This window comes from Chiloscyllium punctatum, chromosome 39 (genome assembly GCF_047496795.1).
Source record: "Chiloscyllium punctatum isolate Juve2018m chromosome 39, sChiPun1.3, whole genome shotgun sequence".
Lineage (NCBI taxonomy): Eukaryota > Metazoa > Chordata > Chondrichthyes > Orectolobiformes > Hemiscylliidae > Chiloscyllium > Chiloscyllium punctatum.
In genome coordinates, this window is record NC_092777.1 from 69,606,327 (window position 1) to 69,886,490 (window position 280,164).

At 46.7% G+C, this 280,164-nt stretch overlaps 1 protein-coding gene across 1 annotated transcript; it reads left to right on the forward strand.

Moving 5' to 3' along the window:
- Positions 1–76,704: 76,704 nt before the first annotated feature.
- On the forward strand, positions 76,705–238,942 carry ube2o (ubiquitin conjugating enzyme E2 O). Its single transcript, XM_072559038.1, has 18 exons — positions 76,705–77,331; positions 112,314–112,376; positions 113,779–113,889; positions 117,065–117,162; positions 118,583–118,646; positions 133,099–133,242; positions 136,465–136,574; positions 139,600–139,750; positions 140,688–141,274; positions 162,804–162,958; positions 183,466–183,578; positions 191,176–191,307; positions 199,713–199,805; positions 203,130–203,796; positions 208,373–208,509; positions 208,744–208,947; positions 226,378–226,435; positions 237,714–238,942. The coding sequence occupies exons 1-18, from the start codon at positions 76,858–76,860 to the stop codon at positions 238,451–238,453; spliced, it is 4,101 nt and encodes a 1,366-aa protein (XP_072415139.1). The 5' UTR covers positions 76,705–76,857; the 3' UTR covers positions 238,454–238,942.
- The last annotated feature ends 41,222 nt before the right edge of the window (positions 238,943–280,164 follow it).

A 280,164-nucleotide genomic window follows, 5' to 3' on the forward strand; every position in this document is an offset into this window, starting at 1 on the left:
AGGGAGAGGGAGCCCAGCACAGGGAGAGGGAGCCCAGCACAGGGAGAGGGAGCCCAGCCCAGGGAGATGGAGCCCAGTACGGGGAGAGGGAGCCCAGCATGGGGAGAGGGAGCCCATCACGGGGAGAGGGAGCCCATCACGAGGAGAGGGACCCCAGCACAGGGAGAGGGACCCCAGAACGGGGAGTGAGAGCCCAGCACGGGGAGAGAGAGCCCAGCACAGAGAGAGGAAGCACAGCACGGGGAGAGGGAGCCCAGCACGGGGAGAGGGAGCACAGCACGGGGAGAGAGAGCCCAGCACAGAGAGAGGAAGCCCAGCACGGGGAGAGGGAGCCCAACACGGGGAGAGGGAGCACAGCACGGGGAGAGAGAGCCCAGCACAGGGAGAGGGAGCCCAGCTCAGGGAGAGGGAGCGCAGCACAGGGAGAGGGACCCCAGCACAGGGAGAGGGAGCCCAGCAGGGGGAGAGAGAGCCCAGCAAGGGGAGAGGGAGCCCAGCACAGGGAGAGAGAGCCCAGCACGGGGAGAAGAAGCCCAGCACGGGGAGAGGGAGCCCAGCAAAGGCAGAGGGAACCCATCACAGGGAGAGGGAGCCCAACACGGCGAAAGGGAGCCCAGCAGAGGGAGAGGGAACCCAGCACGCGTAAGGAAGCCCAGCAGAGGGAGAGGGAGCCCAGCACGGGGAGAGGGAGCCCAGCACAGGGAGAGGGAGCCCAGCACGGGGAGAGAGAGCCCAGCAAGGGGAGAGGGAGCCCAGCACGGGGAGAGAGAGCCCAGCACAGGGAGAGGGAGCCCAGCACGGGGAGAGAGAGCCCAGCAAGGGGAGAGGGAGCCCAGCACGGGGAGAGGGAGCCCAGCACAGGGAGAGGGCGCCCAGCACAGGGAGAGAGAGCCCAGCAAGGGGAGAGGGAGCCCAGCACGGGGAGAGGGAGCCCAGCACGGGGAGAGGGAGCCCAGCACAGGGAGAGGGAGCCGAGCACAGAGAGAGGGAGCCCAGCACAGGGAGAGGGAGCCGAGCACAGAGAGAGGGAGCCTAGCACAGAGAGAGGGAGCCCAGCACAGGGAGAGGGAGCCCAGCACGGGGAGAGGGAGCCCAGCACAGAGAGAGGGAGCCCAGCACGGGGAGAGAGAGCCCAGCACAGAGAGAGGGAGCCCAGCACAGGGAGAGGGAGCCCAGCACGGGGAGAGGGAGCCCAGCATGGGGAGAGGGTGCCCAGCATGGGGAGAGGGAGCCCAGCTCAGGGAGAGGGAGCCCAGCACAGGGAGAGGGTGCCCAGCACAGGGAGAGGGAGCCCAGTACGGGGAGAGGGAGCCCAGCACGGGGAGAAGCAGCCCAGCACAGGGAGAGGGAGCCCAGCACAGGGAGCAGGAGCCAAGCACAGGGAGAGGGAGCCCAGTACGGGGAGAGGGAGCCGAGCACGGGGAGAAGCAGCCCAGCACAGGGAGAGGGAGCCCAGCACAGGGAGCGGGAGCCCAGTACGGGGAGAGGGAGCCCAGCATGGGGAGAGGGAGCCCAGCACAGGGAGAAGGCCCCCAGCACGGGGAGAGGGAGCCCAGCACAGGGTGAGGGAGCCCATCACAGGGAGAGGGATCCCAGCACGGGGAGAGGGAGCCCAGCACAGGGAGAGGGAGCCCAGCACAGGGAGATGGAGCCCAGTACGGGGAGAGGGAGCCCAGCATGGGGAAAGGGAGCCCAGCACGGGGAGAGGGAGCCCAGCACAGGAAGAGGGAGCCGAGCACGGGGAGCAGGAGCCCAGCATGGGGAGAGGAAGCCCAGCAAGGGGAGAGGGAGCCCAGCAGAGAGAAAAGGACCCCAGCACAGAGAGAGATAGCCCAGCACGGGGAGAGGGAGCCCATCACGGGGAGAGGGAGCCCATCACGGGGAGAGGGAGCAGAGCATGGGGAGAGGGAGCCCAGCACGGGGAGAGGGAGCCCATCACGGGGAGAGGGAGCCCATCACGGGGAGAGGGAGCCCAGCACAGAGAGAGGGAGCCCAGCACGGGGAGAGGGAGCCCATCACAGGGAGAGGGAGCCCATCACGGGGAGAGGGAGCCCAGCACGGGGAGAGGGAGCCCAGCACGGGGAGCGGCAGCCCAGCACAGAGAGAGGGAGCCCAGCACGGGGAGAGTGAGCCCAGCACGGGGAGAGGGAGCACAGCACGGGGAGAGGCAGCCCAGCACAGAGAGAGGGAGCCCAGCACAGGGAGAGGGAGCCCAGCACGGGGAGAGGGAGCCCAGCACAGAGAGAGGGAGCCCAGCACGGGGAGAGAGAGCCCAGCACAGAGAGAGGGAGCCCAGCACAGGGAGAGGGAGCCCAGCACGGGGAGAGGGAGCCCAGCATGGGGAGAGGGTGCCCAGCATGGGGAGAGGGAGGCCAGCTCAGGGAGAGCGTGCCCAGCACAGGGAGAGGGAGCCCAGTACGGGGAGAGGGCCTCAGCACGGGGAGAGGGAGCCCAGCACGGGGAAAGGGAGCCCAGCACGGGGAGAGGGAGCCCAGCACAGAGAGAGGGAGCCCAGCACGGGGAGAGGGCCCCCAGCACGGGGAGAGGGAGCCCAGCACGGGGAGAAGCAGCCCAGCACAGGGAGAGTGAGCCCAGCTCAGGGAGAGGGAGCCCACCACAGGGAGAGGGAGCCCAGCACAGGGAGAGGGAGCCCAGTACGGGGAGAGGGCCCCCAGCACGGGGAGAGGGAGCCCAGCACGGGGAGAGGGAGCCCAGCACGGGGAGAGGGAGCCCAGCAGTGGTAGAGGGAGCCCAGCACGTGGAGAGGGTCCCTGGCACAGGGAGAGGGAGCCTAGCACTGGAAGACTGAGCCCAGCAGAGGGAGAGGTGTCCAGTACAGGGAGAAGGAGCCCAGCACTGAGAGAGGGAGCCCAGCACGGGGAGCGGGTGCCCAGCACAGGGAGAGGGTGCCCAGCACGGGGAGAGGGAGCCCAGCACGGGGAGAGAGAGCCCAGCACGGGGAGAAGCAGCCCAGCACAGGGAGAGGGTGCCCAGCACGGGGAGAGGGAGCCCAGCCCGGGAAGAGGGAGCCCAGCACGGGGAGAGGAAGCCCAGCACAGGGAGAGGGAGCCCAGTACGGGGAGAGGGAGCCCAGAACGGGGAGAGGGAGCACAGCACAGAGAAAGGGAGCCCAGCACAGGGAGAGGGAGCCCAGCACGGGGAGAGGGAGCCCAGCACGGGGTGAGGGAGCGCAGTATGGGGAGAGGGAGCCCAGCACAGAGAGAGGGAGCCCAGCACAGGGAGAGGGCCCCCAGCACGGGGAGAGGGAGCCCAGCACGGGGAGAGGGAGCCCAGCACGGGGAGAGGGAGCCCAGCACTGGGAGAGGGAGCCCAGTACGGGGAGAGGGAGCCCAGCACAGAGAGAGGGAGCCCAGCACAGGGAGAGGGCCCCCAGCACGGGGAGAGGGAGCCCAGCACGGGGAGAAGCAGCCCAGCACAGGGAGAGGGAGCCCAGCACAGGGAGAGGGAGCCCACCACAGGGAGAGCGTGCCCAGCACAGGGAGAGGGAGCCCAGCACAGGGAGAGGGAGCCCAGTACGGGGAGAGGGCCCCCAGCACGGGGAGAGGGAGCCCAGCACGGGGAGAGGGAGCCCAGCACGGGGAGAGGGAGCCCAGCATTGGTAGAGGGAGCCCAGCACGTGGAGAGGGTCCCTGGCACAGGAAGAGGGAGCCTAGCACTGGAAGACTGAGCCCAGCAGAGGGAGAGGTGTCCAGTACAGGGAGAAGGAGCCCAGCACTGAGAGAGGGCCCCCAGCACGGGGAGAGGGAGCTTCGCACGGGGAGAAGCAGCCCAGCACAGGGAGAGGGAGCCCAGCACAGGGAGAGGGAGCCCACCACAGGGAGAGCGTGCCCAGCACAGGGAGAGGGAGCCCAGCACAGGGAGAGGGAGCCCAGTACGGGGAGAGGGCCCCCAGCACGGGGAGAGGCAGCCCAGCACAGAGAGAGGGAGCCCAGCACAGGGAGAGAGAGCCCAGCACAGAGAGAGGGAGCCCAGCACAGGAAGAGGGAGCCCAGCACGGGGAGAGGGAGCCCAGCATGGGGAGAGGGTGCCCAGCATGGGGAGAGGGAGGCCAGCTCAGGGAGAGCGTGCCCAGCACAGGGAGAGGGAGCCCAGTACGGGGAGAGGGCCTCAGCACGGGGAGAGGGTGCCCAGCACGGGGAGTGGGAGCCCAGCACAGGGAGAGGGACCACAGCACGGGGAGAGGGACCCCAGCACGGGGAGTGGGAGCCCAGCACGGGGAGTGGGAGCCCAGCATGGGGAGAGAGAGCCCAGCACGGGGAGCGGGAGCCAAGCACAGGGAGAGAGAGCCCAGTACAGGGAGAGGGAGCCCAGCACAGGGAGCGGGAGCCAAGCACAGGGAGAGGGAGCCCAGTACGGGGAGAGGGAGCCCAGCACGGGGAGAAGCAGCCCAGCACAGGGAGAGGGAGCCCAGCACAGGGAGCGGGAGCCCAGTACGGGGAGAGGGAGCCCAGCATGGGGAGAGGGAGCCCAGCACGGGGAGAAGGCCCCCAGCACGGGGAGAGGGAGCTCAGCACAGGGTGAGGGAGCCCAGCACAGGGAGAGGGATCCCAGCATAGGGAGAGGGAGCCCAGCACAGGGAGAGGGAGCCCAGCACAGGGAGATGGAGCCCAGTACGGGGAGAGGGAGCCCAGCATGGGGAGAGGGAGCCCAGCACGGGGAGAGGGAGCCCAGCACAGGGAGAGGGAGCCTAGCACGGGGAGCAGGAGCCCAGCATGGGGAGAGGAAGCCCAGCAAGGGAAGAGGGAGCCCAGTAGAGAGAAAAGGACCCCAGCACAGAGAGAGGTAGCCCAGCACGGGGAGAGGGAGCCCATCACGGGGAGAGGGAGCCCAGCATGGGGAGAGGGAGCCCAGCACGGGGAGAGGGAGCCCATCACGGGGAGAGGGAGCCCATCAGGGGGAGAGGGAGCCCAGCACAGAGAGAGGGAGCCCAGCACGGGGAGAGGGAGCCCATCACGGGGAGAGGGAGCCCATCACGCGGAGAGTGATCCCAGCACAGGGAGAGGGAGCCCAGCACGGGGAGAGAGAGCCCAGCACAGAGAGAGGGAGCCCAGCACAGGGAGAGCGAGCCCAGCACGGGGAGAGGGAGCCCAGCATGGGGAGAGGGTGCCCAGCATGGGGAGAGGGAGCCCAGCTCAGGGAGAGCGTGCCCAGCACAGGGAGAGGGAGCCCAGGACGGGGAGAGGGCCTCAGCACGGGGAGAGTGAGCCCAGCACGGGGAGAGGGAGCCCAGCACGGGGAGAGGGAGCCCAGCACGGGGAGAGGGAGCCCAGCACGGGGAGAGGGCCTCCAGCACGGGGAGAGGGCCCCCAGCACGGGGAGAAGCAGCCCAGCACAGGGAGAGTGAGCCCAGCTCAGGTAGAGGGAGCCCAGCACAGGGAGAGCGTGCCCAGCACAGGGAGAGGGAGCCCAGCACAGGGAGAGGGTGCCCAGCACGGGGAGAGGGAGCCCAGTACGGGGACAGGGCCCCCAGCACGGGGAGAGGGAGCCCAGCACGGGGAGAGGGAGCCCAGCACGGGGAGAGAGAGCCCAGCACAGAGAGAGAGAGCCCAGCACAGAGAGAGGGAGCCCAGCACGGGGAGAGGCAGCCCAGCACAGGGAGAGGGAGCCCAGTACGGGGAGAGGGAGCCCAGCAGGGGGAAAATGGAGCCCAGCAGAGGGAGAGGGACTCCAGCACAGGGAGAGGGAGCCCAGCATAGGGAGAGGGAGCCCAGCACAGGGAGAGGGAGCCCAGCACAGGGAGAGGGAGCCCAGCACAGTGAGAGGGAGCCCAGCACAGAGAGAGAGGGAGCCCAGCACAGGGAGAGGGAGCCCAGCACAGGGAGATGGAGCCCAGCACAGGGAGAGGGAGCCCAGCACAGGGAGAGGGAGCCCAGCACAGGGAAATGGAGCCCAGCACAGGGAGAGGGAGCCCAGCACAGAGAGAGAGGGAGCCCAGCACAGAGAGAGGGAGCCCAGCACAGGGAGATGGAGCCCAATACGGGGAGAGGGAGCCCAGCATGGGGAGAGGGAGCCCAGCACGGGGAGAGAGAGCCCAGCACAGAGAGAGAGAGCCCAGCACAGAGAGAGGGAGCCCAGCACGGGGAGAGGCAGCCCAGCACAGGGAGAGGGAGCCCAGTACGGGGAGAGGGAGCCCAGCAGGGGGATAGGGAGCCCAGCAGAGGGAGAGGGACTCCAGCACAGGGAGAGGGAGCCCAGCACAGGGAGAGGGAGCCCAGCACAGGGAGAGGGAGCCCAGCACAGTGAGAGGGAGCCCAGCACAGAGAGAGAGGGAGCCCAGCACAGGGAGAGGGAGCCCAGCACAGGGAGAGGGAGCCCAGCACAGGGAGATGGAGCCCAGCACAGGGAGAGGAAGCCCAGCACAGGGAGAGGGAGCCCAGCACAGGGAGATGGAGCCCAGCACAGGGAGAGGGAGCCCAGCACAGAGAGAGAGGGAGCCCAGCACAGAGAGAGGGAGCCCAGCACAGGGAGATGCAGACCAGCACAGGGAGATGGAGCCCAGCATAGGGAGAGGGAGCCCAGCACAGGGAGAGGGAGCCCAGCACAGGGAGAGGGAGCCCAGCACAGGGAGATGGAGCCCAATACGGGGAGAGGGAGCCCAGCATGGGGAGAGGGAGCCCAGCACGGGGAGAGGGAGCCCAGCACAGGGAGAGGGAGCCCAGCATGGGGAGCAGGAGCCCAGCATGGGGAGAGGAAGCCCAGCAAGGGGAGAGGGAGCCCAGCAGAGAGAAAAGGACCCCAGCACAGAGAGAGGTAGCCCAGTATGGGGAGAGGGAGCCCATCACGGGGAGAGGGAGCCCATCACGGGGAGAGGGAGCCCAGCATGGGGAGAGGGAGCCCAGTACGGGGAGAGGGAGCCCATCACGGGGAGAGGGAGCCCATCACGGGGAGAGGGAGCCCAGCACAGAGAGAGGGAGCCCAGCACGGGGAGAGGGAGCCCATCACGGGGAGAGGGAGCCCATCACGGGGAGAGGGAGCCCAGCACGGGGAGCGGGAGCCCAGCACAGAGAGAGGGAGCTCAGCACAGGGAGAGGGAGCACTGCAGAGGGAGAGGGAGCCCAGCACAGGGAGGGGGAGCCCAGTACGGGGAGAGGGAGCCCAACACAGGGAGGGGGAGTCCAGTGCAGGGAGAGGGAGCCCAGCACAGAGAGAGGGAGCCCAGCACAGGGACAGGGAGCCCAGCACGGGGAGAGGGAGCCCAGCACAGAGAGAGGGAACCCAGCACGGGGAGAGAGAGCCCAGCACAGAGAGAGGGAGCCCAGCACAGGGAGAGGGAGCCCAGTACGGGGAGAGGGCCCCCAGCACGGGGAGAGGGAGCCCAGCACAGGGAGAGGGAGCCCAGCACAGGGAGAGGGAGCCCAGTACGGGGAGAGGGCCCCCAGCACGGGGAGAGGGAGCCCAGCACGGGGAGAGGGAGCCCAGCACGGGGAGAGGGAGCCCAGCACAAGAGAGGGAGCCCAGCACAGGGAGAGGGCCCCCAGCACGGGGAGAGGGAGCCCAGCACGGGGAGAAGCAGCCCAGCACAGGGAGAGTGAGCCCAGCTCAGGGAGAGGGAGCCCACCACAGGGAGAGGGAGCCCAGCACAGGGAGAGGGAGCCCAGTACGGGGAGAGGGCCCCCAGCACGGGGAGAGGGAGCCCAGCACGGGGAGAGGGAGCCCAGCACGGGGAGAGGGAGCCCAGCATTGTTAGAGGGAGCCCAGCACGTGGAGAGGGTCCCTGGCACAGGGAGAGGGAGCCTAGCACTGGAAGACTGAGCCCAGCAGAGGGAGAGGTTTCCAGTACAGGGAGAAGGAGCCCAGCACAGAGAGAGGGAGCCCAGCACGGGGAGAGGGTGCCCAGCACAGGGAGAGGGTGCCCAGCACGGGGAGAGGGAGCCCAGCACGGGGAGAGGGAGCCCAGCACGGGGAGAGGGAGCCCAGCACAGAGAGAGGGAGCCCAGCACGGGGAGAGGGTGCCCAGCACGGGGAGAAGCAGCCCAGCACAGGGAGAGGGTGCCCAGCACGGGGAGAGGGAGCCCAGCCCGGGAAGAGGGAGCCCAGCACGGGGAGAGGAAGCCCAGCACAGGGAGAGGGAGCCCAGTACGGGGAGAGGGAGCCCAGCACGGGGAGAGGGAGCCCAGTACGGGGAGAGGGAGCCCAGCACAGAGAGAGGGAGCCCAGCACAGGGAGAGGGAGCCCAGCACGGGGAGAGGGAGCCCAGCACGGGGTGAGGGAGCGCAGTACGGGGAGAGGGAGCCCAGCACAGAGAGAGGGCCCCCAGCACGGGGAGAGGGAGCCCAGCACAGACAGAGGGAGCCCAGCACAGGGAGAGGGCCCCCAGCACGGGGAGAGGGAGCCCAGCACGGGGAGAAGCAGCCCAGCACAGGGAGAGGGAGCCCAGCACAGGGAGAGGGAGCCCACCACAGGGAGAGCGTGCCCAGAACAGGGAGAGGGAGCCCAGCACAGGGAGAGGGAGCCCAGTACGGGGAGAGGGCCCCCAGCACGGGGAGAGGGAGCCCAGCACGGGGAGAGGGAGCCCAGCACGGGGAGAGGGAGCCCAGCACGGGGAGAGGGAGCCGAGCACGGGGAGAAGCAGCCCAGCACAGGGAGAGGGTGCCCAGCACGGGGAGAGGGAGCCCAGCACAGGGAGAGGGAGCCCAGCACGGGGAGAAGCAGCCCAGCACAGGGAGAGGGTGCCCAGTACGGGGAGAGGGAGCCCAGCATGGGGAAAGGGAGCCCAGCACGGGGAGAGGGAGCCCAGCACAGGAAGAGGGAGCCGAGCACGGGGAGCAGGAGCCCAGCATGGGGAGAGGAAGCCCAGCAAGGGGAGAGGGAGCCCAGCAGAGAGAAAAGGACCCCAGCACAGAGAGAGGTAGCCCAGCACGGGGAGAGGGAGCCCATCACGGGGAGAGGGAGCCCATCACGGGGAGAGGGAGCCGAGCATGGGGAGAGGGAGCCCAGCACGGGGAGAGGGAGCCCATCACGGGGAGAGGGAGCCCATCACGGGGAGAGGGAGCCCAGCACAGAGAGAGGGAGCCCAGCACGGGGAGAGGGAGCCCATCACGGGGAGAGGGAGCCCATCACGGGGAGAGGGAGCCCAGCACGGGGAGAGGGAGCCCAGCACGGGGAGCGGCAGCCCAGCACAGAGAGAGGGAGCCCAGCACGGGGAGAGTGAGCCCAGCACGGGGAGAGGGAGCACAGCACGGGGAGAGGCAGCCCAGCACAGAGAGAGGGAGCCCAGCACGGGGAGAGAGAGCCCAGCACAGAGAGAGGGAGCCCAGCACAGGGAGAGGGAGCCCAGCACGGGGAGAGGGAGCCCAGCATGGGGAGAGGGTGCCCAGCATGGGGAGAGGGAGGCCAGCTCAGGGAGAGCGTGCCCAGCACAGGGAGAGGGAGCCCAGTACGGGGAGAGGGCCTCAGCACGGGGAGAGGGAGCCCAGCACGGGGAGAGGGAGCCCAGCACGGGGAGAGGGAGCCCAGCACAGAGACAGGGAGCCCAGCACGGGGAGAGGGCCCCCAGCACGGGGAGAGGGAGCCCAGCACGGGGAGAAGCAGCCCAGCACAGGGAGAGTGAGCCCAGCTCAGGGAGAGGGAGCCCAGTACGGGGAGAGGGCCCCCAGCACGGGGAGAGGGAGCCCAGCACGGGGAGAGGGAGCCCAGCACGGGGAGAGGGAGCCCAGCAGTGGTAGAGGGAGCCCAGCACGTGGAGAGGGTCCCTGGCACAGGGAGAGGGAGCCTAGCACTGGAAGACTGAGCCCAGCAGAGGGAGAGGTGTCCAGTACAGGGAGAAGGAGCCCAGCACTGAGAGAGGGAGCCCAGCACGGGGAGCGGGTGCCCAGCACAGGGAGAGGGTGCCCAGCACGGGGAGAGGGAGCCCAGCCCGGGAAGAGGGAGCCCAGCACGGGGAGAGGAAGCCCAGCACAGGGAGAGGGAGCCCAGTACGGGGAGAGGGAGCCCAGTACGGGGAGAGGGAGCACAGCACAGAGAGAGGGAGCCCAGCACAGGGAGAGGGCCCCCAGCACGGGGAGAGGGAGCCCAGCACGGGGAGAGGGAGCCCAGCACGGGGAGAGGGAGCCCAGCACGGGGAGAGGGAGCCCAGTACGGGGAGAGGGAGCCCAGCACAGAGAGAGGGAGCCCAGCACAGGGAGAGGGCCCCCAGCACGGGGAGAGGGAGCCCAGCACGGGGAGAAGCAGCCCAGCACAGGGAGAGGGAGCCCAGCACAGGGAGAGGGAGCCCACCACAGGGAGAGCGTGCCCAGCACAGGGAGAGGGAGCCCAGCACAGGGAGAGGGAGCCCAGTACGGGGAGAGGGCCCCCAGCACGGGGAGAGGGAGCCCAGCACGGGGAGAGGGAGCCCAGCACGGGGAGAGGGAGCCCAGCATTGGTAGAGGGAGCCCAGCACGTGGAGAGGGTCCCTGGCACAGGAAGAGGGAGCCTAGCACTGGAAGACTGAGCCCAGCAGAGGGAGAGGTGTCCAGTACAGGGAGAAGGAGCCCAGCACTGAGAGAGGGAGCCCAGCACGGGGAGAGGGAGCTTAGCACGGGGAGAAGCAGCCCAGCACAGGGAGAGGGAGCCCAGCACAGGGAGAGGGAGCCCACCACAGGGAGAGCGTGCCCAGCACAGGGAGAGGGAGCCCAGCACAGGGAGAGGGAGCCCAGTACGGGGAGAGGGCCCCCAGCACGGGGAGAGGCAGCCCAGCACAGAGAGAGGGAGCCCAGCACGGGGAGAGAGAGCCCAGCAAAGAGAGAGGGAGCCCAGCACAGGGAGAGGGAGCCCAGCACGGGGAGAGGGAGCCCAGCATGGGGAGAGGGTGCCCAGCATGGGGAGAGGGAGGCCAGGTCAGGGAGAGCGTGCCCAGCACAGGGAGAGGGAGCCCAGTACGGGGAGAGGGCCTCAGCACGGGGAGAGGGAGCCCAGCACGGGGAGAGGGAGCCCAGCACGGGGAGAGGGAGCCCAGCACAGAGAGAGGGAGCCCAGCACGGGGAGAGGGCCCCCAGCACGGGGAGAGGGAGCCCAGCACGGGGAGAAGCAGCCCAGCACAGGGAGAGTGAGCCCAGCTCAGGGAGAGGGAGCCCACCACAGGGAGAGGGAGCCCAGCACAGGGAGAGGGAGCCCAGTACGGGGAGAGGGCCCCCAGCACGGGGAGAGGGAGCCCAGCACGGGGAGAGGGAGCCCAGCACGGGGAGAGGGAGCCCAGCAGTGGTAGAGGGAGCCCAGCACGTGGAGAGGGTCCCTGGCACAGGGAGAGGGAGCCTAGCACTGGAAGACTGAGCCCAGCAGAGGGAGAGGTGTCCAGTACAGGGAGAAGGAGCCCAGCACTGAGAGAGGGTGCCCAGCACAGGGAGAGGGTGCCCAGCACGGGGAGTGGGAGCCCAGCACGGGGAGAGAGAGCCCAGCACGGGGAGAAGCAGCCCAGCACAGGGAGAGGGTGCCCAGCACGGGGAGAGGGAGCCCAGCCCGGGAAGAGGGAGCCCAGCACGGGGAGAGGAAGCCCAGCACAGGGAGAGGGAGCCCAGTACGGGGAGAGGGAGCCCAGTACGGGGAGAGGGAGCACAGCACAGAGAAAGGGAGCCCAGCACAGGGAGAGGGAGCCCAGCACGGGGAGAGGGAGCCCAGCACGGGGTGAGGGAGCGCAGTACGGGGAGAGGGAGCCCAGCACAGAGAGAGGGAGCCCAGCACAGGGAGAGGGCCCCCAGCACGGGGAGAGGGAGCCCAGCACGGGGAGAGGGAGCCCAGCACGGGGAGAGGGAGCCCAGCACGGGGAGAGGGAGCCCAGTACGGGGAGAGGGAGCCCAGCACAGAGAGAGGGAGCCCAGCACAGGGAGAGGGCCCCCAGCACGGGGAGAGGGAGCCCAGCACGGGAAGAAGCAGCCCAGCACAGGGAGAGGGAGCCCAGCACAGGGAGAGGGAGCCCACCACAGGGAGAGGGTGCCCAGCACAGGGAGAGGGAGCCCAGCACAGGGAGAGGGAGCCCAGTACGGGGAGAGGGCCCCCAGCACGGGGAGATGGAGCCCAGCACGGGGAGAGGGAGCCCAGCACGGGGAGAGGGAGCCCAGCATTGGTAGAGGAAGCCCAGCACGTGGAGAGGGTCCCTGGCACAGGAAGAGGGAGCCTAGCACTGGAAGACTGAGCCCAGCAGAGGGAGAGGTGTCCAGTACAGGGAGAAGGAGCCCAGCACTGAGAGAGGGAGCCCAGCACGTGGAGAGGGAGCTTAGCACGGGGAGAAGCAGCCCAGCACAGGGAGAGGGAGCCCAGCACAGGGAGAGGGAGCCCACCACAGGGAGAGCGTGCCCAGCACAGGGAGAGGGAGCCCATCACGGGGAGAGGGAGCCCATCACGGGGAGAGGGAGCCCAGCACAGAGAGAGGGAGCCCAGCACGGGGAGAGGGAGCCCATTACAGGGAGAGGGAGCCCATCACGGGGAGAGGGAGCCCAGCACGGGGAGAGGGAGCCCAGCACGGGGAGCGGCAGCCCAGCACAGAGAGAGGGAGCCCAGCACGGGGAGAGTGAGCCCAGCACGGGGAGAGGGAGCACAGCACGGGGAGAGGCAGCCCAGCACAGAGAGAGGGAGCCCAGCACAGGGAGAGGGAGCCCAGCACGGGGAGAGGGAGCCCAGCACAGAGAGAGGGAGCCCAGCACGGGGAGAGAGAGCCCAGCACAGAGAGAGGGAGCCCAGCACAGGGAGAGGGAGCCCAGCACGGGGAGAGGGAGCCCAGCATGGGGAGAGGGTGCCCAGCATGGGGAGAGGGAGGCCAGCTCAGGGAGAGCGTGCCCAGCACAGGGAGAGGGAGCCCAGTACGGGGAGAGGGCCTCAGCACGGGGAGAGCGAGCCCAGCACGGGGAAAGGGAGCCCAGCACGGGGAGAGGGAGCCCAGCACAGAGAGAGGGAGCCCAGCACGGGGAGAGGGCCCCCAGCACGGGGAGAGGGAGCCCAGCACGGGGAGAAGCAGCCCAGCACAGGGAGAGTGAGCCCAGCTCAGGGAGAGGGAGCCCACCACAGGGAGAGGGAGCCCAGCACAGGGAGAGGGAGCCCAGTACGGGGAGAGGGCCCCCAGCACGGGGAGAGGGAGCCCAGCACGGGGAGAGGGAGCCCAGCACGGGGAGAGGGAGCCCAGCAGTGGTAGAGGGAGCCCAGCACGTGGAGAGGGTCCCTGGCACAGGGAGAGGGAGCCTAGCACTGGAAGACTGAGCCCAGCAGAGGGAGAGGTGTCCAGTACAGGGAGAAGGAGCCCAGCACTGAGAGAGGGAGCCCAGCACGGGGAGCGGGTGCCCAGCACAGGGAGAGGGTGCCCAGCACGGGGAGAGGGAGCCCAGCACGGGGAGAGAGAGCCCAGCACGGGGAGAAGCAGCCCAGCACAGGGAGAGGGTGCCCAGCACGGGGAGAGGGAGCCCAGCCCGGGAAGAGGGAGCCCAGCACGGGGAGAGGAAGCCCAGCACAGGGAGAGGGAGCCCAGTACGGGGAGAGGGAGCCCAGAACGGGGAGAGGGAGCACAGCACAGAGAAAGGGAGCCCAGCACAGGGAGAGGGAGCCCAGCACGGGGAGAGGGAGCCCAGCACGGGGTGAGGGAGCGCAGTACGGGGAGAGGGAGCCCAGCACAGAGAGAGGGAGCCCAGCACAGGGAGAGGGCCCCCAGCACGGGGAGAGGGAGCCCAGCACAGGGAGAGGGAGCCCAGCACGGGGAGAGGGAGCCCAGCACTGGGAGAGGGAGCCCAGTACGGGGAGAGGGAGCCCAGCACAGAGAGAGGGAGCCCAGCACAGGGAGAGGGCCCCCAGCACGGGGAGAGGGAGCCCAGCACGGGGAGAAGCAGCCCAGCACAGGGAGAGGGAGCCCAGCACAGGGAGAGGGAGCCCACCACAGGGAGAGCGTGCCCAGCACAGGGAGAGGGAGCCCAGCACAGGGAGAGGGAGCCCAGTACGGGGAGAGGGCCCCCAGCACGGGGAGAGGGAGCCCAGCACGGGGAGAGGGAGCCCAGCACGGGGAGAGGGAGCCCAGCATTGGTAGAGGGAGCCCAGCACGTGGAGAGGGTCCCTGGCACAGGAAGAGGGAGCCTAGCACTGGAAGACTGAGCCCAGCAGAGGGAGAGGTGTCCAGTACAGGGAGAAGGAGCCCAGCACTGAGAGAGGGAGCCCAGCACGGGGAGAGGGAGCTTCGCACGGGGAGAAGCAGCCCAGCACAGGGAGAGGGAGCCCAGCACAGGGAGAGGGAGCCCACCACAGGGAGAGCGTGCCCAGCACAGGGAGAGGGAGCCCAGCACAGGGAGAGGGAGCCCAGTACGGGGAGAGGGCCCCCAGCACGGGGAGAGGCAGCCCAGCACAGAGAGAGGGAGCCCAGCACAGGGAGAGAGAGCCCAGCACAGAGAGAGGGAGCCCAGCACAGGAAGAGGGAGCCCAGCACGGGGAGAGGGAGCCCAGCATGGGGAGAGGGTGCCCAGCATGGGGAGAGGGAGGCCAGCTCAGGGAGAGCGTGCCCAGCACAGGGAGAGGGAGCCCAGTACGGGGAGAGGGCCTCAGCACGGGGAGAGGGTGCCCAGCACGGGGAGTGGGAGCCCAGCACAGGGAGAGGGACCACAGCACGGGGAGAGGGACCCCAGCACGGGGAGTGGGAGCCCAGCACGGGGAGTGGGAGCCCAGCATGGGGAGAGAGAGCCCAGCACGGGGAGCGGGAGCCAAGCACAGGGAGAGAGAGCCCAGTACAGGGAGAGGGAGCCCAGCACAGGGAGCGGGAGCCAAGCACAGGGAGAGGGAGCCCAGTACGGGGAGAGGGAGCCCAGCACGGGGAGAAGCAGCCCAGCACAGGGAGAGGGAGCCCAGCACAGGGAGCGGGAGCCCAGTACGGGGAGAGGGAGCCCAGCATGGGGAGAGGGAGCCCAGCACGGGGAGAAGGCCCCCAGCACGGGGAGAGGGAGCTCAGCACAGGGTGAGGGAGCCCAGCACAGGGAGAGGGATCCCAGCATAGGGAGAGGGAGCCCAGCACAGGGAGAGGGAGCCCAGCACAGGGAGAGGGAGCCTAGCACGGGGAGCAGGAGCCCAGCATGGGGAGAGGAAGCCCAGCAAGGGAAGAGGGAGCCCAGTAGAGAGAAAAGGACCCCAGCACAGAGAGAGGTAGCCCAGCACGGGGAGAGGGAGCCCATCACGGGGAGAGGGAGCCCAGCATGGGGAGAGGGAGCCCAGCACGGGGAGAGGGAGCCCATCACGGGGAGAGGGAGCCCATCAGGGGGAGAGGGAGCCCAGCACAGAGAGAGGGAGCCCAGCACGGGGAGAGGGAGCCCATCACGGGGAGAGGGAGCCCATCACGCGGAGAGTGATCCCAGCACAGGGAGAGGGAGCCCAGCACGGGGAGAGAGAGCCCAGCACAGAGAGAGGGAGCCCAGCACAGGGAGAGCGAGCCCAGCACGGGGAGAGGGAGCCCAGCATGGGGAGAGGGTGCCCAGCATGGGGAGAGGGAGCCCAGCTCAGGGAGAGCGTGCCCAGCACAGGGAGAGGGAGCCCAGGACGGGGAGAGGGCCTCAGCACGGGGAGAGTGAGCCCAGCACGGGGAGAGGGAGCCCAGCACGGGGAGAGGGAGCCCAGCACGGGGAGAGGGCCTCCAGCACGGGGAGAGGGCCCCCAGCACGGGGAGAAGCAGCCCAGCACAGGGAGAGTGAGCCCAGCTCAGGTAGAGGGAGCCCAGCACAGGGAGAGCGTGCCCAGCACAGGGAGAGGGAGCCCAGCACAGGGAGAGGGTGCCCAGCACGGGGAGAGGGAGCCCAGTACGGGGACAGGGCCCCCAGCACGGGGAGAGGGAGCCCAGCACGGGGAGAGGGAGCCCAGCACGGGGAGAGAGAGCCCAGCACAGAGAGAGAGAGCCCAGCACAGAGAGAGGGAGCCCAGCACGGGGAGAGGCAGCCCAGCACAGGGAGAGGGAGCCCAGTACGGGGAGAGGGAGCCCAGCAGGGGGAAAATGGAGCCCAGCAGAGGGAGAGGGACTCCAGCACAGGGAGAGGGAGCCCAGCACAGGGAGAGGGAGCCCAGCACAGGGAGAGGGAGCCCAGCACAGTGAGAGGGAGCCCAGCACAGAGAGAGAGGGAGCCCAGCACAGGGAGAGGGAGCCCAGCACAGGGAGATGGAGCCCAGCACAGGGAGAGGGAGCCCAGCACAGGGAGAGGGAGCCCAGCACAGGGAAATGGAGCCCAGCACAGGGAGAGGGAGCCCAGCACAGAGAGAGAGGGAGCCCAGCACAGAGAGAGGGAGCCCAGCACAGGGAGATGGAGCCCAATACGGGGAGAGGGAGCCCAGCATGGGGAGAGGGAGCCCAGCACGGGGAGAGAGAGCCCAGCACAGAGAGAGAGAGCCCAGCACAGAGAGAGGGAGCCCAGCACGGGGAGAGGCAGCCCAGCACAGGGAGAGGGAGCCCAGTACGGGGAGAGGGAGCCCAGCAGGGGGATAGGGAGCCCAGCAGAGGGAGAGGGACTCCAGCACAGGGAGAGGGAGCCCAGCACAGGGAGAGGGAGCCCAGCACAGGGAGAGGGAGCCCAGCATAGGGAGAGGGAGCCCAGCACAGAGAGAGGGAGCCCAGCACAGGGAGATGCAGACCAGCACAGGGAGATGGAGCCCAGCATAGGGAGAGGGAGCCCAGCACAGGGAGAGGGAGCCCAGCACAGGGAGAGGGAGCCCAGCACAGGGAGATGGAGCCCAATACGGGGAGAGGGAGCCCAGCATGGGGAGAGGGAGCCCAGCACGGGGAGAGGGAGCCCAGCACAGGGAGAGGGAGCCCAGCATGGGGAGCAGGAGCCCAGCATGGGGAGAGGAAGCCCAGCAAGGGGAGAGGGAGCCCAGCAGAGAGAAAAGGACCCCAGCACAGAGAGAGGTAGCCCAGTATGGGGAGAGGGAGCCCATCACGGGGAGAGGGAGCCCATCACGGGGAGAGGGAGCCCAGCATGGGGAGAGGGAGCCCAGTACGGGGAGAGGGAGCCCATCACGGGGAGAGGGAGCCCATCACGGGGAGAGGGAGCCCAGCACAGAGAGAGGGAGCCCAGCACGGGGAGAGGGAGCCCATCACGGGGAGAGGGAGCCCATCACGGGGAGAGGGAGCCCAGCACGGGGAGCGGGAGCCCAGCACAGAGAGAGGGAGCTCAGCACAGGGAGAGGGAGCACTGCAGAGGGAGAGGGAGCCCAGCACAGGGAGGGGGAGCCCAGTACGGGGAGAGGGAGCCCAACACAGGGAGGGGGAGTCCAGTGCAGGGAGAGGGAGCCCAGCACAGAGAGAGGGAGCCCAGCACAGGGACAGGGAGCCCAGCACGGGGAGAGGGAGCCCAGCACAGAGAGAGGGAACCCAGCACGGGGAGAGAGAGCCCAGCACAGAGAGAGGGAGCCCAGCACAGGGAGAGGGAGCCCAGTACGGGGAGAGGGCCCCCAGCACGGGGAGAGGGAGCCCAGCACAGGGAGAGGGAGCCCAGCACAGGGAGAGGGAGCCCAGTACGGGGAGAGGGCCCCCAGCACGGGGAGAGGGAGCCCAGCACGGGGAGAGGGAGCCCAGCACGGGGAGAGGGAGCCCAGCACAAGAGAGGGAGCCCAGCACAGGGAGAGGGCCCCCAGCACGGGGAGAGGGAGCCCAGCACGGGGAGAAGCAGCCCAGCACAGGGAGAGTGAGCCCAGCTCAGGGAGAGGGAGCCCACCACAGGGAGAGGGAGCCCAGCACAGGGAGAGGGAGCCCAGTACGGGGAGAGGGCCCCCAGCACGGGGAGAGGGAGCCCAGCACGGGGAGAGGGAGCCCAGCACGGGGAGAGGGAGCCCAGCATTGTTAGAGGGAGCCCAGCACGTGGAGAGGGTCCCTGGCACAGGGAGAGGGAGCCTAGCACTGGAAGACTGAGCCCAGCAGAGGGAGAGGTTTCCAGTACAGGGAGAAGGAGCCCAGCACAGAGAGAGGGAGCCCAGCACGGGGAGAGGGTGCCCAGCACAGGGAGAGGGTGCCCAGCACGGGGAGAGGGAGCCCAGCACGGGGAGAGGGAGCCCAGCACGGGGAGAGGGAGCCCAGCACAGAGAGAGGGAGCCCAGCACGGGGAGAGGGTGCCCAGCACGGGGAGAAGCAGCCCAGCACAGGGAGAGGGTGCCCAGCACGGGGAGAGGGAGCCCAGCCCGGGAAGAGGGAGCCCAGCACGGGGAGAGGAAGCCCAGCACAGGGAGAGGGAGCCCAGTACGGGGAGAGGGAGCCCAGCACGGGGAGAGGGAGCCCAGTACGGGGAGAGGGAGCCCAGCACAGAGAGAGGGAGCCCAGCACAGGGAGAGGGAGCCCAGCACGGGGAGAGGGAGCCCAGCACGGGGTGAGGGAGCGCAGTACGGGGAGAGGGAGCCCAGCACAGAGAGAGGGCCCCCAGCACGGGGAGAGGGAGCCCAGCACGGGGAGAAGCAGCCCAGCACAGGGAGAGGGAGCCCAGCACAGACAGAGGGAGCCCAGCACAGGGAGAGGGCCCCCAGCACGGGGAGAGGGAGCCCAGCACGGGGAGAAGCAGCCCAGCACAGGGAGAGGGAGCCCAGCACAGGGAGAGGGAGCCCACCACAGGGAGAGCGTGCCCAGAACAGGGAGAGGGAGCCCAGCACAGGGAGAGGGAGCCCAGTACGGGGAGAGGGCCCCCAGCACGGGGAGAGGGAGCCCAGCACGGGGAGAGGGAGCCCAGCACGGGGAGAGGGAGCCCAGCACGGGGAGAGGGAGCCGAGCACGGGGAGAAGCAGCCCAGCACAGGGAGAGGGTGCCCAGCACGGGGAGAGGGAGCCCAGCACAGGGAGAGGGAGCCCAGCACAGGGAGATGGAGCCCAGTACGGGGAGAGGGAGCCCAGCATGGGGAAAGGGAGCCCAGCACGGGGAGAGGGAGCCCAGCACAGGAAGAGGGAGCCGAGCACGGGGAGCAGGAGCCCAGCATGGGGAGAGGAAGCCCAGCAAGGGGAGAGGGAGCCCAGCAGAGAGAAAAGGACCCCAGCACAGAGAGAGGTAGCCCAGCACGGGGAGAGGGAGCCCATCACGGGGAGAGGGAGCCCATCACGGGGAGAGGGAGCCGAGCATGGGGAGAGGGAGCCCAGCACGGGGAGAGGGAGCCCATCACGGGGAGAGGGAGCCCATCACGGGGAGAGGGAGCCCAGCACAGAGAGAGGGAGCCCAGCACGGGGAGAGGGAGCCCATCACGGGGAGAGGGAGCCCATCACGGGGAGAGGGAGCCCAGCACGGGGAGAGGGAGCCCAGCACGGGGAGCGGCAGCCCAGCACAGAGAGAGGGAGCCCAGCACGGGGAGAGTGAGCCCAGCACGGGGAGAGGGAGCACAGCACGGGGAGAGGCAGCCCAGCACAGAGAGAGGGAGCCCAGCACGGGGAGAGAGAGCCCAGCACAGAGAGAGGGAGCCCAGCACAGGGAGAGGGAGCCCAGCATGGGGAGAGGGAGCCCAGCATGGGGAGAGGGTGCCCAGCATGGGGAGAGGGAGGCCAGCTCAGGGAGAGCGTGCCCAGCACAGGGAGAGGGAGCCCAGTACGGGGAGAGGGCCTCAGCACGGGGAGAGGGAGCCCAGCACGGGGAGAGGGAGCCCAGCACGGGGAGAGGGAGCCCAGCACAGAGACAGGGAGCCCAGCACGGGGAGAGGGCCCCCAGCACGGGGAGAGGGAGCCCAGCACGGGGAGAAGCAGCCCAGCACAGGGAGAGTGAGCCCAGCTCAGGGAGAGGGAGCCCAGTACGGGGAGAGGGCCCCCAGCACGGGGAGAGGGAGCCCAGCACGGGGAGAGGGAGCCCAGCACGGGGAGAGGGAGCCCAGCAGTGGTAGAGGGAGCCCAGCACGTGGAGAGGGTCCCTGGCACAGGGAGAGGGAGCCTAGCACTGGAAGACTGAGCCCAGCAGAGGGAGAGGTGTCCAGTACAGGGAGAAGGAGCCCAGCACTGAGAGAGGGAGCCCAGCACGGGGAGCGGGTGCCCAGCACAGGGAGAGGGTGCCCAGCACGGGGAGAGGGAGCCCAGCCCGGGAAGAGGGAGCCCAGCACGGGGAGAGGAAGCCCAGCACAGGGAGAGGGAGCCCAGTACGGGGAGAGGGAGCCCAGTACGGGGAGAGGGAGCACAGCACAGAGAGAGGGAGCCCAGCACAGGGAGAGGGCCCCCAGCACGGGGAGAGGGAGCCCAGCACGGGGAGAGGGAGCCCAGCACGGGGAGAGGGAGCCCAGCACGGGGAGAGGGAGCCCAGTACGGGGAGAGGGAGCCCAGCACAGAGAGAGGGAGCCCAGCACAGGGAGAGGGCCCCCAGCACGGGGAGAGGGAGCCCAGCACGGTGAGAAGCAGCCCAGCACAGGGAGAGGGAGCCCAGCACAGGGAGAGGGAGCCCACCACAGGGAGAGCGTGCCCAGCACAGGGAGAGGGAGCCCAGCACAGGGAGAGGGAGCCCAGTACGGGGAGAGGGCCCCCAGCACGGGGAGAGGGAGCCCAGCACGGGGAGAGGGAGCCCAGCACGGGGAGAGGGAGCCCAGCATTGGTAGAGGGAGCCCAGCACGTGGAGAGGGTCCCTGGCACAGGAAGAGGGAGCCTAGCACTGGAAGACTGAGCCCAGCAGAGGGAGAGGTGTCCAGTACAGGGAGAAGGAGCCCAGCACTGAGAGAGGGAGCCCAGCACGGGGAGAGGGAGCTTAGCACGGGGAGAAGCAGCCCAGCACAGGGAGAGGGAGCCCAGCACAGGGAGAGGGAGCCCACCACAGGGAGAGCGTGCCCAGCACAGGGAGAGGGAGCCCAGCACAGGGAGAGGGAGCCCAGTACGGGGAGAGGGCCCCCAGCACGGGGAGAGGCAGCCCAGCACAGAGAGAGGGAGCCCAGCACGGGGAGAGAGAGCCCAGCACAGAGAGAGGGAGCCCAGCACAGGGAGAGGGAGCCCAGCACGGGGAGAGGGAGCCCAGCATGGGGAGAGGGTGCCCAGCATGGGGAGAGGGAGGCCAGGTCAGGGAGAGCGTGCCCAGCACAGGGAGAGGGAGCCCAGTACGGGGAGAGGGCCTCAGCACGGGGAGAGGGAGCCCAGCACGGGGAGAGGGAGCCCAGCACGGGGAGAGGGAGCCCAGCACAGAGAGAGGGAGCCCAGCACGGGGAGAGGGCCCCCAGCACGGGGAGAGGGAGCCCAGCACGGGGAGAAGCAGCCCAGCACAGGGAGAGTGAGCCCAGCTCAGGGAGAGGGAGCCCACCACAGGGAGAGGGAGCCCAGCACAGGGAGAGGGAGCCCAGTACGGGGAGAGGGCCCCCAGCACGGGGAGAGGGAGCCCAGCACGGGGAGAGGGAGCCCAGCACGGGGAGAGGGAGCCCAGCAGTGGTAGAGGGAGCCCAGCACGTGGAGAGGGTCCCTGGCACAGGGAGAGGGAGCCTAGCACTGGAAGACTGAGCCCAGCAGAGGGAGAGGTGTCCAGTACAGGGAGAAGGAGCCCAGCACTGAGAGAGGGTGCCCAGCACAGGGAGAGGGTGCCCAGCACGGGGAGTGGGAGCCCAGCACGGGGAGAGAGAGCCCAGCACGGGGAGAAGCAGCCCAGCACAGGGAGAGGGTGCCCAGCACGGGGAGAGGGAGCCCAGCCCGGGAAGAGGGAGCCCAGCACGGGGAGAGGAAGCCCAGCACAGGGAGAGGGAGCCCAGTACGGGGAGAGGGAGCCCAGTACGGGGAGAGGGAGCACAGCACAGAGAAAGGGAGCCCAGCACAGGGAGAGGGAGCCCAGCACGGGGAGAGGGAGCCCAGCACGGGGTGAGGGAGCGCAGTACGGGGAGAGGGAGCCCAGCACAGAGAGAGGGAGCCCAGCACAGGGAGAGGGCCCCCAGCACGGGGAGAGGGAGCCCAGCACGGGGAGAGGGAGCCCAGCACGGGGAGAGGGAGCCCAGCACGGGGAGAGGGAGCCCAGTACGGGGAGAGGGAGCCCAGCACAGAGAGAGGGAGCCCAGCACAGGGAGAGGGCCCCCAGCACGGGGAGAGGGAGCCCAGCACGGGAAGAAGCAGCCCAGCACAGGGAGAGGGAGCCCAGCACAGGGAGAGGGAGCCCACCACAGGGAGAGGGTGCCCAGCACAGGGAGAGGGAGCCCAGCACAGGGAGAGGGAGCCCAGTACGGGGAGAGGGCCCCCAGCACGGGGAGATGGAGCCCAGCACGGGGAGAGGGAGCCCAGCACGGGGAGAGGGAGCCCAGCATTGGTAGAGGAAGCCCAGCACGTAGAGAGGGTCCCTGGCACAGGAAGAGGGAGCCTAGCACTGGAAGACTGAGCCCAGCAGAGGGAGAGGTGTCCAGTACAGGGAGAAGGAGCCCAGCACTGAGAGAGGGAGCCCAGCACGTGGAGAGGGAGCTTAGCACGGGGAGAAGCAGCCCAGCACAGGGAGAGGGAGCCCAGCACAGGGAGAGGGAGCCCACCACAGGGAGAGCGTGCCCAGCACAGGGAGAGGGAGCCCAGCACAGGGAGAGGGAGCCCAGTATGGGGAGAGGGCCCCCAGCACGGGGAGAGGGAGCCCAGCACGGGGAGAGGGAGCCCAGCACGGGGAGAGGGAGCCCAGCATTGGTAGAGGGAGCCCAGCACGTGGAGAGGGTCCCTGGCACAGGAAGAGGGAGCCTAGCACTGGAAGACTGAGCCCAGCAGAGGGAGAGGTGTCCAGTACAGGGAGAAGGAGCCCAGCACAGAGAGAGGGAGCCCAGCACGGGGAGAGGGAGCTTAGCACGGGGAGAAGCAGCCCAGCACAGGGAGAGGGAGCCCAGCACGGGGAGAGGGAGCCCAGCACGGGGAGAGAGAGCCGAGCACGGGGAGAAGCAGCCCAGCACAGGGAGAGGGTGCCCAGCACGGGGAGAGGGAGCCCAGCCCGGGAAGAGGGAGCCCAGCACGGGGAGAGGGAGCCCAGCACAGGGTGAGGGAGCTCAGCACGGGGAGAGAGAGCCCAGCACAGAGAGAGAGAGCCCAGCACAGAGCGAGGGAGCCCAGCACGGGGAGAGGCAGCCCAGCACAGGGAGAGGGAGCCCAGTACGGGGAGAGGGAGCCCAGCACGGGGATAGGGAGCCCAGCATAGGGAGAGGGACCCCAGCACAGGGAGAGGGACCCCAGCACGGGGAGAGGGACCCCAGCACGGGGAGTGGGAGCCCAGCACAGGGAGAGGGACCACAGCACGGGGAGAGGGACCCCAGCACGGGGAGTGGGAGCCCAGCACGGGGAGTGGGAGCCCAGCATGGGGAGAGAGAGCCCAGCACGGGGAGCGGGAGCCAAGCACAGGGAGAGAGAGCCCAGTACAGGGAGAGGGAGCCCAGCACAGGGAGCGGGAGCCAAGCACAGGGAGAGGGAGCCCAGTACGGGGAGAGGGAGTCCAGCACGGGGAGAAGCAGCCCAGCACAGGGAGAGGGAGCCCAGCACAGGGAGCGGGAGCCCAGTACGGGGAGAGGGAGCCCAGCATGGGGAGAGGGAGCCCAGCACGGGGAGAAGGCCCCCAGCACGGGGAGAGGGAGCTCAGCACAGGGTGAGGGAGCCCAGCACAGGGAGAGGGATCCCAGCACGGGGAGAGGGAGCCCAGCACAGGGAGAGGGAGCCCAGCACAGGGAGATGGAGCCCAGTATGGGGAGAGGGAGCCCAGCATGGGGAGAGGGAGCCCAGCACGGGGAGAGGGAGCCCAGCACAGGGAGAGGGAGCCTAGCACGGGGAGCAGGAGCCCAGCATGGGGAGAGGAAGCCCAGCAAGGGGAGAGGGAGCCCAGCAGAGAGAAAAGGACCCCAGCACAGAGAGAGGTAGCCCAGCACGGGGAGAGGGAGCCCATCACGGGGAGAGGGAGCCCAGCATGGGGAGAGGGAGCCCAGCACGGGGAGAGGGAGCCCATCACGGGGAGAGGGAGCCCATCAGGGGGAGAGGGAGCCCAGCACAGAGAGAGGGAGCCCAGCACGGGGAGAGGGAGCCCATCACGGGGAGAGGGAGCCCAGCACGGGGAGAGAGAGCCCAGCACAGAGAGAGGGAGCCCAGCACAGGGAGAGCGAGCCCAGCACGGGGAGAGGGAGCCCAGCATGGGGAGAGGGTGCCCAGCATGGGGAGAGGGAGCCCAGCTCAGGGAGAGCGTGCCCAGCACAGGGAGAGGGAGCCCAGGACGGGGAGAGGGCCTCAGCACGGGGAGAGTGAGCCCAGCACGGGGAGAGGGAGCCCAGCACAGAGAGAGGGAGCCCAGCACGGGGAGAGGGCCTCCAGCACGGGGAGAGGGCCCCCAGCACGGGGAGAAGCAGCCCAGCACAGGGAGAGTGAGCCCAGCTCAGGTAGAGGGAGCCCAGCACAGGGAGAGCGTGCCCAGCACGGGGAGAGGGAGCCCAGCACGGGGAGAGGGAGCCCAGCACGGGGAGAGAGAGCCCAGCACAGAGAGAGAGAGCCCAGCACAGAGAGAGGGAGCCCAGCACGGGGAGAGGCAGCCCAGCACAGGGAGAGGGAGCCCAGTACGGGGAGAGGGAGCCCAGCAGGGGGATAGGGAGCCCAGCAGAGGGAGAGGGACTCCAGCACAGGGAGAGGGAGCCCAGCATAGGGAGAGGGAGCCCAGCACAGGGAGAGGGAGCCCAGCACAGGGAGAGGGAGCCCAGCACAGTGAGAGGGAGCCCAGCACAGAGAGAGAGGGAGCCCAGCACAGGGAGAGGGAGCCCAGCACAGGGAGATGGAGCCCAGCACAGGGAGAGGGAGCCCAGCACAGGGAGAGGGAGCCCAGCACAGGGAGATGGAGCCCAGCACAGGGAGAGGGAGCCCAGCACAGGGAGAGGGAGCCCAGCACAGGGAGAGGGAGCCCAGCACAGGGAGATGGAGCCCAATACGGGGAGAGGGATCCCAGCACGGGGAGAGGGAGCCCAGCACAGGGAGAGGGAGCCCAGCACAGGGAGATGGAGCCCAGTACGGGGAGAGGGAGCCCAGCATGGGGAGAGGGAGCCCAGCACGGGGAGAGGGAGCCCAGCACAGGGAGAGGGAGCCTAGCACGGGGAGCAGGAGCCCAGCATGGGGAGAGGAAGCCCAGCAAGGGGAGAGGGAGCCCAGCAGAGAGAAAAGGACCCCAGCACAGAGAGAGGTAGCCCAGCACGGGGAGAGGGAGCCCATCACGGGGAGAGGGAGCCCAGCATGGGGAGAGGGAGCCCAGCACGGGGAGAGGGAGCCCATCACGGGGAGAGGGAGCCCATCAGGGGGAGAGGGAGCCCAGCACAGAGAGAGGGAGCCCAGCACGGGGAGAGGGAGCCCATCACGGGGAGAGGGAGCCCAGCACGGGGAGAGAGAGCCCAGCACAGAGAGAGGGAGCCCAGCACAGGGAGAGCGAGCCCAGCACGGGGAGAGGGAGCCCAGCTCAGGGAGAGCGTGCCCAGCACAGGGAGAGGGAGCCCAGGACGGGGAGAGGGCCTCAGCACGGGGAGAGTGAGCCCAGCACGGGGAGAGGGAGCCCAGCACAGAGAGAGGGAGCCCAGCACGGGGAGAGGGCCTCCAGCACGGGGAGAAGCAGCCCAGCACAGGGAGAGTGAGCCCAGCTCAGGTAGAGGGAGCCCAGCACAGGGAGAGCGTGCCCAGCACGGGGAGAGGGAGCCCAGCACGGGGAGAGGGAGCCCAGCACGGGGAGAGAGAGCCCAGCACAGAGAGAGAGAGCCCAGCACGGGGAGAGGGAGCCCAGCACGGGGAGAGGCAGCCCAGCACGGGGAGAGGGAGCCCAGTACGGGGAGAGGGAGCCCAGCAGGGGGATAGGGAGCCCAGCAGAGGGAGAGGGACTCCAGCACAGGGAGAGGGAGCCCAGCATAGGGAGAGGGAGCCCAGCACAGGGAGAGGGAGCCCAGCACAGGGAGAGGGAGCCCAGCACAGTGAGAGGGAGCCCAGCACAGAGAGAGAGGGAGCCCAGCACAGGGAGAGGGAGCCCAGCACAGGGAGAGGGAGCCCAGCACAGGGAGATGGAGCCCAGCACAGGGAGAGGGAGCCCAGCACAGGGAGAGGGAGCCCAGCACAGGGAGATGGAGCCCAGCACAGGGAGAGGGAGCCCAGCACAGAGAGAGAGGGAGCCCAGCACAGAGAGAGGGAGCCCAGCACAGGGAGATGCAGACCAGCACAGGGAGATGGAGCCCAGCATAGGGAGAGGGAGCCCAGCACAGGGAGAGGGAGCCCAGCACAGGGAGAGGGAGCCCAGCACAGGGAGATGGAGCCCAATACGGGGAGAGGGAGCCCAGCATGGGGAGAGGGAGCCCAGCACGGGGAGAGGGAGCCCAGCACAGGGAGAGGGAGCCCAGCACGGGGAGCAGGAGCCCAGCATGGGGAGAGGAAGCCCAGCAAGGGGAGAGGGTGCCCAGCAGAGAGAAAAGGACCCCAGCACAGAGAGAGGTAGCCCAGTATGGGGAGAGGGAGCCCATCACGGGGAGAGGGAGCCCATCACGGGGAGAGGGAGCCCAGCATGGGGAGAGGGAGCCCAGTACGGGGAGAGGGAGCCCATCACGGGGAAGGGAGCCCAGCACAGAGAGAGGGAGCCCAGCACGGGGAGAGGGAGCCCATCACGGGGAGAGGGAGCCCATCACGGGGAGAGGGAGCCCAGCACGGGGAGCGGGAGCCCAGCACAGAGAGAGGGAGCTCAGCACAGGGAGAGGGAGCACTGCAGAGGGAGAGGGAGCCCAGCACAGGGAGGGGGAGCCCAGTACGGGGAGAGGGAGCCCAACACAGGGAGGGGGAGTCCAGTGCAGGGAGAGGGAGCCCAGCACAGAGAGAGGGAGCCCAGCACAGGGACAGGGAGCCCAGCACGGGGAGAGGGAGCCCAGCACAGAGAGAGGGAACCCAGCACGGGGAGAGAGAGCCCAGCACAGAGAGAGGGAGCCCAGCACAGGGAGAGGGAGCCCAGTACGGGGAGAGGGCCCCCAGCACGGGGAGAGGGAGCCCAGCACAGGGAGAGGGAGCCCAGCACAGGGAGAGGGAGCCCAGTACGGGGAGAGGGCCCCCAGCACGGGGAGAGGGAGCCCAGCACGGGGAGAGGGAGCCCAGCACGGGGAGAGGGAGCCCAGCACAAGAGAGGGAGCCCAGCACGGGGAGAGGGCCCCCAGCACGGGGAGAGGGAGCCCAGCACGGGGAGAAGCAGCCCAGCACAGGGAGAGTGAGCCCAGCTCAGGGAGAGGGAGCCCAGCACAGGGAGAGGGAGCCCAGTACGGGGAGAGGGCCCCCAGCACGGGGAGAGGGAGCCCAGCACGGGGAGAGGGAGCCCAGCACGGGGAGAGGGAGCCCAGCATTGGTAGAGGGAGCCCAGCACATGGAGAGGATCCCTAGCACAGTGAGAGGGAGCCTAGCACTGGGAGGGGGAGCCCAGCACAGAGAGAGGGAGCCCAGCACGGGGAGAGGCAGCCCAGCACAGTGAGAGGGAGCCCAGCACGGGGAGAGGCAGCCCAGCACAGGGAGGGGGAGCCCAGCACAGGGAGGGGGAGCCCAGCACAGGGAGGGGGAGCCCAGCACAGGGAGGGGGAGCCCAGCACAGGGAAAGGGAGCCCAGCACAGAGAGAGGGAGCCCAGCACAGGGAGAGGGAGCCCAACATGGGGAGAGGGTGCCCAGCACAGGGAGAGGGAGCCCAGCACAGGGAGAGGGAGCCCAGTACGGGGAGAGGGAGCCCAGCATGGGGAGAGGGTGCCCAGCACAGGTAGAGGGAGCCCAGCACGGGGAGAGGCAGCCCAGCACAGTGAGAGGGAGCCCAGCATGGGGAGAGGGTGCCCAGCACAGGGAGAGGGAGCCCAGCACGGGGAGAGGCAGCCCAGCACAGTGAGAGGGAGCCCAGCATGGGGAGAGGGTGCCCAGCACGGGGAGAGGGAGCCCAGCACAGGGAGGGGGAGCCCAGCACAGGGAGGGCGAGCCCAGCACAGGGAAAGGGAGCCCAGCATGGGGAGAGGGAGCCCAGCACAGGGAGAGGGAGCCCAGCATTGGTAGAGGAAGCACAGCACGTGGAGAGGGTCCCTAGCACAGGGAGAGGGAGCCTAGCACTGGAAGACTGAGCCCAGCAGAGGGAGAGGTGTCCAGTACAGGGAGAAGGAGCCCAGCACTGAGAGAGGGTGCCCAGCACGGGGAGAGGGAGCCCAGCACAGGGAAAGGGAGCCCAGCACAGAGAGAGGGAGCCCAGCACAGGGAGAGGGAGCCCAACATGGGGAGAGGGAGCCCAGCACAGGGAGAGGGAGCCCAGCTCAGGGAGAGGGAGCTCAGCACAGGGAGAGGGAGCTCAGCACAGGGAGAGGGAGCCCAGTACGGGGAGAGCGTGCCCAGCACAGGGAGAGGGAGCCCAGGACGGGGAGAGTGAGCCCAGCACGGGGAGAGGGAGCCCAGCACGGGGAGAGGGAGCCCAGCACAGAGAGAGGGAGCCCAGCACGGGGAGAGGGCCTCCAGCACGGGGAGAGGGCCCCCAGCACGGGGAGAAGCAGCCCAGCACAGGGAGAGTGAGCCCAGCTCAGGGAGAGGGAGCCCAGCACAGGGAGAGCGTGCCCAGCACAGGGAGAGGGAGCCCAGCACAGGGAGAGGGAGCCCAGCACAGGGAGAGGGAGCCCAGTACGGGGAGAGGGCCCCCAGCACGGGGAGAGGGAGCCCAGCACAGGGAGAGGGAGCCCAGCACAGGGAGAGGGAGCCCAGTACGGGGAGAGGGCCCCCAGCACGGGGAGAGGGAGCCCAGCACGGGGAGAGGGAGCCCAGCATGGGGAGAGGGAGCCCAGCATTGGTAGAGGGAGCCCAGCACGTGGAGAGGATCCCTAGCACAGGGAGAGGGAGCCTAGCACTGGGAGGGGGAGCCCAGCACAGGGAAAGGGAGCCCAGCACAGAGAGAGGGAGCCCAGCCCGGGAAGAGGGAGCCCAGCACGGGGAGAGGCAGCCCAGCACAGGGAGAGGGTGCCCAGCACGGGGAGAGGGAGCCCAGCACAGGGAGGGGGAGCCCAGCACAGGGAGGGGGAGCCCAGCACAGGGAAAGGGAGCCCAGCACAGAGAGAGGGAGCCCAGCACAGGGAGAGGGAGCCCAACATGGGGAGAGGGTGCCCAGCACAGGGAGAGGGAGCCCAGCTCAGGGAGAGGGAGCCCAGCACAGGGAGAGGGAGCCCAGTACGGGGAGAGGGAGCCCAGCATGGGGAGAGGGTGCCCAGCACAGGTAGAGGGAGCCCAGCACCGGGAGAGGCAGCCCAGCACAGTGAGAGGGAGCCCAGCATGGGGAGAGGGTGCCCAGCACAGGGAGAGGGAGCCCAGCACGGGGAGAGGCAGCCCAGCACAGTGAGAGGGAGCCCAGCATGGGGAGAGGGAGCCCAGCACGGGGAGAGGGAGCTCAGCACGGGGAGAGAGAGCCCAGCACAGAGAGAGAGAGCCCAGCACAGAGCGAGGGAGCCCAGCACGGGGAGAGGCAGCCCAGCACAGGGAGAGGGAGCCCAGTACGGGGAGAGGAAGCCCAGCACGTGGAGAGGGTCCCTAGCACAGGGAGAGGGAGCCTAGCACAGGAAGACTGAGCCCAGCAGAGGGAGAGGTGTCCAGTACAGGGAGAAGGAGCCCAGCACTGAGAGAGGGAGCCCAGCACGGGGAGAGGGAGCTTAGCACGGGGAGAAGCAGCCCAGCACAGGGAGAGAGTGCCCAGCACGGGGAGAGGGAGCCCAGCACGGAGAGAGGGAGCCCAGCACGGGGAGAAGCAGCCCAGCACAGGGAGAGGGTGCCCAGCACGGGGAGAGGGAGCCCAGCCCGGGGAGAGGCAGCCCAGCACAGGGAGAGGGAGCCCAGCATGGGGAGAGGGTGCCCAGCACAGGGAAAGGGACCCCAGCACAGAGAGAGGGAGCCCAGCACAGGGAGAGGGAGCCCAACATGGGGAGAGGGTGCCCAGCACAGGGAGAGGGAGCCCAGCTCAGGGAGAGGGAGCTCAGCACAGGGAGAGGGAGCTCAGCACAGGGAGAGGGAGCCCAGTACGGGGAGAGGGAGCCCAGCATGGGGAGAGGGTGCCCAGCACAGGGAGAGGGAGCCCAGCTCAGGGAGAGGGAGCCCAGCACAGGGAGAGGGTGCCCAGCACAGGGAGAGGGAGCCCAGCACGGGGAGAAGCAGCCCAGCACAGGGAGAGGGAGCCCAGCACAGGGAGCGGGAGCCAAGCACAGGGAGAGGGAGCCCAGCACAGGGAGAGGGAGACCAGCACGGGGAGAGGGAGCCCTGCCCGGGAAGAGGGAGCCCAGCCCGGGAAGAGGGAACCCAGCACGGGGAGAGGGAGCCCAGCACAGGGAGCGGGAGCCTAGTACGGGGAGAGGGAGCCCAGCATGGGGAGAGGGAGCCCAGCACGGGGAGAGGGAGCCCAGCACGGGGAGAGGGAGCCCAGCACAGGTAGAGGGATCCCAGCACGGGGAGAGGGATCCCAGCACGGGGAGAGGGAGCCCAGCACGGGGAGAGGGACCCCAGCACGGGGAGAGGGAGCCCAGCACAGGGAGAGGGAGCCCAGCACGGGGAGCAGGAGCCCAGCACGGGGAGAGGGAGCCCAGCATTGGTAGAGGGAGCCCAGCACGTGGAGAGGGTCCCTAGCACAGGGAGAGGGAGCCTAGCACTGGAAGACTGAGCCCAGCAGAGGGAGAGGTGTCCAGTACAGGGAGAAGGAGCCCAGCACTGAGAGAGGGAGCCCAGCACGGGGAGAGGGAGCTTAGCACGGGGAGGAGCAGCCCAGCACAGGGAGAGGGTGCCCAGCACGGGGAGAGGGAGCCCAGCACGGGGAGAAGCAGCCCAGCACAGGTAGAGGGAGCCCAGCACGGGGAGAGGGAGCCCAGCACAGGGAGAGGGAGCTCAGCACAGAGAGAGAGAGCCCAGCACAGAGAGAGGGAGCCCAGCACGGGGAGAGGCAGCCCAGCACAGGGAGAGGGAACCCAGCGCGGGGAGAGGGAGCCCAGCACAGGGAGAGGGAGCTCAGCACAGAGAGAGAGAGCCCAGCACAGAGAGAGGGAGCCCAGCACGGGGAGAGGCAGCCCAGCACAGGGAGAGGGAGCCCGGCACAGGGAGAGGGAGCCCAGCACAGGGAGAGGGAGCCCAGTACGGGGAGAGGGAGCCCAGCACAGGGAGAGGGAGCCCAGCACAGGGAGAGGGAGCCCAGCACAGGGAGAGGGAGCCCAGTACAGGGAGAGGGACCCCAGCACGGGGAGAGGGAGCCCAGCACAGGGAGAGGGAGCCCAGCACGGGGAGCAGGAGCCCAGCATGGGGAGAGGAAGCCCAGCAAGGGGAGAGGGAGCCCAGCAGAGAGAAAAGGACCCCAGCACAGGGAGAGGGAGCTTAGCACAGGGAGAGGGAGCCCTGCATGGGGAGAGGGTGTCCAGCACGGGGAGAGGGAGCCCAGCAAAGGGAGAGGGAGCCCAGCACAGGGAGAGGGAGCTTAGAATGGGGAGAGGAAGCCCAGCACAGGGAGAGTGAGCCCAGCACTGGGAGAGGGAGCCCAGCACAAGGAGAGGGACCCCAGCACAGGGAGAGTGAGCCCAGCACGGGGAGAGGGAGCCCAGCACAGAGAGAGAGGGAGCCCAGCACCGGGAGAGGGAGCCCAGCACAGGGAGATGGAGCCCAGCACAGGGAGAGTGAGCCCAGCACGGGGAGAGGGAGCCCAGCACAGAGAGAGAGGGAGCCCAGCACAGAGAGAGGGAGCCCAGCACAGGGAGAGGGAGCCCAGTACGGGGAGAGGGAGCCCAGCACAGGGAGAGGGAGCCCAGCACGGGGAGAGGGAGCCCAGCACAGGGAGAGGGAGCCCAGCACGGGGAGCAGGAGCCCAGCATGGGGAGAGGAAGCCCAGCAAGGGGAGAGGGAGCCCAGCACAGAGAGAGGGAGCCCAGCACGGGGAGAGGGAGCCCATCACGGGGAGAGGGAGCCCATCACGGGGAGAGGGAGCCCATCACGGGGAGAGGGACCCCAGCACAGGGAGAGGGATCCCAGCACGGGGAGAGGGAGCACAGCACGGGGAGAGAGAGCCCAGCACAGGGAGAGGGAGCCCAGCTCAGGCAGAGGGAGCCCAGCACAGGGAGAGGGACCCCAGCACAGGGAGAGGGAGCCCAGCAGTTGGAGAGAGAGCCCAGCAAGTGGAGAGGGAGCCCAGCACAGGGAGAAAGAGCCCAGCACGGGGAGAGGGAGCCCAGCACGGGGAGAGGGAGCCCAGCAAAGGCAGAGGGAACCCATCACAGGGAGAGGGAGCCCAACACGGCGAAAGGGAGCCCAGCAGAGGGAGAGGGAACCCAGCACGCGTAAGGAAGCCCAGCAAAGGGAGAGGGAGCCGAGCACAGAGAGAGGGAGCCCAGCACAGGGAGAGGGAGCCGAGCACAGAGAGAGGGAGCCCAGCACAGAGAGAGGGAGCTCAGCACAGGGAGAGGGAGCACTGCAGAGGGAGAGGGAGCCCAGCACAGGGAGGGGGAGCCCAGTACGGGGAGAGGGAGCCCAACACAGGGAGGGGGAGTCCAGTGCAGGGAGAGGGAGCCCAGCACAGAGAGAGGGAGCCCAGCACAGGGACAGGGAGCCCAGCACGGGGAGAGGGAGCCCAGCACAGAGAGAGGGAACCCAGCACGGGGAGAGAGAGCCCAGCACAGAGAGAGGGAGCCCAGCACAGGGAGAGGGAGCCCAGCACAGGGACAGGGAGCCCAGCTCAGGGAGAGCGTGCCCAGCACAGGGAGAGGGAGCCCAGCACAGGGAGAGGGAGCCCAGTACAGGGAGAGGGCCCCCAGCACGGGGAGAGGGAGCCCAGCACGGGGAGAGGGAGCCCAGCACAGAGAGAGGGAGCCCAGCAGGGGGAGAGGGCCCCCAGCACGGGGAGAGGGAGCCAAGCACGGGGAGAAGCAGCCCAGCACAGGGAGAGTGAGCCCAGCTCAGGGAGAGGGAGCCCAGCACAGGGAGAGCGTGCCCAGCACAGGGAGAGGGAGCCCAGTACGGGGAGAGGGCCCCCAGCACGGGGAGAGGGAGCCCAGCACGGGGAGAGGGAGCCCAGCACGGGGAGAGGGAGCCCAGCATTGTTAGAGGGAGCCCAGCACGTGGAGAGGATCCCTAGCACAAGGAGAGGGAGCCTAGCACTGGAAGACTGAGCCCAGCAGAGGGAGAGGTGTCCAGTACAGGGAGAAGGAGCCCAGCACTGAGAGAGGGAGCCCAGCACGGGGAGAGGGAGCTTAGCACGGGGAGAAGCAGCCCAGCACAGGGAGAGAGTGCCCAGCACGGGGAGAGGGAGCCCAGCACGGGGAGAGGGAGCCCAGCACGGGGAGAAGCAGCCCAGCACAGGGAGAGGGTGCCCAGCACGGGGAGAGGGAGCCCAGCCCGGGAAGAGGGAGCCCAGCCCGGGAAGAGGGAGCCCAGCACGGGGAGAGGGAGCTCAGCACGGGGAGAGAGAGCCCAGATTAGAGAGAGAGAGCCCAGCACAGAGAGAGGGAGCCCAGCACGGGGAGAGGCAGCCCAGCACAGGGAGAGGAAGCCCAGCATGGGGAGAGGGTGCCCAGCACGGGGAGAGGGAGCCCAGCACAGGGAGGGGGAGCGCAGCACAGGGAGGGGGAGCCCAGCACAGGGAAAGGGAGCCCAGCACAGAGAGAGGGAGCCCAGCACAGGGAGAGGGAGCCCAACATGGGGAGAGGGTGCCCAGCACAGGGAGAGGGAGCCCAGCTCAGGGAGAGGGAGCCCAGCACAGGGAGAGGGAGCCCAGTATGGGGAGAGGGAGCCCAGGATGGGGAGAGGGTGCCCAGCACAGGGAGAGGGAGCCCAGCACGGGGAGAGGGAGCCCAGCACGGGGAGAGGGAGCCCAGTATTGGTAGAGGAAGCCCAGCACGTGGAGAGGGTCCCTAGCACAGGGAGAGGGAGCCTAGCACTGGAAGACTGAGCCCAGCAGAGGGAGAGGTGTCCAGTACAGGAAGAAGGAGCCCAGCACTGAGAGAGGGAGCCCAGCACGGGGAGAGGGAGCTTAGCACGGGGAGAAGCAGCCCAGCACAGGGAGAGAGTGCGCAGCACGGGGAGAGGGAGCCCAGCACGGGGAGAGGGAGCCCAGCACGGGGAGAAGCAGCCCAGCACAGGGAGAGGGTGCCCAGCACGGGGAGAGGGAGCCCAGCCCGGGAAGAGGGAGCCCAGCCCGGGAAGAGGGAGCCCAGCACGGGGAGAGGGAGCCCAGCACAGGGAGAGGGAGCTCAGCACGGGGAGAGAGAGCCCAGCACAGAGAGAGAGAGAGCCCAGCACAGAGAGAGGGAGCCCAGCACGGGGAGAGGCAGCCCAGCACAGGGAGAGGTAGCCCAGCATGGGGAGAGGGTGCCCAGCACGGGGAGAGGGAGCCCAGCACAGGGAGGGGGAGCCCAGCACAGGGAGGGGGAGCCCAGCACAGGGAAAGGGAGCCCAGCACAGAGAGAGGGAGCCCAGCACAGGGAGAGGGAGCCCAACATGGCGAGAGGGTGCCCAGCACAGGGAGAGGGAGCCCAGCTCAGGGAGAGGGAGCCCAGCACAGGGAGAGGGAGCCCAGTACGGGAAGAGGGAGCCCAGCATGGGGAGAGGGTGCCCAGCACAGGGAGAGGGAGCCCAGCTCAGGGAGAGGGAGCCCAGCACAGGGAGAGGGTGCCCAGCACAGGGAGAGGGAGCCCAGCACGGGGAGAAGCAGCCCAGCACAGGGAGAGGGAGCCCAGCACAGGGAGCAGGAGCCAAGCACAGGGAGAGGGAGCCCAGCACGGGGAGAGGGAGCCCAGCACGGGGAGAGGGAGCCCTGCCCGGGAAGAGGGAGCCCAGCCCGGGAAGAGGGAACCCAGCACGGGGAGAGGGAGCCCAGCACAGGGAGCGGGAGCCCAGTACGGGGAGAGGGAGCCCAGCATGGGGAGAGGGAGCCCAGCACGGGGAGAGGGAGCCCAGCACGGGGAGAGGGAGCCCAGCACAGGTAGATGGAGCCCAGCACAGGTAGAGGGATCCCAGCACGGGGAGAGGGAGCCCAGCACAGGGAGAGGGAGCCCAGCACGGGGAGAGGGACCCCAGCACGGGGAGAGGGAGCCCAGCACAGGGAGAGGGAGCCCTGCACGGGGAGCAGGAGCCCAGCACGGGGAGAGGGAGCCCAGCATTGGTAGAGGGAGCCCAGCACGTGGAGAGGGTCCCTAGCACAGGGAGAGGGAGCCTAGCACTGGAAGACTGAGCCCAGCAGAGGGAGAGGTGTCCAGTACAGGGAGAAGGAGCCCAGCACTGAGAGAGGGAGCCCAGCACGGGAAGAGGGAGCTTAGCACGGGGAGGAGCAGCCCAGCACAGGGAGAGGGTGCCCAGCACGGGGAGAGGGAGCCCGGCACAGGGAGAGGGAGCCCAGCACAGGGAGAGGGAGCCCAGTACGGGGAGAGGGAGCCCAGCACGGGGAGAGGGAGCCCAGCACAGGGAAAGGGAGCCCAGCACAGAGAGAGGGAGCCCAGCACGGGGAGAGGGAGCCCAGCACGGGGAGAGGGAGCCCAGCATTGGTAGAGGAAGCCCAGCACGTGGAGAGGGTCCCTAGCACAGGGAGAGGGAGCCTAGCACTGGAAGACTGAGCCCAGCAGAGGGAGAGGTGTCCAGTACAGGGAGAAGGAGCCCAGCACTGAGAGAGGGAGCCCAGCACGGGGAGAGGGAGCTTAGCACGGGGAGAAGCAGCCCAGCACAGGGAGAGAGTGCCCAGCACGGGGAGAGGGAGCCCAGCACGGGGAGAAGCAGCCCAGCACAGGGAGAGGGTGCCCAGCACGGGGAGAGGGAGCCCAGCCCGGGAAGAGGGAGCCCAGCCCGGGAAGAGGGAGCCCAGCACGGGGAGAGGGAGCCCAGCACAGGGAGAGGGAGCTCAGCACGGGGAGAGAGAGCCCAGCACAGAGAGAGAGAGAGCCCAGCACAGAGAGATGAAGCCCAGCACAGGGAGAGGGAGCCCAGCATGGGGAGAGGGTGCCCAGCACGGGGAGAGGGAGCCCAGCACAGGGAGGGGGACCCCAGCACAGGGAGGGGGAGCCCAGCACAGGGAAAGGGAGCCCAGCACAGAGAGAGGGAGCCCAGCACAGGGAGGGGGGGCCCAACATGGCGAGAGGGTGCCCAGCACAGGGAGAGGGAGCCCACCTCAGGGAGAGGGAGCCCAGCACAGGGAGAGGGAGCCCAGTACGGGGAGAGGGAGCCCAGCATGGGGAGAGGGTGCCCAGCATAGGGAGCGGGAGCCAAGCACAGGGAGAGGGAGCCCAGCACAGGGAGAGGGGGCCCAGCCCGTGAAGAGGGAACCCAGCACGGGGAGAGGGAGCCCAGCACAGGGAGCGGGAGCCCAGTACGGGGAGAGGGAGCCCAGCATGGGGAGAGGGAGCCCAGCACGGGGAGAGGGAGCCCAGCACGGGGAGAGGGAGCCCAGCACAGGTAGAGGGATCCCAGCACGGGGAGAGGGAGCCCAGCACGGGGAGAGGGAGCCCAGCACGGGGAGAGGGACCCCAGCACGGGGAGAGGGAGCCCAGCACAGGGAGAGGGAGCCCTGCACGGGGAGCAGGAGCCCAGCACGGGGAGCAGGAGCCCAGCACGGGGAGAGGGAGCCCAGCACGTGGAGAGGGTCCCTAGCACAGGGAGAGGGAGCCTAGCACTGGAAGACTGAGCCCAGCAGAGGGAGAGGTGTCCAGTACAGGGAGAAGGAGCCCAGCACTGAGAGAGGGAGCCCAGCACGGGGAGAGGGAGCTTAGCACGGGGAGGAGCAGCCCAGCACAGTGAGAGGGTGCCCAGCACGGGGAGAGGGAGCCCAGCACGGGGAGAAGCAGCCCAGCACAGGTAGAGGGTGCCCAGCACGGGGAGAGGGAGCCCTGCCCGGGAAGAGGGAGCCCAGCCCGGGAAGAGGGAACCCAGCGCGGGGAGAGGGAGCCCAGCACAGGGAGAGGGAGCTCAGCACAGAGAGAGAGAGCCCAGCACAGAGAGAGGGAGCCCAGCACGGGGAGAGGCAGCCCAGCACAGGGAGAGGGAGCCCGGCACAGGGAGAGGGAGCCCAGCACAGGGAGAGGGAGCCCAGTACGGGGAGAGGGAGCCCAGCATAGGGAGAGGGAGCCCAGCACAGGGAGAGGGAGCCCAGCACAGGGAGAGGGAGCCCAGTACGGGGAGAGGGACCCCAGCATGGGGAGAGGGAGCCCAGCACAGGGAGAGGGAGCCCAGCACGGGGAGCAGGAGCCCAGCATGGGGAGAGGAAGCCCAGCAAGGGGAGAGGGAGCCCAGCAGAGAGAAAAGGACCCCAGCACAGGGAGAGGGAGCTTAGCACAGGGAGAGGGAGCCCTGCATGGGGAGAGGGAGTCCAGCACGGGGAGAGGGAGCCCAGCAAAGGGAGAGGGAGCCCAGCACAGGGAGAGGGAGCTTAGAATGGGGAGAGGAAGCCCAGCACAGGGAGAGTGAGCCCAGCACGGGGAGAGGGAGCCCAGCACAAGGACAGGGACCCCAGCACAGGGAGAGTGAGCCCAGCACGGGGAGAGGGAGCCCAGCACAGAGAGAGAGGGAGCCCAGCACCGGGAGAGGGAGCCCAGCACAGGGAGATGGAGCCCAGCACAGGGAGAGTGAGCCCAGCACGGGGAGAGGGAGCCCAGCACAGAGAGAGAGGGAGCCCAGCACAGAGAGAGGGAGCCCAGCACAGGGAGATGGAGCCCAGCACAGGGAGAGTGAGCCCAGCACAGAGAGAGAGGGAGCCCAGCACAGAGAGAGGGAGCCCAGCACAGAGAGAGGGAGCTCAGCACAGGGAGATGGAGCCCAGCACAGGGAGAGTGAGCCCAGCACAGAGAGAGAGGGAGCCCAGCACAGAGAGATGGAGCCCAGCACAGAGAGAGGGAGCCCAGCACAGGGAGATGCAGACCAGCACAGGGAGATGGAGCCCAGCACAGAGAGAGGGAGCCCAGCACGGGGAGAGGGAGCCTAGCACAGAGAGAGAGGGAGCCCAGCACAGAGAGAGGGAGCCCAGCACAGGGAGTTGGAGCCCAGCACTGTTGAGGTGCTGGAAGACAATCAGGGAGGAGGATGAAGTTCTGTATCAGCTGGTCCATGATAAGGGCATCACGGTGAGGAAACCTACCCTTTCCAACAACCTCAGGTAACAAGGAGGAAAAAAATCACTGCGATTACTGGACCCTGTACTGAAACCAAAAACAGTGGATAGCACGTCAGCATCCATGGAGGGAGAGCAAGCTAACGTTTCAAGTCTCGACGACTCTTCACAGAGCTGACATAATGAAGTGTGGAGACGGCGACTGTTACACAATATTGAAATGTGAGAATGGCAGACAATGGTGTGTCTCATTGCCAAATAGGAAAGAACAGGTCGACTCACTGGAGAGGGTGGGAGGGGAGAGAGAACATGGTGGCAAAGAATGCAACAAATAAAGCTAAAAGAAAGGGAAGAAATGGGTGTGAGTTCATGATCAAAAGGGGCTAAATTCAATATTAAGTCCAGAAGGGCCTAGTCTGAAGATGAGATCTGAAGATGTTCTTCCAGTTTGCGCTCTGATTCGCTGGAGTATTTCAGCAATGCAAGGACAGAAAAAAAACAAGTGTTTAGGAAGTTAAGGAAGTGATGGAAAAGACAACTATCCTACGCCGAGATTGGGGTTCTTGGCCTGATATTGATGACAACTGTTAATAGTGTGAGAAGTGAACTTAGGCCAAAGCAGGGAAGTGACTTCCCCCAGCATGGGGTGCCTGGTTGCCAAGTGACCTCTCGAGGTCTTGCAGTGGGTTTCAGGTCCTTGGCTGTACAAGTAATGGGACCTGCACATGTTCCTGCCCTCACAGTGTCTTCACCAAGTTCACGCAGGCTATTCCACCTGTGACCAAAAGGCCTCAACTATAGCCAGATTGTTACAGTGTGATTGTTTTTTCCATTGAGGTATTCCATGTTTAATTCACAGGGATCATGGGTACAACATCACAGTAAGATCCTACAGGAACTTTGCGAGGTCTGTGGCATTGCCAAGAACAATACCAACTTGTATCAGGACAGTCTGTGTACCTTGTCTCCTGAGAAACAGGGGGAGCAATGGCCTAGTGGTGTTATCGCTAGACTATTAATGATGAAGGGTTTATGCGTCTCCAGGATCTGCAGTCCTCACTTTCTATTAATCCAGAGATCCAGGTAATGTTCTAGGGACCTGGATTTGAATCTTGCCAACAATAATCTGGAAATAAAAGTCTAATCGTGACCATGGAACCACTAGTAATTGTCAAGGGAAAACCCACCTGGTTCACTAAAGTCCTTCCAAGAAGGAAATCTGTCATCCTTTCCTGGTCAGGCTTACATGTGACACTGGATCCACAGTAATGTGTTTTGCTCTGAATTGCCCTCTGGAAGCTAGAAGTGGCCCAAATCGGTTCTGGAGCTGGTTTATGTTTATAGCAGCACCCCATACTCATCCACACTACCTTTTCTTTAATGAGACCCAGTGTTTCCTGTGGACCATTTACTCAAGCTTCCAAAGCTTTCTGATGGAAATGATCATGTCAATGAGTAGATAGCTGTGGCTTAGACAACTATTTCAGATGGTTTTAAGAGAGTGAGAAAAAAAACATTGATTGATCACAAAATGGATAGGACCGATCTTTCAATTGGCACGAGGCTACTCCTATGAAGTCAGAATAACAGGGATTGGGACTAAGATATCGGAAGAATGGGACCCCTGAACCTCACAGAGTCATCAGCTGAAAAGGGAAGGCTTGGGGGGGCTTGGTGGGGAGCACAGACCGATGTTATTAGAGCTGTAGGATATCCTCAGAAAGCAGCACAGAGGGAAGGGATTTGAAGGTTCCAAATCTAGGGGATTATATGGAGGTAGTGGCTCTTCAATGGTATTGTGGATCCTGAAATATTGGTGTGGGCGGCCCAAGTGGAGTCAGAGAGTGGTGTGGAATCCTGGAGTGAACTGTGAATCTGGGAGGTGCATTCTCCTCCTGCCCTGAAACTGGCCAGGGAGGGACCTGTATTGAGTATAGGAGTTGGGACGTCATGTTACACCTGTACAAAATATTGATACAACCACAACTGGAGTAGTGCATAAAGTTCTGGATGCCTTGTTAAAAGATGGATGTTATTAAAGTGGAAAGAGTACAAAAAAGATTTACAAGAATATTACTGAGATTGGCAGGTTTGAGTTATAAGGAGAGGTTGGATACACTGTGACTGTTTTCCCTGGAGCAAAGGAAGGGTAACCTTATAGAGGTTTATAAAATCACGAGGGGCACGGATAAGCTGAAAAGTAAACTAGAGGGCATAGGTTTAACGTCAGAGGAGAAAGTTTCAAAAGGGATTTGCGGGGCAACTTTTTCAAACAGATAGTGGTGTGTATATGGAATGAGCTGCCAGAGGAAGTGGTAGAGGCCAGTACGATAACAACATATAAAGGACATTTGGACAGGAACATGAATAGGAAAGGTTTAGAGGATATGGGCCAAATGCAGGCAAATAGGACTACATCAGTTTTGGAAGCTTGGTCAACATGGACATATTGGACCGAAGGGTCTGTTTCTATGTTGTATGACTCAATGACTCTATGCTGGGGGATAGAAATTGAAGCAACAAGTGATGTTGATCATTCAATCTCTGGAGCCATAACTGACTGAGACTCCAAGAGGGTGATCTACCGCAGAGAAGCAATCTCTTGGGAGATGCTAGTCATAGTCATACAAAACAGAAACAGACCCTTGAAGTCCAACCAGTCCATACCAAACATAGTCCTAAACTGAGTCCCAGCTGCCTGCTCCTGCCCCATATTCCTCCAAACCTTTCCTATTCCTAAATCCATCCAAATGTCTTTTCAATATTGTAATTGTATCACATCCTCCACTTCCTTAAGAAGTTCATTCCACAGGCGAACCACCGTCTGTGTCAAAAAATTACCTTTGTGTCTTTTTTAAATCTCTCACCTCTCACCTTAAAAATGTGTCCCCTAGTCTTGAAGTTTCCCATCTCAGGGAAAAGACAACTACTGTCAGCCCTATCTATACCTCTCATTATTTTATAAACTTCTGTCAGGTCACTGCTCAACTTCCTATGCTCGAGTGAAAAAAGTCCCAGCCGATCCAGCCTTTATTTTCCATACCTGGCAACATCCTGGTAAATCTCTTCTGAACCCTCTCCAGCTTAATAATATCTTTCCAAAAAATAGGCATCCAGAACTGGACATAATCTTCTAGAAGAGCCATCACCAATGTGCTGTACAACCTCAACATAACGTCCCAACTCCTATACTCAGAAGTACTGAGCAATGAAGGCAAGTGGGCTAAACGGCCTTTTTAACCATCCTGTCAATACGTGATACAAAGTTTAAAGAACTATGTACCCGCACTCTTAGGTCCCTCTGTTCTACAACAGTACTCAAGGCCCTACCATTAATTGTATAAGCCCTATCCTTATTTGTTGTAGCAAAATGCAATATCACGCACTTATCCAGCTTGAACTCCATCTGCCATTTTCTGGCCCATTTGATCAATAGACAATAGACAATAGGTGCAGGAGTAGGCCATTCTGCCCTTCGAGCCTGCACCACCATTCAATATGATCATGACTGATCATCTTTAATCAGTATCCTGTTCCTGCCTTATCTCCATAACTATCCTTGAGAGCTCTATCCAACTCTTTCTTAAATGAATCCAGAAACTGGGCCTCCACTGCCCTCTGGGGCAGAGCATTCCACACAGCCACCACTCTCTGGATGAAGAAGTTTCTCCTCATCTCTGTCCTAAATGGTCTACCCCATACTTTTAAGCTGTGTCCTCTGGTTCGGCACTCACCCATCAGCGGAAACATGTTTCCTGCCTCCAGAGTGTCCAATCCTTTAATAATCTTATATGTCTCAATCAGATCCCCTCTCAGTCTTCTAAACTCAAGGGTATACAAGCCCAGTTGCTCCAGTCTTTCAGCGTAAGGTAATCCCGCCATTCCGGGAATTGACCTTGTGAACCTACGCTGCACTCCCTCAATAGCCAGAATGTCTTTCCTCAAATTTGGAGACCAGAACTGCACACAATACTCCAGGTGTGGTCTCACCAGGGCCCTGCACAGCTGCAGAAGAACCTCTTTGCTTCTATACTCAATCCCTCTTGTTATGAAGGCCAGCATACTATTAGCCTCCTTCAATACCTGCTTACCTTCATTGACTGGTGTACAAGAACACCCAGATTTCTCTGTACTGCCCCTTTACCTAAATTGATTCCATTTAGGTAGTAATCTGCCTTCCTGTTCTTGCCACCAAAGTGGACAACCATACATTTATCCACATTAAACTGCATCTGCCATGCATCTGACCACGCACCTAACCTGTCTAGGTCACCCTGTAATCTCCTAACATCCTCCTCACATTTCACCCTGCCACCCAGCTTTGTATCATCAGCAAATTTGCTAATGTTATTACTAATACCGTCTTCTATATCAATATATATTGTAAAAAGCTGCGGTCCCAGCACTGATCCCTGCGGTACCCCACTGGTCACTGCCTGCCATTCTGAAATGGAGCTGTTTATCACTACTCTTTGTTTCCTATCAGCCAACCAACTTTCAATCCAAGTTAGTACTTTGCCCCCAATACCATGCGCCCTAATTTTGCTCACTAACCTCCTACGTGGGACTTTATCAAAAGCTTTCTGAAAGTCCAGGTACACTACATCTACTGGATCTCCCTCATCATCTTCAGAGTTACATCCTCAAAAACTTCCAGAAGATTAGTCAAGCATGATTTCCCCTTCATAAATCCATGCTGACTCTGACCTATTCTGTACTACTATCCAGATGAGTCGTAATTTCATCCTTTATAATAGACTCCAGCATCTTTCCCACTACTGAGGTCAGACTAACTAGTCTATAATTTCCTGCTTTCTCTCTCTCACCTTTCTTAAAAAGTGGGACAACATTAGCCACCCACCAATCTGTAGGAACTGATCCCGAATCTATCAAACTTTGGAAAATAATCACCAACGCATCCACGATTTCCCGAGCCACGTCCTTCAGTACCCTGGGATGTATACCATCAGGCCCCGTGGACTTATCAACCTTCAGACCTAACAGTCTCTCCAACACCAATTCCTGACAAATATAAATTCCCTTCAGTTCAGGTCCTTCAGCCACTGTTACCTCAGGGAGATTGCTTGTGTCTTCCCCAGTTAACACAGATCTGAAGTACCAATTCAATTCTTCTGCCATTTCTTTGTTCCCTGTAATATATTCCACTGTTTCTGTCTTCAAGGGCCCAATTTTAGTCTTAACCATTTTTTTGCCTTGCACATACCTAAAAAAGCTTGTACTATCCTCCTTTATATTTTTGGCCAGTTTACCTTCATACCTCATTTTTTGTCTGCGTATTTCCTTCTTAGTAATCCTCTGTTGTTCTTTAAAAGCTTCCCAGTCCTCCGTTTTCCCACTCATATTTGCTATGTTATACTTTTTCTCTTTTAACTTTATATGTTTCTTAATTTCCCTCATCAGCCACGGCCACCCATGCCTCCTCCTAGGATCTTTCTTTCTTTTTGGAATGAACTGATCCTGCATCTTATGCATTATACACAGAAATATCTGCCATTGTTCCTCCACTGTCATCCCTGATAAGGTATTGCACCATTGAACATTGGCCAGCTCCTCCCTCATAGCTCCATAGTTCCCTTTATTCAACAGAAATATTGTTACTTCTGACTGTACCCTCTCCCTCTCAAATTGCAGATTGAAGCTTATTGTATTATGGTCACTACTTCCCAATGGCTCCTTCACTTCGAGGTCCCTGATCAATTCTGGTTCATTACACAATACCAGATCCAGAATTGCCTTCTCCCTGGTTGGCTCCAGCATCAGCTGCTCTAAGAATCCATCTCTGAGGCACTCCACAAAGTCTCTTTCTTGAGGTCCAATACCATCCTGATTCTCCCAGTCTACCTGCATGTTAAAATCCCCCATAACAACTGTAGTAACATCTTTGCGACAGGCCAACTTCAGCTCCTGATTTAACTTACATCCGACATCCAGACTACTGTTTGGGGGCCTGTAGATAACTCCCAAGAGGGTCTTTTTACCCTTAGAATTTCTCAGCTCTATCCATACTGACTCTATATCTCCGACTCTAGGTCCCCCCGCGCAAGAGATTGAATATCATTCCTTACCAACAAGGCCACCCCACCCCCTCTGCCCGTCAGTCTGTCCTTACGATAGCACCTGTAGCCTTGAATATTCATTTCCCAGGCCCTGTCCACTTGAAGCCACGTCTCAGTTATCCCCACAATATCATATCTGCCAATTTCCAAAAGAGCCTCAAGCTCATCCATCTTATGTCTAATGCTTCGTGCATTCATATATAGTATTTTTAATTTGTTACTGCCCTGACTCTTCCCATCAACTCCTATTTCACTCAACCTTACAGCATGATCCCTTTCCGAGTTTTATGCCTCATTGATACAGTTGTCTTTCTTGACTTCCCTTGTTCTAATTTTCCCTTCAATTTCCTTCTTAAACATCTAGTTTGTCCCCTCCCCCCGCTACTTAGTTTAAACGTAGCTGTGTTGCAGTAGCAAACCTGCCTGCCAGAATGCTGGTCCCTAACCTATTAAGGTGCAAACCGTCTCTCTTACAGAATTTATGCTGACCACAAAATATACCCCAGTGATCGAAGAATTTAAATCCTTGCTTCCTGCACCAGTTCCCCAACCACACGTTCAAGTCCATTATCTCCCTGTTTCTGGCCACACCAGCCCGAGGAACTGGAAGCAATTCAGAGATAACCACCTTGGACATCCTGCTTTTCAGCCTTCTTCCTAGTTCTCCGAAGTCCCGGTGTAGTATGTTCCTCCTCTTCTTCCTGACATAATTTGTGCCGACATGTACCACCACCTCTGGCTCTTCACCTTCGACCTTGAGGATTTCCTGCACTCTGTCTGTGATGTCTTTAACCCTGGCACCAGGAAGGCAACACACCATCCTTATGTCCCGCCTGCTGCCACAAAAACCCCGGTCAGTTCCTCTCACTATGGAGTCCCCTATTACTACGGCTCTGTGTGATGTCCGACTCTTCCGCTCTGTCTCCACGCCAACTTTTGATTGACAGACCTGGCCGCCTCACAGACTGACAGTGTCATCTGTCTCTACTGTTTCCAAAAGATTCAACTTGTTCCTGACAGGTACTTTCCCCGGGGTCTCTTGCACCTGTCTCCTCTCTGCCTTCCTCATCGTGTGCTCTCTTCTGCTCTCTTCTGGTACGATTGGTGTAATAACCACGCTGAAGGTCTTGTCCAGAAAGATCTCGTTCTCTCGGATGAGCCTAAGGTCCTCGAGTTCTTTCATCAGTGCTGCAATACGCTCTGTCAGTAGCTGAATGTGCACACACTTTCCACACTTGTACGATCCAGACACACCAGAGTCGTTGACCTCCCACATCAAGCATGTAGTGAACTGAACGAGCTGGGCAGTCATGTCTTCACCCTCTTCAACTGTGGTGTAATCACTTCACTCAACCTCCTTGTCAAAGACTCCTGAGCTAAAGCCTCACTCTTCAATCCACAGGAACTTCCTTGGACCCTCTTTTTGGGGCAAGTCTGTGGACTTTTAATTTAGGTTAGAGGAGGAGGGTGGGAAGGAGGCCTTACTTTGTAGGACCTGGGGTCTAGAACACACCCACTCAAATAACAATCAAGATCTCTTTGTAATCTTAGAAAACCTTCCTCACTGTCAACAATGCCACAAATTTTGGTGTCATCCACAAACTTACTAACCCTGCATTCTAGTTGAGAGGCTGAGAATGTCTTCTGGAGCAAATGTTGGATATTATCATCGGGTCTGAAGAAGAGTCATACAAGATTTAGAACATTAATCTGACTTCCCCTCTAGACAGATACTGTCAGACCTGCAAAATCTTTCCAGTATTTTCTGTTTACTTTCCTGGATATCAGTCCAACCGTTACCATTTGTCTAGATCAATGATGCAAGAAGAGAATGCTGCCATTAATGTGAAATCAAACGTTTTAGCCATTATGGTGCAGTTGAACCTGTTAATCTTACAACTGCTTAGTGCGTAGTCACTGTGTGCTTTGTGTAGGACAACAAGTTTGTAGAGTTAAAAATCACACAACATCAGGTTATAGTCCAATAGGTTTAATTGGAAGCACTAGTTTTCAGAGCGCCGCTCCTTCATCAGGTGGTAGACTACCACCTGATCAAGGAGCGACGCTCCGAAAGCTAGTGTTTCCAACTAAACCTGTTGGACTATAACCTGGTGTTGTGTTATTTCTAACTTTGTACACCCCAGTATAACACCGGCATCTCCAAATCAAGTTTCTAGAAGGGAGGCATGCAGCAGGACTACCAACAGTAGGGAAGGCAATGGCCTAGTGATATTATCACTAGACTGTTAATCCAGAAACCCAAGTAATCTTCTGAGGACCCAGGTTCAAGTCCCACTATGGCAGATGATGTAATTTGAACTCAGTTAAAAAAAATCTGGAATTAAGAGACCAATGATTACTGTGAATCTATTGCCAATTATTGGAAAAACCCACCTGGTTCACTAATGTCCTTTAGGGAAGGAAACTGACTTACATGTGACTCCAGATCCATAGCACTTCCCTCTGGGCAATTAGGGATGGACAATAAATGCTGGTCTGGCTAGTGATGCCCACATCCCGTGAATGAAAGGAAAGTAGATGGTGATAGTGGTGGAGAGTAGCTAGATCAGTTGAATAGGCTCTCACTGGAAAGAAAGTGTCTTTGGTAGGGAGAGTGCTGCTGGGTAGGAGATTCCTCAGCCTTGTGTGACCCACATAATTCTGTGTTTATCCTTAATTTCCCTTCCTGTTTGAAATAACCTGATGCCAGTTGCATGAAGAATCCTTGCTTCATGATCCTTGGGCCATTCAGGTGTTCAAATCTCATGTTACAGGCTGAAGGGTCAGAGATTCCTGAGTAAAACAACAGGCTTGTGTCTTACCTTCTTTCACGATCTCAAAGACACTGATGGCATCCTCAGGGCTCAGGCAGCGCAGCTCATTGCTGCTAGGATCTCCCTAACTGGTAACTGCTAGTCATGAGTACAGGGGCATCAGGAAGGGCACTATTGTTAAAACAGACATCTCTGTGGCCACTCCTTTGATCAGTGATCTGTGGAAACACAGTACAACACATTAATGCCCACTCAGTACAGAGTGAATATCTCAGCCAATGCAGAGAGGTCAGGAGCTAACCCCACTCCATCAGCTTTGCTGCAAAGGAGCAGAGGGTCAGAGCGGGGAGTTAGTGGCCAAGACAGAAAAGGTTGCATTGCCCTGATTGGGTCTGGGACTGAGACTGAGTCCAGGGCCCCTCAATCCGGCAAGCTGTTGCTTTCCTGTTATACCAGGATCAGGAAGGCCTGACCTGAGGCGATACTGAATGCTGGCTTGCTCTGGAACTCGGGGCTGACTCGACTCCGGTGTCCAGGACCCGGGACTTTATCAGTTTGGTTGGATTAATGGCTAGATTAATTAAATCAGCCACAAAATGCAGCAAAGAGGGCTGCCCAAGGCCAGAGACATGGATGAGACCAGCTCTGGACTTGACATCAATCATGCTTCGCGCATAGAACATAATATTTAATAGATGCTACAATATAAGGCAGGTAAAAACAAGGACTGCAGATGCTGGAAGCCAGAGTCTAAATTAGAGTGGTGCTGGAAAAGCACAGCAGGTCAGGCTGAATCCGAGGAGCAGGAAAATCGACGTTTCAGGCAAAAGCCCTTCATCAGGGAAAATGTGCAAACGCCACACAGTCAGTCGCCTGAGGTGGGAATTGAACCCAGGTCTCTGGCGTTGTGAGGCTGCAGTGCTGACCACTGTGCCACCATGCCACCCTTGAGGCTTGGAGGGCCAAAGGGCCTGTTCCTGTGCTGTAATTTTCTTTGTTCTTTGAAACTTGTCGTCCTTTGCCAACTGCCTTATGTGTGACTCCGGAACCTCAAAATCTTCCATATCCACCACCGCTTCTATCTTGAAGGCCATGGGCAGCAGATGCTTGGGAAAACCACCCCCCTGCAAGTTCCCCTCCAAGCCACTCACCATCCTGACTTGGAACTAAATTGCAGTTCCTTCAGTGTTGCTGAATCAACATCCTGGAATTCCCTCCCTAAGGGAATTGTGGGTCTACCTACAGCACATGGACTGCAGCGGTTCAAGAAGGCAGCTCACCCCCACCTTCCCAAGAAATCAATTCGGGTTTGTAGTGACTGTTTTTTGTTCACTCATGGGTTGTGCGCATTCCTGGCCGGTCAGCATTATTCACCCATCCCCAGTTGCCCTTGACTAGTACATTGTAGATGATGGATGGAATTTTGAGACTCAGAAGGTGAGTTATTCACTGCGATATTCCTGGAGTTGAAACACAAGCAATTGGGATGAGTTTAGTTTGAGAATTTTGGTCAGCATGGACTGGTTGGACTGAAGGGCCTGTTTCCATGCTGTATGACTTTGTGACTCTGTGACTCTATGATCTTGTTAATATAGACACTGTATTTATATAGTGAATCCAGTTCAGTTTCTGGTCAATGGTAATCCCCCAGGATGTTGATAGTGAGGATTCAGTGATGATAACACTGAGCAAACTTACATCCAGTACATCTTCTAAATTATAGAATTCTCAGAGCGTGGAAACAGGCCATGCGACCCAACAAGTCCACACGAACCCTTCATAGAGCATCCCACCCAGAACCTAACGATGCACTTCCTGTGGTGAATGTGCTTAACTTACAAATACCTGAACACTATGGGTAATTTAGCAAGGCCAAAGCACCCAATCTGTACATCTTTGGACTCCTGGAAGAAACCAGAGCACCCGACATAAACCCACGCAGACAGTGGGAGAATGTACCAACTCCACATAGACAGTCACCTAACCCAATGAACCTAGGTGCCTGGCACTGTGAGACAGCAGTGCTAACCACTGTGACACCCTGTTCCAATTGTACCAGCCTCCACTACTTCCTCTGGGAGCTCATTCCATACACGTACCACCCTCTGTATGAAAAAGTTGCCACTCGGGTCCCTTTTAAATCTTTCCCCACTCACTGTAAACCTTTGCCCTCTAGTGTTGGCCTCCCCAACTCTGGGGAAAATACTTTGATTATTCATCCTATCTATGGCCTTTATGATTTTATAAATCTCTACAACATGCAAATTTGACTCCAATCAACACTAATGGCTATGCTTTCAATCATCCTGGGCCTAAATTGTGAAATTCAATATTGGCACCTCTTCCTTCTCGATAAATCACAATTCTAAAATAATTTTAATCAATTTGTTTAAACATATTATGAAACACCTCTGTGGAATTTGAATCTAGACCTTTGAGTTCAGAATGTTCTGAGGCTCTCTAAGGCTCTGGTCAGACCACATTTGGAATATTGTGTGCAGTTTTGGGCTCCATATCTCAAGAAGGATGTACTGGCCCTGGAGCGGGTTCAGAGGAGGTTCACAAGAATGGTCCCAGGAATGAAAAGCTTAACATATGAGGAATGTTTCAGGACTCTGTGTCTATACTTGATGGAGTTTAGAAGGATGGGGGTTGGGGAGGGCGGAGTCTAAATGAAACATACAGAATAGCCTGGACAGAGTAGATGCTGGGAAAATGTTTCCATTGGTAGGAGAGACTAGGAGTCAGGGGCACAGCCTTAGAGTAAAGTGAAGACCTTTTAGAATGGAGATAAAGAGAAACTTTTTTCAACCAGAGAGTGGGGAATCTGTGGAATTCACTGTCACAGAAGGCTATAGAGGCCAGGTCATTGAGAATATTTAAGATGGAGTTAGGTTCTTGAATATCAAGGGGATTAAGAGTTACGGGGAAGGTGAGAGAACAGGCTTGAGAAATTTATTAGCTATGATTGAATGGTGGAGCAGACATGATGACCTAATTTCAGCTCCTATGTCTAATGGTCTTATGACCCTATCACTGTTGCAGGAAGAAAGAGAGGGGTTGAGGGCTGAAGTGAGGGAGAGGGATTGGACCCAGCTGAGGGCCTTGTCTGCAACGGTGCTGAGGAATCCTCAGTTGATGAAAAAGGTGGCCATTTCAGAGGCTCCCTTGTTGAAGTTCAAAATCACACAATACCAGGTCATAGTCCAACAGGTTTATTTGGAAGCACTGGCTTTCGGAGTTGAAGTTGACATCATCGAAACAAATATGACAGAGATGGAGGAACTGGGAGAATGGAATGGAGGCTTTACAAGCAGCAGGGTGTGAGGATGTATAGTCCAGGTAACTGTGGGAGCTGGTGGCTGTGTAGTGAATATTGGTGGCCAGTCTTTCACCAGAAATGGAAATAGAGATGTCGAGGAAGGCAAGGGAGGAGTCAGAGATGGACCAGGAGAAAGTGAGGGTGGGGTGGAAATGAGAAGTGAAATCGATAAATATTTCCAATTCTGGACAAGAACAGGAGACAGCACCGATGATATCATCGATATATTGGAGAAAGAGTTGTGGTTGCGGGCCAGAATAGGACTGAAACAAGAATGTTCCATGTACCCCACAAAGAGGCAGGTATAACTGGGGCCAATGCAGGTGTCCATAGCCACCTCTCTGACCTGAAGGAAATGAGAGGAATTAAAAGAGAAGTTGTTGAAAATGAGGATGAGCTCGGCCAAACGGAGGAAGCTGGTGGGAGTTGGGGGCAGTTCAGGCTTTTGTTCCAGGAAAAAACAGGATGGAGACCATCCTGTTGGGGGATAGACCTGTAGAGGATTGACCGTCCATGATAAAAAGGAAGCAGCTGGAGCCTGCAAACTGGAAATTCTGAAACTGGGGTAAAGTGTCAGAACAAACGTGGATGTAAGTGGGCAGGGACTGGACCAGGGGAGAAATGATAGATTTAAGAAAGGAACTCATGAGTTCTATGGACAGGAGCAGGCAGAAACAGTGAGTCAGCTTGGGTAGTCTTGCTTATAAATTTTGGGAAGTATTGCAGTACTTCAGGTGAAGCAGCACTTTATCTGCACTTCACACAATCTCGTTTACTACATTCGCTGCTCACGATATAGTTTCCTTTATGGTGAGGAAACAAAGTGTAAACTTGGGTAGACTTATTGCAAAAAAGACCCTGAGCTTCCAGTTGCCTGCTACGTCAACATGCCACCCTGTTCCCTGGCCAAGATCTCTGTCTCAGGCTTGCTGCAGTGCTCCAGCGAAGTTCGAAGAATAACACCTCATTTTTCATGTGGGCCTTCAGAGTTCAATAACTTTAGGGCCTGAGCTTTCCCATGTCCTTACCCTAATGCCCACACCCAGGTTGTAATCACATGGTCCGCTATTACATATCGCCCATTATTAGCCAGTAACAGTCTCCATTAACAGTGATTCACCTTCCCAGCCAGATTGTTATCCACTCCCTTATTTGTCTAACTGTTCTTCTCTCTCTTTGGGCTCTATCCCTAACCATCATTCACTTCTTACCCCCTCCCCCACCCTATCCTCTGCCAAACATTTTCCTAGCTACCATCAATTCTGATTTCCCTCTACAGATGATGCCAGACCTGTTGAGCTTTTACAGCAATTTTATTTTTGTCTCTGATTTACAGCTGTTCTTTTGTGCTTTTATAGATTAATGGTTGCTTTATATCTTCATTCATTTGTGCTTTCTTTATTATCTACCCAGATGAGAGTTCTTTAATAAAACATTCTGAAAATACTTCATAAAAAATTCTTAAAAATAATACTCGTTATTCCTGCATGTGTTAAACAAGAAACCTCTTCCCCACAGATTTCAGTATTGATTGAAACAACTGCTTCTTTATAGAAGTAAATCTAATCTCAGTACCCCAGGTTAATGTATTAATTTATTAAAAATGCATCAGCTCCAAGTTTGAGTTATTTAAGATATGACAGTGGCCATGAAGTTAAATAAATAAGCCTGAACAGAGCTAGAACAGAGTTCCTTACAAGGTGTTTTGCTTGTGCTGCTGAGGAGGCTCGAGAGATCTTAGGATAAGGGGGAGCAAGTTTAAAACAGAATTGAGGAGAAACTACTTATCCCAAAGGATTGTGAATCTGTGGAATTTGCTACCCCAAAGTGTGGTGGATGCTGGAACAGTGAGTAAATTTGAGGAGTTAGACAGATTTTTAATTGGTAATGGGTTGAAGGGTTCTGGGGAGAAGGCAGGAAAATGGGGGTAAGGAGCATATCAGCCATGATCAAATGGTAGAGCAGACTCGATGGGCTGAATGGCCTAATTCTGCTCCTATATCTTATGAACGTGTAAACTTATAAACTAAATTGACAGGAGTGTGGATCCAGGTCAGAAAGGAATACCAGCATGCACTAAATACTGGGAGCGATAGTTAGTACTGGAATAGAAAATTGTAAATTAGTGGATGGAATCAGAATAAGGGAGAATTTAAACATTCTAAGTCGGGGTTACAGTACATAATGCAATAGAATAGAGTATATTAAATAAGGTTGATGTATTACAGGTGCAAACTGCTATATGGAGACAGGATGATATGGGACTAACAGAGACCTGGCTCAAGGAAGAGATCGAGATGAGGTGTTCAGAATTGATTGATACAAGTTGATCTGGAAAGATAGGAAGGTGGCATGATTGGTTTTGGAGACCATTGTAGTCCTGGAGAAAGGGAATATCTTGGGTGTTCACACACAGAATTTTTATCTGGAACAAAGGAACAAAAAGGTGCAATTACATTGCTCAGTGTAGTCTCCAGGTCACCATCTAGTGGAAAGAACATAGACGAGCACACATCTGCTAGGAAACTTCAGAGAGGCATAAATGTTATTGAGCATTACTGGAAAAAGGTGCATTTTATCAAAGCTTTTTGTCTTGTAATCATCCGGACATTTTACAAGAATAACAATTCAAAAGGAAAATCCCCATTTATATACCATGAGAGGAAATGTTGATTGTTGACAACTGGACTCTCGTTGGCAAAGGCATTGATTAGATTCGATTCCCTACAGTGTGGAAACAGGCCTTTCAGCCCAACCAGTCCACACCGACCCTCCGAAGAGTGACCACCCAGACCCATTTCCCTCTGACTGATACACCCAACACTATGGGCAATGTAACATGGCCAATTCACCTGACCTGCACATTTTGGACTGTGGGAGGAAACCGGAGCACCCGGAGGAAACCCACGCAGACACGGGGAGAATGTGCAAACTCCACACAGTCAGTCGCCTGAGGCGGGAATTGAACCCAGGTCCGCACCCATTAGTGCTGATTGACAGCTAACAGCAAGCTTTGGTAACAGTTTAAACCAGGTAGGTTGATTTTAATTGGTCAGGATGTTGCTCTGAGAAATGCACAGTGCATGGCTGTCAGCTATTTCATTAAAGTTTAAATAGGAACAGTGTGCACAGATTTTCTTTCCATCTCTAACCCTTGGAAGATTATGAATTAAGATGAATTTAATGAGAAATTGCTTGTTATGAGAGTTGGTATGTCTGAGCAGGTTCAAGAACTAGTCTCTGAAAACAACTGTGATAATAAATTAGTCAGAGGCTGGGGTGTGGGGGGTGTGGGAGGTGTGGGGTGTGTGGGGGGTGTGGATGTGTGGGGTGTGTGGGGTGTGTGGGTGTGTGGAGGTGTGGGGTGTGTGGGGCGTGTGGGTGGTGTGGGGTTGTGGGGGGTGTGGGGGTGTGGTGTGGGGGGCGTGGGGTTGTGGGGTTGTGGGGGGTGTGGAGTGTGGGGGGTGTGGGGTGTGGGGTGTGGGGGGGTGTGGGGTGTGTGGGGTGTGTGGGGTGTGTGGGGAGTGGGGAGTGTGGGGGTGTGGGGGGTGTGGGGGTGTAGGGGTGTGGGGGTGTGGGGGTGTGGTGTGGGGGGAGTAGGGTTTTGGGGGTGTGTGGGGTGTGTGGGGTCTGTGGGGTGTGGGGGTGTGGGGGTGTGGGGTGTGTGGGGTGAGGGTGTGTTGGGTGTGTGGGGTGTGGGGAGTGTGGGGGTGTGGGGAGTGTCATCTATTTAACACAGATCAAGAGAGGTTTATTTCTTTACAAAGGGTCATGAGACGTTCGAATTTATTTTCTCAAAAAGGGGTGGGAGCAGAGTCTTTAAATATTTTTCAGGCAGGGATGGGTAGATGCTTGATAAGCAAGGGAGCGTGCAGAGGTTGTAGGCTGACAGGAATATGTAGAAATCAGATCAATCACGATTTTATCAATCCGCCTCCTGGCATTAGAAGCAGACAAGAGAAGGTTCCCTTGGCTGATCCAAGGGACTCTGTGATGACCAGAGGTTGAGTAGGTTGAACAAAACCTACTCTTAAAATATCTCTTCCTCTCTGGGCTCCATCTCCTCCTCTACCCCTACTCCACTGTTCTCTCAAACCCATAAATACCATGTTTTCATAGCTTGTATCAATTCTGAACAAGAGTCATACCAGACTTGAAATGTTAACTCTGCTTTCTCTACACAGATGCTGCCAAACCTGCTGTGTTTCTCTAGCAATTTTTTGTTTTTGTTTCTGATTTCCAGCGATTCCGGTTCTTTGTTTTATTTGAGTAGGTTGTGCCTGTACTCATTGGAATTTAGAAGAATGGGAGGCAACCTTATTCAAAAATGTAAGATTCTTAGGGTGCTTTATGGGTAGCTACAGAGAGTATTTCCCCTTCTGGAAGAATCTAGGACCAGAGGGCATAATCTCAGAATAAATGATCACCCTTTTAAGACAGAAATGAGAACTTCTTCTCAGAGGGCTGTCAAGACTGGGTTATTAGATATATTTAAGACTGAAACAGAGTGATTTTTAATCAGGAAGGGAATCAAGGGCTATGGGGAAAAGGCAGAAAAATGAAGTTGAGCATTATCAGATCTGCCATGATCTCATTGAATGACGAAGTAGACTTGATGTGCTGATTGGCCTAATTCTGTTCCTACATCATTTGTCCTACTCTGGCTAGCTACATGTCATTTTGCATTGCTAGATTTTATAATGAGTATGAAGTGGGGTGCTGGAAAAGCACAGCAGGTCAGGCAGCATCCGAGGAGCAGGAGAGTCGATGTTTCGGGCAAAAGCTCTTCATCAGAAATGGGAGGGTCTGGTGGGGGGTAGGGGAAGGGGGCTTGGATAAATAGGATGGTGGAATGTGGATTGGGTAAGGCAGCTGGGAAGGTGATAGGTAAATGCAGGTGGGGATGATGGTGCTAGGTCAGAGGGGAGGGTGGAGTGGATAGGTGAGAAAGAAGATGGATGGGTTGAACAAGAGGGCAGTGCCGATTTGGAGGGTTGGATCTGAGATAAGGCGGGAGCAGGGGAGATGAGGAAACTGTGAAGTCAACATTGATGCTATGTGGTTGGAGGGTCCCAAGGAGGAAGATGTGGTGTTCTTCCTCCAGGTGTCAGTTGGCTTGGATTTGGCAGTGGAGGAGGCCCAGGACTTGCATGTCCTTGGTGGAGTGGAAGGAGGATTTGAAATGTTTGGCCACAGGACAGTGTGGTTGTTTGGTGTGTTTGTCCAAGAGATGTTCCCTGAAATGCTCTGCAAGTTGGCGTCCTGTCTCCCTGATGTAGAGGAGAGCACATCGAGAGCAACAGACACAGTAGATGAGGTGTTTGGATGTACAGGAAAATCTCTGCCGGATGTGGAAGAATCCTTTGGGGCCTTGGATGGAGGTGAGGCGGGGGGAGGAATGTGTGGGTGCAGGTTTTACACCTCTTGTGGTGGCAGGGGAAGGTGAAGGGTGGGTTGGCGGGAGCCCCACTAACCAGTTCTACCTCCTACCCAAAATCCATAAACCTGACATCCCTGGTCATTGCATTGTCTCCACCTGCTCCTACCCCGCCGAATTTATTTCCTCATGCCTTGACACCATCATGTTTTCCTTGGCTCAGGAACTCCCGATGAACATTTGGGACACCACCCACACCCTCAACCTCCTCCATGACTTTTGTTTCCCCTCCCCCCCCCCCGTCCTGTGAAAACACTATCCCTAACTCCCAATTCCTCCGCCTCCACCACATCTGCTCCCAGGAGAAGCAATTCCCCTCCAGGACATCCCAGATGGCCTCGTATTTCAGGGACTACAATTTCCCCTCCCACATGACAAACAATGGCATCCAGCACATCTCCTCCACCCCCCACCCTCTCCACCGCCAAATCCAAGCCACCTGATAACTGGAGGAAGAACGTCTCATCTTCCTCCTTAGGACCTTCCAACCATGTGACACCCAGGTAAATAGTGCGGTGAAGAAGGCATATGGCGTACTGGCTTTTATTGGTAGAGGAATTGAGTTCCGGAGTCCTGAGGTCATGCTGCAGTTGTATAAGACTCTGGTGTGGCCGCATCTGGAATATTGTGTGCAGTTTTGGTCGCCATACTATAGGAAGGATGTGGAGGCACTGGAACGGGTGCAGAGGAAGTTTACCAGGATGTTGCCTGGTATGGTAGGAAGATCCTATGAGGAAAGGCTGAGGCACTTGGGGTTGTTTTCATTGGAGAAAAGAAGGTTTAGGAGTGACTTGATAGAGGTGTACAAGATGATTAGGGGGTTTGATAGGGTTGACAGTGAGAACCTTTTTCCACGTATGGAGTCAGCTATTACAAGGGGGCATAGCTTTAAATTAAAGGGGGGTAGATATAGGACTGATGTTAGGGGTAGGTTCTTCACTCAGCGAGTCGTAAGTTCATGGAATGCCCTGCCTGTAGCAGTGGTGGACTCTCCCTCTTTATGGGCATTTAAACGGGCATTGGATAGGCATATGGAGGATAGTGGGTTAGTGTAGGTTAGGTGGGCTTGGATCGGCGCAACATCGAGGGCCGAAGGGCCTGTACTGTGCTGTATTCTTCTATGTTCTAATGTGGATTTTACCTGTTTCCTCATCTCCCCTGCTGCCACCTTATCCCAGATCCAACCCTCCAACTCGGCACGCCCCCTTGAAATGTCCTACCCATCTATCTTCCTTCAAAACTATCCTCCCCTCTGATCTATCACTACCACATCCCACCTACATCTACCTATCACCTTCCCAGCTACCTTTCACCCATCCTCACCCCACTCTCCTATTTACTTCTCAGCCCCCTTCCATCCCCCCAAATTCCTGATGAAGGACTTATGCCCAAAGTGTTGGCAATCCTGCTCCTTGGATGCTGCCTGACCTGCTGTACTTTTCCAGCATCACCCTTTTTGATTCTGATCTCCAGCATCTGCAGTCCTCACTTCCTCTTCGATCTTATGGTATTGTCCCCTACTGACACCTGATCCACTTGCCCCACCTAATTCCTCAAAATCAAATCCCCAGAACCTGGACGTTGCCTGGTATGGGTGATTTTAGCTATGAAGAAGGGTTGGCTAGACTGGCTGTATTTTTTGGAGGTTGAGGCGTGACCTAATAGAATTTTATAAGATTGTGAATGGCGTGAGTCTTTTCCCTGGTCAATTACTAGGGAACACGGGTTCAAGGTGATGGGGTGGGGGGGGGGGGGGAACGGGAGATGTTTAAAAGAGATGTGTAAAGCAGGCTTTTCACACAAAGGTTGGTGAATGCAGACACAATAGCAATATTCAAGAAACACCTGGATGAATGAATTAATAGGAAGTCAAAAATCATTGGCACCAGGTTATAAACACGTTTACTTGAAACCGCAAGCTTTTGGAGTCCCCACTCCTTCCTCAGGCAGTTAGCGAGACAGAATACATCGGACACAGGTTGATAGTATAAGATCAAAGGGTCATACAACTTACGCAAATCACAAATGTATTGAGCAAACCAGTTAGAATGGAGGTGTAGATTTCAATTGATTAATATGTAAATCACAGAATTTATTTCAAGTCACTGCCCCGAGATAACTTCAGGTTTTATCAGTATAAAAGTGACAGCTCAAGTCAGACAATGTATTTTGGTGTGATGTCATGTTTCAAGTCTGTTTGCATCTCACCTAATCTGACCCCAATGCCATAAGCCTTTTTTACTACCTTATCTATCTGCACTGCCACCTTCAATAATCTGTGCACCTGCACACCCAGATCCCTCTGCACATCAATACTCCTAAGGGTTCTGCCATTCACTGTATATTGTCCACCTGTACCTGACATTCCAAAACGCATCACCTCAAATTTGTCTAGATTAAATTCCATCTGCCATTTTTCTGGCCATGCCTCCAACTGATCTACATCCTGCTGTAACCTCTGACAATCCTCCTCACTATCCCCTCCACTTTGCTTCAGTTGCTCATTGTCATGCCGAGTTAACACTTAACCATCAACCCATAATGGTCTGATATGGAGATATTGATCTTAAACCTCATACTACCAGAGGGTGAGCACCTCTGGGAACACTGAATGGTAAAATAGGGGTAGAATTAGACATGATTAGTACCATTGGGACAGAGGGTAGATAATTAATGAAGTAGATTTGGTAAGATGTGACAAGAAAGCCACTAGATCTCAAGCAGCCAACCCTCCATGAAACTCAATGAAACTGGCACAGCCAAAAAAAGTAAGATGCAAGTTCTTGTGTCTCTCTCCCGTGTGGAGATACAAAACAGTCTGCAGGAACAGACAGGTTCTCCCACTCAGCTTCCTCTGCAAATTTCCTTGTTGCAGTCAAAATGGATAAAAGTCACCTTCAGGGCTTCTGAAAAGGGGAAACTCTGAACTAGTGATTGAAAGACAGAATCAGTGTACACACTAGTACAAAGTGAGGACTGCAGATGCTGGAGATCAGAGTCGAGCGTGCAGTGGTGGAAAATCACAGCCAGTCAGGCAGCGTCCGAGGAGCAGGAGAGTTGACGTTTCGAGCATAAGTTTTTCATCAGGAATGAAAGGCTTATGTTGGAAACGTCAACTCTCCTGCTCTTCAGATGCGGCCTAACTGGCTGTGTTTTTCCAGCACCACACTCTTTGATCAGTGGACACACTCTTGTTTTATCAGTGAAGAACTCTAAGATATTGGAAGAAATTGAAAGGAAACACTTCAACTCTTGTGACCCAGACTGGTGATACAGAACTGTACTTCCCTGATTTTCTTTTTTATTTGATTCTTAAAAGCCTTGTCTGTCACTCTGTGTCTATACGAGTGTGGAGGAATTTAAAGTTATAGCAAGCTATACTTGAGCAATTCATGTTTCTTTGATGCCATTGGTTAAAACCAATCTGTTTGCAATAAATATCTATGTTCTTGTTAAGTACAGAAACCTGGTAAACATTTTGTTTAAAGGCTGAGTTTGTCAGGTAGATTTCTGACTGAGGATAGTTTGACTAAATCTTTATCACATTAAAGATGACTTCAGGAAGAATGGGGCTTGACTTTGAGAGCACTACCTCAATGGGTCATGATGTCTCAAAGAAAAAATTAATAAGTATAGTCATGCAGCATTTTTAACTTCTATCAAAATTTCTTTTCACTATTTCTATGTTAAAAAAAATAATATATTCACATTAATAGCACCTGGACAAACTAATTAATAGGAAGTCAAACATCACTGACAATCGGTTACAGTCCAACAGGTTTACGTGAAACTGCAAGCCTTTAGGCACCCGCGCCTTCCTCAGGCAGTTAGGGACAGACACAGAATTTATAGTAAAAGATCAAAGGGCCATATAACTTATGCAAATATATTGAACAAACCTAGATGGCTATTAAGTCTTTAACCAGTTAGAATGGAGGTTCACATTAAATGTACACTGTTTTTGAGGAAAAATGTATTCTATGCAAGTCCATTTTGATTATGGCATTTGGCCTTATTCATTTTTGCTATTGTTATGAAGTTGAAGGCATGTACTGTACCTTTAAGAGAGTGTGAATGCTGTTTTGCACTCAGAGCTTACACGCACCTGTGTATATGACAAGATAGTGTAGTCTCAGAGTGGACTGAAAAATTGAGAATTGTTTTGTCAACATCGAACCAATAAGAACAAAAAGAACAAAGAACAAAGAGCACTACAGTACAGGAACAGGCCCTTCGGCCCTCCAAGCCTATGCCGATCCATATCCTCTATCTAAATCTGTCGTCTATTTTCTAAGGATCTGTATCCCTCTGCTTCCTGCCCATTCATGTATCTGTCTAGATAGATCTTAAATGACACTATCATTCCCGTCCCTACGTTGGCAATGCGTTTCAGGCACCCACGTGAAGAACTTTCCATGTATATCTCCCCTAAACTTTCCCCTCTCACTTTGAACTCATGACTGCCACGAATTGAGTCCCCACTCTGTGAAAAAGCCTCTTGCTATCCACCCTGTCTACACCTCTCATGATTTGTAGATCTCAATCAAGTCTCCCTCAGTTTTGAGATGATTTGTAGCTCAGGTTGAGGTTCTGGATCTAGGTTTGCTCACTGAGCTGGAAGGTTATTTTCAGATGTTTCATCACCATACTGGGTAACATCAGTGAGTCTCCAGTGAAGCATTGGTGGTATGACCCACTTTCTATTTAGGTTTCCTTGGGTACTTTCCTGTGGTGATGCCAAAGGATTCCTGATGAAGGGCTCCGGCCTGAAACGTTGACTCTCCTGCTCCTTGGATGCTGCCTGACCTGCTGTGCTTTTCCAGCAACACACTCTCGACTCTGATCTCCAGCACCTGCAGACCTCACTTTCTCCCTGTGTTTATTGTGTACCTGTTCTTTTTGAATACACTGTAAAGGTGATTTTCTTCTGTTCTGCATAGTTCCTCTGCGCTGCAGTGTGTGGTGGCTAGTTAAAACAATGTTCTAATGCAGCTTCGTTTGTGGATGTCGGGATGATTGCTTCTGTAGTTCAGTATTTGGTCCATAGGTGTTGTTTTCCTGTAGATGCTAGCTTGAAATTCCCCACTAGCTGTTCGCTCTACTGCGACATCTCAGCAACAAACCCCAGCAAGCAGACAAAACACATCCAGAAACCCTAGCCACTCTCCCCTACATCAAAGACATCTCGGAAATGACTGCCAGACTACCCAGACCTCTTGGCATCATGGTAACCCACAAACCCACCAACACACTAAAACAGCAACTAATGAACTTGAAAGACCCCACACAGACAACAAGCAAAACTAATGTCATTTACAAAATACCGTGCAAGAACTGTAACAAATACTACATTGGACAAACAGGCAGAAAACTAGACACCAGGATACATAAACATCAACTAGCCACAAAAAGACATTACCCACTCTCACTAGTATCCTTACATACAGATGAGGAAGGACACCACTTCAACTGAGATAACACTTCCATCCTAGGACAAGCCAAACAGAGACATGTATGAGAATTCCTAAAGGCATGGCATTCTAACTGGAACTCTATCAACAAACATTGACTTGGATCCCATTTACCACCCCCTGAGAAAAAGAACAGGAAATAGCATAACTACAGGAAATGATGTCATCACAAGAAATTATATCACCAACCCAAGAAAACCTAAACACATAAGTAGAAAGCGGGCCATGCCACCAGTGCTTCACCTGGAGACTCACTGATGATATTGCCAAGTGTGAAAATGAACCTTCCAGCTCAGCGCACAAACATACATCCTGGTGAACTTCCTCTGCACCCTCTCCAAAGCATCCACCAAAGTCTTATACAACTGTAGCATGACCTGCCAACTCTTGTACTCACATCCTGCCTGATGAAGGAAAGCATGTCGTATGCCTTCTTGACCACTCTACTAACCTGCGTTACCATCTTCAGTGAACAATGGACCTGAACACCCAGATCTCTCTGTACTTCAGCTTTCCCCAGGACTTTTCCATTTACTGTACAGTTCGTTCTTGAATTGCATCTTCCAAAATGCATCACCTCGCATATGTCCGGATTGAACTACATCTGCCATTACTCTGCCCAACTGTCCAACCTATATTATGTTCTGCTGTATTCTCTGACAGTCCCTTTCACTATCTGCTACTCCATCAATCTTAGTGTCATCTGCAAACTTGCTAATGAGGCAACTTACACCTTCCTCAAAATCACTTATGTATATCACAAACAACAATGGTCCCAGCACGGATCCCTGTGGGACACCACTGGTCACAGGTCTCCATTTTGAGAAGCTCCCTTCCACGACTACTCCCTGTCTCCTGTTGCCCAGTTCTCTATCCATCTAACAAGAACACCCTGGACCCCTGTAACTTCATCTTCTTCATCAACCTACCATTGGGAACTTTATCAAACACCTTACTAAGAAATGCATATGACATCTCCATCCCTTCCCTCATCAATCAACTTTATCACTTCTTCAAATAATTCTATTAGGTTTGTAAGACATGACCTTCCCTGCACAAAACCATGTTGCCTATCACTGATAAGCCCATTTTCTTTCAAATGGGTATATATCCTATCCCTCAGTATGTTCTCCAGTAGCCTCCCTACCACTGACGTCAGGCTCACGGGTCTGTAATTACCTGGATTATCCCTGCTACCCTTCTTAAACAAGGGGACAACATTAGCAATTCTCCAGTCCTCTGGGACCTCACCCGTGTTCAAGGATGTTGCCAAGATATCAATTAAAGCCCCAGCTATTTCCTCTCTTGCTTCCCTCAGTAACCTGGGATAGATCTCATCCAAACCTGGGGACTTGTCCACCTTAATGCCTTTTAGAATACCTAATACTTCCTCCCTCCTTATGCTGACTTAACCTAGAGTAATCAAACATCTATCCCTAACATCAACATCTGCCATGTCCCTCTCCTCGGTGAATACTGATGCAAAGTACTCATTAAGAATCTCACCCATTTTCTCTGACTCCACACATAACTTTCCTCCTTTGTCCTTGAGTGGGCCAACCTTTTCCCGAGTTACCCTCTTGCTCCTTATATATGAGAAGATCTGATGTTAGGGATACAAAAAAGGCACACATTTTGAAAATCAGACAGAGCAACTGCCATTGAGAAAGATATTGAAACCTTTTTCATATGAAACATATTCACAGTAAAAAGAAAGAAGATGACCCAGGGAGATCTTTAGCTGGAAGAAGACAGACATTGAAAATGACAGCCGCCGTGTGGTTTTGAACTTAAATGGATGTAATTTTAGTAAGTATCTTATTAAAACAGCATATTGTTGCAGAGTTGGAGGCAAGTAATTAACACGCCTCAGGCGACTGACTGTGTGGAGTTTGCACGTTCTCCCCGTGTCTGCGTGGGTTTCCTCCGGGTGCTCCGGTTTCCTCCCACAGTCACAAAGATGTGCAGGTCAGGTGAATTGGCCATGCTAAATTGCCCATAGTGTTAGGTAAGGGGTAAATGTAGATGTAGGGGTATGGGTGGGTTACGCTTCGGCGGGGCGGTGTGGACTTGTTGGGCCGAAGGGCCTGTTTCCACACTGTAAGTAATCTAATCTAATCTAATCTAGTTAAGTGAAAGGGTGGCCTAGAGTTGTGAATAGTTTTTGTTGAATGTTCACTTTTAGAGTTAAAGAATAAATTGATTTATTTTCTTTAAATAGTAGAATTTGGGTAGTCCTCTATCACTCATACTTAAACAGGTTATGAGGTGAGGTGAGCTTTTTTGGATGTTTGGTTTAATTAACAGACGGATTCACCACTGTGTTGTAACACTATTGACAAAGCATCTGCTAGCTACATGAATTATTTTTAAATTGTATGGTTTTGACATTAGATCCGAATGAAAGAGTCTTAGACTTATTTCGCAAAATCATTCCAAAAGAACTATTGGATTATGGTCTATATAAATAAAGGCCTCTTCAGAATTGTTAGATTTGTAAAGTTCAATTTTTTTGTTAAACCAACAAAAGGGACAATGCCTTTTGGTATTTGGGTGTTCCTGGCAAGGTCAGCATTTGTTGCTCCATTTTAATTGCCCTTGAAATAAGTCTGTTGTTCAGCCATTTCAGAGGGCAGTGAGGAGTCAAACACAGAAGTTACACGTAGGTCAGACTGGGTAAAGATGGCAGATTTCCTTCCCTGAAAGCTATGACTAAGCCAGATGTCAGTGTTACATGATTGACATTAAGTCAGTTTCTTTTTAATTCGAGACCTTTTTAAAAATTGAATTTAAATTCCATGATGGAATTTGAACACAAGGATCTAGAGCATTACTGTTCTGGGTTTACCAGTACAGTGACATTATCACCATGCTGCCACAACCCCTTGGCTTACTACATGTCATGAATACACCCTAGGTAAATCATGCACATTTTTGGTGTCAGCCTTTTAAATCAATGCTCCCAGTACATGGTGACTGCAGGCAAATTCACCCCAAATTCCCCAAAATGAACAGGAAAATGACCAATCAAGAAAAGTTGCCCTGTAATTGTTGGAATTGGCAAGGAGTTGGCTTTTCAGTCACAGATTGTTTTTGTCACAGAATTGGGGCAGATAGGCTCATAATGAGTCCCTCAGCACCAAACGTGTGGCAGAAGTAGCATACCAATAATGAAGAGACCCAGTGAACATGTCCATCATTACTAGTAGGGAAGTAGCAGGGTCTCTGAGGTCAGAGAAAGTGGGGCCACTGAGATTGGAAGATGCCTTGGGGTTGGGGAGATGGGGGCGCTTGCTGGTAGTGTTGTATTTAGGAAGTGAGGTTGGGGAGTGCAAGGCTGGGGCCTGGGAGAGGGATGCAAAAGGAAGGGTAGAGATATAAAATAGGGAAGGCACAGCAAAAGGGGAAGAGGGGTTGTAAAGGGGGATAGTGAAATGAGGTGATGACCTGCAAAATAGGAGAGAGATTGCCAAGATGCAGGCTGTAATGGGGGGATGGTTTACAATGGGAAGAAAGGAGTTACAATGTGGGGCACTACTACAAAGGGTGGGGAAAGCAGTTGTAAAAGTGGGAGAGAATTACAAAGAGAGTGCAAAATTATAGTTTCCATGGGCTCCTTCTTAAATTCCAAAACATTTGCCTGTGTACATGAGGAGCTAACTCTTATGTAATGAGAATAGCCTGTTTCACAACATCTCCCACATTAAGTAACTTGAACACTTTTCTCCAGAGAGCAGACACACCCCTCGAGCAGGCAATTCCATATTAATCAGTGATTAATGACAAATGAATGTGAGTGTAGGTGAGGCAGGTCTGAGGACCCAGGGGTTAAAATCAAAAAGCCAAAGCCCTTGCAATTGTCTAACTGTTGAGATGCTTGCAATGCATTTAAGAGTGGGGACTGTGGAGATGATGAGCAAACTGAGCACAGTGGCACCTTGGTGTAGGGAGCCATTCTAGCAAGGAGTAAATCAAATTGTAGTTTTGGTAGCAGACAGTATAATGAGGATAGATGCAGTCCCTGTAGCCGTGAGTGAGAGTGCTGAAGGCTGAGTCACCTAACCAGAGTTAAGGAATCTCTTTGGCGATTGACTCAGAGATGGGAGTCAGCAATGCATCTGTTGTTGTCCACAGTGACAATGACATTGATAGGACTGGAATGGAGGCTCCACTAAAAGATTTTTAACAGTTAGCAACTAAACAAGAAATCCAAATCTCTAAAGTAATTACCTCTAGATTACTACCTAAGCCACAGACAAATGGCCAACAGGTAGATAAAGTCAAGGAGTTGAATGTGAGGTTCAAATATTGGTTTGTGTGGAACAGGTTTTGGGGGTTTGGGGGGCCCTGGCATCAGTACTGGGCATGAAGGGAGCTGTTTTGTTGGGATGGAACTTCACTTGGATTGTGATGGGACCAGGGTCACAGAGTCATAAGGATGTACAGCACGGAAACAGACTCTTCAGTCCAACTCATCCATGCCAGCTATGCTAACCTATTCTAGTCCCACCTGCCAGCACCCGGCCCATATCACTCTAAACCCTTCCTATTCATATACCCATCCAGATGCCTCTTAAATGTTGTAATTGTACCAGCCTCCACCACTCCTTCTGGCAGCTCATTCCATACACGTACCACCCTCTGCATGAAAATGTTGCCCCTCAGGTCTCTTTTATATCTTTCCCCTCTCACCCTAAACCTGTGCCCTCTAGTTCTGGACAACCCCACACCAGGGAAAAGACCTTGTCTATTTACCCTATCCATGCCCCTCATAATTTTGTAAACCTCTATGAGGTCACTCCTCAGCCTCCGACGCTCCAGGGGAAATAGCCCCAGCCTATTCAGCTTCTCCTTGTAGCTCAGATCCTCTGACCCTGGCAACATCCTTGTAAATCTTTTCTGAACCATTTCAAGTTTCACAACATCTTTCCGATAGGATGGAGCCAGAATTTCACACAATATTCCTAACCAATGTCCTGTGATCCTGGAGAATCAAATAGCTTGGACTGTGGTGGAAGTGGGGGGGGGGAGCTTTAAACTAATTAGAGGGAGAAAGATTTAGGAAAGGGGAAATGTAGGATTACAGAGCAGAGGATATGGCAGAATTCGAGGGCAGCGATTTGGATAATTGTCCCCAGAGTGGGACAGGAAGGGACAAAGTTTACAAAAACAGAAAAAAACAGCAGTAAATAGAGTCAAAATGGGAAAGAATGACAAAAAAGGCAAAGTGAATGACTCTTAAATGTGCACAGTAGTCGGAACAACATAAATGAATTAACTGCACAAATATAGGTTGATGGGTCTGATCTTATAGCCATTGTAGACATTGGTTCCTAGGAGATCAAAGCTGGGAACTAAACATTCAGGGGAATGTGACTTTTCAGAAGGAAAGGGTGGTAGGAAGGCATTGTTGGCATGGAATGGAATAAATGTGATAGCAAGAAATGATCTTGAATTGGAAGATGTAGAATCCATATAGAGTCATAGAGTCACAGAGATGTACAACATGGAAACAGACCCTTCAGTCCAACTCATCCATGCTGACCAGATATCCCAACCCAATCGAATCCCACCTGCCAGCACCCGGCCCATATCCCTCCAAACCCTTCCTATTCATATACCCATCCAAATGTCTCTTAAATGTTGCAATTGTACCAGCCTCCACCACTTCCTGAAGACAAGAAATAACAAGGAAAAGAAGGTACTAGTAGGAGTAGCCTGTAGATTACATAACTCTAAGGATATAGTGAGACAGAGAATAATTCAGGAGATAACATAGAACATAGAACATAGAAGAATACAGCGCAGTACAGGCCCTTATTACATGAGGGCATGTAATAAAAGCAGTATATTAATCATCAGTTACTTTAATCTTCATGTAGATTGGGATAGTCAGATGGACAGAGGAATCCAGGAGGAAGAATTTGATTGTGTATTCAGGATAGACTCCTGGAACAATATGTTGTGGATCCAACAAGGGATCAGACTATTTTGGATCTGGTCATGTGCAACAAGGCAGATTTTTTAGTTGATATCAGAGTAAAAGATCCCTTCAGAATTTAGCATTCAGTTTGAGAGGGAGGAGCATGAATCCAAAACAATAGTGCTAAACTTAAATAAGGGTAACTACAAAGGAATGAAGGCAGAGCAGGCTGGTGTGGACTGGGCAAGACTTTAGTGGAAAAGGCGGTTGAGGAACAATGGCGGATTCACAATAGAACAGTCCATGACTCACAGAAGAGAAGTGAAGAAGGATTCTCAGAAGAGGATAAGCCAATCATGGTTAACTAGGCAGGTTAAAGATAACATCAGATTGAAAAAGAAACATACAATGTGACTGAGGTTAGTGGTAAGCCAGAGAATCAGGAAAGTTTTAAAAACTAACAAAAGACAAGAGACTGCAGAGGTCTATAGACAGGTTGAGTGAGTGGGCAAAATGATTGCACTTTGCCTGGAAGAATAGAGGAGCTTAATGTCATATTAGTCAAGAAAGACTGCAGAAAGTCAAAAACAGAGATTCAGGCTTTTTCATGCTTGAATCACAAAAGGTCAGCATTCAAGTTCAGGAGGTAATATGGAAGGCAAATGAAATGTTGGCCTTTATTTCAACAGGAATGGAGCATACAAGTAGGGGGCCTTTGCTAGAACTATACAAGGGTCTAATCAATCCACAGTTGGAATACTGTGAAACATTTTGTGTTCCTTATCTAAGGTAAGTTATTCTGCATTGGAGGTAGTCCAGAGAAAGTTCACTAGGTTGACACAAAGTATAGAGGGACTATCTAATGAGGACAGTTCAATAGATTGGGCCTGTACTCAACGGAATAGAGAAGAATCAAAGGTGACCTTATTAGAAGAAATAAGATTCACAGGGGGACTTGACTGGGTTGATGCAGAGAGGTTGTTTCTCCTGCAGGGAGAGTTTAGGATCAGACACCATAATCTCAGACTAAGTGGTCACACATTTAAGACAGAAATGAGACTGAATTTCTTCTTTCAGGTTGTGAATCTGTGGAATTCTTTACCAAGGAGAGTATTGAGGCTGGGGTCATTCAAGGCTGAGCTAGATTTTTAATCAGGAATGGAATTGAGGGTTATGGAGACAAGGCAGGAAAGTTTAGTTGGGGCCTTTGGTATGCTTGCCTTTATTGGTCAGTGCATTGAGTTCAGTGGTCATTTTGCGTCTGTACAGCACATTGGTTAGGCACTTTTGAAATACTGCATTCAGTTTTGGTCTTCCTGGTATAGGAAAGATGTGAAGGGTTCAGGAGAGATTTACAAAGATGTTGCCAGGGTTGGAGGGCTTGAGCTAAAGGTAGAGGCTGACTAGGCTGGAGCTATTTTCCCTGGAGCTTGGAGGGTGAGTGGTGACCTGATAAGGGTTTATAAAATCCATAAGGGGCATGGATAGGGTGAATAGTCAAGGTCTTTGGCCCAGGGTAGAGGAGTCAAAAGCTAGACGGCATAGGTTTAAAGTGGGAGCGTGAATATTTAAAAGGAACTTAAGGGACAACTTTTTCATGCAAAGAGTGGTGTGTGTATGGAATGAGCTGCCAGAAGAAATGAAGGCTGATACAATTACAACATTTGGTTAGATCTCATGGAATACAGGGAGAACTAGCCATTTGGATAAAGAACTGGCTCAAAGGTAGAAGACAGAGAGTGGTGGTGGAGGGTTGTTTTTCAGACTGGAGGCCTGTGATCAGTGGAGTGACACAAGGACCAGTGCTGGGTCCTCTACTTTTTGTTATTTACATAAATAATTTGGGTACGAGTGTAAGAGGTACAGTTAGTAAGTTTGCAGATGACTCCAAAATTGGAGGTGTAGTGGACAGTGAAGAGAGTTACCTCACATTACAACAGGATCTTGATCAGGTGGGCCAATGGGCTGAGAAGTGGCAGATGGAGTTTAATTCAGATAAATGCGAGGTGCTGCATTTTGGGAAAGCAAATCTTAGCAGGATTTATACACAATGGTAATGTCCTAGGGAGTGTTGCTGAACAAAGACATGTTGGAGTGCAGGTTCATAGTTGAGGTGGAGTTGCAGGTGGATAGGATAGTGAAGAAGGCATTTGGTATGCTTTCCTTTATTGGTCAGAGTATTGAGTACAGGAGTTGGGAGGTCATGTTGCAGCTGTACAGGACATTGGTTAGGCCACTATTGGAATATTGTGTGCAATTCTGGTCTCCTTCCTATCGGAAAGATGTTGTGAAACTTGAAAGGGTTCAGAAAAGATTTACAAGGATGTTTCCAGGGTTGGAGGATTTGAGCTATAGGAAGAGGCTGACAGGCTGGGGCTGTTTTCCCTGGAGCGTCGGAGGCTGAGGGGTGACCTTATAGAGGTTTACAAAATTATGAGGGGCATGGATAGGATAAATAGACAAAGTCTTTTCCCTGGGGTTGGGGAGTCCAGAACAAGAGGGCATGGGTTTAGAGTGAGAGGGGAAAGATATAAAAGAGACCTAAGGGGCAACATTTTCACACAGAGGGTGATACGTGTATGGAATGAGCTGCCAGAGGATGTGGTGAGGCTGGTACAATTGCAACATTTAAGAGGCATTTAGATGGGTATATGAATAGGAAGGGTTTGGAGGGATATGATTAGATTAGATTAGATTAGATTAGATTAGATTATTTACAGTGTGGAAACAGGCCCTTCGGCCCAACAAGTCCACACCGCCCCGCCGAAGCGCAACCCACCATACCCCTACATTTACCCCTTACCTAACACTACGGGCAATTTAGCATGGCCAATTCACCTGACCTGCACATCTTTGGACTGTGGGAGGAAACCGGAGCACCCGGAGGAAACCCACGCAGACACGGGGAGAACGTGCAAACTCCACACAGTTAGTCGCCTGAGGCGGGAATTGAACCCGGATCTCTGGCGCTGTGAGGCAACAGTGCTAACCCCCCCGATATGGGGTGGGTGCTGGCAGGTGGGACTAGATTGGGTTGGGATATCTGGTCGGCATGGACAGTTTGGACCGAAGGGTCAGTTTCCGTGCTGTACATCTCTATGACTCTATTTTAAAGGAAGGATTTAGAGGGATATGGGCCAAACGCGGCCACATGGGATTAGCTTAATTTAGGATACCTGGTCGGCATAGATGAGCTGGAACAAAGGGTCTGTTTCTGTGCTGTGTAGTTGTATGACTCTGTCAGATCAGCCATTATCTCTTTGAATGGCAGAACAGGCTCAATAGGCTGAATGGCGTACTTCTGCCCCTATTTGTGATGGTTTTAAGAGCCTTAGAAACCTCCTATGACATTGAAGCACAACTTTCAAGTGATCTACCTGACAATTTACTTTGCATGGGCAGTATCCATTTTTTTTCAGCAATTCATTTGTCTCATGATTTTCTCAAATGACATCGAGAATCTCCCACACCTATTTCCTCAAATTTTGGTAGCGCCTACACAAATGTAAATTTTCCTTACTGGACTTTAGATTATGACTAAGTTTTTCCTCACCAGGGCTTCCAATGGCACCTGAAATTCCTTTTTATTAAGCACATATTGAGCTGGTATTCCTTACCTCACTGCTCTTTTCCTCATAGCAATTCAATTTTCCTAAGCTTTCATCCTTTGACTGTCTCTTCTCTCTGAAGTTCGAGTTTTTAAAATTCACTTCCATCTCCAGCTCCTTTTTCTATATCAAGTTGCTTTGATTTTTCCTAATGTTCAAACTGCCTTAACTGTAACTCAATCTGAACTGGCCTGATGTGTCACTGCTTACTTGAACGAGCACTTGAAATGTCATAAGATAGGCCTAGTGTGGGAAAGTGGGAATGGTGTATGTAGTAGCATTTTTGGGGCAGTTCAGACTCGACAGCCAGAGATTCTCTTCCGTATTGTATGATTCTCTGATTAAAAATGGTGGCTAATGTGGTGGTGGTAAATGCATTCAAGTACCAGGTCTCTCTCATATTTCTATCAAACCCAAATGCCATGCTCGTCCATCAATTATCTGTCTTTTTAGCTCTGCCAGGCAATTATACTTCTAATTTACTAGCCAATTCAATTCTCTGGATTTTGTGATCTCTCTCAAGTTTGTCAGAGATATCTCTTCAATTTACAGCAAAGCTTTAGCAGCTTTTTTGTGTCCTCTTATTTTTTAATGCAAAACTTGATGCTTATCCTTTTATCTTTCATTACTTATACTAATTCGACACTCAATTTAGCATTGCCTTATTTTTAAATATTCTGGCCAAGAGTACCCAAACCTTGTCATGAACCATTGAGAAAATGTGCTTGAAATCAAGCCCCCAATTGTCATTAATCTGAAGATACCAAAAATCCCAATATGCCTTTGACTGAGAGCTAGTCAGAACAAAAGCAAAGCACAACAGGCACCTTTCTAATAATAAAGTAACTATCCATTGTAACACTCTGAACTTTTAACAATAGTGAAATGATTCCTAAATTATGTACCTTAAACTTTACTCTTTCCAAAACTTACCATATTCTCACAGACAAAGAAAAAGACAAAATGCAACGTCATGAGTAGAGACAAAGAAAAGGTCAGAAGAAAAATTCTGTGTCATCAGTTCAAATCACAAAACTAGACGGGTTGGTTTCACAAAGGTTTTGATTCTTCAATGATACCTCACTATAATCTGTGCAATAGTGTTCAGTTTTGAGTTAACTACTTGCTTGATTGGACCCAGGTTCTTTCTGGCTGTCTTTGGGGTTTAGAATGATTTTAGATTAGATTAGATTACTTACAGTGTGGAAACAGGCCCTTCGGCCCAACAAGTCCACACCGCCCCGCCGAAGCGTAACCCACCCATACCCCTACATCTACATTTACCCCTTACCTAACACTACGGGCAATTTAGCATGGCCAATTCACCTGACCTGCACATCTTTGGACTGTGGGAGGAAACCGGAGCACCCGGAGGAAACCCACGCAGACACGGGGAGAACGTGCAAACTCCACACAGTCAGTCGCCTGAGGCGGGAAATGAACCCGGGTCTCAGGCGCTGTGAGGCAGCAGTGCTAACCACTGTGCCACCGTGCCGCCCACTTGTTTCAGCCATTCTGAAAGTAGTTTTTCTCCTCTTTTGACAGATAATTGGAGAGAAATTTACAGTGAAAAAGTAGACAGAAAGATTGATGCAGCTAAGTTCAATTTATTGCACATTCTCGCTTTTTTAAAGTTTCCATTTTTCTCACTTTTAGTCCATTGTCCAAAAAGTTAAATGGTGTGATCACTTACACGATACTGTGAGCTGCTACTTTATGAAATAAGCTTTTTTGTCAAATGCCTTCAAACAGGCTCCCTTTGTCCACAATGCACATTACTTCATCAATAAATCGGTTTAACAGTTTTCCCTTTCACAAAACCATGCAGATACTATCTCATTGCTTCCAGGTTTTCCATGTGCCCAATTACAACCTCCTTAAATGATTGATTTCAACATAATCTCCATGACAGATATCAAGCTATTTGGGTAATAATTTCCTACTTTTTGCTTGCCTTCCTTCTTGAATAGAGAGGTTATATTTGTTATTTTCCAATCTCATGAATCTTTCTATAACCGAACAAATTAACACCAATGCATTTACCACCACCACATTAGCCACCATTTTTAATCAGAGAATCATACAATACGGAAGAGACTCTCTGGCTGTTGAGTCTGGACTGCCCTAAAAATGCTACTACATACACCATTCCCACTTTCCCACACTAGGCCTATGTTATGACATTTCAAGTGCTCTTTCAAGTGCTTTTTAAAGACTGTGAGTTTACCCAACTCAAGTACTCTCCCAGGCAATGCATTCCAGGCAACCACCACCCTCTAGGTGAAAAGGTTGTTCCTCAAATCCCTTTCAAACTTCATGTTCTTCACTTTAAGATTATATCCCCTTTGTTCTGAGCTTTTGTTTGAGGGGATGAGCTGCTTTTTACCCACCCTGTCCAAGCCCTTATAATCTTTTACACCTCTGTCACGACCCCCTCAGCCTTCTCTGCTGCAAAGAAAACAACTTGAGCATATCCAGCCTCTGTTCATCGCTGAAATGTTCCATCCCAAACAACATCCTGGTGAATCTCTTTTCTCTCCTTTCATAGAACATTACAGCGCAGCACAGGCCCTTCGGCCCTTGGCACTGTACTGTCCTGTGAAACCAAACTAAACCCATCTAACCTACACTATTCCATTACCATCCATATGTTTATCCAATGACCATTTAAATGCCCGTAAAGTTGGCAAGTCTATTACTGTTGCAGGCAAGGCATTCCATACCCTTACTACTCTCTCATCAGTCCCATATCTATCACCCTTCAATTTAAAGCTATGTCCCTTCGTGTCAGCCATCACTATCCAAGGAAAAAGGCTCTCACTGTCCACCCATCTAACCCTCTGATTACCTTATATGTCTCAATTAAGTCACCTTTCAACCTTCTTCTCACTAATGAAAACAGCCTCAAGTCCCTCAGCCTTTTCCTCATAAAACCTTCCCTCCAGACCAGGCCACACCCTAGTAAACATCCTCTGCACCCTTTCCAATGCTCCCACATCCTTCGTATAATGTGGCGACCAGAACCATACAGAAACTCCAAGTGCGGCCGCACCAGAGGTTTCTACACATGAAACATGACTTCATGGCTCTGAAACTCAATAAAAGCCAATACACTGTATGCCATCTTAACAACCCTATCAACCTGGGTGGTAACTTTCACGTATTGATGTACGTGGACATAGAGATCTCTCTGCTCATCTACACAACCAAGAATCTTAACCATTAGCCCAGTACTGTATTCCTATTAATCCTTCCAAAGTGAATCACCTCACACTTTTCAGCATTAAACTCCATTTGCCACCTCTCAGCCCAGTTCTGCAGTTTATCTATGTCTCTCTGTAACCTGCAACATCCTTCAGCACTATCCACAACTCCACTGACTTTAGCGTCATCTGCAAATTTACTAACCCATCCTTCTATGTCCTCATCCAAATCATTTATAAAAATGACAAACAGCAGTGGCCCCAAAACTGAACTTTGCGGTTCACCACTAGCAACAGAACTCCAGGATGAACATTTCCCATCAATCAACACCCTCTGTCTTCTTACAGCTATCCAATTTCTGATCCAGACCACTAAATCGCCCTCAATCCCATGCCTCTATGTTTTCTGCAATAGCCTACCATGAGGAACCTTATCAAACACTTTCAATGCAATCACATTCTTTCCATAGTGCAATGACCGGAGTTGCACACAGTACTCCAATGGTGGCCCAAACGAAGTCCTGTACAGCTCCAACATAACCTTTTTGACCTTATAATCTATATCATGTTATGAGGATGTGGGTGTACTATACCTTTAAGAGAGTTAATAGCCGGTAGTGACAGCACCAAATGTTCTCAATAAGACACAATGTAACATGTGCTCCAGCTACTGGGGTAGCTAGTTGCCTGGAAATGACAAAACAGATTTGAATTAGGCCCATCAAGTTAAATTAAATATCAAGTTCCAATTATGTTTGAATTGAGTATATTGACAATCTTAAAAGGCAATGACACAATGCGATGCTTTGGGGTATAAGACTGGGGAAAATTGAACAGTTGGGAAGAGAACTGCCACCAGACGAACAGCTGTAGGCTGCTAGTCAGAACTCTCTGAGAAGTACCGGTCATGTAAGAGTTTGCACAAAGATAAACCTCAACACTAATCCAGAGAGCCAATCTACCAATGAAGATAAAGAGAAGATTTGACCGCTGGCTGGTTTTACAGTTTGAACTTTTGTGCAAATCTTATTTGGGAGCTTTATCGGACTAGTATGAGAGAAGGGAAGGTAATCATTGGTTAGAGAAAGGAGGTGTAAATAGTTGTGAGTTAATTATTTTCTGTTATATTTTATGAAATAAAGTTAAAATTTTCTTTAAATAGTTCTTTGCATCTTTATTTTTCACATATTACAGAGGAACCTCGATTATCTGAACGAGATGGGTGGGCACTATTTCTTTTGGATAATTGATTATTCAGTTAATTAATTCAATGCTTTTCCTCTGGAGCTCGGAGTTTTCTGTTAGGTCCACTCCCAGTTCAGGAGACTAGGCAGCAGCATACCGGGTGTGAGCCCCTCCTGCCCCCACCCCATCCCCTAACCTCGTCCAATACCATCCCTGTCCACCCCAACCCTTGTCACTGACCCTCCGGTAGCCCCACCCACTTTCATCAATCCCCGCCCAGATGGCCCTGCCCCTTTCCGAGACACACCCACGAGATCCCCGCCCATTCCATCGTCATCAATAACCCCGCCCCCCGAAGCCCATGGGGGGAATTGAGTGTCTGTGAGAGTAAAGGGGTACAATTGTGTGAGAGGGTGCGTGTGGGAATGTCTGTGTGAGCGTATGAGAGAGGGTCTGCGTGAGTGTGTGTCTGTCGGAGAGTGCAATGGGGTCACCTGTAGTGTGACATTAACCCCCTAAACACACACCCAAATACACATATAAGTTTGTGGAGTGAATTTGTACTTGCAGAATTACATTTTACTTTGCTGAAAAACTGCATGAATCCATGTAAGATTCTGTAAATCTGTCTTTTGATTAGAATCAGTCTGACCATTGGGGCACAATCCCACACAGGGGAGCACACACCTTCAACACATTATCTGGGCTGACATGACACCAATTGCTAAAGTGCACCTGAGAACGTAATTTTTTAATAAAAAGTTTTGCGATTTGCATATAAAAGAAGTGAAACCAACAAAAAGGTGAGAGACCTAACAAACAATCCGGGTCTTTTTCAATATATAATTTCAGTTACATCACACTGTAAACCTTTGCTGTAAATTCTGTGTCTCACAACCACCTGATGAAGGAGCGGCGCTCTGACAGTTAGTGCTTCCAGATAAACCTGTTGGACTCTAACCGGGTGTGGTGTGATTTTTAACTTTGTCCAGAAGCTCCCACATTGACATCCTGCGCCAGGAGCTTTAGGTTCTGACTCCACCGGCCCGGAGCTGTGCCTTAATCTATCCAAACATTCAAATATAATGTTTCCATCCCCCCAATCACACCTGTTGTAATATTGTTTCCTCATCTCTGAGACCTGATCAAAATATTTATGAAAATCTAAGTATTCCAATCCCGATCCATTCGGGAATTATTTTCATTTAAACCATCCCAACTCCAGCAGCGTCCACGCTCCGGCCGGCACTGAGAAATGGGCGGAGCTACCGGGCTGGGGCTGTCGGGGATTGGCTGGAGCGGGGCTGTCACTGGGCGGGGCAGGATGGAGAGGGCGGGGACATCGAGGGGCGTGGATTTGGAAGTTGGTGGTGTATCAGCGGGCGGGGATTGGTGGACAGGGTGGGCCAATCGTGGACCGGAGAGTGCGGGGCTCTGGAGTGAAGCGGTTCTAGAGGGGCGGGGTTATTCATGACGATGGAATGGGCGGAACCTCGTGGGTGTGTCTCAGAAAGGGGCAGGGCCATCTGGGTAGGGATTGATGAAAGTGGGTGGGGCTACCGGAGGCGGGGATTGGATGACAAGGCAGGGTTTTCGGTAAAGGGGGGGTGCGGTACAAAGGGCGGAGGTATCAGGTGGTAGGGAAGGGGAGGGGCGAGGCCATGGTGGGCGGGATTAGAGAGGGGGCGGGTCTGTCCCAGTCGGTTGTTTGGTACAAAGGGCAGAGCTCCAGACCAGGGTTTGGGGAGAGGGCGGGGTTATCCGGACCTGGTGCGCGGTGCAAAGGGCGGAGCTAATAGACGACGGCATCTCCGCCACGCCCCATGAATATGTCCCGCCCTAGAAAACAGCCAATGAAAGATAGAGAGACGGAGCACCGCCCCTATGGTGCTGTGACGTACACACCACGTTGCGTAAATACGTCATCGCGTCGCTGAGCGGCTTCTCCCAGCGGCAGCGATGGAGGTGGACGCGGATTTGGGAATTGGTAATGGCCCCGGAGCCGGTGATCCAGGGCCAGGTAGCACCCCGGCTCCTGGGGCTTTTGAGGTGCAGGGGAGCCCGTCACCCGGGGATCCCAGGCCTGACGGCAGGCGAGCACCCGGGGATGTGGAGCCCCAGCTGACAGCCACGGGAGAGCCGAGGCCTCCTGTCCCAGCCTCTCCATCCCCTGCAGCATCTCCAGCGCAGTCCCCGGCCCCGGCCCCGGCCCCGGGCAGCCAGCGGCTCCTGTTTGTGGATGACCTGGTGTCCGGTACCTACAAGGGGGCCTTGAGGCACGGCATCGTCGGCCTGATTCACGGCGAGGTCAGTAGCGGCGAGAGCTCGGACACCGATGAAGAGGGCACCGGCCGGGAGCGGCCTCTCAAGAAGGGCTATGTCCGGGTGCAGTGGTACCCAGAGGGTGGCAAACAAGACGTGAAGGAAATCAAGGTGAGATTGGCATGATGCTGAGAGAGGGGCTGCCGAGGGGTGTCGGTGAAACACTGAAAGAATGTGGAAGATAGAACCGGGGGCGATTGTTTTAAAAACCCTTATTTTTAAAATGAGGTAAAGGGACATTTGTTCTGAAGGTTGAATGCGTGCACTTCCCTTCCTGAAAATGCAGTGGATACAACATCTCTAAAGTTTTAAAAGGCGGGGAGGATAGATTTTTGATTACCAAGGGAATTGCAGGAATATGGGGTTGAGGTTAAAATCGGGTCAGTCATGACTTTTGGAAGGGCCGAATGGCTATCTCTGATTGCATGTTCATGGGGTCCTTAATATGTTTGGTGGGGTATACATGGTAATTCAGCCATATAGAATACCATTCCGCTTGTGCAAGGGAATCCAAATTGTTCTCCTTTATTTTTTAAATGTTAGGCTAGACAGAGTCCACTCTGTTCTGGTTTCAAAGAGATTATGTTCACTACCTCCCTGTCCAATTGTAATAAAGCCTTCTATGCTCTGATCATTACTGAGAAAAAAAAGTCCACAATTTTTAGTATTTTCTAATGGTGGATTTTTGTGTACTAGTTTTATTGATTTTTCCATTTGTGGAATATTGTACATATACAATAATATACAGAAACCTTGGGGGATGGTTGGTTACAGTTGACCAGAAACCTAGCTGCTCTGATATGTTCTGTGGGTCTGATATGATGAAGTTTAAGACTGAGTAACATGCAGCAATTGATTCACCTGAGTCCTGAAGCTTATCTACTAGTTGTAAATAGAAGCCTGAAATGACGCTATTACATAATGTCCGCATGCCTGCATACTAGTGATACTCTAAGCTCAACATTGATTAAGCAGACTGCTTTGCCCTGGACAGAGGCCATCAGCCATCTGAAACCGCTGCTCCCTCCACCGTGGGTGTGGTGTGACTGCGTTAACTTTCAAATATATGATTTTTTTAAAATGGTTTTCTCCATGGGACAATAAAGTGTAGTTGGGATATTCTACCATGATAGGCAGAGGAACCTGGACTGTGACTCCAGATACAGCAATGTGGTTGACTCCTAACTTCTCTCTGGCTTAGGAATGCACTCGGCTATGTAAAACCAATATGGAAAAGTTGATGAATCTCTCCATCTATTCAATGGAATTTAGCACCGGGCAAAAATGTTGATGTTGCCAGTAATGCCCACCAATCCCATGAACAAATAAACTGGCCACCACTGTGGAAACCTGAAAGCAACAACTGTTTGGGAGAACTATAACAATTCTGTCCAGCTCACTCTGTCATGAGTCAAGTTGCTTATTTTCAGTTGTCTCTATTGGAATCTTTCTCCGGAATGTGTTTTCACTCAGAGCCAAATCTCTTGCAGTCCGTGAGCTTTTAGTGGATGATTGGGTTTGGCTTTGGCAGAACTTTGGTTGTATAGTCATGTCTTGGTTCATATTCTTTCAACAATTTCTCCTCCAGCTTCTCTGTTTGTAGAAATTATCCTCTTGTCTTTGTCACCTCCAGCGACAACTCCAAGGAGATTATGGATTTCTTTCTCATGAAGATTGAGGCCATGTGGTCAGCGTTTGCTGTGTTCTGCCTTCATGTACCATACAGGGTCAAACCTCCTTGAAGACATATTCCTGACCTAGCTTCTCTCCTTGGGTTTTGTCCCTAGCCCCCTTCGAGTTTTCCATCATTACCCTTCTTAAAACCAACACTTGACCCCTTTGACCTTGTGATCTGATTCCCCCATCTAACTTTGTCTTGCAAGGCAATTGAGCAACTAGGGGCTTTTTCTCCCTGGAGGTTAGAAATATTGATAGGGTAGATGCTAAGCAGTGACTCATTACGTGGGGGATCATAGAAATAGGGGGCACAACTTCAGAATCTAAGAATCTCCAATCTAAGATTACGAGGGTGAATGCTTCACTAATATTGTGAATTTCCATCAAAAGCTGTGACAGCTTAATTGTTGAAGATATTCAAGACTGAGATGGGGATATCATTACTCCATAGGGGAGTCGGGGGTTGTAGGGACTGGGTGATTGAGGCCAAGGTCTGATCAGCTGTGTGATTTTATTAAGCAAGCTTGAGGAACTGTGGATTACTTTTCTGTTTCTTCTGTGATATTCTTTCTAGAATCTTTGAATGTGTTGCCACCTCCAAATCCATGTCCATCTTTCCTAGGTCTCTACATGTCTCCACCTAGGTTTCTGCCCTGTCGCAATATTAAGATCGCTGTTGTCAAATCATATATTCAAGTGTGTACAAACTTTCCTTCCTTGTCCTTTTCAACCTGTTGCAGCTTTTGATATCATTGATCATGCAATTGTAATGCACTCCTTTTGGATCTGTAAAGACTACCGGTGAACCAGTTGGAATTTTGCAACAGAAAAGCTTCACGGACACGATAATTGCGAACAGGTCTCTGATTTTTAAAAATTGAGCTCAGAATCACAAAGTGCATTGGATTGATTTCAATGATCAATCTCTGGATCATTTATCCAGGTGTCTACACTCCTAATTCATTAATGTAGCTATTATCCTACGAAGTCCGTGATCTCTAGTGATTTACTAGGGCCTCATTTATCTTGAACTTTTGTTATCCCACTTTTCTGTTCATGTTGAACACTGTTTCATTTTGAATGTCATCATTGCGTGCTGTCTTTGCGACTGTTTTCAGAAACAATAATACAGAAAATTTCAACGCATTCTAGAAAATCTGATCTCCTCATTGACGTTAAACGTATCTATGCTGGCTGTGCTTTTCATAGACAACAGCTAACTTGACATGAATTTCTGATGTTCCCTATTTTATTTCCTATAATGACTCTAGAAATTTTCACATTTGTGAATGGCTGGCTGCCAGTAATTTTCTGTTTTTCCCTTTCTTTCTTTCTTGAACATGCATAATACATTCTTTTTCTTTGGCACACTTCTTCTAATTTCCAGATAATTGACATCTGTCAGCATATTTTGGGAGGGATATCATCCCAGTCTGGGCCTTTGTACTTTAGGAGAAAGTGAGGACTACAGATGCTGGAGATCAGAGTCAAGCAGCATCCGAGGAGCAGGAAAATCGGTTTTTCAGGCAAGAGTCAATCATCAGAAATCAGGCTTGTGCCAAGAGGGTAGAGAGATAACTGGGTGGGGGGGTGGGGGGAAGAGGGAGATGGTTTTGGAGGTGGGCTTGTGGGGGAAGGTAGCTGAGAGTGTGATAGATAGATGGTGATAGGTCAGAGAGGAGGGTGGAACGGATAGGTGGGGAGGAAGATAGGCAAGTAGGACAGATTGTGAGGGTGGTGCTGAGTTGGAAGATAGGAACTGTGATAAGATGGGGGAGGGGAAATGAGGAAACTGGTGAAGTCCACATTGATGCCGTGTGGTTGGAGGGTCCTAAGGCAGAAGATGAGGTGTTTTTCTCAAGGTGTAGGGTGGTTAGGGTGTGTCAATGGAAGAGGCCCCGGACCTGCATGTCCTTGGTGGAGTGGAAGGGGGAGTTGAAGTGTTCGGCCACAGGGCAGTGGGGTTGGTTGGCGTGGATGTCCCGGAGAAGTTCTCTGAAGCGCTCTGCAAGTAGGAGTCCTGTCTCCCCGATGTAGAGGAAACTGAATCGGGAGCAACGGATACATGTGACATGTGGAAGTGCAGGTAAAACTCTGGATGTGGAAGGCTCCTTTGGGGCCTTGGATGGAGGTGAGGGGGGGATGTGTGGGTGCAGGTTTTGCAATTCCTGTGGTGGCAGGGGAAGGTGTCAGGATGGGAGGGTGGGTTGCTGGGGGGCATGGACCTGATTCACCTCCGTTCAAGGCCCCAAACATCCATCAGCATTTTACCTGCACTTCCCCACATAATCATTTACAGTATCCGTTGTTCCCGATGCAATCTCTCCTACATGGGGGAGACCGAATGCTTCAGAGAACATCTTGGGACACTCGCACCAACCAACCAACCCCACCACCCCATGACCGAACTCTGCCACCGCCAAGGACATGCAGGTACTGGGCCACGTTCATAGCCACACCCTAACCACCTGATGCCTGGAGGAAGGACGCCTCATGTTCTGTCTTGGTATCCTCCAACCACACGGCATCAATGTGGACTTCACTAGTTTCCTCATTTTCTCCCCCACCCATCCACCTTAACCATTTCCACCTTTCTAACTCAGCACCATCCTCATGACCTGTCCTACCTGTCCATTTTCCTTCCCACCTTTCCACTCTACCCTCCTCTCTGACCTATCACCATTACCCCCACCTCCATGTACCTATCGCTTCCCTCCCCTCACCTCCCCTCCCCTGGGCTGGTTACACCAATTGCCCTCTCCTTTTGAATATTAACCTCCTGTGCAGGCTCTTTGACACTTTCCAGTCCCACTTTCACTAGATTCTGTGAAATGCATGCATCTCTGTTCCCTTGCTGTCAAGTATGTAATTATACTCCTATTTTGCTATCTTGTTAACATGCATGCACATAAATGTTTTGCTGTTTCCTTTTGTTCTGTCTGAATCTACTGTAGTATATTTACTTTGATTAATCCATGTTTTATTATTTTGTACCCACTTATAATATGCTGCTAATGTTCCTTTCTAGTGCTTCTGTCATAATGTGTGCTGTTTGGCTACTTTGAGTAGCCATTAGCTGCTTTCGTAAAATCACTATGGTGGAAATAAAGAAATTAAATTCTTCTGAATTTCAGCAGGCAGCACTGCTATGTTACACTAAACCAAAAAGCTTTGAAATTTCACATTGCCCTGTATAAAGGCAAGGCTGTATCAGACATTCCATGTAAATGTATCTGATGCAACATATTCCCTCTGGGATAATGCAAATGGTTCTCAGAGTGATGTAATGGAAACTGCTCAATCTACCTTATTGTGGTAATGCTGATTTTGAAAGTTACTACTTATGGAATTACTGTACCCCTTTATGAATGTTTACATCTTTTAAGAACCTCTTTAACATTCACCTTTAGACCAACCAATTTTGGGTTGCATGTCACCATATCTGTCTTTTCTTTCATTCAGTGTTGTTGTCTGTTTGTGTTCTTGTAAAGCACATCGAAACATTTTACTGCATTAAAATAGCTCTGTAATGTTAATCTGGTTTCCACATGTGCCCTTGTATCGTGACTGTAAATGAACAAATATTGTGCTGTGAATGTACAGAGATAACAGCATATCATGCAGTTGATATTTGTATTCCTGATTCAGTGCCACTTGCTGGGGATCATAGGCTTGAGCAGCCTTGCACCATTTTAGAAAATATTGAGTCTGAAATAATGACAGTGAAAGCAGCATTTTTGGAGATAGCTTGAACTTGTGTACTGTGATACTAATTTAGTCTTATAATATAACATTATAATTGCTTTTCTGATTTTTATTAGAAAGTTTTGTAGGAAAATTGTGGGGAATGGTTTCTAAGATTTCTCAATTTGCATCTGCTTTGCAAATTGATAGTGAACAAATTAATACTCCGTCTTAATCAATTAAAATTGGCATCCTGACCTCAGGTTGGAAGTTGGTGCAATGTATTTTCAAAAGTAGTTCCAAATGTTGACATATGACATTCTGACTTTGCACTGTTGTCTGTACAACTGACAGTGGTCTTGTCTTACTGAATGACGATCTATGTTTTCTGACTTATCGAAGAATTCGCTCATTGCCCTTTTCCTGAACATTCTTCTGTGGAACACAGCTGTGTCACATGCTAACACTTAGTCTATTTGTTTTATTAGAATTTGAGTGTTACTGGCAAAGGCCAGCAGCTGTTGCCCATTCCAAGTTGCCCTTGAAAATTGGTGGCAAGCTGTTGGTTTGAATCATTAATGAGCATGTCATGCAGGTACGTCACGGTGCTCAGACCTCAAGAATCCTGACTCCGTCTGTGAATGAACAGCATCATAACTCCTTGCCAGGTTGGTGAATGTCTTGATGGGAACTTATAGGTACAGTAGTGGTATTCCTATGAGTTTTCTGCCTTCTCCTTCTTAGAAGTAGGGATTACTGCTTCAAAATGTGCTGTCAAAGGAGCCTGCAGTAACTGCAGTACATCTTGTATATGGTGCAAGTTGTTGTAAGACTATAGTGGTGATTGGGGTCAGGGGTGAGTGGTGAATATTAAATATTCATCAGTATTAATAGGGTTGCTGGTTAATGACCTAATCTACACATTCCTGAACAGTGTAGGCAATTTACTATGACTAATCCACCCAATTTACACACCTTTGCACTATGTTTCATAATGATGCAGAGCTTGAATGTTGTTGGAGTTATACTCATCTGGACAAGTGGTGGTATGCCATCAGACTTCTGGATTTGAGTCCAGAGGTGGGTTTCTTGCACCGTTCTAATTGGCTCTTTGTAGCCAGTGTTTATATGACTGATCCATTAATGTTTCAGGCTAATGGTTTTGATGGAGAATTTGATGTTAATACTATTAAAAGACATGGAAAGTGGTTAGATACCCATGTAGGAAATTATAATTGCGAGGCGCTTGAGTATTGTGAATGTTACTTAGCCCAAATTTGAATGTTCTTCACTGCAATCATCAGTGAATGTGTTGAATAGAAGCTCATTAGTAACATAACTGAAAATGTTTGGGCCAAAGATACTAGAGTTTTTCCCATTATTTCCATTAATTTCAGTTTTACTGTGGTTTATTGATGCCAGTATCAGCTAGAAGTTGCTTTGATGTCGAGGGCAGATGCTTTTAGCTGACCTCTGGAATTCAGACGTTTCCTCATTTTGAGACAAGGCTGAAACAAGGTTTTGGCCAAGTGGCTCTTCTAGATCCTAAAGTGAAAATCAATGTTTCCTTAAATTATACAATCAATTGCTTTGCTTTCTAGAACTGCAGTATCTTTGGTTTGTGATTTTGGGTGGAGGTGGTGCTTGTTTTGCTGAGAGCTGACCCAGCTCTGCTGCATCGAGGAAAGCTGCTGAGCAGATGTGCCACTGTTGTGCAGTGCAGGTTAGAGGAGGAGCCTCTTAATCACACCAGAAGATTGATTCTTCTCTGTCATTTGCTGGATGCAGCATTAAAAGCTATCACGGCAAAGGAATCCAATTTTTGGGCCAGAATGGTTTAGCTTATTCCACTGACATTTTCTTTCATCTTGTAGTATTGCAAAAGCATAAGCAGTGTTGTTTAACAGGGTGCAAAGATGTCAAGTGATGTAATGTTAAGCCATAGTGTGATGACTTAAAAAATCCAGTAGACTGTAAAACAGTCCAGTATGATGTGTTTAGTAGCTGAAAGATTCTATATAACATGAATTGTGACTGACTATATAACATGAGTCAAGCACATTGAATTAATGTTCTGATCATTTTGCTTACAGTTTATACAAATGTTGCTGTAAAATTCTCTTGTATCTTATGGTTGGTTTGTTGTTCTATGGAATATTATTGGGTTGGATGTTGGCAGGACTGTTTCTGGTATTGATGTAATGTGGTGGCTAATACAGTGTGGTGAGCTACAGCATTTTTGAGCAATGGGCATAGATAGAGGTCTATAGGAGTACAGACCTTGCCCCTCTTGTGACCTCCCTCTTCATCCCCCTTATCCATCTAGTGGAGAATGGTTGCTCCATGCCCTCCTGAAATCAATAACAATCTCTCTCATCTTGTCCACATTCCGAGACAGGTTGCTGGCTCTGCATCCATCCGTTAGCCACTGCACTTGCTCTCTGTATGTTGACTCGTGGTTCCTGCTAATGAGACCTACTACAATAATGTCATCGGTGAGCTTTTTTAAAGATACTTTAATTGAAAATTTAACATATTTGCAAGTTTGCAAATAAAAAAACAAATATAAACATTGATATACAATTAAATCTTAAATAATAACCAAAATTTATCAAACAAAAAAAAGATACTGAGAGAAAAAACAAAACAAAACAAAACTCCACTAACTACTAATCTATCCTACAACTAATCAGAGTGTATAATTAAGTCTCTTACTTTGTTCAAAGAAGAGAAAAAAAAAGACCGATTACACACACATTGGGTAGTGAGATACATGCTCGGAATGTATTAACATCAAATCGTAACAAAACCCGTATTCATGCGGGATTCCTCTCCCAAGGGGCCCTGGACTGGCCAGGTTCACCATCTCGATTAAATAAAAGCCCTTGTTAGGATGGCCGAAATATCTGTATTTATGTAATTCAAGAAGGGCTGCAGTATTTTATGGAATAATGTGGTCTTTTGGTGCACCATATTTGTAAGGAGGTCAAGGGGAATACATTCCATGATTAATCTGTGTCAATTCGAAACTCCAAGGGGGCCCTCAGCCACCCAGTTTACCAAAATATTTTTCCTCACATAGAAAGAGAGAATAGAAAATAATCTCTTCTCGTGCATATCCAGGGAGGGTAAGTTCGAAAAGCCCAAAAGGAGAGGTACAGGGTCCACTCTAATTTTTGTTCCTAAGATTACTGTCAGAGTACTTGCTACTTTAGTCCAATATCTACAGATCTTATGACAGGTCCATACTCCACGTACAAGAGTACCCACCTCTGTTTTACATTTGGGACACATTGGAGATGCTCCTGCCTTAAACTTTGCCAATCGGTCCGGTGCTATATGGGCCCTATGAAGTATCTTCAACTGAATGGCCTGAGTTCTGTTGCAGATGGTGATTCTTCTGGCGTTTTCCCAAATGTCATTCCACATTTCTATAGAGATTTCCAGTCCCAAATCCTGATCCCATGTTTTAAGCAGATTGTCCATATCTCCCGATACTTCATCATGTAATAAATGATAAATAATACTGACGGAAGATACCCCCATTGGCCAGAGCACTCTACGTTCTCTATCTGATTTATAAAGACTATCTAATAATGTAGTTGTCTTCTGTGTGTAGTCTCGAATTTGGAAGTATCGAAAGAGGTCTCCATTTGGTAATCCAAATTTCTGACGCAGCTGTTCAAAAGACATCAGGACCCCTTTTAACAGATCCCCTAAGCATGAGATACCCTGGATCTCCAGAGTTTGAAAGTGCCATCTGTAAGCCCTAGTTGAAATCCCCATGCTCCCACGATCGGAGCATAGGGGGATGTTTTATGTGAGTTGCCCTCATTTTGCCGCATTATATTCCCGGTTTTAATTGTGTTTTTATAGGGTTTTTACAGTGATCCGTGATGATTTTCGTCTTGTCTGAAAATAAAAGGTTAATAAGTGGGCATTTTACTTGAGAAGCTTCGATGTCCAGCCAGATTGATTATGGGTCAGACAAGACCCAATCAGCTATGTAACTTAATAGGGAACTTAACTGATATTTCCTAAAATCTGGGAAATCCAATCCTTCCCTTGCCTGTGGAAGCTATAGCTTCTTCAGCTTAATGAGGGGCCGTCTATGATTCCAGATAAAGGAACCCAACCAGCCATATAATTTATGTAGAGCTATCCTCGGCAGCATCACCGGAAGCATTCTCATAGGGTATAGGAGTCAGGGCAGGACATTCATTTTAATTAGTGCTATTCTACCCAGCCAGGAAATTGGAAGGTCTCCCCATTGCTGGAGGTCCTGCCTTATCCTCTCTAGTAAAGGCACAAAGTTAGCCTTGTATAACTAACCAAATACTGGGGTAATAAAAATGCCTAAATATAAAAAATCCTCCAGGGACCACCGAAAGGGAAAGTGGGATCCATCCAAAGGTGGGATATGCTAGCAAGGACACCCATTGGCATAGCCTCCGATTTTGAGAAATTAATTTGATAGCCTGAAAATACACGAAATATATTAACTTGGATTAAACGAGGCATGGACATCAAAGGATTACTGAGAAAGAGGAACATCTGCATAAAGGGCAATTTTATGTTTACCTGTACCAAGTCTCGGGGCCATTATATTAGGATCAGCCTGTATAGCTTCCGCTAGTGGTTCGATTTATTAGCGTAAATAGCAATGGTGAAAGAGGACATCCCTGATGGCAGCCCCTACCCACACTGAAGCTATCTGAGCCTAATCCATTGCTTTGGGATCGCTACACAGTGTTGAGACCCATTTGGTCAACACCTTTCCAACGCCAAACCTTTCCAATGTGTAAAACAAATAAGACCATTCAGTCCTGTCGAATGCCTTTTCCGTGTCTAATGAGACTACTACACCTGGTATCTTTCCCTGAAAGCAGGCTTGAATCACATTCAAAACCCTTCTAACATTCATAGATGATCTATGGCCCTTAATAAACGCCGTCTGATCCTCCTTTATAATATGTGGCAATACCCTTTCTAGCCTCAATGCTAATGTTTTAGAGAGGATTTTAAAATCTACATTTAGCAAGGATATTGGCCTGTATGATGCACAATCTTCTGGGTCCTTTCCTTTTTTTGAGGATGAGAGATATTCGCCTCTTTCAGCAAAGGCGGGAGACAGCTCTGACTACATGTCCATAAGTGGACCAGCCAATATTCCTGTAAATTCTTTATCGAATTCAGTTTGAAAGCCACCTGGGCCGTGCGCCTTACCGCTCTGAAGTTGCCTGATTGCGTCAAGTATTTCTTGGCTTGTTAGGGGAACATTTGGGACCAATACCTGTTCCAGAATTGGGTCCGGAAAGGTCAGGTGTTTAAAAAATGACTGCATCCTCCTAGCTCTGTCTGCGCAATCCTGCCATTTATATAAATCAGAATAAAATTTTCTAAAGATTCCGTTAATCCTTTTATGATCATGAGTCAAAATACCCGTACTTTCCTTGATAGACGTGTTTGATAGTTTGAGGGGCCTTGATAGACGATAGTTTGAGGGGTCTTCTTTTTCTTTGCGAGAAATGCTAAGTATCTACCAGGTTTATCACCAAATTCATATAACCTTTGTTTTGCAAATAATATTTCCCTCTTAGCCGTTTGGGTAAGCGTGGTGTTTAGAGCTGTCCTAAGGGCCGTAATCCTTTAATTTGATAATAGCAGGTCTGTCAGCGTATGCTGTTTCAGCCACTTTTAAGCGAGCTTCGAGCAGACGCTGTTGTTCTCCCTTTAATTTTTTCTGGGTCGCTGAGTATGAGATGATCAAACCTCGCGCGTAAGCTTTGGTCTCCCACATCATTAATAGGTTGCTAGTTGTACCTGAATTAACTTCTAAAAAAGTTTTAAATTCTTGAGAGAAGTACTTTACAAATTTACTATCTTTCATCAGAAAGGGGTCCATACACCAATGCTGGGGGCATGTCTCATTGTTCCTTGTGTTGATTTCCATATATAGCATGATCGGAAATTGCCATACTACCTATTTTGCAGGATGATATGGAATTTTAAAAAATCGAGGGGGCAAAAAAACATATCGATTCTGGTCTGACATTTATGTGGATTGGAAAAATAGAAAAATCTCTGCCCTGTGGATGGAGACATCTCCATACATCTTCTAGTCCGAATTCTTTGTTCAAATCCACCACTTGTCTAGATCTGGGAGATATTCCTGCAGTACTCTTGGGAATCCTATCTTTCCGGGTCCATAATACAATTATAGGGGGAGATTTTAATTGTATGACAAGCACAGAGAGCCATCAATTTTGAGAAGGCTCCTGTTATAAATTTAAAAGGATGTGCTGGGGGGCAATACAAATTTAAGATCCCATATTCCTCTCCATTTTATAAGGGCTTTAATCAGAATATATCGTCCAGATTCATCTTTTATCTGATTTAGGATTTTGAAAGGGAAATTCTTCTGAATAACAACTCCCCTGCTTTTTGAGCTAAAAGAAGAAAAAAAGGCCTGATCAAATCCATCCTGTCGTAATTTCAAGTGTTCTTTATCCAATAAGTGTGTCTCCTGTAGGAGAGCTATATCAACTTTTTTTTTTCTTTCTTTGGGTTTGATAATATTTTCCTCCTTTTTGACTGGTGAATTACTCCCTTTGACATTCCAGGTGCACCACTTAACCAACCCCGCTCCTTATATAATAAAAGGGGGAGAAAATCGTTAAGTAGAAACAAATAAATAACCCACCCGAAGATAATATTAAACAGTAAGGTTAAAAAAAAGGGATTAATATATTTTTTAAAAAAATGTAAACCGGAGTGGGGGGAGAGCAAAACATCAATTAACTCTTACAATTTATCTGAGAGAGTCCAAAAATTCCTTCGCCTTTTCCGTTGATCCAAAGTTATACACGGACCCTTCATGGTTAAAGCGTAGCGTTGCTGGGTAGTGCCTTCCTCTTTCAGACTAGAGCTGGGGAAAAGTCCTGGAATAACATAATCTTGGATCCTTTATAAATCATGGTTTGGGGATCTTTCCCAAGATTTCTGGAAGCTTCCAAAAGCATCTGTCTCTCCTTAGCTCTGCAGCTGGAACAGGACCGTGGTGGGGGGGGGGGGGGCACTGGTTTGAGCCAGGCCCGCGTATTGCAACCCGGTAGGCCCATTCCACCCTTACCTGGCCTGCTCCAGCCTCCAGATTTAAAAGCTGTGGAAGCCACTGTTCGAGAAACGCTGTAAGCTGGCCTTCCTCTTCCCGTTCGGGAAGGCCCAGCAAATGAATATTTTTTCGACTACCTCAATTCTCGAGGTCATCAATATGATTCTCTAAGGTCCAGACTCACCTGTTCAAGAGTCCAGACCCGATCCACGGCCGATTTCTGCTGTAGTTTCGGAGGTCGCGGCCTTTAGCTCCATCCCTCCGACTCGGCGCTCAATTTCCTTGATGTCTCGGTCGTGCTTTTGTAGCGCGGCTGAGAGTGAATACCATCTGCTCCAGGACTCTTCAATGAAGACGTCGATCTTTGCATCGAGTTTAGATATTATTTCCACGAGGCTCGCCACTGTAGGTAAGACCCCAGGGTGGCTGTGGACGCCTCTGCTGTAGCTGGAGAGGGTGGGAGAGGGGTTCCTGCCTGCTGAGAACTGTGGGCTCCCTTCCCTTTTAGTCATTTTTACTGGAGATTAGAACATAGAACAATACAGCATAGAACAGGGCGGCACGGTGGCACAGTGGTTAGCACTGCTGCCTCACAGCGCCTGAGACCCGGGTTCAATTCCCGCCTCAGGCGACTGACTGTGTGGAGTTTGCACGTTCTCCCCGTGTCTGCGTGGGTTTCCTCCGGGTGCTCCGGTTTCCTCCCACAGTCCAAAGATGTGCAGGCCAGGTGAATTGGCCATGCTAAATTGCCCATAGTGTTAGGTAAGGGGTAATGCAGATGTAGGGGTATGGGTGGGTTACGCTTCGGCGGGGCGGTGTGGACTTGTTGGGCCGAAGGGCCTGTTTCCACACTGTAAGTAATCTAATCTAACAGGCCCTTCAGCCCTTGATGTTGTGCCGAACATTTGTCCTAGCTTAAGCACCTATCCAATTGCCGCTTAAAGGTCACCAATGATTCTGACTCTGCCACTCCCACAGGCAGTGCATTCCATGCCCCCACCACTCTCTGGGTAAAGAACCTACCCCTGACATCACCCCCCCCCCCCACATACCTTTCACCCTTCCCCTTAAATTTATGTCCCCTTGTAACACTGTTGTACCCGGGAAAAAGTCTCTGTCTACTCTTATCTATTCCCCTGATCATCTTATAAACCTCTATCAAGTCACCCCTCATCCTTCGCCGTTGCAATGAGAAAAGGCCTAGCACTCTCAACCTATCCTCTTACGACCTATTCTCCATTCCAAACATCCTGGTAAATCTCCTCTGCACCCTCTCCAAAGCTTCCACATCTTTCCTAAAATAAGGCGACCAGAACTGCACACAGTACTCCAAATGTGGCCTTACCAAGGTCCTATACAGCTGCAACATCACCTCACGACTCTTGAATTCAATCCCTCTGCTAATGAACGCTAATACACCATAGGCCTTCTTACAAGCTCTATCCACCTGAGTGGCAACTATCAAAGATCTATGAACATAGACCCCAAGATCCCTCTGCTCCTCCACCTTACTAAGACCCCTACCGTTAACCCTGTATTCTGCATTCTTATTTGTCCTTCCAAAATGGACAGCCTCACACTTGACAGGGTTGAACTCCATCTGCCACTCCTCAGCCCAGCTCTGCATCATATCTAAGTCCCTTTGCAGCCGACAACAGCCCTCCTCACTATCCACAACTCCACCAATCTTCGTATCATTTGCAAATTTACTGACCCACCCTTCGACTCCCTCTTCCAAGTCATTAATAAAAATTACAAACAGCAGAGGACCCAGAACTGATCCCTGCGGAACTCCACTTGTAACTGGGCTCCAGACTGAATATTTACCATCTACCACTACTCTGACTTTGACCGGTTAGCCAGTTCTCTATCCAACTGGTCAAACTCCACTATCCCATGCCTCCTGACTTTCCGCATAAGCCTACCATGGGGAACCTTATCAAATGCCTTACTAAAATCCATGTACCCTACATCCACTGCTCTACCCTCATCCACATGCTTGGCCAGCTCCTCAAAGAATTCAATAAAACTTGTAAGACAAGAGCTACCCCTCACAAATCCGTGCTGGCTGTCCCTAATCAAGCAGTGTCTTTCCAGATACTCATAAATCCTATCCCTCAGTACCATTTCCATTACTTTGCCTACCACCGAAGTAAGACTAACTGGCCTGTAATTCCTGGGGTTATCCCTATTCCCTTTTTTGAACAGGAGCACAACATTCACCACTCTCCAGTCCCCTGGCACCACCCCCATTGACAGTGAAGACAAAAAGATCATTGCAAACGGCTCTGCAATTTCCTCTCTTGCTTACCACATAATCCTAGGATACATCCCGTCAGGCCCAGGGGACTTGTCTATCCTCAAGTTTTTCAAAATGTCCATCACATCTTCCTTCCGAACAAGTATCTCCTCTAGCTTACCAGCGCGTTTCATACACTCCTCTTCAACAATACGGTCCCTCTCATTTGTAAATACTGAAGAAAAGTACTCATTCAAGACATCTCCTATCTCTTCTGACTCAATACAGTCTCCCACTACTGTCCTTGACTGGACCTACCCTCGTTCTCATCATTCTCATGTTTCTCACATACACATAAAAGGCCTTGGGGGTTATCCTTGATCCTACCCGCCAAAGATTTTTCATGCCCTCTCTTAGCTCTCCTAATCCCTTTCTTCAGCTCCCTCCTGTATTCCTCCAACGCTCTGTCTGAACCTTGTTTCCTCAACCTTATGCAAGCCTCCTTCTTCCTCCTTACAAGACATTCAACCTCCCTCGTCAACCAAGGTTCCCTCACACGACCATCTCTTTCCTGCCTGACAGGTACATACATATCAAGGACACGTCATATCTGTTCCTTGAAAAAGTTCCACATTTCATCAACATCCTTCCCTGACAACCTGTGTTCCCAATTTATGCTCCTCAGATCCTGTTTTGCAGCATCGTATTTACCCTTCCCCCAATTGTAAAACCTGCCCTGTTGCACGCACCTATCTCTCTCCATAACCAAGGTGAAAGTCACTGAATTGTGGTCACCATTACCAAAATGCTCACCCACTAACAAGCCCATCACTTGTCCCGGTTCGTTACCAAGTACCAAATCCAATATGGCCTCCCCTCTGGTCGGGCAATCTACATACTGAGTTAGAAAAGCTTCCTGGACACACTGCACAAACACCGCCCCGTCTAATCTACTTGATCTAAAGAGCTTCCAATCAATATTTAGGAAGTTGAAATCGCCCATGACTACTACCCTGTGGCTCCTGCACCTTTCCAAAATCTGTTTCCCAATCTGTTTCTCCACATCTCTGCTGCTATTGGGGGGCTTATAGTAAACACCCAACAAGGTGACTGCTCCTTTCCTATTCCTGACTTCAACCCATACTACCTCCAAAGGCAGATCCCCCTCGAACTGCCTTTCTGCAGCTGTTCTACCATTTCTAATTAGCAACGCCACCCCCCCTCCTTTTTTACCACCCTCCCTAATCTTACTGAAACATCTGTAACCAGGAACCTCCAACAACTATTCCCTCTTCTATCCACGTTTCTGTGATGGCCACAACATTGTAGTCCCAAGCACCGATCCACGCCTTAAGTTCACCCACCTTATTTCTGATACTCCTTGCGTTGAAGTATACACACTTGAGCCCATCTCTGTGTCCGAAAGTATTCCCTGTCAGTGCTACCTTCTCCACAACCTCCCTACATTCTTGGACCTCCTGAAAAACAGCTGACCTACTTGCTGGGCTACAAGTCTGGATCCCATCTCCTTGCCCAAATTAGTTTAAACCCCCCCCCCCCCCCGCCTCCGAAGAGTGCTAGCAAACCTACCTCCCAGGATATTGGTGCCCTTCTGGTTCAGGTGCAACCCGTCCTGCTTGTACAGATCCCACCTTGCCCAGAATGCAGTCCAATTGTCCAAATACCTGAAGCCCTCCCTCCTAAACCATCCTTGCAGCCACGTGTTCAACTGCACTCTCTCCCTATTCCTTGCCTCACTGTCACGTGGCACCGGCAACAACCCAGAGATGACGACTCTGTCCGTCCTAGCTTTTAGCTTCCAGCCCAACTCCCTGAGCTCCTGAATGACCTCCCCACCCCCCCCACCCCTCTTCCTACCTATATCGTTGGTGCCAATGTGCACCACGACTTCTGGCTGCACACCCTCCCCCTTAAGGATTCTGAAGACACGGTCCGAGACATCTCAGACCCTGGCACCCGGGAGGCAACGAACCATCCAAGAGTCTTGCCCATGTCCCCAGAACCGCCTGTCTGTCCCTCTAACTATAGAGTCTCCTATAACTAGCGCTTTCCACCTCTCCCCCTTTCCCTTCTGAGCCTCAGAGCCGGACCTCGTGCCAGAGACCCGGTCACTGCAGCTTACCCCTGCTAGGCCGTTCCCCTCCCAACAGTATCCAAAGCGTTATACTTATTGTTGAGGGGAACGACCACAGAGGATCCCTGCACTGCCTGCTTCCTCCCCTTTCCACCTCTAACTGTTACCCAGCTACCTCTGTTCTCTGGCGTAACTATGTCCCTGTAGATAGCTTCTATTTATCAGCCTCTCTGAATAATCCTCAGTTCATCCAACTCCAGCTCCAGTTCCCTAACGCGGTCTGTGAGGAGCTGGAGCTGGCTGCACTTCCTGCAGGTGAAGTCGGCAGGAGCATCGGTGGTCACCCCTACCTCAAACATCTACAGGAGGAACATTCCACTGCCTGCGCTGCCATAACTCTACACTTAGTCTCCAAAACAAGAACACTAAGTAGCTTACCTGTTCAGCTGACTGAGTCCTTTTTTTCAGGTTAGAGGAGGAGGGAGGGTGGGAGACACTACACGTGTAGTATCTCTGGTTCCTTCTCCACTCAAACTTCTTACCTTCCCAGAAGCCTGTTTTGACGACTTCCGGGTTCCCGCTCCTAGTTTTGAAAAAAAAACACAGACTGCAAAAAGAAAAACGTGAATTTAAACGTGAATTATTAAATTGTTTAAATGCAGTACTAAGCAACTAATAACATTATGTAAAAATTATTTTGAATGATTTGGTGAGTGTGGTGGGGTGGGTGACCCACTTTGCCCAAGTTTTGGGAGGAGCACTATAGACTCAGACTTGCTGGGCCGCCGCCAACTTGGATCTCCCTGTCATCAGTGAGCTTAATGATGTGATTTGAGCTGTGCATCGCTGCACAGTTGTTTGTCAGAAGAATGAACAGCAGTGGACTGAGCACACAGGCGGGGGCGGGCCTTGCTGTGTAATGGTGTTGGAGATGCTGTTCCCGATCCGGATTGACTGAGCTCTCCCAGTCAGGAAGTCCAGGATCCAGTTACACAGGAAGGTATTTAGGCCCAGCAGTCTGTTTATCCAATCCGATGTCTAGGAATGATTGAGTTGAATGCAGAGCTGAAGTCTATGAAAAATAATCTGACATAGAATTCCTTCTCCAGGTGGGTGAGGGCCAGATGGAAGATGGTGGAAATGGCATCATCTGTTGAGCAGTTGGGACCATATGTGAACTGTAGGGTGTCCAGTGAGGGGCAAGCAGGTTTTTAATATGCCTCATCACGAGCCTCTCTGAACACTTCATGCTGAGCATTAACGCAACGGGGCGGTAGCCATTGAGACAGGATGCCGAAGATGACTTCAGCACAGGGATGATGGTAGTGGCCTTGAAGCAAGTTTGCGCTACGGTGCAGCTCAGGGAGATGTTAAAGATGTTCATGAGAACATCCGCCAGTATGTCAGAGCATTGAGTGCTCTGCCAGGGATGTTATCTGGTCCAGCAGCCTACCATGCGTTGTTTCTGCAAAGGGTTTTCCTCATGTCGACTGTAGTAAAGCACAACCCCATGTCATTGGTAGGATGGGTCTTCCTTGCTGCCATGTCATTTTGTGCCTCAAACCATGCATTGAAGTTGTTCAGCTCAATCTGGGTGAGACGCATCACCGGCACAAGCAGGCGATGCTGTTTTGTGGTTGGTAATGGCCCGAATACCCTTTCACATGCTCCGCAAATTGCCGCTGTCCAACAAGAGGGCAAAGTATACTTGACCTCACCTGCTCCAATCTGCTTGCTGCAGATGCATCTGTCCATGACAGTATTGGTAAGAGTGATCACGCTCAGTCCTTGTGGAGACACTGTCCCATCTTCACATTGAGAATAGCCACCATCATGTTGTGTCGCACTATCATCATTCTAAATGGGACAAACTTTGAACAGATCTAGCAGCTTAAGACTGGGTATCCATAAGGCATTGTGGGCCGTTAACAGCAGCAGGATTGTTTTCCAGCGCAACCTGTAACCACGTGGCCTGGCATATCCCCCACTTAACCATAACCATCAAGCCAGGGGATCAACCCTGGTTCAATGGAGAGGTGTAGGAGGGCATGTCAGGAGCGGCATCAGGTGTACCTGAAGATAGGATGTACCTGAAGCCACCAAACCATATAAGTGGCAAGTGATAGACCGAACTAAGTGAACCCACATCCAATGGATCAAATCTAAACCCTGTAGTCCTGCCACATCCAGTCATAAATGTTTTAGACATTAGATTACTTTCAGTGTGGAAACAGGCCCTTCGGCCCAACAAGTCCACACCGACCCTATGAAGAGCAACCAACCCAGACTCATTCCCCTACGTTACCCCTTCACCTAACACTGAGCAATTTAGCATGGCCAATTCACCTAACCTGCACATCTTTGTGACTGTGGGAGGAAATCGGAGCACCCGGAGGAAACCCACATAGACACGGGGAGAATGTGCAAACTCCACACACAGTTGCCCGAGATGGGAATTGAACCCGGGTCTCTGGTGCTGTGAGGCAGCAGTGCCAGCCACTGTGCCACCATGCTGCCCTTTAAGTGGACACTTTGCAGCATCCACCTTCAATGATTTATTTACAAATATCCATGTCCTCAATGATGGCAGAGCCCAGTGCATCAGTGCAAACAATAAAGCTGATGCTTTTGCCACAATCTGCCGCCAGAAGTGCCATGTGTATAATCTGACTTGGCCTCCTCCAATGGCCCCCCCAACATTATAGATAGCAGTCTTCAGCCAGTTCGATTCATTCCACTTGATATCAAGAAACTGTTGGAGACAATACTGCAAAGGCTGTAGGCTCTGACACCATTCTAGCAATAGTACTGAAGGATTGTCCTCCAGAACTAGCTCCTCCCCTAGCTAAGCTGTTCTAGGACAGTTGCACTGCTGGCATCTATCTGATAATGTGGAATATTGACCAGTATAGAAAAAGCACAATTTCAGTCCAGCCAATTACTGCCCCACTAGACTGGGCTCAAACATCAGTAAAGTTATGGATGGTGTCATCAACTGTGCTGTCAAGCAGCAACTGTTCACCAACAACCTGCTCAGTGATGCCCAATTTTGGTTCTGCCAGTGTCACTCCGCTCCTGACCTTATTACAGCTTATTCCAGACATGGAACAAAGAGCTGAATTCCAGAGGTAAGGTCAGTGACAGGCCTTGACATCAAAGCTGTATTCAAATGTGTGGCATCAAGGGCCCCTACCAAAACAGGAATCCATGGTTATTATGGGGTGGAGTCTCTCGCGGTTGGAATTATTGCTGGCACATAGAAAAATGGTCATGGTTGTTGGAGGTCAGTCGTTGCAGTTCCAGGGATCTCTGCAAGAGTTCCTCAGGGTAGTGTCCTAGGCCCAACCATCTTCATCTGCTTCATCAATGACCTCTGTCTATCAGGTGAGAAGTGGGGATGTTCTCTGCATGATGTTCAGTGCCATTTGTGACTCTTCAGAGGCTGAAGTGGTCCATGTTCAAATTCAACAAGATCTGGGTCAGGCTTAGGCTAACAAATGGCAAGTAACATTCATGCCACACAATGCCAGTCTGACTACACCATGAAGAGAAAGTCTAACCACTGCCCCTTGACGTTCAACAGTGTTCTCATCACTGAACATCTCACTATCAACATCCTGGGGTTATCATTGACCAGAAACTCAACTGGACTCTCCACGTAAACTACAAGAGCAGGTCAGAAACTAAGAATACTGTGGTGTGTAACTGTCCATCTCTGTCCACAAGTCTGTCCACCATCTACAAGGTACAAGTCAGGAGTTTGATGGAATCCTTCCCACTTGCCTGAATAAGTGCAGCTCGAGCAACATTCAAGCATGACACTGTCCAGGACTCAACAGCCCACTTGTTTGGCACTGCATCCACTCCATCACTGACACTCAGCAGCAGCTGTTGTACTATTGGCAAGATGCACTCCAGCAATTCACCAATATCTATATAAATAAGGATCGGTACTGGGTCCTCTACTTTTTGTTATTTTATATAAATGATTTGGATGCGAGCATAAGAGGTATGGTTAGGAATCTTGCAGATGTCACCAAAATTAGAGGTGTGGTGGACAGTGAAGAAGGTTACCTCCAATTACAACAGGATCTTGACCAGATGGGCCAATGGGCTGAGAAGTGGCAGGTGGAGCTTAATTCCGATAAATGCGAGGTGCTGCATTTTGGGAAAGCAAATCTTAGTAGGACTTATACACTTAATGGTAAGGTCCGAGGGAGTGTTGCTGAACAAAGAGACCTTGGTGTGCAGGTTCATAGCTCCTTGAAAGTGGAGTCGCAGGTAGATAGGATAATGAAGAAGGCGTTTGGTATGCTTTCCTTTATTGGTCAGAGTATTGAGTACAGGAGTTGGGAGGTCATGTTGTGGCTGTACAGGACATTGGTTAGGCCACTGTTGGAATATTTTGTTGTGAAACTTGAAAGGGTTCAAAAAAGATTTACAAGGATGGTGTCAGGGTTGGAGGATTTGAGCTATAAGGAGAAGCTGAACAGGCTGGGTCTGTTTTCCCTGGAGTGTCGGAGGCTGAGGGGTGACCTTGTAGAGGTTTACAAAATTGAGGGGCATGGATAGGGTAAATAGACAAAGTCTCTTCCCTGGGGTCGGGGAGTCCAGAACTAGAGGGCATAAATTTAGGGTGAGAGGGGAAAGATACAAAAGAGACCTAAGGGGCAACCTTTTCACTTGGAGGGTGGTACATGTATGGAATGACTTGCCAGAGGAAGTGGAGGAGGCTGCTTCAATTTCAACATATAAAAGGCATTTGGATGGGTATATGAATAAGAGGGGTTTGGAGGGATATGGGCCAGGTGCTGGCAGGTGGGACTAGATTGGGTTGGGATCTCTGGTTGGAATGGACAGGTTGGACTGAAGGGTCTGTTCAATGCTGTACATCTCTATCAATCTATGACCATATAAATGATTTGAATATGATTTAGGAGGTATGGTTAGTAAATTTGCAGATGAAGCCAAAATTGGTGATGTAGTGGACAGCCAAGAAAGTTACCTTTTAAAATACAACAAACCTTGATCAGATGGGCTGATGGACTGTGGAGTAGCAGGTAGAGTTTAATCTAATTAACCTGAGTTGCTGCATTTTGGTAGGGCAAATCAGGGCAGGACTGATGCATTTCATGGTAAAGTCCTGGGGAGTTTCGTAGTTCTTTGAACGTGGAGTCCCAGGTGGACAGTTTGGTGAAGAAGGCATTTGGTACACTTGCCTTCAATGCATTGAGTACAAGAGTTGGGAGGTAATGTTGTGGCTGTAGGAACATTGATTAGGCTACTATTGGAATACTGTGTACAGTTCTGGTCTCTATTATAGGAAGGATGTTGTGAAACTAGAAAGAGTTGGGTTGGAGGGTTGAACTATAGGGAGAGGCTAAATAGGTTGGGGCTGTTTTTCCCTGGATTGTCGGCGGCTGAGCAGTGACCTTAAAGGTTTATAACCTATAATAAGAGGCATAGATGTGGTGGATAGTAAAGGTCTTTTCCCCAGAATAGGGGAATCCAAAACTAGAGGGCATAGGTTTAAGGTGAGAGGGGAAAGATTGAAAAGGGACCCAAAGGGCAGCATTTTCACTCAGGGTGGTGTGTACACAGAATGAACTGCCAGAGGAAGTGGTGGAGTCTGCCACAGTTATCACATTTAAAAGGCATCGGGATGGGTATATACAAATTAAGGTTTTGGAGGGATAGGTGGCTTGATTAATTTCTGGTATCTGGTCAGCATAGAGAAGTTGGTCCAAAGGGTCTGTTTCTATGCTGTACATCCCTATTACTCTATCCTCAGATCCATGACCATTTCCATCTAGAAGGGCACGGGCTGCAGATGCATAGGAATACCACTACCTTCAAGTTCCCTCCAAGCCATCTTGATTTGAAAATATATCACCGTTCCTTCAGGATTGCTAGGTCAAAGTCCTGGAATTCCATTTCTGGCATCATGGGTGAACCCACAGCTGGTGGACTGTAGCTGTTCAAGATGGCAGCTAACCTCCATCTTGAGGTCAACTAGGGATGAGCAGTGATGCCCGAATCCCACAAATCAATTTTTTAAAAAAAACCATCTCATGGTTTTACATGTTTGTATTAATACAAGATTGGCTGGCTAACTGGAAAAAGAATGTACATAAATGGGTCTTTCTCAGGTTGCTTAGATGTAATGCTGGTGTGCCACAGGGTATGGACCTCTACGATTTAGTTTAAATATGACTTTGAAATGACAAAAGGAATGATTTGTAACAGCAAATTCAGCAAAGAAAAGTTGTGAAGAGGGCATGGAGTTTTCAAAAATTATAGTACAACCAAGAACTGTGGGCGCTGGACATCTGAAATGCACAAAGATGGAGGTTGCTGAAGAGGTTCTGTGGATCTGGCAGCATCTGTGGAAAGAGTGTGGAGTTGGCATTTTGAGTCCAGTAACCTTTGAACATTGCCTGAGCGCCTCCTTTTTTTTTTCCCCTCTGGGTTCTGGCAAACCTTCTGAGTTTCCATTTTAGTGTGTTACCGCAAAAAAAAAAGTTGAGTGGACAAAGTCGTAAGATGTACAGCACAGAAACAGACCCTTCGGTCCAACTCGTCCATGCCAACCAATATCCTAACCTAATCTATTTCTATTTGCCAGCACTTGACTCATATTCCTATAAACCCATCCAGATGTCTTTTTAAATGCTGTAATTGTACCAACCTCCACTACTTCCTCCGGCAGCTCATTCTATACACGCACCACCCTTTGTGTGGAAACAGTTGCCCCTTAGTCCCCTTTTATATCTTTTCCCCCCTCACCCTAAACCTATGCCCTCTCATTCTGACCTCCCCCATCCCATTGAAAGATCTTGTCTGTTTATCCTATCCATCCCCAAGTCTTGACAAATGGTATAAAGCGGGAAAATGTGAAGTTTATTAACTAAATTGTGTGAAACTTCAAGGCTTTAAGATCCAGAAGGACTTGGGTGTCTCCTGCATGAATTGCCAAACTTTACTATTCAGGTATAGCGAGTAATTAGGAAAGCAAATAGAATATGATTTATTGTGAGCGGAATGTAATATGAAAGCTGTGGATGCTCAATCATAATCAAAATCAGAAATTATTGGAAAGACTCAAGTCAAGGTAATGCTTGTAGAGAGAAAGTAGTTCATGGTTCAGGACCAGTGACCCTTCAGAACTAATTGATTGATTGTACCTGGGAATAATTTGGTATCATATGACTTGAATAGGGCAGAGAGTGAGAAAAGGATAAGTTGAGATTGAGCCCAGAAAGAGAGTGAGAGTTAGGCTGACAAAAGAATGGATAAAAATCAGCCTGGGACAATGTTAGTGGCTGACAATGGGTTGTTTGTGGTAGCAGCCTGTGCGATGAATAAGTGCAGGGCTTGGTAGGAACCTTGGTAAGATTGCAAGGTTCCTAAACATAAAATGAAATGGTGTTCCTAGAGCTTTGTTGGAGTATAAAAGTGAAGGAGTGTTTTTAGTTCACTTGTGGGATATGGACATCGCTGGTTGGCCTGCATTTCTTTACCTGTCTCGAGGTGCCCTTGAGAAGGTGATGAGCTGCTGCCTTGAACTACTGGTCTGCATGTGATGTTGGTAGATTTTCAGTGCATTTAGGCAGGGAGTTCCAGGATTTTGAACCAGCAACTATGAAGGAGCGGTGATATTTCCAAATCAGGATGGTGATTGACTTGGAGGGTAGCCTGCAGTTTATGGTATTCCCAGTGTCAGCTGCCTGTTTTATTTCATAGGATCCCTACAATGTGGAAATATGCCATTCAGCCCAATGAGTTCACGCCAACTCTCTGAAGAGCCTACCCTACCCCTGTACCCTGTGTTTCCCATGGCTTATCCACCTAACCTACAAATCTCTGGATACAACAGGCAATTTAGCACCCGGCGGGGAGCCCCCACAGACATGGGAGGTTAAATACAATGGATGTCCAATGAGATTTGAAGGATCGGATCCATAGTTCTTTTAAATGCCATGAGCAGATGTGGAAAATAGTCAAGAAGGTGAATGGGATGCTGACCTTCATATCTAAAGGACTGGTGTATAGAGATGCAGGGTTTTCCTTTTTTTTTGGGGGGGGGGGGGGGTTATACAGAATCCAAGTTAGACCCCACTGAGAGTATTGTGAGCTGATCTGGGCACCACAACATAGGAAGGTTGATTTGGCCCAGGATGAAGTTTCAATGCAAGTTTACAAAGGTGATACCTGGGCTTCAGGAGTTAGTTTGAGGAGAAATTAGACAAATTAGACCTTTATTCTCTAGAATTTAGCAGGTAATGAAGTGATCTAATCCACGTTTTCAGGATATTAATAGCAAAAGACTGGCTAGATAAAGATAAACTATTTCTACTGGCTGAAGGTTCTAGAACCAGGGGACAGAGTAAAAGAATTAGGGCCATATCATTCAGGAGAGGTGTTAGAAACCACTTTTCCATTAAGTAAGGGATGTCTGGAATTGAAATGCTACTTCAATTATTAAATTTGAATTTGAGACTCAAGTACTTATTAAGCAAGGGTATCAAAGAATATGGACCCAAGGCAAGCATATGGATTTAGGCTACAGATTAGCCTCTTTTATTGAATGACCAGTGCAGTCTAGAGGGCCTGAATGGCCTACTTTTGTTCCCATGACAGAGTTGATGTAGAAAATTGTTTCCCTTGTGGGAGAATGTAGAACTGGGGGGGGGGATGGGTTTTTTTCATTAATTCCATTATTTATTTGTCCTGCCATTTTAATAAGAATTTTGTGATTGCACTTGCGTTTTCTCTTTATTGGAACAAAAGTCTGTGTTTATAGCTTAGTTGCCAATCTTTGATTTGAATTTATGTTTGGCCCTCCTATTGGGTTGTTTCTTGTCCTTTTCCATTGGCAAATTACAGCATGTATTCTGATAACAGTCCCCTAAATCTTCTCCAACTGACACTTGGCCCAATTGTTCCCAACTCATTTTTGAGCATCAAGTCCAGTAGTGACTTTTTCATACTTCTGTATAAAGTTCTCTGGTACAAATAAAGAAACTATTTCTTGCTGCTTGTTATGCAGCAGTTTGTTCCCAATTTATTGCTGTTCCAGGCAGGATGCCCTAGATTAAGCGTCTGGATGTGGAGGCATGAACTTGTTCCCCTTTTTACCTGTCCCCCATTGTTGATGGCAATAAACTTAATTTAAAAATTGATCCCTTCCTTTGTGGACACCTTTTCCCCCAGACCTAAATGAATTTTTGTTTTCAAAGGGACCAATTTAAGCAGGCTTTCATGAATTGACTAAAACAAAGTGCTGGATAACACAGCTTGTCAGGCAGCATCCATGGAGAGGAAGCAAGCCAATGTTTCAAGTCTAGGTGACTCTTCATCAGAGCTGAAGTGAAGCCCTGGCATCTCCAGCACTTACTTTTAGTACAGATTCCAGCATCTGCAATAATTTGTTTCCTTCTTGAATTGACAGAGTTTATTAACTACTAAATGAAGAAAAATGTGTTCTTATTTCCAATGTGTGCACGTAAGTCTGAAAAAGTTGAAAGTTTTAAATGATTATTTTTAAAGAATATAACTGAGCCTCTGACACTTCGCGGAGTGTGGCTACTTGAACATTACAGCTGTTGAACTAGGGGTTACTGTCAGTGTTTGTGTTGGTACTTCATCAGTCATTTCAAAATTCTTAGTTATGCATGTACATTGTGACTATGTTCAAATTTCATTTGAACAATAACTGAAATTCACATTCATGGTGAGAAGTTTTTTTTGTTGTCCTGTTTCATTTGGTCAATCTTGCTAGTGAGTCTCTACCTCCAACATTGACTAAGGGATAAATCTTTGACTGTGATTTGAATCAATTAGCTCAATTGGCTGGATAGCTAGTTTGTGATGCAGAGTGATGCCAACAGCATAGGTTCAATTCCCACACTTGCTGATGTCATTATTAAGGTCTTGCCACCTCAATCTTTCCCCTTGTCTGATGTGATGACCCTCTGGTTTCTCTCTGAAACTAGCCCTGTGGTCTCTTGACCTTTTGACCTCTTCAACTCTGACCTTCACCGTAGGTTTATACTGAAATCCAGGTCCGTGCACAATACCTCAGCCCACTGGCACACGCAAGAACGTCAGACCCACTGCCTCACTCCATTAGAGTTGAAATTGGCTTTTTAACCCCTGTCTTGTGTATTCTTCAATTAGAAATATGCAATGCATCTGCAGTTTGGTACATAATTTGTAATGCGGTGGCCTGCCATTGAACTCCGGGGAACAGCACAAACATTCAATCCGTGACAAGCCAGTGTTCACTTAAATCAGACCACAAAGAGTTAATCTTTCCACCAGTTTCTGTCTATTTTCTCAGGCTCTGTCCCTTGAACCCTTCGGTCAGTGAATGTAATTTACAGGAGAATGTTTGTTTGTTTTTTCTCTCTCTCTCACACTCTCTCTCTCTCACACGCTCTCTCTCTCACACGCTCTCTCTCACACACTCTCTCTCTCTCTCACACACTCTCTCTCTCTCACACACACTCTCTCTCTCTCTCTCTCACACACACACACACTCTCTCTCTCACACACACACACACTCTCTCTCTCACACACACACACACTCTCTCTCTCACACACACACACACTCTCTCTCTCACACACACACACACTCTCTCTCTCACACACACTCTCTCTCTCTCTCTCTCTCTCACACACTCTCTCTCTCTCTCTCTCTCTCACACACTCTCTCTCTCTCTCTCTCTCACACTCTCTCTCTCTCTCTCTCTCACACACTCTCTCTCTCTCTCTCTCTCTCACACACACTCTCTCTCTCTCTCTCTCTCTCTCTCTCTCTCTCACACACACTCTCTCTCACACACCTTCCAGCTTTCTTACTATGTCAGTTTCAGCCTGCATGTGTAATGAGACATTCACATTCCAGAACAGTCAAGATTAGGAAGCTGAGCTTCATAAATACAAATCTGCTTAGTGTGGTATACACAAATATGTATCTGGATTGTTCTATTACATGTGTATTCCACTCTGCTTATTAAATTACATGCTCTTTTCCTATTGAGTATGAGTTTTGTTAAGAGTCTTCAATATAACCAGAATTTTTAGTTAGCCAACATCCCACTGTGAAAAATGCGCAGCTTCCAGCCCCTGGGTGAGAAGGAAATACTGCCACTCATTCCACCAGTGAACAAATGTTATTATCTTATTTATACCAATCTGTTGACACTAAGAACAGATGCCCCAATTCTGCTGAACAAATGCCCCCCCCATGGTCAAACACTTTCCTGCATTTTCTTAGCACGGCGGCACGGTGGCACAGTGGTTAGCACTGCTGCCTCACAGCGCCGGAGACCTGGGTTCAATTCCCGCCTTAGGCGACTGTCTGTGTGGAGTTTGCACGTTCTCCCCGTGTCTGTGTGGGTTTCCTCCGGGTGCTCCGGTTTCCTCCCACAGTCCAAAGATGTGCAGGTCAGGTGAATTGGCCATGCTAAATTGCCCATAGTGTTAGGTAAGGGGTAGATGTAGGGGTATGGGTGGGTTACGCTTCGGCGGGGCGGTGTGGACTTGTTGGGCCGAAGGGCCTGTTTCCACACTGTAAGTAATCTAATCTTAAAAAAAAAAATATGTAACTTGTAAGGCTACAAGCTTTCTTAAGACAGCCACTTGATTTTCATTTGAGGCATTTTTGGCTTTATCAGCCCTCTTTTTTTTTAGAAAGAAAAATTAGTTTTGAATTGAGTTAAATGTCCTTGGTACTTAAGTGATTTTTCTGCCCTTACACTAAAGCTTTCTCAGTCTAACAGTTAGATAGTTGAATAGTTAAGGGCGAGATAACTATTTATAGTTTATTTCCTTGCAAATTTGTTCTTCAGTCTTTCGCCACCCAAAGGGTTGTAAATCTGTGGAATTCCCTGCGCGGTGAAAAAGTTGAGTCTCCTTCATTACATGTTTTTAAGGCAAAGATAGATTTTTGAGCCGTAAAGTATTAAAGGTTATGGTGAGCAGGCGGGTGAGTGGAACTGAGTCCATGAAAAGATTAGCCATGATCTTACTGAATGGCAGAGCGGGCTCAAGGGGCCAGCTATTTCTTATTCCTATTAACCTTTTTTCGTTCCTTGGCTGTAACCAAGAAGACTTTGCCATTGACCCCTTTGAGACATTTCTCTCCATCATTTGATGTTCTCTTAATCTATATTGCCACCCTCCACATTCCTTCCTTCTCTATTTTCCCTGAACGCCATGTTGTGCCACTTCCATTGCTATGTGATTAACTTGAATAGTCAAACGTTTGTAGTGTCAATAAATGATGCTGATGTAGCAGGGCAGTCTGTACGAGTTGGCATATAAAAGCTGTGCATAGCAGAATTCATTGGTGAATGTTTGGTTGACTGCATGAGGTCAATGTGCTTATTCAATAGGTGAGTAAAATCTAGAATTCTTTTGATGATTTTTCAATTCTTTTGGTGATTGTCATTGAGAATGCAGAAATTCTATTAACAGGGTGACTATTAATGGCTGAAGTCATGTGTATACTTAGCATTACCATTAACTAACTGTTTCTGTAATGCCTTTGTAATAAATCTCTTGTAGGTTTGTCACAAGTGTTGTAAAAACAAAGTATGACACCAACTCTCGTGAGATAATAGGACAGCTGATCAAAAACTAGGTTAGAGTTGTCTTAAAGGTGATTATAAAGGCAAACTGGAAGATGGCGAGACTGGAGAAGGAATTCCAGTGGAGATAAGTGTATGCAACAGTGTTACTTTCAGCGGTGCTGTGTCCAAACAAAGCAACATCGCCCCGGTGTATTCAGGAAAATTGTCTCGAGACAATCTTTTTGACTCTTTAGTTGGCACCCGTTGTAGGTTGGGGAGAGCTCAGTACAGTATTAACCTTCTGATTGGGCCAGCTATAGTATAATACAGACCTCATGTGACAGAATGGCAAGACAGAAGCTGTAGGAGCTTGCAGGATTAACATCACTCTCTCGCTCACATGTCAAAGCAGATATCTGACATGTGATATCATTCCCCAATCACAGAATCCTAAATATTGCTTTCTCCAACTCCCCATTGAAACAAGAGGAAGAACCTCATTTGGACTTGCTCAAAGGAAGCATACTAAAGCTCAAAGAGATCCTGACTCTTTCTAGGTGAAGCAACATTTCACCTTTACCACCTCAAATTTTGTGTACTGTTTGCTGAACACAATGTGGCCTATTCTACACTGGAGAAACTAACCACCGGCTGGGTGACCAATTTGAAGAGCATCTCCATTCTATGCACAAGCATGACCCCGATCTTCCTGTAGCTGGTAATTTTAACACCGCGTCCTGCTCGTGTGCCTACTTGCCTGTCCTTGGCATGCTGCAGTGCTCCAGTGTATCACAGCGCAAACCTGGACGAACAATGTCTCGTCTTCAGACTAGGCTTTTTACAGCCTTCTGTACTTAATATTAAGTTCAACACCTTCAAACTGTGAGTCACCTCCCATTTCTTCCCTTCCTTTTTAGTTTTCACATTCTGTCAGCATGCCCTCCTAATCTCCACCTCAAAATCCAGTGGGACTGTCTGCTATTTCTTCTGCCAGTTGGACACACCATTGTTGTACCATTCTCGGATTCCCATAACTTAATCTGAACTATCAACATCCTTTGTCCGCCAGCACTCTACACCTTTACCCCCTCAATCCACCACTACTGTAGGATAAATGTTGCTCCACTCCATGCTTCATTTCCGCTCTGAGTAACCTAGATTCGAAATGTTACATTGATCTCTCCTTCCATGGATGTTGTTTGACCAGCTGCGATCTCTAGCTTTTATTGTTTTCAGTACAGATTGCAGCATATGCAGTAATTTGCTCCTGATGTGTGGAGGCTGGGGTAAGGACATGGGAAAGGTGCTCAAGCCCTAAATTAGTTGAACTTCGTATTGAATCTGAAAAGCTGCGTGATTCTCTAGCAGAAAATTAGGTCGTGTTCTTCTACTTGGTGCTGAGCTTCGCTGGAGCACTACAAGCCCAAGACAGATGCTGGTCTGGGAACGCAGAGCCGTCTTGAAGTGGCAAGCTATGCAAGCTCATGGCTGTGTTTTACTGACACAGTAAAGATGTTCTGCAAAGCTCTTGCCCAGTCTGCACTTTGTCTTCCCAGTGTAGTGGAGACTACATGTGAGCAGCAAATACTGTAGACTAAATTGAGTGAAGCTGAGAAAAATTGCTGTTTTACTTAGAAGTATTTCTGGGGTCTTGGATAATGAGGAAGGAGGAATGAACGGGCAGGTGTAACCACAAAGTAAAACATGGGAAAGTACTGGGGAGGTGTCTGGAACCATTGGGAGTGAAGGTGAAGTACATTAGGGTATCCAGGAGGTATTTGTCCCTGTGGAAGGCTAAGAAGGGAGGGGAGGGGAATATGTCTAGTGGTGGTATCCTGCTGGAGGTAGTGGAAAAAGGAGATAAAGATCCTTGGGATATTGGCGGATGGTAAGTAAGGATGAAGGTGACCCTATTGCTGTAGGAGGAAGAGAGCATTTGAGGCTTCCAGTGTGCTAGTTGGGTCAGATATGCATGAGGGCCCTGTCAACCACTATGATGGGGAATTGTTGGTTGGGGAAGAAGATGGACATTTTTGGTGGCCCTTTTGGAGAAGCTAGCACCACTGGAACAATTGTGATGGAAATCAAGAAAGTGGGAGAATAGAATACATTCTTTACAGGAAGCAGGGTGTGAGGATGTATAGTAAAGATAACTGGAGTTGGTGGGTTTCTAATGGATACTGGTGGTCAGCCTATCTTCAGAAATGGGAGCCAATGTTGAGAAAGGGAGAACAGAGATGGGCAGGGTGAAGGTGAGAATGGAGTGACAGTTGGAAGTGCAATAGACAAACATTTCCAACTCTGCTCAAGAGATGGAAACAATGCTGATGTCATCAATGTACTGGAGAAAGAGGAGTTGGCGAGGGCTGGTTAGGACAGGAACAACAAATGTTCCACAATAAGGTAGGTGCAATTGGAGCTCATGCAGGCACCCACGGCCATCCCTTTGACATGAAAGTGAGAGGAGTTATAGGAGAACTTGTTCAGGATGAGGATGAGCTCGGCCAGGCAGAGGAGGAAGGTGGTGGGGTTGGGGATGGCTTCAGCCTTCGTGTGTAGAGGGCTTGTATGTCCAAAGTGAAAAGGAAGCAGCTAAAGCTGTAAACTGAGTGTCGGAAGAATTGCAGGTGTAAGCCAGAGGGCTTGGACAAGGGGAGAAAAAAAATCGCAATAAGGTAGGAATACGTGAGTTCTCTGGAGCAGGAGTGGGTGCTTTTTAAAAAAAAATGGGTCTGCCTGGACAGTTGTGTTTGTGGATGTTGGAAAGGAGGTAGAAGCAAGCTTTGTATGGTTGGACTGTGAACTTTGAGGCAGTCGGGACAGAATACCAGGTGAAATGAGATTAGTGACTATTACAGACACAATAGCCTGGTATTCCATGGTGGGTCCGTGGTGCAGGGGGAGACAGGAGGAAGTACTTGAGAGCTGATGCTCAGCTCTAATGTAACGGTTAGTCTGCCAGAAAACAACAGCACTACTCTTGTCAGTAGGCTTGATTTACAAAGTCTGGGTTCAATGTGGATGAAGTTCAAATTATGACATGAAGTTAGCAGAGTGGAATGTGACCTGTCATATGGGTAGTCAAGTAACTTGCTGGTGTCCTAGATGACCAACTGCAAAAACTTGAGCTGGAGGCACTTTGGCAATCTGTGCAGCTGAGTTTTGTGGATAGTACGTTGAGTGAGTTGGTCACAGGACAGTTCAAAGGTCTGGAGAAAGAGAAGGAATGGGTGACCACCAGGCAGGTAATGCAGGAATCTCCTGGGATCCTGTTCTTAAATTGTTTTTTTTTCCACCTTTTTGAAGCTGCTGAGGGTGCTGGTTGCTCAAGGGAGAGCAGATGGAACCAAGCTTCTGGCACCTCAATCAACCTGTTGTTCAGGAACAGAGAAAGAAGGAAGTAGGAGCAATCATGATAAGGGACTTGTTTAGGAAATAGAGAGGCATTTCCACAGACATGACTCCATGATGGTGAACTGGCTGTCTAGTGCCAAGGTTAGGCATTTTGTAGAGAAATGGTGATAAGACAGAGGTAGTGGTAAGCAGGTAGAATGAGGGCTGAGGTGTTGCATCAAGAATTTAGGGAACTAGACAGTTAATTGAACAACAGGGCCTGAAGTCACATACTCGTGAGCACTGAAATAGGAGAATGATATATGAATACATCGCTCAAGAGTAGTTGCAGGAGGGAGGATTTTATATTCCAGTCTTACTGGGACTGTTTGTTGAATGTGGAACTGGATGATGAGTTCATTTTGTCATGCTGTTGAGGAATTTTGGCTGGGGAGGGGATATAGTGATAAGAACATGGCATATTTTACTAAAGGAACCAAGGCAGAGAAAGTTCAGCCATGTTGAGTTTGAAGGGAATAAGGTGAAGCTGGATGGTCTCTACTTTAATGCCCAGTGTATTATAGGTGCAGTGGATGTGTATTGGTATTAGTTAGGCCATGTTTGGAATACTGCGTGCAGTTTTGGTCTCTCTGCTGTCGGGATGATGTTCTGAAACTTGAAATGGTTCAGAAAAGATTTACAAGGATGTTGCTAGGGTTGGAGGATTTGAGCTACAGGGAGAGGCTGAACAGGCTGGTGCTGTTTTCCCTGGAGCGACAGAGGTTTATAACATCGTGAGGCGCGTGGGTAGGGTGAATAGCCACAGTATTTTCCTTGGAGTAGAGGAGTCCAAAACTAGAGGGTAGGTTTAAAGTGAGAGGGAAAGATTTAAAAGGGGCCCAAGGGGCAGCTTTTTCTCACACCCGGTGGTCTGTGTATGGGTATATGAATAGGAAGGGTTCAGAGAGATCTAGTGCCATTTGTCAGCATTTAGCCTAGATTAGTTTAGGGTATCTGGTCAGCGTGGATGAGTTGGACCAAAGGGTCTGTACATTTCCATGACTCTGACTAGATAAGACTTTTATCAGGTACATGGGGAGCAAAGTGACAGAGACCCTAGTGGAGAATAGAAATTGAAAGGGCATCTTTGAAAAGAAACTACAAGAGAAAGGAGGGGGATTTTAAAAAACCCCATCAGGTACGATTAGGGAGATTCCCAATATATTCTATAGTAAGGGGAAGCGGATAACCGGGGGTTTGGGGGGGGGGGGGGGGAATCTGTGTCCATTAAGGATCAAGTAGGCAATTGTGTGTGTAGAGCTGGAGGGTATTGACAGGGAGTTAAATGAGTTCTCCACAAAGAAGGGTAATAGGGTTAAATCAGGGAATTACAGACTGGTGTGTCGCACATCAGTAGTAGGGAAACTTGGAGAAAATTCTGAAAATACTTCTTGGTGATGCAAGGTTTGGTCAGGAAAGTCAGCATGGCTTTAAGGTGAGGTCATGCTTAAGACTTCTAGTGGAAGTTTTCAAGAGGGTAACCAGGTGTATAGATAATTGTAAGGCACTTGATGTAGTTTTATTTTGCTTTCAGCAAAGCCATTGACGAGATTCCACCTGGGAGACTAATAAAGAAAATAAAAACCTATGGTTTCCAGGGTAACTTGGCAGGTTGGATCCAAAATTAGCTTTGTGATAGGAGACAGATGGTGATTTGTGTAACTTGAGGCTGGTATCCAGTGACATGCCACAAGGATCAGTGCTAGGTCCCTTGTTTGTATCCGAAAGTGCTCTTATGCACAAGTGAAAGTGTTTTATTTCCCTATCACTAAATCATTCTGGTAGGGTCCCTTGGTCATCATATCTATGAAAGAAGAACAATGGTCCTTGATTTAGGAATGTCTGATGTGCGATTATCCATAGGAATGTCATTAATGTTGTCATCTATTCATCACTCAATCAGAATTTGGGGTTTCCTGCTTATGATTAGAGTTTCAGTTTATTTTATCAATTGCTTTTCAACTTTGGGATGAAAATCTGCACTGATTTTACATTACACTAATATAAAGGTTTGTACTGCCAGATAATTTGAAACTGCATCTGGAGTGAATGCTTTATCAAACCTTTATGTCCCTGTCCAGAGTAATGAAGTGTAATATGCATATAGTCAGCAAACATGATCATTTACTTGGATAAGCGATTGACTTAGCTCTACATGTTTTAACTTCAGTCCCAGTACTTTTAAAAGTAACTATGACCTTTTGGATCCAACTAATGCCTCTGTAATTCATGTATTGCATAATGGATTAATCTATACAGGTCAGTTTGTGATGATCCGTATAGTGACCAACTTCCTTTGTTATTCCTTCACAGCTGAAGCTCGAAGACCGTTCACTGATGCCACGTGACCTGGTTCGACGTATGGGAAAAAATGCTGTAAGTTGTTTTTCTCCATTTTTTGCTAATGACATTGAAATGTTCTAGCTTCCTTCCAGCCCCAGATTTCATATTCTTGGTTTCTTGCTAAGATCAATTTATTCCTTTATCAGTATATTTTTCTCCTCCTCCTTTCCCCTTCATGCAGAATTGTGATCTATGGGGACCTTGCAAGTGAAAACATCGATTCTAGCCCATTGCACCTGCTGGTTGCTTTGTGTAGTTATGGTGCTGGACTATTGAGTTCAGTTCAGTTTCCACAATGGCCAAAGAGCTGTGTGTTTTTCAGAAGGTGCCAGAACAGTAATTGTGGTGTGCTCAGACTGCTGGCAAAAGTTGCTGATACATCAATGTAATTCCTGGAAGGGATCTTGGCATTCTACATCAATGTTAGTTCTGTACTATGTGGCTCTTATTGCCATGCAATTAGAGGTGAGGGGATTGGGTAGAAATAAAAGGACAGGAAATATTAGGAGGATTAGGTGCATAAATTAATGACAGGGAATGGTAATTTGGATAATCATCTTCATTCGTCCTGAATAACCTGTTCAGTGATTTTCTTCTGTTCCTTTCCATTGTCCATTGTTTATTGACCAGAACAGCAATCTCATGAGGAATATTGTTAAATGTGTCAATCTAGCTGACTTAAAATGGATGACAGCAAAGTATGTAAAATGTTTTGAAAATCTGAGCCACTGGCATGAGAGCCAAATATCCTTCATGTGGTATCATTCTGATTCTTTTCTTTAGCTTAGAAGGTCCCAAATTTGACTGTTAAGTGATTGGATTTGGATTTGAACAGTGACAGATGAGTTTTGGCACTGAGGAGCGAAAGAAGAAAATCCTACGCATGTCCCAATTCCTGATTGCCAAGAGGACATTCCAATTTGCAAAATGCCTGTATTTTTCTGAAATTTTGCTTTTGGGAGCTATTGATGTTAGCGCTTTAGTTACACTTAGGAAGAAGTAGTACTGGCGAGGCCAGAATCTGCAATCACTGTGACACCCCACTCAGTCACCAACATTCACACTTCAACCTTTTAAACTTGCAAATGGCAGCTAATGTAAATGAAAGTAGTGTTCTGTCTTTCCACGTCTGACTCTACAGTGCTATGACTGAGCCCTCTGTTTCTGTTCATAGTCGTAGTGCTGCAGAGATAGGAGTGGGATGACAAGATTCATCACTTTTGTACAATCACTGCCCGATTTGTTGCTCGTTCTAAAATCCAAGACATTAGTTTTGTGTAGTGAGATTGAAGTAGCAGTAAATGCTTTATAATTTGCTTTGTTGTGCTTTTATATTACATTTCAGTGAGAACTACTTAACCTAACAATTCTTTTGAAATAATGAAATATTGCAATTATGTAGATTTTGTCCAATCTTGTCTGAATTTTGTTACAGGATAATCAATGTGGAACAGTGATTGATGTGAATATGGAGTGCACCTTGAAGATTCTGGGAACAAATTACATTCTTCATCCAGTCAACAGCAGAGACTTGCAGCATATTTGGGTGCATGATTGTCATTTTTTCCCTAATATTTGCATTGATTTATATTTTTAGAACTGACTGATATTGAGAATGCTGAATTTTTTGTTGTAGAGCATTCGTTTCTATAGCCGTAAAGGTGACACTGTGTAGTGGTAATGTGACTATACTATCAATCCTGAGACCCATATTAGTGCTCTGGGGCACAGATTCAAATCCCACCATGGCAGCTGATGGAATTTGAATCTATTTGATAAGTCTAGAATATAAAGCTAGAGCCAGTTATTGTGGCCATGACAACAAACATCAATTGTTATAAAAGCCCTCTTATCCACTACTGAGTGACAGAGGTGAATCCAGAGATTGTCCCCCCCTATCTAAAATAATGGGAAAGAGAACCGTGACTTGATTGATTCTTTCTTCACCCCTCCTCACATTGTAAGAGTGACATCACAGGAGAGTCATGAATGGTTGGGCAACTCCAGCTGGGGGACTATTTCAGCTGCGGTCATTTTGAAAAATGTAAATTTCTAAAATAGCACAGGGAAAGTGAGATGTAGGAAAAGAAGCAGATTTGTGAATAAGAGGGAAGAGTTTCTATTTTCTACTATTCACTGTTTTCAGTTAAATTATACAATAATTGGACTGGGGTGGTTTTCCTTGGAGCAGAGAAATCTTTGGGGGTGTATATGATTGGGATTGTGTGAAATTAAGGGACTGGAAGGAATGTTTCCTCTTTGTGGGGGGGGGGGGGGGCGCGATCAGTAACTAGGTGGCATACCTTTTAAGGTAAGGGGCAGGAGATTTACAGGAGATATAAGGAGAATGTTAAGGTGGTGGGAATCCGGAACTCCAGTAATTGTAAGGGTGGTAGAAACAGAAACCTTCACAACGTTTAAGAAATATTTAGATGTATGCTTGCAATGTGAAGGCTTACAAGGCTCTGGACCAAGGGCAGGCAAATGGGATTATAAAAGGTGGTTTTTGACCAGCATAGGCTCAACAGTAAGTAAAGTAACTAAAGTTGTCATTGGCAGGGCAGTTTGACCAAGGAAAATGCCATCCTGTGCTATGTGGGGAGTCATGGACACTCCTTGTGTAGGATGTGTCACTGATTTTGAGCAGCATCTTGGGTTTGAGATACATCTGTGAAGACATTTAGGTTGATACTTCTGTTTCAGGAAAGAATATCAATACTTTAGTGATATTAATACTTTTTAGATTCATTATAATACCTTTATCTGAGAGAGATTGAGCAGCACTCTCATTGTACAAGTTTGCATTTCATAGAATAGCAAAGTGTTTTCAGGTTTTAAAGAACTTTTTCTAGAAACCAAACTAACATTTGGATCTCCATTGTAATTATCTTTTGAATTAACTCAGTGTTTCCTTGTCTCTCAAACTTTAGTCTCAAGGAGCATACAGACACAGAAGTATTAGCAGAAATGTATATGTGCATATTGAAGTGTCACTTTGTCCTCTGAAATGTTCCACTTTTCTCACTCGATTAGCTTAAGTAATGCTTTTGTCTGCCTGATTTCTTCAAGCTGGATCCCTAAGTTAAGTGCAACTATTGTCATTCTCCTGGAAGTTTTTAAATTTCGTTTCCAGGTAAATCCAAGAGTTCCGTACTATTTGGAACTGCTGATTTGGGTCCTTGGCTCATTGCTAATTATTCCCTAATTGCAGTATTGCTGCCCTACCCAACCTCTGCACAATGCGTGTAACTAAGCACAGCCTGGTCCAAAGACCCAACTGCAGTACCAGACTATGGGGTAGTTGTCAGCTGCAAAGCTCAGCAGCTGTTAAGAGAATGGGTTTGGAACTTCTTCTGAACAGAGTGCTGCTGAAGAATCTTGTGGCTGGAGATGAGAATATGGGGAAAGCAGTATTTGAGATGTACATTACAATGCAAATTTAGAATGGAACTGTCATTACCATTATCCTCTCCACCACCCCCATCCCACCCTAATGCACCCCAAACCAGCTTTTGCTACTTTGCCTTGGACTTAAGCATCCATCCAGTTGTGGAATGGCTCCAGTACAGATTTCCTACAAGAAAATTTAGCTGGTTGGAAACCCCTAATCCTGCATTTTCTTTTAACCTTTTGCTTCTTCTCCACCTTGCTTCTGAAACCAACAAATCACTGCCTTCAGTACAATTCTCAAAGTAATGCATTCTAGATTGTAATCACTTTCATAGCTAACTTTTTGTCATCTTTGATTCTTTCACAAATCACTTAACTTGTTGACCTATGACTGTCAACACTTAGAACAATGGAAACCATTTATTTCTATCCATTCTGTCTAAAGCCCTCAGATTTTTAATACTCCAATCAAATATGCTTAACTTTTTTTAAGGAAACTTCCTTCGTTTTGCCCAGTTTATTCATGCAACTGAAGTCCCTTATCCTTGGGACCAATTGTTGCCTAGTTTTGTTTCCTGAACTTTTTTTTTGCTAATGCCTTCATGTCCTTCCAAAAGTTGGGTACCTGGAATTGGACACTGATTCAGCTGCAACTAAAGTACAATACTCTAAAGGTAGTTGATAGTTTTCCTTTTGTACTCTATGGTTCTGTTTAAGAAATCTGGGATTCTGTATGCCTTGTTAACCGGCCTTAATAAACTGCATCCTTCCAAGATTTGACCTGCCAGATCCCTGACGTTAGATGGAGAATTCCTTGAATGTGTCTTCCTCGGCCTATTCACCTTCTGAATATGAAGTTTATTAGTTTATTAAATTTTCTGTCCACCATCAGCCGCAACCTGTTTTACCTCTGTGGTTTCATGCAGCACAGAATGATGTCCATCATACCTATGTGACTCTTAGAAAAAGATTGACTAACCTGTCCAGTTTCCCTCCTTTTTTCTTTCCCCATGGGCCTGAAATGTTTCCATTTCCTGCTAAGCTAAGTCTTTTTGGCTTTTTTCTGCAACTTCCGCTGCTAACTGCTGTTTCAACCTGCTTGCAAATCCTAGCCCCTTCAGCAATACCGCTGAGTCTGCAGAAGCTATTCCTGGAATTAAACATCTGTTTGTACAATATCTTGTGCTCTCAAATAACATGGCTGACTCACCAAGCTGCTTTTGGAATGCATGATTATGTGGCATAATGCATTTTTTTTAAAACAAGGAGTAACACTAAATCAGAACTAACTATTTTTTAAAATGTATTAAATACTGAATGTTCTTTTGCAGCCATTTGTCTATGGTGATTACATAGCCTTTGATTGCTGGCTAGGAAAGGTTGACAACATTGTGGCCCAGCTTATCCTAAAACTATCAAATGGAGCCAGGTATCACTTATACTTTTTCATATAAATTGTTCACAGCATTGCATAGTTGTGTAAAATGGGGCTATGGAAAGAGTGACTTGTCCTTGGATTTGGGTCTTTTATAGTGGGTTTAATTACGTAGAAGTATTATCCAGTTGACTTTCAGCGATCTAGAACAAAACCATGAAATTCAGTTTGCAGATGAATGGTGAAGTTCAATGATTAAAAAAAAATTGATAAAATATATGTGTAAATATCTGGTTTAAATGATTTGAGTATTATATTTGAATAGAAGTATTTGATTCACTTTTCAGTTTAGGATATTGGCATAGCCAACCACACTGACATTTATTGCTCACCCTCTTTGCTTTGTAAAGGTAGGGCAGAATGTTGCCACTGTCGTGAATGTAGTTTCTAAATACTGCTATGTAGTAATCTAAGGATACTACAGAGCATCTTGCACATATTGAACTCTACAAGGAGATTTAGACCCTTTTGATAATAAAGAAAGAGAATGATTGTGAAGTAATTTTTTTTTGGAGTTGTCCTTCTTTCCTCATTTCCATTTAACACAATACATTGAAACATTCACAATTTATCTAGTAGCCTTCAAGTGTGCAATTATGTGTCTTTGACACTGCCTGGAGGTGTGAACAAGTGTTTCCTTTCTCAGTCATATGCTTTATTTTACTTTACTGCAGTTAACTTAATATTTGGGAAGCCTCGAATCTATTTTAATTTTTTTCTCCATTCATTGCACAGAGCCATGTACAATGTAATTAAAGACGGTCCGGTGTGACAAATATTTCATAAAAGCATTTGGAATTTGTAACCAACAATTTGTATTTCTGTAGTGCCTTTCATGATCTCAAGGCATCCCAAAGTACTTTGCAATTGTGAAGTATCTCTTGAAATGTTAAGTATAGCTTTGGGAAAAACTCACCAATTTGTGCATAGCAAAGTTCCATAACCAGCAATGGGATAAATGATCAGATACTCTGTTTGAAGGTTAAATATTGTTTAGGGCATAGAGAACTCTGGTACTTTCTGAAATATGCCATGGTTTCTTTCATATGTACTTAACAAAAAACAATGCCCTTGATTCTTAACATCTCAACAGAAATGGCATCTCCTGACTACAGCTATCCCTGTGCTCTATTAGCAGTGTTAATCTAGATCACAGTCTTATTTCTGAATTTAGACTTAAATCCATTATCTCTGACTCCGTTGAGAAGTGCTATTATGATTCTTTACTTCAATTGCTCTGTTATTCCTCTTAATCCTATGTTAGGGGTATGTTCTATGTTTAACAAAATGCTGTTTCTCAATACTCTTTTTTTTTTTTCTTTTTGTATTTAGGTCTATTCTACTTTAATGATCCCAGTTAATACTAGCATAGCCCATACTTAATATATTAAATGATAGTCTGTTCCTCTTTTAGATGCTCAATGAGTACCAGTGATGGCAGTAAGCTTGTTGATCTTTGTCCCCATGTCAGTGACTCGGTAAGTTTGTCGTCTTTCCCTGAATGGGGAAAGATGTGGAAACTGGTGTCTTGCACTATGTATGCTAATGCATGTAATAGATAATTGAGTTTGGTCCTGAGTTGATTATTGACAATAGTGAGTTGAAACAATAGTTGAAAGTGTTTGATTATAGTGACTGTACGTGGACCTGTGCTTAGTGAGTCAGGAATGGGGATTGCAAGTATCTCTGATTGCAACTTTGTCTTGATGAGTTCCTTTCATAAAATAAAGTCCTGCTTTGATATGGTGTCTGATTTGTTAAAGACAGTGAGCTATGATTATACAATAATCACCCTTGCATGAAACCCCCAGACCTGACCAGTGCACAATGCATGATTCACCTCTACAAGTGCATAAAATTGTACTTCTGTATAACTTTCTTCACTTCTGTTATAATTGACCTAATGCTTGACCATCAACATAGTGTGACAATGTTTGGCACATTTGACTCACTTCTTTCAATGGTTGTAAGATGATGCATACTTATTCAAAAGTTTGATCGTCCTTATAAGTGGTGATTTTACATTTATCAGACAGACAACACTTGAGCTCAAGCGCTATGATTTATTGCCTTTTTTTTTATCTGCAACATTTATGACTGTTCTATATGTTCCTGTGAATCGGCAGTGGTCTCTGAAAGGAGTGTCAGTGCTAATAGATAATATTTTACTGTTCAGGCTTCAGAACTCATTACAGCCTAGATCTAAACATTCTGTAAAAACAAAATGCATTACAGAAGTGAGTTGACTATGACTGACTGACTGTTTTTGATAAAGCAGTATTCAAATATTGAATACTATCATGGTTGGGAACTAAGGGCACCATATTGTGAGGTCCAGAGGAAAGATACAGAAATGTTAGAACAGGAGGAGTAGCCTCAATAATTAAGGATTAAATGGCTTCACTGGTAAGTGAATATCACAAGTGATGAGCAGGCAGTGGAGACTTTGTAGATTCTATGATTCTATAAATTAAGGATTTAACACTCTTGTGCAAGTGACTTAGTATGTTGCAGAATTTCTAGCCTCTGACCACCTCTTGTAGCCACTTAACTAGACATAAATACAGTAGCTGGAAGAGTAGGCCAGAGGCTAGAAATTGATTTTTTAAAAAAAATTTTACTTTGTGTACTCAAGCACAAACTACAGGAGTATAGTGGAAGTGTATAATGTCACCGCACAAAGTGCCATAGAGTCAAAGTTGTACCAGCATGGAAATGGACTCTTCAGTCTAAATTGTCCACACTGTCCAGTTTTTCTAAATTTAATTTAGAGCCATTTGCCAGCATTTGGCCCATATTCCTCTAAACCCTTCCTGTTCATATGCCCATCCAGATGCCTTTTAAATGTTGTAATTGTACCAGCCTCCACACCACTTCCTCTGGCAGCTCATTCCATTCATGCACCACCCTCAGTGTGAAAAAAGTTGTTCCTTTTGGTCCCTTTTTAAATCTTTCCCTTTTCACCTAAAGCCGATGCTCTTTAGTTTTGGATGCCCCACCATGGGGAAAAGCCCTTGTCTATTTACCCAATCCATGCCCCGTGTGATTTTATAAACCTTCTATCAGATCACCCTTCACCTCCAAAGTTCCAGGGAAAATGGCCCCAGCTGATTCAACCTCTCGCGATTAGCTCAAATTCTCCAACCCTAGCAAGATCCTTTGTAAATCTTTTCTGAACCCTTTCAAATTTCAAAACATAATTCTGGTTTCTCTGCTACAGGAATTACATTGTTTAGGCCACTTTTGGAATACTATGTCTTGTATTGCCACAACATGACTGCCCAACGCCTATACTCAGTGTATTGACCAGTAAAGGCAAGCATACCAAATGCCACCTTCTACCTGTCTACCTGCAACTCCACTTTCCAGAAACTATGAACCTGCATTCCAAGGTTTCTTTGTTCAGTAACACTCCCCAGAATCTTACTATTAAGTGTATAAGTCCTGCTCTGATTTGCCTTTCCAAAATGTAGCACCTTGCATTTGTACAGATTCTTAAGGTGGAAAGAAACAACAAAACTAAAAGTGAAAAATTGAATGATTATAGTACAGTGACACCTTCTTAGTTTAAAGTAGAAAATAATGAAATAAAGTTGAACATTCAAGCATGACATTAAGTGCTTAGGTATAGTGGGACTGCACTTTAAGGAAGGCTGGGCCACTGAGTGTCCACGCGACTGGTCACTGAAATTCTGTGCGATGAAGTTGCAAGGTGCCTGCAGCAAGGAACATATCTCCTGAGTCACCAAAGCCTGTCCACCATCTACAAGGCACAGCCCACTTGCCTGGATGGGTGTAGCTCCAACATTTCAGAAGTTTGACAACATTCAGGACAAAGCTGTCTGCTTGATTGGTACTATGTTCACAGGCATTTCCTTCTCCACTGACACTGAGTAGCAGCAATATATACTGCCTGCAAAATGCATTGCAAGATTCACCAGAGCTCCTTTAAACGGCACTTTTCAACTTGCGACTCCTTCCATTTGGAAGGAGAAGGACAGCAGATAAATGGGAACACCATTACTGCTGTAGTCCATTTGATGTATGTACATGCACAATGCTTTAAAGGAGGAGTTTCATAATTTTTACTCAGCAACACTGGATAAAGAACAGTGATGCATTCCCAGGTCAGGATGGTGAGTTTGGAGGGAAATTTGCAGGTTGTGTTGCCCTGCTATTCTTCTAGATGGTAATGATTGTGGGTAGTGGAAGGTTCTGATGTAGAAGTGGTCAATTTCTGCACGCATATCTTCTAAATGGTACGCATTGCTGCTAATTGAGTGGAGAGAGATTTATGCATGTGATCAAGCAGAATTCTTTGTTCTGAATGGTGTCAGGCCCTTTAAGTGTTAGACTAGCACTCATTCAGGCAAGTGGGCAGTATTCAATCACACTCCTGACTTGTGCCTTTTAGATGGTGGCAGGCCTTGGAGTAAGGAGGGGGAGTTATTTATTGCAGGATGCTAGCTTTTGACAAGCTCTTGTCACATTATCCATGTGGTAGATCCATAGGATGTTGATGTGATTGAATGTTAAGAGGTGATGATCGGGTCCTGTTGTGGTTGGTCATTGATTGGCAGTTGTCTTAATTATGAATTGTTGCTTTTTCTAAGCCTAAACCTGGATCTTCCCCAGGTCTTGCTGCAGATGGGCACGGACTGCTTCAATACTTGAAGTTGTGAATGATGCTGAACATTGTGCAATTATCAGCAAACTCCCAGATTTCTGACCTTGACAGAGGAAAGGTCATTGAAGCAGCTGAAGTGGCTGGGCCATAAGTACTATGCTGAAGAATTCCTACTAAGATGACTAATCTTTAATCCTTGAAATCCCAACAATTTTTTTTTGAGGCCACCAAGGTCAAATGGGCAAAGTCCATTTCACTCAAGGTGGCGTGTCTGTGTCGAGGATGACTATGCCATTTCATTTCTAACAACTTGACTGTAAATTTACCGAGACAGCTGATACTCTTGGTCAGTATCATGGTAAAACCTATGGGTGAACCTCCATTGATGGAACAAGAGCTCAGATGGATGGGGATCAAAGCCTGTGGCCTGATAGATTACCATCAGAGGTCTTTTAAAGCTGGTGGACCTTTTTCATATCATGTCTTGTCTTGTCTTGTGAATACTTGCCTTGTGAATTTTGAACGAAAGCAAATACCTAGCAACTTCAGGAATGTGACAGTTAGAACCATCTTTCAGAAAGGATGTAAATCATTCTCTAGAAACATTTTATTTATTTGCAGATTGCTGACATGACTCACCTGACCAGTATTTATTGCCCATCCTTAATTGCTCAAAGGGCCTTTGAGCATCAATCACATTGCTGTGGGTCTTGAATCACAAGTAGGCCGAACCAGGTGAAGATTGCAGATTTCCTTCCCTGAAGGACATTAGTGAGCCAAATGGGTTTTTCAGACAATTGCCATGGTTCATGGTCATCATTACACACTTGACACACAGACCTAGACCCAATATACTGGTCACTACTACAAACTACTGGAACCGGCAACCAGAAGCAGCAGGAATGGAACTAAATAAATTCCAGTTCAGGCAGCATCCAAGTAGCTTTGAAATCGACGTTTCGGGCAAAAGCCCTTCCTGATGAAGGGCTTTTGCCCGAAACGTCGATTTCGAAGCTACTTGCATGCTGCCTGAACTGCTGTGCTCTTCCAGCACCGCAAATCCAGAATCTGGTTTCCAGCATCTGCAGTCATTGTTTTTACCACCTAAATAAATTCCAGAATACCCAGTACAGCAGTGCTTCATAGGAGGCTCTAAAGCCCCGAAGATGTCATCAAGATATGGGACAAAACATCTGCAAATCAACTTCCCAGCTTGGCGAGCATACCCACAAGTATGACAGCTCTTAATCCCAGATTTTTTTGTTGAATCAAATTTCACCATCTGCCTGTGTCCCCAGGATATTATCTGGCTCTCTGGATTAATAGCCTAACGATTATGCTGCAAAGTATTTACGTCTTGGCCATAGCAGGGGAAAACTTGGCTCATTCTCTTGAACTGACAAAATGATCTGTTAAAGATGTGGGTTTTGGATTTTGCGGAGAAACATACAAGAATCTTTGTTGTATGAATCCAAGAGATATGTCAAGAGTATGATCAGGGAATTTTTGTTTGTTTTTCCCTCATTCTGCCTGTCCAACCATATCCACTTCAGTGGATGACTGTAGTGTTATTGCCTACTCTACACTAGATTTGCATGCTATCCTTGATCTCCAATTCTGGGCACAAATGTGGCTGGTTCCTGTATGTTGCTAAAAAAATACTTGTATCAACCCATACCTGGCCAGTCAAATATTCCTCCCATTATGTTGGAGACAGTATGGAATGTATTGTACTGTTCATATCTAGGCAGCTACCTCTTCTCCAAAGATTACCATTAATCTGTAGATCAATACAAGTCAACACAAATCTTATTGTATGAAAATGTTTTCACCACACTCTTGCACTGTATTGAGACCTGGACTCTACATCAGCAGCATTTTAGAAATTCTACCAGAAATTGCCTTTGCTGCATTCAGTGTGCACACAGTGGAACAAAAATTACTGACCTTCAAACTTGCTCTGTAGATAACTTGCCAAAGCACCTGCAAAGCTGAAAATGTGTTGCTGGAAAAGCGCAGCAGGTCAGGCAGCATCCAAGGAGCAGGAGAATTGACGTTTCGGGCATGAGCCCTTTTTCAGGGATTCCTGAAGAAGGGCTCATGCCCGAAATGTTATTTCTCCTCCCTTGGATGCTGCCTAACCTGCGCTTTTCCAGCAACACATTTTCAGCTTTGATCTCCAGCATCTGCAGTCCTCACTTTCTCCCAAAGCACCTGCAAAATCAATTGTTACAATGGACTGGACAATGTCTGGGTAGTTGAAGGATACTTAATGCAAACATGTATGTGGTGTTTTGCCTCACTGGAAATGGAGCCTGGTTATTCCTGGACAGGTCATGAAAGTTAATGAAATTATATAAATACTTAAATTTTAACAGTTTACCTGTCTTTTAAATGCAAGTTGATAGCACACACCAGATTTTCTGAGCTTAATTAGAATTGCCATTTTCTGCAGCTTCCCCTATGCACATTTGTGCATACAGAGATATGGATGGGTATACAAAACAAATGGCTTTTGCCTTAAACGTTGATTTCGAAGCTCCTTGGATGCTGCCTGAACTGCTGTGCTCTTCCAGCACCACTAATCCAGAATCTAGCATCTGCAGTCATTGTTTTTACCCCTTACAAAACAAATAGATGTTGTGGGTGGAGGAAAAGACTGTGAAGATAATTCAGTGGTTCATGGGGATTTCAGAAGTGATCCTTTCTAGCTTGTTGCTGCTCATCCATGTTACTTCTCCAGTATTTTCACATCGTTGCAAGAGGCACAAGGTCACTGGTTCACAACTTGTTAAAAGCCACAGCCTACAACAATCGGTGAGGGAAAATAAAACGTCTTTCAGGCTTCATGGTTTTTTAACTGCAGAGTAGAGGACCACTTCCTTTTTGGAGGTCCAGTGAGCTGTTCAGCTATCTAGGAGCCAATAACCTCATTATTGTCAGACAGAAAACCTTTGTCATTGGTCTATGGAATCATGACAAGTGGTTAGTCAGCTATCTGTGAGACAAATCTTTTTTTTAATTGTACACTTTTTGGGCTTCAGCTAGTTTGCAGTAGCCTCCCAATCTGCTTTAACAAACTGCACTTTAAATAGTGTTTACGATGTGTCAGGTATTTTTGCTTTGATAAAGTGTAGTAATCCTTTTCACAATCCTTGGTTTTTAAAGCTGCCTTTTTTCCCATGTTCAAACCACAACCAAAAATACAGACAAGTAAACAAAACCGTCTTTACAGTACAAACATGAATCATGAACAGGAGAAAGTCCTTCAACCCTTCAAGGTTTACTCTGCGATTCAATTAGATCATAGTTGGTTTTATTATAACCTCGAATCACAAGTTCCTGCTTACCCTTGATAACATTTCACACCCTTGCTTAACAAGCATCTGTCTACCTTTGCCTTAAAAATATTTCAGGATTACCACCTTTCTTAGGAAGAACATTCCAAATCCATGATGGGTTTAAGAGGGGTAAAAAAAAGTTTTAAATGGGTTATTCCTAGTTAATAAACAGTAATCCAGAAGAGGAAATGCCCTCTTTAAAACCACCTTGTCAAAACCTCTCATGATGTTACAATTAAATTACCTATTGTACCTCAATTCCAATGGGGTCAAACACCGCTTGTCAAACTTCTCGCTAAAGTCACCCCCCACCTTACAATTCCAAGTGTTAGTCTTGAGACCTTCTGGTAATTGCACTTGAGGTAGTTCAGTCCTTTCCTAAGGAGACCGATACAAACCACAGCACTTCAGATGTGATGCCATTAGGACCCTGTATAACCTTCCTACTTTTGTAGTCATTTCCCCTTGTGAAAAATAACATTGTTCGCTAGTTCGTTTGACAATAATGCTCTATCACTTTTCTTAATTACGTGCTATCCCTGCATACTAACATTTTATGAAAAATGCACAAGAACACCCAGATCTGTTTCCACTTGAGCTCTGAATTCTCATCATTTAGATAATATGCTTTAAGTTAACTAGCTTGCTTTGTCTCCTTTCTAGAATAAAGGTGTTAAACTTGCTGTCTTCCAATCTAATGGGCCCTTCCTTATCAAGGGAATTTGTGAAAGTTTAAAATCAACACCTAGACTATCTTCTTAGCCATTTCTTTTAAGACCATAGGATGAAGGCATTCAGCACCCAGGCACTTGTCTGCTCGCAGTTACAACAATTTACTCAGCACCACTTCTCTGGTAATTTTGATTTTTCCTGAGTTCCTTCCTTATTTGCTGATTTTTATCCCTGCTTCTGCAATATTATTTGTATCCCAAACAGTGAAGACTGATGTAAAATACTTGTTTAATTATAGATGTAGGTTTGCTTGCTGAGCTGCAAGGTTCATTTTCAGATGTTTTGTCACCATACTAGGTAACACAATCAATGAACCTCTGGATTAGGCACTGATTGAAATAGACAGTGGGCCATACCATAAGACCGACTTCCAAACAAACGAAACCAGACGGATCCAACACGCCACACTTCCACGGATTACCTAAAATTCACAAACCACAAGCCCCCCCTCAGACCAATAATCTCGCTACCTGGAACACCAACTTATAGATTGGCTAAGGGGCTACACTAAAGGCTAAAGCACTTAGTAGAAGTCTCATGCCACTCCATGCACTCCACCCTAGAGTTCCTGAAGACCACCAAAGGTACCAAGATAGCGGTTGAAATAATGGTCCCTTTTGACATAGGGCCCCTGTTCACATCCATTGACATCAACCTGGCCAAGGAAACACTGACTACATTAGAAGAATCAAAGACACGTCCACCAAACACCACCGACTTCAGCAAGGACAATATCATCAAGTTAATGAACCTATGCTTTAGCACAAACTTCATCTTCAACAACAAGACCTCTAGACAAACCAGTGGAACACCCACGGCATCTCCAATATCTGGGTTCTTAACAGATGCAGTAATGCAGAGACTCAAACAAATGGTTCTGCCAACCATCCAACCCAAACTTCAGATCCGCGACGTGGATGACACCTTCATCATCACTAAACAAAATAAATTAAAGGCAACTTTCAAGACCATTAATAATATCCTTACTAGCATAAAATTCACAGTGGAGGAAAATAACACCAAACTGCCATTCCTAGATGTTGCAGTAGAGCAAACAGCCAATGGGGAACTTCACACCAATGTCTACAGGAAAACTGCACCTACGGACCAAATACTGAACTAAAGGAGCAATCATCCCAACATCCACAAATGAAGCTGCATTAGAACATTATTCCAATGAGCCACCACACCCTGTAGCACGGAGGAACTACGCAGAACAGAAGAAAATAACCTATACCGTGTATTCAAAAAGAATGTGTTCCCAATGAACACAGTCCGCTGATTTCTCAGTAACTCACACAAACAAACAGACCAAATGCGTCCAGCAACCATAGCCACTGTCCCCTACATTAGACATCTTGGAAATGACTGCCAGACTATCTGACCTCTTGGCATCATGGAAGCCCACAAACCCACCAACACACTAAAACAGCAGCTAATTAACTTGAAAGACCCCATACAGATAACAAATGAAGCTATTTCATTTACAAAATACCTTGCAAGAACTGTGACAAACCAGCAGCAAACTAGCAACAGGATATATGAACATCCAACTAGCCACAAAAATACATAACCCACTCCCTCTATCCTTAGACAGATGAGGAAGGACACACTTCTTCAACTGGGACAATACATCCATCCTAGGACAAGCAAAACAGTACACGTGAGAATTCCTAGAGTAGAGGTTGGAATGCCATACTTCTATCAACAAACACATTGACTTGGATCCGGTTTACCACTCCCTGAGAAGAACAAGAAATGGCATCACCACAGGAAAATACCCATGGATAGAAAGCATACTACCAGTGCTTCACCGGAGGCTCACTGATGTTACCTAGTGCGGTGACAAAATGTCTGAAAATGAACCTTGCAGCTCAGTGAGCAAACTTACATTCAGGACCTCAACCTGAGCTACAAATCTTCTCAATACTCAAACTTGCTCAACTAATCTGGAATTTCCCTATATTTTCCATCAACTTTAATGCTCACTTTTTGTTGAGTTTGTGAATGTTTCAGTGAATATTTGTAAAATGTTTTTAGATCTCTCCCTCTTTTGTCATTCTTTGTTTTATATTTGATAGATTTGATTCTGATGCATAGCCTATCTTTGCACAACCATTTTACTTTACCTTTTTTTTTCTTTTAGTTTGATAGTATTTCTAACCTCTCTAGTTAACGACTGTATTAGGCAAGAACTTGGAGGCAGATGTTCGCAGGTAAAGGGACAGCTGGAAAATGGGAAGCCTTCAGAAATGAGATAACTGGGATCCAGAGACAGTATATTCCTGTTAGGGAGAAAAGAAAGGCTGCTAGGTATAGGGAATGCTGGATGACTAAAGAAGTTGAGGGTTTGGTTAAGAAAAAGAAGGAAGCATATGTCAGGTATAGACAGGATAGATTGAGTGAATCCGTAGAAGAGTATAAAGGCAGTAGGAGTATACTTAAGAGGGAAATCAGGAGGGCAAAAAGGGGACATGGGATAGCTTTGGCAAATAGAATTAAGGAGAATCCAAAGAGTTTTTACAAATACATTAAGGACAAACGGGTAACTAGGGAGAGAATAGGGCCCCTCAAAGATCAGCAAGGCAGCCTTTGTGTGGAGCCTCAGAAAATGGGGGAGATACTAAGAGTATTTTGCATCATTATTTACTGTGGAAAAGGATATGGAAGATATAGACTGTAGGGAAATAGATGGTAACATCTTGCAAAATGTCCATATTACAGGTGAGGTAAAAACAATGACTGCAGATGCTGGAAATCAGATTCTGGATTAGTGGTGCTGGAAGAGCACAGTTCAGGCAGCATCTGAGGAGCACCCTAAGCCATATTACAGATGAGGCAGTAGTGGATGCCTTGAAATGGGTAAAGGTGGATAAATCCCCAGGACCTGATCAGGTGTACCCGAGAACTCTGTGGGAAGCTAGAGAAGTGATTGCTGGGCCTCTTGCTGAGATATTTGTATCATCGATAGTCACAGGGAAGGTGCCGGAAGACTGGAGGTTGACAAACGTGGTGCCACTGTTAAGAAGGGTGTTGAGGACAATCCAGGGAACTATAGACTAGGGAGCCTGACCTTGGTGGTAGGCAAGTTGTTGGAGGGAATCCTGAGGGACAGGATGTACATTTATTTGGAAAGGCAAGGATTGATTAGGGATAGTCAACATGGCTTTGTACATAGGAATTAATGTCTCACAAACTTGACTTAGTTTTTTGAAGAAGTAACAAAGAGGATTGATGAGGGCAGAGCGGTCGATGTTATCTATATGGACTTCAGTAAGGTGTTTGACAAGGTTCCCCATGGGAGACTGATTAGCAAAGTTAAATCTCATGGAATACAGGGAGAACTCTCCATTTGGATACAGAACTGGCTCAAAGGTAGAAGACCGAGGGGGGTGGTGGAAGGTTGTTTTTCAGACTGGAGGCCTGTGACAAGTGGAGTGCCGCAAGGATCATTGCTGGGTCCTCTACTTTTTGTCATTTACATAAATAATTTGGATGCGAGCATAAGAGGTGTAGTTGGTAAGTTTGCAGATGACCCCAAAATTGGAGGTGTAGTGGACAGCGAAGGTTACCTCCGATTACAAGAAGATCTTGACCAAATGGGCCAATGGGTTGAGAAGTGGCAGGTGGAGTTTAATTCCGATAAATGCGAGGTGCTGCATTTTGGGAAAGCAAATCTTAGCAGTGCTTATACACTTAATGGTCAGATACTAGGGAGTGTTGCTGAACAAGGAGACTTTGGAGTGCAGGTTCATAGCTCCTTGAAAGTGGATTCGCAGGTAGATAGGATAGTGAAGAAGGCGTTTGGTATGCTTTCCTTTATTGGTCAGAGTATTGAGTACAGGAGTTGGGAGGTCATGTTGCCACTGTACAGAACATTGATTAGGCCACTGTTGGAATATTGAGTGCAATTCTGGCCCCTTATCAGAAAGATGTTGTGAAACTTGAAAGAGTTTAGAAAAGATTTACAAGGATGTTGCCAGTTTTGGAGGATTTGAGCTACAGGGAGAGGCTGAACAGGCTGGGGCTGTTTTCCCTGGAGCGTCGGAGGCTGAGGGGTGATCTTTTGGAGAGGTTTTTAAAATCATGAGGGTCATGGATAGGGTAAGTAGACAAAGTCTTTTTCCTGGGGTTGGGGAGTCCAGAACTAGAGGGCATAGGTTTAGGGTGAGAGGGAAAAGATATAAAAGAGACCTAAGGGGCAACATTTTCATGCAGCTGGTGGTACATGTATGGAATGAGTTTCCAGAGGATGTGGTGGAGGCTGATACAATTGCAACATTTTAAGAGGCGTTTGGATGTGCATATGATTAGGAAGGGTTTGGAGGGATATGGGTTAAGTGCTGACAGGTGGGACTAGATTGGGTTGGGATATCTGATCGGCATGGATGGGTCGGACGGAGGTGTCTGTTTCCATGCTGTTCGTGTCTCTGACTCCATGACAGATGATGGGGTCATTGCCTTGGATGTTTCTTACTTATTAGATTATACCTATTTTGTACATTCTGAAATGTCTGCCCCTGTATCTCAATTGAGATATTCGTCAACCTAATTTTCCAGTTTACTTTAACCAATTTTGTTTTCATGCCCTCACAAATGCTCTTATTTAAATTTTAAGAAGTCTCTGACCTATTCGCCTGTCCCTCGAACCAAACTTAAAATTCAGCCTGGTAGCCAAGACACCTTCAGTGAGGTAATTCATTAATCCTGTCTGTACCGCATTGTCTGCTGTCTGATCATGCTATTTTTATTTTTTTTTGGGGGGGAAGCAATGGCCTGGTGATTATTATCACTGGAATGTTAATCCAGAGAGCCAGGTAATTTTCTAGGACTCAGGTTCAAATCCTACCACGGCAGATGGTGGAATTTGAATGCAATAAAAAAATCTGGAATTAGCACTTTTCTAATGATCATGAGATTTACAAGGATGTTGCCAGGTTTGGAGGATTCTCTAATGATCATAATGGTCAATTGTTGGAAAAACCCATCTGGTTCAGTGTATTTTAGGGGAGGAAACTGCTTGTCTTACCTGGTCTGGCCTGTGTGTGACACCAGGCCGACAGCAATGTGGTTGACTCTTAACTGCCCTCTGGGTAATTAGGATTGGGCAATAAATGCTGCCCTAACTTGTGGCATCCACATCCTTTAAATTAATTTTTTAAAAAACTACCCTAGAAACATTTGATGAATCCTCATTTAGGCAACCGTTTGCTCATCTGACTTTTGCCGTTAATCTGTAGATTAAAACCTCCCATGATTATTGCTGTGCCTTTGTGACAAGCTCTTATCATTTCTTCCTTTTTGCTGCACCATACAATGTGGTTACTGTTAGGGGACTGGCACAGCTTTACCAAAAAGTGATTGGATAGAAATGAGAAATGATTAAAATAAACAAACACTTTCCATATGTTGGGTTTTTGAACTTAGGCCATCCTTCTCTATTGTCTTGATACCATTGTTAACTGACAGAACCACCCTTTCACATTTTCCCAGTCTCCTGTCATAAATGTCTTTTTTGCTCTGCAAGATTTTGCTCCCCATCCATATTATTCTGCAGCCAAGCCTCTAATAGCACCATTACTGTAGTGGTTTTTCCCTGTCAGTTCTTTATATCTTCATTCACACTGGAACTGTGAAAATTAAAAACCTCCTACAAAAACACTGAAGCTGTCCTTGGAATGAGACAGTGTTGACATTAATGACTAGGAGGAGCTTGGCACAAATAGTTCAAAATGGTGACATACTGTCCATCACCTTGAGGCAGCATGGCAGCAAAGAAGTGAAGAAAAGGAATCCAAATGTACTCTGGATTCCACCAACCATGGGACATGGCCTTGACCCTGAATAGATAATGCTGTTGAGTTGAAGGACAGTGGGTGGTAAACAGTGCGAAGCAAAGCTATAACTACAAGATCAGACCAAAGTTTTGCAGTAGTGTTGGTCATGTATTAGGACCGAGCAGGATCATCCCAATGGCTAGTGTTACACCTCACAACACATGATGATGGTTGTGGTCTTTTTGGAAATTGATCATCTCAGTCCCAGGGTATAATTACACTAGTTGTTTAGGCCATTGTTCCAGGCCTAACCAGTTTCACTAATGCCTTCCTCTCTCTAGCGTGTCAGATTTTGGAGACCTGTTATTACAGTGTATGGTGCCATTCACTACTTAGAAACAGAAGCAGTCTATGTTCATACGCAGCAAAACCTGGATAACATGCAGGCTTAGTCTGATAAGTGGAAGTTACATTATGTCAACACCCAGTTCCTGGTAGTGATTATCTCTAACTTGAAAATATGATCATCTCGCCTTATATTGCTAATGCTGAATTCCCCCATTATCAGCATGTTGAGAGGTTACCATCGGCCAGATGGGTAACTCACCTACAAAGTTCCCAAAGCTTATCTACCATCTACAACGATGGCATGTTCACAATTGCATGAACAAGTGTGGTCTGCTAACACTTAAGCTCAACATCATACAGGACAAAGCCCACTTGACTGGCACCCATCACCACAGTAAATATTTATTTCTTTCAGCACCGTGTCGGCAGAGCGCACTATATACAAGGTGCTCAATAGCAACTTGCCATGTTTTCTCCATCTGCACCTTCGAAATCCATGACTCCTACCACTTCTAGGAGAAAGTGAGGACTGCAGATGCTGGAGATCCTGCAGGTCAGGCAGAATCCAAGGAGCAGGAGGATCACGTTTCGAGCATAACCTCTTCATCGCAAGTAATGAAGAGCTTACACTCGAAACGTTGACGCTCCTGCTCCTCAGATGCTGTCTGACCGGCTGTGCTTTTCCAGTATTATACTTTTTGACTTCTAGAGACTGCAGATACATGGAAGCACCACTGTCAACAATTCCTCAAAGCTATGTGTCGCCCCGATTTGGAAATATATTGCCATTACTTCAGTGTCACTGAGTCAAAATCCTGGAAATTTTTGCATCTGCACTGCCTGTGTACTACAGTGGTTCAAGAAGGGAACTTTCCATCAACTTTTTATCAAGAGCTGTAAATGTTGGCCTTGGTAATGCCACTTGCATCTCATAAAAGAATAAAAGTAGATAGATCTTAAACTAATATATATTTGATCAAACACAAACAAATGTCTTTATGGCTGTACGTTTTATGTTTATTTTAATATCTGGTTACAGCTAACAGTATGAATGTCTGCCGCAGATGAGGTTACCTTAATTTGCAGCCATGCTTTTCTGTTCTAGGGGCAGTTCTTCGATGAATCCTATGGGTTTTATCCAGGACAGATGTTGTTTGGAGCAGCTAAAGTTTTTTCCAATGTCCAATGGCTCTCTGGTGTTCGACCTGTACTGAGCAAAAAGAGCAAGTTTAAGGCGGTAGTTGAAGAGGTATTTTTAAAAATTTAAGAATCAAACCTGCGGTATTGCCTGTTAAATGACCATATTTTTAGAATTTCTCTGGGTCTTGCTGCAGTGCGATCTTGAGAGACCCCTCACTAAGGGAAATACCTCCATGTCTGTATCATAGGCAATCACAGGAGATGATATAACCGACACATACAGGCAAAAGTGATCTGTTGACCTTTGAAATGGAATAGTTAATTTAATGTAATTTAGGAGTTTAATTAGGAACAATGTCTATACATCTATTTAAATTGGCTGTGACTCTTGCTATAATATGCATACCTTCTGTGAAACTGTTTCTTAAGTATCTTGAAGAAATACTGATTTGCAAAGTTTATTCTAAGCTCTTGTTCTTGTGGTTACTATTGTAAAAGAAACTCATTATTAACTAAAATGTTGTGAAGTTTTGCACATGCAGATCAGTTACACTTTGTTATGTGGGAATTGCCTTTAATATTGAGCCTGTTGGACTGTTCTGCTGTGGAAGACATAGCTGGATGAGGTTAGTGTTATGTGGTTGAGAGCAGATGAACAGTGGCTGGCTGAAATATTCCTTTCCTGGATGGATACAAGTGATAAATGAATCCTGTTGTAGTGTCCAATGGTTCAGAAGCTACGTAGACATCTTCTGAGTATCCTTTTTATTGTAGATTTAAACAGAGGCATTATTGGTTTTTCAGATACAATCAATACAAACAGGGATATTTCAAAAGACTCATGCAGGTGTTTGGTGAATGCGAACCTTATCCAGCCTCTTCCTAACCATTTGTATCCTCCAATTCCTTTCTCCCTCATTTACCTAACCTGTTTCTCCTCAAGTTCATTTGTTATTTGCTTCAACCATTTCAGAAGAGTTCTTCAGTCTTGCCCTTCTCCAATTAAGTTTCTCCAGAATGTCCATTTAAATTTATTAATTCCTATATTTATATTTAGGCCTCTACTTAGAGTTGTAGAGTTAAACAGCCTGGAAGCAGGCTGTTCACCCCAACTTGTCAATGCTGACCAGGCTTCCTAGAATGAATTAGTTCTGTTTATCTGTGTTTGGCCCGAATCCCCCTCAACCTTTGTCCTTTTCATTGTCATAATTGTACATACCTCTTCCACTTCCTCTGGCAGCTTGTTCCATTTGCGTATGCACCACTCTGTGGAAAAAGTTACCCCTTGGGTCCCTTTTTTTTTTAAAAAATCTGCCCCACTCTCCTTAAACCTCTACTCTCTAGATTTGGATTTCCCTACCTTGGGGAAGAGACCTTTGGTTATTTGTGTTATCTATTCCTGTCAGGTTTTAAACCTCTGAAAGGTTACCCATCAGCCTGCTATGCTCCAGGGGAAAAAAGACCCAGCCTATCTTTATAACTCGAATTTTCCAATCTCAGTAATATCCTAGTAAATCTTTTTTGCACCTTTTCCAGTTTAATAACATCCTTCCTACAGCAGGGTGACCAGAGCTGTATATCAAATGTGGCCTTACCAATATCTTGTAAAGCTCTAACTTGAAGTTCCAACTCCAGTACTTGATGCTGTGACCGATTGAAGGCAAATGTGCCAAAAGTAGTCTTCACCACCCTGTATACAAGGAATTATGTACTCTTCAATCTCTGTTTGCCAACACTCTCCGGGAGCGACCATTAACTATGTAAGACCAGTGGAGTGCCACAAGGATCGGTGCTGGGTCCACTACTTTTTGTCATTTATATAAATGATTTGGATGTGAGCTGAAGAGGTATAATTAGTAAGTTTGCAGGTGATCAAAACTGGAGGTGTAGTGGACAGTGAAGTTTTCACTGGAGCGTCAGAGGTTGAGGGTTGACCTTTGAGGTTTATAATACTGAGGGGCATGCATAGGGTAAATAGACCAGGTCTTTTCCCTGGGATTGGGTTGTCCAGAACTAGAGGGGTTAGGTTTCGGGTGAGAGGGGAAAGATATAAAAGAGACCCAAGGAGCAACCTTTTCACAGAGGGTGGTGCGTGTATGGAATGAGAAAGTGGTGGAGGCAAGCACAATTGAAACCTTTAAGAGGCATTTGGATGGGTTTATGAATAGGAAGGGTTTGGAGAGAGATGGGATGGGTTCTGGCAAGTGGGACTAGATTAGGTTGGGATATCTGGTTGGCATGGTAAAGTTGGACCGAAGGGTCTGTTTCCATGCTCTATGACTCTAAATGCTGCCATGGTTGTCTTGCGTTTGCAAAATGCAATGTCTTGCATTTACCTGAATTAACTCCATCTGCTATGCCTTGGCCCAGTTCATCAAGATCCTATTGTACTCTTACATAATCATCATCTTTGTTCACAATGCCTTTTGGTGCCTTTGGCAAATTTACTAACCATGTCTCCTTTGTTCTCATTCAAATCATTTATTTAAATGGTGAGCAACAATGGATCCGCTAATTGTTGTGGCATACCACTGGTCACAGGCCTTCAGTGTGAAAAATAACCCTCTACCACCACCCTGTCTCCTATCATCAAGCCACTTTTGTAACCCACTGCCTAGGTCTTACTGGATCCCACGTGATCTAACCTAACCTTACTAACCAGTCTACCATGTGTTACCTTGTTGAGTGCCTTGCTAAGGTCCAAGTACACAACATTTTTGAGGCACCATTTCTCATGTACAAAGCCATGCTGACTATCCCAAGTCAGTCCTAGCCTTTGCCAATGCATGTGGATCTTGTCTGAGTCCCCTCCGACAGCTTGCCAACCACTGACATTTGGCTTACCATCTGTAGTTCCCTGGCTTTTCCTTGCAGCCTTTAATAAATGCCACATTATTAACTACCCTCCAGTCTTCTGGTACCTCCTCCGTGGCTGTCAGCGATACAGGTGAATCTTAGGAGCTCTGCAATTTCTTCCCTAGCTTCCCACAATGACCTGGGATACTCTTAATCAGATTCCAGGGATTTAAGTACTTCTCCTTGTTTGAGATGTTAAGAAATGTGCTGAAAATGTATTGCTGGAAAAGCGCAGCAGGTCAGGCAGCATCCAAGGAGCAGGAGAATCGACATTTCGGGCATGAGCCCTTCAGGAATCCTGAAGAAGGCTCATGCCCGAAACATCGATTCTCCTCCTTGGATGCTGCCTGACCTGCTGTGCTTTTCTAGTAACACATTTTTGGCTCTGATCTCCAGCACCTGCAATCCTCACTTTCTCCATGTTAAGAAATGAGCCTCAGTTAACCTAAGGGACCCGATATGTTTTATATTCTAGGTGCAAGTGGTGGAGCTTCGAGTTTCCTGGATAACAAAGAGCTTTTGTCTTGGTGGAAGTGAGAGTGTTTATCCTCCATCTCCAGTTATCACACACGACAATTTGCCCAGGTATGGTGGGAGCTAAATTTCTTCACTGAATGGAAAATAGAGTCCAAGAATAAACCAGTAAAAAATATTTTTTAAAATTTAAGAACTTTCACTAATCTTGTGAGCTTCTCCAACATTTTCTGTTTCGGTGCTAGTTTTGTTCTCCAACGCTGAGAGTTATCTCTTGCTGTTTTATGATTGTGGACCACTAGGTCAACACAGTACAAGGATGTGACATGCCAAGAGGATAGTGGTTTTAAGTTTTTGTTCTTTTGTAAGTATTGCTGGAACTTGCCTGAAAATGTAGTGAACTCCCATCAGGTGATTGGGAGGCATGTTTTAGTCTAGCATAGTCAATTTTAAAATTGAAATGAAACAAGTACTTTTTAGGTTTGATCTCTTTCCGATCTTGGTGAACTTGATATTTCATTCTGTTTCACTTTGTTAACCTGTTTTCTTGCAGAAAATTGTGTACTTTATTCTCTTATTCAAATCAAACACAGAACTAACAGTAATGCATTTTCTTTGCTGAATTTTATGGGTTTATACTTGGAACAAGATGTTTATAATTGTACTTTCCTGCAGTGTCTAATTTTTGTTTCCTTTCAGGTTAAAATCCTTTAAGTGTTAAGGGACCTTGGAAAACATTAAGTTTTACAAGGATGTTGCCAGGGTTGGAGGGTTTGAGCTATAGGGGAAGCTGAATAGGCTCGGGCTACTTTCCCTGGAGTGTTGGAGGCTGGAAGGTGACCTTTATAGAAGTTTATAAAATCATGAGGAGCATGAGTAGGGTAAATAGACAAGGTCTTTTCTCTGTGGTGGAGGGACTCCAGAACTAGAGGGCACAGGTTTAGGGCGCGAGGGGGAAAATTTTAAAAGGGACTTAAGGGGCAACTTTTTCACACAATGAGCTGCCAGAGGAAGTGATGGACACTGGTGCAATTAGAACATTTAAAAGGCATCTGGAGTGTACGAATATGAAATGTTTAGAGGGATATAGGCCAAGTCCTGGCAAATGGGGCTAGATTAGGTTAGTTTATCTGGTCGGCATGGATGAGTTGGACTGGAGGGTCTGTTTCTGTTCTGTATATCTGTGACTCTGACTCTAATTGGATTAAACAAAGTCAGTATGAGTTTATAAAAGGAAAGTCATGCTTAACTAATCTATTGGAATTCTTTGAGGGTATAACTGGGAGAATAAAGATTAGATTAGATTCGATTCCCTACAGTGTGGAAACAGGCCCTTCGGCCCAACAAATCCACACCGACCCTCCAAAGAGTAACCCACCCACACTGAGCACAATGGACAATTTATCATGGCCAATTCACCTGACCTGCACATCTTTGGACTACGGGAGGAAACTGGAGCATCTGGTGGAAACCCATGCAGACACTAGGAGAATGTGCAAACTCCACACTGACAGTCACCCGAGGCTGGAATCGAACCTGGGACCCTGGTGCTGAGAGGCAGCAGTGGTAACCACTGAGCCACCGTGCCAGTGGATGTGTACTTGGATTTGAGGAAGACTTTTGATAAGGACCCACAAAAGGCTGGTGGGTAAAAATAAAGCATTTCGGAGTGGGGAATATACTGGCATGGATTGAGAATTGGTTGGCAGGCTAGAAACAGTGAGAGGAAGTGGCCAATCTATATAAATTGGAAACAAAAAGCAGTTTCTTGAAGCTTACTAATGACACCTCGAGGTGGGATTGAGCGTTGAGGATGCAACTGGCTTCAGGATCTCTTGCACAAGTTGAATATGCGGACAAACACATGACAGATGCAGTGCAATGTGGCTAAATGTGAGACTGTACACTTTTTTGGTGTGGAAAAACAGAAAGGAAGAGTAGTATTTAACTGGTGATCTATTGGGAAATGTGAGTTGTACAAAAGGATATGGGTGTACTTGCACACGAGTCAATGATAGCAAACATGCAGATGCAGCAAACAATTAGGCAGGCAAAGTATATACAGTGTTGGCCTTCATTGCAAGAGAATTTTAGTTCAGAAGTAGCGATGTCTTACTGCAGTTATTCAGAGCCTTGCTGAGACTACATCGGGAGTATTGTGCAGTTTTGGTTTGGAGTGCAGTGGTTAATACTGGAGATAGTAGGACTGTTATAGAGATCAGTTAATTTTTAATTAGGTTGAATTTATTTTTCATTAAATGGTATCAAAGGATATGTATCAAAGGTGTATGAGTCAATTGCAGATAAACTGAAGTTTCAATGAATGACAGAGCAGGTGCTCCTAACTCTTGTTCCTATGTTGTGAATTTTTGGAATTTAGTTTCCTCGATTGTGAATGTTCAATAAGTACATTTAAGATTGAGCTTAATAAATTTTTGAGTACTTAAGGAAACAATGGATTGAGAAGCGAATAAGTGAACCTGATGTAGAAGGTTCAATATGCTGTGTACACCTTTGTTCTGATTGTCAAACTAATAATTTGATTCTGCGTGAAAATGATCATTAGTTTTGTGCTGAATGAAATAAATAGATTTTTGCAGAATCTGTAAGCGATCGAATAATTTGGCCCAAGGTTTGTTCTTGCCACTCTACTGGCAAAGTATTAAGATAAACTGGATAAACTGAAGGGCTTACAAGTAAAACATTGACCGTCTTTTTCTTCATAGATGCTGCTCTGCTAAGTATTTCCAGCATTTTCTATTTCAATTTCAGATTTTCAGAATCCACAGTATTTTTCATCAGAATGATATGAAATATGGGTTCACTATATTCCATCACACAACACCCTTGTGACACTTACCAACCTAAATTGCAAATATATCAAAACATTGTATGGAATGTTGGATTTGGCCATTATGTTAGCAAATTCTTTGAAATTTTTTGATTTTTTTTTTGAAATTTTGAAAATTTCAAATATCAGTATGTCAGAATGTACCCAGTTTATACTTTATGATGACCCTAGGCATTATCTGTGGATGGGTGGACAGTGACTCTCCCATTTCCTCTAAATTACATTTGTGTTTTGACATGGACTGCAGCAGATGATGTACCCATTTTGTATTTTTCCTTTCTCTAGGGTGAAACGCTTGAACTGTTATGACCATGCTCGCATGGTCCTGGCAGAACGGGCTGTATATGTGCTCCCGGGAGATCCTGAATGTACGGCTATTTCTTCGGAGGGTCCAGAAGGAAATTCCATCATTGCTGTGAATTCTGTTGTCAGAAAGGTAACTTCAGTATGGAGATACTGTGCCTAAGGCAGGTAACTAATAAAGAGTGACTACTCCTTTTAAGGAGAGCAGAGTAACTCTTGTATATTTGATGAATGAAGATTAAAATATCAGTGACGAGGTAGAGTGTTTTGATATGTAAAGTAAGAAGGCAACGCATTCCTGGATAAGTTTCAAAATGGGGTAGAAGAAAAGGGGGATCTGAGTTTACAGATAATTAAATCACTAAATGTGTAGCAATACACTAGTAAGAAGACCCTTTTAAAGAAATACAAACAAAACAATGGGGTTCTTTTCTAGAGAGGTAGCATTCAATATGAGAGAAATTGTTAAATTTTGAATGGATATGGTTGTCATGAAAGACTGAATAAACTTGATACTTTTATCGAAGAGCAGGGTGTTCTGAACAAGGAATTGCAAATTATGAAGAGATTCCACAGGATAGGCGTAGAGATGATCCTTCCATTTGCAAAAGAGATTGGATTGGGCCTTCATATAAGTTAATCATGCAGGGATTGGTGAGAATGTGTAACTGGCAATCATATATATATGGGCAAGAAAGTATTTGATTATTTTCCTAGGGTGAGGTGAGAGGTGGCATTTGAGGAGCATTCACACAGACACAACCCATTTGATCAGAATGTGTGTAATTCTGTCTTGATGTATTTGGATGTCCAGAAATTACAAAGTCAGTTAGAAAGGCACTTTTGCAGATATAAAATAATTTGCTTTGTTTAAGTCTTCACCTCAAGAATAAATTTAAATTTATTTTTAATTTTAGTTAAAACGTGGAATTATCTGGAAGTATTTTTGGAATGTCTGTGGCTGAGTTTGGAACTTTTATTCAGAAATTAACTTGTCAATGTTCTTTATATGCATTTGGGCAGTTGTGTGACTGCACCTGATGTAGCTTGTCCTTTTGTCATTTTATTAGGTTAAACGCCTTTTTGACAAGGAGAAGGTGAAAAACATCTTGAATAATTTGGATACCCGTGAAATGGATCATTCTGACAAGTTTGCAGTTGCCTTGGGTGATGGCTCTGTCATGGTCACCTCGAATGTTTTTGGGATCGGTAGCTCTAAATCTAATTTAGGTTGGGAGGGCACGCCTCAACTTGCCATAGGATTGAAATCCCAGCCTGTAAATGGGACTGTAGAGAAGGAATCTGTTCTGAGCAATGGCCCAGTCTTCACTAATGATGATGCTCAGACTCAGTTGGAACAAAGAGTAAAAGAGGAAAACTGGAAGGAAATGGGTCAGTCTCCAGTGATACTAGGTGAAGACTTACTGGAGAGTAGACAGACTCTAAAGGCACAGCTGGCAGAACAGGATGCAGATGATGAAGGTGCTGAAGATACTGATGAAACCAGTTCCATTTCTTCTTCTGCAAGTTCAACTGCATCATCACAAAGTGGTGGACACGGGCGTAAGAAAAGTATTCCACTTTCTATAAAAAACTTGAAGAAGAAACACAAGAAGAAAAAGAACAAGCCTTCCCGTGAATTCAAACCAGGTGACAGGTGAGATCTTGACGTATAATGGAGCGAAGCCGTAAGTCGAGTGCTGTTGATTATAGATCGAGAGTCTGCCTCTTTTAAAGGGACTAAGACACGCATACTAGTCATCAACTGAGCTGTAGCACATAGCAAATCAAGGCCAAGAATAACCTTCATGAGATGTATGGTCAAAGGATGGAAGATGCCGTCGAAGTGTTTTCCTTATTTAATTCTTTTGTCACGTTATACTGGGAACAATCTGCAAGTTTGTATTGTAATACCACCTCCCATCAGTAGTTGTGATGTGGTATATCCATTTGAAGTGCACAGAAATATAAAGATGATAATTTATTGAGGAAAACATTGGAATGGAAAACTAGTCTGGGGTGCATATCATTCAGAAACTGTTAGAAGCATTTTTGAGTTATAGGCATGTGACTCCATGAGCAAAACCGAAATTGCTGGAAAAACTTTACATGTCTAATGGAATGTTCTGAGGAAGGGTCGCTGGACCTGAAACATGAACTCTGATTATTCTCCACAGATGCTGTCAGTCCTGATGAGCTTTTCCAGAAATTTCTGCTTTTGCTTCTGATTTACAGCATCTGTATTTCTTTCAGTTTTTGTGACCCTTCAGAGTAGACCATTTTGGATCTTGAGCCATGTTGCTACTTAAACAAGCTAAATTTGTTTACATTTTTCCTTTTTTTTTATGAGGGCTGTATTCTTGAGGGAAAATATCTTTAAAACCTTGAACTAATCACAAGTATCTCATAAATTTACTAATGTCAAATGGGTGAAGACTGTTGCAATTGAAACCTATATGCAAAGGGAGTTTGTTAACTACAGCCTCTTCCTTGCTCTCAACCTTTTACTAAACGAAACTTGGAAAAATGCAGATGAGCCTCTCAGATGTAAAGTTATATTGCCAAGGGTATCATCATAGAATCCCTACAGTGTGGAAACAGGCCATTTGACCCAATAAGTCTATTTCAACCCTCAAGAGTAAACCACCCTAACCCATTTGCCTCCCCTATTACTCCACATTTGCCTCTAACTAATGTACCTAACCTACACATCCCTGAACACTGGGCAGTTTAGCATGGCCAGTTCACCTATCCCACACATCTTTGGACTGTGGGAGGAAACTGGAGCACCTGGAGGAAACCCACGCAGACACTGGGAGAATGTGCAAACTCCACACAGTTGCCTGAACCCGGGTCCCTGGTGCCGTGAGGCAGCAGTGCTAACCACTGAGCCACCGTGTCGCCCATAGTGACTAGATTGGGTTGGGATATTTGGTCGGCATGGGCGGGTTGGACTGAAGGGTCTGTTTCCATGCTGTACATCTGTGATTCTATGACTAGACGTTCTTTACTTCTTGGGGCCACCAAATCTCTTTCTGTTGGAAGATCTATTGAGATTGCATCAAGTTTCATTGTCCAATAAAGTGTTTTTCAGATTTTCTTGGTAATTAGTGTCCTACAATTCATGGGAGAAAGTGAGGATTGCAGATGCTGGGGATCAGAGTCCAAAAGTGGTGCTTTAAAAGCACAGCAGGTCAGGCAGCATCCGAGGAGCAGGAGAGTTGACGTTTTGGGTGGCTTATGCTTGAAATGTCAACTCTCCTGCTCAGATGTTGCCTGAGCTGCTGTGCTTTTACAGCTCCTACAATTCCTGCTCAGAATACAGTTAATACAGAGTTCAGATTCCATACACAATTCGAAGGTACAGTGTCCAAATTTACACGTTATTAAAATGGGGAAGCTATGGAAGGGTATATATAGAGATAGTGAAAAGGGCAATAAAGTATTATAGATTTTAATGTCAGCAACTGTGAATAAAGGAAGGATGAAGTCCTGACAGCAGATTTCAGGGATTTAGGAAGGAAATTTTAAAAGTTGGACCTCAATCAGTGGTCTCAAAATTACTTCCAATGCCTTATGCTAGTGAGATTTGAACAGAAGGTTTGATTGATTCTCCAGGTGACTGGAGAACTGGTGGAGAGTTGATAGCATCAGATTTCTCAGGTCGGTGGGAGGAGTACAAGCTGAGTGTGTTATACCTTAAAAGAACTGTGACTTCTTGCAGGGAGCTTTGTTGAGGCGGTTTTCAACGAGCTTGTCAGGAGAATAAGAACCTGAAAGGTAACCCAGATTGACAGGAAGTAGAAAAGTTGCTAGGGAAACTGGATGACAGGAGAAACCTAATTGAGCCTCAAAAATACTTAAATGCAGACAATATCAAAAGCCTGAATGTTGCAGTTTGCAACAAAATTGATGATCTAAAACCGTAAGGAGAGGTAAATGGTTATGATCTAGTTGTCATTACAGAATAAGGCTGCATGGTGACCACGACTGAGAATTTAACTTTTAGAATAGTCTATGTTAGAAAGGACTTAAAAGAAAGAGGAGTAAGGCAGAAACTGAGTAAAATGTGGAATTTTCTTGGGTGGAGCTAAGAACAGCAAGGGGCAGTAGACATTATTTATTAATGGCACGTTTGTGGTCATGTGGGGCATGATACAAATTAGAAGATGAGTCATATGTTATAATGGGTAACTTCAATCTGCTTGTAGACTGGGTAAACCAATGAGCACCACTGCTGTGGAGGGCAAGTTTATGGAATGTCTTGGGGATGGTTTTGTAGAACAAACTGGAGGATAGGTTATTTTTTAGATCCAGTATAATGGAATGAAAAATGACTAATTTTGTAAAAGAATTTTGTGATCAGCGACCATAACATATTAGAATTTTACATTGTCTGTCTGAAAGTCATAGTTTTTGCTCCATAGAAAAAGGCCCTTTGGTCCATCATGGCTCTGCTAGTTATCAAATACTTATCTATTATAATCCCATTTATCAGCAGTTTGCTGATCTATTTATCCATTGGGGTGTTTCATGTGCACATCTGAATAGTTCAGAAATGCCTTGAGGGTTTTGCCTCTATCACACTCTTTCCAGGCTGTAAGTTCTAAATATCCATGATCGTCTGGATGGGGGGATAAAAGTCCTCAAATCATCTGTGCACCATCTTGCATCAATTTAAAGTAAATTTGAATGATGAAAGTTATGAAGCACTAGGCACAAGTCTGTTGAGATTAATTGGGAATATACATTAAAAGGCATGGACACTGGGTAGTCTTTAAGGAATATTACAATGCTTACACCAACTCTTCGTTTAAGGTGCAAAAACCCGAAGTCAGTCTGTCAGTCATTGTCAGTCAGACAGAGGAATTTAAAGATTAAAAGAAAAGGCTAGTAATCCTTTGTGCTTGGGAAATACTGTCTCACTAATTTGACTAAGTATTTTGAAGATGTAACTGAGAGGATTACATAGAACATAAAACATTACAGCGCAGTACAGGCTCTTCTGCCCTCGATGTTGCATTGCCCTGTGAAACCAATTTGAAGCCCATCTAAGCTACACTATTCCATTCTTGTCCATATGCCTATCCAATGACCATTTAAATTCCCTCAAAGTTGGCGAGTCTACTACTGTTGCAGGCAGGATATTCCACACCCCCTACTAATCTGAGTAAAGAAACTACTTCTGACATCTCAACTATATCTATCACCCCTCAATTTAAAGCTATGTCTCCTTGTGCTAGCCATTGCTATCCGAGGAAAAAGGCTCTTGCTGTCCAACCTATCTAACCCTCTGATCATCTTGTGTCTCAATTATGTCACCTCCCTACCTTCTTCTCTAATGAAAACAGCCTCCAGTCCCTCAGTCTTTCCTCGTAAGACCTTCCCTCCATACCAGGCAACGTCCTCATAAATCTCCTTTGAATCCTTTCCAAAGCTTTCACATCCTGCCAATAACGCTGTGACCAGAACTGTATGCAATACTCCAAATGTGGCTGCACCAGAGTTTTGTACAGCTGCAGCATGATCTCGTGGTTCTGAAACTCAATCCCCCTACCAATAAAAGCTAACACACTGTGTATGCCTTCTTAACAACCCTTTCAACCTGGCTGGCAACTTTCAAGGATCTATGTACCTGGGCACAGAGATCTCTCTGCTCATCTACACTCCCAAGCATCTTACCATTAGTCTAGTACTTGTTATTCCTGTTGCTCCTTCCATAATGAATCACCTCACACTTTTCCACATTAAACTCAGCTTGCCATCTCTCAGCCCAGCCCTGCAAGCTTACCTATGTCTCTCTGTAACCTATAACATTCTTTGTCACTATTCACAAGTCTACTGTCCTTAGTGTCCTCTGCAAATTTACTAACCCATCTTTCTATGCCCTCATCCAGGTCATTTATGAAAATGACAAACAGCAGTGGACTCCAGACAGATCCTTGCGATACCACTACTCCAGTAACTCAACTCCAGGATGAACATTTCCCATCAACCACCACCCTTTGTTGTCTTTCAGCTAGCCAATTTCTAATCCAAACAGTTAAATCACCCTCTATTCCTTGCCTCCATATTTTGTGCAATAGCCTACCAGGGGAACCTTATCAAACTCCATACTGAAATATACACCACATCGACCACTTTACCCTTATTCACCTGTTTTGTCACCTTCTCGAAGAACTCAATAAGGTTAGTTTGGTATGATCTACCCTTCACAACCGTTTTGACTATCCCTAATCAAATTATTCCTTTCCAGGTTATTATAAATCCTATCTCTTGTAACACTTTACCCACAACTGAAGTAAGGCTCACAGGTCTATAATTTCCAGGGTTGTCCCTACTCCCCTTCTTGAACAAGGGGACAACATTTGCTATCCTCCAGTCTTCTGGTATTATTTCTGTAGACAATGATGACCTAAAGATCAAAGCCAAATGCTTGGTAATCTACTCCTTGGCTTCCCAGGGTATCCTAGGATAAATCTCATCTGGTCCAGGGGACCTGCCTCTTTTACACTTTCCAGAATTGCACACACCACCTTCTTACGCACCTCAATCCCATCTAGTTAGTAGCCTGCATCTCTATTCTCCTTGACAACATTGTCTTTTACTTGTGTGAATACTGATGAAAAGTATTCACTTAGTGCTTCTCCTACCTCCTTGCCTCCATGCACAACTTCACTAGTATGCTTGGTTGGCCCTAATCTTACTCTTGTCATTCTTTTATTCCTGATCTACCTATAGAAAGTCTTAGAGTTTTCCTTGATCCTATCCATCAATGACTTCTCATTTCCCCTCCTGGCTCCTCTCAGCTCTCTCTTTAGGTTTTTCCTGGCTAACCTGTAACTCTGAAGCACCCTAACTGAGCCTTCACATCTCATCTTAACATAAGGCTGCTTCTTCCTCATGACCAGAGATTCAATATTTGAGTAATCCATGGCTCCTGTGTGCGACAGCTTCCTCCCTGCCTGACCGGTACGTACTTACCAAGGACACGCAGTAGCTGTTCCTTGAATAAGCTCCACTTTTCAGTTGTGTCTATCCCCTGCAGTTTACTCCTTCATCCTATGCATCCTAAATCTTGCCTAATCGCATCATAATTGCCTTTCCCCTAGCTATAACTCTTGCACTACAGTATATACCTATCCCTTTCCATCACTAACGTAAGCACAACCGAATTGTGGTCACAATCACCAAAGTGCTCACCTCCCTCCAAATCTAACATCTGGCTGGGTTTATTACCCAATACAAAATCTAATGTGGCCTTGCCCCTTGTTGGCCTGTCTACATACTGTATCAGGAAACTCTCATGCGTACGTTGGAGAAAAACTAACCCATCTAAAGTACTTGAACTATAGTATTCCCAGTCAATATTTGAAGTCCCCCATAACAACTACCCTGTCACTCTCGCTCCTAACGCGGACCATCTTTGCTATTCCATCCTCTACATCTCGAACTATTCAGAGGCCTACAGAAAACTCCCAACAGGTTAACCTCTCCTTTCCTGTTTCTAATCTCAGCCCATAGTACGTCAGTAGATGACTCCTCAAATGTCCTTTCTGCAACTGTTGTAATGTTCTTGACTAACAGTGCCACATCACCCACTCTTACCATTTTCTCTGTTCTTACTGAAAGATTGATGAGGGCAGAGCAGTGGACGTGAACTATATAGACGTCACCATGATGTTTGACAAGATTCTGCATGGTAAATTGGTTTTAGCGAGTTTTGAGAAGATTTGTAGCTCAGGTTGAGCTTCTGGATGTAATTTAGCAAAGTTCGATCACATGGAATACATGAAAAACTAGCTATTTGGATACAGAACTGGCTCGAAGGTAAAAGATAAGGTGGTGGTGAAAGGTTGTTTTTCAGACTGGAGGCCTGAGACCAGCAGTGTGCCATAAGGATCTGTGCTGGTCCACTGCTTTTCGTCATTTATATAAATGGTTTGGATGTGAACACGGGCAGTAAGTTTGCCGATGAAAGCAAAGTTGGAGGTGTAGTGGACAGCAAAGAAGGTTATCTCCGATTACAATGGGTCAGTGGGCTGCGGAGTAGCAGATGGAGCTTAATTTAGGTAAATGTGAAGCTGCATTTTGGAAAGGCAAATCAGAGCAGGACTTATACACTTAATGGCAGGATCCTTGGGAGTGTTGCTGAACAAAGACCTTGCAGTGCAGGTTCATACTTCCTTGAAGATGGAGTTACAGGTAGATAGGATAGTGAAGAAGTTGTTTGGTTTGCTTTCCTTCAGTGCATTGAATATTGGAGTTAGGAGGGTCATGTTGCAGCTGCACAGAACATTGGTTAGACCACTTTTGGATTACTGTGTGCAATTCTGGTCTCTTTCCCATAGGAAGAATGTTGTGAAACTTGCAAGGGTGCAGAAAAAATATACAAGGTGTTGCCAGGGTTGGAGGATTTGAGCTATAGGGAATAGGCTGAATAGGCTAGGGCAGTTTTCCCTGGAGCATCAGAAGTTGAGGGGTGACCTTTATAGAAGTTTATAAATCGTGAGGGGCATGGATAGGGTAAATAGAAAAGGTCTTTTCCCAGGGGTGGGGGATTCCATAGGGGAGGGCATAGGTTTAGGATGAGGGGGGAAAGATTTAGAAGGGGCCTAATGGGCAACTTTTCCACACAGAGGGTGGTGAGTGTATGTAATGAACTGCCAGAGAAAGTGGAGTTGGTACAATTATAGCATTTGAAAGGCACCTGGGTGGATGTATAAGTAGGAAGGGTTTAGAGAGATATGGGCCAAGTACTGGCAAATGGGATTAGATTAACTTGGGTCCAACTCATCCATGCCGATCAGGTATCCTAAGTCTCTATTTCTTTGCTATATAGCATTGTGATGCCATGATTTAAGGGACCAGAGGCAGTTACAAATATGAGGATTGGGATGTTTTTAGAATACAACAAAGGAGGACCAAGACATTAATGAGGGAAGGGTTACAATTAAGGAAATGACCAAAAGCTAAATGATTACATTGTAAGTTTTCATTGAGGAAGGTCCAAGAAATTTTCCAGAATTGGGCATCAGTTTGATTAGGCAGAGTAAGGAATTGAAGGAATTTAGTAAGAAGATTGTACTGAAGGAATTAATGAGACTGTAAGTTAAGTCCCTGTGCCCTAACATTTTACATGCCAGTGTGTTGCAGGAGCCAACTATGGAGATGGTCGGTCATTGGTCAGTGTATTCATGCAATGGACAGTGAAAAACATTGCTTTGATTGGACGTTGTCAGTGTGGACTTGTAAAAGAAAAATCTTATTTGACCAACATTTTGGTGTGTTTTGAGGATGTTAATAAAATTCAAGGGGAGTTAATGGATGGAATATATTTGGATTTCTTGAAGGTTCTCAAGTTTGAGGAATAAAATACGTGATATAGGAGGCAATGTACTAGCTTGGGTTATGTATTGGCCAACAGACAGAAAAGTGTAAGAATAAATGGGTTATTCTTGTTGATAGGCAGTGAATAATTGGGGAATGCAAGGATCATGATTTATAGAATCTGAGAATCCCTGCAGTGTGGAAGCAAGCCATTTTGACCTATCAATTCTACGCTACCCCTCTGAAGAACACCCCATTCAGACCCACCTACTCTATCCCTGTGACCCTGCATTTCCCATGGCTAATCCACCTAGCATGAACATTCCCACTATGGGCAATTTTAGTATGGCCAGGCCACCTAACCTGCACATGTTTGGACTGTGTCAGGAAACTGGAGCAATCCCATGCAGACACTGAGAATGTACAACCTCCACACAGTCAGTCACCTGAGGGTAGAATCAAGCCCAGGTTCCCTGCGTTGTGAAGCACTGTGCTAACCACTAAGTCACCATGCCACCCATGCTTGGGTTCCAGTTCTAAGTATATCAATGATGTGGACATGAGGTATGAATGTAATGTTTCTACGTTGTGGATCATTCAGAACTAAGTGGAAATGTGTTGTGGGGAAGATATGACGTGGGAGGATTTGGACCGGCCTAGTGATTGGGCAAGAATATGGCAGATGGGATATATGTGAAAATTACGTTCACATATATTAAGAGTATTTCTTACATATTCAGAGGTTGGCAAGTGTAGATGCAGAAAGGGACCTAATTGTCCTTGTGGCCAGGTCACTGAAGTCTAACATTCAGATACAGATAGAAGCCACTAGGAAGGCTAATGGAATGCTAGCCTTTATTACAAGAAGAGTTAATGAAGCCTTCAGTTGTGTAGGAGTTCGCTTTGATCAAAACCTGGAGTGTTATGTGCCGTTTTGGTCTCCCTATCTCCAGAAAGATATCATTGTATTGAGGAAGTGCAACAAAGGTTCACCAGGCTTGTTGCTGGGATGGTAGGACTCTCCGATTAAAAGCGATTGGCCAATTGGACCTGTATCCTCCAAAGTTTTGAAGAATGAGAATGGTCTCATTGAAACCAACAAAATTATACAGAGATGGGCGGGGTAAATGTCGGTAAGATGTTTTCCCTGGTTGAGGAGTCTCTAGAACCAAGGGACACAAAAGGGATGCTATTTAGGATTGATGAGAATTTTCTTTTACTTGGGATTGTTTGATTGGGCCAAGTGGCCTCTTTCTGTGCTATAATTACTGTGATCTCTTGTTGTTAAAGCAATAACCTCATGAGTAGGTGTGATTGCTTTCTCATGCTGGATCCATATCATCTCTCTTTCAAAGAAGTGGAACTCTATTTTTCATTTTACAAGCTCATCAGTGCTTGGTCTTTTCCTAGTATTTAGGTCAGTAATGTGTTGATTGGTGCAAGTATGTAGTGTTGGGATGGTGAGCTAGACATCCAGTCCTCGTATTCCTGAATTTGCCACAATTGTGAAAATTAATCAAGCCACCCTAGTGTCCAATTTTCCCTACCTGATTACGCACACGAGGTTTCCCAATAACACCAAGTTATTGATTTTAATCTGTGGGCCTCTTGTAGCACAGTGGCAGTGTCCGTGCCTCTGGACTGAGAGACTTAAGTTCAAGTCTTAACTGCTCCAGAGGTGTGTAATAACATCTCTGAACATGTTGATTAGGAAAAATAGGTTAAATAAAAAACAATATTATAATCTATTCATTGGCAAGAAAGAAACCCGAATTGCTAATGTATAACTCTCTAAGTTAAAGCTCTACCCTGTTCTATAAAATCCCCATATGTAGACACAGGTAAGACAGGCACTGTAGGTGGGAAGAAAAAAACGTTCATGTGAAATTGATAAATTCTTTACTTTTGGCTTTCTTTCAACTCCTGATTTTTTTTTTTTCGCTGTTGACAAGCTGTGGAAACACTGATTCTCAGTCTGTCCTTCACTGGTTGAGAATTTACCCTTTCAATGCCTCTGAAGCTGGTCTTGGCTTACAGGAAAATGATGAATGAGAGCAACTATTAGAGGTTTTACTCGTCCATACAGGAGTGAGAAAGATATTTAGCAGGCTAGAAGTCTGTTCATTGCCTCCATGCACAGGCAACGGTCATCTCCCCAGGAACTAAGAGTCGTGATTGTTATGCCGAGCACTCCTGATTTTCTAATGACTGGTTCTGATTGATTTTTATTTTCATTCAAGACTGTCTTTAGGCAAAGTTGTCCTGAACATACACAGGCTGTGCCCCTCAATCACATTCTCCCTCACTTGTTGAGTAAGATATAAACATATATGCAATTCTCAATATATTCCAGCAACTTGCTTTTAAATCTGCAAACGTTTTCCCTGGTTTAAAGCCGTATCTCTTCTCATCTTTGAGTTCAATAATACGAATGTTGTCTGTTTATACCTCTGCTGTTTGGAGAAATGAAACACCATTTCAAAATGCATTTCAGTACAATATATATGACGCATAGACATCAGAATATACAATTTGTGATCACTTACCCTTGCTCATCCATGAAACAAGTCTTGAGCAATTTTTTTTTTAATCCTCTTTCTCTTAAATTCTTCAACCAGAATGCAGATCTGATGGACTATGCATCTGTTATCTCACTTTCAACAATGTGAAACATCTTTCTGTTGAAAGATTGAATAAATAGACTCCATCAGTGTAAACCTGCAGTTCAGGTTTTAAATTTCAACAAAATTCTATTATCCCTGTGCGCCCAATCTTCTGCCAATAAGTGTCAATATAAGGCTAGTGCTTTTGGATTAGAGGTATGCTTCCTGAGACTCTACCATAAATCTAGCATTCCTACTTCCATAAAGTTGGAAATGTATTCCCATGCATCTGTCTTGCATTCCCTACTTGTCCTGTCACATTTGCTTCTGTAATAGATCATTAAAGCTGTACAGCATGGAAACAGACCTTTTGGTCCAAGTCATCCATGTTAACCAAATATCCTAAATTAACGTAGTGCCCTTTGCCAACACTTGGCCCATATCCCTCTAAACATTTCCTATTCACACACCCATCCAGGTGCCTTTTAAATGTTGTAATTGTACCAGTCTCAGAGTGGTGCTGGAAAAGCACAGCTGGTCAGGCAGCATCCAAGAAGCAGGTGATTCTAACCACATTGGATAAATGTACATTTCACAAGTTTCCCCACTTCCCCTCGCCTCACCACCCCCCCCCATCCCACCTTATCCCAATCTTTCATTTTGTCACCGCCCTCTTGAATGGTCTGACCTGTTTATCTTCCTTCCCACCTATCTGCTCCACCCTCCTCTCCGACCTATCACTTTCACCCCTCTTTCTCCCATCTCTTTCCCCCCCCCCCCCCGCCCACATTCATCTACTTATCGCATTCCCAGCTACCTTACCCCCACCCCACTCCTGTTTGTTTATCTCTCATCCCCCTTGGCTCACAAGCCTCATTCCTGATGAAGTGATGCCTGATGATAAGCGTTGATTCTCCTGCTCCTCAGATGCTGCCTGACCGGCTGTGCTTTTCCAACACCTCTGATCGCCAGCATCTGCACTCCTCACTTTCTCCTAGTTGTATCAAACTCTACCAGTTCCTCTGGCAGCTCATTCCATGCGCTCATCACCCTCTGTGAAAAAGTTATCCTTGGTCCCTTTTAAATCCACCTCCTCACCTGAAACCCATGCCCTCTAGTTTGGGACTCTTCCCACCTTGGGGAAAAGACCTTGGCTGTTCACTCTATCCAGGCTTCTCATAATTTTGTTAACCTCCTGAGGCTCCAGGGAAAACATGACTAACCCATTCAGCCTCTCTCTAGCGTAAACCCTCCAACCCTGGCAATATCCTTGTAAATTTTTTCTGCACCCTTGCAAGTTTCACAACATCCTTCCTATAGCAGGGAGACCAGAATTGCTCACAGTATTCCAAAAATGGCTTAACCAATGGCATGTACAGCCGCAACATGACCTCCACTTCCTGTACTTGATGTGCTACCCAATAAAGAGAAGCTGCCTTCACTATCCTGTTTACCTACGACTCTACTTTCAAGGAGATATTCCAAGGTCTCTTTGTTCAGCAACACCTCCTAGGACCTTACTATTAAGTGTATAAGTCCTGCTAAGATTTGCCTTTCCAAAATGCAACCCCTCACATTTGCCTAAATTAAGCTGCATCTGCCACACCTCGGCCCACTAGCCCATCTGATCAAAGTACAGTTGTAGTCTGTAATCTTCTTTGCTGTCTGCTACACCTCCAGTTTTGGTGTAATCTGCAAACTTACTAATTTTCACAACCAAATATTTATATAAATGAGGAAAAGCTGTGGACCGAGACCATTCCTTGTGGTACACTGCTGGTCACAGGCCTCCAGTTTGAAAAGCAACCCTCCACCACCATACTCTGTCATCTACCTTTTGAGCTTTTGTGTTTGCTTCCTCCAGATTGATAAAGAAACCTGATTTGTTCAAATAGTTGCTCAGTATTTGTGTTGAACAATAGAACTTCACTTTAGCATCTGTTATATTGAACCATCACATCAGACTTGAAACCTGTTTTCAGAGACATACTTTCAAATTTGTTTTGAGCTGCATATGTCCATTGTTCCTGAAGCAACAAAGTAAGTTTTCTGACCATTTTATTACAATCTGAATATGTTGTGGTTCTGTTCGTCGAGCTGGGAATTTGTCTTGCAAACGTTTCGTCCCCTGTCTAGGTGACATCCTCAGTGCTTTGGAGCCTCCTGTGAAGTGCTTCTGTGATCTTTCCTCCAGCATTTATAGTGGCCTGTCTCTGCCGCTTCTGGTTGTCAGTTCGAGCTGTCCGCTGTAGTGGCCGGTATATTGGGTCCAGGTCGATGTGTTTGTTGATAGAGTCTGTGGATCCACAGACTCTATCAACAAACACGTCGACCTGGACCCAATATACCGGCCACTACAGCGGACAGTTGGAACTGACAACCGGAAGCGGCAGAGACAGGCCACTATAAATGCCGGAGGAAACAGCACAGAAGCGCTTCACAGGAGGCTCCCAAGCACTGAGGATGTCACCTAGACAGGGGACGAAACGTTTGCAAGACAAATTCCCAGCTCGACGAACAGAACCACAACAACGAGCACCCGAGCTACAAATCTTCTCCCAAACTTTGAATCTGAATATTTCTGCTTATTCAATGGAATATCAGTACAAGACTGAAGAATTTTAATCTCTGCTTTAGTGTCTAATTCTAAGTCTGATTCTGTTTGAACATTAATTTTCAACACTTCAGATTGAATAATTTGGAAGCGAATTAGATCTGAATGTAAGCCCTGCTCCTTTTCATCAATTAAACAATTCCGAGAAATACTGATAATCCTGGACTATAGTTTGACAGATAAGCATTGAATTATAAAGAGGACTTATTGGAGGACGGTCATCAATACACTTTGCATTCCTTTAAATGTAACAGGACTGTGCATATCTTTAGCTTCCCTTGACTGGGCAACACTGCCATTTCCAGAGCATAATATGAAAGATTGAGACATGATGGTGCAGTGGAGACTATTAAAGGATGTTCAATGAAATTATATTAATTTTAATTGTGCAGAACTTTTTTTTTCCTTTTTCTCTTGCACAATGGGCAAAATTACTGTTCCCTGAGCACCACAATCAAGATTTAAATCCTTTGGTACAGATGAATCTGTACAGGACACTTCTAATTTGACAAAATTTTGTTTACATTATTTATACGGTTATGCATTCCACGTTGCTGGAATGGCTTCAGGTTCAGTGCTTTTATATCCCTTGTTTCAAGACAATAGTAATTTTTCTTGCACTTGGTTTTTCTGAATTGAGTAACATCACCTCTGACCAAAGTTTCTTTCTGGATATCATTATAGAATTTTATATTGTAATCTTGCATGGACAGAGCTTTAATTGACCTCACAAGAATGCCTTCTGGAAATCGGGTTATTAAATCCACAATAATAAAGCTCTACTGATCACCTTTTGTTTTTGTGATTGACCTGTGTAGTCCACTAACATTTGACTGCCAATTTCCTTATTAAAAGTGCTTCTTCTTGGAACCTTAGCTTAAATGTACTCTGCTTCAAATCATTTCTTCAGGTTTTACCAAAAACTTCAAGTCTAGATTGGGGAGGCAAATACAATGATGGCATTTATTTTGAGAGGATTTGATTATAAAAGCAGGGAGGTACCCCTGAGGTTCTACAAGGCTCCGGTCAGACCACATTTGGAGTATTGTGCACAGTTTTGGGCTCCATATCTCAGGAAGGATGTATTGGCCCTGGAATGGGTTCAGAGGAGGTTAACGAGAATGGCCCCAGGTATGAAAAGTTTAGCGTATGAGGAACGTTTGAGGATTCTTCGTCTATACTCGATAGAGTTTAGAAAGATGAGGAGGGATCCGCTTGAAACATACTGAATGGCCTGGGCAGAGTAGATGTTGGGAAGATGTTTCCATTGATAGGAGAGATGAGGACCTGAGGGCATAGCCTTAGAGTAAAAGGAAGACCTTTTTAAAACGGAGGTAAGGAGAAGCTGCTTCAGCCAGAGAGTGGTGAATCTATGGAATTCACTGCCACAAAGAAGTGGAGGCCAGGTTATTGAGTACATTTAAGATGGGGATAGATAGGTGCTTGATTGTCAGGGGGCTCAAAGGTTGCAGGGAGAAAGTGGGAGAATACAGTTAAGAAACTTATCAGCAATGATTGAATGGCAGAGCAGACTTGGTGGGCTGCATAGCCTAATTTCTGTTCCTATGGCTCTGGTCTTTATGATTACCGAATTCTTAGATGAATCTAGAGCTAACAAATCTACCTATCTTCTCCCTCACTCAGGAGCCCAGCTTTATATCTTCATTTGAGGATACTTATGCTAAACGTCAAATCAGAAGCTAAAACTCTCTCTAGCTATGGGTATTAGCCTCTATGATATAGAACATGAACTGTATAGCATTGTGCGCCAAAGGTCCTGTACTGTGTTGTGCCGAGCATTTATCTTAATCTAAGATCTACCTAACCTACGCACCCCTTAATTAACTGCCATCTATGTGCTTGTCCAGCAGTCACTTAAATGTTCCTCATGTCCCTAATGTCTACTAGCACTGCTGGTAGTGTATTCCACGCACCTACCCTTCTCTGACATCTCCCCATTCCTTTCCCCAATCACCTTAAAATTATGACCCCTCGTGTCAGCCATTTCTGTCACCTCTCTTCCTCCTCCTCCTCCTCCTCCTCTCCCGTGTGAAAAGCCCTAGCTCACTCAACCTTTTCTCATAAGACAAGCCCTCCAATCCAGGCAGCATCCTGGCAAATCTCCTCTGCACCCTCTCTAAAGCTTCCACATCTTTCCTATAATGAGGTGACCAGCACTGAACACCATATTCAGAGTGTGGTCTAACCAGGGTTTGAAAGAGCTACAGCAAAACCTCATGGCTCATAAACTCAATCCCCCTGCTAATGAAAGCCAAAACGCCAAACTCCTTCCTAACAATCCTATCAACTTGGGTGGCAACTTCGAGGGATCTAAATATGTGGATCCCAAGATCCCTGTGCTCCTCCACACTGCCAAGAGTCCTGTCTTTAACCCTGTATTCAGCATTCAGATTCAACCTTCCATAATGAATCTCTTCGCATTTATCCAGGTTGAACTCCATCTGCCTCTTCTCAGCCCAGCTCTGCATCCTGTCAATGTGTTGTTGTAGCCTGTAACAGCCCTTGATAGTATCTACAGCAGCACCACCCCTCCCTGACCCTTGTCACTGGCTAACCCACTCTTCTTCTTCATCTAAGGCTTTTATAAAAAACACAAAGAGCAGAGGCCCAAGAACAGATCCTTGCGGGATACTACTGATTACTGACCTCCAAATGGAATACTTTTCATCCACTGCCACTCACTGTCGTCTTTCAGCCAGCCAATTCTGTATCCAGACAGCCAGATTTCCCTGTTCCCCTACCTCCTAATGTTCAGAATGAGCCTACTGTGGGGAAATCTTATCAAATGTCTTGCTGAAATCCATTTACACCACATCCACTGACCAACCTTCACCAACTTGTCTTGTCACATCCTCAAAGAACTCAATAAGGCTTGTGAGGGATGACCTGCCCCTCTCAAAGCCATGCTGACTATCTTTAATCAAACTGTTTTTTCAAATAGTCATAAATCCTGTCTCTCCGAATCCTTTCCAATACCTCATTTACCACAGACGTAAGACTGGCAAGTCTGTAATTCCCAGGGATTTTCCCTGTTCCCTTTCTTGAACAGAGGAACAACATTCACTTCCGTCCAATCATCCAGTACTACTCCCATGGAGAGTGAGGATGCAAAGATCATCGCCAGAGGCACAGCGATCTTATTCCTTGCTTCCCGTAGTAACCTTTAGATACATCTGGTTCAGTCCTGGGGACTTGTCTATCTTGATGAGATTAAATAGATTACTTTCAGTGTGGAAACAGGCCCTTTGGCCCAACAAGTCCACACCGCCCCGCCTAAGCGCAACCCACCCATACCGCTACATTTACCCCTTCACCTAACACTACGGGCAATTTAGCATGGCCAATTCACCTGACCTGCACATCTTTGGACTGTGGGAGGAAACCGGAACACCCAGAGGAAACCCACGCAGACACTGATGGTTCCCAGAATTTCCAGCACATCCACTTGCTTAATATCAATCTGTTCAAGCCTTTTAACCAGGTCCACACTGTTCTCGCTATTAACAAGGTCCCTATCACTAGTGTGTACTGAAGCAAAACACTCATTTAGGGCCTCCTCTATCTCTTCAGACTCCAGGCACAAGTTCGCCCTACCCCCTCTCTCTGATCATTCTCTTATTCCTCAAAATAGATTAAAGAAAAATCCAGAAATCTCTAATATATCTTGATGCACAATTGTTTACCTTCCTTAGGCTTCAAAAGCCATTAGTTCTGAAGGCTACCTCTCAAACTATTTCAAAATACATCACTGGTTACAGAAATAATTAATAATTAATTTTTACATGCACAGAAAACCCATATCACTAATACTAAGCCTAAAAATTCAAACTGTCAATTATATTTAAAATATATATAAATCTCACATGTTACATTGCAAAAGCTTTCTGTCTGATATGAGGAGGTGAACCTGACGTATTCCCAGCTGTCGTCCTCTTTGAACACTGATTTCGTTCTTTCCTCCATCCTCTTAGTTTAGGGGGATGACGGGGGAAAAAAAGGTTTCGCTTTATGGATTCACTCAATTATCAACCTTTATTGCTCCCTTTGGACTTCAATATGAGTTGTTGTTACAAAGTCCTACTAAAGGAATAAAGTACGAGTTTTATATGTGGTTTCAACTGTAATATTCAGGTTCCATTCACAAGCCCATTTGTGTGCAATATGAATTAGCAATTTGTGAGTATAGGGAATGTTCATATGTCAGATGTTTAGAATTGCATCCCTGTATGGGATTGTGTTTGTAAGTGGGAGTGTTTGTAAATGCCCCCCCCACCACCAACCTCCATATATGTTTGCCCTTTAAATTTGGAAACTATTGCTGGGTGCTTTCTGACCTAATTCGTTTGCATCCAACAATAATAGGCCTCCAAGTCCTTGTTATCTGCAGGAATGGACTTCTCACATTTTTTAAAAGAAAAACAAGGATACCACTCCAATGTAACCTCTGTGTGATTAAACTGGAAGAATGGGGTTGGGGGCTGACCTCATGATTCTACAGATTGAGAGTAGCATATCAGTGGATAGAGAGTGAATGGACATGTATGGTGTCTATGGATGGTTAAGCATCAATTCAGTGTATCTGTCAATTTACTCCACATGGCAAAATGCCCAGTTTTCTTTTGTTCACTGCATTTGGTTTGCTGTTTTCTCAACTAACTTAAAGAATCCCCCCCCCTTATATTTTCATCAAATGTTAGTAGGTTCTGTACAAATGTAAACATTTCATTTCTGGACTTTCTTCAGAGCCCTGTTCCCAGCTCACTATTTTAACTGCAACTTTAAAGAATTATTTGAAACTTCAGCTTTAATGAAAGTTTTTCTGTTTACATGTTGTGCACTCAGACACTCTGATAGCATAGAACTATTGGGGCCAAGCTGGGTACTGATTACGGATTCAACTTTTAGTTTTTTTTTGGTAGGAATCATACTGATATAGATTATTCCTCCCACTATCTGGAAATAATTTTCATCAGCTATAGTGCCCACAAGTGCAGATGATAATTTAGAGTTTGGCTAATCTGCCAAACTTTTGTGAACCATTTTGACAGTTACTGCAGTGTTCCTTTCATATATCCCATTGCTAAAAGGGTTTTCTGCTGCTGCATTCATAACCACTATGTTTATATTCACTTGTCTCCAACAGCCCCCACTGTCAGTGAGGAATTTTGCTAGTGTTCAAAGACTGGTTCTTACCAACATTGCCATTACTTTATCCATAGATATTTTCTTGTCTTTGCTAAATACTATTAAGTAACAGTCCAGATATCAATATACAAAATGTAAAATGAAAATTGTTTTTTTTCCTTCCTTCAACCTTTAAATCTATAGCCACTACTTCTTTGGAATCCCTTGCTAGGGGTAGACTTGATAGACTTTGATATTGTCCTTTTGATATATTTTACAATCTCATCTATCACTTTTCTCTCTCCTACGAGCTTATAGTATTTCACATTCGTTATTCCTGCATCCTTTCCTCAGTTTTGATCTTTTAGAAGACACATGAGCAAATAGCACAATCAACTTTTTGGCTTTGAAATTTGTATTCCCAATGTCAGTAACATTACTTTAATTTCCGTAGTGCAGTGGTTATGTTCTGTTAAAGGGATACGATATAATGTACTAGTAAATTCAGTGTAAACTGTATATTTACAGATTTTCCAAATACAGAATTTGTCATTTTTCATACTGTGCTTTCTTCATCGATGGGCTACTTCATAACAAGGATGTTTCACTGGACACTACATCCATGTTCGTAAATGATTGATTCAGCCTCTTTTACAAGAAATTAGCACTCTTTTCAAAGATTTTAGTGTTGTCATCTGCAAAACTGAAACTGATAGAACATTTAAATTCCTTAACTTTGTCCTGGTCTGTTTTAGTGAATGGGTCTGGGTAGTAATGTAGCCAATCTGTTTCTCATATGGTAGACATTCATACACTGAGCAATACTGCACAATTAAAGGCTCACCACTACATTCATCACTGGCTGAAATCTCTTATGACCAATGTCCTTTCATTGATCTGTAATCTCCTCCTCCAACCAAATCCTTTGTTTTTTATTTGGTTTTGACTGGCCTATAGAGCTTGGGACAATTCACGGTGGAGTGATACTCCTGATTGTATCTGAAACATCAATTAACTTCACCCTGAGCATTTCTGGGGTTCATTCATCTAATGTAAATTCCAATTTCTTTTTGCTTCTCAGTTTTAAATAGCATTTCTGTCCTCCTTTCTTATTGGGTATAGTTCCCCTTTTGTACCGTCACCTGCAATGTGTATCAAGATGTCTTACCAATTTGTTAACATTGTGTCCTCATTCTTTTTCTTATTATTGATTTCCTCCTTTTTGAGCTATAAATTCTGTTAGGAAGGAATTCTTTCTTGAGATTTTTTGTTGCTTCTGACATTTGTTCTGGTAGTCCTTGTTTATCTGTAGATTTAACTTTTGCCATAACTAGAAGTCTGACTATACTTGATATTTTTGTATAGTTACAAACTTAAGTGCCAGCACATTGGGCAATTTCCAAATTTAAATTTCTAGAACCTACTGAATTCTATTATCTGCTCTTCCATTGTACTGTCCTCAGCTTTTCTAAATTTGTCAACATTTTACCTGCCTCGTAAGCAGTCTTGATGATTTTATCCATGAAAGTTGACCGCATGTCCAAACCTTCATCCATGTTCAAGTCACCCAGGCTCTGACTTTTAAAAAAAAAATTCTTATCTTGCTTCTATATACTAAGGTAAAAAAAAATCACATGACAGGTTATAATCCAACAGAGTTATTTGAAAACACAAGCTTTCGAAGCGTCGTTTCTTTTCCAGGTGCTCACATCTGAAGATGGAGTGCGGATCCGAATGCTTGTGTTTTCAAATAAAACTGTTTGACTGTAACCTGGTGTCATGTGATTTTTGACATTGTCTGACACCAGTGCTTCATTCTATATGCTAACCAAAGTGATAAGGCTGTACCTTGCTTCCTCATTTGGTAAAGTAGTAACCCAGATCCATGTTGTAACTTCATTCTTCCACTGATCATGATAATCACTTTGAGAAAACAGGTGGATACTTGTACTCCAAAGCTTTACAGTCTTGACTTAATAATTCTGTGCTGCCATTATTATACTCCAAGGGATAATCATCTAAACAGAATACAAGTCCATGTTTTATATGAAGGTTTTATGTCCATTAGCTATGCTCCACAATTTTCTCACCTCCACAATTACTAGGTCCCTATATTAGACAATTGGTTCAAACCCAGTAAACTCTTCAATACTTCCATCACTTGACCTGCCATGCAATTAGGTCTTGGACATTCTTCAGATCATATTAGGTAATGGCACTGCTTTGAAATGTAACAATCCTGTGCCTAAAGTATACGCCACAAAAACCCATTTGACATTCAAGTTGCAAAATCTTTCCTGGTACTTTGAATAGAGAAAGGTAAAACAAAATCTGTTTTTCTGTTCTTCCTGTTCAAGGGGCCAACATCTGTTCCTGATTCAGATTCTTGTAGAACAAGGGGACAAGATTTTACTCTTCCCTGAACTGTTGTACATTACATAGTGTTAAAGATGGCATCTCTAACTTAAGCCAGAATCAAAGTGCTTCAGCTGGTCATTCACTCAAAACTCTGCTCCTTTGCATTAGTCCTACCATGCCTATATTGCCATGTGGTAACATAAAACATGGCAAGCCTATGCATTGTAGAAAAACCTACTGTCTCCCATCAAGATCCTATGTGGTCCACCTTTGCTAAGTGTGTAGTAAATGATATTATTGTATTGTTTACGTGGTCATATTAAAACTGTCTCTCTCTGACTTGCTGTAACAGCCTCCAGCAGCCCTGGCTCCCTACTTACATATCCACTCTGTATTGGATTGAAAGCTTACTATTTTCAGATTTTCTAAGGACATGGTAACCAAGATTTATTTTTCAATCTGCTGATATAGTCCTCTTGTTGTCAGCTTAGGATTCCAATTAATATAATCGTTATTGTATAAGTTTAGGAATTGGACTTTGTTTATTCATTCTTGGGATATGGGTGTCGCTAGCTAAGCCAGCAATTATTGCCAATTCCTCGCTGCCCAGAATCAACCACATCACTGTGAGACTGGAGTTATATGTAGGCCAGACCAGGCAAGGAGGGAAGATTTCCTTTTGTTTTAAAGGAACATTGGTGAACCAGATGGGTTCTTAAAACAATCAACAAGGGTTTTATGGTCATCGTCAGACTCTTTAATTTCCAGATTTTTATTGAATTCAGATTCCACCATCTGCCATAGTAGAGCTTGAACCTAGCCCCTGCGAACATTACTTGGGTTTTCTGGATTAATAGGAGAAAGTGGGTATTGCAGATCTGCAGATCAAAGTGTGGCGTCAGAAAAGCACAGCAGGTCAGGCAGCATCAGAGGAGCTGGAGAGTTGTCGTTTTCGATATAAGCCCTTCATCAGGAATGTAATGAAGGGCTTATGCCCAAAATGTCAACTTTCCTGCTCTTTGAATGCTGCCTGATCTGCTGTGCTTTTCCAGCACCACTCTTTCTGGATTAATAATCTAGTAATCATACCACTAGGCCATTACCTCTCCTCACAGTCTAATTTTAATTCTGTCTAGAATTGCTGTTGAGATTCTGAAAACCAGCACCAGTGTGGATGTGATGTGGCAGGATGGTACAGTGGAGAAAAATATTCGATCCAATGACTTGCTGCCAGTTCATCACGTGGACAATAATGAGTTCTGCCCTGGAGACTTTGTGCTGGATAAACGTGGTAAGTGTAAAGTATAGTTTGAGCACTATCTTGCAGATGATTGGAAAATAAATAGAGAAAAACAATTACCTTTGTTGAATAGCTGGCATTTTGTCTGTTATAGAACTCCCTCTTTAGTTGGTATCTATCCTCATTCCAGAATTCAGAGTCAGGAAGGAGGTACTTTTTGTTCTATTTTTTTTCCAGTTTCGTCCCACCCAGGATGTAAGTTGATGATGGATAACAGGGGGGTGGACAGCTAGTACTTAGAATGATAGACAAGCCATCGTGGTGTGGGGTGGACCTGATCTTTGCCTATCATTTTCATATATTTAGATGAGTTTGGAGTAAGTATAATATTGAGGTACCCTAACTTGTCCTTTCCGTGTTAAATTGAACAAATTTAATCAATCCATACAATAGCAGGTGTAGTGTCCCCTAGATTTCAGATATGGTTCCTGATCTCTGCTAGTTGTATTAATCTACAGCTGCGATTTTGAGTTGGTTTCTGCATAAGACCATAAGACACAGTGGAAGTAAGGCCATTCGGCCCATCGAGTCCACTCCGCCATTCAATCGTGGCTGATGGGCATTTCAACTCCAGTTACCCGCATTCTCCCCGTAGCCCTTAATTCCTCGAGACAACAAGAATCTATCGATCTCTGCCTTGAAGACATTTAGCACAGTGCGGCAATGAATTCCACAGGCCCACCACACTCTGGCTGAAGAAATGTCTCCGCATTTCTGTTCTGAATTTACTCCCTCTAATTCTAAGGCTGTGTCCACGGCTCCTAGTCTCCTCGCCTAACGGAAACAATTTCCTAGCGTCCACCCTTTCCAAGCCATGTATTATCTTGTAAGTTTCTATTAAGTCTCCCCTTAATCTTCTAAACTCCAATGAATACAATCCCAGGATCCTCAGCCGTTCCTCATATGTTAGACCAATCATTCCAGGGATCATCCGTGTGAATCTCCGCTGGACACGTTCCAGTGCCAGTATGTCCTTCCTGAGGTGTGGGGACCAAAACTGGACACAGTACTCCAAATGGGGCCTAACCAGAGCTTTATAAAGTCTCAGTAGCACAACGGTGCTTTTATATTCCAACCCTCTTGAGATAATTGACAATATTGCATTCCCTTTCTTAATCACGGACTCAACCTGCATGTTGACCTTTAGACAATCCTCAACTAGCACTCCCAGATCCCTTTGTACTTTGGCTTTACGAATTTTCTCACCGTTTAGAAAGTAGTCTATGCTTGTATTCTTTTTTTCCAAACTGCAAGACCTCGCATTTGTTCACATTGAATTCCATCAGCCAGTACCTGGACCACTCTCCCAAACTGTCTAGATCCTTCTGTAGCCTCCCCACTTCCTCAGTACTACCTGCCTGTCCACCTAACTTTGTATCATCTGCAAACTTCACTAGAATGCCCCAGTCCCTTCATCCAGATCATTAATATATAATGCGAACGGCTGTGCCCCAACACTGAACCCTGCGGGACACCGCTCGTCACCGGCTGCCATTCCGAAAAAGAACCTTTTTATCCCAACTCTCTGCCTTCTGTCAGACAGCCAATCCTCAATCCATACCAGTAACTCACCTCGAACACCATGGGCCCTCACCTTGCTCAGCAGCCTCCCATGTGGCACCTTATCAAAGGCATTTTGGAAGTCTAGATAGACCACATCCACTGGGTTTCCTTGGTCTAACCTACTTGTCACCTCTTCAAAGAACTCCAACAGGTTTGTCAGGCATGACCTCCCCTTACTAAATCCATGTTGACTTGTTCTAATCTGACTCTGCTCTTCTAAGTATTTAGAAACCTCATCCTTAATGATGGATTCTAGAATTTTACCAGCAACCGAGGTTAGGCTAATTGACCTATAATTTTCCATCTTTTGTCTTGATCCTTTCTTGAATAATGGGGTTACAACAGCGATCTTCCAATCATCTGGGACTTTCCCTGACTCCAGTGACTCTTGAAAGATCTCAACCAATGCCTCCGCTATTTCCTCAGCCACCTATCTCAGAACTCTAGGATGTATCCCATCGGGGCCAGGAGATTTATCAATTTTAAGACTTTTTAGCTTTTCTAGCACTATTTCTTTTGTAATGGCAACCGTACTCAACTCAGCCCCTGACTCCCTTTAATTGTTGGAATATTACTTATGTCTTCCACTGTGAAAACTGATGCAAAGTACTTGTTAAGTTCTCCTGCTATTTCCTTATCTCCATCACTAGGCTTCCAGCATCAGTTTGAAGTGGCCCAATGTCTACTTTTGCCTGTCGTTTGTTTCTTATGTATTGAAAGAAACTTTTACTATCATTTCTAATATTACTGGCTAGCCTATTTGATCCTCTCCTTCCTTATTATTCTCTTTGTTATCCTCTGTTTGTTTTTGTAGCCTTCCAAATCTTCTGATTTCCCACTGCTCTTGGCCACTTGAGAGGATCTCTCTTTTTCTTTAATACATTTCCTGACTTCCTTTGTCAGCCATGGCTGTCTAATCCCTCCCCAGATAGTCTTTCTTTTCTTGTCCCCTTGCTCCTGGTAGTTTTCCTGCTGATAATGATCTGTAGGTTTAACCACTATTTGGAGATGGTGCCTTTGCTAAGGAAACTATATTCCAGCACGTTAATAATGTTTGCAAAAAGAATGTAGGAGACTTGAGGTGCCATCTCGTGAGATTGAGCATGGAGCTGGAATAGGCCACTTCAGTTTGGTTTGACATTCAGCATCCTGAAGTGTCTTTGTAAGGTAGATGTGGATAGGATGTTCCATTTCTGGAAGGATCTAAGAGCTATGGTTCACAGTAAATGTTTTATTGGGGTTGAATCATTTGAACTTTCCACCTCAACTGCTTTTTCAGAAAGAGTTGATGAAATTTTTTAAATTTAAAAATCACACAACACCAGGTTATAGTGATTTTTAACTTTGTCCACCCCAGTCCAACACCAGTTCCTCAACATCATGAATATTTTTAAGGCACAGTTGGATATATTTCTTTGTAAGCAAGGAGCAAAGGGGTGTCGGGAATAGGTTACAATTGGATCAGCTGTGATCTCATTAAATGGATGAACTGGTTTGAGGGACTGAATGGCCACTGCCTTATTGTTTGTATGATCAGCTCATAGAGGGGGCTAGAGTAGAGACCGTGGCTGAGAAAGCATGAGGACTTCAGGGATTCTGGCCTATCTCAGTCTTTGTTCCCAAAGACTCCCAAGTCTGCTTCAGTAGCAAATGACGCAGCAACAGTGACATCAGTGGGGGTTGATTGGTTGTTCAGCAGCTTCTGTTCAGAATTGTTTCACCTTTGGTAATTTTGAAGTACAGAAACTTTTAAACTAGCACAAGAAAAATAATAATTATAGGTAGGAAAGGGAATTGAGTTGTGGTAATAGGATTTTCTATTAATTTCCAGTTTGTAGTAAACATTACTAAAATGAGTAAAATGAAAGTAAATTTAAAAAGCTTAAGGTATATTTAGGCAATTTGCATAGCAGAATGTCTACCCTATGACCTGTAGGCAGTTAGAGTAATGAAGTGGAGACTTCACATGACCTAGACAAACCTATGTACAGAAAATGCCACCAGCTACACAAGTGAGCTACGGCTCTTCTCGCTCAAACAGCAGCTGGAATTACAGGTTCATTTACAAGGCATAGAGTGGATAACACTACTTATACCACAGGTTAGAGAAGAACAGGTGCATATGGGATGGGTGACTACCAGATACTCAAGAAATAGTGGCAGGTTCTGCCTGGTAGGGGGCCTGTCTCTAACTGGTTTTGCATTCAGGGTTCTGGCAAAGTCAATAGTTTCTTGAAGGAATGCAGCAAGAGCCAAACCCAGAGCACCACATGTGGTCCAGCTGTACAGTAGAGAAGGAAGATGTGTGTGAGAGCAGTAGTGAAATGGGGATTCTGTAGTTAGAAGAGCACACTGGTGTTTCCCTAGCTATTGACAACTTCAGGATAAGATATTTCCTCCTGGTGTTTGGATCAAAGATGTCTCAAAACATCTGACTAAGATTCTTATCAGGAAGAGAACAGCCAGAGATTATGGTCTTCACTGGAAGCAACAAAGCGAGTTGGAGGTATGTGGTCCAGAAGTCGGAATTTAGAAAATTAGATAGAAAATTAGCAAGCAAGACCTCAAGGTTTTGATCTCTGGATTACTGTGTCACATTGAAGAGTTCAGAAATAGGAGGATCAGGCAGACAAATGTGGTATTGTAAAGGTGGTGCAGTCTGGATGGCTTTCGAATTCTTAGGGCCCTGGGACTTTTTCAAAGGGAGGTGGCACTTGTTCAGGTTGAATGGCTAGCACCTGAACAAAGACTGGACTAAGATCTTTGCAGAACATATGGCTGGCACTGATGTGGAGACTTCAAATTAAGCAGAGGTGTGCACTGCCAAGAGAGAATATTAGAGTAATACCAGAGTGTATAGAAATACTAGAAGAGGCAGATAGCACGAGAATAGGGAGTAGTAAGGTACTGATGGAGTCATAGACTTCATTACTTTCTATCCTACAAAATCAGAGTTGTCACGTATATAGTAATGTATGAAATATAGTTAATAGAATTGGCAAATTGCAGTCAGATTATGTTGTGGTGTTCAGAGACCTGGCTGAAGGAAAGGCAGAATCTGGCGTTAAATATTTCTGGCTGTAAAGTATTTAGAAACCATAAAGCAAAAAGAAAAGTGGTTTGGGGTTTTTCGTTAAGGAGACCATTTCTCTGCTGGAGAAGCAGCATAAGGTTTCCCATTGGAGACTGGTTAGCAAGGTTAGATTTCATAGAATACAGGGAGAACTAGCCATTTGGATACAGAACTGGCTCAAAGTTTGAAGACAGAGGGTGGTGGTGGAAGGTGGTTTTTCAGACTGGAGGCCTGTGACCAGTGGGGTGCCACAAAGATCAGTGCTGGGTCCTCTACTTTTCATTATTTTGTAGAAATGATTTGGATGTGAGCATAAGTGGTATAGTTAGTAAGTTTGCAGATGACACCAAAATTGGAGGTGTGGTGGACAGCGAAGAAGGTTACCTCAGATTACAACAGGATCTTGACCAGATGGGCCAATGGGCTGAGAAGTGGCAGGTGGAGTTTAATTCTGATAAATGTGAGGTGCTGCATTTTGGGAAAGCAAATCTTAGCAGGACTTATACACTTAATGGTAAGGTCCTAGGGAGTGTTGCTGAATAAAGAGACCTTGGAGTGCAGGTTCATAGCACTCCAAGTGGTGTGAAAGTGGAGTTGCAGGTAGATAGGATAGCGAAGAAGGTGTTTGGTATGCTTTCCTTTGTTGGTCAGAGTATTGAGTACAGGAGTTGGGAGGTCATGTTGTGCTGTACAGGACATTGGTTAGGCCACTGTTGGAATATTGCATGCAATTCTGGTCTCCTTCCTATCGAAAAGATGTTGTGAAAGTTGAAAGGGTTCAGAAAAGATTTACAAGGATGTTGCCAGGGTTGGAGGATTTGAGCTACAGGGAGAGGCTGAAAAGGCTGGAGCTGTTTTTCCCCAGCGTCAGGCTGAGGGGTGACCTTATAGAGGTTTACAAAATTGAGGGGCATGGATAGGATAAATACAATCTTTTCCCAGGGGTGTGGGAGTCCAGAACTAGAGGGCATAGGTTTAGGGTGCGAGGGGAAAGATATAAAAGAGACCTAATGGGCAACGTTTTCACTCAGAGGGTGGTACGTGTGTGGAATGAGCTGCCAGAGGAAGTGGTGGAGGCTGGTACAATTGCAACATTTAAGAGGCATTTGGATGAGTATATGAATAGGAAGGGTTTGGAGGGATATGTGGCAGGTGGGACTAGATTGGGTTGGGATATCTGGTCAGCGTGGATGAGTTGGACCGAAGGGTCTGTTTCCGTGCTGTACATCTCTATGACTCTATAACAGGATGTCCCAGAAGGTTAAAAATTGAATCATAGGTGCCGGAATAAGCCATTCATTTCATCGACCAATACAATCATGGCTGATTGAACACTTCAACTGACTCCTTACCCAAAACTCTGTTTGCTGCTGGTAATATGAAATGTATTGATCTCTAATGTACTCTGATTGCGACACCGTAGCACTTAGAGAATTAGGTAGAGAATTCCAAAGGTTCACAACCATTTGAGTTTTTAAAAATAGCTATCCTCTTCTCTTCCCCTATCTTTAAATTTGCCCCTGGTTCAAGTCTCCGCAACCAGGGAACACATTGTATCTGTCTTCCCTTAAGTATTTTGTAGGTTCCAATGAGATCACTTCTCATCAAAACTGTAGGAAATACAGGGTCCGTTTGTCTAATCTCTCCATGGGACAGTCCACACCAAGGGAAAAAAAAAATTGATGCATTGCCATTGCACCCCTTCTGTGGTAGTAACATTTTTCCAGAGATAGGAAAGCAAAACTGCACACAGTACTCCAAGTGCATTCTAACTAAATAGCTATATAATTGAAGTAAGACTTCACTGTTGCTGTACTCAAATCCCCTTGTGATAAAAGCTAACATTCTATTAAAATAGCTATTAGCTAATAGCTTACTGCACTTGCATGTTAGCCTTCAGTGATTTATCGACAAGATAATCTAGATCATTTTGTACGCCTACACATTCTAATGTCAGACCATTTAAGAAATATTCTATATATCTGCTCCTAACAAAAATGGGTAACCTCATGTTTCCACATGAAATTTCATCTGCCATATTCTTGCCTACTCACGATCCTCCTGAACCCAGTTTACGTTCTCCTTGTAGCACACTTTTCTGCTTAACTTTCTATTATCCAAAATTTGGAACTTTTAACATTTATTTCCACCTCTGTCATTAATATATCATTAGGACCATCTGGGGCCTAAGTGGTGAATCTTGGGTGCCCCACTAATCACATCCTAAAATATGAGAAATACCCATTTATTCCTCGTGACTCCATCTGTTGGCTATTTGTTAATCCATGCCAGTACATTCCCTCTTGTCCCATGTATTTGATTTTTCTAAGCAGCCCCCTGAGTAGGGTGTTAAAAGCCTGATAAAAATCTAAATATACTGTCCATCAGTTCTCCTTTCAGTTTTTTGTTAGTAGTATCTTCAAAATTCCCAAACACCAATTCCTCATTCTGAAATCCATGCTGACTATAACCAATTAATTCGGTATCATCCAAGTTTCTATTTATCCCATCCTTTATAATAGATTGTCATAGTCTCCCTCATTAAATAATGGAGTGACTCTTGTTACTTTTGAATCCACAGAAATCGTTCTCGAATTTATTGATTGTGGAAGATAATCACCAATTGACTATCTTTGTAGCCACTCTGCGATGTAGGCTATTAGATCCTGGGGATTTACCAACTTTCAGTCCCATTAAATTCTACATTCAATCTTCTTATTGATGTTAATTTCTTTCTACTCATTGTCCATACTCACTTGGATCTATAGTTCTGGGCACTAGCTAGACCACACCTGAGGTACATGATCAGTTTTTGTCCCCTTAATCTAAGTAAAGATGTACTGGCATTGGAAGCAGTCCAGAGAATGTTAATCCTGAGAATGGAGGGATTTTCTTACGAGGAGAGGCTGAGTAGGTTGGGTTTGTACTCCTAGAAGAATGAGAGGAGACCTGACTGAAACTTTAAGATTCTTGGGGGTTTTAACATGCATGCAAAGTTTTTTTTTTATCCCTGTGAGTCTAAGATCTGAGGGCGTAGTTTCACAGTAAGAGATCACCTATTTGAGGCAGGTGTGTAATTTCCTTCGAGAATAGTGAATCTGTAATGACGAAGTGGTTAAGTATATTCAAGGCTGAGATCGATTTTTAATCATTAAAGGAATGGGGTTGGGGGGGTGGGGGGGTGGGGGGAAGAGAGTGGAGAAGGTGGAGTTGGATATTATCTGACCATCCGTGATTGTGTTGAATGGTGGAGCAGACCTCCTGATGGTCGAATAGGCTAGTCTTGTCTTGTGGACAGATAAGGTGGGGAGAAATTATTCTGATGTGGATCGAGAACCGAAAGGCACAGTTTTAAAGAAGCCAAGGTGAGGTGAGAAAATATACTTTCATACAACATATAATTAAGGTTTGGAAGCATGATGGGGGCAGACTGGATTGACACATTGAAGAGGACATTAAATGATTATTTCTTCTTAAGCGAAGTGTAGGGTTACAGGAAAAAGAAGAAATTGGCACTGCACAGACATCCTTAAGCATCATAATAATTCTGGGCATATTGTATGTTCAATGAGGTCATGGTTAATCTAATGGTTAATATTTCTGCCTACCCCAATAACTTTTATCTACTTTGTTTATCAAGAATCTTTCTAGCTCTGCCTTTTAAAATGTTCAAGGAATCTGCTTCCAAGATTATTTCAAGGAAAAGTTCCAAGCATTCATGACCTTTAAGACAGAAAAAAAGTGTCTGTCTTAAATGGGTAAGCCCTTTATTTTGAAACCGTGACCCTAGTTCTAGGTTTTCACACAGTGAAACATCATTTCCACATTCACCTACTCTGCATCTTACTTGCTTCAACCTAATCACAACTTGTCCAATCTGGTCCAACTTTCTCTGAACTGCACCTGACACATCTAATCCTTCCTCGAGCGGAGATACACATACTGTTCACAGTAATCATCCATTTATGGTCTCATCAGTGCCCTGCAAAACAGAAGTGTAGCCTCCTTACTTTTTGGATTTGATTTTCCCCTGTCAATAAGTTACATCCTAATTGCTAATTGCTTTCCTAATGCCATACAAATGGGATAAAGACAAAGTATCTGACTATCCATGACTCTCTCAATTTTATAAACTTCTATCAGATTGCCCTTCTGTCTCTGTTCAAATGCAAGCAAACCAAGTTTTGTCCAAATCTCTCCACTTAGCTCCTACCCTCTCAATCAGGCGACATCCTGGTAAACCTATTCTGTACCTCCAAATCCTTCTGAAGGTGTTCTGTAGTGACTAGAATTGTACATAATATTCCAAGTGTGGCCTAATTAAAGGTCTATACAGCTGCAACATGTCTTGCCAATTCTTTTACTCTCTGCCCCAAACAATGAAGGTGAATGTGTCAAATGGCTTCTTAGTCAGCTTTTCCACTTGTGTTGCCACTTTCAGGAAATTATGGACCAGTACGGTCAGATTCCTCTTTATATTGATGCTAGTAAGGATTCTACCATTTACTGTATAATTCCCTCCTGCATTAGACCTTCCAAAGTTCATCACCTTACACTTAGAGTCATAGAGATTTACAGCATGGAATCACACCCTTCGGTCCAACCCATCCATGCCGACCAGATATCCCAACCCAATCAAAGTCCTACCTGCCAGCACCCCAGCCCATATCCTCCAAACCCTTCCTATTCATCTACCCATCCAAATGCTTTATAAATGTTGCAATTGTACCAGCGTCCACCACTTCCTCTGGCAGCTCATCTCATACCGGTACCACCCTCTGTGTGGAAAAAGTCTAGTTCTGGGCTCCCTGACCCCAAGGAAAAGACTTTTGTCTATTTATCCTATCCATGCCCCTCATGATTTTATAAACCCCTCCAAAAGATCACCCCTCCGCCTCTGACGCTCCAGGGAAAACAGCCCCAGCCTGTTCAGCCTCTCCCTGTAGCTCAAATCCTCTAACCCTGGCAACATCCTTGTAAATCTTTTCTGAACCCTTTCAACTTTCACAACATCTTTCCGATAGGAAGGAGACCAGAATTACACGCAGTATTCCAACAGTGTCCTGTACAGCGTAACATGACCTCCCAACTCCTGTACTCAATACTCTGACCAATAAAGGAAAGCATACCAAACGCTTTCTTCACTATCCTATCTATCTGCAACTCCACTTTCAAGGAGCTATGAACCTGCACTCCAAGGTCTCTTTGTTCAGCAACACTTCCTAGGACCTTACCATTAAGTATATAAGTCCTGCTCAGATTTGCTTTCCCAAAATGCAGCATCTCTCATTTATCTGAATTAAACTCCATCTGCCACTTCTCAGCCCATTGGCCCATCTGGTCAAGATCCTGTTATAATCTGAGGTAACTCTTTTCGCTGTCCACTACACCTCCAATTTTGGAGTCATCTGCAAACTTACTAACTGTACCTCTTATGCTCGCATCCAAATCATTTATGTAAATGACAAAAAGTAGAGGACCCAGCACCGATCCTTGTGGCACTCCACTGGTCACAGGCCTCCAGTCTGAAAAACAACCCTCCACCACCACCCTCTGTCTTCTAACTTTGAGCCAGTTCTGTATCCAAATGACGAGTTCTGCCTGTATTCCATGAGATCTAACCTTGCTAATCCGTCTCCCACGGGAAATCTTGTTGAACACCTTACTGAAGTTCATATAGATCACATCTACCACTCTGCCCTTGTCAGCCCTCTTTGTTACTTCTTTCAAAAAACTCAGTCAAGTTTGTGAGACATGATTTCCCACGCACAAAGCCATGTTGACCATCCCTAATCAGTCCTTGCCTTTCTAAACACATGTACATCCTGTCCCTCAGGATTCCCTCCAACAACTTGCCCACCACCGAGGACAGGCTCACCGGTCTACAGTTCCCTGGCTTGTCCTTACCATCCTCCTTAAACAGTGGCACCACGTTTGCCAACCTCCAGTCTTCTGGCACCTCACCTGAGACTATCGATGATACAAATATCTCAGCACTTCTCTAGCTTCCCACAGAGTTCTCGGGTACACCTGATCAGGTCCTGGGGATTTATCCACTTTTGTGCATTTCAAGACATCCAGCACTTCCTCCTCTGTACTATGAACATTTTACAAGGTGTCACCATCTATTTCCCGACAGTCTATATCTTCCATATCCTTTTCCACAGTAAATACTAAAACTAGTATTTTGCTTCAGTATCTCCCCCATTTTCTGAGGCTCCACTCAAAGGCCGCCTTGCTGATCTTTGAGGGGCCCTATTCTCTCCCTAGTTACCCTTTTGTCCTTAATATATTTGTAAAAACACTTTGGATTCTCTTTTAATTCTATTTGCCAAACCTATCTCATGTCCCCTTTTCACCCTCCTGATTTCCCTCTTAAGTATACTCCTACTACCTTTATACTCTTCTACGGATTCACTCGATCTATCCTGCCTATACCTTACATATGCTTTCTTCTTTTTCTTAGCCAAACGCTCAATTTCTTTAGTCATCCAGCATTCCCTATACCTAGCAGCCTTGCCTTTCACCCTAACAGGAATTTACTTTCTCTGGACTCTCGTTATCTCATTTCTGAAGGCTTCCAATTTTCCAGCCATCCGTTTTCCTGCGAACTTCTGCCCCCCCCCAATAAGGTTTTGAAAGTTCTTGCCTAATACTGTCAAAATTGGCATTTCTCCAATTTAGAACTTCAACTTTTAGATCTGGTCAATCCTTTTCCACTACTATTTTAAATCTAACAGAATTGTGGTTGCTGGCCCCGAAGTGCTTCCCCACTGACATCTCAGTCACCTGCCCTGCCTTATTTCCCAAGAGTAGGTCAAGTTTTGCACCTTCTCTAGTAGGTACATCCACATACTGAATCAGAAAATTGTCTTGTACACACTTAACAAATTCCTCTCCATCTGAACCCTTAACACTATGGCAGTCCCAGTTGATGTTTGGAAAGTTAAAATCCCCTACCATAAGTACCCAATATTCTTATAGATAGCTGAGATCTCCTTACAAGTTTGTTTCTCAATTTCCCTCTGGCTATTGGGGGGTTCTATAATACAATCCCAATAAGGTGATCATCCCTTTCTTATTTCTCAGTTCCACCCAAATAACTTCCCTGGATGTATTTCCAGAAATATCTTCCCTCCGCACAGCTGTAATGCTATCCCTTATCAAAAATGCCACTCCCCTCCTCTCTTGCTTCCCTTTCTATCCTTCCTGTAGCATTTTCATCCTGGAACATTAAGCTGCCAGTCCTACCCATCCCTGAGCCATGTTTCTGTAATTGCTATGATTATCCCAGTCCCATGTTCCTAACCATGCCCCTGAGTTCATCTGCCTTCCCTGTTAGGCCCCTCACATTGAAATAAATGCAGTTTAATTTATTCGTCCTACCTTGTCCCTGCCTGCCCTGACTGTTTGACTCACTTCTGTTCTGAGCTGTACCAATTTCAGATTGATGTCTTTCCTCACTATCTCCCTGGGCCCCACCTCCCCCCTCCCCCTATTAGTTTAAATCCTCCCAAGCAGTTCTAGCAAACTTCCCTGCCAGTATATTAGTCCCCTTCCAATTTAGGTGCAATCCGTCCTTCTTGTACAGGTCACTTCTCCCCCAAAAGAGATTCCAATGATCCAAAAATGTGAATCCTTCTCCCATACACCGGCTCCTCAGCCATGCATTCATCTGCTCTATCCTCCTATTCCTGCCCTCACAAGCTCGTTGCACTAGGAGTAATCCAGATATTACTACCCTTGAGGACCTCCTTTTTAAATTTCTGCCTAACTCTCTCTAATCTCCCTTCAGAATCTCAACCTTTTCCCTTCCTATATCGTTGGTTCCAATGTGGACAATGACCTCTTGCTGGCCCCTCTCCCCCGTGAAAACATTCTGCACCCTCTCTGAGACATCCTTGATCCTGGCACCAGGGAAACAACACACCATTCTGCTTTTTCTCTGCTGGCCACAGAAACGTCTGTCTGTACCTCGGACTACAGAATTCCTGAACACAATTGATCTCTTGGAAGCCGACGTAACCCTCATTGCATTAGAGCCAGTCTCATACCAGAAACTTGGCTGTTTGTGCTACGTTCCCCCTACATTTTCCAAAACAGCATACCTGTTTTGAAATGTGTATATCCACAAAAGGCTCCTGCACTAGCTGCCTACCTCTTTTACCTTTCCTGGAGTTAACCCATCTATGTGACTGTATCTGAGACTTTCCCCCCTTCCTATAACTGCCATCCGTCACATACTGTTGCTGTTGCAAATTCCTCATCGCTTCTAACTGTCTCTCCAACCGATCCATTCGATCTGATAAGATTTGCACCCAACAGCATTTATGGCAGATATAATCTGCAGTAACCCTTAAACTCTCTTTAAACTCCCACATCTGACAAGTACATATCACTGCAAAGGCCATTTTTGCTCTTTCACAATCTACGGACCCAGAAAATAACATTGTCTTATTCCTCTACAAAACACTGCTCCAGGTTAAATTAATAGTTATTGCTTATATTTTATGTTTAATCAAGAGGTTTCTCTCCAAAAACATATAATCAAGAAAGAACCTACTGCACTCACTAATACAGCCTTTCTCTTGGACTGACTTAAAACAACAATTAACTTATCTGATTCTGTGCTGTGAACTTCGCCCAACAGTTCCTCCAAGATTAGTTGTGAATTTCACTGTTTGTTAATTTTCCCAAATGCACTCTGATGTCCAGTGATACACTAATTCAAACAGCAAAGGCAGTAACTGTGCAGGTTCTCTCGCCCTGTCGCCCTGTCGCCCTCTCCCCCCTTTTAAAACTGCTGCTGTTTTGACTTTGGAAAAAAAAAAGTTCCATAACAATGCAACAGCATATAAACCTGGAATTCGAGGAAATCTCTTCCAAAATACCTCAAAAGAGCAGCTCTTACAGCCAGAATTTTTTTCCCCTCCTCCATCTTGGATTACCCAGAATCCTCTCTTCAAAAACTCAGTCAAGTTTCTGAGACATGATTTCCCCCCACAACAATGTTGACTATCTCTAATCAGTCCTTGCCTTTCCAAATAAATGTACATCCTGTCCCTCAGGATTCCCTCCAACAACTTGCCCACCACTGACATCAGGTTCACTGGTCTATAGTTCCCTGGCTTGTCCTTACCATCCTCCTTAAACAGTGGCACTATGTTAGCCAACCTTCAGTCTACAGGCACCTCGCCTGTTTATCAATTATACAAATATCCAAGAAGCCCAGCAATGACTTCTCTAGCTTCCCACAGAGTTCTAGGGTACACTCGATCAGGTCCTGGGGATTTATCCACCTTTATGCATTTCAAGACATCGAGCACATCCTCCTCTGTAATATGGACATTTTTCAAGATGTCGCCATCTATTTCCCTACATTCTATTTCTCCCATGTCCTTTTCCACAGTAAATATTGATGCAAAAGACTCGTTTAGTATCTGCCCCATCTCTTGCGGCTCCACACACAGGCCGCCTTGCAGGTCTTTGAGAGGCCCTTTTTCTCTCCCTGTTACCCTTTTGTCCTTGATGTATTTGTAAAAGCCTTTTGGATTCTACATAATTCTATTTACCAACACTATCTCATGTCCCCTTTTTTCCCTCCTGATTTCCCTCTTAAGTATACTCCTTCTGCCTTTATAGATTGGATTAGGTTACTTAGTGTGGAAACAGACCATTCGGCCCAACAAGTCCACACCGACCTTCCAAAGAGAAACTCGCCCAGACCCATTCCCCTACATTTACCCCTTCACCTATCACTACGGGCAATTTAGCATGGCCAATTCACCTGACCTGCACGTTTTTGGACTATGGGAGGAAACTGGAGCACCTGGAGGAAACCCACGCAGACACTGGGAGAATGTGCAAACTCCACACAGTTGCCTGAGGCAGGAATTGAACCCGGATCTCTGGCGCTGTGAGGCAGCAGTGCTAACCACTCTTTTAAGGATTCACTTGATCTGTCCTGTCCATACCTGACATATACTTCCTTTTTTTTTCTTAACCAAACCCTCAATTTCTTTAGTCATCCAGCATTCCCTATACCTACCAGCCTTTCCTTTCACCCTAACAGGGAATATACTCTCTCTGAATTCTCGTTATCTCATGCCTGAAGGCTTCCCATTTTCCAGCCGTCCCTTTATCTGTGAACATCTGCCCCCAGTCAGCTTTTGAACGTTCTTGCCTAATACCTTCAAAATTGGCTTTTCTCCAATTTAGAACTTCAACTTTTAGATCTGGTCTATGCATTTCCATCACTACTTTAAAATTTGAATTATGGTTGCTGGCCCCAAATTGCTCCCCCACTGACGCTTCAGTCACTTACCCTGCCTTATTTTCCAAAAGTAGGTTAAGTTTTGCACCTTCTCTACGAGGTACATCCACATATTGAATCAGAAAATTTTCTTGTGCATACTTAACAAATTCCTGTCCATTTAACCCCTTAACAATGTGGCAGTCCCAGTCTGTTTGGTAAGTTGAAATCCCCTACCATAACCATCCTATTATTACAGATAACTGAGACCTCCTTACAAATTTGTTTCTCAATTTCCCTCTGACTATTAGGGGGTCTGTAATACAATCCAATAAGGTGATCATCCCTTTCTCATTTCTCAGTTCCACCCAAATAACTTCCCTGGCTGTATATGCAGGAATATCTTCCCTCAGCACAGCTGTAATGCTATCCAAAGTTTATGAGAAGATTTGTAGCTCGGGTGCTCGTTGTTGTGGTTCTGTTCGCCGAGCTGGGAATTTGTGTTGCAGACGTTTTGTCCCCTGTCTAGGTGACATCCTCAGTACTTGGGAGCCTCCTGTGAAGCGCTTCTGTGATCTTTCCTCCGGCATTTATAGTGGTTTGAATCTGTCACTCCGGTTGTCAGTTCCAGCTGTCCGTTGCAGTGGCCAGTATATTGGGTCCAGGTCAATGTGTAATGCTATCCCTTATCAAAAACACCACTCCCCCCTCCTCTCTTGCCTCCCTTTCTGTCCTTCCTGTAGCATTTGTATCCTGGAACATTAAGCTGCCAGTCCTGTCCATTCCTGAGCCACGTTTCTGTAATTGCTATGATATCCCAGTCCCATGTTCCTAACCGTGCCCTGAGTTCATCTGCCTTCCCTGTTAGGCCTCTTGCATTGAAATAAATGCACTTTAATTTATCAGTCCTACTTTGTTCTCTGCTTTTGTTCCCTGACTGTTTGTTTGACTTGCCTTTGTTCTCAACTGTACCAGTCTCACATTGAAATCTTTCCTCACTATCTCCCTGGGACCCTGGTGCTGTGAGGCAGCAGTGCTAACCATTGAGGCACCGTGCCGCCCTTAATACCAAGATTAATGTGCAAGATTAAAGTGCTTGGTATTGTTTGCAATATACTAGCATTAACTAACACAAGCAGGAATGAATTTGTTGCGTTTGGTTAGTTATTCCAGAGGTATAAAGAAGGTGGCTGGGGTTGTTGGAGATCAGTCATCTCAGTTCCAGGACATCTCTGCAGGATTCCTCAGGGTAGTGTCCCAGGCCAACCATCTTCAGCTGTTTCATTAATGACCTTTTCTCTATCATAAGGTCAGAATGATTGTACAACGTTGAGCACGTTCGCAGGCCCTCAGATACTGCAGCAAGATGGGGAAATATCCAGGCTTGGCTGACAAGTGGCAATTAACATTCTCACCACACAAGTGCCAGGCTATGACCATCACCAATAAGTGACAATCTAACTACTGTCCCTAACGTTCAATGATGTTACCATCACTGGATCCCCCACCTCCTGGGAGATACTGTAATCCAGACACTCACTGGACTCACCACATAAACACAGTGGCTACAAGAGCATGTCAACTGCTAGGAATACCGTGGCGAGTAGCTCACCACCTGACTCCCCAAAGCCTGTCCATCATCTACCATGCAGAAGTCCGGTGTGTTCTGGAATACCCCTCTCTTGGCTGGATGGGCGCAGCTCCAACAAGACTCAAACTTGATACCATCCAGGAAAAAGCAGTCCATTTGATTTGACACTGTCTACAAACATTCACTCTCTCCAACAATGCTCAGTAGCAGCAATGTGCACTATCAAAAAGATACACTGCAGAAATTTACCAAAGATCATTAAACAGCACCTTCCAAACCCACGACCATTTTCATCTCTAAGGTAAATGACAGCAAGTACATGGGAGCCCCACCACCTGCAAGAGGGTGAGGCGTGGCCTTGTTAGTCAAGGATAGTATAACAGTAGCTGAGAAAACTTTTGATGAGGACTTGTCTACTGAGGTAGTGTGGGCTGAGGTTACAAACAGGAGAGGAGAGGTCACACTGCTTGGAGATTTTTATAGGCCTCCACAGAGTTCCAGGGAGGTGGAAGAGAGGATTAGCAAAATTATTCTGGGTAAGAGTGAAAGGAACAGAGTGGTCATTATGGGGGACTTGACCTTCCCCCAACATTGACTGGAAATGTTTTAACTCTAGTATGTCGGATGGATCAGTTTTTTTTGTCCGTTGTGTACAGGAGGATATGTCAAAGGGCTGATAAGAGGGGAGGCCACACTGGATCTGGTGCTTGGTAATGAACCAGGCCAGGTGTTTGATTTAGTTGTAGGTGAGCGTTTTGGAGAGAGTGACCATAATTCAGTTGCATTTAGTTTATCGATAGAAAGAGATAGGTACGTGCCACAGGTCAAGAGTTATCGATGGGGCAAGGGCAATTCTAATGCGATTAGGCAAGATTTAGGATGCATAGAATGGGGTAGCAAAATGCAGGGGATGCAGACAATGGAAATGTGGAGCTGGTTTAAGGAACGGATATTGTGTCCTTGATGGGTATGTCCCTGTCAGGCAGGGAGGAAGTGATAAGGTAAGGGAACCGTGATTTACTACAGAAATTGCATCTCTTCTTATGAAGATGAAGAAGAAGAAGAAGAAGAAGAAGAAGAAGAAGAAGACTTATGCTGATGAGGCACGATGGTTCAGATGAGGCGATGGAGAGTTCCAGATCAGCTAGGAAGGGTTTAAAGAGAGAGTTAAGAAGAGCAAAGAGAGGACACAAGCAGTCTTTAGCAAATAGTATAAAGGAGAACCCTAAAGCTTTCATAGGTATGTGAGGAAAAAAATGGGTGATTAGGGTTGGAATAGGGCCAGCCAAGGACAGAAGTGGACCCTGTGGATATTGGAGTGGTGCTAAATAAATATTTCTCATCGGTTTTCACTCAGGAAAAGGAGAATATTGTAGAGGAGAAGAATGAGGTACGAGATATTAGACTAGAAAGGATTGAGGTTAGTTATGAACAGGAGTTATCAATTCTAGAAGGAGTGAAAGTAGACAATTCCCCTGGGCCAGATGGGATTTATCAGAGGATTCTCTGGGAATCGAGGGAGGAGATAGCGGAGCCTTTGGCTTTGATATTTGAGTCATCATTGTCTGCAGGTTTGGTTCCAGAGGACTGGAGGATTGCAAATGCTGTGCCCTTGTTCAAGAAGGGCAGTAGAGATGACCCAGGTAATTATAGACCAATGAGCCTTACCTCTGTTGGAGGAAATGTTTTGGAAAGGACTATAAGAGAGAAGATTTATAATCATCTAGTAAGCAACAATTTGATTTCAACAGGGTTTCGTCAAGGGTGGGTCATGTCTCACAAACCTCAGTTTTTTGAGAAGGTGACCAAGTATGTAGATGAGGGTAGGGCAGTTGACATGGTGTACATGGGCTTCTGTAAAGCCTTTGATAACGTTCCACTTGGTTGGCTGTTGGAGAAAATGCAGAGGTATGGGACTGAAGGTGATTTAGCAGTTTGGATTAGAAACTGGCTTTCTGGAAGAAGGCAGCGAGTGGTGGTTGATGGAAAATATTCAGCCTAGAGTCCGATTACTAGTGGTGTTCCAAAAGGATCTGTTTTGGGACCACTGCTGTTTGTCATTTTTATAAATGACTTAGTAAATTTGCAGATGACACTAAAGTCGGTGGAGTAGTGGACAGTTTGGAAGAGTGTTACAGGTTGCAGGGGGACTTGGATAAACTGCAGAATTGGGCTGAGAGGTGGCAAATGGAGTTCAATGCAGCTAAATGCGAGGTGATGCACTTTGGGAAGAATAACAGGAAGGCAGAGTACTAGGTCAATGGAAAGGTTCTCGGTAGTGTGGATGTGCAGAAGGTTCTTGGAGTCCATGTACGTAGATCCCGAAAAGTTGCCACCCAGGTTGATAGTTCTGTTAAGAAGACATATGGTGTGTTAGGTTTCATTGGTGGGTGGATTGAGTTCCGGAGCCGCAATATTATGCTGCAACTATACAAAACGCTGGTGCGGCCATACTTGCAATACAGTTCTGATCCCCGTTTTTCGAGAAGGATGTGGAAGCATTAGAAAAGTTGCAGAGGAGATTTGCCGGGATGTTGCCTGGTCTGGAGGAAGGTCTTGAGGAAAGTCTGAGACACTTGGGTCTGTTCTCATTGGCACGAAGAAGACTGAAAGGGGATTTGATAGAGACATACACGATGATTAGATAGAGTAGACAATGAAAGTCTTTTTCTGAGGATGATGATGTCAGCGTGTACGAGGGGGCATAACTACAAATTGAGGGGTGATTAGATTTAAGCCAGCTGTCAGAGGCAGGTTCTTTGCACAGAGTTATAAGGGTGTGGAATACCCTACCTGCTAATGTAGTCAACATAAGGGACATTTAAACAATCCTTAGATAAGCACGTGGATGACTTTGGGATAGTGTAGGGGAACGAACAGAGAATAGTTCACGTGTCAGCGCAACATCGAGGGCCGAATGGCCTTTTCTGCGCTGTATTGTTTTATGTTCTTTGTTCCCCTCTGAGCCACCCACCATCCTGACTGGGAAACATATTGCCTTTCCTTCATTGTTGTTGGGTCAAATTCCTGGAATTCCCTCCCTCAACACTGAGGTCTATCTACAGTAGGTGGACTGCAGTGATTCAAAAACCAGTTCATAACCACATTCTCAAGGTCAATTAGGGATAGGCAATAAATGCTGGCCAGCCAGTGATGTCCCCATCCCATGAGATGATGTTTAAGAAATGTCAAATTCTACATTGACCTGTCTTGCAAGAGAATTTTAAGTATAAGAGCAATGGTATCTTGCTGCATCTGAATCGTACCTTTTGTGAGACCATACTGGAGTATTGCATGCAATTATCAAACACAAGATAAACACTGTTCATAAAGGGAGTGCAGTGACTGATTTCCTGAGTTTGTGCTTTTGGCATATGAGATATTGAGTCACTTGGCTCTTCATGTTTTGAAGAATGACCTGGGATCTCAATGAAACATAATTTCTCCCAGAGTGAGAGAAGTTTGGATGCACAAATTATGCTTCCCCTGCAAGTGGATAAAGAACAAAGGATGGTGGTTACAGGGCAGACCATTTAGGAATGAAATGTGAAACAACTTCACTCAAATGGTGGCAAACCTGTAGACTTCACAATCATCTAAGGTGGTAGAGGTTAAATCACTGAATGTATTGGCAATCTAGGGGAAGTGTGAGAGTATGGCATTGAGATCGATCAGCGACGATCATAATGAACTACAGAGTGGACTCTGAGACAAAAGGTCTACTCTTGCTCTTCTTTTCTATGTTTCTATGTATGGTTTGTATACTCGATTAAATTGTTGAAGGCTATGTCACCTTATGATTTATGCCACTTGCCTTTCCAGATGCTGCATTCTGCCATTTGAAAGCTGAGGGTAATTAAATAATTTCTAGTGGGGGAAAAAGTGCAGAAGTATTTCTGATCAAGCAGAACGTTTGTTTTGCAATTTGAATTTTACTTAATTCTGACTAGAAATAAGTTCTCACTTTCTACTTTGTGATTTGTTTTCCTGCTTTGCATGAATTCACTGTTCCTCATAAGCTCAAGGACCTCAGGATGTTGGCGTGTATGGAGTTGTGCAGTCTGTTGACCACATCGGACGGACTTGCTCAGTGAAATGGTTCAAACCAAAGGCAAATGGCACAGAGATAGAGGTGAGGAACTTGTGAAGCAATTCATATGAAAACTGTTCATTTTCTCATTGGTTCTTGGCTATTTAAAATTTCACTTTTTTTCTTTGCAAGCACTTGGGTGTTGGTTGTAAGCACTTGTTAGCTATCTCTAATTCCCCTTGAATTCAACTAGCTTTCTTTATGTGGGCAGTTAGAACATAGAACAATACAGTGCAGTACGGGCTCTTCAGCCCTCAATGTTGCGCTGACTTGTGAACTAATCTAAGCTCATTCCGCTACATAGTCACAGAGACGTACAGCATGGAAACAGACCCTTCGGTCCAACCCATCCATGCCGACCAGATATCCCAACCCAATCTAGTCCCACCTGCCAGCGCCCGGCCCATATCTCTCCAAACACACTATTCACATACCCATCCAAATGCCTCTTAAATGTTGCACTTGTACCAGCCTCCACCTTCCTCTGGCAGCTCATTCCATACACGTACCACTGTCTACCTTATCTAATCCTCTCATCACCTTGTATGTTTCTATCAAATCCCCTCTTAGCCGCCTTCTTGCCAATGAGAACAGACCCAAGTGTCTCAGCCTTTCCTGATAAGACTGTCCCTCCAGACCAAGCAACATCCTGGTAAATCTCCTCTGCACCTGTTCCAATGCTTCCACATCCTTCCTGTAATATGGCGACCAGAACTGTACACAATATTCCAAGTACAGCCACACTAGCATTTTGTATAGTTGCAGCATGACTTTGTGGCTCTGGAACTCAATCCCTCTACCACTGAAACCTAACTCACCATATGCTGCCTTAACAGCGCTATCAATCTGGGTGGCAACTTTCGGGGATCTCTGTACATGGACACCAAGATCCCACTGCGCAACCACACTACCAAGAATCTTTCCATTGACCCTGTACTCTGCCGTCTTGTTATTCTTCCCAATGTGCATCATCTCACATTTAGCTGCATTGAACTCCATTTGCCACCTCTCAGCCCAATTCTGCAGTTTATCCAAGTCCCCCTGCAACCTGTAACATTCTTCCACACTGTCCGCTACTCTACCGACTTTAGTGTGGAAATTTACTAATCCATCTACCTATGCCTGCATCTAAGTCATATTTGTAAAAACTACACATAGCAGTGGTCCAAAAACAGATCCTGTGACACACCACTAATAACCGGACTCCAGGCTGAATATTTTCTATCAACCACCACTCGCAGCCTTCTTTCAGAAAGCCCGTTTCTAATCCAAACTGCTAACTCACCCTCAATTCCATGCCCTTGCATTTTCTCCAACAGCCTACCACGTGGAACCTTATCAAAGGCTTTACTGAAGTCCATGTATACCACATCATCAGCCCTACCCTCATCTACATGCTTGGTCACCTTCTCAAAAAACTCAATGAGGTTTGTGAGACACGACCTGCCCTTGACGAAATCATGTTGACTATCTGAAATCAATTTGTTGCTTGCTAGATAATTTAAAATCCTATTGCTTATAATCCTTTCCTACAACAGACGTAAGGCTCACTGGTCTATAATTACCTGGGTCATCTCTTCTGCCTTTTCTTGAATAAGGGCACAACATTTGCAATCCTCCAGTCCTCTGGTACTAAACCTGCAGACAATGACGACTCAAATATCAAAGCCAAAGGCTCTGTCATCTCCTCCTTAGCTTCCCAGAGAATCCTCTGATAAATCCCATCTGGCCCAGGGGAATTGTCCACTTTCACTCCTTCTAGAATTGATAACACCTGTTTGTAACTAACATTGATCCTTTCTAATCTAATATCTCGTACCTCATTCTTCTCCTCTATAATATTTTCCTTTTCCTGAGTGAAAACCGATGAGAAATGTTCGTTTACCACCTTTCCGATCTCCACAGGGTCCACTCGATTTCCCACTTCTGTCTTTGGCCCTATTCCCATGCTAATCATCCTTTTATTCCTCATATAGATATAGAAAGCTTTAGGGTTCACCTTTTATTCTATCTGCTAAAGACTGTGCATGTTCTCTCTTTGCTCTTCTTAATTCTCTCTTTAAATCCTTCCTAGCTGATCTGTAACACTCCATCGCCTCATCTGAACCGTCGTGCCTCATCAAGACATAAGTCGCCTCCTCCCGCTTAACAAGAGATGCAATTTCTGTAGTAAACCACGGTTCCCTTACTTTATCACTACTTCGGTTGAAAATGTGTTGCTGGAAAAGTGCAGCAGGTCAGGCAGCATCCAAGGAGCAGGAGAATCGATGTTTCGGGTGTGAGCCCTTCTTCAGGAACCCTTATCACTTCCTCCCTGCCTGACAGGGACATACCCATCAAGGACACACAATATCTGTTCCTTTAAACCAGCTCCACATTTCCATTGTCTGCATCCCCTGCATTTTGCTACCCCACTCTATGCATCCTAAATCTTGCCTAATCACATTATAATTGCCCTTGCCCCACCAATAACTCTTCCTCTGTAGCATGTACCTATCTCTTTCCATTGCTAAACTGAACGTAACTGAATTATGGTCACTCTCCAAAGTGCTCACCTACAGCTAAGTCAAACACCTGACTTGGTTCATTACCAAGCACCAGATCCAGTGTGGCCTCCCCTCTGTCATCCCTTTGATGTATTGTGTCAGGAAATTCTCCTGCACACATTGGACAGAAACTGATCCATCTGACATACTAGGTTTATAGCATTTCCATTCAATGTTGGGGAAGTTGAAGTCCCCCATAATGACCACTCTGTTCCTTTCACTCCTACCCAGAATCATTTTGCCAATCCTCTCCTTCACCTCTCTGGAACTCCGTGCAGGCCTATAAAAGGGTTCAAGCAGTGTGACCTCTCCTCTCCTGTTTAAAAGTCAACCTCATGTCAACCAGACCAGAAGATGGCAGATATTCTTTGAAGTGCTTTAGTGAACCAGGTGACTTATCTGAAGATCTATGCTTGCTGTTATGGCGACTACCTTTCAAATCCAGGTTTTATTAATTGGACCAGTGTTCCATGAGCATTAATTAGCCTGGGCCTCTGGTTTACTAATACTGTAATTTCCTCTATTGATTAACTCTTGATAAAGATCTGAGAATGTTGAGAATTTTACAATAATGGATGATGTTAGTCAATTATTGTCAATTGGGTTAGTACATTGATAGCTAAAATCTAAGGGCAAAGAAAACAAACTTGTAAGGAACCTTGCTGCATGTAAGTGAATCATTTCATGATGGAGCTCAGCTCTGTTGTATGAGGCTTTAAATTGCCATTCATGAATGAAACCTATGGAGACAGCAGATTTCTTGATTCATTTGTCCTGTTCCTATTGTTTTAAAGTGTCATCAAGTTAGAAATGAAAGAAAAGAAAATCAGAATTCCTTTCCCTAATGAAGTAAGATGTGCTGTCAAGCAGAACAGTGGGTAAATAAAGCTCTTTAAATTGCATTGTCAAACAGTATGAGTAAGACCAAACCTAGAATTTGTGTTCAGTGTTTGGCTTCCTTGTCTGAGGAAGGATGTTCTCTATGGGAAAGATTTACCAGATAGATTCTCAGCTTGGCACGACTGACATTTGAAAGGAGACCAAATCATCCAGGATTACGTTTGCTGGAGTTTAAAATAATGGGAACTGTAGATCTCCTATAAAATCCTAATAGGGTAAGATGAGGGTCAGTGCAGGAAGGGTGTTCTTGGTGACTGGGGAGACCAAAACTAGGGGATCACAATTTAAACTTGCAGGTTATGCCATTTAAGATTGTGATGAGAAATTTCTCTACCCAGAGAATGATGAGCCTATGGAATTTTCTGCCACAGAAACTGGTTGAAGCCAGACATTGAATGTTTTAAAGGAGGCATTTGGCATATTCTTAGGACTAAAGGGAACAAAGGTATGGGACGAAAGCAGGAACAGGGCACTCAGTTGGATGATCAGTCATAATCCTGTTGAATGGTGGCAAAGGCTTGATGAGCCAATTGGCCTATTCCTCCTATTTTCTACATTTCAATATATTCACTGCACTTCTATTTTGGCTTTGTCCACATGCTGTCTTCACCTGAGGCATTATGGAAATCTACTTGGTTTTTGGGCAAGGCCAAATATAGAACATAGAACATAGAACAATCCAGCACAGAACAGGCCCTTCAACCCACGGTGTGCTAAACATTGATCCTCATGTAAGGGAAACCGAATGTACAAGCCCTCAAATTTCTGTGACCATGTGCATGTCCAGCAGTCACTTAAATATCCCCAATGACCTCGCTTCCACAACTGCTGTTGGCAACGCATTCCATGCACTCTCAACTCTCTGTGTAAAGAACCCGCCTCTGACATCCTCTCTATACTTTTCGCCAAACAGCTTAAAACTATGACCCCTCGTTAATAATTTCTGCCCTGGGAATAAGTCTCTGGCTATCAACTTTCTCTATGCCTCTCATTACCTTGTATACCTCAATTAGGTCCCCTCTCTTCCTTCTTTTCTCCAATGAAAAAAGTCCGAGCTCAGTCAACCTCTCTTCATAAGATAAGCCCTCCAGTCCAGGCAGCATCCTGGTAAACCTTCTCCAAAGCATCCACATCTTTCCTATAATAGGGCGACCAGAACTGGACACAGTATTCCAAGTGCGGTCTAACCAAAGTTTTACAGAGCTGCAACAAGATCTCACGACTCCTAAACTCAATCCCCCTGTTAATGAAAGCCAAAACACCATATGCTTTCTTAACGATCCTGTCCACTTGGGTGGCCATTTTAAGGGATCTATGTACCTGCACACCAAGATCCCGCTGTTCCTCCACACTGCCAAGAATCCTGTCTTTAATCCTGTACTCAACTTTCAAGTTCGACCTTCCAAAATGCATCGCTTCGCATTTATCCAGGTTGAACTCCATCTGCCACCACTCAGCCCACCTCTGCGTCCTGTCGATGTCACGCTGCAGCCTACAACAGCCGTCTATACTGTCAAAGACACCTCCAACCTTTGTGTCATCTGCAAACTTGCTAACCCATCCTTCAATCTCCTCATCCAAGTTGTTAATAAAAATTACAAAGAGTAGAGGCCCAAGGATAGATCCCTGTGGAACACCACTCACCACTGACTTCCAGGCAGAATATTTTCCTTCCATTACCACTTGCTGTCTTTTACAGCCAATTCTGTATCCAGACAGCTAAATTTCCCTTTATCCCATTCCTCCTGACCTTCTGAATGAGCCTACCATGGGGAACCTTATCAAGTGCCTTACTGAAGTCCACATACACCACATCCACCGCTCAACCCTCATCAACTTGTCTAGTAACATTCTCAAAGAACTCAATAAGGTTTGTGAGGCATGATCTGCCCCTCTCAAAGCTGTGCTGACTGCATTTAATCAAGCCATGCTCTTCCAGATGGTCATAAATCCTATCCCTCAGAATCCTTTCGAACACCTTGCAGACGACAGACGTGAGACTGACTGGTCTGTAATTGCCGGGGATTTCCCTATTTTCTTTCTTGAAGAGAGGAATTACATTTGCCTCCCTCCAGTCCTCAGGTACGACTCCAATGGAGAGCGAGGATGCAAAGATCTTCGCAAGTGGCGAAGCAATTGCATTTCTCATTTCCCAAAGCAGCCGAGGACAAATCTGGTCTGGGCCTGGCAACTTGTCAATCTTAATGTTTGTCAAAATTTTCAGCACATCAGCTTCCTCCATCTCTATCCGTTCCAGCATGCACACCTGCTCCTCAATGGTTTCATTCACTACAAGGTCCTTTTCTTTCGTAAAAGAAGAAGCAACAAACTCATTTAGGGCTTCACCTACCACCTCGGACTCTATACACCAGTTGCCTATGATATCCCTGATCGGCCCTACTCTTTCTTTGATCATTCTCTTATTCCTCTCATACATGTAAAATGCCTTTGGATTCTCCCTCATCCTTCCTGCCAAGCCTTTTTCGTGCTCCCTCCTGGTTCTCCTCAGACCATTTTTGAGCTCCTTCCTCACCTGCCTGTAATCCTCTAGAGCTGAGCAAGACCCTTGCTTCCTCCACCTTGCATAAGCTGCCTTCTTTCTTTTGACGAGATGCTCCTCCGCTCTCGTCATCCAAGGTTCCTTTACCTTACCCCCTTCTTGCCTGTCTCGGAGGAACACACTTATGCATCACTCGCAACAACTGTTCCTTAAACAGTCTCCACGTGTCTATAGTGCCCTTTCCATGGAAAAATTGCTCCCAGTCCATGCTTCCCAACTCGCATCGGATAGTATCATAGTTTCCTTTTCCCCAATTAAATATCCTCCCATTGTGCCTGCTTCTCTCCTTCTCCATAGTTATGTAGAATGTGAGGCAGTTGTGGTCACTATCACCAAAATGCTCTCCCATCGCAAGATCTGACACCTGCCCTGGCTCATTGCCGAGCACCAAATCCAAAATGGCCTCTCCCCTTGTCGGCCTGTCACCGTACTGAGTTAGGAAACCCTCCTGAACACACCTTACAAAAACAACTCCTTCCAAACCATTCGCTCGAAAGATGTTCCAATCAATATTGGGAAAGTTAAAGTCACCTATTACAACAACCCTACATTCACACTTTTTTTCAAAGTCTGTCGACCTATGCTTTCTTCAATCTCCCTGCTGCTATTGGGGGGCCTATAGTAAACCCCTAATGAAGTGACTGCTCCCTTACTGTTCCTAATTTCCGCCCAAACTGCCTCAGTAGGCAGACCCTCCTCGACAATGGTAACTTCTATAGCTGTGATACCCTCTCTGATTAGCAGAGCTACACCCCCTCCTCTTTTTTTTTTGTTTTCCCTCCCTATTCTTTTTTAAATGTTCTAAACCCTGGAACATCTAGCAACCATTCCTGCCCCTGAGAAACCCACATCTGTTATGGCCACAACATCATAGCATCAGGTATTGATCCATGCTCTAAGCACATCACTTTTATTCCTGATACTCCTAGCATTAAAGCAAACACACTTTAACCAATCCCTTGGTTCTTTCCCAGGAAGTTCCTTCCCACTGGCTGCGCTATCTCTTGTTATTGCCTCGTCTCCATCAACTCTCACCACCAGTATATAGCTCAGGTTCGCACCCCCCCCCCCCCCCCCCGCCCCGCCATACTAGTTTAAGCCCTCCGGAACCACTCGAGCAAACTTTCCACCCAGGACATTGGTTCCCTTCCAGTTCAGGTGCAACTCGTCTTTCATGTACAGGTCCCACCTTTCCCAGAAGGCATTCCAATTATCTACATATCTGAAGCCCTCCCTCATACACCAGTTGCACAGCCATGTGTTCAGCTGCGCCAGCTCCCTGTTCCTCGCCTCGTTATTTTGTGGCACCGGGAGTAAACCCAAGAACACTTCAAGTTGGTCAGTTATCTTGAGGCTTGAAATTTATGCATTGATTGGACCAAGTGATAATGTTGAACTGAAGATAAAACTGACCTGAGACTGCCCAACAGTGTGCATTAATGTATAGTAGCACCTTCTGTGTCAGTAACACATCATCCTTCCAACAAGGATTAGTCGTGGAATATCATTTATTGATGTTTGCTGCTGGTAAGTTTTGAGACTGCTGTGGAGCAGTCTGGAAGAACTACAAGCCAAGAGTGAGATTAAGGGAATGGTACTTTTTTTCTGAGACAAACTTTACTTAAAACTGCAGATGCTGGGACGCGAGGAAGATATTAGTGTTTATGACATTGCTGATCATCCGGATTTCCATTTCCGCATCACTGATATCGTCATCCGCATTGGGAATGTGGAGGAAGGGCGAACATTGCTGAATGACAATGAGGTATTCCCTCTTCCTCTTCTGCTGCTGCAATGTTATGAGTCCAATTTTTGGTGTATTTTTAAAATTGATTTCCTATTTTCAAAATAATTGAGTGCAATTCCTCAAAAGTGGTGAAGTTGTGAATCATATGGAGAGTGGTGGTGGAGGTTTGCTGTTTGGACTGGAGGCCTGTGACCAGCAGTGTGCCACAAGGGTCAGTGCTGGATCCACTGCTTTTTTGTCTTTTATAGAAATGATTTGGATGTGAATATAGGAGGTATGCTTAAGTTTGCAGGTTACACCAAAATTGGATGTGTAATGGACAGCCAATAAGGTTACCTCCGTACAATGGGACCTTGATCAGATGGGGTGATGGGCTGAGGAGTGTCAGATAGCATTTAAGTTAGATAAATGTGAAGTGCTGCGTTTTGGAAAGGCAAATCAGGGCAAGACTTATACACTTAATGGTAAGGTCCTGGGGAGTGTTGCTGAACAAAGAGACCTTGGAGTGCAGATACATAGCTGCTTGAAGGTGGATTCCCAGGGAGACAAGATTGTGAAGATGACGTTTGGTACACTTGCGTTTATTGGTCAAAGCACCGAGTATAGGAGTTGAGAGGTCATGTTGTGGCTATACAGCACATTGATTAGGCCACTATTAGAATACTGTGTGCAATTTTGGTATCCCTGCAATAGGGAGGATGTTGTGAAACTTGAAAGGGTTCAGAAAGGATTTAAAAGGATATTGCTGGGTTTGGAGGGTTTGAGCTATAGGGAGAGGCTGAACAGGCGTGGGCTGTTTTCCCTGGAACGTTGGCTGCTGAAGGATGACGTTAGAGGTTTGTAATATCACAAGGGGCATGGATACAGTGAGCAGGCTAGGCCTTTTTCTCAGGGTAGCAAGAATCCGAAACCAAAGGGCATAGTTTTAAAGTCAGAGGGGAAAGATTTAAAAGAGATCTAAAGGGGCAACTTTTTCATCCAGAGGGTGGTACGTGTATGGAATGAGCTGCCAGAGGAAGTGGTGGAGGCTGATAAAATTACGGTATTTAAAAGGCATCTGGATGGGTGGGTGAATAGGAAGAGTTTTGAGGGATATGGGCCAAATGCTGGCAAATGGGACTAGAGTAATTTAGGATAACTGGTCAGTGTAGACAAATTAGACTGAAGGGTGTGTTTCAATGCTGGATATCTGACTGTTTGTTTGTTGGTTTGTTTGTTTTGCTAGAACACTTTATCACTATGTGAATAGTATTCCTGTTATAATTGAGGTTCCATTGTATTGATCCCACTGTTAATGTTCATATATTAACTAAATCACTTTGCCCTTTATCCTCTAACGTCATCCTTCAGCAGCCAACGTTCCAGGGAAAACAGCCCACGCCTGTTCAGCCTCTCTCTAGCTCAAACCCTCCAAACCCAGCAATATCCTTTTAAATCCTTTCTGAACCCTTTCAAGTTTCACAACATCCTCCCTATTGCAGGGATACCAAAATTGCACACAGTATTCTAATAGTGGCCTAATCAATGTGCTGTATAGCCACAACATGACCTCTCAACTCCTATACTCGGTGCTTTGACCAATAAAGGCGTGTACCAAACGCCATCTCCTGATTTTTTTTTTTTTTTGTTTTGCTTCATGTGTTTACCTTTTCATTGAAAGGTGTTTTTAAAAAAAAATACTATTCCCATCAGACTGTGCATTTCAAATCCTAACCACTTGTTGCATAAGGTTTTTCCTCTGGCTCTTTTGCCAATCGTCTTGGTTACTTTTCTATTTATTCAGGGTTGGTTTGATTTTTGGAATCCTCTCTACTCTTGAAGCTGTGGGTACTCAGTCACTAAATCTCTTCAAAAATCTCATCGAATTTGGAACTCTAATGGAATCAAAGGATGAGGATTGAGAGCTAAAAAGGAGTAAATATGAAGGAGCAATTGTGAACTTAAATGATAATGTTCATTCCTTCCCCTTATATTTTTCGAGCTATTTTTTAACCCTTCAGCCAGAAGGAATATTACGGCAAATAACTTTCTGACTCCCTAAAGCCTTTCCACCATTTCTAAGGCACACGTCAGGAGTGTGATGGAATGCTCCTCTCATCCCCTGAATGAGTGCAGCTCCAGCAACACAAAAAACTTGACACCATCCAGAACATAGCAGTCCATTTGATTGACACCGCATCCACTCCTTCCAGCACCGATGCTCAGTAGCAGCAGAGTGTACAATCTATAAGACATACTGCTGAAATTCACCAAAGATCCTTCGACAACACCTTCCAAACCTATGAGCACTTCCATCTAGAAGGACAAGCAAATACATGGAAACACCACCTGAGAGTTCCCCTTCAAGTCAGTCCTGATTTGGAAGCATATCTCATTCCTTCATTGTCACTGGGTCAAAATCCTGGAGTTCCCTCCATGAGAACATTGTGGATCAACCTAAAGCATGTTGACTGCAACAACTCAAAAGTACATTGCCCCATCCCTAGTTGCTTTTGGTAATTAATGCTGGCCAACCAACAACATCATTTCCCAACAGTGAATAAAAACAGTTTTGTCTTTTGACTGTTTTTGTGCCAAATATAAAACCAAACCTGAAATTAGCAGCACATAGTCATTAGAACACAGACACCGATCCCTCAGCCCAATTTGTCCATGCCGATCAGATATTCTAACCTAATCTAGTCCTATTTGCCAGCACTTAGCCCATATCCCTCTAAATCCTTACTATTCATATACCCATCCAGTTGCCTTTTAAATGTTGTAATTGTACCACCCTCCTCCTCTTCCCTGGCAGCTCATTCCATACTCGCACCACCCTCTGCGTGAAAACGTTGCCCTTTAGGTCCCTTTTAAATCTTTTCCCTCTCACCCAAAACCAATGTCCTGTACCCCAGGGAAAAGGCCTTGTCTATTTACCCTATCCATGTCCTTCATGATTTTTATAAACCTCCATAAGGTCAACCCTCAGCCTCTGATGCTCCAGGGAAAACAGCCCCAGCCTATTCAACCTCTCCCTATAGCTTAAACCCTCCAATCCCAGCAACATCCTTTTAAATCTTTTCTGAACCCTTGTCAAGTTTCGGAATATTCTTCCACGAGGAAGGAGACCAGAATTATTCGAAAAGTGGCCTAACCAACATCCTGTACAGCCTCAACATGACCTCCTAACTCTGATACTCAATACTCTGACCAATAAAGGAAAGCATATGGGTCCACTGCTGTTTGTCATTTTTATAAATAACCTGGATGAGGGTTAGAAGGGTGGGTTAGTAAATTTGCGGATGACACGAAGGTCGGTGGAGTTGTGGATAATGATGAAGGATATAGTAGGTTGCAGAGGGACATAGATAGGATGCAGAGCTGGGCTGAGAGGTGGCAAATGGAGTTTAGTGTGGACAAGTGTGAGGTGATATATTTTGGATGGAGTAATCTGAATGCAAAGTACTGGGCTAATGGTAAGATTCTTGGGAGTGCAAATGAGCAGAGAGATCTCGGTGTCCATGTACACAGATCCCTGAAAGTTGCCACCCAGATTGACAGGGTTGTTAAGAAGGCATACAGTGTTTTGGCCTTTATTAATAGAGGGCTTGAGTTCCAGAACCAGGAGGTTATGCTGCAGCTGTACAAAGCTCTGGTACGGCCACACTTGGAGTATTGTGTACAGTTCTGGTCACTGCATTATAAGAAGGATGTGGAAGCTTTGGAAAGGGTGTAGAGGAGAATTACTAGGATGTTGCCTGGTATGGAAGGAATGTCTTACGAGGAAAGGCTGAGGGCTTTGAGGCTGTTCTCGTTAGAGAGAAGGAGGTTGAGAGGTGACTTAATAGAGACGTACAAGGTAATCAGAGGGTTAGATAGGATGGAGAGGGAGAGCCTTTTTCCAAGTATGGGTACAGCAAACACGAGGGGACACAACTTTAAAATGAGGGGAGATAGGTATAAGACAGATGTCGGAGGTAGTTTCTTTACTCAGAGTAGTAAGGATATGGAATGCTGTGCCTGCAACAGTAGTAGATTCGCCAAGTTTAAGTGCATTTAAGTCGTCATTGGACAGGCATATGGATGTACATGGAATAGTGTAGGTGGGATGGGCTTCAGATTAGTATGACAGGGCGGCGCAACATTGAGGGCCAAAGGGCCTGTACTGCGCTGTAATGTTCTATGTTCTATACCAAATGCCTGCGACTCTACTTTCAAGGAGCTATGAACCTGCACTCCAAGGTCTTTGTTTAGCAACACTCCCTGGGACCTTACCATTAAGTGTATAAGTCCACTTGGTTACAGGTTGCCATCTTGAAAATGTCCTGTTTATCCTAACCCTGCATTCTATTTGTTGGCCATTTTTCTATCCAGGTGAATACATTATCTCTAACACCATAGGCTCTTGTTTGATTAAATAGCCTAATGTGTTGTACCACCTTGTGTGTCTTTTAGGAAATCTAAATTATAGTAAATCATTTGGATTTCTATCAGTGCACCATGGCACAAGTGTAGACCATTTACACAATGCACTTTTCAACGCCATAACCCCTATCAACTAGAAGAACAAAGGTACAGACACATTGAATCATAGAGATCTACAGCGTTGAAAAAGGTCCTCCATTGTGTCCACACTAGTTAAAAACAACCACCTAACTATTCTAATCTCACTTCCCAAATACTTGGCCTGTAACCTTTTTATGCCTTGGCATTGCAGATGCACATCTAAATACTACTCCAATGTTATGAGGGTTTCTGCCTCTATTATCCATACAGACAGAGTTCCAGACTTCCACCACCCCTGGGTGCAAAAGGTTTTCCTCACATTACCTTTGAACCTTCTGATTTGATTTATTATTGTCACATGTACCTAGATACAATGAAAAGTTTTTTGTTTTGGGTGCAGTACAAGCAGATCATACAATACAGTGCATGGGGTAATAGAGCATGGAATAAAATGTTAAGGCTACAGCGAAGGTCCACAAAGCAAGATCAACATTCTGCCCGGTTCCCTTAAATCTATGCCCCTGGTCATCGATCCCTCTATCGAGAGAAAAGCTTCTTCCTGTCCACTCTGACTATACCCTTCATAATTTTATACATCGAATAGTGCAAAGGAGATTGAGGAAGGACAAAGGAAAGCAACTTCAGTTTGCCCAATCTTTCTTCTTAACTGAAGTTGATTTCTTGTTCCCTCCTTGATTGGTTGTCCTCCCGTCCTCTAACCTCTTGTGGCTAGACAGGAATGTGAACATATTTGCAAGCACCCCTGTTATTTCCTCCCTTGCCTCTCTGGGATACATTTCACCCAGCTCTGGGGATTTATCTACAACTTAAGCCTGAAAGACCACTCAGAACTTCCTCTCAGTCTGTACTAATTTCTTTCATTATATCACCAGCCCATCTTTAATTTCTATTTTTGCATCGTCCCTTCTAAGAGTGAATACTGACACAACGTATTTATTTAGAGCCCTACCTTTATCATCTGGGCTGCATGCATAAATTATTGCTGCAGTTCTTAATGGGTCCTACTCTTTCCCTCATTTATCCTTTTGTCTTTAATGTACAGGATGTAGGTTTGCTTGCTGAGCTGAAAGATTAATTTTCGGACATTTTGTCACCATACTAGGTAACATCTTCAGTGGGCCTCCGGACGAAGCACTGCTGGTGTTTCCTGTTTTCTATTTACATGTTTGGGTTTTCTTGGGTTGGTGATGCCATTTCCTGTGGTGATCCTGTATCTTGCTTAATGTATTTGTAAGCCAATTTGGGATATTCCTATATTTTACCTGCTAGTATCCTTTCACATTCCCTTTCAGCTCTCTTGATCTCCTTTTCAAGTTTCATCTTGCACCTTTTATGCTCCTACAGGGCTTCTGCTATATTGAGCTTTCATTATCTGCCATAAACCTCCCTTTCAGTCTTGATCCAATGCTATATATTCTTCAGTATCCAGGGTTCACGTGATGTTTCTTTATTGGAACATACTGATCTTGTACACTCCATATTTCGAGTGCATCCCACTGTTCTGAGAGATTTGCCTGAAGGTATCTGTTTACAGTCCAGTCTGCCAAATCATATCTGATGTTAACAAAAATCAGCCTTTCCCCAGGTGAGAACTTTGATTTCAGGCCCATTGTTGTCCTTTTCTATAACAATCTTGAATTTGAGTTTGCAATTACTGTATGCAAGATGCTCTTGCACTGATACTTCACTTGCTAAGCTTCATTACTACTTGTTCAGCATTCATCAGTAAAGTAATGGAAGGTCTGATCATCAGTGCTGTTTAGTAGCCCCTGCACAGCAATAACCTGTTCAGTGGTGCCCAGTTTGGGTTCCGCTAGGGTCACTCAGCTCCTGACCTCCATTACAGCCTTGGTTTAAGCGTGGACAAAAGAATTCCAAGGGTGAGGGGAGAATGGCAGCCCTTGATACCAAGGCTATGTTTGACAGTATTACATCATTGGAGCCCTTGCAAAACTGCAATCAATGAGTATCGGGGTAAACTTTCCACTGGTTCGAGTTCAACCTGGCACACAGGCAGATGGCTGTGGTTGTTGGACATCAGTCACCTCAGCTCCAGCACATCTCCGGGTAGTGTCCTCGGCCCAACCACCTTCACCCACATAATCAATGGCCTTCCCTCACATCATAAGGTCAGAAGCAGAGATTTGCCATCATCGGGAAACTTTGTTCAGCACCGTTCGTGACTCCTCATACTGAAGCAATCCACGTTCAAATGCAACAATATTGGGCAATATCCAGGCTTGGGCTGACAAGTGGAAGAGTGTGATGCTGGAAAAGCAGCATCCGAGGAGCAAGAGAGTCAACGTTTTGGGCAAAAGCCCTTCTTGATAGCCCTTACTTGCAACTCTAGCTTTGAAACACTATTCTCCAGTAGCTGCAGCTGGATACAATTCCTATGCATGTGTTCGACAGGGACAACTGAAGCTTCCAAGACTTGCCACATAGCATAGGTATATATCACTATATGTGAGCTTTCCTGCCATGATTTCTTTAATCTCCTTAGTAATGCTCTTTTAAAAAAAAAAATTAGTTCATAAGCATATTCAACCACCTCCCTCATGCTACGTGTACTTCCCTTACCCTATTTAGCTTTCTTATATTCATTTTTAGATCATGAACTAGTTGACACGCACATTTCCTGTGATGTCTGTGTTTGATTTGATCTTCCACTCAGACTCTGAAGCAGCAGTTGTTAACCTAGAACTGCCTTTTCTCTGCTCAGTTGAACCTGAAGAATATAGAGATACAAACTAATAAACTATGGAAAAGACCTGCAAACTTTAAGCAAAGAAGTCACCATCTCCCCCTATGTACTGAATTCCCACGGTGCAGTACATTTCCAGTAGCACACAGACTTACTTGAGCTGTACTTCACTGTGCATGAGAAGACCGTCAGGCAGCAACCACATTAACAGGATTTAAAATCACCTGCTATTGGCACTCCACAGTATTGCCATTGCTCTATCCCACACTGATAATTTGGGGGAGGCGAGGAGTAGAAAACTGCACTAGAGGCCAGGCAACTTTCAAATCACTGAGACAATGAGGTCCTTGCAGTTAAACGTGGAATATCTAGCTGAATGTTGCATATTAGAAAAATGTGGTCGAAGCTTCTATTGTATGTTTTCCTGTCAATGAATAAATTTTTAATCTACATTGCAAAAAATAGGCTAGTAACTGGTTAAAATCTTTCAGTTTTGGGCATTTGCAATGAAAGCACACTCGCTGTGAACTCACCAGTCTGTAGAAGTGGTGACTTTTTTTCTAGTGTAATTTATTTTGGGAAGAAATTTTTTTTTTTTTTTTGTTCATTTGTGCGATGTGGGTGTCATTGACTGGCCAGCATTCATTGTCCATCCATCGTCGCCTTTGAGAAGGTGGTGGTGAACTGCCTTAGCTGAATCATTGCTGAGTGAATAGTCAGGTGAGATACATCTGAGTTTGTACCCTTTCGTTATGAAGGTAATAGTGTTTCAGACTAATTCTTGTTTATGATGGTTTCATGAACTTGACCAACCCTAACTAGGTGATCACAGAGGCCATTGTAGATCAATATTTGTCCTTTTATTAAACCAGTTTTTAGTCCATAGAAGTTTTTTCCGTGTCAAAATCAAATGATGGAAGGCAGATTTCAATAGTCCATATTTATCATTGTCCTAATACTGAAAATCAAAAGCTTTACCCCTGAAAATGGAGAAGTTGCACTTGAGTACCTATTGAAAACTTAAACAATTGCGCCCCTTTTATTGTATCGAAGAAATAAAAACAAGCTGTCAGCTGAACAGAGTACGATGGTTTGGCTGATCTTGGGAAACCAAAGGGCAATCCACTGTTGCCTCTGTTTGGACAGCAGTCTTTAGCACTTGATTTGCAAAGAGGATTTGTATGTTTTGGACTGAACAATTCTCTCTTTTTAGGAGCCTTCTGTCGGTCAGGTGTCGCGTGTTGATATTAGTGGGAAGGTTGAAGTGGTCTGGGCGGATAACTCCAAATCCAGCATACTGCCTCAGGTAAGAGATTGCCCAGAACCAAAGGGATTGTTATCAGGTAGGGAGGACTATCCATATTCATTCTAATTTGACTCATTCTCTGCCAGCTTGAGAATGTGGTACATATTTTTGATAACTAAGTATTTGAGGGAAAACAATAGTAAACTTCCATAGCATTACTTTGGAATAGATTGGGGTCATTCAGCCTGTCAAGTGCATGCCAGCTGTCGAGCAATCAAATCAGTCGATTCCCTTGCTTTATATCTCTATAACCTTTCAAGTTTATTTTCTACAAGTGCCCATCCAGTTTCTTTTTGAAATTGTTGATTTGTCTTTGCTTCACCTACATTTTGTAGGCAGTAAGTTTGTGGTCATTGCCAGCTGCTCTGTATAGTATGTGTATTGGCCCAAGTGTTTGATTCTGTACCAGAGTTATACTTTCAGCTGAATCTGATTGATGTACATTGAGCTTCATACCCTCAATATAACAATCATAAACTTACCTCACAGAAGGCCATTTAGCCTGTTAAGTGTATTAAGGGGCTGCCCTACCTCTCACACCACCTCCCTGTTTGTCTTTAATCTGTATCTTCACCTTCAAGGACTTGGATTCAAAGAGAGGTACAACATGGAAACAGACCTTTTGATCCAACTCGTCCATGCTGACCAGATATCCTAAATTAATCCAGTCCCATTTGGCCCATATCCTTCTACATCCTTCCTATTCAGGTACCCTTCCAGATGTTTTTTAAATGCTGTAATTGTACCAGCCTCTGGCAGCTCATTGCATACACTCACCACCATCTCTGTGAACATGCTGCTACTTGGGTACCTTTTTCAATCCTTCCTCTGTCAGTTTAAACCATGCCCCCTAGTTTTGAACTTGTCTGTTCTGGGGAAAAGACCTTGGCTATTCACCCGATCCATGCCTCATGATTTTATAAACCTCTATAAGGTCACCCCTAAGCTTCTGATCCTTCAGGGAAAATAGCCCCAACCTTTTCAGCCTCTCCCTATAGCTCAAACTCTCAACTTGGCAATATCCTTGTTAATCTTTGCTGAATCCTTTCAAGTTTCAGAATGTCCTTCCTATAGCAGGGACACCAGAACTGTGCGCTATATTCCAAAAGTGGCCTAACCAATGTCCTGTGTAGCTGCAACATGACCTCGCAACTCCTGTACTGAATGTGCTGACCAAGAAAGGAAAGCATACGAAACGCCACCTTCATTATCCAGTCTACCTGGGAATTCACTTTCAAGGAACTATGAGCCTGCAGTCCAAGGTCTGTTTGTTCAGCAACACTCTCCAGGACCTTACCATTGAGTATATAAGTCCTACCCTGATTTGCCTTTCCAAAATGTAGCACCTCACATTTATCTAAATTAAATTCCATCTGCCATTTAGTCATAGAGATGTACAGCATGAAACAGACCCTTCGGTCCAACCTGTCCATGCCGACCAGATATCCCAACCCAATCAATTCCCACCTACCAGCACCCGGCCCATATCCCTCAAACCCTTCCTATTCATATATCCATCCAAATGCCTCTTAAATGTTGCAATTGTACCAGCCTCCACCACTTCCTCTGGCAGCTCATTCCATACATGTACCACCCTCTGCGTGAAAAAGTTGCCCCTTAGGTCTCTTATATCTTTCCCCTCTCACCCCAAACCTATGCCTGCTAGTTCTGGACTCCCCGACCCCAGGGAAAAGACTTTGCCTATTTACCCTATCCATACCCCTCATAATTTTGTAAGCCTCTAAGGTTCTTGGCACATCTGATTAAGATCCTGTTGTAATCTGAGGTAACCTTTGCTGCCCACTACACCTCCAATTTTGGTGTCATCTGCTAACTTACTAACTGTACCTCCTATGTTCACATCCAGATTATTTATATAAATGACGAAAAGCTGTGGATCCAGCACCAATCCTTGTGGCGCACCAGTGGTCACAGGCCTTCAGTCTGAAAAACAACCCTCCACCACTACCCTCTCTCTTCTACCTTCGAGTCAGTTCTGTGTTCCACGCAATCTAACCTTCTAACCAGTCTACCATGAGGAACATTACGGAAGAACATAGATCGTGTCCATCCTCTTGGTTATCAATCCTCTTGGTTACTTCAAAAAACTAAATCAAATTCGTGAGACATGATTTCCCGTGCACAAAGCCATGTTAGCTATCTCTAATCAGTCCTTGTTTTCCAATTATATGTAAATTCTGTCCCTCAGGATCCCCTCCAACAACTTGCCCACCACTGATGTCAGGCTCACTGCTCTATAGTTCCCTGGCTTGTCCTTACCACTCTTCTTAAATAGTGCCACCACGTGAGCCAACCTCCAGTCTTCCAGTACCTCATCAGTGATAGGGAAGACAATGGCCTAGTGGTATTATCGTTGGATTGTTAATCCAGAGACCCAGGTAATGTTCTGGCGACCAAGGTTCAAATCCTGCCATGACAGATACTGGATTTGAGTTCAATAGAAAAAAAATCTGGAAATAAGAGTCTAATGATAACCATGAATACTTTGCCAATTGTTGGGAAAAAAACCCATGTGGCCAATTAATGTCTTTTAGGGAAGGAAACTGCCATCCTTGCCTGGTCTGGCCAACACGTGACTCAAGACCCACAGCAATGTGGTTGACTCTTAGCTGCCCTCTGAGTAATTAGGATTATGGTAGCATTTATTGCCCAACTAACAATGCTTCCATCCCTGGAATGAATTTTTAAAAAACTCCATGGACCTAGTAATCGCTTCCCTAGCTTCCGACATGTTCTGTGATTCAGGTCCTGGGGATTTTTCCACCTTTATGCATTTTAAGACACCCAGCACTACCTCCATTTGTAATCTGCTGTCCTCTGTTGGCTTTTAAAAGCTTCCCAATCCTCTGACTTCTCACTAATGTTTACTACGTGAACAAATAACAAAAAAGTATTTCCTTGTTCTTCCTCTTTATCACTTCCAAATCTCCCCTCACATCGCACTATTTGGTTTAAAGCCCTCTCCGTAACCATAGTTACACTATTCATCATACACTGGTCTTGAGATGGGCTTTCACCTGAGCCTCTCTAACAGTACTGCTGCCTATTTCATCCTCATAAGTGCTCGTGCTCTGTGAATTGAAACACATTTCTTTCTCTTTCCAAGCTTTTGAGTCATGCATTTGATTCTGACTTTTTTTTAAATCCAATGCTTAAGTTGGTCATGGTTAAGTTATAACCCAGGTGGTGAGACCAAATGACCTTTTGATGTTTTACTTTCTAACGTCAATATCAGTATCTAACTTGTGAAATGTTAACAACTCAACTTTAAGTTTGAGTAAACTTTACTTACTTTTTTGTTAGCATCTGTATAATGTTGAGTCTGACATTGAAGAATCTGACCTGGATTCTTTGGATGGCACCTCTACTGGAGCAACATCTGATGAGTGGGAAGATGACAGTGATAGTTGGGAAACAGATGATGGTGTGACTGAAGATGAAATTGTAAAGGGAAGTGAAGCGCTTGAAGTTGGAATAGAGGTTACAGCACAATCGGAAGAGAGTAAGACTGAATCAGAGCAGGCTCAGGTTGCTGGAGCAACTTCAAGTAGCACAAATCTTGAGAAAGTTGCAAAGGATGGTTCTCCCAAAGGTTTTCATGAGATAAAAGAAGCAATCAAGATTTTGGAAAGTCTAAAGAATATGACAGTAGAACAGCTGATGACCGGCTCTGCTACTTCCCCGACAGTAGAGCCAGAAAAGCAAACGAAAGATAAGAAGTTCAGAGATGATATCAAGAAACTGCAGGAAACTCTTCAGAAGACACTGGACAATGTGGCCATTGTGGAGGAAGAGAAGATGGAGGCTGTTGTGGAAACTGAGAATAAAGAAGAAAAGCTTGAGGTGCAGACTCCTATCAAATCAGAGTGGTCCAGTGATACGCCTGTACTTTGTCAACAGAGCAGTAAGCCTGGTGTGACTTTCACGAGTGCAAAAGGAGAAGTCTTCTCAGTGCTGGAGTCAGTGCCTGGTAAGACTCAGTCTATACAAAAGTTGTACCTGTTTTTTTTAATTTGTTTTCCCTTTCTCGAAATGCATGACAAATTGTAAAGTAGGAACTTCAGGCAATGCATAAAAGTAGTGCTTTTGATGATGCTTTGTTCTCATCGTGGGAGCATTGGTTGTAATTAAGACAGGCTGACAAGGGAGGTGATGGTAGAATGGCAAAAGTGATTGGTCTCATAAGCCACAATGCTAGGTTACAGCACTGGGTCATAGATTCAAAACCGACCAATGTGATGGTGAAATTTGAAGTCAATAGAATTCTGGAATAAAAGGCGAGTCTAATGGTGAGCATGTAACCACTATTGTAAAAATCGAATTGATTCAGTGATGTCCTTTTGGAAAGGAAATCTGCCATCCTTACCTGATCTGTCCTACTTGTGACTACAGACCTACAACAGTGTGGCTGACTTCTGAGCTTTTGGAGCTGGACAATGAATGCTGGCGTAGCCAGAAACAGTCTTCTCATGCACACAAAGTAAATTAAGGATGCTGCTGTTTTCAGGCCAGGATCTTGGGGTCTTCTAGGCTGATAGCCTGTCCTTGTTTCCTCAACACCGCATGGTGGGAAGGAGAATTCTTGCATTTACATTGCAACATAAGATATTAGTGGGCTCATCTGACCACGACAGGCTGAGGGTATAGCCATAAAACATGAGTCAATTTGTTGAGTATCTTCAGGAATGAATTCTTGTCACCAAAAAGTGTAGTGGAAAGCACTGGCAACAAAAACTTCAAATACAAAAAGAACAATACAGCGCAGTATAGGCCCGTTGGCCCTCAATGTTGTGCAGACCTGTGGAACCGATCTGAAGCTCATCTATCCCACACATTCCATTTTCATCCATATGTTTATCCAATGACCATTTAAATGACCTTAAAGTTGGCGGGTCTACTACTGTTGCAGGCAGTGGGTTCCACACCCCCTACTACTCTGAGTAAAGAAACTACTATAGAACATAGATAGAACAGTACAGCACAGAACAGGCCCTTCAGCCCACGATGTTGTGCCGAACATTGATCCTCATGTAAGGTAAACCTAATGTACGAACCCTCAAATTTCTGTGACCATATGCATGTCCAGCAGTCACTTAAATATTCCCAATGACCTCGCTTCCACAACTGCTGCTGGCAACGCATTCCATGCTCTCACAACTCTGTGTAAAGAACCCACCTCTGACATCCCCTCTACTTTCCGCCAAACAGCTTAAAACTATGACCCCTCGTGTTAACAATTTCTGCCCTGGGAAAAAGTCTCTGGCTATCAACTTTCTCTATACCTCTCATTATCTTGTACTCCTCAATTAAGTCCCTTCTCTTCCTTATTTTCTCCAATGAAAAAAGTCCGAGCTCAGTCAACCTGTCTTCGTAAGATAAGCCCTCCATTCCAGGCAGCATCCTCCTCTGAACCCTCTCCAAAGCATCCACATCTTTCCTATAATAGGGCGACCAGAACTGGACACAGTATTCCAAGTGTGGCCTAACCAAAGTTTTATAGAGCTGCAACAAGATCTCACAGCTCTTCAAACTCAATCCCCCTGTTAATGAAAGCCAAAACACCATATGCTTTCTTAACAAATCTGTCCACTTGAGTGGCAATTTTAAGGGATCTATGTACCTGCACACCATGATTCCACTGTTCCTCCACACTGCCAAGAATCCTGTCTTTAATCCTGTACTCAGCTTTCTAATTCGACCTTCCAAAATGCATCACCTCGCATTTATCCAGGTTGAACTCCATCTGCCACCTCTCAGTCCATCTCTGCATCCTGTCAATGTCTCGCTGCAGCTTACAACAGCCTTCTATACTGTCACCGACACCTCCAACCTTTGTGTCATCTGCAAACTTGCTGACCCATCCTTCAATCCCCTCATCCAAGTCATTTAATAAAAATTACAAACAGTAGAGGCCCAAGGACAGAGCCCTGTGGAACACCACTCACCACAGACTTCCAGGCAGAATATTTTCCTTCTACTACCACTCGCTGTCTTCTGTTGGCCAGCCAATTCTGCATCCAGACAGCTAAGTTCCCCTGTATCCCATTCCTCCTGACCTTCTGAATGAGCCTACCATGGGGAACCTTATCAAACGCCTTGCTGAAGTCCATATACACCACATCCACAGCTCGACCCTCATCAACCTTTCTAGTCACATCCTCAAAGAACTCGATAAGGTTTGTGAGGCATGACCCTGCCCCTCTCAAAGCCGCGTTGACTGCATTTAATCAAGCCATGCTCTTCCAGATGGTCATAAATCCTATCCCTCAGAATCCTTTCTAACACCTTGCAGACGACAGACGTGAAACTGACTGGACTGTAATTGCCGGGGATTTCCCTATTTCCTTTCTTGAAGAGAGGAATTACATTTGCCTCTCTCCAGTCCTTAGGTACAACTCCAGTGGAGAGCGAGGATGCAAAGATCTTCACAAGTGGCGAAGCAATTGCATTTCTCATTTCCCAAAGCAGCCGAGGACAAATCTGGTCCGGGCCTGGCGACTTGTCAATCTTAATGTTTGTCAAAATTTTCAGCACATCAGCTTCCTCCATCTCTATCCATTCCAGCATGTACACCTGCTCTTCAAAGGTTTCATTCACTACAAAGTTCATTTCTTTCGTAAAGACAGAAGCAAAAACTCATTTAGGGCTTCCCCTACCACCTCAGACTCCACACACAAGTTCCCTATGTTATCCCTGATCAGCCCTACTCTTTCTTTGATCATTCTCTTATTCCTCACATACGTGTAAAATGCCTTTGTGTTCTCCCTAATCCGTTCTTCCAAGCCTTTTTCGTGCTCCCTCCTGGTTCTCCTCAGACCATTTTTGAGCTCCTTCCTCGACTGCCTGTAATCCTCTAGAGCTGAGCAAGACCCCTTGCTTTCTCCACACCCCTTGCATAAGCTGCCTTCTTTCTTTTGACGAGAAGCTCCTCCGCTCTCATCATCCAAGGTTCCTTTATCTTACCCATTCTTGCTCCTCTCAGAGGGACATATTTATTCATCACTTTCAACAACTGTTCCTTAAGCAGTCTCCACATGTCTGTAGTGCCTTTACCATGGAACAATTGCTTCCCGTCCATGCTTCCCAACTCGCATCTGATAGTATCATAGTTTCCTTTTCCCCAATTAAATATCCTCCCATTGTGCCTCCTTCTCTCCTTCTCCCTAGCTATGTAGAATGTGAGGCAGTTGTGGTCACTATCACCAAAATGCTCTCCCACTGCAAGATCTGACACCTGTCCTGGCTCATTGCCGAGCACCAAATCCAAAATGGCCTCTCCCTTCGTCGGCCTGTCAACGTACTGAGTTAGGAAACCCTCCTGAACACACCTTACAAAAACAGCTCCTTCCAAACCATCTGCTCGAAGGAGGTTCCAATCAATATTGGGAAAATTAAAGTCCCCCATTACAACAACCCTACTACATTCACACTTTTTTTTCTAAAATCTGTTGTCCTATGCTTTCTTCAATCTCCCTGCTGCTATTGGGGGGCCAGTAGTAAACCCCTAATGAGGTGACTGCTCCCTTACTGTTCCTAATTTCCACCCATACTGACTCAGTAGGCAGACCCTCCTCGACAATGGTAACTTCTGTAGCTGTGATACCCTATATCAACCCTCAATTTAAAGCTATGTCCCCTCATGTTAGCCATCACCATCCGAGGAAAAAGGCTCTCAATGTCCACCCTATCCAACTCTCTAATTATCTTGAATGTCTTAATTAAGTCACCTCTCAACTTCCTTCTCCAAAGAAAACAACCTCAAGTCCCTCAGCCTTTCCTTGTAAGACCTTCCTTCCATACCAGGCAACATCCTGGTAAATCTCCTCCGAACCCTTTCCAAAGCTTCCACATCCTTGCTAAAGTGCAGTGACCAGAACTGTGCACAATACTCCAAGTGCAGCCAGAGTTTTGTATAGCTGCAGCATGACCTCATGGCTCCGAAACACAATCCCTCTACCGATAAAAGCTAACACACCGTATGCCTTCTTAACAACCATATCAACCTGGATGGCAACTTTCAGGGATCTATGTACGTGGACACCAAGATCTTTCTGCTCATGTACACTGTTGCTCCTTCCAAAGTGAATCACCTCACACTTTTCCACATTAAACTCCATTTTCCACCTCTCGGCTCAGCTCTGCTTATCTATGTTCCTTTTATAACCGCCAACAGCACTATCCACAAACTTAATAACCCATCCTTCTATGCCCTCATTCAGGTCATTTATAAAAATGACAAACAGCAGAGATAATTGGAATTTTCAAAACTGAGAATGATGGACTTTGGTTAGGGTATGGAACACTGACATGGAGTTGAGACCTAGATTAGCTCTGATCTGATTGTCTTCCATCAACTCCCTTCTTGGTCATGATAAAATGTGGGCTGAAGGGCCTCCAGTAATTTTGTGGTAAGCTTTGTTGCAAGTAATTATGAACATATGTTGGCAGTTTACTGTGTAAATTAGTACCAGTTTTTATCATATGATATTGTAAATCTCTGACATGGCAATTGTTTATGCTAATGTCATGCTGTTTATAATTTCCAGAGAGCCATGCATTCAAAAAAATGGAATTTCAACCAGCAGATTCAAAAAAGTTTTTCAATACAGTGAGGAAAGAGATGGCACTACTTGCTACAGCACTTCCTGATGGCATCATGGTGAAAACCTTTGAGGATAGAATGGCAAGTCTCTAAGTCAGTCTCCCACCAGGGCTTTCAGAATTGCATGGAAATAGCTACCTCAATGCTTTAAATACCAGTCTTATTTTATGAAAACATTGACTAAAGTGTGTGGTGAGGAAGAATGCTGGTGAAAGCTAGCCTACTTGAGGCTTTATCCCCTGACTTGTTTCAATATATTGTTATTGGGAGTTATCTGGTAAATGTCGAGGCCAATAACTTATTTTCTTTCCATAGGATTTGTTCTCTGCTTTGATCAAAGGCCCAACACGCACTCCCTATGATGATGGGTTGTTTCTCTTTGATATCCAGCTTCCCAATGTTTATCCTGCAGTTCCACCGCTTTTCCGATATATTTCTCAATGCAGCGGCCGTCTCAACCCTAACCTGTATGATAATGGCAAAGTCTGCGTGAGTCTGCTGGGTACCTGGATTGGAAAGGTATGTGGCTGTTGATGAGGATCTAGGCATTTGTTAGCAATGTGTGAATAGTTTTGCTGGGGGATTCTCAGAAAACAAATCAGCCTAAGTCCTATTAGATTTTCTTTCTTTTATTATGGTCTTATTGTTATTGACGTTATTACTGGACAAGTCAGATCTCAAACTGAAATGTTGCCGATTAGCTTTTAACAATAAAACTAAAGTTTATTAAGTAAAAGAAATGAAGACAAAATTAAACAGACCAAATTATACACATAATATGCTTTGAGATTTGAAACACACAGTAGAACTATGTTCCAATTAATCTTTTTTTAAAAAACCTCTTCACGAATCCATGAAATGCCCCTTGTGCCCTACCCAAATCATCCTTGCACAGTACTGACACCAGAAAGGGTTTTTGAATACCTTGATTAAACTTATTTAATTGTGACTTCAACTCCCAATGTGGAAGATCTGTTAGCCTTTTCCTGGAGTTTCATGCACCTCAATTTAAATAATCTCCGCTTCAAATAATCTCTTTAAGGGTTTTATCCAAACATTTTTGATCTGGGGCGTAATGTAATCTTAGCGTTAACAAGTGTTGCTATCTCCTTGCTCTCTTAGGAGCGCTGCTTTTTCCATCTGTCTTTGTCCAAGGAGTTCTGCAGAATTAGCCTGTCCAAAACTGGAACTAATATTGAGAGGTCTCTAAGTTTACGCCAATCTTAAAGACAAATCCAGAAATTTCTCTGGTAACAGAAATCTTTTAAGCAATTTTTATGCACACTCAATGTGCATAAGTGCCACCACCATCACCACAGCCTCTTGTCCACCATTATTTCTGAGTGAAAGCAAAATACTGCAGGTACTGGAAATCTGAAACAGACTGCTGGAGAAACTCAGAAGATGTGGCAGTATCTGCGGAGTGAGAATCAGAGTTAGAGTTGAGTTTAGTTCGTGACACCTCTTCTTCAGGAGAGTTGTACTCTGGGAATTCGGGGAAACTTGTGAGATGGATCAGAAACTGGCTGAGTAAAGGGTAGTGGTAGAAGGCTATTCAAATGACTGGAGGCTGGTGTTCTACAGTGTGCCACAAGGATCAGTACTGGGACACTTATTTGTTAAACACTTAAATGATATGGATGAAAATGTGGGGACACTGCTAAGCAAGTTTGCAAATTACACCAAGATTAGTAGAGTGGTTAAAAGTGAAGAAGATAGTTTGTAGGTTACAGGAAGTTCTAGATGGGTTGGGCAAATGGGCAGGTAGTATTTAACCCTGAAAAGTGTGAGGTATGCACTTTGGAAGAAGAAACAAATGACTGAGTATTTAATGAGTGGCAGGACACTCCGTACTTAGAATAACAGAGGGATTTTAGGGTAATTATTCACAGATCCATGTAGTTGGCAGAGCACATGGGAGTAGGATACTTAAAAAGGCATAAAGGATACTGGCTTTCGTCAAGTTGTACCATAGTGTATAAGAGCAAGGATGTAATGTCCGAGTTGTACAGTGTGTTGGTTAGGCCACAGCTGAAGTTCTAGTGACTTCACTACAGGAAGGATGTGATAGCAGTAGAGGGGTTACAGAGGAGGTTCACCAGGGTGTTGTCTGGGATAGAGAAGTTGAGCTTTCAGGAGAGACTGGGTAGGTTTGGATTGTTTTCTTTAGAGCAGAGAAGTCTGAGGGCAGACATGATTTGAGGTATGGAGTCGAAAAGTGTGGTGCTGGAAAAGCACAGCTGGTCAGGCAGCATCCGAGGAGCAGGAGAATCGATGTTTCGAGCATAAGCGCTTCATTAGGATTTGAGGTATATAAGATTTTGAAGGGTACGGATAGGATGAGTAGGGAACAGCTGTTCCCCTTGGGACATAATCTCCTGCTTCTTACTTAAGGAAAAACTCAGAGAGGATTTGAGGGGGGAAGAAAAAGTTTTCAATTTAGAAGATGGTGGGAATGTGGAATGTACTACCTGGGGGCTGGAAACCTTACAACCTTCTTGAAAAAAAAATTTGGATGAGCACTTGAAGTATAACACTCAAAGATATGGGACAAGTGTAGGTAATTGGGATTCATGCACTTTTAATGGTAGTTATTGTGAGTGCAGACTCAGTGAACCAAAAGGCCCTTTTTGCATGATATGACTTTTTTTCTACTATGCTCGAAACACTAACTCTTTCTCTTCACAGATGCTGCCATACCTATTATTTATGAAGGCTAGTTCTCTCAAATGGTTTTAAAATAAGTCACCATGGCTACAGAGCCAGCAAGTTAAATGCCAAAACAAAACTTTGTCACTAAATTCAAATTCACATCAGAAAAAAACATTAAACATGTAATAAATCTCTCACTGTTCATATTGCTGGCTGGGCCGTCATTTCTTGTCTATCCCTAGTTGTCCTGGAGAAAGTGGTAATGAGCTGCCTCAGTAAACTGTTAGTCAATTTAGTGTAGCTATCTCCACAATGCTGTTGGGCAGAGTTCCAGAATTTTGACCTAGCAACAATGATTTTCTCCCAAGTCAGGGGTGGTAAGCACCTTGAAGGGGGCTTGTAAGATGGTGGTGCTGCTATGTAGTTGTCATGCATTTGGAAGGTGTTTTCTAAGGATCTCTGAATCTTTGAAGTGCATCTTGTAGATGGTACAAGTGCTTTGGTGTGTCAATGTTAGATGGACTGAATGGCACCACATTCACACACAATCAAGAAAATTCCTTTTTTTTTTGGATGATGTCAAACTTCTTGAGTGTTGTTGGAGCTGCATTCATCCAAGAAACTGGGGAGTGTTCAATCACACTCCTGGCTTGTGCCTCATAGATAATGGGCAGGCTTCGGGGAGTCAGGAAATGTTACTTGCCGCAGAATTCCCAGCCTCTGACCTTGGCTTCGGCTCCACTTCTCTGCCTGCTTCTCCTAACCCTTTCTCTGTAATTAAAAATTGATCTCCTTCAAATTAAATTGGTGTCATGAATTCCATTACCCTTGACCTTAAGATGGAGGGAAGCTCTTTTGAAGTAGCTAAAAATGTTTGGGCTTAGTACGCTATACTGTGACTCCTTAAAATTGAGATGATTAACCTTCAACAACCACTGGCATCTTGTTTTGTGATCAGTTTGGCTCTAAGTTTGGAGAGTTTTCCACTGATTCCAGTTAATCTAGTTTTGCTAGTGCTCTTTGATAGCACACTTGGTCACATGTGATACCTCCCCAGCTCTCTGGAATTCAGCTCTTTTGTCCATGTTTGAATCAAGGCATTAATGAGGTCAAGAACAGAGTGGCCCTGGTATAACACAAGCTGGGTGAGAGGATCTGCATAGTGGGTGAGACAAGAAAAATCGGTAGGTAGGGTAATGGCTGAGGTGCTATCACTGTCCTTCCTTATGAGCATACTGGCTAGTGTGCTTCCAACTAAATCTGTTGGACTATAACCTGGTGTTGTGTGATTTTTAGCAATAATGTAGATTGTGAGGATGGTCCTGTCACCAAGTGATCAATTAGTCATTAATGGGGTTGTTGGCACTTTACTAGTGGTGTATTGGCATTGCACCCTGTGTGAAACTGTTTTGAGAACTCTGGCAGCTTCCATGCATACTTCTAATCAGGCACTGTATGGTATATCGAGTCCCCCATGCACAAACCCCTCACCTCTTAAAAGGCTATAAACCCCTACAGCAACTCTTTTTAGTTTCTGGATGTGTATAACATCTGCCCAAGTCTCCATAAACGGCTAATTTTTCAATCCATCTTCAGGATCACCAGCGCTGGGACACACTCCACCCAGTTTTGCTTACCTTATTCATGTTTTTAATGCAGATTTTGACATGACATAAAAATAATTGAAAATCCTGGTAGATCCGAACAACAGAATGAATAAACTAAATTTATAACAAAACTTGTATTACCAAAGATATTTTAGGTATTTTTACAAAGGAGCAGATTATTGTGATACGAATTGATGTTTGATGATAAAATAAAATTCAGCTTGCAAGACAACTTGTAATTGTCTTGTCCTACATTTTGAGAACATTGGAATATTCCAATGTAAATATACAAAATAGAATACGCTATAAATATTACTTATGAGATAGTCATGGTGATTTTACATCTTTAAACCCACAGTCTCTGCTAATTCTCCAAGATTAAAGCCTATGTTGATGATGACTTGTGACAGATTTTACCTACTGTTGATATCTGGGATCTTTTTTAACTTTGTGCTATTACCCTTTGTTGTCTGCGTATTAGAAACAGTCATGTAAGACCAAACTCATCAGAGACCAGGGCTGTGACTGATGAAATAAATTTAAGTTACAATTAGTGCCATTGTGCTGTTCTTAAATTACAGGGAGTGAAGTATGTTTAGATTTCTACATCTAATCTGTTCTCTGAGGAGCTGCAAGATATAAAGTGTAGGGTGGCAGCAGCACCTTTCCATCTTGCATCTTATAGGTTGGATTTAGTCATATGTGGCTCATCATAAATTGAGTCCTGTTATTCCTGGAGACATGTTATTTTAAGGTATGTACGGTAGCACAAGGCAGAAGTGGCTGCTGGAGATCAGAGTCAAGATTAGAGTGGTGCTGGAAAAGCACAGCAGGTCAGGCAACATCCGAGAAGCAGGAAAATCTTGGGCAAAAGCTGTGGTTTTCCAGCACCACTCTAATCTTGAGCACAAGTTACCTGTCTGTCCAACCAAGGTTGATAGAAAGCATAGGCAAGACTTCTGTACTAAACCAACATTATTATTAAGCATTTAGGGAGAGCCTGAATAGGCTGGGGCTGTTTTCCCTGGAGTGTTGGAGGCTGAGGGGTGACCGTATAGAGGTTTATAAAATCATGATTGACATGTATAATGTAAATAGACAAAATCTTTTCCCTGGGGTTGGGGAGTCCAGAACTAGAGGATATAAGGTCGGTATGGATGTGTTGGACCAAAGTGTCTGTTTCTGTGCTGTACATCTCTATGACTGACTCCGACTCTAAATATAAACCATTCACATATAACACTTTAAAAGCTAAAACTCTAAATCCCTTACACACAAAAAGAGAGAAAATAAATTATTCATGGAGATAGCAAAAAAAAAACAGGAAAGTCAGTTCGGTGGGCTTTTGATTCTGAAGCTGCAACAATCCTTCTCCCCATGGTTGGTTTATCAAGAATGCAAGTTGATAAGGTGCTGGTTAAAACAAAGTTTGCTGTAAATGAAAATGTTACCTGAAAATGTTGAAGTTTTCATCTCCATCAGGATATATAAGGGATCAGTTAAAGTGTGTTTGCTTTAACGCAAGGAGTATCAGGAATAAAAGTGATGAGCTTAGAGCATGGATCAGTACCTGGTGCTATGATGTTGTGTCCATAACAGAGACATGGGTTTCTCAGGGGCAGGAATGGTTGCTGGATGTTCCAGGGTTTAGAGCATTTAAAAAGAATAGGGAGGGGGGGGAAAGAGGAGGGGGTGTAGCACTACTAATCAGAGAGGGTATCACAGCTACAGAAGCTTCCATTGTCGAGGAAGATCTGCCTACTGAGTCAGTATGGGTGGAAATTAGGAACAGCAAGGGAGCAGTCACCTTGTCAGGGGTTTACTACAGGCCACCCAACAGCAGCAGGGAGATGGAAGAAAGCATAGGTCGGCAGGTTTTGGAAAAGTGTGGACGTAGTAGAGTTGTTGTAATGGGTGACTTTAATTTTCCCAATATCGACTGGAACCTCCTTCGAGCAGAAGATTTGAATGGAGCTGTTTTTGTAAGGTGTGTTCAGGAGGGTTTCCTAACTCAGTACATTGACAGGTCGACGAGGGGAGAGGCCATTCTAGACTTGGTGCTCGGAAACGAACCGGGGCAGGTATCAGATCTTGTGGTGGGAGAGCGTTTTGGTGACAGTGACCACAATTGCCTCACATTCTCCATAGCTATGGAGAAGGAGAGGATTAAATGGGAGGATATTTAATTGGGGAAAAGGAAACTATGATGCGATTACAACATGAGTTAGGAAGCATGGATTGGGAGCAATTGTTCCATGGTAAAGGCGCTATAGACATGTGGACACTGTTTAAGGAACAGTTGTTGCAAGTGATGAATAAATACGTCCTGCTGAGACAAGCAAGAAGGGGTAAGATAAAGGAACCTTGGATGACGAGAGCGGTGGAGCTTCTCGTCAAAAGGAAAAAGGTAGCTTACGTAAGGTGGAGGAAGCTAGGGTCAAGCTCAGCTCTAGAGGATTACAGGCAGGTGAGGAAGGAGCTCAAAAATGGTCTGAGGAGAGCCAGGAGGGGGCACGAGAAAGGCTTGGCAGAACGGATTGGGGGGAACACAAAGGCATTTTACACTTATGTGAGGAATAAGAGAATGGTCAAAGAAAGAGTAGGGCCGATCAGGGATAACATAGGGAACTTGTGTGTGGAGTCTGAGGAGGTAGGGGAAGCCCTAAATGAGTTTTTTGCTTCTGTCTTTACGAAAGAAATGAACTTTGTAGTGGAATGAAACCTTTGAAGAGCAGGTGTGCATGCTGGAATGGATAGAGATGGAGGAAGCTGATGTGCTGAAAATTTTGACAAACATTAAGATTGACAAGTCGCCAGGCCTGGACCAGATTTGTCCTCGGCTGCTTTGGGAAACGAGAAATGCAATTGCTTGGACCCAAAGGACTAGCCACACTACCATACATCAAAAACATTTCTGAACTGACAGCCAGACTACTGCCACCACTAGGACTCATAACAGCACACAAACCAACAGCCACTCTCAGACAACAACTCACCAGAACGAAGGACCCGATACCCAACATGAGCAAAACTAATGTAGTGTACAAAATCCCATGCAAGGACTGCACAAAACACTACATAGGACAAACAGGAAGACAGCTAACGATCCGCATCCATGAACACCAACTAGCCACGAAATGACATGACCAGCTATCCTTGGTAACCCCACACTCAGATGACAAGGAACATGAGTTCGACTGGGACAACACTACTATTATAGGACAAGCCAAACCGAGAACAGCCAAGGAATTCCTAGAGGCATGGCACTCATCCACAGATTCAATCAATAAGCACATCGACCTGGACCCAATATACCGGCCACTACAGCGGACAGCTGAACTGACAACCGGGAGCGGCAGAGACAGGCCACTATAAATGCCGGAGGAAACAGCACAGAAGCGCTTCACAGGAGGCTCCCAAGCACTGAGGATGTCACCTAGACAGGGGACGAAACATCTGCAACACAAATTCCCAGCTCAGCGAACAGAACCACAACGAGCACCCGAGCTACAAATCTTCTCCCAAACTAGGAACAGAGGGATCTTGGTGTGCAGATACATAGATCCCTTAAAATGTCCACCCAAGTGGACAGGGTTGTTAAGAAAGCATATGGTGTTTTGGCTTTCATTAACAGGGGGATTGAGTTTGAGTCGTGAGATCTTGTTGCAGCTCTGTAAAACTTTGGTTAGACCGCACTTGGAATACTGTGTCCAGTTCTGGTCGCCCTATTATAGGAAAGATGTGGATGCTTTGGAGAGGGTTCAGAGGAGGTTTACCAGGATGCTGCCTGGACTGGAGGGCTTATCTTATGAAGAGAGGTTGACTGAGCTCTGACTTTTTTCACTGGCGAAAAGGAGGAGGAGAGGGGACCTAATTGAGGTATACAAGGTAATGAGAGGCATAGATAGAGTCGATAGCCAGAGACTATTTCCCAGGGCAGAAATGACTAACACGAGGGGTCATAGTTTTAAGCTGGTTGGAGGAAAGTATAGAGGGGATGTCAGAGGCGGGTTCTTTACACAGAGAGTTGTGAGAGCGTGGAATGCGTTGCCAGCAGCAGTTGTGGAAGCGAGGTCATTGGGGATATTTAAGTGACTGCTGGACATGCATATGGTCACAGAAATTTGAGGGTGCATACATGAGGATCAATGGTCGGCACAACATCATGGGCTGAAGGGCCTGTTCTGTGCTGTACTGTTCTATGTTCTATAACTGCTAACTTATGAAGGTGCATGTGGTCTTGCTTGCATGTCTTCATACTTAAGAGCATTTAACTGCATACTTTTTTTTTGCCATGTCATTCACTGAGCTCTTCCGAGCTTATGATTAATCAAAAGTATATGATCAACCCAGCCAAACAGCTTTGAGAAATCTAATTTAGTAATGGTAGAGGTTGTCCCTAGCTGTAGGTTATGGCACTCGAGTATGTATAAACATGTTTTTAAAATGCACTTATTTTCTGTTTCTCTTTCTGTCTCTGATATTGAGTTCCAGACCTCTACAACCCTTTGGTGAAAAGAATTGTCTTGAACTCTTATCTTCTCCTTCTGCAAGTGACTTTAAATTGAAGCCTCTAGTTATTGATTTCTCTGCTAAGGATATTGGGTTCTTACAATGCACTCTGTCTAGGTCTCTGTGGCTCTGAGATTCAGAAGGGAAAGGGGGAGAAGAGGAGAGCGCTAGTTATAGGGGACTCTCTAGTTAGAGGGACGGACAGGCGGTTCTGTGGACATGGGCGAGACTCTCGGATGGTTTGTTGCCTCCCAGGTGCTAGGGTCCGAGACGTCTCGGACCGTGTCTTCAGAATCCTTAAGGGGGAGGGTGTGCAGCCAGAAGTCGTGGTACACATTGGCACCAACGACATAGGTAGGAAGAGGGGTGGGGAGGTCATTCAAGAGCTCAAAGAGTTAGGCTGGAAACTAAAAGCTAGGACAGACAGAGTCGTCATCTCTGGGTTGTTGCCGGTGCCACGTGACAGAGAGGCAAAGAATAGGGAGAGAGTGCAGTTGAACACGTGGCTGCAAGGATGGTGTAGGAGGGAGGGCTTCAGATATTTGGACAATTGGACTGCATTCTGGGGAAGGTGGGACCTGTATAAACAGGACGGGTTGCACCTGAACCAGAAGGGCACCAATATCCTGGGGGGTAGGTTTGCTAGCACTCTTCGGGGGGGTTTAAACTAATTTGGCAGGGGGATGGGATCCGGACTTGTAGTCCAGCAAGTAAGCTAGCTGTGTGTCAGGATGTCCAAGACTGTAGGGAGGCTGTGGAGAAGGTAGCACTGACAGGGACTACTTGCGGACACAGAGATGGGCTCAAGTGTGTATACTTTAATGCAAGGAGTATCAAAAATAAGGTGGGTGAACTTAAGGCGTGGATCGGTACCTGGGACTACGATGTTGTGGCCATCACGGAAACATGGATAGATGAGGGACAGGAATGGCTGTTGGAGGTTCCTGGTTACAGATGTTTCAGTAAGATTAGGGAGGGTGGTAAAAAAGGAGGGGGGGTGGCATTGCTAATTAGAAATGGTATAACGGCTGCAGAAAGGAAGTTTGAGGGGGATCTGCCTCTGGAGGTAGTATGGGCTGAAGTCAGAAATAGGAAAGGTGCAGTCACCTTGTTGGGTGTTTATTATAGGCCCCCCAATAGCAGCAGAGATGTGGAGAAACAGATTGGGAAACAGATTTTGGAAAGGTGCAGAAGCCACAGGGTCGTAGTCATGGGCGACTTCAACTTCCCAAATATTGATTGGAACCTCTTTAGATCAAGTAGATTGGATGGGGCGGTGTTTGTGCAGTGTGTCCAGGAAGCTTTTCTAACGCAGTATGTAGATTGTCCAACCAGAGGGGAGGCCATATTGGATTTGGTACTCGGTAACGAACCGGGACAAGTGGTGGGCTTGTTAGTGGGTGAACATTTTGGTGATGGCGACCACAATTCTGTGACTTTCACCTTGGTTATGGAGAGAGATAGGTGCGCACAACAAGGAAGTTTTTACAATTGGGGGAAGGGAAATTACGATGCTGTAAGACAGGATTTGAGGAGCATACGTTGGGAGCATAGGCTGTCAGGGAAGGATGTGGTGGAAATGTGGGACTTTTTCAAGGAGCAGATGCGACGTGTCCTTGATATGTATGTACCGATCAGGCAGGAAAGAAATGGTCGTGTGAGGGAGCCTTGGTTGACGAGGGAGGTTGAATGTCTAGTAAAGAGGAAGAAGGAGGCTTACATAAGGTTGAGGAAACAAGGTTCAGACAGAGCAGTGGAGGGATACAGGATAGCCAGAAGGGACCTGAAGAAAGGGATTAGGAGAGCTAAGAGAGGGCATGAAAAATCCTTGGCGGATAGGATCAAGGATAACCCCAAGGCATTCTATGCGTATGTGAGAAACCTGAGAATGACGAGAACGAGGGTAGGTCCAATCAAGGACAGTGGTGGGAGACTGTGTATTGAGTCGGAAGAGATAGGAGAGGTCTTGAACAAGTACTTCTCTTCAGTATTTACGAACGAGAGGGACCGTATTGTTGAAGAGGAGAGTGTGAAACGGACTGATAAGCTAGAAGAGATACCTGTTAGGAAGGAAGATGTGTTGGACATTTTGAACAACTTGAGGATAGACAAGTCCCCCGGGCCTGACGGGATATATCCTAGGATTATGTGGGAAGCAAGAGAGGAAATTGCAGTACCGTTGGCAATGATCTTCTCGTCTTCACTGGCAACTGGGGTGGTACCAGGGGACTGGAGAGTAGCGAATGTTGTGCCCCTGTTCAAAAAAGGGAATAGGGATAACCCCGGGAATTACAGGCCAGTTAGTCTTACTTCTGTGGTAGGCAAAGTAATGGAAAGGGTACTGAGGGATAGGATTTACGAGTATCTGGAAAGACACTGCTTGATTAGGGACAGCCAGCACGGATTTGTGAAGGGTAGGTCTTGCCTTACAAGTCTTATTGAATTCTTTGAGGAGGTGACCAAGCATGTGGATGAGGGTAGAGCAGTGGATGTAGTGTACATGGATTTTAGTAAGGCTTTTGATAAGGTTCCCCATGGTAGGCTTATGCGGAAAGTCAGGAGGCATGGGATAGAGGGAAATTTGGCCAATTGGATAGAAAACTGGCTAACCGGTCGAAGTCAGAGAGTGGTGGTAGATGGTAAATATTCAGCATGGAGTCCAGTTACAAGTGGAGTTCCGCAGGGATCAGTTCTGGGTCCTCTGCTGTTTGTAATTTTTATTAATGACTTAGAGGAGGGAGTCGAAGGGTGGGTCAGTAAATTTGCAGATGATACAAAGATAGGTGGAGTTGTGGACAGTGAGGAGGGCTGTTGTCGGCTGCAGAGGGACTTAGATATGATGCAGAGCTGGGCTGAGGAGTGGCAGATGGAGTTCAACCCTGCCAAGTGTGAGGTTGTCCATTTTGGAAGAACAAATAAGAATGCGGAATACAGGGTTAATGGTAGGGTTCTTGGTCAGGTGGAGGAACAGAGGGATCTTGGGGTCTATGTACATAGATCTTTGAAGGTTGCCACTCAGGTGGATAGAGTTTGTAAGAAGGCCTATGGAGTATTATCGTTCATTAGCAGAGGGATTGAATTCAAGAGTCGTGAGGTGATGTTGCAGCTGTACAGGACTTTGGTTAGGCCACATTTGGAGTACTGTGTGCAGTTCTGGTCGCCTCACTTCAGGAAAGATGTGGAAGCTTTGGAGAGGGTGCAGAGAAGATTTACCAGGATGTTGCCTGGAATGGAGAGTAGGTCGTACGAGGATAGGTTGAGAGTTCTCGGCCTTTTCTCGTTGGAACGGCGAAGGATGAGGGGTGACTTGATAGAGGTTTATAAGATGATCAGAGGAATAGATAGAGTAGACAGTCAGAAACTTTTTCCCCGGGTACAACAGAGTGTTACAAGGGGACATAAATTTAAGGTGAAGGGTGGAAGGTATAGGGGAGATGTCAGGGGTGGGTTCTTTACCCAGAGAGTGGTGGGGGCATGGAATGCGCTGCCCGAGGGAGTGGTAGAGTCAGAATCATTGGCGACCTTTAAGTGGCATTTGGATAGGTACATGGATGGGTGCTTAATCTAGGATAGAAGTGCGGCACAACATCGTGGGCCGAAGGGCCTGTTCTGTGCTGTATTGTTCTATACCTTCTATACCTTCCATACCTTTCATGATTTTACACACCTCCATTAAATGTCCTCGGCTGCCTCCATGACAAAGGAAATAACTCTCAGCTTATGATATTTCCTCCGAGCTAAAATGCTCTATTTTTTAAGATTGGGTAAATATACAAGGTCGTTTTCGTGGGCTGGAGGTGTCCAAAACTACAGGGCACAGGTTTTGGGTTCAAGGGGAAAAACTTTAAAGGGACCGAATGGGCAACTTTTTCACACACAGGGTGGTGAGTGTGTGGAATGAGCTGCCAGAGGAAGTGGTGGAGGCTGGCACAATTGCAACATTTAAAAGGCATCTGGATCGGTATATGAATAGGAAGCACTTGGAGGGATATGGGCAAAGCACTGGCAAATGGAACTAAATTAGTTTACGATATCTGGTCAGCATGGATGAGTTGAACCTAAGGGTCTGTTTTTGTCCTGTATTCTCTGATTCTATAACATAAAAAAGAACAAGAATAGATAGTACATCCCCTCAAGCACACTCCATTAATCATATGATAGCTGTTCATCTAATGCAGCTTTGTTTTCTGACCCACTTTATTCTGCTTAATGATCAAAACTCTTTACCCAAGCCCTTCACTTATCTTTCACATAATGGAGTATCCACAGCTCTGTGGAAGAGAATTCCAAAGATACATATGCCTTTCTCAGTGAAGACATCTCTCCATGTCTCAGTCCCAATAATTAGCCTGTTATTCATAAGCTATGCCCCCTATGTCCTTGACCCGACAGCCAAGGAAAGCAGCCTTTCTGAATCCATGTGTCAAACCTTTTCAGAATGCTTTCTTTCCATAAGACTACTCTTTTTATCTTCTATTTGAATAAAAGTCCAATTTACCCTGCCTATCATTGAACTGTCTCATCCTAGACCTATCTAGTGAGCTTGTGCTGAATCACTTCCATGGCGAGTATATCATTGCTTGGATACAGAGCCGAATAGTGCACATGCTACTCCTGATATGGTCTCACTAAATTCCTAGTAGACAGACAGGAGGCTGGAAGAACACAGCAAGCCAGGCAACATCAGGAAGTGGAGAAGTCAACATTTCTGGTGTAACCCTGCTTCAGGACTGGGGTTGTGGGTGTGGGGGGAGCTGCAGAGAGAGGGGGTGGTGGGGGCAGGGTGGTGAAATGAAGATAGATGAATGAAGACAGGCAGAGAGGGTACGATCTGGTTTGTCAATGAGAGGAATTAATTTAGTAGGTGGCTGGGAGGAATGGAAGGGATGGGGAGGTGCTGGGAAGGGAGTCTGGATGGGGAGAGAGGTTATTTGAAATTGGAAATCTCAATGTTGTGTCCTCCAGGCTGTAGGCTGCCCAGGCAGAAGCTGAGGTAGCGTTCCTCCAATTTATGGTCTGGTTTGTTATGCCAGTGGGGGAGGCCAAGGATGATCATGACGGAAAGGGAGTGGAAAGGGGAATTAAAATGGATGGTGACTGGGAGGTCCAATTGGCTCTTGTTGGTCTGGCTGAGATCTCTGTGAACTGTTTCCTAGGTTTACATTTGGTCTCTCCACTATAGAGAAGACCACATTGAGAGCACCTCATGCAGTAAACTAGGTTTGAGGAGAGGCAGGTGAACCTCTCTCACGTGGAAGATCTGCTTTGGGCCTTGGATGGAGGTGAGGGGATGGAGGTGTGCCAATAAGTTTTTTGCATCTTTTCCAGTTACAGGGGGAATCGCAGGGAGAGTGGCACCAACCAAGGACTGTCAAAGGGAACCTTCGCAGAAAGCAGAGAGAGGTGGGAAGGGGAAGATGTTCTTGATGGTGGGGTTTAGTTGGAGTTGGTTGAAGTATTTAAGGATAATGCGTTGGATGCAGAGACTGATGGAGTGGTAGGTGAGGATAAGGGGTACAATGTCTTTGTGTTGGGGACTGGAGGTGGTGCGGGGAATAGTGTAGGGGGATGAGCTAAGAATAGTTCACAGGTTGGCGCAACATAGACGGCCTGTTCTGCGCTGTATTGTTCTATGTTCTATGCGGTGGAGGGCTTTCTGGATGACAGAGGATGAAAAAGCATATAGTTCAAAATAGGTGGAGATAGGGGATGCTTGGGAGTGAAATGTCGCTTCATCCGAGCTGATATAAATCCCTGGCAACAATTCTTTACATGATGCAATGCGATGACCAGAATTGTACACAGCTTTCTAGTTGTGGCCAAGATTATATTTTATGCCATTCTAACAAGCTCACAGTTTTTATTCTTTCCCTCAACCAATAAAATATCCAACATGGCATCTTAAAAATTTATTCCACTTTTTCTGATTCTTCCTGCGGTCTTATTTCTCAATTTCGTTTAGGTTCTGCCACTTATTGAGCAATCCTGCAACTTGTTTGCACTAGCTCACATTTCGGTTGGGGCACAGTATAAAAATTTGATAAGTCATGTTGCAGCTGTATAGAACTTTAGTTGGGTCACATTTAGAATATTGTGTTCAGTCTGGTTGTCACACTACCAGAAGGATGTGGACACTTTGGAGCAGGTGCAGAGATGGTTTACCAAGATGTTGTCTGGTTTGGAGGGTATTAGCTATGAGAAGAGATTGGACAAACTTGATTTGTTTTCCCTTGAACATCAAACAATGAGAAGAATCTGACAATTTTGTAAACTTCTATGAGAAGCATGGATAAAATGGATAGCTGGAGTCTTCTTCCCAAGGTAGAAATGTCAACCACTCAAGGACTTGGTTTTAAGAGAAAGGGAATATGTTTTTAAAGAAGGGTGGAAAGTGCTTGGAATGCACTGCTAGAAGTGGTGGTGGAGGAACCCAGTACAATAGCGATAGTTGAGGCATCTTGACCTATATGAAAAGGCTGGGAACGTAGAACAGCACAGCACAGTACAGGCCCTTTGGCCCTCAATGTTGTGCCGGCCTTTTATTCTACTCTGAGATCAGACTAATCTACATGCCCTTCATTGTACTATCTTCCACGTACCTATCCAAGACTTACTTAAATGTTCCTAATGTTTCTGACATTGGGAATAGAGGCATACAGACAGCGTAGAGACACAAGGATTTTATTTTAAAAAGCTGTCGTGTGTTAGCGTAATAAAAAAACAGGCCCTTCAGTTTGCTATGTTTTTTTTCTGCTGTACTGTTCTTTCCCCTCCCATGCCTCCCTTCCTTTCCAGTCCTGTGGGATGCTCCCTTGCTCTGGTGATTCGTGGTGATCTTTCAGCAATGTCTCCACTATCCTCTCAGCTACTTCCTTCAGAACTCTGGAGAGTTGTCCATCTGGTCTGGGTCATTTATCTACCTTCAGACCTTTCAGCTTCCCTGGCTTTTCTTTAGTGATAGCAGCGACCTGGTTGCTGACACCCAGTTTTTGTTCCATTAGAGCTACTGTGTTCCTGACTTCATTACAGCCTTGGTTCAGACATGAATGAAAGAGCTGAATTCCAGAGGTGAGATGCGAGTGACTGTTCTTGATATCAAGGCTGCATATGACTGTGTAGCATCAAGGAGCCCTAGCAAAATGGGAGACAATGGGAATCAGGGTGGGGATGGGGAGAATCTCTCCCTGGTTGGAGTCATATCTAGCACAAAGGAAGATGGGTGAGGTCGTAGAAATTCACCAAAGATTCTGAGACAGCACCTTCCAAACCCACAACCAATTCCATCTAGGAGGACATCCCAGCAGATAAATAGAAACATCCCTTGCACGTTGCATTTCAAGGCTCTAATCATACTGACTTGGAAATAAATCACCATTACTTCAGTGTCATGGGGTCAAAATTTTGGAATGTCTCCCAGCACCCCAAAAGTACTGTGGTTGTCCCTACACCAAATGAACTGCAGTAGTTCAAGAAGGTGGCTTGCTGCTGCCTTCTCAAGCATAAGTGTGGGCAATAAATGCTAGCATAGCCAACAATAGCCATGTTCTATGAATGAACCAAAGAGTGCAGCAAGTAATTAGGAGTGCAAATGTTGACCTTGATTGCGAGGCAAGTGGAGTAGAAAAGGAGTGAAGTCCTAGTTCAGCTGTGCAGAGCGTTAGACTCCAACTCTAATATTGTGTACGGTTTTGATTTTTTAAGAAATTACATGCTTGTATTGAGGCTGGCTTGAGGCACAATGGGTAATGCCCCTGCCTCTGAGCTAGAAGTTCCAGGTTGAAGTGCCACTCCAGGACTTGGCCAAGGAACATATTCGAAATGTGATCAAACAGGTTCCATTTCAATCTATAAATCGTATAAAGCAGCCAAGGGACGGAAAGAAAATTGAAGTCTCTACCGACACTATGCATAACTCCAGGCTCCAGCATGCATGTAATTGTGAACATTGCCACAGTAACTCTCACTTTTGACTACTTCCATGGGATATAGGTGTCATTAGGGACAGTAACATATGCTGACTTATGCTAATTGTCCTTCAACTGAATTGTTTATTAGGCCACTTCTGAGGGTAGTTCAGTTAATGACATTGCAGATCTAGAATTGCATGTAGGCCATATAATGTAATGCTACTAGGTTTCCTGCACTAAGGGATGAGTGAACCAGATGGGTTTTTGTAAAATTGATGGTTTCATTGTCATGTGATTGAGACTCGCTTTAACTTCCAGATATATTCATTGAATTTACGTTTCCATCCGCTGCCGTGACTGGGATTTGAGCCCATGCCATAAAGCATCAATCTGAACCTTTGGATTATTAGTCCAGGAATATTACAACTCTGCCACCATAGTGAAGGTGATTAGTTGACTCAGCGGCTGGATGACCAGTATGGATCAGATCGGTAGCGAACACCGGTTTAATCCTCATTTTGGCTGGTGTGGAATTTAGATGTACCTGCTTGCCCTTTACATGGTGGCAGTCGTAGCGATGAGGATTGGACCTGCCTACAGGCTGAGAACTCGGACAATATCTGTATCAAAGCTAATTCATAGAATGTTCATGAAGTTGATCCCTAGGAATAAGTTGTCCTCTTGTGAAGAAAGTCTGTGTAGATTGGTCCTATGCCTATCTGGAAATGACAGGTGATCTGATTAATCAGGAAAATACTAAGGAGGTTTTTCTTTCTGGATGAATCTAGATGGGTATGGGGAGCTGAGACAGGAACAGTTTCAAAATAAGTGGCCTTGATGAAGAGGACTGTCATCACAAAAGTTGTTAGTCTTTGGCACCTTTGGTGCAGACTCGCTTGGTCTGTAAGGCACACTCGTTCTTTCTCACTGTCATCTGCCCTCAGTTCTTGAGCTCTGGCTAGCTCTGTTCAGGAACCCAATTGACTGACTGCATTTGGATGAATGGACACACTTTCAATTGATCAAGCCATCTTGATACTGTAAATAATTCTTTTGATACCCATGTGCTTGTTGTCAGCAGTAATATTGGTATAATGAGAGCCCTCCTTGTAAATTTAAATTACAATGCTACTAAATAAAACAAAATATTATTCAAACAAACCTGACATTCCACATCAGTGTAATAATATTCTAATCCAGTTTCATCTCAAGAATTGTTTAATTTTCTCTCTTTCCCACCGTATAATAATTTAATTTCCTTTTTGGTCTAGGGAACTGAGAGGTGGACAAGTAAATCCAGTCTCTTGCAAGTGCTGATATCGATCCAAGGTTTGTGCTAAACAAAGTTTATGAACTACTTGTATTTTGAGACAGTTTGCTTTCAGTAATACCACAAAATCTGTACTGTCAATTTGCTGGATTTTGCTAAATAGGAAAAATTTTCTGAATATATACTCTTTGCGTGTGATTTTTCATCCAACGTAATTGTTGCTTTGAACTCTGTAGTGACTTCAGAATATGAGCGTAAGTTATCAATGGAATGTAGTAGGTTGAGTGAGTGGACAAAAATTTTGGCAGATGACTGATAATGGTAGCAAAGTGAACTGATCCACTTTGGTAAGAAGAGTAGCATATTATTTAAATGGGAAGAGATTGCGGAACTCTGGTACAGAGAATTTTGGTTTCTTGATGCATGAATCACAAATCATCTGTATGCAGCTCCACAAAGGTACAAGTTGGAATATTGTGAGCAGTTTTGGGCTCCATATCTAAGGAAGACTGTGCTGACCTTGTAGGGGGTCTGGAACAGGTTCACAAGAATGATCCTGGTGATGAACAGGAGTGAGCAACTTGAACAGAGCAGTGAGGAAAGAGAGTGGAGATGTGCGAGGGCTGCCGGGAAGTTCTTAAGTGGATGAGATCTAAACTCGAGACCTGACACCATAGGGCCTCCCTCCCACCCACCACCTCGAACCTTACTAAGAGTCTGTAAACTTGGTAGGTTTTTCAGGTTTTCATTTTTTTTTTCTTCTCTTCCTTTGTTTAGTCCTGTGCGAGCTTTCAGAGTAGCGGGATATGGATGTTAGGGCAGTTGCATGTTCCTCCTGCAGAATGTGGCAGGTGAGAGACACATGTCTCTGCCGACCACATCTGCGGGAAGTGCACCCAACTCCAGCTCCTTGAAAACTGAGTTAGGGAACTGGAGCTGGAGCTGGATGAACTGCGGATCATCTGGGAGGCTGAGGGAGAAATTGAGAGGATGTACAAGGAGGTGGTTACTCCCCAGACACAGGATAAGGACAGCTGGGTTACTGTCAGGGGGAGGAAAGGGAGCCAACACATACAGCAGGGATCCCCTGTGGCCATTCCCTTCAGTATTAAGTATACTGTTTTGGAAACTGCTGACGGGGACGGCCTACCAAGGGAAAGCCATAGTTGTCAGGTCTCTGACACTGAGCCTGACACTGGCTCAGAAGGGAAGGGGGGTGAATAGAAAAGCGCTAGTGGTAGGAGACTCAATAGTCAGACGGATTGACACGAGATTTTGTGGTCAGGAACGGGACTCCCGGAAGGTATGTTGCCTCCCTGGTGCCAGGGTCTGGGATGTCATCGATCAGGTTTACAAGATTCTGAAGAGGGATGGTGAGTAGCCAGAAATAGTGGTACATATTGGCACCAATGATATAGCCAGGAAAGGAATTGAGGATCTGAAAAGTGACTACAGGAAGAGTAGAGTAGCAATATCCAGTTTGCTACCGGTGCCATGAGATAGTGAGATGAGGAACAGTCAGCGAATGCAGCTTAACACGTCGCTGCGAGGCTGGTGCAGGAGGGAGGGCTTCAGATACGTAAACTATTGGGATACTTTCTGGGGAAGGTGGGACCTGTACATGAAGGACGGGTTACACCTGAACTGGAGGGGCACAAATGTCCTGGATGGGAGATTTGTTCGTGTGATTCAGGAGGGTTTAAACTAGTTTGGCAGGGGGTGGGAATCAGAACCACATATCTGAGAGGGGGGCAGTTGCAGATTGGGCAGTGACAGGATGTAGTGAGTCTATGGGAAGGTTTTTCATGTGGTGAAACAAAGGGATCATTAAAGTGTGTCTGCTTTAACATAGTGTCAGAAATAAGAGTGACAAACTTACAGCATGGATCAGTACTTGGGACTATGATGTTGTGGACATAATGGAGACGTGGGTTTCACTGGGGGCCGGAATGGTTGCTTGATGATCCAGGGTTTACAACATTTAAAAAGAACCGGGAGGGTGGAAAGAGAGGAGGGGGTGTAGCGTTGCTAATCAGAGATTACATCACAGCTACAGAAATGAAGGTTGTTGAGTAAGGTTTGTCTACTAAGTCAGTATGGATGGAAGTTGGGGACAACAGGGAGCAGCCACCTCATTGGGGGGGGTTTCTACAGACCACCTAATAGCAGGAGGGAGATTGAAGAACTCATGGGCTGGCAGATTTTGGGAAAAATGCAGATGTAGCAGGGTTGTTGTTATGGGTGACTTCAACTTTTCCCAATATCGACTGGAACCTTAGTGCAGATGGTTTGGATGGAGCCGTTTTTGTCAGGTGTGTTCAGGGGGGGGTTCAGGCACAGCAGTTCAGGCAGCATCCAAGGACCGATACCTACCCTAGTCATCCTTTTATTCCTGACATACCTATAGAAAGCCTTTGGGTTTTCCCTAATCCTACCAACCAAGGAATTTTCATGTCCTCTTCTCGCTGCTCTTAGCTCTCTCTTTAGATCCTTCCTGGCTACCTTATAACTGTCAATCGCCCCAACTGAACCTTCACGCCTCATCTTTACATAGGCTGCCCTCTTCCCTTTCACAAGGGATTCCAATTCCTTATTAAACCACGGCTCCCTCACTAGACCCTTTACTCCCTGCCTGACTGGTACATACTTATCAAGGGCACCCATTAGCTGTTCCTTGAACAATCTCCACATATCATTTGTGTTCTTCCCTTGAAGCCTATTTTTCCAATCCACGCATCCTAAGTCATGCCTCACCGCATCATAATTTCCCTGCCCCCAGCTATAACTGTTGCCCTGCAGTGCACACTTATCCCTCTCCATCACTAGAGTAAAAGTCACCGAGTTGTGGTCACTGCCCCGAAGTGCTTACCTACCTCCAATTCTAACACCTGGCCTGGTTCATTACCTAGAACCAAATCCAGTATAGCCTCACCTCTTGTTGGCCTGTCTACATATTGTGTCAGGAAACCTTCCTGCACACGTTGGACAAACACCGACCCATCTAACGAACTCGAGCTATAGCTTTCCCAGTCAATATCTGGGAAGTTAAAGTCCCCCATAACAACCACCCTGCTACTTTCACTCTTCTCCTGAATCATCCTCGCAATACTTTCCTCTACTTCTCTCGGACTATTAGGAGGCCTCTAGAAAACTCCTAACAGGGTGACCTCACCTTTCCTATTTCTAACCTCCGCCCAAACTACCTCAGATGGCAAGTAGTCCTCCATCACCCTTTCTACTGCTGTAACACTATCCTTGACAAGCAATGCCACACCTCCCCCTCTTTTACCCCCATCTCTGACCCTACTAAAACATTTAAACCCTGGAACCTGCAACAGCCATTCCTGTCCCTGTTCTACCCACGTCTCTGTAATGGCCACAACATCGAAGCCCCAGGTACCAACCCATGCTGCAAGCTCACCTACCTTATTTCTTATACCTCTGGCATTGAAGTATACACACTTCAAGACACCTTCCTGTTTACAGGCACCCTCCTTTGAGATCGATGCCATGTTCCTAACCTCCCTACACTCAAGGTCCTGTACCCTAAAGCTACAGTCCAGGTTCCCATGCCCCTGCAGAGTTAGTTTAAACCCTCCCAAAGAGCACTAGCAAACCTCCCCCCAAGGATACTGGTGCCCCTCGGTTCAGGTGTAGACCATCCTGTTTATAGAGGTCCCACCTTCCCCAGAAAGAACCCCAGTTGTCCAGAAACTGGAATCCCTCCCTCCTGCACCATCCCTGTAGCCACGCATTTAACTGTTCTCTCTCGCTATTCCTCAACTCTCTATCACGTGGCACAGGTAACAAACCAGAGACAACAACTCTGTTCGTTCTAGCTCTGAGCTTCCAACCTAGCTCCCAGAAAGCCTGTTTAACATCCTCACCCCTCTTCCTACCTATGTCGTTGGTGCCAACGTGGACCACAATCTGGGGCTGCTCCCCCTCCCCCTTAAGGACCCGGAAAACACGATCAGAGACGTCACGTACCCTTGCACCTGGGGGGCAACATACCAATCGTGAGTCTCTGTCGCCCCCGCAAAACCGCCTATCTGTGCCCCGAACTATTGAGTCCCCAATAACTATCGCTCTACCTTTCTCCACCCTTCCCTTCTGAGCAACGGGGACAGGCTCCGTGCCAGAGGCCCGAACCTCATTGCTTACCCCTGGTAAGTCATCCCCCCCACAAGTATCCAAAACGGTATACTTGTTCTTGAGGGGAATGATTGCAGGGGGTCCCTGCACTGGCCGCTTCCCCTCACTGTCACCCATCTCTCTATAACTTTCGGAGTAACTACTTCCCTAAAGCTCTGATCTATGACCCCCTCTGCCTCCTGAATGATCCGAAGTTCATCCAACTCCAGCTCCAGTTCCCTAACACGGTCTTGGAGGAGCTGGAGATGGGTGCACTTCTTGCAAGTGTAATCAGGAGGGACGCTAACGGCTTCCCTCACCTCATACATGTTGCAAGAGGAACATTGCACTGCCTTCGCTGCCATCCCTCTAAAAGGTAAACTTTAAAAACTAGATCTAAAGAAACAAACAAGCAAAATGCAGCACTTACCTGCTTGTCACAACGGGTCGTATTATTAGGTTAGAGGAGGAGGGCGGGTGGGAGGCTCTACCCCTGTAGTACCTCAGTTTCCTCGCCTGCGCACTTTTATAAGAAAATAAACCTTCCCAGGTAAGCTAGCGCGACACCAGCTTCCGGGTCTACTAGGCGCTTAAAAAAAACTTTAAATTTTAATTGTTTTAAAAAAAACAATAACTGGACTATACCGCGACTTTCAAAAAAAACACCATCACACAGCCGTTACTTGCTCCGCCGAGAGAGTGAGCAAGGAGTTGGGAAATACAAACTGGGAGCAATTGTTCCACAGAAAGGGCACAGCAAACATGTGAAGACTGTGTTTAAGGAGCAGTTGGTATGAGTGATGCACTAATTTATCCCTCTGAGACAGGTAAGAAGGGTAAGATTAAGGAGCCTTGGATGACGAGAACAGAGGAGCTTCTCGTCCAAAAGAAGAAGGTAACTTATGTAAAGTGGAGGAAGCAAGGATCTAACGCAGGATTACAGGCTTGCTAGAAAAGAGCTTTGAAATTGACTGAGGACAACCAGGAGGGGGACATGAAAAAGGCTTGGCAAGAAGGATTAGGGAGAACCGAAAGGCATTTTACTCGTACGTGAGGAATAAGAGAATGATCAGGGAGAAGGTAGTGCCGATCAGGGATAGCAGAGGGAACTTGTGCATGGAGTCTGAGCAGATATGGGAAGCCCTAAATGAGTTATTTGCTTCAGCTTTCACTAAAGAAAGGGACCTTGTTGTAAATGAGAACTTCGAGGAGCTGGGATACAGTCTTGACCAGATCAAGATTGATGACGTTGATGTGCTAGAAATTTTAACGAACATTAAGATTGATAAGTCCCCAGGGCCAGACCAGATTTATCCTAGGCCACTCTGGGAAGTGAGGAAGGAAGTTGTTAAGCCACTAGCGAATATCTTTGCTTCCTCACTCTCCACAGGAGTTGTACCAGAGAATTGGAAGGAGGCAAATGTTGTTCCTCTTTTCAAGAAAGGTAGTAGGGAAATCCCTGGCGATTGCAGACCAGTCAGTCTCACGTCTGTGGTTAGCAAGGTTTTGGAAAGAATTCTGAGGGATAGGATTTGTGATTATTTGGAGAAGCATAGCATGATTAAAGGCAGTCAGCCTGGTTTTGTGAGGGGCAGGTCATGCCTCACAAATCTTATTGAGTCCTTTGAGGAGGTGACAAGACAGGTCGCAGGTCGAGCAGTGGATGTGGTGTATATGGACTTCAGCAAGGCATTTGATAAGGTTCCCCATGGTAGGGTCATTCATAAATTCAGGAGGTATGGGATACAGGGAGATTTGGCTGACAGAAGGCAAAGAATGGTTGGAGACGGAAAGTATTATGCCTGGAGGTCAGTGTTGAGTGGTATCCTGCAGGGCTCTGTTCTCGGGCCTCTGCTCTTTGTAGTTTTTATAAATGACTTGGATGAGGAGGTTGAGGGGTGGGTTAGTAAATTTGCAGATGACACAAAGATTGGAGGTGCTATTGATAGTATCGAGGGCTGTTGTAGGTTGCAGCGCGACATAGACAGGATGCAGAACTGGGCTGAGAAATGGCAGATGGATTTCAACCTGGGAAAAAATACGAAGTGATGCATTTTGGAAGGTTGAACTTGAATGCTGAAGGTAGGATTAAAGGCAGGATTCTTAGCAGTGTGGTGGAACAGAGGGATCTTGGTGTGCAAGTACATAGATCCCTCAAAGTTACCACCCAAGTGGATAGGGTTGTGAAGAAAGCATACGGTGTTTTGGCTTTCATTAACAGGGGGATTGAGTTTGAGCTGTGAGGTTTTGCTACAGCTCTACAAGCCTCTGGTGAGACCACACTTGGAATACTATGTCCAGCTCTGGTCGCCCTACTGTAGGAAAGATACATAGGCTTTGGAGAGGGTGCAAAGAAGGTTTACCAGGAAGCTGCCTGGACTGGAGGGCTCCTCTCATGAAGAGAGGTTAACTAAGCTCGGACTTTTCACTCTGGAGAGAAGGAAGAAGAGAGGTGACCTGATCGAGGTATACAAGGTAATGAGAGGCGTGGATAGTGTCAATAGCCAGAGACTTTTCGCCAGGGCAGGATTGACTGGTACGAGAGGTCATAGTTTTAAGATATCAGGAGCAAGGTATAGATGAGACGTCAGAGGTAGGTTCTTTACGCAAAGGGTTGTGAATGCATGGAATGTGTTTCCAGCAGTGGTGATTGAAGCAGTCATTAGGGACATTTAAATGACTGCTGAACATGCAGATGGACAGCAGTGAATTGAGGGGTGCATAGGTTAGGTTAATTTTAGATTAGGATTAACCCTCGGCACAACATTGTAGGCCAAAGGGCCTGTTCTGTGCTGTACTTTTCTATGTTCTATGAAGGGCTTGCCATATGAGAAGTGTTTGAGGACTCTGGGTCTATACTCAGTGGAGTATAGAAGGATAAGAGGGGATCTTGTTGAAGCTTGTTGAATACTGAAGTTGGATAGAGTGGATGTGGAGATGATGTTCTACTCGTAGGAGAAACTGGGACCTGAGGGCAGAGACTCATTGAAGGGAGCTGAGAAGAGGAGGAGTTTCGTCAGCCAGAGGGTGGTGAATCTATGGGAATCTATTGCCACAGAAAGCTGTGTAGGCCACATCATTGTGTGTATTTCAGACAGAGATAGGTTCTTGACTGGAAAGCGGATCAAGGGTTATGGGGAGAAGGTAGGAGAATGGGACTGAAAAATGAATCCGTATGATTGAATGGCACAGCAGACTTGACACCACAGATGATCTTAATGTGTTTCTATGTCTGTGGTCTTGCATGTATATACAAATCAGGAGCAAAATTGGATTGCTCATGCTCTCATGCTTGCTCCACAGTTCAATAAGGTCATAGCCGATCTGGTTGTCTTTCAAATTCCACATTCTCATCTACCCCAAAGACCTTTGATCTCTCACCTGACAAGAGTTTGTCCATTGCCATCTTAAAAATATTCAGTGACTTCTCAATGACCTATCTGGTACAGATTTCAAAAGCCACATACTCTTGGAGAGACTATAAATTTCTGCTCATCTGCCCTAAAAGGGTGACCTCAATTGCTGGACTAACCCACAAAAGGAAGCATTCTTTCCACATCCACCTTGTCAAAATTATTCAGGATGTTAAATATTCCAATTAATTACCTCGCACTCTTCTAAACTTGTGGAAACTAGCTCAGTTTGTCCAATCTTTCTTCATAATTTGCTCATTCCAGGTATCATAGAACATTACTGTGCAGTACATTTCCATCGGCTCTGTGTTATGCCTATCTGTGAAACCAATCTAAAGATCATCCATCCCACACTATTCAAATATCATCCATATGTTTATCCAATGACCATTTAAATACCCTTTAATGCAGGCAAGACATTCCATGCCCTTACTGCTCTCTGGATAAAGGATCTACCTCTGACACCTGTCCTTGAATCTATCACCGCTCACTTTAAAGCAATGTCCCCTCGTGCGAGCCATCGCCATCCAAGAAAAAAGCCTCTCACTGTTGACCCTATCTAACCCTCTGATCATCTTCTATGTCTCTAAGTCACCTCTTAACCACCTTCTCTGTAATGAAAATAGCCTCAATTCCCTCAGCCTTTCCCGATAAGACTTTCCCTCCATACTAAGTAACATCCTAGAAAATCTCCTCTGAAACCTTTCCAAAGCTTTCACATTCTTCCTATAATGTGGCGACCAGAACTGTATGCAGTACTCCAAGTGCAGCTGCACTAGAGTTTTGTACAGCTGCAATATGTCCTCATGGCTCCAATAAAAGCTAACACAGTGTACACTGCCTTAACCCTATCAACCTGGTGGCAACTTTCAGGGATCTATGCACATGGACACAGTGGTCCCTCTGCTCATCCACACTACTCAGTAGCTTACCATTAGTCCAGTACTCTGCATTCCTGTTACTCCTTCCAAATTGAATCACCTCTCACATTTCTGCATTAAACTGCATTTTCCACCTCTTGGCCCAGCTCTGCAGCTTATCTATGTCCCTTTGTAACCTGCAACATCCTTTGTCACTATCCACAACTCCACCGTCCTTAGTGTCATCTGCAGATTTACTAACCCATCCTTCTATGCCCTCATCCAGGTCATTTATAAAACTGACAAAACAGCAGTGGCTCCAAAACAGATCCTTGTGGTCCACCACGAGTAGCTGAACATTTCCCATCAATCACCACCCTGTCGTCTTACACCTGGCCAATTTCTGATCCAAATCACTAAATCACCCTCAATTTTTTGCCTCTGTATTTTCTGCAATAGCCTACTGTGGAGAACCTTATCAAATGCCTTACTGAAGTCCATATACAGCACATCAACAGCTTTATCCTCATCCATTTGGTCACCTTCTCAAAGAACTCAAAAGTTTGTGAGGCGTGACCTACCCTTCACAAAACTGTGGTGACTCTCCCTAATCAAATTATTCCTTTCTGGGTGATTATAAATCCTGTCTCTTATACTCCTTTCCAAAACATTGCCCACAACAGAAATAAGACTCTCAGGTCTATAATTACCATGGTCGTGTCTACTCCCCTTGAACATTTGCTATCCTCCAGTCTTGCACTATTCCTGTAGACAATGCTGACATAAAGATCAAAGCCAAAGTCTCTGCAGTCTTCTCCCTAGTTATTCAGAGAATCCTAGGATAAATCCCATCCGGCCCATGTGACTTATCTATTTTTACACTTTCCAGAATTGCAAATGGTGGCACAGTGGTTAGCACTGCTGCCTCACATTGCCAGAGATGTTCAATTCCTGCCTCAGGCGACTGACTCTGTGGAGTTTGCACATTCTCCCCGTGTCTGCGTGGGTTTCTTCCGACAGTCCAAAAATTGGCCATGCTAAATTGCCCGTAGTGTTAGGGGCAGGGGTAAATGTAGGGGAATGGGTCTGGGTGCGTTGTGCTTCGGCGGGTTGGTGTGGACTTGTTGGGCCGAAGGGCCTGCTTCCACACTGTAAGTAATCTAATCACCTCCTTATGAACCTCAATCCCATCTAGTCTGATAACTTGTATCTCCATATTCTCCTTGACAACTTTACTTTTTTTCCTGTGAGAATACTGACCAAAAAGTATTCATTTAGCGTCTCACCTAGCTCTTTGGACTCCATGCACATCTTCCCACTACTGTCCTTGATTTGGTCCTAATCTTACTCTAGTCATTCTTTTTATTCATGACTTACCTATAGAAAACCTTGAGTTTTCCTTGATCCTACCTACCAGACTTATGTCCCCTCCTGGGCCTTCTTAGCTAATTCTTTAGGTCCTTCCTGGCTAATGTGTAACACTCAAGTGCTCTAACAGTATCAATCTAGTAAATTTCCTGAGAACCATTTCCTTTGCATCCTTTCTCCAACAATGAACTTTTTTGTTCATTTTTAAATACCTTTAGATACTTTTGATATCCGCTTGTAGATTTCTGGCTAACTTCCCCTCCAATTCTAATTTCTTTCTCCTTAATCCCTTAAAAAGCTTAGCGTATAACATACAGAGGGATCTAGGCATACAGGTCCACAGTTCGCTGGATGTAGCAGCACAAATGGATAAAGTAGTTACGAAGGCATATGGCATGCATGCCTTCATCGGTCAGGGTATAGAATATAAAAATTGGCAAGTCGTGTAGCAGCTGTACAGAACTTACTAAGACCATGTTTGGATTATTCTATACAGTTCTGGTCACTAAACTAACAAAGATATGGAGGTTTTGGAGTGGGAATAGGATCTGTTTAGCAGGATGTTGCTTTGTTTGGAGGGAATTAGCTATGAGGAGAGATTGGACAAACTCTATTTTCAGTCGAACGTTGGAGGCTGAGGGGTGCCCTGATACAAGTTTACAGAATTGAGCAGCATTGGATAGAATAGATAGATGAAGCTTTTTTCTTCCCCAGGGTAGAAAGCTAAAAAGGAATAAATTTAAAGAAGGTACGACAGGCAAATCCTTTTATAGAAAGGAGGTGATAAGTGCCAGGAATGCACTGCCAGAGGAAATGGTAGAAGGAGATACGATGGCAACATTTTAAGATGCATCTTGACAGGTACGTGAGTAGACAGGAAATAGAGGGATATGGTCCGCGTTGAGGCAAGAAGTTTTTGTTAGTTTAAAAAGGCATTATATGATGGCTCAGGTTTGGTAGTCTGAATGGACTGTTCCTGTGCTGTGGTGTTCTCTGTTCTGAATCATCAAATTTAGCAGCTATTACCAACCAATGTGGTTTTCTTCAGTCACTTACTTTTTTGCTTCCTCCAATCCTGGCTTCAATTTATCCTTTTTTTAAAAAAAAGAATAACAACCTTGGAAGCAATGAGCCAAAAAAGCAAATTAAAAAGCATCTGTTTCTTTCTGCACTGAATTCCCATACTGCCTCCATCAGTTTTAGAACAGAAGTTGAAGTAGCTGAACAATGTAACCATGATATAAAGTATTTGTTTTTCCAAGGTTTGCTAGCAAAGCATATGCTGAAAAGTTGGGTAGATAAGGGTAGATAAATCAGCACAGACTTGATGGGTTAAAGTCTTCTGTGCTGTATAAGACTGCTATACATTATTTGACAATGGAACAGAGTAATAGATTACATTGTCTCCATTTAATTGTGTTGGATCTTTGTAAATTTGATGTTGGAATCTTCCCTTCTTGATCCAACAAGACATTGTAAATACATGCAGGTTATCCGTTTATGTTTAAGCTTTGTTTTACTTGCTCAATATAACTTGAAAATTTCCATGATTGACTTTCCAGGTCTGATCCTAGTGAATGAACCCTATTACAATGAGGCTGGATTTGACAGTGACCGTGGTCTTCAGGAGGGTTATGAGAATAGTCGTTGTTACAATGAGATGGCCCTTATAAAACTGGTGCAATCTATGACTCAGCTCATTCAGAAACCTGTGGAAATTTTTGAACAAGAAATAAAAGAGCACTTCTACACCAATGGGTGGCGACTTGTCTACAGAATGGAGTCTTGGCTGGAAGTCAATGAAATGATCCAAAGAAGCATTGAACTTGGCAATAATGCTGACGATGAGTCTATTCAGATCTCCTCTGATACGGCAGACAGTCGAGTGGATGGTATGTCTCCATCTGCGGCACAAAGTGTGGTTGAATCTGCTCAAGCTGCGAGGGAGCCTGGGATAGAAAATTCTGAAGATAATGTGTGTAGTAAGCCACAGACTTTGTTAGCAGAAGCAGGTTCAGATGAAAATATCTGTCTGGAGACTGATTCTACTGAGCAGCAACCTACTGAAGCTGGCTCCCTAACTCTGGAGCAGAAGGGATCGTCATCACAAGCTATCGTCAGGCCAAAAAAAAGGCGAAAGAGTTATAGGAGCTTCCTTCCAGAGAAACGTGGTTACCCTGACATAGGTTTCCCACTCTTTCCCCTCTCCAAAGGGTTTGTAAAAAGCATCTGTGGCTGCCTGCAGCAGTACAAGGCTACCTTAATTGAGTCTGGAATTCCAGAGAAAAGAGAGGAGAGATGAGCACCGAAGCTATGCTACAGGTTTACAAAGTTTTCTAGACTTTTGATAATTGTGTAATATTAAAGCAAAGAGTCATGAGCAAATCAAGGCTGCTCACTTTTTGTATATGGATTGGAGTAAGATGAATAAACATCATGTCAGGGGAAAAGAAAGCCCAGCCTGAGCATTTTAAAGCATGATACATAAGGTGAACTGCATCTCTGGCCTTAGAATGGCTGCAAACTGATGCCCATAAAAGATGTAAAAATTACTTGAATGTTTCACTCAATAACATTAAATCTGAATTTGTAGCTTGAGATGTATACAGTATTTAATCCAGATTTAAATGTCTACAGGTGTGGGCTTGATTTAAGTTCAGAGAATGCTTGATTGCTTCATATTCATGTAGAAAATGTTCCTGAGTGTTTGTTTTTTTTTAATTTATTTTCAGTTGCCTTAATGCCAGTGTAATATACAACTTTACAATTAAATTTAATGACAATGAAACGATGTCACTGGATAAGGGTTTTCACATCTTGGCTTCATTCAGTACTATGTCTACAGACACTGCCCAGTAATAACAAAATAAAACAAAGTATGCTGAGTTGGCCGTGCATCTAACTCCGTTAACTGCATTGACAGAACTCATGCCGAATAAAAGAAAGCAGCTCTATTGCATGATGTAACATGCAGTTTGGTCATTGAAAGTATAATGTTTTGATTCGTAAAATTCTCAACATTACTCTCTTTTAGGGTCTAACACTGATCTGCTAATACATTGATTTATAGCAGTTGGGTGGATACAAATCTATTTGTTGCATTATAAGGGGCTTTTGCTGGTCTTTTGCATGGGGTATGACATTTTTTTAAAGCAGGATATTCTTGGCAATTTTCCTATGAATCTGTTGCGTTAATATACATGTAGATTTGATTTGATTTTCCTCAGTGGAGTTCAATTGAAATTTTCAATTAACAGCCTTGTAGTAGCTCCCCATTGTGTAAATGCTTTGTGGAACAACTGTCCAAAGCAATTTCTACTCCCTTAAAGATATTTCCCTTCCTTATGTTCATCCTTTCTTTAAAACATGCATATTCCAAGAATATTGGCTTCTAACTTCATCCTTTTGAGTACCCCAGTGTTCCAATCTTGGTTCCTTTTCCTTTCTCATTTGCCTGCTGCCCTTAAGCCCTTGGCCATAGGCAGCCTTGAAATTTAGCCAACAACATTCAGCTTTACCCATATTTCACTTGCTTTGTTTTTGTGATGATCTGTCAGGTCAAGGTGCATATCTGGTATTGTCCAAATGAGCCAAACTTCTAATCACTTTATTCATCAGTTGTAATTTCAAGCACTTCCCCCTTAATACTCTTGCTGCACTTAACAGTGGCAGGTCAAATTTTTAAGATGACTTAAACGTATAGGGTTTTTGGTTTATAAATTGGGGATTAGAATATAAAATGGCGATCATACTGGAACTTTGTAAGTCATTTTTAGGCCTCATTTGGAGTGTTGTGGTTTTAGACATCACATTTAAGGAACACCTGGGTCCAGAGGAGATTTACAGTAATAATACCTGAGTTTAAGGAATTCAGTTATAAGGAGAGGTTGGAAAATTTAGAACCATTCTCTTTGGAAGAGAGGTACCTTTAATTGCGAAAATCTCAAATGTGGATTTGATAGATTAAGAAAAACTGTTAACTGAGTCATTCGTCAGAAATCCCAGATTCATTCTTTTCATGGACTAGTCAGGATCTGAACTGTTCTTATCAGGAAACATGATCCATAAGCCAGTGAAATGTAGGGGCTGAAGTAAGCTTTTTGGCCTGCCAAATCAGCTCTGCTTTCATTGAGATCCTGGCTGATCTGATAATGCTCAACTCCATTTTCCTGTCTTTTCCCCATAACTCTAGATTCATTTCAATTGAAATGCTGTCTATTTTAGCCTTGAATATACTAGAATATACTATACAGCCTCTATAGTTTTCTGTAGTATAGAATTCCACAGATTCACTTCCCTTAAGGGGGGAATATTTTTTCATCACTTCCTTTAATGATCGTTCCTCTGAGGTTCTTGATGGTCTCAATAAGGTTGTCCTTCGTACTTCTAGATTCCAACAAGTCCAATCTATTGAACCTCTCCTCATAAGACCGTCCTCCACACCTGGTACCAACTTAGTGAAACCTTTTCTGGACTGCCTACTGTGCCAGTGTTTCCTGTGTTCCACTGCTTGTGATCTGAGTAGTGCCTTGTATAGTTTAAGCAAAACCTTCCTATATTTATACTCCATTCAATTTGAAATAAAGACCAACATTCTATTTGTCGTTTTTATTATCCGCTGAACTTGAATGTTGGCTTTTTGTGATTGATGCACAAGCACTCCCAAACCACCTCTGTTGCAGCATTCTATAATATTCTACCATTTTAAAAAAATCAGCATCTCTATTCTTCTTTCAAAAGTGCATAACTTCACATTTTCCTAGATGATATTCCATCTGCCAGGGTTTTACCCACTCTCTTAATGTATCTATATCTCTCTGCAGAATCTGTTATCCTTGCCACTTGCCTTTCTGCCTATGTATCATGCACAAACTTAGCGTCAATACATTTAACTCTGCCATTTAAGTCATCAATATGTATTGTAAATAAATGAAGCCCCAACGCATCCTGTGTAATTTCACTAGTTATAGGTTGTTATCCAGAGAGAGCCCCTTCTTATTCCAACTCTGTTTTGTGTCCATACTTATATAATACTCCCAACATCATGAGCTCTTAAGTACTCTATGTGCAGTACCTCATCAAATGCTTCTTTGAAACGTAAATATATTGCATCAACTTGTTTCCTATTATCGATCCTGCTTGTTACCACCTCAAGTACTTTAATAAATTTGTCAGGCATGATTTCTACTTCATGCAGCTATACTGAGTCTGCTTGATTTTTATTATGCATTTCTAAATGCTCAAAGTACATCCTATACATTAGGCTGACATTTTCTTAATGACAGATGCTAAACTAACTGGCCTATAATTGGATCTTTTTGTCTTCCATTTTTGAATGTGTTACATTGGCTGTCTTCCAGTACTTGGACTTCTTCAGATTCTAATGATTCTTGGAAGATTACTAGTGAAGATTACTAATGAAGATTACTAGTGCATCCATTATCTCTGCAGCTATTCCTTTAGTGTCCGAGAATACAACATATCGGGTCCAAGGGACTTAAGACCTTAAGATGTAATAGTAGAAGGTAGGCTATTCAGGCTGTTTGAGTCTGCTCTGCTATTCAATGAGATCATGACTGATCTGGTTATTCTTAGTTGCTGAATGCTTCTTTTAAAATTTACTGATTAGTTATTCCATTCATTTTCTTCCCACCTTTTTAGCCCTAAATTTAGTATTTTTAGTATGCTGTGAATGTTCTGTACTGTGAAGACATTTATTAAACTCCTTTGCCATTTTTGGGTTCCACATTTATTACTTCCCAACCTAATTTTCTAAAGGGCCTATGTGTTCATTTTGGCTTCACCTCTTTTGTTGTCTATTTCGAGAAACTCTTGTCCATTTTTTTATTTGCTACAATTTAAGATATAGTTTTTGAGAAGGGAATTAATTAGTACTTGGGAAAATTTGAAGTTACAGGTGAAAATAAAGCTGAGATATTAAGCACAACTACTCTTATGTTCTATGATTTAAAAACCTTTCCATTGCACACTGGTGTCCAAAATTCAGGTTTGTCATGTCTCTTGAAATGTTATTACAGCCCATACCATTCTGAGGGATGTTGCTTGTGTTGAAATCTGCTATCATACCCAAACACCAAAATTGGACCATGGAATTCCATTTAATAAATTTATTATTTGGAGACATGCACGCATTAAGCTACAAGAGTCCTAGCTTTGATACTATGTTTAAGGACCAGATCCAACCATCATGTAAAGAAATTTGTACGATATTTGCTGTGGCAAAGTCTTTGAAAATACTCTGGAGTGTGTCTTTGGCAAGTGTGAAATTGGGAGGAAGTGTTGCTGTTGTTTCAAAGGAAAACAAAGTGTTTGGTGCCTGTCCACACATGGGCTACAATAGATGCAAAGGATATAATTGTAGAGCCTATAGGAACTCTGTAAATTGCTTAACTTTTTAAAATGAGATGCGGGTATTACTGGCAAGATCAACATTTGCCCATTTCTAATAAATGGCCCGGCAGCTGAGTGGTTAGCAAAGTTACGTCATTAGCGTGAGGGATTCAGGTTTGAATCCAGCCTCTGGTGACTGTGTAGAGTTTGCACGCTTTCCCATGTTCGTGTGCTCAGGTTTCCTGCCACAGTCCAAAGATATGCAGCTTAGGCGGATTGGCAGTGCTGAAATTGTCCATTGTGTCCAGGGATGTGTAGTCGAGGTGGATTAGCTTTGGGAAGTGCACAGTTACAGGATCTGGTGTTTGGATGGGGATGCCCCATAGAGTGGGATGCGCTTTGGAGGGTTGGTGCAGCCTCCTTCCACACGTAGGGATCCTATGATTCTAACTGGTGACATAATGGCATTGTTGGACTTGTAATCAAAAGACCCCAAGTAACATTTTTGAGAGAATGGGTTCATAATCCCACTTTGGCAGATGGTGGAATTCAAATTTATAAAAATGTATTTTTAAGAAATGTAGAACTAAATCCCATATTGTAAAAACTGTCTGGATTTGCATATTTGCCAGGACTCAGCAACATGTTGACTCTTAATTGCTCTCTGAAATGACCAAACATGCTTTTTTAATTCATTCATTCATGGGATGTGGGTGTCACTGCTAGATCAGCAAATATTGTCCTTCCCTTGTTGCCTCTTGAGCTGTTGCAGTCCATGTGCTGTAGGTAGACTTAATACCATTAGGACAGAGTTCCAGGATTCTGGCTCAATAACACTGAATGGTGATATATTTCCCAGTCAGGATGGCGAGTGACCAGGAGGGAAACTTGTAGGTGATGGTGTTCCAATGTATCCGCTGCCCTCGTCCTTCTAGATGGAAATGGTTTGGGAGGTATTGTTGAATGAGCTTTGAATTTCTGCAGTGTATCTTGTAGGTGGGGCACACTGCTACTGGGCTGTGGTAATGGAGGGAGTGAATGTGGATGTGATGCAAATGAAATGGGTTTTGTCCAGGATGGCATCATGTTGCTTCAGTGTTGTTAGAGCTATACTCATCCAGGCAAGTGGGGAGTATTCCATTGAATTTCTGACTTTGTTGCCCTTGTAAATGGTGGATAGGCGTTGGTGTCTGGTGATAAGTTACTTAAGTTACAATATTAAAAATCACAGAACACCAGGTTATAGTTAATTGAAAGCACTAGCTTTCAGAGCACTGCTCCTTCATCAGGTAGTTGTGATGTACACAATTGTAAGACACAGAATTTATAGCAAACCTTTACAGTGTGATGTAACTGAAATTATACATTGAGAAAACCTTGATTGTTTGTGGAGTGTCTCGTCTGTTAGAATACCATGATAGTTTCACTTTCATATGTAAATCTCACAACTTTTTTTTTTAAGAAGTTACATTCTCAGGTTGACTCTAATAATTGGTGTCAGCCCAGAGAAGATGTTGAGATGTTGAAGGTGTTAGCCCCCCTGTGTTCTCTGTCTGTGCCATAATGTTTAGACTGATTCTAATCTAAAAAGTGAGTTAACAGAGTCTTACATGGATTCGTGCAGTTTTTGAGCAAAGTACAATGTAACTCTGCAAGTACTAATTCACCCCACAAATGTGGCAAGTTGCTTGTCCTCATTCTCGCCAAGACCTTCCCCACACCTTCATTGCTCGCCTTTAACTACCGCCAAACCTCAAACATATGATTGTTTGTAGCACACTGCCTGGCTCTCAGGACAACTCCATACAGCCCTGTCACGGTAGGTGCTGCAAGATGTGTCAGAGTGTGGACATGGATACCATCATTACACATGGGGACACCTCCCACCTTGTACATGGCAGGTACTCATGTGACTCAGCCAACGTTGTCTATCTCATAGGCTGCAGACAAGGATGCCCTGAGGCATGATACATTGATGAAACCGAGCAGAGGCTATGGCAATGAATGAATGGGCACCGCACAACAATCAACAGACAGGAGGGTTCCCTCCCAGTTGGAGAACACTTCAGTGGTCCAGGACATTCGACCTCAGACCTTTGGGTGACCATCCTCCAAAGTGGACTTTGGGACAGGCAGCAGTGAAAAGTGGCTGAGCAGAGGCTGATAGCTAAGTTTGGTATCCATGGGGATGGCCTCAACCAGGACCTTGAGTTCATGTCACACTCCAGGTGACCACCATTGCACTACAAACACACACACACACACACACACACACTCCTACAGACACACACACACACACTCCTACAGACACACACTCACACATGCATCCTCTCAGATCACTTCTCTCGCACTCTCTCAGAGACACACACACATTATATATATATATAATATATAAAGTTTGTGGGGTGAATTTGTGCTTGGAGTTACATTGTACTTTGCTAAAAAAAATTGCATGAATCTTATCTGGGCTGACACCAATTGTTACAGTTAACCTGAGAATGTAACTTTTTTTGAAAATTTTTTACATGTGATTTACATATGAAAGAAGTGAACCTATCATGGTCATTGTAACAGATGAGATACTTAACATTAACAATCAAGGTATTTTTCAATATATAATTTCAGTTACATCACACTGTAAAGGATTGCTATAAATTGTGTCCTCCACAACCACTTGATGAAGAAGCAGCACTCCAAAAGCTAGTGCTTCCAATTAAACCTGTTGGACTATAACCTGGTGTTGTGATTTTTAACTTTATACACCCCAGTCCAACACTGCCATCTCTAAATCAAGTTACAATGTGGTTGACTCTTTAAATGTTTTTGGTATGACTGCCTTTCTGGACAATTTCAAACTTATATGAAATTTTAAAGACAAGAATGAAACAAAAAGGATAAAATAACATCAACTCAGGCACTGCAAAGACCCTGACAACATTTCAGCAAGAGTACTGAAAGAGGTGTTCCCCAGAATTAACCATGTGGCAACCAGAACTAAATAGAGTCTTAAGGTCATACAGCTTCACAGCACGCCAACCCCATATCCCAAATAAATGTGGTCCCATGTGCCAGCATTTGGCCCAAATCCCCCTCAACCCTTCGTATTCCTATACCCATTCAGATGCCTTTTAAATGTTGTAATTGTAGAAGTTTCTACCACTTCCTCTGGCAGATTATTCCATACACACACCCCTGCTCTGTGTGAAAACGTAGCCCCTTAGGTCCCCTTCTTAAATCTTTCTCGTCTCACCGTAAGCCTTTGCCCTCTAGTTTTGGACTCCCCCCACCCTGGGGAAAAGACCTTGGCTATTCACCCTATCCATGCCCCTCATAATTTTATCAACCTCCATAAGGTCACCCTCAGCTTTTGATGCTCCAGAGAAAATAGCTTCAGCCTGTTCAGCCTCTCTCCATAGCTTGAGCCCTTCAACATCCTTGTAAATCTTTCCTGAATCCTTTCAAGTTTCACAAAATCCTTCCTATAGTAGGTAAACCAGAACTGGGTACAGTGTTCCAAAACTGGCCTTACCATTGCCCTGTACAGCCACAACATGACCTCCCAAGTTCTACACTCAATGCACTGACCAATAAAGGGAAGTACACCAAACACCGCCTTCACTATTCTGTCTATCTTTGACTCAATTTTCAAGGAACTATGAACCTGAACTCCAAGATCTTTGTTCAGCAATACTTCCAGGATCTTACCATTAAGCATACAAGTCCTGCCCTGATTTGCCTTTCCAAAGTGCAACACCTCACATTTGTTTAAATTAAGCTCCATTTGCCACTCTTTGGCCCATTGGCCAATCTGATCAATGTGGAAAATTGCCTAGGTGTTTCCTGTGCACAAAATGCAGAATCAAATCCAGCCCAACTACACTTGACAATCTACATTCGATCATCATTATCAAAATTATGGAAGGTGTTCTCATCAGGGTTATTAACTTTTTTTATTGATCAGTTTTGGTTCAAACAGGATCACCAAACTTCAAGCCAGATTTACAGACTTCATCCAAAAGCTGAACTACCGCTGCTGGAGATCAGCGTCGAAAAGTGTGGGGTTAGAAAAGCACAACAGGTTGGGTAGCATCCAAGGAACAGCAGAATCGACGTTTCAGGCATGAGCCCTTCATCAGCTGTGGAAGGAGGAGGAGAGGCATTCAAGGTAGGCATCCTTGGCAGAGGCTTCACAGTAAGACTGTCATGACTAGGTGTACAACTGATTAAGGACTTATACCTGAAACGTCGGTTCTCTTGCTCCTCAGATGCTACCCGACCTGCTGAGCTTTTGCAGGGCCACACTTTTCGACATCATTCAGCATTGGTCGACGAAGCAAGACTGATGTCAGTGGAAAGTTCTCCACTTGCTGGAGTCATACAGAGCAGAGAGGAAACTGGCTGTGGTTATTCAACAGTATTCACTTCAGCTCCAGGTCATTGCTGCAGAGGTGCTTCAGGTGTCACCTTAACCATTTTCAGCTGCTTCACAATGCTCTTGTGTAATAGAAGTTCAGGAAATTGCTATTTGCCAATTGATGACAGTGTTTAATACCATTTGCAAGTATTCTTGATACTGAATCAGACCTTTGGTCATGAGATGGTTTGATCAATATCACTTAACCATTTTGCCCCGTATAAGCTACTCTCTAACAGAAAAATCAAACCATCTCCACTGGACTTTATAAAGAACACATCTTAAGTAATTTTGGTCAACTGAAATGAGAAAAATAACACTCAAAACTGAAGATTGCTGCATAGCTTGTAACCTGACACTCATTGTAAGTATTGTTTACAAGCTGCTGGTTCCAGCAGTAGTTGAAGTGTCGCTTATCTGGAGTCATAGAGATGTACAGCACAGAAACAGACCCTTCGGTCCAACCTGTCCATGCCGACCAGATATCCCAATCCAATCTAGTCCCACCTGCCAGCCCCTGGCCCATATCCCTCCAAAACCTTCCTATTCATATACCCATATAAATGCCTCTTAAATGTTGCAATTGTACCAGCCTCCACCACATCCTCTGGCAGCTCATTCCATACACATACCACCCTCTGTGTGGAAAAAGTTGCCCCTTAGATCTCTCTTATATCTTTCCACTCTCACCCTAAACCTATGCCCTCTAGTTCTGGACTCCCTGACCCTTGGGAAAAGACTTTCATCAGTTTCCTCATTTCCCCTTTCCCCACCTCACGCCAGTTCCAAACTTCCAGCTCAGCACTGTCCCCATGACTTGTCCTACCTGCCTATCTTCTTTTCCACCTATCCACTCCACCCTCCTCCCTGACCTATCACCTTCATCCCCTCTCCCACTCACCTATTGTACTCTCTGCTACTTTCTCCCCACTCCACCCTCCTCTCACTTATCTCTCCATGCTTCACGCTCTCTGCCTTTATTCCTGATGAAGGGCTTTTGCCCAAAACGTCAGTTTTACTGCTCCTTGGATGCTGCCTTAACTGCTGTGCTCTTCCAACACCACTAATCCAGAATCTGGTTTCCAGCATCTGCAGCCATTGTTTTTACCTACTTTGCCTATTAATCCTATCCATGCCCCTCATAATTTTGTAAACCTCTATAAGGTCACCCCTCAGCCTCTGCTCCAGGGAAAACAGTCCCAGCCTGTTCAGCCTCTCCCTGTAGCTCAGATCCTCCAACCCTGGCAACATCCTTGTAAGTCTTTTCTGAACCCTTTCAAGTTTCGCAACATCTTTCCGATAGGAAGGAGACCAGAATTGTACGCAAATTCCAACAGTGTCCTCACCAATGTCCTGTACAGCTGCAACATGATCTCCCAACTTCTGTACTCAGGTTTGTGTACAAACTGAAATCTGTAACCAGTTACTACTTCTGATGCCTCTCCTGGAATACTGTGTCCAGTTATGGGAAGGATATAGTTGAGCTGGAGAAGATTAAGAAGAGATTTGCTAGGATGTTACCAGGTATGGAAGGTTTGAGTTATAAAGACAGGCTGGATAGGCTAAGACTTTCTTCACTGGAGCGTTGGAGGTTGAGAGGTGACCTTAAAAGATTATAAAATAATGAGAGGTATAGATAGAGTTAATGGTAATTTCCTTTACCCCAGCATGGGAGAACTTTAAGACTAGGGGTCACATTTTTAAGGTGAGAGAGATTCAAAGACATACGGGCAAACTTTTACGTGGAGGGTGGTTAGTGTGTGGAATGAACTTCCTGAGGAAGGGGTGGATGCGGGTACGATTGTAATGTTTAAAAGACATGGATAAATACAAGAATAGGAAAGGTTTTGAGGGAGATGGGCCAGGTGAAGGCTGGTAGGGCAAGTTTAGTTTGGGATTATGTTGAATTTGGACTGAAGGGTCTGTTTCTGTGCGATATGACTGTATAAGAGTCTTCTGCCTGCTGACAGATGTGTGTGGTTCTTAGGTAGCTGCACAGTTTGAGGCTGGAGGGGAGAAACTTTGAGATCTCAATCAGCTCAGGAGCTCTGTTCAGTAAAAGCTACTTTTAAATGAAATAAAACTAGTTTATTTTCCTCAAGCACATGTAAGCTATGACTTTTAAATAATAAGTCAGATTTTTTAAGTATAAACCTGTTCCTGTGCTTCTGTAAGCCAGGGGAAACCTCTCAGAAGGTAAACTGAAGATCAGCATTCTGATAAAAGCATAAGAGCCATTCCAGCACATTGTGTGAACAGAGATCATTGAACTGCTTTCCCAGTTTTCACTTGCTTTGTTTTTCCTACTGGGTGTGTGTGAGAAGGGGTGGTGTGGTCGTTTATAAGCAGATTAGAGTTTTAACTAGGGTCGTATGTTGGCAGTTCACAGTTTATCTGTAGCTAGAGTCTGAGTTGTGTTAAATAGTAATTCTCAAGTACAGAAACTGGATCCATGCTTTCTGTCAACTTGCATCACTGAAGTGTGTGGGATACTCTCCACAGGGCTGGATGGTGCAGGCTCCATTAGTGTTTAGAGTGCCAACTACCACCATAAACATTCATTCCCTTTTTACTGATACAATTGTAATAGTATGAGCCATCTGTGTAATGCATCATGACAACTTTCTCTAGGACCATCACGGACAGGCAATATGAGCTGGCCTAGCCAGTAGTGCACTCATGCCAAGAAGAAATTCTTAGAAAGGTGTTAGAGAGTCTTAAATAGAACATACTGCAATACAGCGCAGAACAGGCCTTCGACGTGGCACCAACCTGTGAACTATTCTCAGCTCGTCCCCCTACTTTATCCCAAAATCATCCATGTGCTTATCTAAGGATTGTTTAAATCTCCCTAATGTGGCTGAGTTGACTCCATGAGCAGGTAGGGCATTCCACGCCCTTACCACTCTGAGTAAAAACCCTGCCTCTGACATCTGCCTTAAATCTATCACCCCTCAATTTGTAATTATGTCCTCTCGTACAAGCTGATGCCATCATCCTAGGAATAAGTCTGTCACTGTCTACCCTATCTAATCCTCTGATCATATTGTATGTTTCTATCAAATCCGCCCCCCCCTTAGCTGCCTTCTTTCCAATGAGAACAGACCCAAATCTCTCGGCCTTTCCTCGTAAGACCTTCCCTCCAGACCAGGCAACATCCTGGTAAATCTCCTCTGCACCTTTTCCAATGCTTCCACATCCTTCCCGAAATATGCAGACCAGAACTGTACACAATATTCCAAGTGTGGCCGCACCAGCGTTTTGTATAGTTGCAGCATGATATTGCGGCTCCAGAACTCAAACCAATGAAACCTAACACACCGTAAGCCTCCTTAACAGAACTATCCACCTGGGTGGCAACTTTCAGGGATCTATGCACATGGACACCAAGATCCCTCTGCACATCCACACTACCGAGAATCTTTCCATTGACCCAGTACTCTGCCTTCCTGTTATTCTTCCCAAAGTGCATCACCTCGCATTTAGCTGCATTGAACGCCATTTGCCACCTCTCAGCCCAATTCTGCAGGTTATCCAAGTCCCCCTTCAAACTGTAACATTCTTCCACACTGTCCACTACACTGACTTTAGTGTTGTCTGCAAATTTACTAATCCATCCACTGATGCCCGTGTCTAAGTCATTTATAAAAATGACAAACAGCAGTGGTCCCAAAACAGATCCTTTTGGAACACCACGAGTAATCGGACTCCAGGCTGAATATTTTCCATCAACCACCACTCGCTGCCTTCTTCCAGAAAGCCAGTTTCTAATCCAAACTGCTAAATCACCCTCAGTCCCATACCTCTGCGTTTTCTCCAACAGCCAACCATGTGGAATCTTATCAAAGGCTTTACTGAAGTCCATGTATACCACATCAACTGCCCTACCCTCATCTACATGCTTGGTCACCTTCTCAAAAAACTCAATGAGGTTTGTGAGACGTGACCTGCCCGTGACAAAACCATGTTGACTATCTGAAATCAAATTTTTGCTTGCTAGATGATTATAAATCTACTCTCTTATAGTCCTTTCCAAAACCTTTCCTACAACAGAAGTAAGGCTCACTGGTCTATAATTACCTGGGTCATCTCTGCTGCCTTCCTTGAACAAAGGCACAGCATTTGCAATCCTCTAGTCCTCTGGTACTAAACCTGCAGACAATCTCATCCCTGGCTTCCCAGAGAAACCTCAGATAAATCCCATCCGGCCCAGGGGACTTGTCTACTTTCACTCCTTCTAGAATTGATAACACCTGTTTGTAACTAACCTTGATCCTTTCTAGTCTAATATCTCGTATCTCATTCTTCTCCTCTACAATATTCTCCTTTCCCTGAGTGAAAACCGATGAGAAATGTTTGTTTAGCACCTTTCCGATCTCTATAGGGTCCACACTCAACTTCCCACTTCTGTCTTTGACAGGCCCTATTCCCACCCTAATCATCCTTTTATTCCTTACATACCTGTAGAAAGCTTTAGGGTTCACCTTTATTCTATTTGCTAAAGATAAATACATGACTCTAGTCTAACATATAATTATAATTATTTAAAAGGCCCCATCTATGGTGGGTCAAGCTTTCCCTTTCCATTTCATATAAAAATCGGAAATTTCAAATCAGACAATTTTCATCTGTGCTGCTTTATCAGAGTCTTACAGTTTGCATTCTAGCCCCATCTTACTAAGTCTATGGTGTTTTGTTATCTGTCTGTGAAGGCCACAATTTGAGCTGTATGACATTTGTCTCATAAAGCCATAGGTACCTCCACCATATTGCTTGGCAAATTTGACTTTAGCAACTGATGAAACATTCAAGATGTGGAGGTGCTGGTGTTGGACTGGGGTGGGCAAAGTTAAAAATCACACAACACCTGGTTATAGTCCAACAGGTTTATTTTGGGCACTGTAATCTTGTACTTCCAAATAAATCTGTTGGACTATAAACTAGTGTGGTGTGAATTTTAACTTTGTAACATTCAACCCATACAATGTTACAATACTCATTTCAAGTTTTGTAGTGTGCTGCAATACAGAAGTAGATTTTACACCTTTATCTTTGGAAGAAAGAACTTCAACATTATAAAAGTTTCTTTACTGTTTCTATGAACTATTTATTTATGCAATTTCATAATAACCTTCTAAAGCAGATAAATTGCTAATGTCCAACAGGAGTGTTGGACTGGTGACTAATTAGAGAGAGATGACTGGTGATGGTTTAACCTCAGGGTTGCCACAACTCCGGCACAGAGAGGTTGAGAAGGAGGTTCCTTCGTGGTAACCTCAGCTGGTGCAGAAATTGAAACCATGCTGTTGGCATCACACAGTATTGTAAACAATCATCCAGGAATCTGAGCTAACTAACCCCCAACCATTAACAACGCAAAAGAAAAATCTTAATGCAAACCCAAACAAGTAGGATTAACAGAATTTAAATCCTAGAATTATCCAAACTTGGAATTAGCCTGCCTTTAAATTATGGGCAAAAGTCATTTGTTATATAGTTTTCCATAAGTTTAAGATTAATCAAATGTAGTGAAGATACATAGATGTTGGTCAACATGTTTCTAAAGAAAACTTATTTCTACTTCTGTGTTCATGATGAGGAGGTCCTAGTATTGGACTTGTTGTGTGATTTTAATTCCTATCCACCCATCAGGTTATAGTCCAACAAGTTTACTAGCTTTCAGAGTGCTGCTCCTTCATCAGGTAGCTACTGGGCAGGGTCAGAACGTACAGCACGAGATCAAAGGAAAAAGTGTGACATTTTATAAATTGCTGCTTTGGAAATAGAACCAGTCTGTCTCCAGATTGGAATACAGACCGACTCTAATCTCACACCTTTTAATGTCACCTATTTTTTAAAAATGAAAACCTTAAGTTATCTCAGGGATGTGACTTAAAAGAAGTTCTGGGAATTACATTTTAATGAATCGAAACCAGGAACTTAATCTAAAAGATGAAAGAATTAACAGCAGTCTGGGTTTGTTCAATATACCATATCAGTTGCGTTACATTATCATCTTTAACTATAAATTCTGTGTCTTATGACCCTGCCCTACTAGCTCCCTGATGAGGGAGCAGCGCTCTGAAAGCTAGTGCTTCCAAATAAACCTGTTGGACTATAATCTGGTGTTGTGATTTTTTTTTAACTTTTGTGTTGTGGATTTTAAATCTTTCTGGTGTAATTAAATATTCTGCCCGCCTGCTCCCCTTTTATATATCGATATGCGCGTGTGCGCGCGCACACACACACACAATGATGTTTGCATTGATTTCTCTAATTTGACCCTGAAGAATATACTCTTTTTTCTTATTTTTGTTTACAGAATAAAAGTGTATGCATTCAAATGGGTACTTTAAGTTTGCTACAGAAGTGAATAATTTTGATTAGAGATTAGTATTCCTGTTTAGTGCAAGACTGCATTTAATTATGATGCAGTAGTAACTAACTGTTTTATATCAAATCCCTACATTTTGGAGGAGGCCATTCGGCCCAACAAGTCCACAGCAACTCTCTGAAGAGCATAGGGCGGGGTCGTGGGACACAGAATTTATAGCAAAAGACGATAATGTCATGCAACTGATATGGTATATTGAACAAACCCAGATTGCTGTTAAGTCTTTCATCTTTTAGATTAAGTTCCTGGTTTCGATTCATTAATATGTAAATCCCAGAACTTCTTTTAAGTCACATCCCTGAGATAACTTAAGGTTTTTATTTTAAAAATAGGTGACATTAAAAATGTGAGGTTAGAGTCTGTCTATATTCCAATCTGGAGTCAGACTGGTTCTATTTTCAATGTAGGAATTTATAAAATGTCACACTTTTTCCTTTGATCTCGTGCTGTAAGTTCTGTGTATTATGACCCTGCCCAGTAGCTACCTGATGAAGGAGCAGCACTCTGAAAGCTAGTAAACTTGTTGGACTACAACCTGATGTGTGATTTTAACTCCTATGCACCCATCCCCCCAACTTATATTTCCCATAGAACCCACCCATCTCTGGACACTATGGGGCAATTTAACTTAGCCAATCCACCTAAGTTGCATATCTTTGGACTATGGAAGGAAAACTTCAAATTGAGGGGATCAAGGGACAGCAGTCATCCAACATTGTATCTCTCTCCTATGGGCATTAGTCAAAAGGATTGAATTTAATTGATACAGAGCAAATATCAGCGTGGTATCAGTCTTGCACTAAACAGGAATACTCATCTCTAATCAAAATTATTCACTTCTGTAGCAAACTTGAAGTACCCATTTGAATACATACACTTTTATTCTGTAAACAAAAATAAGAAAAAATTGATACAGAGCAAATACCAATAGTTAGTACTGTTGCCTTATAGCATCAGGGACTTGAATTCGATTCCACCCTCTGCTGACTGTCTATGTGCAGTTTGCATGTGCTCCCTGTGTCAGTGTGGATTTCCTCTATGCTGTGGTTTCCTCCCATAGTCAAAAGATGTGTGTGTTAGGTGGTTTGGCCATGCTTAATTACCCATAGTCTCCAGAGATGGGCTGCTTCTCTGCTGTAGGGTTCTAGGATTCTATGATTCAGTAAGTGAAATGAACAGGCCCTCGGGGGCAGAGGGGCATTCTCATCAAGCAGTCATCCAGGAACTGTCTTCACCAGGTAGAATATGAGTGAGAAGAGGAGGAAGACCCAGGGAAGAGTTCCTGACTACCTCTGTGAGAAAGCAGGGTGCTGCTGCATAATTTTCATAAGATTCTGGCATCAGCACACCATCCCTATTTGTTATGGTTGTATACTTTAATAAATTAGACAACAAATGCATTAGATCTCAACTGTTGCTTAACAAATGCAATAAGTTATCAAAATTGACACAGATCATTGATTAGATAACTGTGATCATGAAATCCCCAAATCATCCTGATCTGTTGTTTTTGGGCAGACTGGTAACTTACCTGGTGAGTCCAATCCCCCTTGTTTAGAACCCTTAGTCAAGTTTGACAATTTCATGCAAGCACTCCATTTACTTTAGAATATTTCCTCCTCTAGGCTTCTTCAACTCAATTATCAGCTCCTCAAACTGTTGCCATATATTTGCATTCTGGGTAATCCAAGATGAAAGACGGGAAAATTTTCTGGCTGTAACAGCTGCTCCTTTTTTGAGGTACTGTTGATTTAGATTGCTTACAGTGTGGAAACAGGCCCTTCGGCCCAACACGTCCACACCGACCCTCCGAAGCGCAACCCACCCAGGCCCATTCCCCTACGTTTATCCCTTCAACTAACACCACGGCTGGTTTAGCACGGCCAATCCATCCTAACCTGCACATTTTTGGACTGTGGGAGGAAACCAGAGCACCCTGAGGAAACCCCACGCAGACACAGGGAGAATGTGCAAACTCCACACAGACAGTTGCCTGAGGTGGGAATTGAACCCAGGTCTCTAGTGCTGTGAGGAAGCAGTGCTAACCACTGTGCCAGTATGCTGCCCGTATTTTAGGTGCTGGAGGTGATTTCCTCGAATTCCAGGAACAGCAGTTACTGTTTTATATGCTGTTACATTGTTTTGGAGCTTTGGAAAAAAAATGTCAAAACAACAGCAGTTTTAAAAGGCAAAAGATCAGACAAAGGAAGCACATGGTGAGGTCATTGCAGGAGAGAGAGAGAGAGCAATCCTGCACAATTACTGCCTTTGCTGTTTGAATTCATGTATCGCTGGACATCGGAGTGCATCTGGGAAAATTAACAAACAGTGAAATTCACAATTGATCTTGGAGGAACTGTTTGAACAAAATTCACAGCACAGAATCAAATAAGTTAATCGTTGTTTTAAGTGCGGCCTACAGAGATTCTGCAGTAGTGAGTAGAGTGGATTCTGCATACCTCGACATGGTCCTGTCCCCCTTACTCTAAGAACTCCCCACCTACGTTCGGGCCACCACTCACGCCCTCCACCTCCTCCATGATTTTCGCTTCCCAGGCCCCCAACGCCTTATCTTCACCATGGACATCCAGCCCCTATACACCTCCATCCCCCATCACGAAGGATTCAAAGCCCTCCACTTCCTTTCCCTCCGACCCAACCAGTAACCTTCCACTGACACCCTCCTTCGACTGACTGAACTGTTCCTCACTCTGAGCAACTTCTCTTTCCAATCCTCCCACTTCCTCCAAACCAAAGGAGGAGCCATGGGCACCCAAATGGGCCCCAGCTATGCCTGCCTCTTCGTAGGATATGTGGAACAATCCATCTTCCGCGAGCTACACTGGCACCACCCCCACCTTTTCCTCCGCTACATGGATGACTGTATTGGCGCTACCTCGTGCTCCCACGAGAAGGTTGAACAGTTCATCCACTTTACTAACACCTTCCACCCCTACCTCAAATTCACTTGCACCATCTCAGACTCCTCCCTCCCCTTCCTAGACACCTCCATTTCTATCTCTGGCGACTGACTCAACACTTCATTTACTATAAACCAACCGACTCCCATAGCTACCTAGATTACACCTCCTCCCACTCTGCCCCCTGTAAAACTGCCATCCCATATTCCCAATTCCTTCGCCTCCCCCCGCATCTGCTCCCAGGAGGACCACTTCCAATACCGAGCATCCCAGATGGCCTCCTTCTTCAAAGACCGCAATTTCCCCTCAGACGTGGTTGACGATGCTCTGCACCACATCTCCTCCACTTCCCACTCCTCTGCCCTTGAACCCCGGCCTTCCAATCGCTACCAGGACAGAACCCCACTGGTCCTCAGCTACAACCCCACCAACCTCCATATACATCGTATCATCCTCCATCATTTCCGCCACCTCCAAACAGACCCCACCACCAGGGACATATTTCCCTCCCCTCCCCTATCAGCTTTCCGGAAAGACCACTCCCTCCGCAACTCTCTCGTCAGGTCCACACCCCCCACCAACCCAACCTCAACCCCCGGCACCTTCCCCTGCAACCGCAAGAAATGCCAAACTTGCGCCCATACCTCCCCCCTCACTTCCCTCCAGGGCCCCAAGGGATCCTTCCATATCCGCCACAAATTCACCTGCACCTCCACACACACCATTTACTCCATCCACTGCACCCGATGTGGCCTCCTCTACAGTGGGGAGGCAGGCCGCCTACTAGCGGAACGTTTCAGAGAACACCTCTGGGATACCCGCACCAACCAACCCAACAGCCCCGCGACTGAACACTTTAACACCCCCTCCCACTCCGCCAAGGGCATGCAGGCCCTTGGACTCCTCCATCGCCATACCATAGCAACGGCTGGAGGAAGAGCGCCTTATCTTCCGCCTGGGAACCCTCCAACCACAAGGGATGAATGCAGATTTCTCCAGCTTCCTCATTTCCCCTCCCCCCACCTTATCTCAGTCCCAACCCTCAAACTCAACACCACCTTCCTAACCTGCAATCTTCTTCCTGACCTCTCCGCCCCCCCACCCCCACTCCAGCCTATCACCCTCACCTTAACCTCCTTCCACCTCCTATCACATTCCCAATGCCCGTCCCCCAAGTCCCTCCTCCCTACCTTTTATCTTCGCCTGCTTGGCAGACCTTCCTCATTCCTGAAGAAGGGCTTATGCCCAAAACGTCGATTCTCCTGCTCCTTGGATGCTGCCTGACCTGCTGTGCTTTTCCAGCAACACATTTTTCAGCTCTGATCTCCAGCATCTGCAGTCTTATGTATTGAAAGTTTCTTTCAATACATAAGAAACAAACGACAGGCAAAAGTAGACTTTGGGCCACTTCAAACTGATGCTGGAAGCCTAGTGATGGGAGATAAGGAAATAGCAAGAGAACTTAATAAGTACTTTGTGTCAGTCTTCACAGTGGAAGACATGAGTAATATCCCAACAATTAAAGGGAGTCAGGGGGCTGAGTTGAGTATGGTTGCCATTACAAAAGAGATGGTGCTAGAAAAGCTAAAAGGTCTTAAAGTTGATAAATCTCCTGGCCCGATGGGATACATCCTAGAGTTCTGAGGGAGGTGGCTGAGGAAATAGTGGAGGCGTTGGTTGAGATCTTTCAAAAGTCACTGGAGTCAGGGAAAGTCTCGGATGATTGGAAGATCGCTGTTGTAACCCCATTATTCAAGAAAGGATCAAGACAAAAGATGGAAAATTATAGGTCAATTAGCCTAACCTCGGTTGCTGGTAAAATTCTAGAATCCATCATTAAGGATGAGGTTTCTAAATACTTAGAAGAGCAGAGTCTGATTAGAACAAGTCAACATGGATTTAGTAAGGGGAGGTCATGCCTGACAAACCTGTTGGAGTTCTTTGAAGAGGTGACAAGTAGGTTAGACCAGGAAAACCCACTGGATGTGGTCTATCTGGACTTCCAAAAGGCCTTTGATTGTATTCATTGGAGTTTAGAAGATTAAGGGGAGATCTAATAGAAACTTACAAGATATTACATGGCTTAGAAAGGGTGGACGCTAGGGAATTGTTTCTGTTAGGCGAGGAGACTAGGACCAGTGGACTCAGCCTTAGAATTAGAGGGGGTAATTTCAGAACAAAAACACAGAGACATTTCTTCAGCCAGAGAGTGGTGGGCCTGTGGAATTCATTGTCGTAGAGTGCAGTGGAGGCTGGGGCACTAAATGTCTCAAGGCAGAGATTGATAAATTCTTGATGTCACAAGAAATTAAGGGCTAAGGGGAGAATGCGGGAGGCTACTGAGCAAGGTAAGGGCCCATAGGGTTCGAGGTGAGTTACTGGGATGGATTGAGGATTGGCTGTCTGACAGAAGGCAGGGAGTTGGGATAAAAGGTTCTTTTTCGGAATGGCAGCCGGTGACAAGCGGTGTCCCACAGGGTTCAGTGTTGGGGCTGCAGCTGTTCACATTATATATTAAAGATCTGGATGAAGGGACTGGGGGCATTCTAGCGAAGTTTGCCGATGATACAAAGTTAGGTGGACAGGCAGATAGTACTGAGGAAATGGGGAGGCTGCAGAAGAATCTAGACAGTTTGGTCCAGGAAATGGCTGATGGAAGTCAATGTGAGCAAATGCGAGGTCTTGCACTTTGGAAAAAAGAATACAAGCATGGACTACTTTCTAAACAGTGAGAAAATTCATAAAGCCAAAGTACAGAGGGATCTGGGAGTGCTAGTCCAGGATTCTCTAAAGATAAACATGCAGGTTGAGTCCGTGATTAAGAAAGGGAATGCAATATTGTCAATTATCTCAAGAGGGTTGGAATATAAAAGCACCGTTGTGCTACTGAGACTTTATAAAGCTCTGGTTAGGCCCCATTTGGAGTACAGTGTCCAGTTTTGGTCCCCACACCTCAGGAAGGACATACTGGCACTGGAACGTGTCCAGCGGAGATTCACACGGATGATCCCTGGAATGGTAGGTCTAACATATGAGGAACGGCTGAGGATCCTGGGATTGTACTCATTGGAGTTTAGAAGATTAAGGGGAGATCTAATAGAAACTTACAAGATAATACATGGCTTGGAAAGGGTGGACGCTAGGAAAATGTTTCCGTTAGGCGAGAAGTCTAGGACCCATGGACACAGCCTTAGAATTAGAGGGGGTAAATTCAGAACAGAAATGCGGAGACATTTCTTCAGCCAGAGAGTGGTGGACCTGTGGAATTCATTGCCGCAGAGTGCAGTGGAGGCTGGGACACTAAATGTCTTCAAGGCAGAAATTGATAAATTCTTGATGTCACAAGGAATTAAGGGCTACGGGGAGAATGCGTGTAAGTGGAGTTGAAATGCCCATCAGCCATGATTGAATGGCGGAGTGGACTCGATGGGCTGAATGGCCTTACTTCTGCTCCTATGTCTTATGGTCTTATGGTCCTCACTTTCTCCTCTGAGCAAGTGTGGGCAGGAATAGGAGGATAGAGCAGGTGAATGCATGGCTGAGGTGCTGGTGTATGGGAGAAGGATTCACATTTTTGGGTCATTGGAATCTCTTTTGGGGTAGAAGTGAGCTGTACAAGAAGGACGGATTGCACCTAAATTGGAAGGGGACTAATATACTGGCAGAGAGATTTGCTAAAGCTGTTCGGGAGGATTTAAACTAGTAAGGTGAGGGGGTGGGACCCAGGGAGATAGTGAGGGAAGAGATCAATCTGAGACGGGTACAGCTGAGAACAGAACAGAAGTGGGTCAAACAGTCAGGACAGGCAGGAACAAGATAGGACTAATAAATTAAACTGCATTTATTTCAATGCAAGGGGCCTAACAGGGAAGGCAGATGAACTCAGGGCATGGTTAGGAACATGGGACTGGGATATCATAGCAATTACAGAAACATGACTCAGGGATGGGCAGGACTGGTAGCTTAATGTTCCAAATACAAATGCTACAGGAAGGATAGAAAGGGAGGCAAGAGAGGAAGGGGAGTGGCATTTTTGAAAAGGGATAGCATTACAGCTGTGCGGAGGGAGGATATTCCCGGAAATACATCCACGGAAGTTATTTGAGTGGAACTGAGAAATAAGAAAGTGATGATAACCTTATTGGGAAATTGAGAAACAAACTTGTAAGATCTCAGCTATTTGTAAGAATAATAGGGTGGTTATAGTAGGGGATTTTACCTTTCCAAACATCAACTGGGACGCCACAGTGTTAAGGGTTTAGATGGAGAGGAATTTAAGTGTGTACAAGAAAGTTTTCTGATTCAGTATGTGGATGTACCTACTAGAGAAGGTGCAAAACTTGATCTACTCTTGGGTAATAAGGCAGGGCAGGTGACTGAGGTGTCAGTGGGGAGCACTCTGGGGCCAGCGACCATAATTCTGTTAGATTTAAAATAGTGATGGAAAAGGATAGACCAGATCTAAAAGTTGAAGTTGTAAATTGGAGAAAGGCAAATTTTGACGATATTAGACAAGAGCTTTTGAAAGCTGATTGGGGGCAGATGTTCGCAGGTAAAAGGACGGCTGGAAAATGGGAAGCCTTCAGAAATGAGATAACAAGAACCCAGAGAAAGTATATTCCTGTCAGGGTGAAAGGGAAGGCTGGTAGGTATAGGGAATGCTGGATGACTAAAGAAATTGAGGGTTTGGCTAAGAAAAAGAAGGAAGCATATGTAAGGAATAGAGAGGATAGATCGAGTGAATTCTTAGCAGAGTATAAAGGAAGTAGGAGTATACTTAAGAGGGAAATCAGGAGGGTGAAACGGGGACATGAGATAGTTTTGGCAAATAGAATTAAGGAGAATCCAAAGTGTTTTTACAAATATATTAATGACAAAAGGGTAACTAGGGAGAGAATAGGGCCCCTCAAAGTTCTGTAGGTTGGGCTTTGTGTGGAGCTGCAGGAGATGAGGCAGATACTAAATGAATATTTCGCATCAGTATTTACTGTGGAAAAGGATATGGAAGATATAGACTGTAGGGAAATAGATGGTGACATCTTGCAAAATGTCCATATTACAGAGGAGGAAGTGCTGGATGTTTTGAAACGGATAAACGTGAATTAATCCCCAGGACCTGATCAGGTGTACCCGAGACCTCTGTGGAAAGCTAGAGAAGTGATTGCCAGGGAACTATAGGCCGGTGAGCCTGACGTCGGTGGTGGGCAAGTTGTTGGAGGGAATCCTGAGGGACAGGATGTACATGTATTTGGAAAGGCAAGGACTGATTAGGGATAGTCAACATGGCTTTGTGCGTGGGAAATCATATCTCACAAACTTGATTGAGTTTTTTGAGGAAGTAGCAAAGAGGATTGATGAAGGTGGAGCGGTAGATAGAACATAGAGTATAGAATATTACAGCGCAGTACAGGCCTTTGGCCCTCGATGTTGTGCTGCCCTGTCATATTAATCTGAAGCCCATCCCATCTTCACTATTCCATGTACATCCATATGCCTGTCCAATGACGATTTAAATGGTCTTAAACTTGGTGAATTTACTACCATTGCAGGCACAGCATTCCATACCCTTACCACTCTGAGTAAAGAAACTACCTCCGACATCTGTCTTATACCTATCTCCCCTCACTTTAAAGTTATGTCCCCTCGTGTTTGCCATCCCCATACTTGGAAAAAGGCGCTCCCTCTCCACCCTATCTAACCCTCTGATTATCTTGTATGTCTCTATTAAGGGTTGGGGTTAAGGGTTTGGGGTGAAGGGTTGGGGTGAAGGGTTACGGGTGAAGGGTAATGGGTGAAGGGTTAGGGGTTAAGGGTTATGGGTTATGGGTTTGGGGTTAAGGGTTATGGTTAAGGGTTACGGGTTAGGGTTAAGGGTTATGGGTTATGGGTTAAGGGTTTTGGGCAATGGGTTTTGGGTTAAGGGTTGGGGTTAAGGGTTATGGGTTAAGGGTTATGGGTTAAGGGTTGGGGTTAAGGGTTACGGGTTATGGGTAATGGGTGAAGGGTTAGGGGTTAAGGGTTATGGGTTATGCGTTTGGGGTTAAGGGTTATGGTTAAGGGTTACGGGTTATGGGTTATGGTTAAGGGTAATGGGTTATGGGTTAAGGGTTATGGGTTATGGGTTATGGGCAATGGGTTTTGGGTTAAGGGTTGGGGTTAAGGGTTATGGGTTAAGGGTTATGGGTTAAGGGTTGGGGTTAAGGGTTACGGGTTATGGGTAATGGGTGAAGGGTTAGGGGTTAAGGGTTATGGGTTATGCGTTTGGGGTTAAGGGTTATGGTTAAGGGTTACGGGTTATGGGTTATGGTTAAGGGTAATGGGTTATGGGTTATGGGTTAAGGGTTATGGGTTATGGGTTATGGGCAATGGGTTTTGGGTTAAGGGTTGGGGTTAAGGGTTATGGGTTAAGGGTTAAGGGTTATGGGTTATGGGTTATGGGCAATGGGTTTTGGGTTAAGGGTTGGGGTTAAGGGTTATGGGTTAAGGGTTATGGGTTAAGGGTTGGGGTTAAGGGTTACGGGTTATGGGTTAAGGGTTGGGGTTAAGGGTTACGGGTTATGGGTTATGGTGAAGGGTTATGGGTGAAGGGTTATGGGTTAAGGGTTATGGGTTAAGGGTTGGGGTTAAGGGTTACGGGTTATGGGTTATGGTTAAGAGTAATGGGTGAAGGGTAATGGGTGAAGGGTTAGGGGTTAAGGGTTAGGGGTTAAGGGTTATGGGTTTGGGGTTAAGGGTTATGGTTAAGGGTTATGGCTTATGGTTAAGGGTAATGGGTTATGGGTTAAGGGTTTTGGGCAATGGGTTTTGGGTTAAGGGTTGGGGTTAAGGGTTATGGGTTAAGGGTTGGGGTTAAGGGTTAAGGGTTATGGGTTAAGGGTTGGGGTTAAGGTTTACGGGTTATGGGTTATGGTTATGGGTTATGGTTAAGGGTAATGGGTTAAGGGTTAGGGGTTAAGGGTTAGGGGTCATGGGTTAGGGGTCATGGGTTACGGGTTATGGTTAAGGGTAATGGGTGAAGGGTTAGGGGTTAAGGGTTATGGGTTATGGGTTTGGGGTTAAGGGTTATGGGTTAAGGGTTGGGGTTAAGCATTGGGGTTAAGGGTTATGGTTAAGGGTTAAGGGTAATGGGTTAAGGGTTATGGGTTATGGGTTAAGGGTTTTGGGTTAAGGGTTGGGGTTAAGGGTTATGGGTTAAGGGTTATGGGTTAAGGGTTGGGGTTAGGGGTTAAGGGTTATGGGTTATGGGTTAAGGGTTGGGGTTAGGGGTTAAGGGTTATGGGTTATGGGTTATGGGTTAAGGGTTTTGGGTTAAGGGTTGGGGTTAAGGGTTATGGGTTAAGGGTTATGGGTTAAGGGTTGGGGTTAGGGGTTAAGGGTTATGGGTTAAGGGTTATGGGTTAAGGGTTGGGGTTAAGGGTTATGGGTTAAGGTTTATGGGTTAAGGGTTGGGGTTATGGGTTAAGGGTTATGGGTTAAGGGTTATGGGTTAAGGGTTGGGGTTAAGGGTTATGGGTTAAGGGTTATGGGTTAAGGGTTGGGGTTATGGGTTAAGGGTTATGGGTTAAGGGTTATGGGTTAAGGGTTGGGGTTAAGGGTTATGGGTTAAGGGTTATGGGTTAAGGGTTGGGGTTATGGGTTAAGGGTTATGGGTTAAGGGTTATGGGTTAAGGGTTGGGGTTAAGGGTTATGGGTTAAGGGTTGGGGTTAGGGGTTAAGGGTTATGGGTTAAGGGTTATGGGTTAAGGGTTGGGGTTAAGGGTTATGTGTTATGGGTTATGGGTTAAGGGTTGGGGTTAAGGGTTATGGGTTAAGGTTATGGGTTAAGTGTTGGGGTTAGGGGTTAAGGGTTATGGGTTATGGGTTAAGGGTTATGGGTTAAGGGTTGGGGTTAAGGGTTATGGGTTAAGGGTTATGGGTTAAGGGTTGGGGTTAGGGGTTAAGGGTTATGGGTTAAGGGTTAAGGGTTATGTGTTATGGGTTTGGGGTTAAAGGTTATGGGTTAAGGGTTATGGGTTAAGGGTTGGGGTTAGGGGTTAAGGGTTATGGGTTATGGGTTAAGGGTTATGTGTTATGGGTTTGGGGTTAAAGGTTATGGGTTAAGGGTTATGGGTTAAGGGTTGGGGTTAGGGGTTAAGGGTTATGGGTTAAGGGTTATGGGTTATGGGTTAAGGGTTGGGGTTAAGGGTTATGGGTTAAGGGTTATGGGTTAAGGGTTATGGGTTAAGGGTTGGGGTTAGGGGTTAAGGGTTATGGGTTAAGGGTTAAGGGTTATGTGTTATGGGTTTGGGGTTAAAGGTTATGGGTTAAGGGTTGGGGTTAAGCATTGGGGTTAAGGGTTATGGTTAAGGGTTATGGGTTATGGGTTAAGGGTTTTGGGCAATGGGTTTTGGGTTAAGGGTTGGGGTTAAGGGTTATGGGTTATGGGTTAAGGGTTATGGGTTAAGGGTTTGGGGTTAAGGGTTATGGGTTAAGGGTTTCGGGTTAAGGGGTTGGGGTTAAGGGTTTGGGGTTGGGGTTAAGGTTAAGGGTTGGGGTAAAGGGTTGGGGTTAAGGGTTATGGGTTTGGGGTTAAGGGTTGGGGTTAAGGGTTATGGGTTAAGTGTTATGGGTTAAGGGTTGGGGTTAGGGGTTAAGGGTTATGGGTTAAGGGTTGGGGTTAAGGGTTACGGGTTTGGGGTTAAGGGTTGGGGTTAAGGGTTATGGGTTATGGGTAATGGGTTAAGGGTTAGGGGTTAAGGGTTATGGGTTATGGGTTTGGGGTTAAGGGTTATGGGTTAAGGGTTGGGGTTAAGCATTGGGGTTAAGGGTTATGGTTAAGGGCAATGGGTTAAGGGTTTTGGGCAATGGGTTTTGGGTTAAGGGTTGGGGTTAAGGGTTATGGGTTAAGGGTTGGGGTTAGGGGTTAAGGGTTATGGGTTAAGGGTTGGGGTTAAGGGTTACGGGTTTGGGGTTAAGGGTTGGGGTTAAGGGTTATGGGTAATGGGTTAAGGGTTAGGGGTTAAGGGTTATGGGTTATGGGTTTGGGGTTAAGGGTTATGGGTTAAGGGTTGGGGTTAAGCATTGGGGTTAAGGGTTATGGTTAAGGGCAATGGGTTAAGGGTTATGGGTTAAGGGTTTTGGGCAATGGGTTTTGGGTTAAGGGTTGGGGTTAAGGGTTTGGGGTTAAGGGTTATGGGTTAAGGGTTATGTGTTATGGGTTATGGGTTAAGGGTTGGGGTTAAGGGTTATGGGTTAAGGGTTGGGGTTAGGGGTTATGGGTTATGGGTTAAGGGTTGGGGTTAAGGGTTATGGGTTAAGGGTTATGGGTTAAGGGTTGGGGTTAGGGGTTAAGGGTTATGGGTTAAGGGTTATGGGTTATGTGTTATGGGTTTGGGGTTAAAGGTTATGGGTTAAGGGTTATGGGTTAAGGGTTGGGGTTATGGGTTAAGGGTTATGGGTTAAGGGTTATGGGTTAAGGGTTATGGGTTAAGGGTTGGGGTTAGGGGTTAAGGGTTATGGGTTAAGGGTTAAGGGTTATGTGTTATGGGTTTGGGGTTAAAGGTTATGGGTTAAGGGTTGGGGTTAAGGGTTATGGTTAAGGGTTATGGGTTATGGGTTAAGGGTTTTGGGCAATGGGTTTTGGGTTAAGGGTTGGGGTTAAGGGTTATGGGTTATGGGTTAAGGGTTATGGGTCAAGGGTTTGGGGTTAAGGGTTATGGGTTAAGGGTTTCGGGTTAAGGGGTTGGGGTTAAGGGTTTAGGGTTGGGGTTAAGGTTAAGGGTTGGGGTAAAGGGTTGGGGTTAAGGGTTATGGGTTTGGGGTTAAGGGTTGGGGTTAAGGGTTATGGGTTAAGGGTTATGGGTTAAGGGTTAAGGGTTATGGGTTAAGGGTTGGGGTTAAGGGTTACGGGTTTGGGGTTAAGGGTTGGGGTTAAGGGTTATGGGTTATGGGTAATGGGTTAAGGGTTAGGGGTTAAGGGTTATGGGTTATGGGTTTGGGGTTAAGGGTTATGGGTTAAGGGTTGGGGTTAAGCATTGGGGTTAAGGGTTATGGTTAAGGGTTATGGGTTAAGGGTTTTGGGCAATGGGTTTTGGGTTAAGGGTTGGGGTTAAGGGTTATGGGTTAAGGGTTTTGGGCAATGGGTTTTGGGTTAAGGGTTGGGGTTAAGGGTTATGGGTTAAGGGTTTGGGGTTAAGGGTTATGGGTTATGGGTTGGGGTTAAGGGTTTGGGGTTGGGGTTAAGGTTAAGGGTTGGGGTTAAGGGTTGAGGGTTAAGGGTTATGGGTTATGGGTTAACGCTTTTGGGTTATGGGTTAAGGGTTATGGTTAAGGGTTATGGGTTATGGGTAATGGGTTAAGGGTTATGGGTTAAAGGTTTGGCGTTAAGGGTTATGGGTTATGGGTTAAGGTTTTGGGGTTATGGGTTAAGGGTTTGGGGTTAAGGGTTTGGGGTTATGGGTTAAGGGGTTGGGGTTAAGGGGTTGGGGTTAAGGGGTTGGGGTTGGGGTTAAGGGTTGGGGTTGAGGGTTAAGGGTTATGGGTTATGGGTTAAGGGTTATGGTTAAGGTAATGGGTTAAGGGTTATGGGTTAAGGGTTATGGGTTATGGGTTAAGGGTTTGGGGTTAAGGGTTAAGGGTTATGGGTTAAGGGTTATGGGTTAAGGGTTCGGGGTTATGGGTTATGGGTTATGGGTTATGGGTTGGGATTAAGGGTTTGGGGTTGGGGTTAAGGTTAAGGGTTGGGGTTAAGGATTGGGGTTGAGGGTTAAGGGTTATGGGTTATGGGTTAAGGGTTATGGTTAAGGTAATGGGTTAAGGGTAATGGGTTATGGGTTAAGGGTTTGGGGTTATGGGTTATGGGTTAAGGGTTCGGGGTTAAGGGTTATGGGTTATGGGTTATGGGTTGGGATTAAGGGTTTGGGGTTGGGGTTAAGGTTAAGGGTTGGGGTTAAGGATTGGGGTTGAGGGTTAAGGGTTATGGGTTATGGCTTAACGGTTTTGGGTTTTGGGTTATGGGTTAAGGGTTATGGGTTAAGGGTTATGGGTTATGGGCAAAGGGTTATGGGTTAAGGGTTATGGGTGAGTGTTGGGGTTAAGGGTTGGAGTTAAGAGTTAAGGGTTATGGGTTAAGGGTTGGGGCTAAGGGTTTGGGGTTAAGGGTTTGGGGTTAAGGGTTTGGGGTTAAGGGTTGGGGTTAAGGGTTATGGGTTATGGGTTTGGGGTTAAGGGTTATGGGTTAAGGATTGGGGCTAAGGGTTGGGGTTAAGGGTTATGGGTTAAGGGTTGGGTTTAAGGGTTATGGGTTAGGGGTTTGGGGTGAAGGGTTTGGGTTGAAGGGTTATGGGTTAAGGGTTGGTGTTATGGGTTGGGGTTATGGGTTATGGGTTATGCGTTATGGGTTAAGGGTTGGGGTGAAGGGTTGGGGTGAAGGGTTTGGGTTGAAGGGTTATGGGTTAAGGGTTGGGGTTATGGGTTGGGGTTATGGGTTATGCGTTATGGGTTAAGGGTTGGGGTGAAGGGTTTGGTTTGGGTTCAGGTTAATGGTTGGGGTTAAGGGTTTTGGGTTATGCGTTATGGGTTAAGGGTTGGGGTGAAGGGTTTGGGGTTGGGGTTCAGGTTAAGGGTTGGGGTTAAGGGTTGGAGTTATGGGTTAAGGGTTATGGTTAAGGGTAATGGTTTAAGGGTTTGGGGTTAAGGGTTGGGGTTAAGGGTTATGGGTTAAGGGTTATGGGTTAAGGGTTGAAGGTTGGGGTTAAGGGTTGGGGTTAAGAGTTATGGGTTTGGGGTTAAGGGTTATGGGTTATGGGTTAAGGGTTTGGGGTTAAGGGTTTGGGGTTGGGGTTAAGGGTTTTGGGGTTGGGGTTAAGGGTTTTGGGGTTGGGGTTAAGGGGTTGGGGTTAAGGTTAAGGGTTGGGGTTGAGGGTTAAGGGTTATGGGTTAAGGGTTTTGGGTTATGGGTTAAGGGTAATGGGTTAAGGGTTTGGGGTTAAGGGTTATGGGTTATGGGCAAAGGGTTATGGTTAAGGGTTATGGTTAAGGGTTATGGGTTAAGGGTTATGGGTTGAGGGTTGGGGTTAAGGGTTGTGGTTAAGAGTTATGGGTTATGGGTTTGGGGTTTAGGGTTATGGGTTAAAGGTTGGGGTTAAGGGTTATGGGCTATGGGATTTGGGGTTAAGGTTTGGGGTTAAGGGTTGGGTTTAAGGGTTATGGGTTAAGGGTTATGGGTTTGGGGTTAAGGGTTATGGGTTAAGGGTTATGGGTTATGGGTTATGGGTTTGGGGTTAAGGGTTATGGGTTAAGGGTTATGGGTTATGGGTTATGGGTTTGGGGTTATGGGTTAAGGGTTGGGGTTAAGGGTTATGGGTTTGGGGTAAGGGTTGGGGTTAAGGTTTATGGGTTAAGGGTTAAGGGTTTGGGGTTAAGGGTTATGGGTTTGGGGTTATGGGTTTGGGGTTAAGGGTTTGGGGTTAAGGGTTAAGGGTTTGGGGTTAAGGGTTATGGGTTTGGGGTTAAGGGTTATGGGTTATGGGTTTGGGGTTAAGGGTTAAGGGTTTGGGGTTAAGGGTTATGGGTTATGGGTTTGGGGTTAAGGGTTATGGGTTTGGGGTTAAGGGTTTGGGGTTAAGGGTTATGGGTTTGGGGTTAAGGGTTATGGTTTAAGGGTTATGGGTTTGGGTTTAAGGGTTATGGTTTAAGGGTTTGGGGTTAAGGGTTTGGGGTTAAGGGTTATGGGTTATGGGTTTGGGGCTAAGGGTTATGGGATATGGGTTTGGGGTTAAGGGTTATGGGTTTGGGGTTAAGGGTTAAGGGTTTGGGGTTAAGGGTAATGGGTTAAGGGTTTGGGGTTAAGGGTTATGGGTTATGGGTTTGGGGTTAAGGGTTATGGGTTATGTGTTTGGGGTTATGGGTTATGGGTTAAGGGTTTGGGGTTAAGGGTTATGGGTTAAGGGTTTGGGGTTAAGGGTTAAGGGTTTGGGGTTAAGGGTTTGGGGTTAAGGGTTAAGGGTTTGGGGTTAAGGGTTAAGGGTTATGGGTTAAGGGTTAAGGGTTTGGGGTTAAGGGTTTGGGGTTAAGGGTTATGGGTTAAGGGTTAAGGGTTTGGGGTTAAGGGTTATGGGTTTGGGGTTATGGGTTAAGGGTTAAGGGTTATGCGTTTGGGGTTATGGGTTAAGGGTTATGGGTTAAGGGTTAAGGGTTAGGGGTTAAGGGTTAAGGGTTATGGGTTAAGGGTTATGGGTTAAGGGTTTGGGGTTAAGGGTTAAGGGTTATGGGTTAAGGGTTATGGGTTTGGGGTTATGGGTTAAGGGTTAAGGGTTATGGGTTTGGGGTTAGGGGTTAAGGGTTATGGGTTAAGGGTTTGGGGTTAAGGGTAATGGGTTAAGGGTAATGGGTTAAGGGTTATGGGTTATGGGTTATGGGTTTGGGGTTATGGGTTAAGGGTTGGGGTTAAGGGTTATGGGTTTGGGGTAAGGGTTGGGGTTAAGGTTTATGGGTTAAGGGTTAAGGGTTTGGGGTTAAGGGTTATGGGTTTGGGGTTATGGGTTTGGGGTTAAGGGTTTGGGGTTAAGGGTTAAGGGTTTGGGGTTAAGGGTTATGGGTTTGGGGTTAAGGGTTATGGGTTATGGGTTTGGGGTTAAGGGTTAAGGGTTTGGGGTTAAGGGTTATGGGTTATGGGTTTGGGGTTAAGGGTTATGGGTTTGGGGTTAAGGGTTTGGGGTTAAGGGTTATGGGTTTGGGGTTAAGGGTTATGGTTTAAGGGTTATGGGTTTGGGTTTAAGGGTTATGGTTTAAGGGTTTGGGGTTAAGGGTTTGGGGTTAAGGGTTATGGGTTATGGGTTTGGGGCTAAGGGTTATGGGATATGGGTTTGGGGTTAAGGGTTATGGGTTTGGGGTTAAGGGTTAAGGGTTAAGGGTTAAGGGTTTGGGGTTAAGGGTTATGGGTTATGGGTTTGGGGTTAAGGGTTATGGGTTATGTGTTTGGGGTTATGGGTTATGGGTTAAGGGTTTGGGGTTAAGGGTTAAGGGTTTGGGGTTAAGGGTTAGGGGTTAAGGGTTAAGGGTTTGGGGTTAAGGGTTAAGGGTTATGGGTTAAGGGTTATGGGTTATGGGTTAAGGGTTATGGGTTTGGGGTTATGGGTTAAGGGTTAAGGGTTATGGGTTTGGGGTTATGGGTTAAGGGTTATGGGTTAAGGGTTAAGGGTTTGGGGTTAAGGGTTTGGGGTTAAGGGTTATGGGTTAAGGGTTTGGGGTTAAGGGTTAAGGGTTAAGGGTTTGGGGTTAAGGGTTTGGGGTTAAGGGTTAAGGGTTTGGGGTTAAGGGTTAAGGGTTATGGGTTAAGGGTTATGGGTTTGGGGTTATGGGTTAAGGGTTAAGGGTTATGGGTTAAGGGTTATGGGTTAAGGGTTAAGGGTTTGGGGTTAAGGGTAATGGGTTAAGGGTAATGGGTTAAGGGTTATGGGTTTGGGGTTATGGGTTTGGGGTTATGGGTTAAGGGTTATGGGTTAAGGGTTTGGGGTTAAGGGTTAAGGGTTTGGGGTTAAGGGTTTGGGGTTAAGGGTTTGGGGTTTGGGGTTATGGGTTTGGGGTTATGGGTTTGGGGTTATCAGTTAAGGGTTATGGGTAAGGGTTAAGGGTTTGGGGTTAAGGGTTTGGGGTTAATGGTTTGGGGTTAAGGGTTATGGGTTTGGGGTTATGGGTTTGGGGTTATGGGTTAAGGGTTTGGGGTTAAGGGTTTGGGGTTAAGGGTTAAGGGTTATGGGTTAAGGGTTATGGGTTTGGGGTTATGGGTTAAGGGTTATGGGTTAAGGGTTAAGGGTTTGGGGTTAAGGGTTTGGGGTTAAGGGTAATGGGTTAAGGGTTATGGGTTAAGGGTTATGGGTTAAGGGTTATGGGTTTGGGGTTATGGGTTAAGGGTTTGGGGTTAAGGGTTTGGGGTTAAGGGTTTGGGGTTAAGGGTTTGGGGTTTGGGGTTAAGGGTTTGGGGTTAAGGGTTATGGGTTTGGGGTTATGGGTTTGGGGTTATGGGTTTGGGGTTATCGGTTAAGGGTTATGGGTAAGGGTTAAGGGTTTGGGGTTAATGGTTTGGGGTTAATGGTTTGGGGTTAAGGGTTATGTGTTTGGGGTTATGGGTTTGGGGTAATGGGTTAAGGGTTATGGGTTAAGGGTTTGGGGTTAAGGGTTTGGGGTTAAGGGTTAAGGGTTTGGGGTTAAGGGTTATGGGTTAAGGGTTATGGGTTAAGGGTTATGGGTTTGGGGTTATGGGTTTGGGGTTATGGGTTTGGGGTTATGGGTTATGGGTTTGGGGTTATGGGTTAAGGGTTATGGGTTAAGGGTTTGGGGTTATGGGTTTGGGGTTAAGGGTTATGGGTTTGGGGTTATGGGTTTGGGGTTATGGGTTAAGGGTTATGGGTTAAGGGTTATGGGTTATGGGTTTGGGGTTAAGGGTTTGGGGTTAAGGGTTTGGGGTTAAGGGTTTGGGGTTATGGGTTAAGGGTTTGGGGTTAAGGGTTTGGGGTTAAGGGTTATGGGTTAAGGGTTATGGGTTTGGGGTTAAGGGTTATGGGTTTGGGGTTATGGGTTAAGGGTTATGGGTTAAGGGTTTGGGGTTAAGGGTTTGGGATTAAGGGTTATGGGTTAAGGGTTATGGGTTAGGGGTTATGGGTTTGGGGTTATGGGTTTGGGGTTATGGGTTTGGGGTTATGGGTTATGGGTTATGGGTTAAGGGTTAAGGGTTAGGGGTTAAGGGTTATGGGTTTGGGGTTATGGGTTTGGGGTTATGGGTTATGGGTTATGGGTTATGGGTTAGGGGTTAAGGGTTATGGGTTTGGGGTTATGGGTTTGGGGTTATGGGTTAGGGGTTATGGGTTATGGGTTAAGGGTTAAGGGTTATGGGTTTGGGGTTAAGGGTTAAGAGTTAAGGGTTAAGGGTTAGGGGTTAAGGGTTAAGGGTTATGGGTTTGGGGTTAAGGGTTAAGGGTTAAGGGTTAGGGGTTAAGGGTTAAGGGTTATGGGTTTGGGGTTAAGGGTTAAGGGTTAAGGGTTAAGGGTTAGGGGTTAAGGGTTATGGGTTAAGGGTTAAGGGTTATGGGTTATGGGTTAAGGGTTATGGGTTAGGGGTTAAGGGTTAAGGGTTAAGGGTTATGGGTTAAGGGTTATGGGTTAAGGGTTATGGGTTTGGGGTTAAGGGTTAAGGGTTAAGGGTTAAGGGTTAAGGGTTTGGGGTTATGGGTTAAGGGTTAAGGGTTAAGAGTTAAGGGTTAAGGGTTAAGGGTTAAGGGTTATGGGTTAGGGGTTAAGGGTTAAGGGTTAAGGGTTATGGGTTAAGGGTTATGGGTTAAGGGTTATGGGTTTGGGGTTAAGGGTTTGGGGTTAAGGGTTAAGGGTTAAGGGTTAAGGGTTAGGGGTTAAGGGTTATGGGTTAAGGGTTAAGGGTTAAGGGTTAGGGGTTAAGGGTTAAGGGTTAAGGGTTAGGGGTTATGGGTTAAGGGTTATGGGTTAGGGGTTAAGGGTTAAGGGTTAAGGGTTAAGGGTTTGGGGTTATGGGTTAAGGGTTATGGGTTAAGGGTTATGGGTTTGGGGTTAAGGGTTAAGGGTTAAGGGTTAAGGGTTAGGGGTTAAGGGTTATGGGTTATGGGTTAAGGGTTATGGGTTTGGGGTTAAGGGTTAAGGGTTAGGGGTTATGGGTTAAGGGTTAAGGGTTAGGGGTTAGGGGTTAGGGGTTAAGGGTTAGGGGTTAAGGGTTATGGGTTAAGGGTTATGGGTTAAGGGTTAAGGGTTAAGGGTTATGGGTTAAGGGTTAAGGGTTATGGGTTAAGGGTTATGGGTTAGGGGTTAAGGGTTAAGGGTTAAGGGTTAAGGGTTATGGGTTAAGGGTTATGGGTTATGGGTTAAGGGTTAAGGGTTATGGGTTAAGGGTTATGGGTTAGGGGTTAGGGGTTAAGGGTTAAGGGTTAAGGGTTAAGGGTTATGGGTTATGGGTTAAGGGTTAAGGGTTATGGGTTAAGGGTTATGGGTTAAGGGTTATGGGTTATGGGTTATGGGTTAAGGGTTATGGGTTTGGGGTTAAGGGTTATGGGTTAAGGGTTATGGGTTAAGGGTTAAGGGTTATGGGTTAAGGGTTATGGGTTATGGGTTATGGGTTAAGGGTTAAGGGTTATGGGTTAAGGGTTATGGGTTAAGGGTTATGGGTTATGGGTTTGGGGTTAAGGGTTATGGGTTAAGGGTTAAGGGTTATGGGTTATGGGTTATGGGTTATGGGTTATGGGTTAAGGGTTATGGGTTAAGGGTTATGGGTTATGGGTTATGGGTTTGGGGTTAAGGGTTAAGAGTTAAGGGTTAAGGGTTAAGGGTTAAGGGTTATGGGTTATGGGTTATGGGTTTGGGGTTAAGGGTTAAGAGTTAAGGGTTAAGGGTTAAGGGTTAAGGGTTATGGGTTATGGGTTAAGGGTTAAGGGTTATGGGTTATGGGTTTGGGGTTAAGGGTTAAGGGTTAAGGGTTAAGGGTTATGGGTTATGGGTTTAGGGTTATGGGTTTAGGGTTAAGGGTTATGGGTTTGGGGTTAAGGGTTAAGGGTTAGGGGTTAAGGGTTAGGGGTTAAGGGTTATGGGTTATGGGTTAAGGGTTATGGGTTAAGGGTTAAGGGTTAAGGGTTAGGGGTTAGGGGTTAAGGGTTATGGGTTATGGGTTAAGGGTTATGGGTTAAGGGTTAAGGGTTAAGGGTTATGGGTTATGGGTTTGGGGTTAAGGGTTAAGAGTTAAGGGTTAAGGGTTAAGGGTTAAGGGTTATGGGTTAAGGGTTATGGGTTATGGGTTATGGGTTTGGGGTTAAGGGTTAAGGGTTAAGGGTTATGGGTTATGGGTTAAGGGTTATGGGTTTAGGGTTAAGGGTTATGGGTTTGGGGTTAAGGGTTAAGGGTTAGGGGTTATGGGTTTGGGGTTAAGGGTTAAGGGTTTGTTAAGGGTTATGGGTTATGGGTTATGGGTTAAGGGTTATGGGTTTAGGGTTAAGGGTTATGGGTTTGGGGTTAAGGGTTAGGGGTTAAGGGTTAGGGGTTATGGGTTATGGGTTAAGGGTTATGGGTTAAGGGTTAAGGGTTAAGGGTTAGGGGTTAGGGGTTAAGGGTTATGGGTTATGGGTTATGGGTTATGGGTTAAGGGTTAAGGGTTATGGGTTATGGGTTTGGGGTTAAGGGTTAAGAGTTAAGGGTTAAGGGTTAAGGGTTAAGGGTTATGGGTTAAGGGTTATGGGTTATGGGTTTGGGGTTAAGGGTTAAGGGTTAAGGGTTATGGGTTATGGGTTATGGGTTAAGGGTTATGGGTTTAGGGTTAAGGGTTATGGGTTTGGGGTTAAGGGTTAAGGGTTAAGGGTTAGGGGTTAAGGGTTATGGGTTATGGGTTAAGGGTTATGGGTTATGGGTTAAGGGTTAGGGGTTAGGGGTTAGGGGTTAAGGGTTAAGGGTTATGGGTTATGGGTTTGGGGTTAAGGGTTAAGAGTTAAGGGTTAAGGGTTAGGGGTTAAGGGTTATGGGTTAAGGGTTAAGGGTTATGGGTTAAGGGTTAAGGGTTATGGGTTATGGGTTTGGGGTTAAGGGTTAAGGGTTATGGGTTAAGGGTTATGGGTTATGGGTTTGGGGTTAAGGGTTAAGAGTTAAGGGTTAAGGGTTAGGGGTTAAGGGTTATGGGTTAAGGGTTAAGGGTTATGGGTTAAGGGTTAAGGGTTATGGGTTATGGGTTTGGGGTTAAGGGTTAAGAGTTAAGGGTTAAGGGTTAAGGGTTTGGGGTTAAGGGTTATGGGTTTGGGGTTAAGGGTTAAGGGTTAAGGGTTATGGGTTATGGGTTAAGGGTTATGGGTTATGGGTTATGGGTTAAGGGTTAAGGGTTATGGGTTATGGGTTTGGGGTTAAGGGTTAAGGGTTATGGGTTAAGGGTTAAGGGTTAAGGGTTATGGGTTAAGGGTTAAGGGTTATGGGTTTGGGGTTAAGGGTTAAGAGTTAAGGGTTAAGGGTTAAGGGTTTGGGGTTAAGGGTTATGGGTTTGGGGTTAAGGGTTAAGGGTTAAGGGTTAAGGGTTAAGGGTTATGGGTTATGGGTTAAGGGTTATGGGTTATGGGTTATGGGTTAAGGGTTTGGGGTTAAGGGTTAGGGTTAAGGGTTAAGGGTTAAGGGTTAAGGGTTATGGGTTTGGGGTTAAGGGTTAAGGGTTAGGGGTTAGGGGTTAGGGGTTAAGGGTTATGGGTTAAGGGTTAAGGGTTATGGGTTATGGGTTAAGGGTTAAGGGTTATGGGTTTGGGGTTAAGGGTTAAGGGTTAAGGGTTAAGGGTTAGGGGTTAGGGGGGGGGGGGGGGGGGGGGGGGGGGGGGGGGGGGGGAGGGGGGGGGGGGGGGGGGGGGGGGGGGGGGGGGGGGGGGGGGGGGGGGGGGGGGGGGGGGGGGGGGGGGGGGGGGGGGGGGGGGGTTAGGGTTGGGTAGGGTTAAGGGTTAAGGGTTAAGGGTTATGGGTTTGGGGTTTAGGGTTAAGAGTTAAGGGTTAAGGGTTATGGGTTAAGGGTTAAGGGTTATGGGTTAAGGGTTAAGGGTTAAGGGTTATGGGTTTGGGGTTAAGGGTTAAGGGTTAAGGGTTATGGGTTAAGGGTTAAGGGTTAAGGGTTATGGGTTTGGGGTTAAGGGTTAAGAGTTAAGGGTTAAGGGTTATGGGTTAAGGGTTAAGGGTTAAGGGTTATGGGTTAAGGGTTATGGGTTATGGGTTTGGGGTTAAGGGTTAAGGGTTAAGGGTTAGGTGTTAGGGGTTATGGGTTAAGGGTTATGGGTTAAGGGTTAAGGGTTAAGGGTTATGGGTTAAGGGTTAAGGGTTATGGGTTTGGGGTTAAGGGTTAGGTGTTAGGGGTTAGGTGTTAGGGGTTATGGGTTAAGGGTTAAGGGTTAAGGGTTATGGGTTTGGGGTTAAGGGTTAAGGGTTAAGGGTTAAGGGTTAGGGGTTAAGGGTTAAGAGTTAGGGGTTAAGGGTTAAGGGTTATGGGTTATGGGTTAAGGGTTAAGGGTTAAGGGTTTGGGTTAAGGGTTAAGGGTTAAGGGTTAAGGGTTAGGGGTTAAGGGTTAAGGGTTATGGGTTTGGGGTTAAGGGTTAAGGGTTAAGGGTTAAGGGTTAGGGGTTAAGGGTTATGGGTTAAGGGTTAAGGGTTATGGGTTTGGGGTTAAGGGTTAAGAGTTAAGGGTTAAGGGTTAGGGGTTAAGGGTTAAGGGTTAAGGGTTAAGGGTTAGGGGTTATGGGTTAAGGGTTATGGGTTAGGGGTTAAGGGTTAAGGGTTAAGGGTTAAGGGTTAAGGGTTATGGGTTAAGGGTTATGGGTTAAGGGTTATGGGTTTGGGGTTAAGGGTTAAGGGTTAAGGGTTAAGGGTTTGGGGTTATGGGTTAAGGGTTAAGGGTTAAGAGTTAAGGGTTAAGGGTTAGGGGTTAAGGGTTAAGGGTTAGGGGTTATGGGTTAAGGGTTAAGGGTTATGGGTTAAGGGTTATGGGTTTGGGGTTAAGGGTTAAGGGTTAAGGGTTAAGGGTTTGGGGTTATGGGTTAAGGGTTAAGGGTTAAGAGTTAAGGGTTAAGGGTTAAGGGTTATGGGTTAAGGGTTAAGAGTTAAGGGTTAAGGGTTAGGGGTTAAGGGGTTAAGGGTTAAGGGTTAGGGGTTATGGGTTAAGGGTTAAGGGTTATGGGTTAAGGGTTATGGGTTTGGGGTTAAGGGTTAAGGGTTAAGGGTTAAGGGTTTGGGGTTATGGGTTAAGGGTTAAGGGTTAAGAGTTAAGGGTTAAGGGTTAAGGGTTAAGGGTTAAGGGTTATGGGTTAAGGGTTATGGGTTAAGGGTTATGGGTTTGGGGTTAAGGGTTAAGGGTTAAGGGTTAAGGGTTTGGGGTTATGGGTTAAGGGTTAAGGGTTAAGAGTTAAGGGTTAAGGGTTAGGGGTTAAGGGTTAAGGGTTAGGGTTAGGGGTTATGGGTTAAGGGTTAAGGGTTATGGGTTAAGGGTTATGGGTTTGGGGTTAAGGGTTAAGGGTTAAGGGGTTAAGGGTTTGGGGTTATGGGTTAAGGGTTAAGGGTTAAGAGTTAAGGGTTAAGGGTTAGGGGTTAAGGGTTAAGGGTTAAGGGTTAGGGGTTATGGGTTAAGGGTTATGGGTTAGGGGTTAAGGGTTAAGGGTTAAGGGTTAAGGGTTTGGGGTTATGGGTTAGGGGTTAAGGGTTAAGGGTTAAGGGTTAAGGGTTTGGGGTTAAGGGTTATGGGTTAGGGGTTAAGGGTTAAGGGTTAAGGGTTAAGGGTTTGGGGTTATGGGTTAAGGGTTATGGGTTAAGGGTTATGGGTTGGGTTAAGGGTTAAGGGTTAAGGGTTAAGGGTTAAGGGTTATGGGTTAAGGGTTAAGAGTTAGGGGGGGGGGGGGGGGGGGGTGGGGGGGGGGGGGGGGGGGGGGGGGGGGGGGGGGGGGGGGGGGGGGGGGGGGGGGGGGGGGGGGGGGGGGGGGGGGGGGGGGGGGGGGGGGGGGGGGGGGGGGGGGGGGGGGGGGGGGGGGGGTGGGGGGGGGGGGGGGGGGGGGGGGGGGGGGGGGGGGGGGGGGGGGGGGGGGGGGGGGGGGGGGGGGGGGGGGGGGGGGGGGGGGGGGGGGGGGGGGGGGGGGGGGGGGGGGGGGGGGGGGGGGGGGGGGGGTGGGGGGGGGGGGGGGGGGGGGGGGGGGGGGGGGGGGGGGGGGGGGGTAAGGGTGGGTTAGGGTAAGGGTTAAGGGTTAGGGGTTATGGGTTAAGGGTTAAGGGTTATGGGTTAAGGGTTATGGGTTTGGGGTTAAGGGTTAAGGGTTAAGGGTTAAGGGTTTGGGGTTATGGGTTAAGGGTTAAGGGTTAAGAGTTAAGGGTTAAGGGTTAAGGGTTAAGGGTTAAGGGTTATGGGTTAAGGGTTATGGGTTAAGGGTTATGGGTTTGGGGTTAAGGGTTAAGGGTTAAGGGTTAAGGGTTTGGGGTTATGGGTTAAGGGTTAAGGGTTAAGAGTTAAGGGTTAAGGGTTAGGGGTTAAGGGTTAAGGGTTAAGGGTTAGGGGTTATGGGTTAAGGGTTAAGGGTTATGGGTTAAGGGTTATGGGTTTGGGGTTAAGGGTTAAGGGTTAAGGGTTAAGGGTTTGGGGTTATGGGTTAAGGGTTAAGGGTTAAGAGTTAAGGGTTAAGGGTTAGGGGTTAAGGGTTAAGGGTTAAGGGTTAGGGGTTATGGGTTAAGGGTTATGGGTTAGGGGTTAAGGGTTAAGGGTTAAGGGTTAAGGGTTTGGGGTTATGGGTTAGGGGTTAAGGGTTAAGGGTTAAGGGTTAAGGTTTGGGGTTAAGGGTTATGGGTTAGGGGTTAAGGGTTAAGGTTAAGGGGTTAAGGGTTTGGGGTTATGGGTTAAGGGTTATGGGTTAAGGGTTATGGGTTTGGGGTTAAGGGTTAAGGGTTAAGGGTTAAGGGTTAGGGGTTAAGGGTTATGGGTTATGGGTTAAGGGTTAAGGGTTATGGGTTTGGGTTAAGGGTTAAGGGTTAGGGGTTATGGGTTAAGGGTTAAGGGTTAGGGGTTAGGGGTTAGGGGTTAAGGGTTAGGGGTTAAGGGTTAAGGGTTATGGGTTATGGGTTAAGGGTTATGGGTTAAGGGTTAAGGGTTAAGGGTTATGGGTTAAGGGTTAAGGGTTATGGGTTAAGGGTTATGGGTTAGGGGTTAAGGGTTAAGGGTTAAGGGTTATGGGTTAAGGGTTATGGGTTATGGGTTAAGGGTTAAGGGTTATGGGTTAAGGGTTATGGGTTATGGGTTAGGGGTAAGGGTTAAGGGTTAAGGGTTAAGGGTTAAGGGTTATGGGTTATGGGTTATGGGTTATGGGTTAAGGGTTAAGGGTTAAGGGTTATGGGTTAAGGGTTATGGGTTATGGGTTATGGGTTATGGGTTTGGGGTTAAGGGTTATGGGTTAAGGGTTAAGGGTTATGGGTTATGGGTTATGGGTTAAGGGTTAAGGGTTATGGGTTAAGGGTTATGGGTTAAGGGTTATGGGTTAAGGGTTTGGGGTTAAGGGTTATGGGTTAAGGGTTAAGGGTTATGGGTTAAGGGTTAAGGGTTATGGGTTATGGGTTATGGGTTTGGGGTTAAGGGTTAAGAGTTAAGGGTTAGGGTTAAGGGTTAAGGGTTATGGGTTATGGGTTATGGGTTTGGGGTTAAGGGTTAAGAGTTAAGGGTTAAGGGTTAAGGGTTATGGGTTATGGGTTAAGGGTTAAGGGTTATGGGTTATGGGTTTGGGGTTAAGGGTTAAGGGTTAAGGGTTAAGGGTTATGGGTTATGGGTTTAGGGTTATGGGTTAGGGTTAAGGGTTATGGGTTTGGGGTTAAGGGTTAAGGGTTAGGGGTTAAGGGTTAGGGGTTAAGGGTTATGGGTTATGGGTTAAGGGTTGGGGTTAAGGGTTAAGGGTTAAGGGTTAGGGGTTAGGGGTTAAGGGTTATGGGTTATGGGTTAAGGGTTATGGGTTAAGGGTAAGGGTTAAGGGTTATGGGTTATGGGTTTGGGGTTAAGGGTTAGAGTTAAGGGTTAAGGGTTAAGGGTTAAGGGTTATGGGTTAAGGGTTATGGGTTATGGGTTATGGGTTTGGGGTTAAGGGTTAAGGGTTAAGGGTATGGGTTATGGGTTAAGGGTTATGGGTTATGGGTTAAGGGTTATGGGTTTAGGGTTAGGGTTATGGGTTTGGGGTTAAGGGTTAAGGGTTAGGGGTTATGGGTTTGGGGTTAAGGGTTAAGGGTTAAGGGGTTATGGGTTATGGGTTATGGGTTAAGGGTTATGGGTTTAGGGTTAAGGGTTATGGGTTTGGGGTTAAGGGTTAAGGGTTAGGGGTTAAGGGTTAGGGGTTATGGGTTATGGGTTAAGGGTTATGGGTTAAGGGTTAAGGGTTAGGGGTTAGGGGTTAAGGGTTATGGGTTATGGGTTATG

Excerpts from the sequence above, each read along its gene's own strand:
- ube2o (XM_072559038.1), top strand. The coding sequence starts at position 76,858 with ATGGAGGTGGACGCGGATTTGGGAATTGGTAATGGCCCCGGAGCCGGT. Across the intron at positions 133,243-136,464 it reads TTAAGGCGGTAGTTGAAGAG|GTGCAAGTGGTGGAGCTTCG; the intron begins GTATTTTTAAAA and ends TTTATATTCTAG. Across the intron at positions 139,751-140,687 it reads TGAATTCTGTTGTCAGAAAG|GTTAAACGCCTTTTTGACAA; the intron begins GTAACTTCAGTA and ends TCATTTTATTAG.